This window comes from Podarcis liolepis, assembly GCF_965112155.1.
Source record: "Podarcis liolepis genome assembly, chromosome: 9".
In the NCBI taxonomy this organism is placed as follows: Eukaryota; Metazoa; Chordata; class Lepidosauria; order Squamata; family Lacertidae; genus Podarcis; species Podarcis liolepis.
The window spans coordinates 76591095-76879452 of NC_139564.1; the positions used below are offsets into that span (position 1 = coordinate 76591095).

General features: G+C 43.6%; 4 protein-coding genes and 3 long non-coding RNA genes across 20 annotated transcripts in view; 4 read left to right on the forward strand and 3 right to left on the reverse strand.

The window, feature by feature from the left end:
* Positions 1–2357: 2357 nt before the first annotated feature.
* On the forward strand, positions 2358–19545 carry LOC310686741. Its single transcript, XR_014516080.1, has 4 exons — positions 2358–2504; positions 7004–7164; positions 16970–17104; positions 18002–19545. It is a non-coding gene; the product is annotated as an uncharacterized lncRNA (long non-coding RNA).
* On the reverse strand, positions 6258–70724 carry LOC310686739. 3 transcript variants are annotated; one of them, XR_014516076.1, is made up of 9 exons: positions 70322–70724; positions 50487–50535; positions 25853–25987; positions 19374–19439; positions 18234–18295; positions 14790–14849; positions 7330–7443; positions 7049–7142; positions 6258–6372 (listed from the first exon to the last, which is right to left on the reverse strand). It is a non-coding gene; the product is annotated as an uncharacterized lncRNA (long non-coding RNA). The 3 variants fall into 3 exon arrangements; XR_014516075.1 differs by lacking the exon at positions 50487–50535; XR_014516077.1 differs by lacking the exons at positions 50487–50535; positions 70322–70724 and adding an exon at positions 32648–32977.
* TMEM266 (transmembrane protein 266) lies at positions 33746–137234 on the forward strand. 8 transcript variants are annotated; one of them, XM_083460735.1, is made up of 11 exons: positions 33814–34110; positions 66790–66990; positions 81152–81340; positions 97876–98030; positions 105289–105362; positions 112972–113028; positions 114623–114761; positions 115768–115883; positions 120320–120509; positions 132943–133005; positions 135923–137234. In XM_083460735.1, the coding sequence occupies exons 2-11, from the start codon at positions 66956–66958 to the stop codon at positions 136540–136542; spliced, it is 1638 nt and encodes a 545-aa protein (XP_083316861.1). In that variant the 5' UTR covers positions 33814–34110; positions 66790–66955; the 3' UTR covers positions 136543–137234. The 8 variants fall into 8 exon arrangements, with proteins under 8 accessions (XP_083316868.1, XP_083316861.1, XP_083316863.1 ...); XM_083460737.1 differs by having other exon boundaries at positions 66790–66950; XM_083460742.1 differs by lacking the exon at positions 97876–98030 and having other exon boundaries at positions 33746–34110.
* A 5588-nt stretch (positions 137235–142822) lies between these two features.
* Positions 142823–176495, reverse strand: ETFA (electron transfer flavoprotein subunit alpha). The gene is made up of 12 exons (XM_083460788.1): positions 176399–176495; positions 170037–170186; positions 169156–169237; positions 168982–169064; positions 168587–168686; positions 163591–163701; positions 161536–161637; positions 159021–159089; positions 158512–158594; positions 152365–152430; positions 147550–147630; positions 142823–143095 (listed from the first exon to the last, which is right to left on the reverse strand). The coding sequence occupies exons 1-12, from the start codon at positions 176441–176443 to the stop codon at positions 143060–143062; spliced, it is 1008 nt and encodes a 335-aa protein (XP_083316914.1). The 5' UTR covers positions 176444–176495; the 3' UTR covers positions 142823–143059.
* Positions 176496–176817: 322 nt separating this feature from the next.
* Positions 176818–180090, forward strand: LOC310686744. Its single transcript, XR_014516083.1, has 2 exons — positions 176818–176880; positions 179932–180090. It is a non-coding gene; the product is annotated as an uncharacterized lncRNA (long non-coding RNA).
* Positions 180091–205154: 25064 nt separating this feature from the next.
* On the forward strand, positions 205155–225694 carry ISL2 (ISL LIM homeobox 2). 3 transcript variants are annotated; one of them, XM_083460783.1, is made up of 7 exons: positions 205155–205253; positions 206052–206241; positions 207501–207772; positions 212327–212610; positions 216749–216916; positions 224769–224881; positions 225012–225694. In XM_083460783.1, exons 1-7 carry the CDS (start codon positions 205196–205198, stop codon positions 225043–225045), a joined length of 1119 nt encoding a protein of 372 aa, XP_083316909.1. In that variant the 5' UTR covers positions 205155–205195; the 3' UTR covers positions 225046–225694. The 3 variants fall into 3 exon arrangements, with proteins under 3 accessions (XP_083316909.1, XP_083316910.1, XP_083316911.1); XM_083460785.1 differs by having other exon boundaries at positions 205198–205253; positions 205993–206241; XM_083460784.1 differs by lacking the exon at positions 225012–225694 and having other exon boundaries at positions 224769–225006.
* A 13926-nt stretch (positions 225695–239620) lies between these two features.
* SCAPER (S-phase cyclin A associated protein in the ER) overlaps positions 239621–288358 on the reverse strand; it is a 194148-nt gene continuing 145410 nt past the window's right edge. For 2 of the 3 annotated variants that reach the window (XM_083460691.1, XM_083460693.1), the window contains 7 exons: positions 288347–288358; positions 282244–282399; positions 276780–277020; positions 273077–273226; positions 245622–245813; positions 241676–241727; positions 239621–240486 (listed from right to left, as the gene is read on the reverse strand). The exon at positions 288347–288358 is cut by the window's right edge and continues 218 nt beyond it. In XM_083460691.1, the coding sequence (XP_083316817.1) occupies positions 240383–240486; positions 241676–241727; positions 245622–245813; positions 273077–273226; positions 276780–277020; positions 282244–282399; positions 288347–288358 (907 nt within the window). In that variant the 3' untranslated portion in view covers positions 239621–240382. The remainder of the gene's footprint in view (positions 240487–241675; positions 241728–245621; positions 245814–273076; positions 273227–276779; positions 277021–282243; positions 282400–288346) is intronic. The other variant, XM_083460692.1, reaches the window with a different exon arrangement.

Sequence of the window (288358 nt, forward strand, 5' to 3'; positions counted from 1 at the left end):
AGGGTCATCTAGTCCAACCCCCTGCAAGGCAGGACTGGGGGCTTGAACCTATGACCCTGAGATGAGTCTCGCATTCTAACAGTCCAAATGAGTGTCATTCTCCATGGCTCCCCTTAAGACAATTTACATTTGACATTTCAGTTAGTGGGTTATGTGCTGGTTCTGAGTAGACTACACACTGAACCTGAGTCAACAGTGTGATGCAGCAGCAAAAAAATATACTTTTCTAGGCTGCGTCAACAGAAGTCTAGTGTCTAGATCAAGAGAAGTAATAGTCCTGCTCTACTCTGCCTTGGTCAAACCACACCTGGAATATTGTGTCCAGTTCTGGGCACCATAATTTAAGAAGTATATTCACAAGATGGAGTATGTGCAGAGAAGGGTAACCAAGATAATCTGGAAACCAAACCTTATGAGGAATGGCTGAGGGAATTGGGTAAAGAGGAGACTGAAAGTAGATATGACAGTCATCTTCAAATATCTGCAGGGCTGTCGCATGTAAGACAGCAAAGTTTTGTTCTCCTGCTCCAGAGGGTAGGACCCAAACCACTGGATTCAAATTAGACAGATGGAGCTTCCAACTAAATATCAGGAAGAACCTTCTGACAGTAAGAGCTATTCACAGTGGAACAGACTCTCATGAAAGATTGTGCACTCTCCTTCCGTGGAGGATTTAAAGCAGAAGTTGGGTGGCCGCCTGTCATGTATGAGGTTCCTGCATTCCAGGGGGTGGGACGCGTGACCCTCTGGGTACCTTCCAGCTCTGTGCTGTGTGCTAGATACCTTTCATGATGATGGAAAAAGGCATTCAGAGGCATTTCAGGTTGTAGGAAATTCATAAAGGTGCAGTGTTGGCAACCCATCCCTAATGGCTAGTCAACTCTTGTGCAACTGTTTGAAGCAGAGTAAAGTAAAAGGTAAAGGACCCCTGTATGGTTAAGTCCAGTCAAAGGCAACTATGGGGTTGTGGCACTCATCTCGCTTCAGGCTGAGGGAGACGGCATTTGTCCACAGACAGCTTTCCAGGTCTGGCGGGCAACAGGACTAAACCACTTCTGGCGCAATGGAACACCATGATGGAAACCAGAGCACACAGAAATGGTGTTTACCTTCCTGCCACAGCAGTACCTATTTATCTACTTGCACTGGCGTGCTTTCAAACTGCTAGGTTGGCAGGAGCTGGGACGGAGCAACAGGAGCTCACCCTGCCGTGTAGATTCAAACCGCCAACCTTCAATCAGCAAGCCCAAGAGGCTCAGTGGTTTAGACCACAGCACCACCTGTGTCCCTGAAGCACTTTATTAATATCCTAGTGCCAGTGTCCTTCCAATAGCAACTTGTGCCCTTGTATTTGTGCCAGACCAAAATGCAGGTAAAGTTAGTGGTACATCTCCCTGCTACTAAACATAACTACCGTATTTTTTGCACCATAACACTCACTTTTTTCCTCCTAGAAAGTAAGGGGAAATGTCTGTGCGTGTTATGGAGCGAATGCCTGCGGGTAGCGGGGGGGGGGATCTGCTGCAGTCGTGAGCAGATGATCCATGGTTCCCCTTCCTTCCCTCCTCTGTGGTTACAAAGCACGGATCCACATGGATCCTCAGGATTTTTGCATTGGGCTACTCCAAACTCACTGTCAGATCACATGTCTGTGGCCACAGCATGAACCACAAAAATCATATATCCACTATTTCGTTTAGAATATTTTTTTTCTTGTTTTCCTCCTCTAAAAACTACGTGCGTGTTATGGTCTGGTGCGTGTTATAGAGCGAAAAATACGGTATGTCATGAATAATTAGTACTACTAGTAATATATTTATTTGTACCCCACTTTTTCCCCTGATGGGACTAAAGGAAGCTTACAGTACATGCCACTGGAGGGGTAGAATGATCGTAGATGTGTTTCCTCAAATTACTCTTACCATTAGCCGACAACTTAAATGCATTTAACTTTTATGCATTCAGCTTTATAAACGTGGCAAAAAAACAAAAAAGACAGGGCAGAAAGGGGAACAAGGTTCCGGGGGAAATAACTTTGGCAATTCCACCTGCCATTGAACCCATTGAGTTTTGACTGCACAGGATTTTGGCTTTAGGCTAATATTACCATTAAAAGTAGAAACCCTTTCTTGATTTATATACAATGAACTGAACTGAAATACGACTGGAATTTACTTAACACTTGGGTTATTTCTTACATGTATGGCCTCTATTGAGACACAGGGTTGACCAGAGTAGTTGCTTTATTTTCTGAGCGGGCTACTTGCAGACTTGCCTCATTTCCTGCTTGCATTCTAGTGTTTGCCAACTCTGCTGTTGATGTTTGCGCTGCTCATTCAGCAGTGGGAGGACACCTGGTGTAGTTGCCTGCTGATGTATCTCTGCTCTTCTGTATTTTTGATATTTCACATGCACACATTAACAGTAGGAGAGAAGTTGGGGAAGGGGTGCTCAGTGGAAGAGCATCTGCAGAAGGTCCCATGGTTAATCAATGGCATCTCCAGGTAAGTCTGGGAATGTCCCTTACCTGAAACCTGAAGAGCCAATACCAATCATTGTAGACTACTGAGCAGGATGGACCAGTGGCCTGACAGTGTAGGGCAGCTTCCTATGTTCCTATGTTCAAAAGTGCTTTGAGTGGCACATGTGAAATCTGTCCTGGTCTGCAGCATAAAGTAGTTTTCCTTTTCTTTCTTCCAGTTGCATTGCAGGTTTAGTAGGCGTTGCACTCATATACTACCCCCCACTGCTTTCTTTCTGATTAGCAATATTAATCAGAACATATAGTGTTATTTTTAGAACTCTAGTCTAATCAGGAAAATCAAGGGGGTTTCTTTATTAACGTGCCTTGTATATAAATATCCGTTGCAGGCAAAAAATACCATGTTCCCACTAAAGTCTGCTCAAGCCAAGGAGCCAAGATCCTTATTACTTATGCAAAGTTTTAGTGCCTCATAATTCTGCAGTCAAAACAAAGCAATGCAAATTATAAATGTGTATGCCAATAACTTGACCTGCATGTTTATACTGGTAACAGAATTGCACTTTCTCTTTGCAGGATTTGGTAGATATTAGTGTTGCTTTACACACAAACACACCACATTCTTCTCTCCCAAACACCATGTGCTATTTCCTGTACTGCACCTATTTGGGTCTGCCATACTATATTATGGTATGTTACCAGAAACATTATATTGTTACCAGAAAAATGCCCATTGCCTCCTCCCTTTGCCCTTCTCTAGGCACCTGTTGTGTGCCCCCCTGTGCCCCCCACATGTCCTTGGGTCCTTGATGTCCACAGTGACCTTTCCAAGCAGGCCATCTCATCCTGCCCTCCAGTCATTCCCATCACATTCTGTTTTAGTTTTCCAATTTACTGTAATCATTACATAGTTAGCAGTCTTAGTCCTCATTGGTCTGTTTTGCCCACCAGGTTTTTTTAAAAAAAAACTTTCGTATTTCTGCAAATCCCTCTAGCATGCTGATTCCCCCTCTAGTGGCCTTGTTTTGGCTACTGTTTCCAATCTGCACCAGAGTTCGCTATTAGGAGAGATGCTGAAGTGAAGATCACAGCTAAGTACTTTACAGTCCAATCACAAAACATATTTGCCTCAATCTAGAAAAAGTTAGTTGCACCTAATGCAACAGTCACATGTACAATAAGTAGTCTTCAGAGTAAACATGCTAAAGATGGCAAGCACTAAATCCTTTCAAAATTGATGGGACAATGTGGTTCAACAGCTGTGGACATTCTTGGAAGACACGGATTATCTAGACCCATTTTAATCTGGGTATAGCTCAGGCTATATGATGGACCCTTGCTCAGAGGTCTGCACTGACTGCCAATTTGTTATCAGGCCAAATTAAAAGTGTTCCTATTGGTATATAAAAGTTTCTCCCATTGACTGCTACTGATTTTGGGGGACCTAACATTTTAAATGGAGCCACGGGATTCAATGTGGGTCCTGTTAAATTCACTCAGCCTTATTTCCAAAAAATATGTTACCATCGGTGTGGGATTTTGTATCTGAATGGGTAGTAGTAGCCTAATAGCTTTTGAAAGGCCATGTGTAAGCTATGAGACCTCTCCCGCGTCACCCAAATCCCCATTTCTGCCAAAAAGAGCAGTAACTGTGAAAAATCCAAAAGCAAACAGGAATCATTTCCTTCATGTACTCATTAAAGGGCATGTTTATCTATTCAAAAGAAAGGTGTAATTCTGCTGTGTACACAGTCCACAGTCCACAGAGTTACACAAGGTTCTCTTGCATCATGTGTCCTGGTTTAGCATTCCACTTTTCTCAATACAGCATTTTTTTATTGCCAAGAAGCCTCAGACCACATTTAGACCTGCGCTGCAGTGATCCCTCATCATTCACTCTTTAGGACTTTTCCAGAGAACTTTCTGCCTTGATAAACAGTCAACTGCCGCAGAGGAGCTAGAAGTCTTCCCCAAGCAAGCACTTTTGTTGCAGGGATATCACATTTTCCTTGTGCTCAAAACACAATACGGGACTAAATCAGCAATATGATGGAAAAGTGGAGGTTTTCTATCCTCTGCAATACCCCAAATATGGCAACCAGGCTAAACTACAGATTAGGTGCAGATCTGGCCCAATCACATGAAACGTGGAGCAGTGTGGGATCAGGTGCCAAATCAAAGTGCAAAGCAGTTGGTTGTGGGGAGGCTGGACCCTCCCACCACCAAATTCTCCTACCATTTCCTCCCCAACTGAACTCTGATACCAGAAGTGGGCTTTCTGGGGACAAACACAGATAAGGGAAATGAGGGAGTAGAAAGCTAAAAATTCTACTTGCACATTTCCTTTGCATTTAAATTACACCCCCCCCATGCCAGTCCACACATGATCACAACAGATATACATTAAAGTTATAGGTCCATTGGTGTCCTGGACAGTACAGCTCAAATAGTAGTGGTGGTAGGGCATCCAAGTATGACTATTACAGTTTTAAATGGCAATGCAGTTTCTTTTCTTTACCATGAGAACTTTAAATGTCTGGAAAAAATCTTTAGGGGTGGGTGGGCAAGTGAGGAAGATGTACTCTCACAAGATCTTCCTTAGGCAGAAAGATCACTGTGAATTCTTACCTTACATTTTATAGCACATAGAAACCAGCCAAGATGATTCAAATGTCATTTCAATCAGATAAATATTAACAATATTTCTATGGACTTTGGGGTCCCAAGCCAACTCTCTTCTTCAAGTCTTCTAGTGATTGACTCTACTACTGGCTATGGAAACCAACTACCTTAGCACCCAGTCTTTTCTGCACAGAGCTACAATTTTGCCAATCATTTGAGAAGGAATCAAGGCAGAGGATTAGCAACTTGGAGAAGTTGGGGTGAGATCTAGGGATAGATCCTTTACATGCCAGTATTTGTCTAAGCAAGCATTTGGTCCTTCTGTAATACCACTGAGCTGTGGAATACATATTCTTCCATTACTACTATTCCTAGCTCTACTGATTACCAAGTGATAGCACAGTGTAAACAAAACCTTTCTTATTTATAATTAGCGTTCTTGCCTGACTGATAAGGAGCATGCCATGCTTTGAATAAGAACATGCTGGAACAGAATACTCTAATTCACAGAGCGATCCCATCCATTAGTTAGGTACATACTTGGCAGGATAGAATTGCTACTAAATAAGTTGATAAGAAGTTGTAACAACTTCCATATTCACTTGCCTCTTCTGGTGCAATGGGGGAAAATGAGTCACTAGTCCTGACTTTGCCCAAAGTTATGCTTGCTGAAGTGGTACAAGTGAAGATTCAGCATGTGGCTACTTCATTTAACACTAAAGCCAGGTAGATGAGGAAGATCCTGACTCCCAGCCCCAGTGATTGCAAGGAAATGCAGCCCATTTTCTGAAGGGTGGAGGAAGGGGAATAGATAAGCAAGGTGTGTTTTATACTCTATAGCAGAAAGGGAGCAGGTAACATCATAGTCCACACAACAGGAGGTGTAGGTTATCCAGCCAGCAAGTGGCCTCTTTGCTCAGATACTGGTTTCTGAACACAGAGATGCATGAAACACCTCTTTGTGCATGAAACCCGCATATTGGTATATGTGATTGTTGTTAGCTGATTTGACTAGAGCAATAAAATGCAATATAAAGACTAGTAACTAACGAACTAAATAAACAAAGCAAAATTGATGTTTATACTAAAACCAGATGTCATAATACCTGACAGTTGTCTGTCCAACTTTAAAAGAAATAGAAAAATCAAAGGAAGGGCATTTCACAACTTCTCTAGCCAAGCTGTGCCATTGCTGTGCCACTCTTTAAGTAGGCAGTTAATGTTTACTCATTCTGTTGAACCCTTCGCTTCTTGTCTTGTCCTGTGAACTGAGGAAATAACAATTCCGTTCCCTGTGCTGTGCTTTGTCAGTATAAAGTGCTCTGTCTCGTCCCATATATGCTTACCACAGGCAGTTACTGTGTGCCAATAACCATTTTTATAGAGGACAATTATGATTACAGTCTTGGTTTATATGTACCACTTAGCATCAGGTACTGGCATTACAACTGTGCAAAGAAGAATATAACAGATGTGTTACTAAGTGGAAGTGTGCTAATAAACTACCACTCCTGCTCCTTGACACACCAGATTGGGGCTAAAGACAAAATAAGCCTGGCAGCGATGGCAACTGCAAAGGCAATGAGGTGGCAAAGTTACTAGCACCAGAGGAAAGAGGCGTAAACCCTGAGGCAGCCTTGGCAGCCTTGCGTGTGACTAGGTGGTTAGTGTGCGTATTAGGACAGCACTATCTGTCTCAAGCCCTACAAAAGTCTGGAGAAGCCCCTTTGTATATTACCTAAAACAATGCAGCTTAAATGTTTCCAATGTGATTTTGTGATTTACCTTGAGTGGGATATTCCCTGAAGGGTGCCACACAAATAATTATATAATCAATATATAAGAAACATGCTCTAGATAAGCTGATGAAATAATGTGTTTCCTCCATTGCTAATTCAGCCCAGGAGATGACTCTTATGTAGCAATGAAAATACAAACATTTACCTGCAAAAGGGACTGGAAATGGCAGGTATCGTGTAACAAATCCCACCATTCAGACAAAAAGATCCATAACTGCTGCCACAAAGTTCTTCATGATCTAAAACAAAAAGAAATATAAGGTAGGTTAATTTTAGCCTGCTCTTCTTGCATGAAACAAATGTGGTGATGTGGGGAAATAGAATAACTTACTGAAGTGTTTTAGCACCTTGTTTGCCTTCATATTGTATGAAAAAGTGTTTCTATTATTATTACTTTTAATCATGACAAATAAAAGAAGGATTAGCCTTACTCTCACAGCCTGCAAATGCATAGGCATCATTGCCATCTCCTCTTATGCAAACACAGCTTTTGGGTTTCTTTTGCCTGAACAGGTGGACACAAGATCCAAGCACAAAACCCTACAAAAGAGGAGTGGGAAAGGCAGCGTTGTCGTTTGTTTGCTTTACGGTCTGTGCAAAAGGGCTTCAGCAAAGGAAAGCAGAGACTTATTGAATCCTCTCCTTCTGCCAAAGGACCAAGAACAGGAACCCTGATGCAGGGCTGGCTCTTCAGGACTTTGTGGGAAACTGGTAAGGCAGGAGTCAGAACATCTGCACAGATCCGAGGTCTCTGCTGGTGCATTAGAGTAGGGGTCTCCTTTTGCAACTGAGTTCAGCGGGATTTTAATTGCATAAAACTCACCACTAGATGACAGCCTTCAGATTTTACTTGATAGGCTCTGCTTGCATTATTATTATTATTAGTAGTAGTAGTAGTATAAGTATTATTAGTATTATTTTCGGAGATCTCAGGGAGGTTCACAGAATAAAAATCAAGATATAAAACCACAAAATACCTAATAAAAATAAAAAACAACAACCCAATACTGCCCCCCCAAAACAACACATTTTAAAAGGGCATAGGATATAAATCAGATCAACCAAAGGCCTGGTTAAAAAGGAATGTTTTTGCCTGGCGCCCAAAGGTGTATAATGGAGGCACCAGGTGAATTTCCCTGGGGAGAGCATTCCATAGATGGGGAGCCACTGCAGAGAAGGTCCATTCTTGTGTTGCCACCCTCCTGGCCTCTCAAGGAGGAGGCACACGAAGAAGAGCCTCAGAAGATGATCCCAGGGTCTGGGTAGGTTCATATGGAAAGAGGCGGTTCCTGAGGTATTGCGGTCCTGAGCTGTTTAAGGCTTTATAGGTCAAAACCACTACTTTGAATTGGGCCCAGAAACTAATTGGCAGCCAGTGCAGTCAGGGCAGGATCGGTGCAATATGCTCAAACCATCTTGCTCCAGTGAGCAACCTGGCCGCTGAATTCTGCACCAGCTGAAGTTTCCGAACCTTTTTCAGAGGCAGCCCTACATATGCAGTAATCTAACCTTGAGGTTATCAGAGCATTGACAACAGTAGTTAGGCTATCCCTGTCCAGATAGGGGCATAGCTGGGCCACCAGCTGAAGGTGATGGAAGGCACTCTGGGCCACTGAGGCCACCTGAGCCTCAAGCGACAGCAAAGGATCCAGGAGGACCCCCAGGTGACGAACCTGCTCCTTCAGAGGAAGCGTAACCCCATCAAGAGCAGATGACCTCCCACCCATCCGGTCTGAGGAACCACCCACTAACAGTGCCTCAGTCTTATCTGGACTGAGCTTCAGTCTGTTGGCTCTCATCCAGTCCATTACTGAGGCAAGACTTCCAGCACCTGCCTCACCTGCAGATGTAAAGGAGAAATAGAGCTGAGTGTCATCAGCATACTGCTGACAACATACTCCAAACCTCCAGATAACTCCACCCAGCAGTTTCATGTAGATGCTAAACAACATGGGGGATAGGATTGAGCCCTGTGAAACCCCACATTGAAGGTTCCACAGGGCTGAAAAGCATTCCCCAAGTATTAAAAGACAAATCTTGAAATCTTCCTTACACCTTCAGATTGAAAAGTCTACTTGTTTCCATTAAGCACAGATAAGATTAATCATAGTTTTTCTGAGTTCAGACAAAAACAAGAGGCAAAGCTTCTGATTTCCTCCTCAGAGTTGCACCAGAGGAGGCGAGGAGCACATTAGCCTAGGGGAAGGCTAGGCTTGTTCTCAGCCAGGAAAGTAACTGGCCAAATTCACAAATAGAACTTCTCCAGTGAGTAAGGACTGAAAATCTAGTTCTCCCAGTCCTAATCAAATAGTGTAATGATTACGCTGCACTGTTTCTCCAATAGCTACTTCAGAGCTGCTGATACACACATAAACATTTATATCCCACCCTTCTGGTGGAAAAGAACATAAATGATGTGTGCAAAAGCACACAAATATTTGCTACATTTAAAATTGCTATTTCATAAAAACAACAATATAAAACAACTAAGCAAGGATAGAGGAAACCAGAAGTGGCTTGTCAGGTGGGGCAGCGGGAGAGGCATCCTCACAGTGGTGGTGGTACCACTGTCTTCAAAAGGATATGATGTTAGCTCTGACATACAGGTGTGTGCAAACCCACCAACCCAGAGCTCTCCCAGCTACTTGACTTGCCCGGTGGTCCCTGCCTCCACTGCTGCTCCTGAGCCATAGATGGAGGAACAGCAACAAACAAAACAGATGGAGGAAATATGCCACTTACAAGAAAAGCATGCCACACACTATCTTCAACTAAGAACTCCAAGTGAGAGTGCTAACGCACTTCATAGCGCAAGGTATTCCATAGTTGATGTGCAGCCACTAGGAAAGCTTCCACAAAAACACCCTAAGGGTACACAATCTTTAAATAAAAATATCTTTCTTGCTGAAAACTCAAGGACAGGAAGGGGACAGATGGCAGAATATCCTGGTTAAAAGTGTATTCAAAGAACAACGTAGAAAATGCTAAAACTCCATCCGTCCGCCAATTTAGTTCTGCCTCTGACATCTTTCCCTGATAAGGATCTCTTACAACATTTCTGAATTTTCCTGAAGCTTTGCCAAATCATCAAGAGAGGCAGGCAGACAACACCTTTCTTCATTTCCTGCATTTTGAGTTGCATGAACAATGCTGTAAGGAGGCTGTAAGGTACAGCACAATATATTAAAATACCCAGATTAAAAGTTGCCTTTAAGCTAGCACTGAGAGTGAACTTTAGTAACCACTACAACAACCCTATTCAGAAATAAACGGGTCCAACAGATCAAAAACTAGCCATCTGCACTGCCATAAACCCTGTGGAGATCCCTAGGCAATTGAAATCTTGCCCCGCCCCTCTGTATGCACGCTCTAGTGGGATAACATGGAACTAAGAAAGCTTGACTGTAATTTTCTTTCAAGATCAAATTAGTATTATTTTGATCCACTGTCATGGGGCCCCTAAAAGGCCCATAGGCCGCTGCCTACTCTGCTTATCTGGTAATCTGGCACTGGCCAGCTGGTAACCTGAAAACTGTGATATTATTTTGCTGAGTTTCACCTAGTATCGGAGTTTAAAGTGGAAGAGAAGTAATGCTAAAGATCTTCCAGGAGAACAAAGGAAATAAAGGGCTGCTGCTTTTACTCTTCTTCTTTGGCGATCATATGCAGCCGAGTAAGATTGTCTTCCATAAACACGGTTTTAACAATGAGTCTGTAAGTGATTGTGGAGGCTAGTTATGGATCCACATGTCCTTCCACAGTGGGGACATTGGTTTCCAGGTGGGAGTTGATCACGGTGATCCCCCTTTCATCCTGAGTTTGAGCTTCTTCAGAGTCCATGACACCTTTGGTAAAGGCTGTTCTCCAACTGGGGCACTTGCAGGCAAGTGTTGAATTGTCAGTGTTTAAGCTATACTTTTTAGATTTGCCTTGAGAGAGTCTTTAAACCTCTTTTGCTGACCACCAGCATTACAATTTCGATTTTAAGTTTGGAATAGAGTAGTTGCTTTGGAAGACGGTAATCAGATATCTGAACAACATGACCAGTCCAATGAAGTTGATGTTGAAGAATCATTGCTTTGACACTGGTGATCTTTGGTCTGGTGATTCCATCAATGGTGTCTCTGAGAAAAATTACATATGACTTGGGAAGACAAGCAAACTAATGTCAGCGTACTGGAAGAGGCAAAGATCAGCAGCTGCTTTTGCTAACACTCCTGTCCAGATCCACTATAATCACCTGAAAGAAAGTGGCTGGTCGGACGGGACAGCAAGAGCCGGGAAGAGGAGCCCAGCATCTCTTCGTGGCCTTAGAGTTCTCTCAAGAGATCAGCTTGCAGGGAATATCATTCCACAAAGAAAAGATATTATTTGCCTCCCCCCCCACCAAATAATTTTTGAAAAAAATAAATTATACCCCCCCCTCTCTACGTGAATGCAATGGGTGGGACAAGTTAGCAGCTCCTCCTGCCATACATTATATCAATATTTATCAGAAAGAATATTTTAGCAAGAGCTATTTTTAAAAAGATTTTTAAAAATATTGCTACATGTTAAGACCAAGCATCTCCATTAAGAAAGACTCCGCTTGTGGCATAACACCCTTGAGAACTATGTGCTACCTTGCACTCTAGGTGTCATAGTCACTGTTATTTCTAGCAGCACCTGAAAATGGGACAGCAAATATGGAAACATGGTGCCACAGTAAGACCACTTTTTAAATGGTCGGAAAGTTGTACCAATTTTTCCATTCTCAAACACTAAAAAAGAGATCTAGCTTAAGCTGATATTTCCCATATATAGATGTGAGTCTCTAAAGGCCTCTCTGCATGATCTGTCAAAGTGGAGAAATATCCCGCAGCCCAGCCAGTAGCAGAAATGCTGCTTCCTGACTAGCACAGCCCAGGTAGGAAGCCAGGAGGGCAGAGAGGAGCTCAGGGATGTTGTTTTTACAGAACCATAACCAGATTTGCTTGTTCATCCGGTACTGTTCTTTGTTGACAAAATAAACTCATCTAACCTGAGTTTCTCTATTTTTATTCAGATTCTGTGAAGTTTGTTAGAGAAGTCTGATTTCGAGGCAGATCTACAGTCTGTATTATGGCATGTCTGCAATGTGACTAGAATGCAAATGTTGTGTTACTGTATTTAGAGGGCTGTAATCACTGCAAGTAACTTCATGGTTTACAAAACACTCTAAAAGCTCATATAAAAAGCTACAGTAAATATCATCAGTCTCTGTACTCATTTGTAGGCTCTTCTGAATTTTGTAACTTGTGCTGTGAATGCTGAACTCCATGCAGCTACAGTGAAGGAATGCCAACTTGGCTGGGGGAAATTTTCATACAGGCTTTGTGACAGGAGTGCCCTGAAGGGGCTTGAAGCCAGGGGAACTTTGGGAGTTAGTCACTTGCTGAATGCAGTGTGGCCATGGAAGTGAAGCCCCCCTTCCTGGGTGAGAGAGAGATTCTGACTAGGTATATTAAAGACTGTGTGCTGCGGGAAGGCATGGGAGCTAAGAGGCTGCGCAGAAGCAAAAGGGGAAGTAGAAATCACAGGGCCTAAGGATAAAGAATGCCAAAAATATTCAAATTCAGAATAATTAGACAGGTATTTGCCTACATGACTCCAAACTATTGCAATCAAGTTATCATGTAGAAATGATTTGAATATTAATTACATGGAGAACAACAAATGAATTTCTTATATAGTAGTTGTTTGTACATTGTACCATAAACAAACAGGATGAAATTGTATTCAAGACATCGGTCAGTTGTGTGGGTGGAGGAGCATTCATTATTTGCATCCTATCTCAAAGGTTCAGGACACTTTGCAATTTGAAATGTTTATGATCTGTGGTTCAGTACAACTTGCCTACTGGATTCCTTCTTACTAGTACATGCAGGGGGGTGGGTGGGTGTGCATGCTTTCTGGAGATGGGAGAAACAAGTTAAGGAACTAAAAAAATAAACTAGTCTGGAAATCTGGGGTGGGGGGAATCTAGTCAGGAGAAGCAGAGAATAGCCTATTAAGGAATTCATATTTTTGATGAATTATTGTATTGATTTTCATGGTTAAAAAAAAGCTTGTATCAAAAGTGCTAGAACTCAGTTCCTGCAGCCTTGGAATGGCCATATTTATTATTTATTGATTGAATTTATATACCGCCCTATACCTGGAGGTCTCAGGGTGGTTCACAGAACAAAATCAAAATATAAAATAAAAACAACAACCCAATAACACCCCTAAAAAAAGAACCACAACATTTTAAAAGGGCATAGTATATGGGAAGCCACCTTACACTGCCAGACCAGAGGCATCAAGCAGTATCTGCTCTGAATGATCGTGGCACTCTGTCTCTTTCCCATCCCTGAGCTCCTTTTAAATAGGAAATGCTGGGACTTTCTGCATGCTAATCATATGCGTGCCAAGGTATAATCTCACTCCATTGGAGGACAGGAAACTCAAGATGCTATACGCTGGGCCTGTTCCCTTGCTCAGGTCCAGAAAGAGGTGATGGGAAGGTAATTGCAATGAACCACCTAGTTCATTTTCCCCAAGCTATACACTGAAACTAGTGGAGGAAATCACCTCTCTTAGTAGCCATCCTATTTCTGCAGGACACTGATTTTATGGCAAAACCATAAGTTGATAGTGAAGAGAAGGGCGCTATAAGGGGAGCCCCATTGCCAATGACTACCAGCCAGGATGGCTCTGCTCTGCCTCCACAGCCAGAGGAGGATGCCAGTTGCCGGGAACCAGAGGAGGGAGAGGGCTGCTCTTGTGCTCAGGTCCTGCTTGCAGGAACTAGATGAGCCCTTGTTTTCATGATGTTATGGCTGTGTTCTTGTGCAGTCTAATAGAGAGTGGAAAGGGATGCCCTTGCAAACAACTCATGATCTAGTAAACTTCAGGGAAACCGTTAACAAAACATTCTTGAACATTAAAGAACATATTGCATTCAAGAACATACTGAGGGTGGGCATATACTAAATCAAATAAAAATTAGATACTAAAATAGGAAAATAGTATTTAAATGGTGGAACATTTCTGTGAGAGCAGGTAGTATTTCATTTCTCCATAAGCTTTCTTGCTTAGAGAAGTTAATTAATATATAGGTATGATCATCTCCACTGTGATCTCTATCACTGTGCATAGGAACAATATGCTGCCCACAAGCAAAGCAAATATGGAGCTTCTTTAATCATGCTAATTCTTTTATGCATAGATAATTCCACATTTCCACACTAATATGTTATGCTGTTCAATATGCACATCAACATCAGCTGAATATTTGTGCCCACTAATCTGGCAATGTAAACAGAAGCCTAAAATTTGTATGCAGCTGCAAGTGAGGGACACACCACTGCATGCACATATTTTAATACATCAGGCAATTCAGTCCAAAATAGCAGATGTCTGAAAATAGTCTGCAAAATCCACAATCTTGTCAACACACATTACCTATGAATGTTTTGCCCAAGAAACAAGTTAATTTGCCAGAGGAAGTACAGAATGACCTTCTTTTCTCCAACCTTCTCTATTCTTTTGTATAACTGTATCTCACCTCTTGCCATGACTAAGTGGCGTTCTTACTTTCTAAACTTCATCCACCCATCTGAAATATGGGGATAACACAAATCCATATGACAGGGCTAAATGTAAGGAGGATTACAAGATACTGGTTGCAATCAAACAATCCAAACCAGGTTAAAAAGTAATAAAATAAACCCTTTCCACAAGGGCAGGAGATAGAACAGGTGAGCACAAGTATATGAAACCAGTATGTGAAGTGGTTTGACGAGTCACAAAAACAAACCATTGAGCAGCCAGAAATATAACAAAGTTGTGAATATCGGTACAGCCAAAAACCTTAAGGAAGTTACCTGTTCGCATATTATTCTGACCACTCGTAGTTCTTGATCACCGCCTATTCTTCGAATGCCCTGAAGACAAAAACACCTTGTTTTATTCCAAATGTTTTCTGTCTGATGAAACAGCTAGGATTATTTTCATCAAAACTAAATAAATACTCAGTTGGCAGTCAGCAGATATCTGTTACCCTTTATGTAAACACAATTAATTTTAAATCTAACAGCAAACACTGCTGCATTCAATAGCTCAGTGGTCCTGGTTTTTTGTTAACTGCTTCCTTTGTTCCTGCAGTTACTGTACTTTTCCGTGTATAAGGCTAGATTTTTTTTACTTTAAAATAAGGTTAAAAATCTGGGGGCATCTTATAAACAGATATTGCATATGCCCATTTTCTAATTTTGGGATCCCCAAAAGTATGGGGGTGTCTTATACACGGAAAAATACGGTAATTTATTTGGGCAATTCTCCTTTATTTTTTGTTAACTCCACCTCCACGCCCCTGCAAATTGCAGCACCTGTCTGTCTAGCATAGTCAAACAGCACTATAAAATCTTTAAATATTATTGTAACTTTAATTAAATCCAGTTTGGAGGTTATGTCCATTGTACTACATCCCAATGAGTTTAAATGGGTTATGACTGATCTATAGCCTATAAACTGCTGTTTATTATTGTGAATATGCATTGTGATATAAACAGAATGAGGGTATTATACTGAAGTATGGTTTAGCATTACATCTGAAAGTGCCATCCTTAACCTATGGATTGCTGTGTGTCTAAGACTGAGTCCAGTCTGCCTTTCAATTCGACCTTTGATCTAGCAATCTCGTGGCAACCAGAATGAGAGGAGAGGAGAAGAAAGTAATTTATGGAGCAGTTACCAAAGAGAATGGAGCTTTTCTTCATCAGTCTTCGGCTCATCTGCTAGACCAGGCTTCCTCAACCTTGGCCCTCCAGATGTTTGGAGACTACAATTCCCATCATCCCTGACCACTGGTCCTGCTAGCTAGGGATCATGGGAGTTGTTGGCCAAAAAAATCTGGAGGGCTGAGGTTGAGGAAGCCTGTGCTAGCCCCTGGTCTGTTAAATGAATAGATGGGTGCTGCTCCTGTGTGGCTTGCAGATGCTGTTCCCAAACCCCTTCCTCTCCAAGAACTCAACACAGATATAGTTCTACCTCTTAGTATAAATCAAGAGGGAGGTTGGTAAGGAAAACGTTTTGTCGAAATCTCTGTCATCAGTGGTAGCTTTATTTTTGAATTATGATGCCTGCTTTTCAGTCCACTACACCAGTGCATACGATCAACATTATTAAAGTGTAAACTTAAATGGCCTGTTGAGCTGACCTCCAATCAAGGTGAAGAAACGGGGAGGGGGAATCCCACTAAGGCAAAATTAGTTACCATAGAATCATAGTTAAAAGGGCCACATGGATCATTCTAATCCAACCCCATTTCATCCAATGTGGGGCTCATTAGAATAGTTTCATGTGAGTTCTGAATAGGGATGCAACCCAGTAATAAAAATGTTAATTCATTAATCATGTAAGTCTCAGACAATTAATTTATAGATTAAATTTGTCTAAATTTCATATTAGTAAAAACAACACCCCCAAAGCCAAAAGCATATTTCCTTTAAGTTTATGCACACATGTATGCTGGCCAGGGATTTGTGGCAAAACCCAGCCTCCACTCAGCTAAATGAGCAGCAGGAGGACCCCCAGATGCAGCACATTTAACAAGAGCAGGCACAGGGCTATAAATGCCAGAGTGTAAGTTGTACCTAGCTGACCATTGTTTGGTGCAGCAAGCATCGTCTTAGAAGAGCATTCTTTTTGTGTGTGAAGACAGTACTTGCATCTACAGTCTTTATGAGTAATTCGTGTTAAAAATAATAAACAATATGTAGTGGAGGATTAATTGTGAAGTCTTTTAGTCAACTAAATATGTTTAATTGATTAATCTGATTAAGCAATTAAGCCTTGCAGCCAAGGTGTTTGGTTTGCCAGGTTCGTTGCTTGCTAAAGATACATTTACATAACTTATTTACATTGGCCATTATTGATTTCACATACATTTGGGAACAAACTATTTTTAAATATTTATTATTTATTTATTATATTTGTATACTAGCAGTGTGGTTGGATTAATTCAATTCCTTTTAATTATTTCCTTTTCCATTGAAATATGCAGAGGATACTCATCACTTATCCAGGAGAACAAAAAATATTCCTTCCTAGTTCAAGGATTATTAATGAGCAGATTTGATATAGATATGAGGACAAACAGTGGAGGAGAAAATCTTACTTCCTTTTCCAAGAAACATTAGTGAGTATCTTCCACCCAAACGCATCGTCTGCTACTTTTCAAAGAAGTGCAATTTGACCCTTGCAACATACAATTTCTAGTGGTGTTTCTATCATTTCCCAGTTATTTTTAGTACATACTTCAGGTCAGCTGCTAGTTAAATCAGTCTAAACAATGGCCCTCAGTCAACTGATCATGGAGTTTCCCCTACCCCTGGAAGACCTTCACAGACACACTTGCAATAGTAATAATCAGTGTCAAGGTCTCACATGTACCCAGGCAGTGCGTGAACAATAGGAAATGGCACTTTGTGTAATCTGACTTTAGTGCTTGACAACTAACTGCATTCCCACTGTGTTTACAAGGAAAGGAGCAATACAAAGTACTGTATTGTATAATGTAATGTACAGATTACTATATCCGAGGAGAAAGCTGAATGAGTGACAATGCTTTAGGAGTTATATTTTTGTTGCTGTGAATTCACCATTCCCATACTATGGGTGCACAGGGCTATTAACCAACAGAGTCTCCAAAGGAGATCAAAAATTGAAATGGATACCCACTGTGCTTCAAGTAAATATACAGAAGATCCTGTTTTACACAAGGTTGGAGGAAAGAAAGGATTAAACAACCCCTTATCCAGAGCAAACAAAATTGAAAAGAAATAACCATCTAAAGGAGCTCAACTCTGTTTCGAGTTGCAGCCTTGGAAGAGAGAGTGAGAGAGATTCAGAGATTTCTTGCTGAAATAGCCATCCCTGTCCTAAACTAAACATGTTTAATTTGGGGAAAATATAATAAATTGCACTTACTAATTTCCATAGTTACTAACAATGGTTATTTTCAAATTTACATTTCATACTTGTGCAATAACATCTACAAAAAAGGTAAAATTGTGCTATATTGCTTTTGTTGCAGGTAATCTAAATCCCGATACTAAATCAACCAGTAGAGCATGGACCTTTTGTGGATGAAAGAGGTTGCACTTGGAATATTACACATTCACCTATGTCACTTGAAATGCTTTTTTCCATTTGCCCTGGATAATGCAGGATCATCCAATATTTGTCAAGAGGAAACGTCTGAATAAATTTTGTTCATTCTAAATGGCATACTGTTTCATAAAAAGGTTAATGAGATCTATACTTACGGTATAAATAAAATCAATGATGATTCTTGAAAGAATAATCAATTTCTTTATGTATCCTGATTCTGCAGCAGAAACATTAAATGACAGCTCCCTGAATTACACTGGTTAATTAACAGTTCTTCTCTGTGGCTCATTTCTACAGCTGTATGTTCTATCAACTTTGTATACAAGGAAATAAAACTGAAAACAGGCATCAGTAAAAAAAAAGCAGACCTGAGTGCTTACCTGAGTGTTAAAATTCCAAACTGCGTGCACAAAATGATGCATTTAAGTTAAAGAAAATGCAGTGTATTCAGCAGCAAGGTCTGGCATTATGTACTTGATGCTCAAAGCTGACAATTTATATGACTGCATAGTGCAACGTGGGTGAGGTTGAGGCACAGACAAAGGTGTACACAGAGGCCAAGTATGGGTCAGGAGAACCGCCCCTTTGTTCTCACAGCATTGCATACATGTCACTGTAACAGGGCTTTGATCGTAAAGCAAAAATGCACTGTCAGTGACATTTGACTGAACTTCAAAGCAGCTTCCAAATAGCAACATAAACAGAAGAAGCTAACTCTCTGGTTACAAACGTAAATTTAATACATGCTTACTTTGTTTAACACTTGAAATGTACCGTATTCTGTATTCTTAACAGATAGTTCCAAGCTACTTTAAAATGCCAGTGGCTAACCTTGCAGCGCTTAGAGGCAGTTCCATGACCTACATTTCAAATCAACTAGGTTGCATCCAGATTGATTAGATCTATGCACCTGAACCTATACTTCAAACCAATTCCCGAAAGTACTTTGATTAGATCCACCTTTAGGGCAACCTGTTGCCTGTGAATTACTTATGTGACAGTGATGCTATCTTTACTATCTCTTTGTCACATTTTTCAGAGAAAGCATATCCAAATTCTGAGGCATGCATACATGTATGTTTGTGGGAAGTTGGGTAATAAAATTATTTACATATATTTACTTAGGGCACAATCCAGAATCATTACAAACTATTGGAGTTTTTGCATTTTAACTCAATGGGCCATAAACTGCAGCATTTAAATGCATACTGGCATATAATTTAAACTTTTTAGGAATGCAGAATTTTTGAGAATACCATTTCCAGCAAATATCTTATGATAAAATAGTAACGTACATTTAAAAAAATTCTTTGTGCACTAGACCTGGAACTCATGTCGATGGTGATTTCAACTTTGTTCAGCTAGAAGAAAAACACAAAGTAATTTCATATTTGCATTCTGCTTCTAAGCTTAATTTTTATGGCAAATGTAACTACTCTTACTGTGCAAATCAATTCCTAGAAACAATATCATTTCTAAGAGTTTGCTTACATAAAAAGGGAGGATTGTTCTCGTGTCTCTGGTTGTCATGAGCACTGACTATATTGACTTTATTATCATCCCCCCCCCCAATAATCCTGAAAATTGTAATTTGCTAAGGGCGTTGGATTTGTAGCTCTGTGGTTAACCAAAATTATGAGGACTTTTTTTGGGGGGGGTGCTTTAAATGTACGGTCTGTGTGTTCAGTTAGACCAGACATGGCCAAACTTGGCCCTCCAGATGTTTTGGGACTACAGTTCCCATCATCCCTGACCCCTGGTCCTGTTAGCTAGGGATGATGGGGGTTGTAGTCCCAAAACATCTGGAGGGCCAAGTTTGGCCATGCCTGAGTTAGACCAACCCAGAGCATTCTGAGGTAACAAACTACCCTGCTCTTTATTAGGTAGCAGAACTTACTTATAAACATTTCTAGTTCTGAAAAAGACTAGTTGTGCCATGGAGCCAGGTTCTGTAAACTTCCATGTTCTTCCAAACAGCATTCACACACACACACACACACACACGGGTTGCCACATGTCCAGGAAATCCCGGACATAATCTCTTTTCAGAGGCCAACATGTCCATCAAGGGGAATTTTACATTTTAAATTAAATGTCTGGGGTTTGGGGGATTTATTTATTTATGGCTGGCTGGGACTCTGGTGTGAAGGTTTAAATATGACCTGACACTCCATTGGGATAAAATACTATAAATCCTAGAGAGTCACTGTTTTTAATGATCTTGCAAATAGTTACAAATTATATTTCCTGTCTGGCTAAGATTTATTCTCAAATGCTATGTTGAATCAGATTTCTTAAAGCAATTTCTAGAATTCTAGATACAATCAGCTAGATATGAGGGGGAGGTCTCTTACCTGTCCTTCAAGCCACATGCAGTTTGGATGGGAAGCCATGGTAACTAGTCATACAAACTAGATCACTGTTTTGTTTTACAAATAGGCTGAACTGATGTGAAAAAAATGTATACGTCACTGAATCTCTAGCAGCAACTGATTGTCTAAAAAACATTTTGTTACGTGTTGTAGGAAATTATCTTTCTATCTAGAAATGGCAGGATTACTCACTTTGTTTGCAAAATGATATCACTTTACTTGGAACCTAGTCATAAAAATGCTGTGACACACTGATTGACATAGTCAAGGAAGTAGTTTTCAGAATGGCATTCTGTGGCAGACTGTTGCTCCGTGGCACAAACACACACACCCTGCACATCCCCCAAGAAAAGCCCCTGGGAGCCAACAACTTCAAATAAAGTTCTGTACAAAAGTGCGCACCACTTGCTGTCGTCCCTGCTAGGATTGCCTTCTCCTGTCAGCAGTCAGGTGAAGGTGGTACAGGTATGACAAAACTGATACATTGGCCCCGCTTCTCTCTTTCACACACAGACACACACACTGGCAGAAGACGAGGAGTGCGGGGGGAGCACAGCGCCCCCGGCAGCGCGATCCCGGTGGGGCGCCATCATGGCTGCCCCCGGCAGGCGGCACGCCATGCCCCCAGGACACGCAACAGCCCCACCCCCGCCTGCTCTCCGCCCCCGGGTGCCAGAGCATGAAACTCCGCCACTGCACACACACACACTTGGAAAACAATTTCTTAGGTGACATAGGACTACTACTCTCCAGTTGAACCTACCCAAACCCTGAGATCAACTTCTGAGGCCCTTCTTCATGTGCCTCTTCCATTAGAAGTCCAGAGGGTGGCAACACAAGAAGGGGCCTTTTCTGCAGTGGCTCCCTGTTCCTGGAATGATTATCTGCCCAGGGAGGTTCAGCTAGTGCCTTCATTAACAGGCACCAGACAAAAACGTGCCTCTTAACATTTGATTCCCTTTTCAATATGTTGTGGAATGGGGCATTATTGGGTTGTCTTTGTTTTTGCTTTTATTACGTATTCTATGTTTTTTATATTGTAATTTTATGTTGTGAATGGCTCTGAGATTTACAGGTGTAGAGCAGTATACAAATTTAATAAATAATAATGATAACAATAATTTGGTGCTTGCCCTGAAGGTAGAGATTGCTAGCTATGTATCTTTGCATTAGGACAAGAACTCTAGATACAGAGAGTTGCTACAATTCTGTGCAGATGGACTACTCCTATTTCTAGACGAGTGCAGATATTTAGGCAGGGCAACAGAAACATGAAAGGAAGAAGCCAGAATTATATTTTTGCAGATCAAGCAAAGCAACAACAACTTAACTCCTAACTTAACAATAATGTATTTATTGGCATGTCTTTAATTTACACCTCTGTATATATTTGTCTCCTCAAACAGTTCATGGAGCTTGGAAATCAGAATTACGGTAATTTTCTACCTCTCATTTTATTTAAATATTTTCAAACTACTCAGTATTTCACCAAATAATAGTTTTCTGAAACCAAAGGCATATTTTTCTTGCATTTCTAGTAAACTGGACTAATTAGAGATAGATACCTATATTGATATGGGCTCTTATGCCCTCTTAGATATACCCCAGGCACTGCTATTATCATAGTAATGCAATACCTTCATGTAAATTAAAATGCCATTTATTATTATTATTATTAAGAAATCTACATCAAGGTGGATGTTAAACAAAAGCTACTAGAAGTAGCTCTACACATTTTTCTGTTATCTAAATGTTCCTAGAACATAAATACTTCCAACTTCCATTTTGAGACTACAATGCAACAAGCATCTCAATTTCTATCTTTAACAAAAGCAAGGAAATGGGGGGGGGGTGTAGCAGCTAAACCAGTGCCTCAGTTCTTCACTTGTACTGCCAGAGGAATGTTGGCCTGCCAAATAAATGGCATGATGAGAAGTAGCTGTGTCGTTCATAAATTGGGGTGGAGGTGGTTAAAAGATGAGAGGATCCCTCACATCAACTGAGTAACAGGTGCATTATTCTTCCGTGCTAATAATCCCTGAGAAGAACCTGTGCAATATGTTACTGGGGGGATGAGGGTAGAGACACTAAAAAGGTAAACATTTCTATCCCCTTAGGAAGAGCTCTCATCTTACGGAGTGCATCTTTTGTTTCTTCACTCCAACCTTGAAATAGAAAGAATTCTCGCCTTCAAGGTGTTTGCAGCCCAGTTTAACGGAATTCTTCATATGGCCCTGACAGAAGTGCTAAAGGCAAAGCTGCAGGCAAAGCGGGATAGACAGACTCCTTTGTCAGGATTTTGTCTGATCTGCCCTTAGAGCAAACCATATTTGGCCACTAATGAGGTCCAGTGCCGAGGGCCTTCTGGCAGTTCCCTCGCTGCGAGAAACCAAGTTACAGGGAACCAGGCAGAGGGCCTTTTCGGTAGTGGCACCCGCCCTGTGGAACACCCTCCCAACAGATGTCAAAGAGAAAAACAACTACCAGACTTTTAGAAGACATCTGAAGGCAACCCTGTTTAGGGAAGCTTTTAATGTTTAATAGATTATTGTATTTAAATATTCTGTTGGAAGCCACCCAGAGTGGCTGGGGAAACCCAGCCAGATGGGTGGGGTATAAATAATAATAATAATAATAATAATAATAATAATAATAATAATAATAATAGCTGGAGGTCAGGTGGTTTCCAACTATTAAGTCTTTAAAAAATGGTGCAGTCTTCTTAGATTAATTGTGGGAACAAAGGATGCAAGAATATATATTTATTCTAGTGCTGAAGTTGTGGTTCTTTGGAGATTTGGAATGGCTCCCCAAGTAGTTAGCAGCTAGTAACTTTTAACTGTTCATTCCATTTAGTTGCTGGAAGTTATCTGCTGTGCAGAACACACTGACTCTACCTTGTCTGTTATGGGCAATACACCTGTGCAAGGATCACTCTGTGTGAGGATCATTCTGCTTTGTTGATCATTGCCAGTGATCTTTTCAGCCCACCAAATGTGTAATGCTGCTGATGCAAAGCTCTCTCTAGGACAATTATCAATGCAACCTGTTTCTGTTAACATTCACTTTCAGCTACGATCCACTGGATGCCATAGTCACCACTGATGTGTTATGAATTACAGTGATAAAAACTTTAGATTGTATAAGTTAGTTGCTTCATGTTTTTATTGTATCCATTTTATTTATTTATTTATTTTTGCAGTTTTGTTTTCCATGGATGCTAGTCTAGTAACCATACCTACACAGAAAACCATCCCTGAGGCCTCGCTGGTGCCTGCAGGGAAGTGTATTGTTACAAGGAGATTACATTAACTGATTACAGTCAGGTTTTACTAGAGTGCCTTCCTCCTATAGATAGTTCTCTACCACACGTAAGCCATTTTTCTTTGTCAACGGATTGTTATCACTTCTCAAAACGAGTATTCAAAGAGTAGAAATGACAGCTGTAAAACCTGGAGATAATAGACCAGAGTAAAAACTACACAATTTAATAACCAGCTCTGTTCCTTTTTAACTCTTGAGGCACTGGCTTCTGTACAAAGAACACTTGTAGCTCTAACACTTGGAAGTCCCATTGGTAAGAGAATGGTAGTGCTGGTTTTGCCCTTTACAACACTGTAAAACAGTAATTGAACTCAAGCATTGTAATAGTTGCATTAATATAGCGTTCTAGTACTGGCTGTCAACACTCCTTGCAGGTGTTACTACCAGAGGTGGTAGTAATTTCTGTACATGGTACTATTCTCTTAACAACTTTAATATATCAGTCCCTCACAAACTATAAAGTATAATAAATAAGCATTCCAAATCTCTGCAAGTCAATAGATTGTATTCAGCTAAGTTTTACTCAGAGCAGACCCACTGAAATTAATGGACCCATGTCATGTCCATTAATTTCAGTGGGCCTGCTCTGAGTATGGCTAATATTGTATATATCCCTATATGCTCCTCCCCCTGAACCAGATTGCTTCAGAAACGCTCTTAAGAGTGGTTAACCAATTATTTGACCTAGAGTGTCCAGATGGAGCTGTTTCTGCATCGGGAGGATTTATGGCCTCTGATAAGTGAACAGACTCCAGACAACCCCAATGCTGCGTGTCTACAGAAGGATGAGCGAGCTCATGCCACTATCATCCTGGGTTTGGAGGACAGTCAACTTGTCAATGTGAGGGCGTTGCTGAAGCTAAGCAGAGGTAGCAAGCATTGAGAGACATTTATGTTAAGGCTACAACAGCAGCAAATACCACCTGCTAGCTATAAAGAAAATATTTGTGGAGCTGCAGGAACGAGACATTGCAAAGGTGTACGTCATACTGCCAACCCTAAATGAAAGTTGGGACAATTTTGTTATGAGCCTGGAGGCGATGCCTGAAGAAAATCTTTCCCTTGACAAAATGTGCTGGGCTATAGCTCATTGGCAGGGGACGTCCATTGCTTGCAAAAGGTTCCATTTTAAATCCCCTGCATCTCCAGGTTGGGCTAGGAAAGAAGTTTTCTGAAACTGCGAAAGAGTGACTTACCAAATGCCATATAGTGAATTCAAAGCAAAGACTTAAGCAGCAGCCTTCTTGATTCATGGCTCAGTCAGTCTCTTAGCCAAGCTGCATTTCAGGGTTAAACGCAATAGCCAAATCAAACAAGTTTGCATTTGTTACAGGGAAATTGGAAGGGGGATGAGAGACCCCCCCACACACACTCTGAGCCTTGTCTCTCCACTCTATGAGGCAAAGATGAAGAGCCTCCACGGCACATTACAAAATGTAGCAATTCATTGATAAATGTATCTATGTACAGGATCAATGGGAAAACTTTAGAAATTCATAAGAAATCACATCATTGTATCAATCTTCTCAGTTCCAATGGCATTTAGGACCCAGGGAAGTGAGGTATAAGGGGAGGGGTGAGAGAGCCAGCCATAATCCCCAAGATGTACAGTCAGGTCTGCAGGGCCTTCCCAAGGAGTCATGACTGGTGATATTCTGCCCTCAAAGTGTCAGACAGATAACCATCTCAATCCCAATGCCTACCCTCCCTAAAGTAGGATGAAGCCACAAGACAAAGGGGTGTATTTGACTAGTGTAACCCCCTGCAATGCAGATATCTCAGACAGAGTATCCATGACGGGTGGCCTTCCACCCTCTGCTTTAAAACCTCCAAGGAAGGAGAGCCCACTACCCCATGAGGGAGGTAATTCCACTGTCAAACAGCTTTTACTGTCAGAAAGTTCTTTCTGCTGTTTAGTCGGAATCTCCTTTCTTGTAAACTTGGAGCCACGGGTTCAAGTCCTACCCTCCAGAGCAGTGGGGGGGAAAGTTTGCTCTATCCTACATGTGACAGCCCTTAATATATTTGAAGATGGCTATTATATCTCCTCTCAATCTCCTCTTTTCCAGGCTACATACCCAGATCCTCATATTGCTTGGTTTCCAGTCCCTTGATCATCTTGGTTGCCTTACTCTGCACATATTCCAGTTTGTCAACATCCTTCTTTAACTGTGCTTCCCAGAATTGGACACGGTATTCCAGGTGTGGTCAGGCTAAGACAGAATAGAGTGCACTATTACTTCCCTTGATTTGGACACTGTTCATGCAGCCTGCAATAGCATTAGCTTGTTTTGCTGCCAAAAAGAACATCTGATACCCACACATGTACACCAGTAGTCTAGGAGGTTCTGTTAGTTACTGCACCAAAAACAAACAAATGTATTATGACATAAGGCTGAATAAGAGCTAAATTGTCTCTTTGAGATAGACATTTAAAACATATTCTTTTATTGAAATAATTTCAACTATAAAGAAATAAAGTGATACAAAGAAAAAAGGGGGAAGTGAGGGAGAAAAACTAAAGCAAACATGTGCATAAGAAAGGGGGGGAAATATACAAAATTGAAATGTAATCTACTCCCATAAATTCTTATATAAATTGATATAGTGTTATTATCCTAATAGATACATTGGCTAATAGTGTATTACATTCTGTTTAAACTCATTCCGAATGTTGTCATATTTATCCAAACAAAGTCTACATCTGTTAAGTAGTCTGTTCATAAATTGCATGTCTTGTCATACTGTTGGTCCATGAATTAATGTTGATCATAGCTATTCAGCAGTATCAGACTCTTGGTCACTATTAAGGCATGTAGAATCCATTTTCATGTCCCATTGTTAGGTATATAGCTCAAAAGAGGTATATACCGGTAGTTCAATAGGTATATAGTTCAAAAGAATATTCTCCACTGAAAATTGAACTTTTTTCTGCACAGTCCAGCACTTTCTCCCAAAACTTGGTGCGTATAGAACACTGTACAAACATATGTTTCAGGGGGGCATTGTCCTTGCCACATCTCCAATACAGAGCTATTGTATCTTAGCTAGTCCTTCAATCCTTAGCTTGTCTTCAGTGAGTTATCTCATTGTTCTAATATCTCAGGTGTCTCAGAAGCTGAGAGGGCTGCCAGCCCAAACACACTTCTTAGGCGTGCTGTAATTGAAGATTACATTGGGCCATTGGGCCATTGGGCCGCATCTGATATTTTCTTCCTTATCTATCAGTCATTACACCTGCTTCCATCTGATTTTTCCATACCATCTTTTTTTGCAATTTTTAGAGTAGGGTTTCCTTAGAAAGTAACAGATAGGTAGCCGTGTTGGTCTGCCATAGTCAAAATAAAAAAATTCCTTCCAGTAGCACTTTAAAGACCAACTAAGTTAGTTCTTGGTATGAGCTTTCGTGTATCTGAAGAAGTGTGCATGCACACGAAAGCTCATACCAAGAACTAACTTAGTTGGTCTTTAAGGTGCTACTGGAAGGAATTTTTTTATTTTGACTTAGAAAGTAAGTTTAGGATGTGAAAATGGATCAAATTTGTTTTTATTATTTTATATCCTTCTAATGTAGTTGTTTCCAGTTACCTGGGATTTCAAATATTTTTTCTGAGTATTGTCCAAGCAACCAAAGGTACTTATGCATATATTCCAGGGTTGCTCACGCTGGAAAATTGAGGCCAGCAGTAGCTTTCCAATATTTAATTTACTACATTAACAGTATATAAGCATAATTATCTAATTCTAAATTCAGAATTCTGAAACCACCTTCTTTAATTTCTAGCTGCATTCGCTGCAAGAATATCCTTGGTGTTGTTCAGCCCCAAGGGCATTTCCTAATGAGGGTGTTTATCTTTGGAAATATGATCCAGATATAAAAACTGAAATTCCTTTCAGGATATAAATGAATCTCGGAATAATATTAATTTTGAGAGCATTCACCCTTCCCCAAAGGGTAAGGTTCAATGACTCCCAACTATCAATATCTGAAGAAAACTCTTATTAATTACTTTCTATTAAGTGTGACTGTGTTATATATTTTCTGTGACTGTGTTATATCTTTTGGTATTAATATACCTAGATATTTAATAGATTCAGAACAAATCTGGAATTTTCACGGCCCTCTAGCAGCTACTGTGGCTCACTGACCAGAATTAAATTCTTGCAGTGCCTTGTCTGCCAGGAAGCATGGAATTAAACAGAATTATGCTCAAACAGTTTGTTGGGCTGCAGCGTAAGAAAAATAGTAGAACTTAGCTGTACTTTAGATAAGAAAAATACTAAAATATACAAAATAAGCACAAGTTCCTTTTCATCAGAATATAACACAAATTAACGTTGAGCAAAACACAAATTAATGTTGAACTGTGTATATTGGTCATTACTAAGGTTGACAGCAGATGATGAGCATCCTGGATACTCCTGTACCCTAAACACATTAACAGGCTAATTTCCCTCCTGAAAACCAGCTGCATTCAGTAGGGATGCATGAGTGCAACTGAGAACAGCTGTCCCATTATTTCTGAATGCCTGATTTCATACTGTAATCTGTAAATTAGTTGACAGATGCATAAAATCACATGTTCAGTACCTAGGGAACTCCCTAAAGATGTTCTAGAAGCATTATATATATACTATTTTTTAAATGCCCCATGTACATTAAATATAGCAAGGATAGCCATTGCTCCTAAATCTATGATGAAGATAGTGATATTTGTTCATATTAAGGAGCCATAGACCAGAGTTCTTGCAGTTTCACCTCACCAACAAAACTCTCCAATCTCCATCATTATCATTATTAAGGTCTCAAAGCAATTTATAAGTTTAAATTACAGAGATACCAAAAACAACAACAGTAAAACAGTAAAACCAGTGTTGATACACAGTATCAACCAACATTCAATAACAAGGAAAATATCATTTCCCACCCAATTAAAAGATGGACACAAAAAACAGGACAAAAATGAAACCACACTGAGATTCAAATGTCTAGGAGAACAATGACACCTTTGCATGGTGCTTAAAAATGGACAAAGCTCATGCCAGGCAAACATCATTGGAAAAGGCATTCCACAGCTGAGGGACAGCAACAGAAAAAGCCTGTTCTCTCACTGCAACCCATGAGACCTTTTTCAGAGGCGGCACGCGGAGAAAAGGCAGATGATGATTAAAAGGTCCAGGAAGGTTTGGACTGGGAAAGCCTATAATTGGGGTCCTGAGCTGTATAAAAAATTGTGTTTTATAGGTCAAAACCTGCACTGTGAACTGGACTTGGAAAACAACTGGCAACCAATACAGTGAGACCAGAATTAGTATTATAGGCTAATACATCCTGGTTCCAATCAGTGATCAGGCTGCTTCTCCAGAGGCAGCTCCATGTATCACATTGCAGTTATCTAACTACGGGTTACCAGAACATAGACAACTAAAACTGCTTATTCTCACCCAGATAAGAGTTGCAGTTGTGCCATTAGCTGAAGCTGAGGGAAGGCACCCTGTGCCCGAGAGCTAACTTGTGGCTCCATTGACTGGCAGTAACGTACCCAGAGGTAGCACACCTGATCCTTCAGGAAAAGTATGACCATATAAAGTTGCATCCCCCCTAATCCAGACTGAGTAACCACCATTTTAAAATGCCTAGTCACATATGGACTGAGCGTTAGGGTTTTTTGTTTGTTTTTTTGCTTTCATCCAGTTCATAACTACAGCCAAGCACCAGTTTAGCACATTCCTTCATCACATTACACTGGTACCTCGGGTTAAGTACTTAATTCGTTCTGGAGGTCTGTTCTTAACCTGAAACTGTTCTTAACCTAAAGCACCACTTTAGCTAATGGGGGCTCCCGCTGCCGCATGATTTCTGTTCTCACCCTGAAGCAAAGTTCTTAACCCGAGGTAATATTCTGGGTTAGCGGAGTCTGTAACCTGAAGCGTATGTAACCTGAAGTGTATGTAACCTGAGGTACCACTGTATTCAGTCAACCCGGTGCTCCTTCCACTCCCTACTATATACTTGTAAAGTTTTGATTATGGAACAACATATAACTGAATTAACTTATTCAAAAACTACTTCTAATCATAGGCAATACACACAAAGCAAAAACAGTTTAGAAATCTGAGATTGACGTGGTACTCAGAAATATATATACTGTATATCAAATTTTATGAGATTGTGACAATTTATCCCCACCCCTCTTTTTAATGTAATTTTGTATTGAGTTAGTTTTTTCTACTTAGTTTGGAGCTTACCCTGTGTAAATGGGTATTCTTTACTCCAATGGTGTAATCTTTCTCAGACAGCCACAAGGCAATCTGCTGAATCAACGTAATCTCTAAGCTGCACCATCTAATCTTGCAGCTGTTCTCTCTGCATGGTTATGCAATCTGCCCAGTGTGCATATATGAACAAACAGGCAACATTTTAGCATTTTAAAATGCAGCTCTTTTAAAGCTTCTGTCATTCCCCATGGTGTGCCAATATGCCCTATGTCAATTAATAATATGCTAGCCAGACTCTAAAACATGCATTTAAGTTGCACAAAACAACAGACATTGCTTTGTTAGAATCATGGAATTCTAGAGTTGGAAAGGACCGCGAGGGTAATGTAGTCCAACCGCCTGCAATGCAGGAATCTCAGCTAAAGTCTCCATGACAGATAACTTAACATCTGCTGAAAAATCTCCAAGAAAGGAGAGTCCACCACCTCCTGAATGTCGAACAGTCCTTACTGTCAGAAAGTTCTTCCTGAAGTTTAGTTGGAATCTCCTTTCTTGTAACTTGAATCCATTGGTTGAAGTCCTAGCTTCCAGAGCAGGAGAAAAAAGCCATTTAGGTATTTTAAGATGTATCTCCTCTTTTCCAGGCTAAACATACCCAGCTCCTCAAAAGGCTTGGTTTCCGGACCCTTTTCATCTTGGTTGCCCTGCTCTGCACACATTCCAGCTAGTCAATATCCTTCTTAAACTTGAGGTGCCCAGAAGCAGACACAGTACTCCTGCTGTGGTCTAACCAAGGCAGAATAGAGTGGGACTATTCCTTCCATACCCGGAAACTACAACTAATCCAGAATGCGGCAGCTAGACTGGTGACTGGAGCGGCCGCCAAGACCACATAACACTGGTCTTGAAAGACCTACACTGGCTCCCAGTACATTTTCAAGCACAATTCAAAGTGTTGGTGTTGACCTTTAAAGCCCTAAACGGCCTCGGCCCAGTATACCTGAAGGAGCGTCTCCACCCCCACCATTTTGCCTGGACGCTGAGGGCCTTGTGGTGGTTCCCTCATTGCGAGAAGCAAAGCTACAGGGAACCAGGCAGAGGGCCTTCTCGGTAGTGGCACCCGCCCTGTGGAATGCCCTCCCATCAGATGTCAAAGAGAACAACAACTACCTGACATTCAGAAGACATCTTAAAGCAGCCCTGTTCAAGGAAGTTTTTAATGTGTGACATCTTAGTGTATTTTTGGTCTTTGTGGAAGCCGCCCAGAGTGGCTGGGGAAACCCAGCCAGATGGGCGGGGTACAAATAATAAATTATTATTATTATTATTATTATTATTATTATTATTATTATTATTATTATTATCTTCAGGAGAAGAAAAGCCTAAGGAGCAATCCCTACATAAATGCGGAGTGCAATCCCTAAGATGGTTGGATAGCACCTTGTACACCTCATTCTGGCAACTCCCGCAGCCAAGCTGGTGCCAAATGTATTGCTCTGCTTTCTTTTGGACCACATCAGCCAGGCCGCATTGGGGGGCAGGGGATCTTCTTGTCTGGCCAGTCCAGGACCTCCATACACATTACCCAGGCTTGTGCTGCTAACACAGAAGAAACAATGTGGAAGGCAGCAGTTACAATTTACAGGTCTCTGCAGTCAAAGCGGCTGCTGTTATTCTCCAGTGGTTTAACTTCACCATTGTTTCTCGAGACAGACGGATACCAACAACAAATTACTTCCCTTGAATAGTTACAGATAGGTAGCCGTGTTGGTCTGCCATAGTCAAAACAAAAAAATTCCTTCCAGTAGCACCTTAAAGACCAACTAAGTTAGTTCTTGGTATGAGCTTTCGTGTGCATGCACACTTCTTCAGATACAAAGAAGAAGTGTGCTTGCACACGAAAGCTCATACCAAGAACTAACTTAGTTGGTCTTTAAGGTGCTACTGGAAGGAATTTTTTTGTTTTCCCTTGAATAGTATACTATACCATTGATGCTGTTGTTGCTGACTAGAATAAGAGTTTTTTATGCTGCTGCATCATACTGTTGACTCATGGCAAACCTTTGGTCTACTAAGACCCCTAGATCCTTTTCACATGTACTGCTGGCAAGCCAAGCGTCCCCCATCTTATATTTGTGTAGCTTGTTTTTCCTGCCTAAGTGCAGAACCATTCATTTGTCCCTACTGGAATTCATTTTGTTTGTTTGGAACCTGTTCTCCAATCTATTAAGGTCATTTTGAATCCCAATTCTGTCTTATGTGGCATTGGCTACCCCGCCCAATTTGGTGTCATCTGTAAACTGGATGAGCATCCCCTCAATTCCTTCATCCAAGTCATTGCAAACCTTCATTCTGAGCTCTGGCCCGTCTGACCTTCTCCCTACAACTGTTTGCTATTTGTATACACTCTTCCTTTCTGATTTCTCCTTTCTTCCATTTCTTATACATAGCCTTCTTACATCTCAGTTCCTCGCCTGCAGAGCCAGCAGCCCCTCACCCCTTTCTGAACACCCTCCCTTGTCTTGAGACACGCCAAAGAGAGGAGCTTCCTGATGCCTCCCCCCCCCCCCGGGGCCTGGGATGAGGGTGGCTCCAGCCTTAGCGGCCCAACAGAAACTGGCCAAAGGTGAGCGTGAGGCCGGCACCTTACTCACCTGGGGAGGCAGCAGCGGGCGCCACTGGGCCGGCATGGCAGAGTCTCCCCTTCAGCACCCGACCCTCAGCTCCCAGGCAGGCCTTGCATGCAGCAAGCACAGCACTGCCTGCCTGGCCTCCCACTTGTCCAGCCAGGGCTGGCGGACTGGCCGGCTGGGCTCCCTCGCTCGCTTCCTTCCTTCCTCCGAGGCCGCCTCGGCTCCTGGCACCCCCTGGCCAGCCCCAAGGGCACCCTTCGCCCGCAGAACTTGTAGCCAGGGCTGCTGCAACAGCCAGAGGCAAGAGGGCACCCGAGGAAGGAAGAGGGAGGGAGGCCAGGGTTGCCCGCAGCCCCCCGGCCATCCTTCAAGGCACCCCAGGGTGCCATGGCACACGGGGTGAAAACACTGGCTTATCCCACCATTCTCCGCCCCACTGGCTGGTGGCAATTAGCTTAGCTTGTTGCTAGGCTTTGAAATTTTACATTAGGACTTTGTAAGTAAACTTGCTGCTAAGAGCAACAACCTTCAATAAAAAGAGAATTTGAGTCAGCTGTGGGCAGCAGTGGCGTAGCGTGGGTTGTCAGCACCCGGGGCAAGGCAAGTAATTTGCGCCCCCTAACCCGTGGATTTGCGCCCCCTAACCCTAACCCCCAGATGTTGCGCCCGGTGCGGCCGCCCCCCCTGCACCCCCCACGCTATGCCACTGGTGGGCAGATTTTCTGACACCTGTTGACAACTGCAAATAGTCCTCGTTTCATTTAATTACTTATAAATATGACGTAAGGGCCCGTTTGGGATGGGAGGGTAAACATACAAATATTCCATGCCAGTTAAAAGAAAAGAAAGAAAGAAACAAAAACCCCACCCTGGTAGTGGGGCTTAAGTCCTGGTGGCACCAGTTTTGCTCTTTTATTCCTGTCGACAGCTTTTGTGCCGGGCGGGGGGGGGGGCGTCGTGGGTGGGACAGGGAGGAGCCTCCCGGCCTCTCTTCCCGCCTAAACCTGAGGCGAAGGCCAGCCCCGCCAATCCCCTTCCTGGCCCCGCCCCTTTCTCCTCAGCCTTACTATTACTACCGAGCCCTCCGCCCGCCGCCTCCACCACGTGACCCGCGGCGGGTTTGTTTCCAAGGCGACCGGCGGGCGGGAGGAAAAGAGGGATGAGAGAAGAGGAATGGCGGGGGGGGGGACGGGACTCCTTCCCTCCCTCCCTCCCGCCCCGCAGAAGGAAGCGCGGGCTCGTCGGCCGAGGGAAGGCGGCGGGGGCGGGCGGGAGTGTGGAGGAGAAGGGGCTGGCGCATGCGTGGTGGCGCTGGAACCCTGGACCTCGGAGGGAGAGGGCGCGCGCACGTGCGTGTGGCTCCGCGCTCGCTCGCTCTCGCGCCGCTTCGCCTGATCCTTCGGAGCTGCAGCTGCTCTTGCAGCAGCCGAGGCGAGCGGCTTCCCGTTAGGCTTCTCGGGCGGCAGCAGCGGCAGCAGCAGCAGGTACGTGGCTCCTTTGGGGCGGGGGGCTTCCTCCCCCCCCCCACCTCTCTGCCTCTCCCGGCCTCTGCAAAGGCGCACGTGCTCACCTGCTGCAATGGGAGGCGCTGGGGTCCCCGATCCCGATTGCACTCCCGAGCCCTGCAAAAGACAGCGGAGCATCCGCCCCCCCCCCGAATTGCGCCCGGGGTGCGTGTGTGTGCGCGCAGGAGGGAAGTCCTGGCCGAGCTGGGCAGTGGGCTTCCTGTGCCAAGGAGCCCGGCATCCCCCACTGCAGAGGAGGAGGAGGAAGGCGGCGGACGAACACCGTGCGAGTGTCATGGTGGCGGGGATATCCTGTCTGCGAAGGTGCAAGGCATCCCTTTTGTGAGGGACGGACATATTGCACATGAAGAGGTTGTATTAGGGGAGGAAGAGGGATGGGGACTGGCTTGTTAGGAGTGCCTGGGACTCCCTTCTACAAATTTTATTTTCTTAAAAACAGGCATTTCTCATGTGAGGATCTGCACCACAAGCCGGGGATTCCCTGTTGCCTCCCAAATGCAGTTCATACTTGACGTTGCTTTGTGGTGAGATGCTCAGCATCCTTCCCTTCAGTCCAAACTCATTCTTAAAGCTGCAGAGTTAAAAAGATTAGGGCAATGAATTGTCCCTTCCATCAGTTTATACATGAAAGGTGCATATTTCTGTGGCGGAGGACCGGTCATCATTTTATCCTGTTGCCACTGTGGTGGTGCTGAACTCCATGGGATTCTTTTAAGTGTTGCCACTGCAACACTTTCTCCATAAGAAGAAGAAGAAAAAAAGAATACCGTGTATGGTTTTCCCCAAGGGAGACTGTTTTCCTCAATCTTTCTTTCTCTGTACCAGATTGCAAATCTCACCTCAGCAGGGAACAGGAGGAGTGAATGCTTTGAGCCATTTATCTGCAAAAAGGTGATGAGGTACCCTTTGCCAAAGTGTGTTAGGAAGGCATTCCTCTCTGCCCATTGAATTTTTTTGTAGGTTCTATCTGGTTACCTACATACTTGAAATAGAAATATGAATTTACTACTTGTCAAGTTCATAGTGGCAAGGATTATGTGGCAAGGAAACAGTCCTTTGCTTTGTCACTGTAAAACAGTGTGCATGTCAGGGTGGGTCTAGTGAGAAGTTCATGAATTTTCCTATGGAAGTGTATGTAGGACAAATCCTATTGATGTAGTACTTTTTTGGAATTCATTCATGGGTGTAGCCAGGATTTTTGTTAGGGGGGCAGAACCTTAGTAAAGTATTTTTATTGATTTAATTGATGGGGGCAGCTGCCCCCCTGCCCCCCCTGGCTATGCCCATGAATTCATTGTGGGTTTTTGTATACAAGCTTGGCTGGCCTTTTGGGAAGGCTTGAGGGAATCCTTTGTATTTAAGAGAGGTGACTTTTGATGACTTGTTAAATGAGTGGTACCGTACTTGAAAGTCAACTGCTATGATCCTAGTGATTTTTTTCCTACAGTAAGGGTAGTGGGAAGAGGTAAAACAACAGAATTCTATATGACAGGGAAACAGATTGTTTTGGAGGTCTCCACCTTGGGCTTAACTATAGTTGGTAATTCAGTTATTTCCTAAAACTGTGTTTTACATGAAACTAAGAGGAGAGCTTTCCTTAATGTCTGACTCTAAAATAAGACATTTTGAGTTACTTCATGTTGAAAGCTCTTCTTTTTAAAAAGGTGCATGACTAAGGGCATTTCTGCACAGCAACGGGCTGTTTAGTGCAATAACTATGCTTTGCTGTGCACTTGTTGCACATGGATTTGGGTTGCAGAGCCTCTCAGAGTGAATGGTAGCATACCTCTTTATTTTCATTTGCCTCTTTTTACTTTTTCTGAGTGGCCTTGACATGCTTTTCTTTTGCATTGAGAATTAATTTGCAACAATACATTGGCCTTCATTAATAAAGATTGCTCACTGACTTTCAAAGACCTAATTTAATGATATATTGGTTCCTTGGTATTTGGGTAGCAGTCTGATTTATGTGTCCTTAACCACACTAGTTTATGTAATATAGGCCGAATTTGGGGGGGGAAACACAACACCAACCAAACGAAAGCTAAACTTGACAAAGGACCAAGTTGGAGCGCATCAGAAGGTAGACTTTGTGCAACTCTTCTTCATTTTGTCCTGCTTCTCTTTATGTGAACACAGTATTGCTTTTGATTCTGCAGTGCTGGCCCTTGCACATCCTGGCTGTATTTTTTTTTTAGCTTAGGTTTGCTGGTATGCAGAACTAATGTACCTGCATGTCTGCCTGCAGACACACACATGTACCAAAGGGTGGCTTGGGCCATGGGTCTGGCAAGTTATTTGCTTTGATCAAGTACCCAACTGAAATACAACTCTAGATCTGTGACTCTTGGAACACTTAATTACATATTGATCTTGTCAGCAGATTTCATTTATCATGCAGTAACTTGTCTTTTAAATTTTACTGTTACCTACCATCAACAATGTAAGTTATCACTTGGGCAAATATCTGCTGATTAGCTAGCAAATAAATGCCATTTTGATTGTGAGACTGTAGGTCTAAATTGCTTTTACCTAGATTAAAATGCAATAGTGACCTCCTAATTAGCAATCTCTTCACATGAGAAAAATACTCCCATGAGGCATTTGCTTCTTCCTATATTACATTAGTTAATGTGACTTTACCCAAAGTCATACACCCCCCCCCAAAGCTCTAGAACTGCCACCTTGGTAACAGCGTTGTTTCATTTTTATCGGAGCAGCTGATGAAGGTAAATGCTTTGCCACGTGAAAACACACAAGTAACCTCTGTTAATCACAGTAGCATAAGTATTATTTTAGAGATTAACCAAATCCTAAAAGGGATCCAAAGGAAGTGTGAAGTGTTTGTTGCTTTTATAACTGTGTGAGCGTAAACCTAAGAGCAGGAGATACCTGCCTGCAGAAGTGCACACACCTCTCTCTTACAGAGTTGTGTGTGGGATGAGCTGGAAAACCCTAGCAGTGAGCTTGCTTCTGGTCTCAAATCATAGAGGAGGGCTGCAGTATCCAGTGGCTTAGCAGCTGCCCTTCCCAAGATCAAAATAAGTGATCAGTTCACTTGGGTGGGGCTCACCACCAGTGCCCCCCTGCTGCCCCATGCCTCTTAGCACTCCCCTAGGTAATCCCACAGCACCCTTTGGTAGCTAGGGCTATATACCTTAAATCATATGGTAGTCATTTTCTAGAGGTGTAAGTTTAGTTGTCTACTTTTCTAAATAACTGTCCAAAATCTGCAGTGGTTTTTTACCTAAATGCAAAGGTCTTATGTAAGGTAAATGATGGTGTCGGAGAATACCTCTGACTTCTCTGCCCTTCTCTGCCCTATTCTATTGCTATGGCACCTTCCTGTTGGCTGTCTCTTGTGGCTTCTGAAAAAGTTCCCCCCTCCATGTTAATATAACAAAGGCTAATATAGTTGTGCAAGTGTGATGTGAAATCTTTTCTGCCTTAAACATTATCAGAAATCAGTTGGCACTTTTATTTCCAGAAAATGATTCTAGATTCAGGTAGGTAGTCGTGTTGGTCTGACGCAGTCAAAATAAATTTTAAAAATTAAAAAAATTGTCCAGTAGCACCTTAGAGACAAACTTAGTTGGTCTCTAAGGTGCTACTGGACAGTTTTTCCCCTGTTTTTTTATTTATCCAGAAAATGATTCAGTTACAGATAGGTAGCCGTGTTGGTCTGCCATAGTCAAAATAAAAAAATTCCTTCCAGTAGCACCTTAAAGACCATCTAAGTTAGTTCTTGGTATGAGCTTTCGTGTGCATGTGTATCTGAAGAAGTGTGCATGCACACGAAAGCTCATACCAAGAACTAACTTAGTTGGTCTTTAAGGTGCTACTGGAAGGAATTTTTTTATCCAGAAAATGATGTTGTTGAAAGTGATGTAATAGGAACTATCATTTCCTCTTCCCTTCTCTCTCTCCTTCCCTGCTCCAGCTTCCTTTTATGTGTCTCTAGAGCGGGGAGGAGCTCCTGTGACCTGGTACTAGTTGCTAGTGATACCTAGCAATGCTGTACACAGGGGTCCGAGTATGCCCCTTTCAGAAATGGTGCCAGGCTCTGTCTTGCGCTGGCACACAGAAGGAGTGTTGCAGGCAGGAGGGGAGGGTTTGCGAGAAGCAGACACCCTGATTGTTTTTTAAATGGAGGAACAAAGTCAGTGATGAAACAGACCCTTGCCAGGCAGTGCATACATTAGGGCAGTGTTTCCCAACCGGTGTTCCGCGGCACACGAGTGTGCCGTGAGACGTTGCCTCGTGTGCCGCGAGATGCCTGGAGGGAGGCGGGTGAGTCGGGCGGCGAGAGGCGGGGCGGCGGCGGCGAGGAGAGGCCGCGCCTCCTGCTGCTGCCTGGCGCTCCTCCTCGCAGCCGGCAGCGCTGCCTGGGCGCCTCCGCGCGACTCTGCCTCGCTGGGTTTGGTCTCCCAGCAGAGACGGGTCACACGCGCCCCTCCCTCCCTCCCTCAGCCTGCGCGGAGGGAGAGCCAGAGAGAGGCAGCGCTCCTGCGCGGCGGGAGAGGGAGCAGCCGGAGCGATGCCCCAAACGAACGCATGGGGCCGGAGGGGAAATCCTCTCCGAGGCGGATTGAGCGCAGCTGAGAGAAGCCTTTCGAGGAGCTGCCGTGTCCCCTGGAAACCCCCTTCCCAGCTCTGCCTCAGCCGCCGCCGTCTCAGTTGCCGCCGTCCCTCAGTCCCTCGCTCTGCTGCCTCCTCCCACCCCCAAAGCTTGGAGGTTCCCCAGCAAGGGGGAGGGAAAAAACTTTCACTTTTGTGCGTCCCTCCCGGCGTGACGCTGCGCGCTGACGTCACGGGGCGGGGCTTTAATGGTGGTGTGCCGCGAGATTTTTTTTCAGTAAACAGGTGTGCCGTTGCCCAAAAACGTTTGGGAAACACTGCATTAGGGGCCTGCTTTGTCTCTGGGGAGCAGGAAGTGAGAAATCCAAACCTCAGTGATACTAAAACAGTCATTGACTGTGAAACTCAGTGAATAGTTGTTGAAATCTGTAGGTGATTAATTTCCCCGCAAAACTAGTTTCAGCCATGGTTATTGGTGGTGTTAAGGTACTGCATAAGTTTGAAGAGTGAAGTAGCCATAGTGCTTAGCAGGCTCCCACATTTTAAAACTACAACAATCCTGAGAGACAAAAAAGGCAGGCTCATCTTTGTTAGGGGGAACACTAGATGGCAAAACTAAATTGACAATTGGCCCCAAACTCAAAACAGTTAGATTTTATCCAGAAAAGACTAAATAAACTCATCTCCTGGGGAAACCATTCTAGGAGGTGACTTCAACCTAAACACCAGAGATACCTCTCCAAGACATTCACCCCCAAATCCTCTGGACAACCTTTCTCTGAAGGAAGCCAAAAAAAGGGCAGCAGAGACTCCTGTAGACTACAGAGGTACCTCGGGTTACAGACTCTGCTAACCCAGAAGTAGTACCTCGGGCTAAGAACCTTGCTTCAGGATGAGAACAGAAATTGTGTGGCGGCGGCGGAGCGGGAGGCCACATTAGCTAAAGTGGTGCTTCAGGTTAAGAACAGTTTCAGGTTAAGAACAGACCTCCGGGACAATTGAAGTACGTAACCAGAGATACCACTGTACTAAAAATGCTGAAAAACGAAGGCCTGTATGAAACATGGGGTGACAAAACCCCAGGCAACACCAGTCTCACATTCCTGTCTGGATGCCATGGCACAAGGTCTGGGCAGGACTGACCATGCCAACCCTAACTGCAGAGGAACAAGAATTATGGACAGCCCTATTACCCCAGAGGAAAAAGAGACTGTCCTCAAAAATGTAGAACCACACAAAGCCCTGGGCCCAGATGGCTTTACAGCAGAATTCTGCAAGAAATTCAAAGACACCCTGATTCCCTTTATGACACGCCTGTTCAACGACCTCATAAAAGGACCCCCATGCCTCCTTCAAAATAGTCTCTATCCCAAAGCCATTCAAAGACAGCACAGCCTCAAAATAGAATCACACCGCCCAATTTTGCTGATAAATCAAGACTACAAAATATTCACATCAATTCTGGCCAACCGTATAAAATGTTTCTCACACAAACTTAATAGCCTTGGACCAGGCTGGCTTTGTCCCCAGTTGGAGTATAACAGACCCCATTAGGAAACTACTGAATTTGACTGAACACAGCAAAACAACCAGGTATTTCCATTCCAAACAATCAAAGGCCTTAAGGATATACACAAGGTAGTCAGTGGGGATCTGGTTGTTTTGCTGTGTTCAATCAAATTCTAATAGTACTAGGCAGTTTTTGAAATTAGCCAGGTGCCGGGCGCATTTTGCACCTGACTATCAGCCACTTGCTACCACTTTGCACATCTACTCTGCAAAAGAATGAAAGTTCATCACCCACCTTCTTTCTCCCTGCCCCACCTCACAATGCCTATGACGCCAGTGGCTCACACCGAATGTAACTGACATGTAGAAAGGACTCTGAATTGAAACAGAGACATTGTATGTGCCCTTGTGAAAATGCTTTAATAAAAACTATATATATTTTTTGAAGCGTGTGTATGGAAGCAATTCAACTTATACATTTGATCAACTTTTAACTGGAGGGTGGGATATCTGCTCACCTTCCCAAAGTGGGAATTTGCCCGTTTCCATCCTTTGTTGATGTTGTGCTGCTGTGATCTGATCAGATTAAAACAGTAATCTTTCACGGGCGCTCTCTCCCTCCCCCCACTTTTTGCATGGGTGAAATGACATTTCACAAAGTGTTTGCTCAAGATGGTTGCAACATTCCTACTGGGAAAGGATGACTATAGGAACTTGCTAGGGATGAAAGTAACAGCAGGTGAATATATGCATGTAGTCCTTCACATCTTCTGAATTAAAATTTGGGCTCACGTGCTACAAAAACTGCACCCTTAAAGTTTGATTAAATCATGACTAAAAAGTATATCCAGATTTTAAGATGTAGATCATGGACAGAAATGCATTCCCAATTTTTAAACGTCATAAAATTTGTATCCACTCTCCCAGCACAGAGCTGAAATATATATTTCATATTCTTAAGTGGTGACACATGAGACTTAAGCCACTGGGCTCCTGGGTTTCCCCCTCTGCTTTGACCTTGGCCAGTTTAAGGGCCAGTGAATCCATTGCCATAATTCACAAACAGGCCTGTTAGTATTAAAGGCCAACTAAAGTCCCCGTAGCCATTTGTTGAAAAGCCATGCCATCATTAATAATAATAATAATAATAATAATATTTTTAATGTATACCCCGCCCTCCCCAGCCAAGGCTGGGCTCAGGGCGGCTAACAAGCAAAAATAAAAACAAGTTGAATGAATACAACTTAAAAACAAAATTAAAATACAACATTAAAATATTGAAACATTAAAATATTAAAATGTAGCCTCATTGCAGGAGGAGAAGGGAAAAGAAAAAAGAAAGGGGGGGAGGGAATCAAATTGACTCCAAGTCAAAGGCCAGGTGAAACAACTCTGTCTTACAGGCCCTCCGGAAAGAAATCAGATCCTGCAGGGCCCTGGTCTCGTGAGGCAGAGCGTTCCACCAGGCCGGAGCCAGTGTTGAAAAAGCCCTGGCTCTGGTTGAGGCTAATCTAACTTCCTTAGGGCCCGGGACCTCTAGGGTGTTGCTATTTATGGACCTTAGGTCCTCCGTGGGGCATACCGGGAGAGGCGGTCCCGTAGGTACGAGGGTCCTAGGCCATGAAGGGCTTTAAAGGTCAAAACCAGCACTTTAAATCTGGCCCTGTACTCCACCGGGAGCCGGTGCAGTTTGAAAAGCACTGGGTGAATATGCTCCCATGGCAGAGACCCCGTGAGGAGCCTCGCTGCAGCATTCTGCACCCACTGGAGTTTCTGGGACAGCTTCAAGGGCAGCCCCGCGTAGAGCGAATTACAGTAGTCAAGCCTGGAGGTGACCTCCATGGATCACTGTGGCCAGGTCAGGGCGGGAAAGGTAAGGGACCAATTGCTTGATGTGGCGAAGGTGGAAAAATGTCGCCTTGGCTGTTGCTGTAACCTGCGCCTCCATGGAAAGGGAGGCGTCAAGGATTACACCCAAACTCTTAACGGAAGGCAATGGCACTAATTGGGCCCCCGCAAGAGAATGGAGTTGGTCCCTCATCCCCATGCCATCCCGACCCTGTCATAGGACCTCTGTCTTCGAAGGATTTAGTTTCAATCGGCTCCCACGAAACCATCCAGCCACCAAGCTTCCAAGCATCTGGTCAGTGTGTCCGGGGCCGAGTCGGTGTGGCCATCCATCAGCAGATAGAGCTGAGTGTCATCAGCATATTGGTGACAGCCCAGCCCAAAGCTCTGGACAATCTGGGCAAGGGGGTGCATAAAGATGTTAAAAAGCATCGGGAGAGGATTTTGCCCTGTGACACTCCACACACCAAGGAGTGGCTCGACGACATTTCCCTCCCTAGTGCCACCCTCTGTCCCCGACCAGAGATAAAAGAGCACAGCCATTTATGGGCTATGCCCTGTATCCCCGCGTTGGCGAGGCGGTGGTCCAGAAGATCATGATCGACCATGTCAAAGGCTGCTGATAAATCTAAAAGGATCAGCAGTCCTGACCCGCCTCGATCCAGTTGTCTACAGAGATCATCTGTTAGGGCAACCAGAGCCGTCTCGGTCCCGAAACCAGGACGGAAACCAGACTGAAATGGATCTAAAGCCGATGTTTCCTCCAGAAACCTACCAAGCTGTTCAGCAACTGCTCTCTCAATTACCTTACCCAGATATGGGAGATTTGAAACTGGGCAGTAATTGGCTAGATCTAAAGGATCTAGTGAAGTTTTCTTTAAGAGCGGACACACCACTGCTTCCTTCAGTTCCCCTGGGAATGTCCCCGTGCCAAGGGACAAATTGATAATTTCAACCAGGGGGGTCTGCGCGACATCTGGACACAATTAATTAAGCAATTAATGATGCTTGGGGAATGTACCTGTATTGTAACTCATCTCCCATTAAATCTCTCATGACTAGTATGTGATACATAATGTATGTATTTCCAACCTGACTTTTTAAAAAAATGGAAATCTTCAAGGGGTTGTGCAGTTTCTGCTTAATATTTTACATGATCCTTAGCTGCTGTTGTCATGTGGGAAAACAAATTGAACCCTAGCTGATTTATTTTTATAAGATATTTTAAAATAGAAATCTACAGCATTAAAGTTATGGTCTTAATTGTGATCCTATTGTAAAATATGGGGGAAATGGTGTCAAAGGGTCACTCAAGAGCCTCTGACCTGCGCCCTTGGGCAGAAGAAACGCTCCAGATACACTGGAGGGCGGCTCTAGACCCTGTTCTTCATGACAAAAAGCTGGAACTTTGAAGAGGAAAACCAATAAATGCCTCTGAGTACATGCAGAGTGCTTTTCCTTTTTCATTTAATAGCCAGAACATAGAGCTTCACTCCTGGGATGTGGGCGCAGGGGTTTCCTCTGGCTTCAGAAATTTTGCAGATAATGCGTTTTTATGATAGAGAGAGATTGAACTAGGATTGCCCTTGCTAGCTGTGGAAATGGCAGCAGCACCTCGGTGGAAGGGACACGAATGTAATATTATACAGGCAACGCCCCATTTACTCAGGGGTTATGTTCTAAGGTACTGTGCGTTTAAGTGAAATCACATATATCTGAAACACCATTGAAAAAGCCTGCAAACATAGCTTTAGTCACCTATCTAGACTTTCTTGTACTGTGTGTGCCCATTTTCAGACTTTTCTGCCAACTAGAGGTGTATTGGATTATATGTGCCCCAAATGTGAGCTTTCTACCTGCCAATCAGTTTCTTCGCCCAAGCCAAAGTGATGGTTTTGACACATAAAGCCTTAAACAGCTTAGGACTGCAATCGGCGCTTCTTTTCTGGGGGGACACAGTGTTACACATACCCCTAAACATTTTGTGAATCTTTGTACTTTTGTCCATTTACTGTATTTATTTCCCCCAATTTGAACTATAAAATGCTGGTTTTCTTGAGTCAAAATGAGTGTATCCCTAAACATTTTTTAAGAAAAAAAGCACTGACTACAATACCTCAAAGACTGTCTCTCCCCATGTGAACCGACTTGGACCCTGTGATAATCACCGGAGGCCTTTATTTGTGTGCCGCCTCCTGGAGGGTGTCTGGAGGGTGGCAACATGAGAATGGGCCTGTTTGTGGAGTGCTCACCCCAGAGAGTCTTGCCTGGCGCCTTCATTATACATCTTTAGGCACCAGGTGAAAACATTCCTCTTCAACCAGGCCTTTGGCAGATTGACATTCTATGTCCTTTTAGATGTGTTTGTGGGGTGTGGGTTTGTTTTGCTCTTGTTTTCATTTTGTAATTTTATGCTGTGGACCATCTTGAGAACTTCGGATGTAGGGTGGTATATAAATTTAATAAATAATAAAAAACAATACCTAGTGTGTCAGCAATGTAGTCATTTTGATGTGCATTTCACAGGCTCATTATTATTATACATTTACGTATACCCCACCTTTTCCCCTGATGGAACTCAAAACAGCTTACAGATAAAAATAAGAATCATTAAAAACATTGAGAAAACAAATAACAGTTAAACAATAGAATTAATAGAACTATATACACATGTAAAATAGGTTTAGAACGTACAAATAATTACAATAAAAACAGCATGGCACCAGCCTTCCAGCAAGAATGAAACAAGAATGTCTTCACTTGCCTGTGGAAGGAGAACAAGAGGGAGCCAGTCTAACTGCTCTAGGGAGGTTGTTCCAGAGCCTGGGGCAGCCACCAAGAAGGCCCTTTCCCACGTCCTCACCTAGCATGTCTGTGAGAGTGGTGGGACCAAGAGAAGGGCCTCCCCTAAAGATCTCAGAGCCTGGGAAGGTTTGTATGAGGGAATATGGTCTTTCAGATAGCTTGGACCTAAGCCATGTAGGGCTTTATATGCCATGGCCAGCACTTAGAACCGGGCGATATTTCAGTTCATTGTCTGAAACTGGTATGAAGTTCAGATTGCCGACTTCTTGAGCTGGCAATACATCACGGCTGCCTGCGCTGTGCTGGTGGTAGGTGGGGAGCTGCCATGTATTGCCCGCTCAGATTGCGTGCTCTGTGATTTACCTTCACCTGAGCAAGTGGGGTGGGTGGGCTGCCTCCTTCCTGCCGGTCGGTTGCAGGCAGAATGACCAGCTGGGAGGGAAGAGGCAGCCTCCCCTGCTCGCTTGGGCGGAGGCCGATACGCAGGCCAGCAGCCACAGGGAGCACTTTCTTAGGCTTTCTCTGCCAAGGCTGAGGCTCGGCTGGGGAGGGAGTGGGCAGAAGCGCCTTTGCTTGAGCAAGCAAGCAGCCTCCTTCCCTTCCTCCTGGTCGCTCCCCCCTCCCTGCACACCCCAGCTGCTTTTTCAGCCTTTTTCAGTGTTATTTCAGACACCATAATATATCACTATATCACAATGATTAACTGGTTGATATATCATGATGTTGAAAACCAGATATCGCCCAACTCTAACCAGCACTTTGAATTGTGTCCAGAAACAGACCAGTAGCCAATGGAGTTGTTATACTGAGTAAGTCATCTGCTCCCTATAACCAGCTGCGGTCAGCATTCTGGCTGCAGCTCTTTGAGCCAGTTGAGGTTTCTGAGCACTTTCCAAAGGCAGCCCCATGTGGAGCACATCACAGCAATCCAAATGGGATGTAACTAAGGCATGTGTCACTGTGACCAAGTCAGACATCTCCACCAATGGGGGCAGCTGGTGCTCTAGCTGTAACTGCACAGTTGCACTCCTGGCCACTGCAGAAACCTGAGCATCCATGCTGAGGGACAAGTCTAGGAGCACGTTCAGTGAGCCTGTGTCTTAGGGGGAGTGCTGCCTGATTCAGCACAGGCTGAATCCCTATGCTGCCTTCTTACTATTGAAGTTGCATAAATATCCCATTCTAATCATTCAAGACAACTTGTCTATGCAGCAGATTTCAGCTTTGGAGTTGCTATGGAAATACCTTAAGTACTTGTTCATGTCTCTTCATGAAATGTCCTGTTTCAGACTCTTGAAGTAATCAAGACGGTCTGCAAAAGCTTCCAAACTCTGTTTTCAACTAACCATGGTTAGTTGTGTTATGTATGATCTCAAGCAAATAATTGGTTTTGGGAGCAAGCAAACTTCATAAACTGACTTCTGATCCTAGTTTGTTTCCCTAAATTACAGGGAAACAAACTAGGATTATAGATAACTGTAATTGCAAGTTTGTTATAATGTGTTGTTATGAAGTTAGTAAACTATTGTTATGGCCGGATACCAAAGGAACTAAGCCTTCTCCCCGATTCTTTAGCACACTGAAACAATCACACAGATTTAGGCTTCCCAAGTGCCTTTCAGTTCTACGAGACAATGAACTGGGTATGTTCGTAGCAAAAGGAAGAACGAAGAAACAGTGGGATCACTCAGAGGAGAAGATGGTGAAATGCAAACAGGGGACACAGAAAGGGCTGAACTCCTCAATGCCTTCTTTGCCTCAGTCTTCTCCGATAAAGAAAACAATGCCCGACCTGAAGAATTTGGAGCAAATGATTCAGCAAAGGAAACACAGCCCAGAATAACTAAGGAGATAGTACAAGAATATTTGGCTAGTTTAGATGTATTCAAGTCTCCAGGGCCAGATGAACTGCATCCAAGAGTATTAAAAGAACTGGCAGATGTGATCTCAGAACCACTGGCAGTCATCTTTGAGAATTCCTGGAGAAGTCCCGGCAGACTGGAGGAGGGCAAATGTTGTCCCTATTTTCAAAAAGGGGAAAAGAGAGGACCCAAATAATTACCGCCCAGTCAGTCTGACATCAATAGCAGGGAAGATTCTGGAGCAGATCATTAAGCAAACAGTCTGTGAGCACCTAGAAAGGAATGCTGTGATCACCAATAGTCAGCATGGATTTCTGAAAAATAAGTCATGTCAGACTAACCTGATCTCGTTTTTTGACAGAATTACAAGCCTGGTAGATGAAGGGAACGCAGTGGATGTAGCCTACCTTGATTTCAGCAAGGCATTTGACAAGGTGCCCCATGATATTCTTGTAAAGAAGCTGGTAAAATGCGGTCTTGACTATGCTACCACTCAGTGGATTTGTAACTGGCTGACTGACCGAACCCAAAGGGTGCTCATCAATGGTTCCTCTTCATCCTGGAGAAGAGTGACTAGTGGGGTGCCACAGGGTTCTGTCTTGGGCCCGGTCTTATTCAACATCTTTATCAACGACTTGGATGATGGACTCAAGGGCATCCTGATCAAATTTGCAGATGACACCAAACTGGGAGGGGTGGCTAACACCCCAGAGGACAGGATCACACTTCAAAATGACCTTGACAGATTAGAGAACTGGGCAAAAACAAACAAGATGAATTTTAACAGGGAGAAATGTAAAGTATTACACTTGGGCAAAAAAAATGAGAGGCACAAATACAAGATGGGTGACACCTGGCTTGAGAGCAGTACATGTGAAAAGGATCTAGGAGTCTTGGTTGACCACAAACTTGACATGAGCCAACAGTGTGACGCGGCAGCTAAAAAAGCCAATGCAATTCTGGGCTGCATCAATAGGAGTATAGCATCTAGATCAAGGGAAGTAATAGTGCCACTGTATTCTGCTCTGGTCAGACCTCACCTGGAGTACTGTGTCCAGTTCTGGGCACCACAATTCAAGAAGGACACTGACAAACTGGAACGTGTCCAGAGGAGGGCAACCAAAATGGTCAAAGGCCTGGAAACAATGCCTTATGAGGAACGGCTAAGGGAGCTGGGCATGTTTAGCCTGGAGAAGAGGAGGTTAAGGGGTGATATGATAGCCATGTTCAAATATATAAAAGGATGTCACATAGAGGAGGGAGAAAGGTTGTTTTCTGCTGCTCCAGAGAAGCGGACACGGAGCAACGGATCCAAACTACAAGAAAGAAGATTCCACCTAAACATTAGGAAGAACTTCCTGACAGTAAGAGCTGTTCGACAGTGGACTTTGCTGCCAAGGAGTGTGGTGGAGTCTCCTACTTTGGAGGTCTTTAAGCAGAGGCTTGACAACCATATGTCAGGAGTGCTCTGATGGTGTTTCCTGCTTGGCAGGGGGTTGGACTCGATGGCCCTTGTGGTCTCTTCCAACTCTATGATTCTATGATTCTATGATTCTATGATTCTATGATTCTAACCTATGAAAAATAAGCAGTAATTTGTGATGAGTAAATGAGACTGACATGAAATGTGATGTGGACAAGTCTGCACATGCCCTATGTCATGGGTAGGCAACTAAGGCCCAGGGACCAAATCTGGCCCAGTCACCTTCTAAATTTGGCCTGCGGACGGTCCAGGAATCAGCATGTTTTTACATGTGTAGAATGTGTGCTTTTATTTAAAATGCATCTCTGGGTTATTTGTGGGACATCAGAATTTGTTCTCTTCCCCCTCCAAATATAGTCCAGCCCCCACAAGGTCTGAGGGACAGTGGACTGAAAAGTTTGCTGACCCCTGCCCTGTGTGCTTCCCCTCCCTTCTTGCTCCTGCATATTCACATTGCCTCCCTTCCTTGTTTGATCAAGCCATAGTTTGCTGTTGCAGCTGAACTGGGCAAAATGTGTAGCCATACTTTCCTTTCAAGCGAAGACCTGGAACAATGGCTTGAAGTGGCTAGAGGAGTGGGAACATTTGGTTTGATCTCATCCTTAAGCGCAGCAGAACAAGCTGTCCTATGGCAAGAGAACCCTGTATCACACGTTCTTCATTTTGAAAGCCTGTGGGGGAAAGAGTCACCCACAAATAATCGTAGCATCTTCCTGCCCATGCAGATGAGGGGCATAAAAAATGAGGACCTATTCTTTCTTACCCAGTTTATAAAAACTTCCAGTTCACCTAGTCCTAGAGGCAATTCTTACCTTTCAATGCAAATAAGCAAGTGACTTTTTATTTACAAGCCAGCTGTAGATAATTTCCTGTATTAATGAGCTCCCCTCAATAGAACAGCCTGTCTTACTGTTGTTTTAAATCTTCAACCAGATCAAACTGTTTCATGCCTATATCTTCAGTGGGCAGGAGAAACAAACTGTTCTGTACCTTACTGTGTGTGTGTGTGTGTGTGTGTGTGTGTGTGTGTGTGTGTGTGTATTCTAAAATGGAAGAAGTTTCAACCTACTGTAGGTTTGCATCGATAAAAGTCCTAAGCTGAAGAAGTGTGCATGCACACGAAAGCTCATACCAAGAACTAACTTAGTTGGTCTTTAAGGTGCTACTGGAAGGAATTTTTTTATTTTGACTATGGCAGACCAACACGGCTACCTATCTGTAACTAGTCCTAAGCTCAGTTACTGCACTTCCAGGTTGCAGCAGAATTAAGATAAACCTTCATCTGTGAAACCTTGGGGAGGAACTACATTTTATAGATGGTTCTGATCTAGATATGTTTGGTGTGTGGAAATTGCTGTGTACTTTCTTCCGCTCTTCTCATCTAAACCTGTCCAGGCTGTTCTGGCTGGATCACAAGTGTCGCTAACAGGCGCCTGGCGCTATTCTTTGAGGTTTTCCAATAAAATGAACAGCTTGGGCTTCTGTCATCTTCATAGGTTTCCACCGAATTCTTTCTGCATCTTACTTGACTAGTTCTGAACACAGTACTCCGTATGAGATTTTGCTAGCACTTTCCAGTTCTTCTTGATATAAATTTGTTCTGGAGGCCCGGTAAAAGCTGTGGCCAGGTTGGGTTTAGGTTTGGCGCCACCTGGTGGTCAATAAGCAACATTGCAAGCTTGCAAAAATCAACCAACCAAACAGGATGCTGCTGTCTTGGCTCCTTCCTTCTTCAGTTTTTTATTCATTTATTCCTGAGACTCCCGGTGTTCACCTTTTCCCCCAGGATGGTTAATTCCTTGTTCATTCTACCTCTCCTTGAATTTCTCTGTGGCTCTAGTTCCTTTACCTTCCGCATTACCATTTCCAGATGAACACTTTCCCTTTAGCTGAGAATTATTTTGGCAAGCTTGCAATATTGCTCTTGACCACCAGGTGGCGCCAAACCTAAACCCAGCTTGGCAGCTTTTTCGGGATCCAGAAATACCTTTCATTGTTAGTATAATGGCCTTTTGATTATTGCTCTGTTCACAGAAGCACCATCAGGTTTCTAAACCTTTTGGTGTGCGTTAAAAAAATAAACTTTATTATCAAATATGCAGAGTTTGTTTTGGAATATTCATTTCGTTTGGCTTCTGTCTGTTGACCTTCAGTTCAACTTTCACTGTGGGTTTTACTGGTGCCTATCCACTGGTGCCATATCCAGATGTTTAAATTAGCAGACAATCAATTCTGCAAGAAAGCATCACCCTTTGAAGTTCTCTCTTGACTGTGCAGCACAAATAGTAGCATTGCCTGCTTCATAAATACAAAAAAATGAATATTAGTTCTTTGTTTTCCATTTGTTAAGACTATTATTTGTATCTCCCTCATTCAATTTGACTGACCTAAAAAAACCCCAAAGCTCACCTCACATCCTGTTTCAAAGGCTGCATTTTCAAAATTGAGACAGTTTTGATAACTCATTTTGATATGGAACTCTAGTGCAGCCTGCTATCATTACTTCCTAAGCCCAATATTTTTTATTCTACTTCTGGGTATCCACAATTCTGAAATAATATAAAATAATTATGTTTATTAGGTGGGAACTAGTTTGAGTAGTACGTTTAACTAGGGTGACCCAGATGCAAAAAACAAAACGAAACCAGGGTTCTTGAGTGTGTGAGAGAAATTTGGATAATGCTGAGAAGCTGTGCTTGCTGGCATGCGCTCTTCTTCTCTACCACTACTAAAGCTGTAGCAGTCCTGTCTTCTTATGCATAGGGTCACCCTAACTTTTAACAAAAATGCCAAAGAGCGTGTTTGTAAATTAACACTAGCTTCATTTTCAGAAGGACATAATAGGAGGTCCTTCTGTTTCAATGAGCAACTGAAAAGCATGCCTTCTGGGGAAGGCTGGGAAGGCTAAGCAATACAGTTTAATCTTCTTTATTCTTTGACAGGAAGAGGCAGGGCTCTGTGTTTGTTGCAGTAAACTGAATCATGATATTGACAAATTTCAAGCCTTCAGAGAGTCTTTCATGCGATGAGGAGTATTTTCGGTTTCTTTTTGTCCTAGGTGTTGGCAAAGGTGACGAGAAGTTTAACCCTGCTTCTTTCTGAGGACTCCAATAAAAGTTTTTAAAACTTTTATTTTAAAATAAGAGTTGTCCTTTCAGGACACTCATTAAAACAGGATGCACACCACTTAGATGAAAGCAGATAAGTTGTAGATACCGCATTTTTCGCTCTATAAGACGCACCAGACCACAAGACGCACCTAGTTTTTGGAGGAGGAAAACAAGAAAAAAAATATTCTGAATCTCAGAAGCCAGAATAGCAAGAGGGATCGCTGCGCAGTGAAAGCAGTAATCCCTCGTGCTGTTCTGGCTTCTGGGATATCTGTGCAGCCTACATTCGCTCCATAAGACGCACACACATTTCTCCTTCCTTTTTAGGAAGGGAAAAGTGAGTCTTATATAGCAGAAAATATGGTAAATAGTTAGAAAATAAAAATGAAATGAAATTCAGTTAATATACGTTTTTTTTTCCAAACGTATATTAATAGTATATCATTTGGCTATTGAAGATTTTTGTTCTTTCCTTTTGTTCTTTGCTGGCTACCCCTCTTTCTTGCCTTCTAGTACTACTATATGGGCAGTCTTCAGAAGTACTGCAGATCAACAAACAGAACTTGGCTGTTGCATTTCAACAAATCTTTTGGAGAGACGTGAGCAGGCATCCCGGACTTCCTTTGAAGTTCTTGCTGTAGCCAAAACAAGAATGCTTAAGAGGCAGAGGGCTTCTCAAGTTAGAATTTTTCAAGGTAAACCAGAAGTGGGTTGCCTCTACAGAATGCTAGCATGCCCTCCTTAGTTGAGTGTTCTTTTCTGAAATGAAAAAGCCTCACATACTTCAGCTTTTTCTCATGGGCTCACACCTTGATCAGAAGGAGAGTGGCACAACCTGGGATCTTGCCACTGGGTGCAAACTTCCTTACTTTGCCGTCTTAGAACTTTAACATACTGTAGCTGGAGCTTCTCTTGTGCTCTTTGACAGCAACATCTATTTCTCCTAATGATGATAATAATAATAATAATAATAATAATAATAATAATAATAATAATAATAATTTTATTACTGATACCCTTCCCATCTGGCTGGGTTTCCCCATCCAAGATATTCAAGGTATGTGAACTCACTGTTTTTGTGTTTTCTCCTTGCTCTCTGAGCAAAGCAAGTGGCGCTCAACTTTCTTGTTTTAAAACAGAGATTCTCTCTAACAGTAGCCAGATGCTGTTGGACAGATGTGTACGATCATATCCATTTAGAGTTCTACCTAGACCCCTGTGACAATGCCCATCTGTGCTGGCTTACTTAAAAGAGTTTAAGCATGTGATTCCCTGGCTGAAATATATCATTTGGCTATTAGCTTTTCTGGGTGTGTGGAGAGCATTTGTCAGGAGTAGACTGTGCCTTAAAAACCTTTAATTATACACCACAGCTTGTTCTTCTGGGGTCCAAAGACAACTCACTGTCAGCTGACATGTTGCAGGCATTCTGCTTATAACAGCTTGACTGTAGTTTGACTGATTGGTTTCTGTCAAGTAAATGGCAGCAGTGTTTTCATTAAAGGCCACGTCAAAATGTTTCCACACAGCATATTTGGATTTTAAGTGTCTTGTTCTAGAAATACTGTAAAACCTGGATGGATTGTGACGTATTCAAGGAAATTGTTAACAGGCCTAGGATGTGCACCTCACATTCTTGTCTACTTTCATTGTACTAAATGTCTGTTAGAAGAACTCTGCTAGTATTAATTTTGGGTTTTTATGTGTTTGGGGTTTTTAGGTATAAGTGTCTGTGGTGGTGGTGAGATGAGCTTAAAAGACATTTATAGTTCCAATTTTCAGGTGGCTTCCTATGAACACTTGAAGTAATAAGGCCACTATGGGGTGGGTTGAACGATGGAGTGGGTAGGTACCCGTAATTGTTTGATGCATGAGACTTATGGGAAGACGGACCATAGCTTATCTCCTGATTCCATACAGATTTATAAGTTTCTCAAGATCTGTGTGTGAGGGGGGTGTGACATGCCTTAACTCGGGAAACTGTGGTTTGTTTAAAGCTTTAAGCAAACCCAGGTTGTGGCAAGTAATGACATCTGTCTTGGTTTAAACTCTAGTGAGAACAAACCAGAATTTGAAACCATAGTTTGTTCCTGGTTTATTCTTAATGACTGGGTTTTAATTACAATCAGATAATGGTTCTGTGAGTTCAGGCAGCATGGGGATTTGAGTCCATTTGTTTAAAAGCTTCCATCGCCTCTTGGCTGCGGAAGGGAGAGGCATGAAGAACATGAGCCCAAGACTTGTGCAAGCCTGTGCTTAAGAGTGTGCTGGCCCACTCCCGTCAGTCTTGAATGCATTAATTACTGTGTCTGTTCCTCTCAAAGACCACAGAGCTTTGTTGTACAGCCTGCTAATGTCTTCCTTGCCCTCTGTAATCAGACTTGGGAATCATCAGGGTTAGACCCAGACAGGGCACCGTTTGGGTCTGCTGCCTTCTTTGCTTGTGTGCAAGACTGCCTTGGAAATATTCTCTAGTACGGCCCCAGTTTTGTTAGCTTGTAGAAGCAAAACTCTGTGGCATGTGGCTTGTTGATAGCCCCTTCCTCAAGCATCTTGCCTTCCTCTGGGATCATTCCCTAGTAACTGCGATCATGATTCCAATCTCCAAGGTAATGAGACACATAGAATATAACACTTTGGTACAGTTTCTTCAGATAGAAGATCAAAGCGTACTAATAATAGGCTAAAAATGGGAGCAGTTAATCAGATTATTGTGTAATTCAACTGAGAACTGAATGCAAATCATGCAGGCTCAGCTAGGCAATCTTGTCTTTGCAATGGGGAGAATTTAAGAATGGCAAATGGCAAAAACAAAACAAAAAATTCTTTCTGGATCTGAGCAAGAGTCCATCTAGTTAGCCTTCTGTTTCCAGCAGTGACCAGCAGTGTCTTTCTGGGAAACATACAAGCAAAAGCATGATTGTGAGAGCTATCTCCTGATGTTTATCCCCAAAACTAATTGTTGGAGGTGCACTGCCACTGAACCTTCTGTTTTAGCTGTTATGGCTGGTTTCCATGGATGTAGCTATCCTCTACACATTCATCTAATTCTGTTTTTTTAAAAGATCTATGCTAGTGGCTGGAAGATGAGTGATCTACTGGAGATGGGCCCATGCTCCTCATGCACATTCTCTCTCACCTCCAGAACGGGATTACAATATTGGGGAAAATGCTTTCTGTTTGTCTCCCTGCTCTCTCCCCCCCCCCCCATTCCAAATATTACCACATTGCTTTGGTTCTCTATTTTTGACTTGTAAGATTTTTAATGGAATTTGTGTTTGGTTCTTGTAAGCTATGCTAGCAACTCCAATCAAAAAGTGGGATGCAAACCTAATAAATTGGAGTGCAGTTCAGTAATTCATTTATGTGTGGTAGCCTTTCAGGACTTTATGGAAACATCAGTTGGCCCCAGATGCTGTGGCCAGATTTTTGAGTAGCACAGACAGTATGTTCTATAGAATTGCCAGACTTATAAGATCTTCATTGGTTACCTGTTTGTTTCTGGGCCCCATTCAAAATGATGCTTTTGATGTATTCCTCCACCCCTCAAGGCCCTAGAAAGATTAGGTCCCACTCCTGAAAAATGTGCCTCATGCCATATATTCATCTTTCTGTCCTGCGCACCCTGAATGACCCAAGGAGGTTCTTATGCCCCTAATTTTGTGCGGCAGTTGGCTGTAAAATCAGGAGCCTTCTGGACAGGAGCCTTCTGAGTTGCCCAGACCTTCCTTGCCTTGTGGACGTTGGTCTCTGCCTTTTACATTTTTGGGTTTTTTAGCTTGTTATTTCGGAAAGCTTTTAGCTAAGGGAATTTTATAGGTGAACTTCTGTTTTAATCGTAGCCATATTCCCTTTCAGATATAGTGAATTATTACTATTGTTGTTTATTGGTTTCTTTTTTGGAAACTATTTTGGAGAAACAGTTGCAGAAACTTGAGAGGGAAATTTCACACAGAACACTTCTACACACCGTCTTGAGCAGCCCTCCTTCCATCGCATGTTCTCCCATAATGAGAGGGAGCTTGTCAAGTTGGGTGTTCAGACCCACCAGCAGTGGAGAAAGGACAGATGTCTTGCAAAGGTGGTGGAGCTCCCAGTAATAATAATAATAATAATAATTTATTATTTATACCCCGCCCATCTGGCTGGGTCCCCCCAGCCTCTCTGGGCGGCTTCCAACAAAACACTAAAATACAATAACCTATTAAACATTAAAAGCTTCCCTAAACAGGGCTGCCTTCAGATGTCTTCTAAAAGTTTGGTAGTTGTTCTTCTCTTTGACATCTGGTGGGAGGGCGTTCCACAGGGCAGGTGCCACTACCAAGAAGGCCCTCTGCCTGGTTCCCTGTAACTTGGCTTCTCGCAGCGAGGGAACCGCCAGAAGGCCCTCGGCGCTGGACCTCAGTGTCTGGGCATCCCTCAGTACAATCACAAGAGTGAAAGATCTTCAGTTAAGTCTCCCTCCTTTTCCTGAGCGCAACATCCACTCCATCATGGCGGAGCACATCTTGATGGGGGGGAGGGTTTCCACAATTTTATGGCAGTTTCTCCAGAAGTTGCTGTTCACTGTGTATTTCCATAAAAACCACCCAAAATATATTTCAACCAGTTAGAAATTTTGCTTATCTACTTTGCCCTTTTAGGAAAGAATTATTATATGCTATTTTTGTTGAAGAGTTGCTAGGTTTATTTTTCTATTATTGGTCCAAAAGTTTAACCCAGACATCCCCAACCTGCGGCCCTCCAGATGTTCTGGCCTACAACCCCCATGATCCCTAGCTAACAGGACCAGTGGTCAGGGATGATGGGAATTGTAGTCCAAAACATCTGGAGGGCCGGAGGTTGGGGGTGCCTGGTTTAACCAGAAACTTTCTGGTGCATGCAAGGAGGGTGGGGTTTAGCGCTTTAAGAGGAAGAAATTATTTCCCTATCTCAGTGTGTGAAGAAATTAGTGCATTTTCATGCATGGTACAATTACCAGTAAAAATGAAGCAGTGGCAACATTTTCTCTTGCCCCAGGATGCCACTTGCTTAAAAGAATTTTCCCAGGCTTCAGTCGACACACAACTACCACAACTGGCAAAGTGGACACATTGGGAGTTTTTAATTTAGAGAAGAGTGAGGGAATGTGGCAACCAACCTGTCTGCCAATTGCTGCAGCTCAGTGATGACTGAAGTGGTGGGGGAAACTGCCTTAAAATCAGAGGGGGTGGGGGAATATGCTGCCGCCACTGCTTTTACTAATAAGCTCCCTGCCCCTGAAAACTTCATGACTTTCTCTGGCCCCCTGAGGAACTTGCCAACAATAATACCCTTTCAGGTTTTGCAGCAATTCTGGTGGGGGGTGATGGAGGATTAGGGTTGGGGGGCACCAGGTTGTGGGAGACTGGCCTAAACCATGGGTAGGCAACCTAAGGCCCCGGGGCCAGATCCAGCCCAGTCACCTTCTCAATCCGGGCCTGCGGATGGTCTGGGAATCAGCGTGTTTTTACGTGAGCAGAATGTGTCCTTTTATTTAAAATGCATCTCTGGCTTATTTGTGGGGCATAGGAATTCATTCATTTCCCCCCCAAAATATGGTCCAGCCCCCCACAAGGTCTGAGGGACAGTGGACCAGCCCCTGCTGAAAAAGTTTGCTGACCCCTGAAACAATCAGCAGAAGATTCTTAAAACGCTTCTTATATATTTTTACCTCTTGTGCGAGTAGTGACTCTGTCCTTGCTTCAGAATATTGATTTAGTTTGCACAGAGCCCTTAAATTTCTGTGCTTTCAAAAACTATTATTCCCTCTGGCTTCATTGCTTCTCTTCATACATTACCCAAATAACTAATGAGTCTATTAACTCCAGTTAGGCTTTGCTAATTGCAGCAAGATCAGGTTTTCACAAGTTAAGTTATGAAACTTCATCATGCCCCAATTATCAAAGCCTATTTATTCCATATGCTCAGGCATTGCTACAAATCAATTGTTCTATCTTAATATTTAGTCCTGTACTGAAAAACAGTAAAGCACTGGACATTCAAAACACAATTCAAGGAAATTTGGTAATGAAACTATTTTAGCAGAAGAGAAAGTTTTAAGTCTTAGATGTGTATTTTAGTTGTGAAATACTCTTAATGAGTCCAGATTATTAGGTAGACAAAATTGTATTATTGTATATACTTTCTAAGTTCCAGCATTCTAAAGGAAATTTCTCTTAATATATACATTTTGTTTTCAATTCTAGTACACATTTTTTCGGGCAAAACATTATTATTTATTAAATTCATGTACCTCCCTTAATCTAAAGATCACAGGGCAGTTTACAAGATAAAAACACAAAATGAAAACACAAAAAACCAATACATTTCCCCCAAAAACATTTAAAAGGCTATAGATGGTTTACTCAGTCAAAGTCTTGGTTGAAGAGGAACGGTTTCAGCTGACACCTAAAGATACGCAATGAAGGTTCCCAGCTTTGCCTCCCTGGGGAGAGCATTCTACAAATGGGAGCCACCACAGAAAAGGCTTGTTCTGTGTTGCTGCCCTCTGGACCTCTCATGGAGGAAGGCATTCGGAAGATGATTGCAGGGTCTGAGTCACTTCATATGGGGAGAGGCAGTCCTTGAGGTATTTAAGGGTTTATAGTTAAGCCAGCACTTTGAATTGGGTCCAGAAACTAATTGGCAGCAAGTGTAGTCGGGCCAGGATCCGTTCCCAATGCTGCACCAGCTGAAGTTTCCAAAGTAAGCCTCAAGTGACCGTAGTGGATCCAGGAATATCTCCAGGCTACGGACGTGCTCCTTCAGAGGGAGTGAAGCCCCAGTTCCCCCTCCTATCATGTGTTTTTGTATGTTGTTTCCACTATTGTATGCATTTATTTTAACATAGTACTGTATATGCATTTTTGTGCACACGACTTGGCTGGAAAATTGCATTGTAAAATTTGGAGGCGTGTGAATCTTGAAGGATGACTATGTCAGTTTGTGTACTGTTTCAAAATGAGTGAATTATGTATGTTTCCCTTTAAATGCAAACAGAATTGAATTTCTGCATCCTTAGACAATAGTAGGGACCTGGGTATCATTTGAGTATACTGTGCACATGATTTCTGTCCAGCATTACTCCAACCCATTGCAACTGTGTACCTTGCCAATAATAATAATAATAATAATAATAATAATAATAATAATAATTTTATTATTTGTATTCAGCCGATCTGACTGGGTTTCTCCAGCCACTCTGGGCAGCTTTGAACCTTCTTGTTCTTTACTGCTTCAGAAGTGTTTCCTTCCCCTTCAGAGATAAGATTGCTGATATCTAGACAAAGGATCTTTTTGGTGGTGTTGCCCCAAGACTGGAAAGCTGTCTCTGAACACATTTGTGTCTGCTGGCATTTAGGACACATGTTAGGTAGCTTTAACTGACTGCTGTTTTGTTGATGATTGATTTTTGATTTTCGTTTTTAACTGCTGTTGCTGCCTGTGTCTAGTGGTATTAACTGTGTAACTTTTTATCTCAGGTTATGTTTTAGTCAGAAAGTAGTGCAGGAACACATGCTCTGAAAAAGCGTATGTTCCAGTACACGTTAAAATTGCACATGTTGACTTTCCATGGCGATGAGGAGGGAGGTGGAACTGGTCTCTCTGCATTTGATAATGTTAGAGTAAAAAAAGATTTTGAAAGATGGGGAAGAATGAAACTCTCACTGCTAGGAAGACTCTCTGCAATTAATATCTGAAGAAGTGTGCATGCACACGAAAGTTTACAAACTTAGTTGGTCTCTAAGGTGCTACTGGACAATTTTTTTATTTTTTTATATATTTCAATTACGTCAGACCAACACGGCTATCTACCTGAATCTGCAACTGATATGAAAGTTTTGCCTAAAATGTTGTTTCTGTTTCAGACAATTCCGATAATAAGCAATACAGGATTCTTCAAACAATGGCAAAAGTATCTCTCAAGGTTTATCTGGCAAGGGAAGAAGCCCAGAATTAAGTATAAAATCTTAGCAGTTATTAAAGAAAGAGGTGCATTCACACTGCCAGATTTAAGACGATATTTTGGAGCATCCTTTGTGCTGATTAAAAGAATGGAATTCATTGCCATATGCTAGACTATTTCATCTGGAAGGATAAAGGATATGACAGAAGATTTGGATGTCTCGCATATTTATAGTATGATAAAACCAAAGTCCACAAATGGTTTCTGAATCATGTTGTCAGGAAAGGTTTGTACGGTGTATAGATGAGATATAAGAATTTGCTTGAAAGAACACCTTTGTGGTTATTCCCTACTGAAGCAAGTTCACAAATGAAAAGAAACATGGAAATGAAATGGGAAACCTATAGAGATGTATTAATTTATGTGAATTCCTCTTTGAAGCTTAAAAAGTTAGAGGATGTTAAGGACTGGATACAAAATTGGCTTCAATATTACCAGGTTAATGAACTATTTAAGAAACTATTTAACACCAAATAAGCTAGCCAAAATATATAAAACTAAGTCAGGTATGTGTTGGAACAGCAAAATGACAGAAGGAACATTTTTTCATATGTGGTGGACTTGCAAAAAAAGCTAAGGACTATTGGGAAATGATATATAATGGGATTAAAACTATGTTTAAATTTATGATTCCCAAGAAATCCAAAGTGTTTATTTTAGACATTATAGATAATGATGTACCAAAAGAGTTGGTTAACTTATTTATGTATCAAATGACAGCAGTTATGAGTACTGTATGACCATAGATTGAAAGAAGGAGAGGTTCCTTTGTTGGAACAAAGGAAGAATGGCTTTTGAAAATGATGGTGCAGTATGCGGAACTGGCGAGATTAACAGCAAAGATTAGAGATCAAAATGATGAAAAATTCCTTGAGGACTGGAAACTTTTTATTGATTATTACAAAAACTACTATAGTGAGAGGAAAATGCAAGCATTTGAATGAAATATGAGCAACTGCATGAATTAAGATAAATAGGTTAAATTGAATGTATTGAATAGTATAGGCAGAATATGCAGCATTTAAGGGTAAATATGGAAACAGTGGAAGGGGAGGATGGGAAGTCAATTGATAAAGTAATTTATGGTTTATGTTAGTGTTTTTTTCTTTGTGAAAAATTAATAAATTCGATTTTAAAAACAGGAATTGCTGATGGAGGGCTTGGGAGGGAGGGTGCCTGTGTGGTCTGGGTTTCTACTGGAAACCTGCTGGGAGCTAGTGATGGCTATCCCACAGATCAGACGGAGAAGCAGGAGGAGCTAGGCTTTAGCATTCCATCCTTTCCAGTTGCCACTCTGAAAGCAAACTGTGGTGGAATCTACACACACATAAAAAAAAAGCTGTGAAAATGCTTTTTTTTAAAAAAATGTTTTGAAAAAAACATATTGAATTTGCCATAATTCACCATTGCCATCTAGTGTCACGTTTGTATATTACACTTTACAGCACACTTAAAACGCTTTATTTGCAGCTGCATAGCTGAGTCCTGTGTCTCTGTTTTGTCATCTCTCTCCCTCTCCCCCTTCTGAGTGAAAGCCATTCGCACTGACGCAGGCATGTAATGTGCCAGTCCACCCTCGCTATACTGCGTGACAAGGGCAGCAAGACCTCCTTTTGCAGGGCGTAAGGTAACCCCTAAGGCCACCAGAGAAGGATTGCATCTCCAGTTTAAGCAACTAAGATTGTCCAAAGCACAAGGCAAAAGATGAATACCACATTTGATTGATTACTTGGTCCAGGCTAGCAAATGCTGTACCCTGTGGGACTCTAGGACGAAGTAACTGTAGCTTTTTTGGAAATGCACAGTCTTAAAACATCAGGAATGTTTGTCATCAGGAACTAAAAGGCAGAGCAGCTTGCATCTGGGAGAAGATTGCTGCACTTCATATTAATAGGGTGACCCTGTGTTATTATGCAGGTGGTATTTAAAATATACATTTTGAGCTACAAATTCATACAGATTAAATGCATCCTTTCTGGAAGTACGCCCATAGTATTAATGGCAGATGCTATCTCTAGGTTCCATCAAATTTTATTTTGAGGAGAGTGGTTTTTAATGCAAAGCTTTCGCTTCCTATTATTGGATTTGACGTCCCCGTTGTGCCAGTGGGGAGAATGCTTAAGCCTGGTCATAACTCAAAAATTACACTGTACACAGCTTTGGATTTTTTTCCAGAGTAGCATCATGTCACTGGTCCTTAAAAGTAGTTTATATGTGTGTGACTCTGTGAAGGCAAACACGGGTAATTTATAGGCTGTGTGTGACTTGAATCCTGTAGTGCTTTTGTATGCCAGGCAGTCTTTTGGTAGAGTATACCAGCTTACAGTTCCAAGTTGCACATGAGGAACTTCAAATGTCACAGTAAGAATGCTTTCATTTCTCACATGTGTCTGCTTTAACACCTTTCGTCTGCTTGTAAAATAGAAGAGCAAGTTGGGATCTAGCTGCAGATGACTCTGGGTGACTTGCCGCATATTGGTAAAGTTTTCTTGCTCCCAACAGTCAACAAGTTTGAGTGAAAAAAGGATGTTATCTGCCCTGGGCTGGTGTTGTGATAATCATTTATCTTTCAGCTTCAGTCTTCCAGGCCTATAAAATAGGAGCATTAATTATTGCCTTTGGACAGGCCTTTGTGCAGTTTTCAAATTTTGTGTTCAGATCCCCTATCTGTAGTAATTCGGATCTAGATTTGTACTCCTGTGTACAGGTTATCTTTTTCTTTCTGCGAAGAGCAGCTTGCATTCAAAGTGCTGAAGGAAGTGCTTTGACTACAAACTGCTTGATTGAAAAATGAAACTTTTTTTCCCTTTCAAGGGGAAGCAGTTTATGTCCAAAGGGCTGGAGGAAGCACTCAGTGGCCACCACTTTGTCCAGCCCCCTTGGCTCCACTGGGAACATTCTAGTGCAGCCAATTCCAGCTGATTGTCAGACTGTGCAGGGCTTATACTCTTTTTTTTTTTTAAGAATAATTTTTATTAACCGACCAATCACATCAAATCAAACCAAATTACATAAATTCCAAATTACACAGCCGAATTTTAAATTTTTGTTGGGGGTACCCATATTTCAAGTTCCGAAGGGGATCCAATCAACTTCTTGCTTCTTGCTGCTGTTTTAATGTCCACAAATCTAACCATATGGTGTTCACAGTACTATCCAGTCCTTTCTTAATGTTTTTCCACATCTCTTGTTATTTTCATATATTTTTCCTTTCTCTTTGTGACCTCTGATAGTCTCCGCAAGCTGGTTAAAACAGTTTGTAATCCTGCATGGATATTATTTTTTTTATCCAGTAGCCATATCCAGATGTTTTCCATATAACATCACTTCCATACATCAAAACAGTCTTAGCGTCATTAATCTTCACCAATCTGCCTCCTTTCTCAAACCTCTGAGGAGATTCACCAGGAATGCAGTCCATCGTCTTCTTTCTCAGAGGTCACTTAAATTAGCAGACTTCACTCCCCTTCTTCACTTGAAATATGTGCATTTGCTTCTTTTGTAATTAATTATTCCAAATTGCTGCAGCTAGTGCACGATCAGAGACAGCGTCCAGGAGAGCCGAGGTCCACACAGGGGCATTCTGCCTAGGGCCCTCACCCCCTTCTTTCAAATTTGGCAGTGATTTATGGGCACAGCAGGCAAGTAATAATAATAATAATAATAATAATAATAATAATAATAATAATAATAATAATAAATAATTTATTATTTATACCCCGCCCATCTGGCTGAGTTTCCCCAGCCACTCTGGGCGGCTCCCAATCAGTGTTAAAAACAGTACAGCGTTACATATTAAAAACTTCCCTGAACAGGGCTGCCTTAAGATGTCTTCTGAATGTCAGGTAATTATTTATCTCTTTGACATCTGATGGGAGGGCGTTCCACAGGGCGGGCACCACTACCGAGAAGGCCCTCTGTCTGGTTCCCTGTAGCCTCACTTCTCGCAATGAGGGAACCGCCAGAAGGCCCTCGGCGCTGGACCTCAATGTCCGGGCAGAACGATGGGGGTGGAGACGCTCCTTCAGGTATACTGGGCCGAGGCCGTTTAGGGCTTTAAAGGTCAGCGCCAACACTTTGAATCGTGCTCGGAAACGTACTGGGAGCCAATGCAGATCTCTCAGAACCGGTGTTATGTGGTCCCGGCGGCCACTCCCAGTCACCAGTCTAGCTGCCGCTAGGGCAAGGGGAGTGTTCCCCATTCCCTTGGGGCAACAAGGGAGGCTGCCTACTCCCATAACAGCCTCTTAATTACCCCGTGTGGGTCGGAGAGATGGTATTGTCAGCCATCTTCCAATGTGCCCCTAGTGGCCCCCTGTGCACTCAACCAGTTTATTGACAATTCAGTTCTCTCTGCAAGGCACAATCCCTGTGTCATCTGAACCCCGGGAACAATGGGTGGTGAGAGAACATGCCAGCATCAAACTATAGCTTCAGCACCTGTCTTATTCTCATTTACCATTTAGAGAAACCATATGTCAGGAGTGCTCTGATGGTGTTTCCTGCTTGGCAGGGGGTTGGACTCGATGGCCCTTGTGGTCTATTCCAACTCTAGGATTCTATGATTCTATGATTCTAGTTCCCTGAATTTGATGTCAGAGAACAGTGGCCTGTTTAAAAATGGAAACAAATGCTATTAAGGTAGAAACACAAAACCTCAAAGTTTGTTTTAGGTCATTGATATATTGTATTGGAAAACTGATGTTTGCTGTCTGAAATGAGCCAAAGTAAATTCAGTTAGTGGACATTCAATGACAGTTGTCCTCAAATGTATAAATACAGGCAATCCTTGTTTTGCCCAGGAGTTCTGCTTCAGATCCCTGTACGCATCGGCGGAGCATGCCTAACACTGTTAGAAAGTCATATATAGAGCACACCTTACCAGTGGCGTAGCGTGGGTTGTCAGCACCCGGGGCAAGGCAAGTAATTTGCTCCCCCTAACCCATGGATTTGCGCCCCCTAACCCGTGGATTTGCACCCCCTAACCCCAACCCCCAGATGTTGCGCCCGGTGTGGCCGGCCCCCCCTGCACCCCCCACGCTACGCCACTGCACCTTACAGTCTTGCAGTCTTACAGTCACCAAAACAGAAGGTCTAGTTGCCATTTTTGTAGCTCTAAAGTCTTATTTTTCAAATGATGGGCTGTTTGTGATTGATTATCAGTTAAACATCTGGCTAGTTCAGATGACAACTTTGAGCTAGGTTAAGAACCTTGAGAACTTAAAGATTATATATATATATATATATATATATATATATATATATATATATATATATATTGGCCTATTCCTACAGGATGTGGTATTGGTATGTGAAAACATTCAAGATCCAGTGATCCGCAGGCATGCACCTCCAGATGGCGGAGATGTCAGGCGTCATCCTAGCGCCCAGACGTCTACACTTGGTTGCAGGTGGCCGATAGCCAGGTGCAAAATATGCCCGTCTGATTTCAAACACTGCTTGCCATGTAGAAATTGCTATGTATAAATTCTCAGTCAAAGCTTTTCTAGCTCAGACATGTGGCAGAACAACAAATATGGAAGACTGTAGATTAGCAGCATTTGAAACTCTTGACTGAAAACAAACCCAACAAAATTAATAACTAATGTTTATGCAATTCTTTCTGAAGTTAAATTTACTTATAGACAGCCCACATATAAGACGAAATGGGAGACAGACTTGATAAAACAAAGTTCTAATATCCAGCATGTGGAATGAGCTTGGATGTCTAATAACATTCCTAGATCTTTGATGAGCTGTAGTCTGAAAACATATTTCTTCCAAGACAATCTTTCAGTGGTACAGGGGCACCATCTCCTTGGGGTTGAGCCCTTTTGGGGCCCCCAATATTTTTTGGGGAGTCCAAAGAGCTCCCGAGGAGGCCAAGCCCAGAGCCAAGCGTGACGCAGTGGAGGGGGCAGGAGAAGTCAAGGCCATTGAAGCTGTGCTGCTGCTGCGCCTAGAAGCAATTGCAACTCTTCTCGTGACAGCCAGGATTTACATTGCTCAATACTGTGTATCTGAAGAAGTGTGCATGCACACGAAAGCTCATACCAAGAACTAACTTAGTTGGTCTTTAAGGTGCTACTGGAAGGAATTTTTTTATTTTGACTATGGCAGACCAACACGGCTACCTATCTGTAATTGCTCAATACTGAAAGACTGAGGCAATTCCCACCCCCCACCCCATTTGAAAAAGTGGCTAGATAAAATATGGCCAGTGCATTAAAACGACACAAAAGAAGTCAAAGCAGCAAGAGAACATGTTCTCAGAATGAGTCCTTTTCATCTGTTATTGGAATGAAAAGGTTGGAGATAACACCCACCCTCACAACTAATCTTCAACTGTTTGGGTTATCACTGTTACTACTTTTGGTTTGGTTCCAAGGCCCCTCTCTTTACTGGTTTCCCAGCCCTCCCCCGTGTGTGTGTTGCATCTAATTAGCCGAGTGTAGTTTCTAATGGATGGCATCAGGTGGTTGAGTGTGTGGTCACATCTGATGAAATTGGTTGGTTTTCTTCCCATTTGCTTTCAACCTTTTATTGTTTAGATAACCCCTCCCCACCTAAAAAGAAACGCAGTGATAAGACAGCGCCGAAATGTCTGAACTATATGACAACGCAAGTTTTAATCTGAGCTTTTTATTTTATTTTTTAAAAATGGTTTTCCAGCTCTATTTCCTCCTATACCTTCTAGATTAATCCTGGGATGTATTTTTCCTAGTTCTGCTCGGATATGAATGGTATCTATAACATGGGCTCTGTAATGGAAGACATCTAAGCACCCTTTTGCCCCTTCAGGGGTATCCCTGTGAAATGCTTTTCTCTCTTCTGGCAAGGAATGTCTCTGACTGACAGCTGCCTAGTAGTAGTGGGTCTGTGCCCGAAGGTGGCTGTTGAAGGGTTTGGCGGCTGCTGGATTTGGATACTCTGCTCTCCAGCAGCTTATCCAGGAGCAGAGAACTTAAGAGCTGGGGAGCAATGCTTGAAGAGATGTTAGGGTTGTTTGGGATGTGAGGGTTAGGTCTCTGTGGACAGCATGGAGAGGGCGCTTTCTTGCGGAGGAGGCAAGGCTTCTGGAAAGGATGAGAACAGTTGCATGGGTTACTATACTGGCTCATACTTTCCCACTTTTAAAACCTACCCCTCCCTTCTCTCTTAGTCTAAATCTTCCAACTGTGAGAGCTTTATCTGGAAATTCTTTTAAAATTAAATATTGAAATACCAGTATTTGGGGACAGAATTGGTCAAGAACCTCTGTAAAACATTATTTTCTCCAGGGTGAAAAGTACACGTGGCTGTGCTGGAACTTGACTTCAAGTTTTCTATCCAGGTTTTAGGGAGACTAAATAAGACTGAAATACTTGCTGTACTCCCCTGACTTCCAGGGGCACTTTTCATTGAAAAGATGCACAATGTCTGCTTTCCTAATGACATTTTCTGCTGTGCTTCCAGATGTGAATGGAGCTTTGTTTATCTCTGGAAATCTACTCATCTATTAAATGAAAAGGGCAGCACAACTTCGCAGCGGCACAATGGGCTTCAAAAGTGTTCCACTTTAGTTCAATAGATGGTGGATGTATCCCATGACTAATGGAATCTTTCTGCAGCATTAGGTGAGATGCCTGAAGCCAAGGTCACCACTATGGTGCAAAGGTATGGTAATCTATGCGTCTTAATGGAGTTGGGTCTACTGGGGCCAGTAATAGTGGGCTTCATTTAAAATAATAATAATCTTGGGTCATTTTCTGGAATTCTGGTTCACTCTTCTGGTATCTGAAGCACCCTTTGGACTGTGCCAGCCAAGTTTGCAAATCACACTAAATCATTGTTAATTGCTTAGAGCAGGGATGTCCAACTTCCCAGAGACTGTGATCTACTCTCAGTATAAAAACCCTGGCAGTGATCTACCCATTGGATAGACCAAAGTTGTTGAGCTTTTCTGGGGGAGGAAGATCAAAAGCTGTTGATCTACTTTGGGGGAGGCTTCAGCAAAGTTGTTGAGGCCCCCCCTCCCCCCCCAGTATGCAGGGGAAGCAAACTGCAGTCTCTGGCGTTGTGTTGTATCTGAACCCAGGGACGTGGTTGGTTTGTTTGTTTCTTCTTCGGTTAAACAGACTGCAGCTTCTTGGGGGGGGGGGGAGGCTTTGGCTACCAATCTTGGTTTGTTGGGAGTGAAACCCCCGGTTTGGGTGTAATGCTAAGCCTAGGAATCATTCTTTGTTTCCTCCCAGTGTGAGCCAGCAGGAGCAAAGCAGTGTTCTGCCATGTGTGGTAAGCCATGTGACCTCCAAATGCATGCCTTGTGACTTTTGTGGCAGAGTCATGGAAAAGAGATAAAAGGAATCGAGTTTCTACTTCTTTGGCATTCTCAGAATGGTGTGAATTTGGTATCCTAACTGCAAATTTCAGATCTGAATTTGAACGGGTCTTGATGTGTCATGCTTGGCAAAGTCATCCTCTTAAGGATCAATCTTGGATGCCTTGAAAGGTCTTAAGACTGTCATTGTCTCCAAGTGGTGTGTGTGTGTGTGTGTGTGTGTGTGTGTGTGTGTGTGTGTGTTTATATTTAAATTTCAGGAATTTACACACATTCCCTCCCAATATTTATCCCAGGATGGTTTGTCAAGCAGGGATTATAGCTCAGTGGTGCATCATGCGCTTTGCACACAATTCTAGGTTCGATCCCTCTATCTCCCAGTTTCAAAAGGACCAGGTAGTTGATGATGGGGCAGATTTTTGTCCAGCTCTGCAAAGAGCTACTGCTAGTCAGAGAAGACCATAATAGTGTAGTCTGACCTGATGGAAGAGAGCTTTCAGGGTCCCTAGGGATTTCATTTTGTATCTTCCTTGACAAGTGTGAGCATCTCAAAGCAGTGACTGTGACTGTGGTTGTTCTTCCTGCCCAATATGACCAAGCACTGCAGGACTGGGAGGGAACGACTCTATGGAGCCGGAGCGCCATGGAAAGTGGTCTTCTCTAAAGCCCCTTCATATGCGACAGCACACCAAGTCCTTCTGTCTTCACGGCATATCAACTGCATCTCTTGTGTGACGATAGAAGGAATTTGGGGTGGCTGAAAATGCAGTTAAAATTTTTCTCCCTGAAGCGAGTTGCAGGCCCAGATGTCATGTTTGCCAGATTGTCACCTCCCCGCTTCTCCAAACACAGATGCCTTTCCACCAACACATGGTGGAAACACAGGGATCCATCCTTGCTTTAATGTTTACTTAGCCCTTCGTCATAGAATCATGGAATCGTAGAGTTGGAAGGGACTCCCAAGGGTCATCTACCCCACCCCCTTGCAATGCAGGCATCTCAGCTCAAGCATCCAGGACAGACGGCCATCCAGCCTCTGCTTAAAAACCTCCAAGGAAGGAGAGCCCACCACCTCCTGAGGTCTGTATACTGCATTTCCAGAAGGAATCTAAGTCTGTAAAATAATTAATCAGGAGCTACAATTTGACATTTCATCAATTTTGTGTGTGGAAAAGGTAGAGACCACATTTGAGAGGGTATTTCTTTCTCTTTTGAAATGGCTCGCATTTCGAAATGATTTTCCTTTGTCTTGTCACATGAAATGTTATACACACTTTCCAGGAGTATAAATAAAGGAGTATTAATAAATATCTGCTGGATCTCCAACTTGATGTCTTTATTCTCCCATTTAGATTAATTTTTCTGTACCTCCTGAGAAATTATTTCTTTCTATTTGACTTAGGATTGGGCTTTGTTGGGTTTTCAACCTTGCAATGTATCACCAACCAAACATCAGTCGGTGAGCATGGGGTGAAACTGACTCAGCTCTCACCACGGCAGCTGAGGCGCTTTCACCCCAGTGCCTTGCGGGTCTCCTGCCCCCAGCTGAGCGAGCCCCACATGATCAGCAGGGACCTGGGGCTCTTTTGCAAGACTCAGCCGGGCAGTGGGAGGGCTGAGCGAGCCCCGGCGTCCCTGCCAGTCACACGCGAGCAGCAGAGACCCCATGAGGAGCACTGGGCCCGGCGGCAGCAGCAGAGAGACCAGTGACCTAAATAGGGTGGTTTGGGGGAACCAGCCTGTGGGCTCAGAGGTGTCCTACCCTGATTATAAGGAAACAACTCTCTTCTCCCTAACCCTTGGTAAAGCAGCGAAACTGTTTTTTTAGCTGAACCATCTTGTTGCTATGTTGCGGAAAGTAAAAAAGCAAGCTTCTAAGTTCTAGAAAGCTAAAATCACAGAAATACAATTGTTTCAGGGAACCTGAATAAGTCCATGCATACAACTGGCCATCTGCAACCTGCTCCTTTCATAAATAGAACTATGTTCAGTGTTAGAAAAACTATCGGTAGTGAAAAGACCTCGGCCCAGAAGGTATAAAAAGTCCACCTCCCACTCTTCCCCCAGTTTTCACTGAGTGCATTTCCACTGGTGAGCACACAAGGGAGTGAGATGGTGTCGTCAAAATTCTTCTTGCACTCTGTAAGCAGCCAGATACAGATGAGCATTCCAGAACTTTTGTTACCCAAATGGTTCTGGCATTCCAAAGTTCTTTCCAAATAAAGACTACGGTGTTTGCATTTCGGCTGGACTGTGTGCAGTTACCTCTGCAGTTGCATCACAGAAAGGGCTACACTTTGCTGAATCATAGTAACTGCCAGCCCAACTTCACAAGCTTGAGCCACAGTCTTGACTTAAAGCAAAGCATGCTTTATATATTAAAGAGGGGAACCACAAGACTCCTGAGGACATCAGCTCCGATCAGTTTGGCCACAAAGCTTAGAAGATGTGCAGACAAGAAGCCTGTATGTAAAAATGTCTGGATTGTATCCCATCTTGGCTCTCCCCACCCTCCTCCCTTTAAAAAACAAACGAAAACCCCACTTCACTGAGAAATGAAAGGATCCACGAAGCTCACATTTTACATGCTGCTGAAACATGCAGACCTTTCAGTGTCCCTAGAAGTAAAATATGTATATAGTAATGTCAGTATATTTTTGTACTCACACAGAAGTGTTGATTCTGCTCCTGTGTCCCTCCTAGGCGGAGATGGAGAATGCCAATCACTTGTCCAGGAGGTCAACGAAGCATTCTCATCTTGTATAAAGTGCTGACCAGGGCATGTGGTGAAGAGACCGTGCAGAAGAGAATATTAGCTGCATCGGTTCCTTTTCAGGCACATCCTCATGGCAGCTTTTGTACCAGCTCCCTCCCCTTTCCATTGTCAGGGAGGGATCTGCGTTTCCCAGCATTGCCTGTGCAACACCCCTCTGGAGTGCAAACAAAAGATAAGGGCAGAAAACCCACTTGCTCCTGATAGTTGAACCTCCGTTGACTTTCATTGTAGGTGCTGTATATCAAAAACATATGAATGGATCATCTCTCAACTCAGCAAGCAAATTGTAAATTACTTACTACTCTTACCGTGTTTTTGGCCCTGCAAGGGCTTTCTTTTTCTTTTTCTTCTTCTCCTTCTCCCTCTTTGCCTCTTCCTTCTTGGTTTTCCTTCTTTTCACAGTTCTCCCCTTTCTGTCTTGTCACTGTCTGTGCCCTTTCACCTAAGGGCACGTGGACTCTGCGCCTTCCCAGCCATCAGTGAGTTTTATATAGTTTGTAAAAGAACCTTTTAGAGTTCTTGTTCCTCCCTCTCTGTGCGGGTGGTATCTTTGGGTGTGCATGTGCGGAATGACAATGCTCTTGCTTTACATCTATGAGCAGCTGCAGAGCATGGGAATAAATCTGGCATCATTTCTTTGTACTGCTCTGGTTTGAAGCACCTGTTGTCTCAGTCTAAACACTTTTATTTGGATAAGCATATTTCTCGTGTGTGTGTCTGTTTCTCTTATGTGGCGAGTGTCAGCCAGACTTTGACATCACTGCTGCTAGGAGTCTCCACACACTTGCTTCACTTACCTAGTTTCTCTCTTTGGCGGATGGACTGTAGCTGAGTAGTGGAATGTGAGGTCCCAGAGGCTCAAAGCAGAGCAAACTGGGCACCAGCGTTCAGGGGGAAATTTTTTTTCCCTTTTGAAAGTGTTACTTTAGCAGGCACACACTAGATTACACAAAGTGAACCCTGTACCTCATGAAGCAGAGGCATGGCTTTATCTGGGGGACACTTGCGCTGAAAAACCACACACCACCAGTTCTTGGGGTTAACTGTAGTTCTCAGACTAAATGTTTGAGAGCCCACTAAAACTGTAAGGTGGGAAGTAATCTGGAGAACCTGAAGTTTGAGCCTTATTGCCTTGGTTTCCAAATAGGTGGTTGATACTCTCAAATGATGAAAACAGTGACTTGGGCAATGGGAGGTGCAAGTAACAAGTATTTGAGATGTGATTTAATTAATTAAAAATGAGTAGTCTCATCAGAGAGTTCTTGTTTATCCCTACTGACCACTAAAATCTGTGGCTCTAATCACATTCCCACTGTCCTTTGGTCAACCTGGGCTTAGTTCACCAGAGGTCTTGTCAATGCTTCAACACACATCCGTTCACAGGCCTGAAGTTTTGTGCACCTGTGGTCAAGTTATGAGTTGAATGAATCTTGGGCTCTTCAAATTTCAGGTGCCAATGTTTTCTGGTTAGATGTCATTGTTTACTCTCCTTCCCTTGCAAAAAGTAAGGGACCTATATGGCAGTGGCTGCTGAATTTCGAAGTCTTCTGCCTGTTAAAATGAAGGAGAAAAAAATCTTGCTTGGGTTTAGCAGGGGCTGCATCCATCATCATCATCATCATCATCATCATCATCATCATCATCATCCTGCCCATCTTACTGGGTTGCCCCAGCCACTCTGGGCGGCTTCCAGCAAATTAAAACACAGTAAGACAGCAAACAGGGATGCGGGTGGCGCTGTGTTCTAAATCACTGAGCCTAGGGTTTGCCGATCCGAAGGTCAGCGGTTCGAATCCCCGCAATGGGGTGAGCTCCCATTATTCGGTCCCAGCTCCTGCCAACCTAGCAGTTCAAAAACACGTCAAAGTGCAAGTAGATAAATAGGTACCACTGCAGCAGGAAGGAAAATGGCGTTCTGTGCGCTCTGGTTTCTGTCGCGGTGTTCTGTTGCGCCAGAAGCGGTTTCTGTGCGCTGCTCTGGTTTCACCAGAAGCGGCTTAGTCATGCTGGCCACATGACCTGGAAAAACTGTCTACGGAAGCGGATAAACGCCAGCTCCCTCAACCTTTTAAGCAAGATGAGCACTGCAACCCCAGAGTCGTTCGCGACTGAACTTAACTGTCAGAGTTCCTTTACCTTTACCTTTTTAAGACAGCAAACACTAACTTCTCAATACAGGTCTGTCTTCTAAAAGTCTAAAACTGAGATAGCTGCTTATTTCCTTGATGGCAGGGTGTTCCACAGGGCAGATGCGACTACCCTTTGCCTGGTTCCCTGTAGTTTCACTTCTTGCATTGAGGGAACAGCCAGAAGGCCCTCAGAGCTGGATCTCAGTGTCCGGGCTGAACAATGGCCTTTGGTTGGTTTTCTGTTGCTTGTGTAGTTCTATAATTTTACAGTTCTGTATTGATAGCTTTCTTTTATATCTTGTTCACTGCTTTGAGCACTTGAAAGGCAGTTGGTAAATATCTAAACAAGTTCAATCCAAGAGGCTGAGGAGGAGAGGAATTAATTTTAGATTTAAAAAAGGCTTCAGGGGTGTCATGCCTTTCTTCAACATTTTTTCTTAAAGGAACAAAAGCGCACACTGGATTTATTATTTTACTGCCAAATGTAAGGGAAAGATAACTATACATGCTGCAAATCAGACACATGGCGGACTCAATTTTCTTTAGTTCCTTCTTCCCCAGATTAATATAGTTTATTGGTCTGCCTCAATTCAGCCTAGTTTGATCATGTTATTGTAGCTAGTTAGGTCCACCCAACTGAAAGGGTGTACTACTTCTCAATATTTTGCAGTTCCCTCCAGGCCTGTTAAGATTGATGGGGGGTAAAAATGGATTGGTTGAGAGCCAATACTGAAGCTCAGTCCAGACAATACGGCAGTCCTCTTGGATGGGTAGTTCATCTACCAGGTTAGTGGTGGTGACTGTGTTGAATGAGGTTGCACTCTCTGCGAAGGAGCAAGTTTGCATTCAGTGGAGGCACAGGCTGCCTGTGTGGCATGGAGTGCCTTCTTCCACCTTAGCCTTCTGTGCCAGTTGCAGCCCTGCCTCCGATTAGACTACTATAAGGCATTCTATGTATGTCTAAATGGAGACCTTCTAATTCCCCCAGCCTTTGGAATCCTCTGCAAATTGCTTTGATGTTGCTTTATAGGTTGGTTGGCTGGTTGGTTTTAAATTCTGCTGGTTGTTTTTCTTATTGCTCTTTTTCTGTTGTGGTGGCTTATACTGTGATAGTTTAATGTTTTTTTACAAATCCAACTTGGCCATTTTTAACCTTCATTTCTGCTTCATGTCCATTTCCTTCCAGCACCAATGTGGCCCCGCCCACATGCCAAATTCCTTAGCCTACCATACTTGACCCCATTCCTGTGCCACCAAGGTAGCCCATGTGCCCTGAAGATGTTGCTGGAGTCCAGTTTCCATCCGCCTCAGTCAGCATGGCCAATAGTTAGGGACCTGGGGAATTGTGGTCCAGAAGCATTCCCTGAATCTGCATTTGCCCCTAAGCAGGTGGGGCTCCTCCCTTTCAGAGCAAACCTTTTTCTCCTACTGTCACAAAGAAGCACGCCTCTAACACTTACCACCCTTCCATCACCCTCTTGAATGAACGAATTAATTTACTTTATTACGGTCACAGACCAGCATAAGCAAAGCATCTAAATAAATAGCATAGCAATATGAGTCTAAGCGAATAATTATTAAATAAATGGGAGCAAGAACCAAACATAGCTTAAAACATATACATAGAATACTTAATTAAGCATAAATAAAGGGTGGATCAAAACTGATAAGAAAATTTTAAAGGACCAGTTAAAACAGCTCTATGGGGTGGGGCTTCAGAAGTGCAGATCTAACAATATGAGCCTTCAATTTAGGACTGAATTGTAGCATAGACCATCCTTTGGCAAATATCTATCATGGCAACGCAAAATCTGATGACTGAATATGTGACTTCTGGGCTTTCGGCCTGTAGTAACAGGGAGATGTTGTGTTGTTCTGAACGCCCAGGGAACTTATAAAAGATGGGTTGGATGAACCTGGTTTGAATGTCTATGTAATACTGGCAGTGAAGAGGGGCACGCTCTGTTGTCACCCTCTTGTCACCTAGGGACTCTTGCTTTGCTCAGCAGGGGTGGAGGGCAGACAAAGACAGCAGAGAGCTGTGCAATTAAGTAAGTGGTCCCACCTGGGCCTTCGTTACTTCCTTTAGGTGTGAGAATCCTTAAAATGGGAGGTTAAGGAGAGACTAAAGCTTAGGGCCCCTTCATGGATCACTGCCTTGCCATGGCGAAGGGGCTTGAATAACTCAGAGAAGCTATGAGCTATGCCGTGCAGGGCCACCCAAGATGGACAGGTCATAGTGGAGAGTTTTGACCAAATGTGATCCACCTGGAGCAGGAACTGGCAAGCCACTCCAGTATCCCTGCCAAGAAAACTCCATGGACAAAGACAACAGGCATATAAAAGTTATGACGCTGGAAGATGAGCCCCTCAGGTCGGAAGGCTTCCAACATGCTACTGAGGAAGAGCGGAGGACAAGTACAAGTAGATTCAGAGCTGATGAAGCGACTGGGCCAAAGCCGAAAGGACGCTCAGTTGTGGATATGCCTGGAAGCGAAAGGAAAGTCCAATGCTGTAAAGAAAAATATTGCATAGGAACCTGGAATGTAAGAACCATGAACCTGGGTAAGTTGGATGTGGTCAAAAATGAAATGGCAAGAATAAATATTGACATCCTGGGCATCAGTGAACTAAAATGGACGGGAATGGGCGAATTCAGTTCAGATGACCATCTTATCTACTACTGTGGGCAAGAATCCTGTAAAAGAAATGGAGTGGCCCTCATAGTCAACAAAAGAGTGGCAAAAGCTGTATTGGGATGCAATCTCAAAAATGATAGAATGATCTCGATACGAATCCAAGGCAGACCTTTTAACATCACAGTAATCCAAGTTTATGCACCAACCACTGGTGCTGAAGAAACTGAAATTGACCAATTCTATGAAGACTTACAACACCTTATAGAAATGACACCAAAGAAGGATGTTCTTCTCATTATAGGGGATTGGAATGCTAAAGTAGGGAGTCAAGAGATAAAAGGAACAACTGGCAAGTTTGGCCCTGGAGTTCAAAATGAAGCAGGGCAAAGGCTAATAGAGTTCTTCCAAGAGAACAAGCTGGTCATCACAAACACTCTTTTCCAACAACACAAGAGACGACTCTACACACGGACATCACCAGATGGGCAGCATCGAAATCAGATTGATTATATTCTCTGCAGCCAAAGATGAAGAAGCTCTATACGGTCAGCAAAAACAAGACCTGGAGCTGACTGTGGCTCAGATCATCAGCTTCTTATAGCAAAATTCAAGCTTAAACTGAAGAAAGTAGGAAAAACCACTGGGCCGGTAAGATACAATCTAAGTCAAATCCCTTATGAATACACAGTGGAAGTGAGGAACAGGTTTAAGGATTTAGATTTGGTGGACAGAGTGCCCGAAGAACTATGGATGGAGGCTCGTAACATTATACAGGAGGCAGCAACGAAAACCATCCCAATGAAAAGGAAATGCAAGAAAGCAAAGTGGCTGTCCAACGAAGCCTTACAAATAGCGGGGGAGAGAAGGCAAGCAAAATGTCAGGGAGATAGTGAAAGATACAGGAAATTGAATGCAGATTTCCAAAAAATAGCAAGGAGAGACAAGAAGGCCTTCTTAAACAAGCAATGCAAAGAAATAGAGGAAAACAATAGAATGGGAAAAACCAGAGATCTGTTCAAGAAAATTGGAGATATGAAAGGAACATTTCGTACAAAGATTACCATAATAAATGACAAAAGTGGAAAGGACCTAACAAGCAGAAGACATCAATAAGAGGTGGCAAGAATACACAGAGTAACTATACCAGAAAGAAATGGATGTCTCGTATACCCCAGGTAGTGTGGTTGCTGACCTTGAGCCAGACATCCTGGAGAGTGAAGTCAAATGGGCCTTAGAAAGCACTGCTAATAACAAGGCCAGTGGAAGTGATGATATTCCAGCTGAACTATTTAAAATTTTAAAAGATGATGCTGTCAAGGTGCTACACTCAATATGCCAGCAAATTTGGAAAACTCAGCAGTAGCCAGAGGATTGGAGAAGATCAGTCTACATCCCAATTCCAAAGAAGGGCAATGCCAAAGAATGCTCCAACTACCGCACAATTGCACTCATTTCACACGCTAGCAAGGTTATGCTTAAAATTCTGCAAGGCAGGCTTAAGCAGTATGTGGACCGAGACCTCCCAGAAGTGCAAGCTGGGTTTCCAAGGGCAGAGGAACCAAAGACCAAATTGCAAACGTGCTGCATTATGGAGAAAGCTAGAGAGTTCCAGAACGACATCTACTTCTGCTTCATTGACTATGCAAAAGCCTTTGACTGTGTCGACCACAGCAAACTATGGCAAGTTCTTAAAGAAATGGGAGTGCCTGATCACCTCATCTGTCTCCTGAGAAATCTCTATGTGGGACAAGAAGCTACAGTTAGAACTGGATATGGAACAACTGATTGGTTCAAAATTGGGAAAGGAGTACGGCAAGGCTGTATATTGTCTCCCTGCTTATTTAACTTATATGCAGAATTCATCATGCGAAAGGCAGGGCTGGATGAATCCCAAGCAGGAATTAAGATTGCCGGAAGAAATATCAACAACCTCAGATATGCAGATGACACAACCTTAATGGCAGAAAGTGAGGAGGAATTAAAGAACCTTTTAATGAGGGTGAAAGAGGAGAGCGCAAAATATGGTCTGAAGCTCAACATCAAAAAAACGAAGATCATGGCCACTGGTCCCATCATCACCTCCTGGCAAACAGAAGGGGAAGAAATGGAGGCAGTGAGAGATTTTAGTTTCTTGGGCTCCATGATCACTGCAGATGGTGACAGCAGTCACAAAATTAAAAGACGCCTGCTTCTTGGGAGAAAAGCAATGACAACCTAGACAGCATCTTAAAAAGCAGAGACATCACCTTGCCAACAAAGGTCCGTATAGTTAAAGCCATGGTTTTCCCGGTAGTGATGTATGGAGGTGAGAGCTGGACCATAAAGAAGGCTGATCGCTGAAGAATTGATGCTTTTGAATTCTGGTGCTGGAGGAGACTCTTGAGAGTCCCATGGACTGCAAGAAGATCAAACCTATCCATTCTGAAGGAAATCAGCCCTGAGTGCTCACTGGAAGGACAGATCCTGAAGCTGAGGCTCCAAGACTTTGGCCACCTCATGAGAAGAGAAGACTCCCTGGAAAAGACCCTGGTGTTGGGAAAGATGGAGGGCGCAAGGAGAAAGGGGCGACAAAGGACGAGATGGTTGGACAGTGTTCTCAAAGCTACAAACATGAGTCTGACCAAACTGCGGGAGGCAGTGGAAGACAGGAGTGCCTGGCGTGCTCTGGTCCATGGGGTCACAAAGAGTCGGACACGACTAAACAACAACAACAATGCTTAGGGATGTTCAGTGGTAGTAACCCAGAACTATTTTTTTCTGGATCAGAGATTGATATCTTTCCACTTTACCTATAAAACAAGCTTGTCTGTCTGTCTCTCTGTCTCTCGCCTCCCCCTGCCCATAAGAGAAAGATGGCTTGTAGCAGAGTGAGAAGTCCTGGCTGCAGAAAGTTTTCCAGTGTCACTGCAGATTTTGGCCAAGGCTCCTGGATGCTCTTTGTCCTGAAGTGGGACAGGCGCTTCCCACTTCTCACAGTTTTGCTGGAAGCATCCTTCGGGAGAAAGATGATTAATGGCAAGCTCAGAGGAATCAGTCTGTGTCCTTCATCATTCTGAGCAGGAGGAAGGAGTAAACTAGCCTTTGCTGAAGTAGGCAGAATCAAAGAATACCTGTAATCATTCCTCTCTGTGCCCCCTAGCAGCCGGCGAGCCTCATCGCCCTGAAATGTGAACTCTCACAACACACAAGGGTGAGTAAAAGAAGAAACAAAAATTATCCCATAATCCCTGGCCATTGACCATCCTGACTGGGTCTGATGGGAATTGTAGTTCATAACATCTGGAGGACACCAGATTCTGTAAGGTTGGTCTTAACAAGAAGAGTCCAGTATTTACCATAGATTCCGGTGTATAAGGTGACTTTTTAACCCCGGAAAAGGGGGTCGCCTTATATGCCAGGTGTGGGTGGCGCGGAGCGGAGGATGCCCCCCCCCCCCCGCGGCAGTGGCGGCTCCGAAGCAGCAGCTGCGAGCGGCGGGCTCAGCTCCATGCCAGGCGACTGGGCTTATAAAACAAATCCCCAAATTGCATCTGCAATTTGGGGGGTCGTCTAATACGCCCAGTCACCTAATACAATCTACGGTACTTAGCTAGAGTACAGGTGACTTCTTTTTTTGTTTGTTTTTAAAAAAACAACAACATGCTTTTTAAAAATGCCCCTGTTGAATTTCTAGTTTTCTAATCTGCTCTTCCAATAATAATAATAATAATAATAATTAATAGCCACTCTGGGCGGCTTCCAAAAAAAATATTAAAATACTGTACTACATCAAACATTAAAAGCCTCCCTAAACAGGGCCGCCTTCAGATGTCTTCTAAAAGTCTGGTAATTGTTGTTCTCTTTGACATCTGGTGGGAAGGCATTCCACAGGGCGGGTGCCACTACCGAGAAGGCCCTCTGACTGGTTCCCTGTAGCTTTGCTTCTTGCAGTGAGGGAACCGCCAGAAGGCCCTCGGCGCTGGACCTCAGCATCCGGGCAGAACGATGGGGGTGGAGACGCTCCTTCAGGTATACTGGGTCGAGGCCGTTTAGGGCTTTAAAGGTCAGCTCCAACACTTTGAATTGTGCTCAGAAACGTACTGGGAGCCAACGTAGGTCTTTCAAGACCGGTGCTGTATGGATTCCTATGTAATCCAAGCACTGTTCTCTTCTCCACTGTAATCTAGGAACACAGATGGTTAAAAAAACAAAACACCTTGTGCTCTGATTGGCTCCTCCTTTTTCTAGTTTCTCCAAACGAAGTACTGTATCTGGTTAAGGTTCTTGCATAATTTCTGCCCCTTGTGTGGAACATGAGAGCTATTAATATTATACAGATGATTGTCCATCTTACGTAAATCAATAGAGGACTTTGATAAAGGAAAAGTTGGGGGGTTGGGGTACAAAGCATTCTTGTGGCTGCTTCCCTAAGGAAATAATCATGCCTTTTTATAGTCACTATTTCCTTTTCCCTCCTCTCCCCTTCCCTTGAGAAAATCTGCACAAAACACCCAGCAGTTGCTAAAAGAAATCTAAAAAGCTGCCCTGTGTTATTGGAGCCCAAACTGGAGTTGATGCTGAAGAGTTATGATTGAGTCTTCTGGTATCTGATGGGGTGGGGTGCTGTTCCCTGTAGCGGGTCCCCAATTTTAAATTTCAACTGCTTGATCTGCTATTAAGTGAGTGTGTGTGGCGGGGGGGGGGAGAATTTGGGGTACCTCTCTGTCCCTGCTCCAGCGGGGGTGGGGGATGGGTTGATGTAAATCAGGTGTTAAAGAATCGCCCTCCTCCCCCAATCTATATTTCTCCCTCCATGGCTGCTTTTAGAACACTGGAAGATGCTTTCATGCATTTTCTCACATAATATCTAATTTCTCATCTAATATCAAATTATAAATCTGTAACTACATCCCAGTGTGGGTCAAACTGGAAGAGAGGCTTTTGCCTGGATTTATGGGGAATCGCATCCCTCCTTCCTAGGGCCCCGTGTGCAGCTTTCTCATCGGTTCTGTTGCATGTAAAATAAGATATACAGTGGTGCCCCGCAAGACGAAATTAATTCGTTCCGCAATTTTTGCTGTCTAGCGAATTTTTCTTCTTGCGAAGCACGGTTTAAACGGTTTAACAAAGTCGCAAGACGTTTTCGTCTTGCGAAGCAAGCCCATAGGGGAATTCGTCTTGCGAGGCAAATCGCGAATGAAAAAACCTTTCGTCTAGCGAGTTTTTTGTCTTGCGAGGCATTCGTCTTGCGGGGCACCACTGTATAAGATATATTTTTGCATATGTAGATCACTGAACTGTTTTTGAGGACACGTAACGAATGTCCCCATGGGGGGTGTTGGTGGAGCTGAAGCCCAGGGTCTTCTGAGTCCAGGCCCCTCCCCCTCCCTTTTTTAAGCTTTACCTTTTTCTTTTTAGTTTGATTTCAGGGCAGGTGGGTGCCCTCAAAAGGGCAAAGCCCAGCTGCCCACCATCTTAGTTTGCCAAGAGGCCTCTAGACTTTCACATTGTGTCCTGAGCCTTGAGTTCTTTGACCTGAGCCCAATGACTAGATTAGCATGGAAGATACAGACACAGTTTACTCATGACAGTTCCATTAACCACCATCATCTGGAACAGATCTTGCATCACCTCAGACCTTTTGAGATAAAACTGATACATTTGTACATTCTGTGTCCATTCACAGGAATATTTTCAAGCAGAGGCTTCAGTCTCGTATCTTAGATAATATTTTGCCCTCCTCCACGAGTGGTGCTCTCTCTTTTGATGGCTGTGCAGAAAGAATTACTGTATATGTATAAGTAGATAACCCTGTTTATATTCTCTTTGCTGCATTACAAAGGATGATTGCACAGCTTATTGTTATATAAAATAAAATTTGAGTGGTGCCAGTTGTGGTATATAGCTTGCCATTTTTGGTGATCATGTGTGTTCTGTTTTTTGTTTCTCATTTCTGTTGACTTTATTTGTTTAGGCCTCCTATAGAAGGCGGAATTTCAGAAGTTGAAATAATATCTCAGCAAATAGAAGAAGAGACCAAAAGCGTAGCGCCTGTACAGCTTGTTAATTTTGCTTATCGGGATTTACCACTAGCTGCGCTAGATCTGTCTGTAGCAGGTTCCCAACTCTTGTCAAATTTGGATGAGGAGTACCAAAGAGAAGGGTAAGTGCAAAATGACGTATTTATTTGAAACCTTTCTTTTAAAAAAAAAAATTTAAAAAATTCATTTTCACTTTTAACATTTGTCATCATACACAAATCATAATCATTTTACAAATAGGATTCTCAGAATCCCCAAACTTCCCTCCACACCTCCATGGTTGCTCCAGATATTCTTTTCAAACTGCATCGTATTGTATTCTCCATATTTTCTTAAATCTCAATTTTATCATAATTCTTGCTTCATTGCAAGTGTTTTTAAAATCCTGCCAGCGTTTTCAATTGTTTACAGTGTTCTTTCAAGTAACTTTAAAAAATCCCCCATTCTTTATTAAATTGAGTATCCTCTTGATCTCTGATTTTCCCGGTCATTTTTGCCAATTCGGCAGAGTCCATCATCTTTATTGGCCATTCTTCTTTTGTGGGTGAATTGTCCTCCTTCCATCTTTGGGAAAGTAGCATCTGCGCACCTGTTGTAGCACACATAAATAGTATCTTCTGATTCTTAGGTATTTCTGGAACTAAAATTCTTAGTAAGAAAGTTTCAGGTTTTTTTACAAAAGTTATTTTAAACATTTTTTTCAACTCATTATAAATCATTTCCCAATATGCTTTTGTTTTTTTGCACATCCACCACAAGTGGTAAAATGTGCCTTCCTTCTCTTTACACTTCCAACATGTATCTGTAGCAGTTCTATACATTTTTGCTAGTTTAGTAGGAGGTACCAGTGATACATCATTTTCATATAAATATCTTTCAACATACAGCATGCTGTAAGTTTTAAATCTTCCCTCCATATTTTTCTCCATCGTGCCAATTGTATATTAGGTCCAGTTACCCTTGCCCATTGTATCATTACTGATTTCACTTCTTCCTCTTTAGTATACCATTCTAACAGTAGTTTATACATTTTTGAAATCAGTTTAACATTCTCCAATAGTTCTTTTTCAGACCTTGAAGTTTCTGTATTCTGTATTCTGTATTCCTTTTATCCTTCATACACACATCATTTAATTGGTGGTATTGCAGCCAGTCTTGTCACCAAATGTATTACATCCTCAATTTTTTTTATTCTCAATTGATCTTCTGCTTCAAATAGCAACTCTTTATAAGTTGCCCACTCACTTTTTGCATTAAGTTTTTTCACAGATATTGCTTCCAGTGGGGAGATCCACCAAGGTGTTTTCCGTTCCAATAAGTTTTTATATTTCTCCCACACCAAGTAAATTGATTACGCACCTTTACACACTTTTGTCTTTCCATACCATAGATATGCATGCCAACCACATCTGTTATTGTGACCGTCTAAGTCCAGAATATCCACATTCTTTAAATCAATCCACTCCCGCAGCCAGCAAAGACAGGATGCCTCATAATATAATCTCAGATCTGGCAGGGAGAAGCCACCTCTTTCTTTAGTGTCTGTTAACAATTTATACTTTATCCTCGGTTTCTTCCCCTGCCAGATAAATTTAGAAATATCTTTCTGTTTTAAGTGTCCTGTTCCACTGACTACTGGGATCGACTGGAACAAAAATAACATTATTATCAATACATTCATTTTTATTACTAATATCCTTCCCCACAGTGATAAATTCATCCTCCCCCATACCTCTTTATTTTCCCCCAAGTGTTAATATAGTTATCTTTAAAAAGTTTATATTTTTGCTGTCAGCCATACCCCCAAATATTTCACTTTTTCCTCTATTGACAATTCTGTTTTTTGTTGTAAATCCTTCTTTTGTTGTTCTGCCATATTTTTTGCCGTCATTTTTGTTTTATTTTTGTTTAACTTAAAGCCTACTACTTGACCAAACTCCAAAATTTATGCAAGACCCTCGGTATACTTACCAATGGGTCACCCATTTGAAATGTTTCTATCCCCCCCCCCCTTTTCCCATAAGATCAAGGCAACTTGCAGCCCACTCTTTAGTAAGAACATAAGAAGAGTCTGCTGGGTTAGGACAGCATCCTGTTCTCTCCGTGGCCCAGCAGATGCCCCAATGGGAAACCAGCAAGCAGGATTCAAGCGCAAGACCCCTCTGCCCTCCTTCAGTTTCCAGAAACTGGTGTTCAGAACCACCCAGCCTCCGACTGGAAGCCCTGACAAAATACTGGTGTGATAAGTTTATATCTGCCAGCTCTCATTAATCTCCTCATTACAATTTGTATTGTAAACCGCCCTGTGATCTTTGGATGAAGGGCAGTACAGAAATTTAATATTTTTTTAAAAAAGAAAAGGAATAATAGTCCATCTATACCTCGAGTGACAGTGCTGGATCTAAGGGTACTACCACACTCTGAATCTGTTCCTTTTACGGGAAGTGCAATCTGATCCAAAACAGTCTAAAACCACCTAACGGGGTAGACGAACAAACCAGAAACTGTACCTCCATCTTGTCCGATTGAACTTCTGTATATTGGCCCTCATGCAGTCCATTATTTTTATTTATTTATTTCATAAGATTTGTACACCGTTTGATTTTTACAAAAGAAAAAAAAACAGCTCAAAGCTGTTTACAAAGAAATAAAACAATAAAGTGGAGAAAAATTCACAACCATACTTTAAAACACATAAAAGTTAAAATACTAAACCAGATTAAAACCCCATCATTATGAGCTTTAAGCACTGGTTTAGAATGCTTACCGGCTCCACCTCGGTTGCATGAAAAGGAAATGTAGAGCTTGGTGTCATTGCATATTGACAGCGCCTGGATAGTGTCTCTCAGTGGCTTCATATAGACCTTAAGAAGCATAACGGATAAAACAACCCTGTTGGACAACGTATCCTCAATGCCACGAGGCAGAGCAATAGTCACCACTTTCTGGAACGGCTTTCCAAGTAGGAGTAGAATCACAATTCAGACCCTCAACTCAAGAGAGCCTATCCAGAAGGATGCCACAGTCAGTAAATTGGGGCCTGTTTTTCCACTTGGAAAATTATCCTGTGAAAAGTTCCCACTCATAATGGGCTCCTCGCCACCACCTTCCTTGAAAGGTTTTCAGGCTCCTTAACTGGTGTGGTGACTTGACATCCCAATACACGCAGTGCTGCTGTCCAAGTGGAATTTTGGTATGAGAGTTTCCAACTGCTTTGAGGTTGCCAACATAATGTCAGGAATGAAGATGCTCAGGAATAAAACTGATATATCTAGACACTTTTTCTGTATTTAACTGAGGCGACTTTCCTGCTTACTGTGTTAACATTGTGTTTACAGTACATGCTTCAAACAGTTATGTTTCTGAACAAGAAATGTCTTGAATTATCAGGGGCAAATAATCCCCCCCCCCAAAGCAATGTTTATTCAGAAGAATGCTGAAGCGTAAGTTCAAGGATACAAAAAAACTGAATAGTGTAATACAGAGCATTTTTATTGTTCAAAGTGCTTTGCATATGTTATCCTGATGTAATTATCCTACGTGAATCCTGCAAAATAGGTTAATTTTATTCCCTACTGCAGTTGGGGTGGAGGAAAGAGGCCAAGAGGGTGGCTTGGGAGTCACTACTAGTAGCTTCCTAATTCAGAGCTCATTCCTTTAGCTGCTGTGCTAAGCAGCTTCTAGCTCTTACATTGATAGGCACTTGGAGGTTGAATCCAATATTGGTCAGTGGCGTCCAGTATGGCATGGAAGGGGCACCCTCCCAACAACAGTGTGACTGCGGGTGGGAAGATCAGGGCTGCGTGGTCACACTGGCGAAGCAGCCTGGTGCCTGTCTTATCTGCACCCTTCTCCCTTGCAGCATGGAGGGCTTCTGTTCAGGGTTCCAGCCATTCCATTCTTGTGTACAACCACCCCTCTCTTTTGGTGCCCCCACTGCTCCCCCCAGCCAGCATTTCTTGTGGTATGGGCACTGCAGGGCCCAGTCACAGCTGCGTTAAAGGCTTGGATTTCTTGAGCAGCTCTCCCATCGATCCCCAAGGACATATTTTGATGTGAATGGAGTCAGCAAACTGTCGGTTGGCCAGTTTTCACTCAGGCTGTTCCATACTTTGGTTTTCTTTTAAAATGGAAGTCTCTCACTCTTGTAGAGCTAGACAAAAGCAAGCCAATGTTCAGCCAATGAGTGATGGGAGCACTGGCAGCCATAGTGCTTGGTTTGTTCATTGTAGTTTTAAGTGAAGAGTGTCTCACCCACTATCTAGAGAAGGGACTTCCAGGTTCATTTTGAATCCGTGTTTTGAAAGAGAAGTGATTGCTACTGCTCGTGAGAAATCTAGAGTTTTAGTGTAGCTGTGCTTGGGCAGTAACCTATCTACCTTGAAACAAAATGTTCCAGCAAAAACAGGAGATCAAACTTATTATAAACTTGGGCCTTATTTCATTGGGGGAGAGGAGGCAATTTCATTCCCCCAACCTTGAGTTAGAAATGTTTTTATTCTTTTCCTTTTAACCTGAATTCTTATGTTCTCATTTTGTATTTTTGTGTTGTGAACTGTGATACTCGGATGAAGGGCTGTATGCACATTAAATAATAACAAGGAGTGCAACAGGCTAAATTTTGGACAACTGCATATAGTCTGTAAGCCTATATCTGACCTTTGTTTTAATGTATCTTCCTGGTGGCAAGTGCCTAATGTTTGTTAATTGTCAATCTTACTTTCATTCTTGTCCTGTAACCTAAAGCAGATCACGCAGTTGGGTCAGTTTTGCAAGAAAGGCCCTATAAATATGCCAGCTAGTATTTTGCTAAGGGTTTTCAGCTGGAGGGAAATGCTGATAGGATTTCTGGATCCGTGCTGCATCATCTGCAGGGAAGACAGTGAGAAGACCCCTCTTGTGACTTTCCAAATTTGGTTGCCCAGATTTGGGAGAACATGGAATATGGCAACTAAAGTGGAAAATGCTTGAAATGACCTATCCAGACAATGACTTGACTTATTTTTCTAGATACCCTATTGCGCTCCCCCTCTCACTTCAGCAGCCAGCATTCTGTAGCCATTGAGTTCCCTCTGTTCTCGCTGGGCTGCTTTTGGGAGTGTTTCTCCCTAACCGCCAGGTTGGCTTATACCGTCATGCGCCGTTTGTTGATATTTTGGCTGCATAAGCCTGTGAACTGAAAAATGGGATCACTATGAGTATACAGATGACATGAATTAGTAAATGTGAAATGATAATCCTCTTAAAATACTCAAATTCATCCATGTGCTCCTGTGGCAAACAACTCCTAGGTCTCCTTAGACATCCTTAGGCATCCTCATCTCCTTAAAATCATTTTTTACACTGAAGGGTTGGCTTCCATCTGTCCATCCTTAAGTGACCTATTTCTTTTCTATTTTGTGATCTTCAAATCATACTGAGCAAAACTGTGTACCTGTTAATATGCCACAATGCGGCACGTTGGAGTAGAGGACCCCCCCCCCCCAAAGTCAAGGAAGTGGAAACAGGGGCAGCTGTTAGCAGCTTGAGTTGAAGTGTTTGTTGTGGCTCATTACCAAAGAAATATGGTAATCTTTTCCCACTCTTGTTCCATGTCGAACATTCATTTAAATACTAGTGTATTACAAAAAATCTGAGCTGGTAACAGATTGGCTTTACACAGAGACAAATGTTGAAAGATGTGCTTTTCTTCCTTCTCTTTTATAGTGGCATTCCTGACCCTTCCCACTCAGTATATTTTAAAGACTTTTTTTTTAGTGTCCTTGCTGACCATAGTTTCCCAGTTCGGATACAGTAGGAAGCTGGGGCTTCTGGGATTGTTTCTTTGCTTGTGCAAAACGACTCATTTATATTTCTGCTTTTCAAGATGTGATAGTCATCTGAATCCAGCCACCATTATAACTAAACATTCATAACAGGACTGTCAAACACCAGCCCTTTTTTATTATAACAGTTTCATGCAGAGCTACAAGCTATAGGTCAGGGATCCTCAAACTACGGTCCGCGGGCTAGATGCGGCCCGCTAGGCTCCTGAACCCGGTCCGCCCGGCAGTTGCAGAACCCGCTGCTGTCTAGCGGGTCTTGGCCCAAAACTTTAGCGGCACAGGAACATGGTGGGTGGCACCAGGGAACATGGTCCAGAGGGCCAGGGAAGGCGAAGCTTCATCGGCCGGGAGAGAGGCTGCTCTAGCGAGGCTGCTCTGGGAGCCCCAGGAGCGGCGAGGCTGTTGTGGACTGAACCCCGAGGTTTTCTCTCACTCCACGCTCCTTTCTCCCTGTCGCCTTGCTAAGCGGCTTCTTTTCCCCAGTTAGCTTGGCACTTCCCGCCCTCCCTGCTTTGTTTCCTGGCAGTTTCAACCGAAAAGCCGCTCCTCTCGCTTCCCTTTCTTTCCCTGGTTTCCTTTCCTTCGTCTTTCTTGCGCAGAGGCAGTTTCTTACTCAACTATTCCCTCAACAGTCATTTGGCTTCGAGCGCCACATTTTGCTTTTCATTCTCTCGTTCCCTGTCAAACCGCAGGAATAGGAGAGAAGGGGAGTCGTTATGCCGTCACACTCTCCTGTGCATTTACAGCCTGACTTAAGAGAGAGACGATTACCTGGAGACCCACTTCCTTTCCTGCAAATCCCCAAGCCAAAATCGCCTGGACTCTAGAATCATAGAATCATAGAATCATAGAGTTGGAAGAGACCACAAGGGCCATCGAGTCCAACCCCCTGCCGAGCAGGAAACCCCATCAGAGCACTCCTGACATATGGTTGTCAAGCCTCTGCTTAAAGACCTCCAAAGGAGGAGACTCCACCACACTCCTTGGCAGCAAAGTCCACTGTCGAACAGCTCTTACTGTCAGGAAGTTCTTCCTAATGTTTAGGTGGAATCTTCTTTCTTGTAGTTTGAATCCATTACTCCGTGTCCGCTTCTCTGGAGCAGCAGAAAACAACCTTTCTCCCTCCTCTATGTGACATCCTTTTATATATTTGAACATGGCTATCATATCACCCCTTAACCTCCTCTTCTCCAGGCTAAACATGCCCAGCTCCCTTAGCCGTTCCTCATAAGGCATCTTTTCCAGACCTTTGACCATTTTGGTTGCCCTCCTCTGGACACGTTCCAGTTTGTCAGTGTCCTTCTTGAACTGTGGTGCCCAGAACTGGACACAGTGCTCCAGGTGAGGTCTGACCAGAGTAGAATACTGCGGCACTATTACTTCCCTTGATCTAGATGCTATACTCCTATTGATGCAGTCCAGAATTGCATTGGCTTTTTTAGCTGCCGCGTCACACTGTTGGCTCATGTCAAGTTTGTGGTCAACCAAGACTCCTAGATCGTTTTCACATGTACTGCTCTCAAGCCAGGTGTCACCCATCTTGTATTTGTGCCTCTCATTTTTTTTGCCCAAGTGCAATACTTTACATTTCTCCCTGTTAAAATTCATCTTGTTTGTTTTGGCCCAGTTCTCTAATCTGTCAAGGTCATTTTGAAGTGTGATCCTGTCCTCTGGGGTGTTAGCCACCCCTCCCAGTTTGGTGTCATCTGCAAATTTGATCAGGATGCTCTTGAGTCCATCATCCAAGTCGTTGATAAAGATGTTGAATAAGACCGGGCCCAAGACAGAACCCTGTGGCACCCCACTAGTCACTCTTCTCCAGGATGAAGAGGAACCATTGATGAGCACCCTTTGGGTTCGGTCAGTCAGCCAGTTACAAATCCACAGAGTGGTAGCATAGTCAAGACCGCATTTTACAAGCTTCTTTACAAGAATATCATGGGGCACCTTGTCAAATGCCTTACTGAAATCAAGGTAGGCTATATCCACTGCGTTCCCTTCATCTACCAGGCTTGTAATTCTGTCAAAAAACGAGATCAGGTTAGTCTGACATGACTTATTTTTCAGAAATCCATGCTGACTATTGGTGATCACAGCATTCCTTTCTAGGTCTCACAGACTGTTTGCTTAATGATCTGCTCCAGAATCTTCCCTGGTATTGATGTCAGACTGACTGGGCGGTAATTATTTGGGTCCTCTCTTTTCCCCTTTTTGAAAATAGGGACAACATTTGCCCTCCTCCAGTCTGCCGGGACTTCGCCTGTTCTCCAGGAATTCTCAAAGATGACTGCCAGTGGTTCTGAGATCACCTCTGCCAGTTCTTTTAATACTCTTGGATGCAGTTCATCTGGCCCTGGAGACTTGAATACATCTAAACTAGCCAAGTATTCTTGTACTATCTCCTTAGTTATTCTGGGCTGTGTTTCCTCTGCTGAATCATTTGCTCCAAATTCTTCAGGTCGGGAATTGTTTTCTTTATCGGAGAAGACTGAGGCAAAGAAGGCATTGAGGAGTTCAGCCCTTTCTGTGTCCCCTGTTTGCATTTCACCATCTTCTCCTCTGAGTGACCCCACTGTTTCTTTGTTCTTCCTTTTGCTACGAACATACCCATAAAAGCCATTTTTGTTGCCTTTAACCTCTCTAGCAAGCCTGAGTTCATTCTGTGCTTTAGCTTTTCTGACTTTGTGTCTACACGTGCTGGCTATTTGTTTGAATTCCTCTTTGGGGTTTCCCCCCTTTTCCATTTTTTGTACACATCCTTTTTTAATCTTAACTCAGTTAAAAGTTCTTTAGATAGCCACCCTGGCTACTTTAGGCACCTTCCATGTTTCCATCTCATTGATATTGCCTGAAGTTGTGCTTTTACTATCTCCCTCTTAACAAACTCCCAGCCATCATGAACTCCCTTTCCTTTTAGTATTACTGTCCATGGGATCTCACGCAGCACTTCCCTAAGTTTTATGAAGTCGGCTTTCTTAAAGTCAAGAAATTGAGTCCTAGTATGCTTGGCTGCTCCTTTCCGCTGTATAGTAAACTTCAGAAGAGCATGATCACTCGCGCCTAATGATCCTTCCACTTCTACCCCACTAACCAGGTCATCAGCATTGGTTAGGACCAGATCTAAAATGGCTGTTCCTCTTGTTGCTTCTCCCACTTTCTGGACAATGAAGTTGTCTGCAAGGCCAGTGGGGAATCTGTTTGACCTTATGCTCTTGGCTGAGTTTGACATCCAACAAATATCCGGGTAATTGAAGTCCCCCATTACTACTATCTCCCTTCCTTTTGCATGCTTGGCCATCTGTTCCAGGAAGGCATCATCTATGTCCTCCGATTGGCTTGGGGATCTATAGTAAACTCCCACAATGAGGTCACTGTTATTCTTCTCTCCCTTAATTTTGACCCAAATGCTCTCACTTTGGCTTTGAGGTTCTAAATCTTGGATCTCTTCACAGGTATACACATCCCTGACATATAACGCCACTCCTCCTCCTTTCTTGTCTGGTCTGCTTCTCCGAAATAGATTGTATCCCCCCATTATTACATTCCAATCGTGGGACTTATCCCACCAGGTTTCAGTGATGCCTATTATGTCATATTTAGTTTGCTGTACCAAGAGCTCAAGCTCATCTTGTTTATTTCCCATGCTTTGCGCATTAGTGTACAGACATTGAAGTCCATTAATCATTCCCCCGTGTCTCTTATTTAAGGATTTTTTCATCCCACCACTAGGTCTGCATGCTGTTTGCTCCATTTGGTCTGACATTTGGATGATCATCTTCATCAGTTGATAGACTCCTACCTTCAGGAGCACTGTCTCCCTCCCCCACATTAGTCAGTTTAAAGCCCTCCTGATGAGGTTTCTGAGATTTTTGGCAAAAACACTTCTCCCAACCGTTGTGAGGTTTAGCCCATCGCTTGCCAGAAGTCCATCTTCAAGAAACTGCAGTCCGTGATCTAAGAATCCAAACCGTTCCTGTTTACACCATTTGCGAAGCCAGCTGTTCACTTCCACTATTTTTCCCTCTCTCCCTGGGCCACGTCGTTCAACTGGGAGGACAGATGAGATGACAATTTGTGCATTTAGTTGCTTCAATTTCCTGCCGAGAGCCTCGTAGTCTCTTTTGATCTTCTGGAGGCTATTGCTTGCAGTGTCATTGGTTCCCACATGAACCAAGAGGAAGGGGTATTTGTCAGTGGGGAATCAGGACGCTGAGCCTTAACCTGGGAGTTGCCCCTGCTTGCGCTGAGGGAAGAGACCTGCCCTGGCCATCGCCCACCTCTGGCAGAGCCGAGGCCTCCACAGCAAGAGCCAGCACCATGGTTTCTCTGCAGGATCCCGGCGAGGCCTTGCAGTCTTCGCCTTTGCCTGTGGCCAGGGGGCAGGGAGATCCCCTTAACCGGTCACTTCCCTCACCTCCCAACTGTCAGGGTTTCAGAAATCTCCAAGAGCCTCTCCCTTTAAGTGGACCCAGTCATTCCTCTCTCCCCCACCCCTTTACACACACTTCTCATCCTCCTTCTCCTTCTTTCTTCCTCCTTTGAACATTTCTTGCAATCAGAGTTTATTCCCCGAAGACGTGCGTGTAACACAAGTGACACCCCCCCCCCCCGATCGTCACATACTTCCAAGCCCACGGAAAGAACACGCACACAGCACCAAGTTAACTGGAAGTTGCTGAATTGGACCAATTCATGGAGGAGAAGGCTCTCAACAGCTACTAGCTGTGATGGCCAAGCTCTGCCTGTACTGCCTCTTCCAATGTCTTCACTCTTAGAGCAACTGCACTGCATTTAATCCAAATATATCTTCTTGAAAATGTTCACGTTCTGCAGAAGAAGATCCTTACATTTCTGGCAGAACAGAGCAAATTGGCTAGTGCCCACAATGTCACCATGTGCAATGCCCTTAAAGTATATTGTAAATATTGTATTGTTTTTCCTGTTTTTGTGCACCACAAATAAAATATGTGCAGTGTGCATAGGAATTCATTCATATTTTTCCCCAAACTATAGTCTGGCCCCCAGCAGTGTCTGAGGGACAGTGGACTGGCCCCCTGTTTAAAAAGTTTGAGGACCCCTGCTATAGGTAGTGAGTGCCCTGGTGCAGGCTTACATTATTTCAGAATCTGCCTCTCCAGGGCCACTGCCATCCATTTCCAGAATTGGAGAACTGCTAGCTCATTGGTACAGCAAATGCTTTGCATCCAGAAGGTCCCTAAGTTCACCTCAAGTTTAAAAGTATTGGGAAGGACCATGAAACCCTGGAGAATTGCGTCTAGTTAGAGGAGTCAGAGGGCAAAAAATGTGTTCTCTTCCTGTGTTGCTCATTTCAGGTTACATTGACAAAGTGTTTGTCTAGTGCTTGAGATTCTAAGTGGAGGAGCTGCTGCCAGAGTGCTGTGATGGATCACATTTTGACTTGTACAAAGCTCAGTGGTTGCCTGAAGCTGGCTGCTGCCTCTCAGCCTAACCTACCTTACTGGATCATTGTTTTGAGGATTCAAAGGTGTGTGGAGAGCTCCTGGGGGAAGAACGGAATAAAAATATTACTGCAGTTTAGCTCTCCCTTTTAATCTATACTGTAAGATGGAACTGGGCCCGACCTCAGTGGCAGAGGGCTGGCTTTGCAAGCGGACTGTGCCAGGTTCAGTCCCTGGCATCTCCAGGTTGAAACTGGATTGACCTGGTCTGAAGTCCTGGAGAGCCACTGCCAGTCAGTGTAGGCAATACTGAGCTAGATGGACCCAAGAGTCCGACCGTGTGTGAGGCATGTTTGTATGTTCTTGTGCCATCCATAAATACACCTGTTCTCAAGGGGTGAGCTATTACACAGAGCCTTGCCAAGTGGTCCAGGCAGCTTTCCCTCTACACACCACAGACTTGTGGTCTTGTGGAGAAAATCTCGCTTTAGTGTTTTCTGAGCCACTGCAGATAAACAACCTTTGTATTGTGACAGGATGCGGGTGGTGCTGTGGGTTAAACCACAGAGCCTAGGACTTGCCGATCAGAAGGTCGGCGGTTCAAATCCCCGCGATGGGGTGAGCTCCCGTTGCTCGGTCCCAGCTCCTGCCAACCTAGCAGTTCGAAAGCACGTCAAAGTGCAAGTAGATAAATAGGTACCGCTTCGGCGGGAAGGTAAACGGCGTTTCCATGCACTGCTCTGGTTCGCCAGAAGCGGGTTAGTCCTGCTGGCCACATGACCCAGAAGCTGTACGCCAGCTCCCTTGGCCAATAAAGCGAGAAGAGCGTTGCAACCCCAGAGCCGGCCACAACTGGACTAACGGTCAGGGGTCCCTTTACCTTTACCTTACTGTGACAGGATTGGCCGCCTTATGTGGCATGTGCTTTTTTAAAATGTTTCTTTGTGGCACCCGTAGCATGCTTACCAGCCCTTTTGTGTGAATCATTGTTTTGCCTGTATCAGTATTCTCCCCTATATTTTAAACCACGTAGCATGATTTGTGTGTGGTTGAACACAGGCATGTCACTCAAGAACTGATTTAAGGGCGGTGGGAGGTAAATATAATACTTTCAGCTGAGGGCTGCATCTTTCGCTTCAGGAACATGTTCCCAGAAGTATCTGGGATTTGGCGAGCTTAACCTCTTGACCATCTCTCTGTTGTTCATAGTTTTCCCCTCCCTTAGAATTACTGTCGCCACATGGAGCAACTTCCGGGTTAGCGCCTCCGGTAATGGCTGAATTCCTCTGATCGGGAGGAATTTGCTTCGTGGAAATTAGGGTCTGGCCACCACGGCGAAGGCGGGGACCCACAAAAAACCACAGGCGGGAGAAGCCTGTGAACGTGGGATTCGACTGGCACCTTTTGCGCCTCCCCTACTCGCGGGGAAACCCGATTTCGGGGATCCAGAGCGACGTGGGGTGAGTGGCGCGGTGCTTCGAATTGACTGCTTCTTTCACGGAGTGAAGCCGCATTGCTGTTGCCGGAGAGCGCTGGCTTTTTCCTGTGGACAATTTGATCTTAAAACAACTACCCGTGAGTAGAATGGAAAATTGGATTTTTAAACGTCTTAATTTGGCACTGAAACAGGGAGGTTTCAAACAGGAAGTCCGCCTTCCCCTTTTGTAAATAGACTGAAGCAAAGAGGCTGCAAGCTAAAGTCTTGGAAAGCTTTTCATAAAGGATTAAACTTCCATCGGCTAAAATCATCAAACTCCCCTTGGAAGCAGGAGAAGAGGGGGGAAATTTTAGACCGTGTAAGCCTGCAGGAGAGAGTGAAGAAAGTCAAATTACCACCGCTCTGAACCTGGAAACGGGCTGCTAGTAAGACTGAAGTTTTGGATATGCTCATTGACTGTGAATAGATCGTTTGTTGACAGTAAGTTAAAGAAGAGAAATACATTGTTTCCATTGTCTCCTTCTGCGTTTAAAAAGGAGTAAAAGTAATTGAAAATTGAAACTAACTATTGCTTGAACTGTGCTTAAAAGGATTGATACAAATAGAAATTGTTTCCCCCTAGAGGAAGCCTTTGAAATTGTTACATGAGCTGAGCTGGGGGAATTTCCAGCTGTAAGATAAGACTGTGAGATTCTGGGATTGACCTTGGACCGTTAAGAATGTTGACAGAAGAAGCTTTAGTGGTTGCATTATGTAAGATTAATGACTCACTGGAACAGCTCCATAAGAAGACGGATGTGATGATTATAAAAATTGATAACTCGGAACAAAAAGTGACTAATTTGGGACAAAAAGTGAATATTAATACAGAAACTATTCAGGAATCGATACAGGGATCTACTTTGACATGGCAAATTGAGGAGAAGGCGGGGGAGAAAGTTGTTGTTGTGGAACCTAAAGTAGCACAAGCTCCAGCCTCACAGATGCAATTTGATGACTATAAATTGATGCCCTTTATGACTGAATTTAGAGAAAGTCAGACTTTGAGGATTGGGGCCCCGCTTGGACTGGAGAAGGAAAGTTGGATAGATCCATTCATGCAGGGATTTATTGACCTTTGGGACCTGGACTTGGGTCAGGAGGAGACTGGAGTTGTGGGGACCGCCAGACTTGGAGGAACTTTAAAATACGACTGGAAATATCTTTTGAATTTTAATTTTAACTATGGAGATTTGGCTGACTTGTCGAGAAGGAATAAAAACATTGCTAGGTGGGAATTTCCCCAAGATACTTTTCAGCATCAAAGGAAGGAAAATAAGAACAAGATCAGGAGAAGACAAAGTAAAGTGCATGTATAAATATGAAGAAGACCTGCAGAAGGGACTTGGAAAAGAGTTAAGAGCCTCGGACAGAAGATCACCGGGTTGATGGACTATAGGGAATTGACGGAAAGACTGGCAGAATCTGAGACCAGGGAGAAGAGACGGTGGAAGAATATTGGAAAAAGTTTAAAATCTATATATGAAAATAATGTAAAATTAATGAGTGTTAGAAAAATGTTGGAAGGGAATTATACGGCTTTAGTAGAAATATTTTAAGGAATTAAGCATAAATATTATAGTATTAATGGAAAATAAAGTTAAAATATGTTGACATAATCATATGACAGAAAATAGAGAAAGATGGAAAGGATTTGCTGAAATAATTAACAGAAATGGAATACAAAAAGGGAGGTGAGAGGAGGTCAATGAAACAAGGGAATGAAAGAGAGGATATTGAGATGGTATAATGTGTGTTTTTTGAATTGTTTTTGCTTTCGTTTTGTTTAATGTGTTAATGTTGTGTTGTGTATTGTTTATATATTGTACTGTATTGTTTTTTCTTTTTCTTTTTTCTTCTTTTTTCTTTTCTTTTCTCCTTTTTGTAAGGTTTAAAAGTAATAAATATTATTTTTAAAAAAACAGAATTACTGTCGCCACATGGACAACTTCAACCAGTTGTGATGTGTCTGTCATGTTTTAGCTCTTGGTCTTTGCAGCCAGGAGGTTGCCCTCTTGACTGTTTTGTGGTGGCATGTTGTTGGTTTTTAACCTCAGACTCTATTCTAATTCATGGGCATTATTTAAAGTTTTATTTGAATGAATGCTCCTTTGCTCCAAAGTGGATTGATTCTGCAGGAGTGCAGCCCATCCTTTGGAAATCTCAGCTGGCCACCTCTTTCTTCAATGCCAACAGAATATTTTTCTTCTTGAAAATGTTTGCTGTAGTTTGTGGTGGCTGGCGACTCTTTTAAATTTGTACTTTTCTGCTGTTTTGCTGTTAAATGTGTTTAGATAATACAAGCTTTTTAAATATTTATGTATAACTTTGCACACTTCTGATGAATGGCAAACATGACTCTATGTAAGGAAACAATAAAGGTTTTTCCAGGCACTTCTGGCTCTAAACACATCTTTTATCATTGGCAATACAAACCCGTGCCAGGTCCATTACTGCTCTCATTATTATTATTTTTTGCAAAACCTGTCCCAGTCAGATTGAAATTAAAATGTTATATTCTATAATCTCTGTAAAGACATGCATCTCTACCCTCTGCTGTCCATTCTGGGAAATTTATAGGAAAAGTCAAGAGTTAAAAAGCAGAGTTGTACAGTGGTACCTCGGATTACAAACATCTCGGGTTACAAATGCTTCAGGTTACAGACTCTGCTAGCCCGGAAGTAGTACCTCAGGTTAAGAACCTTGCTTCAGGACAAGAACAGAAATCACGTGGCAGCGGGAGGCCCCATTAGCTAAAATGGTGCTTCAGGTTAAGAACAGTTTCAGGTTAAGAACGGACCTGCGGAACGAATTAAGTTCTTAACCCGAGGCGCCACTCATGAAAATGGTATGAAATGTAGAGAAAAGACAAAAGCAATAATGTAGTGCTAGTAAGATAATTTACAGAACCCAAGAAGTTGCTCAGTTTAAATTTAAAACGTCTTGTCAAGAAGCTGTGAATTTAGCAATGGAGACAGCGATGCTGCTCACCCCAGTGGGGCAGCTCAGTTGGTAGAACATGAGACACTTCATCTCAGAGTCATGGGTTTGAGATCCAGGTTGGGCAAATAGATCCCTGCATTGCAGGGGGTTGGACTAGATGACCCCCAGGGTCCCTTCCAACTCTACCATTCTATGATTTTCATAACACAGCACATCCGTAGTGGCATTTAGAACCTTTTAAAAGAAGATTGTTCGGTATGGTGATGTTACTCCTTTTGTTTCACAGTTTACCTCTAATGGGGAAATCTGTGGCCCTTTAGATCTTACTGGACTCCATCAGCCTAAGCCAGCCTGGCTGATGATCAGAGATGGTGGGTGTTGGAGTCTTAGCATCTCTGCACATGGTCTGATGTAGAGATGGGCAACAGACTAGCACAGCTATCCCTCTGAAAAGGAATAGTATTTTTATATGGAAGCTTTGATTTGCCAGGTGTCCAGTTCTGTGCTACTTGCGGAGCAAATACAAAGAAATAAAACAAAACAGAGAGATACAGGCATTCATCATTCCAGTAAGAGTTGGTTTATTATTATTATTATTATTATTTCACAAAAATTATATACCGCTTGATTGTAAAATGGCTGACAAAAAGGTAAAACAATACAATTAATAAAAATTTGCAACCATACTTAAAAACATATGAAAATTAAAATACTAAAAGTTTAAAATTACCTCAACCTTATAAGCATCTAGGTAGGCTTGTCTAAACAAGAATTTCACCTGTAATGTAAAATGTACCCAGAGATTCATACTTATTCTTTGTATTGTATAGGTTGACCAAACAGAAAGCATGAATATTCAGAGGGTATTTTTCAAATAAGATTCCTTCTGCTCATACAGACAGCTGTACAGTTTCTGTCCTGTTACTCTTTACCTATCTTCCTTTTTTCCTGTCGCTTTTCTTCCCTTCTTCCCCCTGTTTTTCTTTCTTCAGATCTAACTGGCTTAAGCCGTGCTGTGGGAGGCGAGCTGCTGTGTGGCAGGTATTTTTGCTCAGTGCAAGTCTCAACAGTTTCCTGGTAGCCTGTGTAGTATTGGTGGTGATCCTGCTGACTCTGGAACTCCTAATAGATATAAAGCTTCTCCAGTGTGAGTAGCAGGTTTTTCTTTTTCCTGAAACTTTTGGCCATTATATTGAGGCTAATGCACTATGGGTTGCAGGTGGGTGGGTGGAAATAGCTTGGGAATAGTGTCTAGATCAGGCTTCCTCAACCTCGGCCCTCCAGATGTTTTTTGGCCTACAACTCCCATGATCCCTAGCTAGCAGGACCAGTGGTCAGGGATGATGGGAACTGTAGTCTCAAAACATCTGGAGGTCCGAGGTTGGGGAAGCCTGGTCTAGATTGTATGAGGTGTGAAGTGTATGGAATTTTGTGAACCTCTGATGTGCTGATATTCCTTTGGGGCTCATCCCAGACCTAACATTACCCACTGTCTCCCCACCTGTCCCATTCAGATGTACATTTGAATTCTCCCCCCCCCCCCCCGGCAGCACTATGGGGTTGGTTGGTCTTCCAGAGTAATTAATAGGGCTGGGTAATATCTGATTTTCAACATTGCAATATATCACCAGCTAAACATTGCAGTATTTCAATATACTGTATCATGTTGTCTGAAATGAGGCTGGAGTTTATAATAATCTGGGGAAATACTGAATTATTATTATTTTTATTTGATGTGTATAATTAAATGAAATTTTACTCTGATTGCATGCGTGACTAAACCATTAAAGATTTCTGGAGAATATATTACTGTTCTGTTATGGGCTTTATATGTCCGTAGTAACACCTTGAACTTGACCTGGTAACAAATTGGGAACTGGTGCAGATCGGTGTTAGAAACTCAGTTAGACAATCTAGGTGCCACATGGCGCCTGAAAACTAGGTTACAGGTGCAATAACAGGATGTCTAGGCCATTTTTATGTATAACAAGATTACAAAGCTGAAAATGAATGAACTCTAGCTAAAATCTTATGTTCATTTTTAATATGGTCTTGTCCTCATTGGAAGACAAAGTCATGCTTACCCTGCCCGCCCCCTAATATTCTTTTTTAAAATAGTAATTTTTATTAGTTTTCAATTATTAAAATCCAATAACAGCCACATTTTATCAATATCAAATTACCATTCCCATCCAAATATAGATCAATTATACAGCCAATTATAATTTTTGAGTGACTTCCTGTGTGCTGGGTTTTGGGATGCAAAGTTCTTATTTTCCCCTGCTTCCAAAATCTTAGTTAATTCAGTTGCATTAAGTCCTGATCTTAGCTACAGAGTTCTTAACTTCCATTCGTGTTGAGATATTTAATAAAAAGATTTTTCCCCCGCAAGGAGAGTTCTGTACCCTGTAAATTCTCTGTGTGAGATGTTTATTTTCCCATTTGCTTCTTCATTGTTCTAATCATGTCCTGCAGCAGCATCTCTTCTTCCGCTTTTCCAATCTTTCTCTTCTTCTGCTGAAATTCTAGCTGCGTCATTACGCCATCTTTGTTGTTTGTGTCTGAGTAAGGGAGTAATCTGGTTTCCCGCCGTAGCTCTGGGCGAATTTCCAGTTCTCCTTCCAATTCTTAGATCTCTTAACAATCTGGCGTTGCGCCAGGTCTTCTAAGGCCATAATCCGAATTGTCTTCCAGTGGAAGTTAGATGCTTTAAATCATTTCAGTGATCTCACACAGTTCTATTTTTATATTAATCCATAAATATAATTCCGTTCTCTTTTTCTCTTCTTGCTTTTTATCAATTTGTTTAGGGGGAGGCTTGCCAAATCATTTATGTAGCAAATATAGTATATGTAAAAAAGGGTAAAAACTCCCCTCCTCCCTCACGTACCGTATTTTTCAACGAAGGAAATCTTTCCAGTTCGAAACGTTGCAACCCAGTAATGGGATTCACTTGGCAGTTTATAATCTTGTCCCCTTCATTCTGCACCTGTCTGTAAATTAGAGCCAATTTCATCCTAATAAACAGAAGCACCTCTGCTCTTCACGGCTGCGTGGGGGGGGGGGGTTACCGATATGCGAAGCGCTTTTACACTTAGCTCCTACTGCCTCTTGGGTTCCATACCAGAGCGAGAGCCACTTATCAAGACGATCTACGAGTGAAGCTCACTCCCCCCGGGCCCTGGGGGAGCTTGCAAGGACAATTACTCCCAGGTCATCCTTGTTTTCTTCCACAAATGATCTCCGCTAGCATGGGAGGCTGCATCCATTAAGGCAGGAAGCACCGGAAGTCTGCCCCCCTAATATTCTTAAGAGGGTCCCTTCTCCAGTCTTCAAAGAGTGGCTGGAAGTGGGGAAGCAGAAAAATTCTCCCTAGATCCCCTTTCCTTCATATTAATACTGTATTTACTCGAGTCTAATGTGCTATTGAATCTAATGTGCACCTCAGTTTTAGGAACATTGAAACAAAAAATATTTGCTGGTGACTGTAAAGGTAAAGGGACCCCTGACCATTATGTCCAGTCGTGACCAACTCTGGGGTTGCGGCGCTCATCTCGCTTTATTGCTCGAGGGAGCCGGCATACAGCTTCCGGGTCATGTGGCAGCAGGACTAGGCCGCTTCTGGCGAACCAGAGCAGCGCACGGAAACGCCGTTTACCTTCCCGCCGGAGCAGTACCTATTAATCTACTTGCACTTTGAGGTGCTTTTGAACTGCTAGGTTGGCAGGAGCAGGGACAGAGCAACGGGAGCTCAACCCATTACGGGGATTCGAACCGCCAACCTTCTGATCGGCAAGTCCTAGGCTCTGTGGTTTAACTCACAGCGCCACCTGCATCCCTTGGTGACTGTAAATGTGCCATCAAATCTAACGTGCACCTTGATTTTCGCAACATAATTTGGCCAAAATGGTGAGCATTAGATTTGAGTAAATATAGCATATCTTTCTAGCACAACAACTAACACATATTACAGGCCTACACAACTGACAGCAGAGACACCCACCTTAAGTGTACAGTTTGCACAACCCAAGACTTCAGTGTCCCGCAGTGACCCCAACCCAACACTGCTTTAGATTTTAAGCACCACTGTGAGAGTGAATTAGGGAACACTTTGAAATGTGCTGTATTTCCCCCCAATAAAAATTCACTCCCATCCTTTATTTAAAACTTACAAAATTTAGAATACTGAAACAGATTAAAATTACCTCAATTCAAAGTGTGTGTTGTGGATGTCTATATATTCTGTACCCCATCTTGTATGAACGGGCAGGATACAGACATTATTACTTTTTAAGAATTGTTCTATTAAAGATTTTATTGGATTACAAAAGAACATACATCACCTCTGTTTTCAGATCATAAAGTCCTTTCTATAGATCATAGATTCACTGGAAAAGACCCTGATATTGGGAAAGATTGAGGGCACAAGGAGAAGGGGACGACAGAGGACAAGATGGTTGGACAATGTTCTCGAAGCTACTAGCATTAGTTTGACCAAACTGCGGGAGGCAGTGGAAGACAGGAGGGCCTGGAGTGCTCCTGGTCCAGGGGGTCACGAAGAGTCGGACATGACTAAACGACTAAACAACAACATAGATCAGTTACATTCGACGTGAGACTTTAATGTGGTATACAGTATAAGGTTGGGGGAGGAGAGAGAAGGGAGGTGGATAGTAAACTTTCATTCTTTATATCCATTTATTAATTTTCATTGGCATTGAGAGAGGTTGGGGGCCCCAGAGTGTGGTGGCCTGCCTTCAGTTGACTGCAGTGGGATCTGTTTGTGTGTATGAGGGTGTGTGGGGTTCTTGGGTCAAGTTAGCCATATTGATTCATATGCTGTTGGTGGGTTCTTCTTCTTGTCCTGTTGGGCTGTGTGTGTAATAAAAGGGAGCCACACTGGGGTGAAAGTGTCCTCTACTTTGTTGTCGTTTAGTCGTGTCCGACTCCGTGACCCCCTGGACCAGAGCATGCCAGGCACTTCTGTCTTCCACTGCCTCCCGCAGTTTGGCCAAACTCATGCTGGTAGCTTCAAGAATACTATCCAACCATCTCTCCCTCTGTTGTCCCCTTCTCCTTGGGCCCTCCATCTTTCCCAACATCAGGGTCTTTTCCAGGGAGTCTTCTCTTCTCTGAGGTGGCCAAAGTGTTGGAGTCTCAGCTTCAGGATCTGTCCCTTCCAGTGAGCACTCAGGGCTGATTTCCTTCAGAATGGATAGGTTTTATCTTCTTGCAGTCCATAGGACTCTCAAGAGTCTCCTCCAGCACCAGAATTCAAAAGCATCAATTTTTCGGCAATCAGCCATACATCACTTCCATACATCACTACAGTGGTACCTTGGGTTAAGTACTTAATTCGTTCCGGAGGTCCGTACTTAACCTGAAACTGTTCTTAACCTGAAGCACCACTTTAGCTAATGGGGCCTCCTGCTGCCCCCGTGCCGCCGGAGCATGATTTCTGTTCTCATCCTGAAGCAAAGTTCTTAACCTGAAGCACTATTTCTGGGTTAGCGGAGTCTGTAACCTGAAGTGTATGTAACCTGAGGCGTATGTAACCCGAGGTACCGCTGTACTGGGAAAACCATAGCTTTAACTATACGGACCTTTGTCCGCAAGGTGATGTCTCTGCTTTTTAAGATGCTGTCTAGGTTTGTCATAGCTTTTGTCCCAAGGAGCAGGCGTCTTTTAATTTCGTGACTGCTGTCACCATCTGCAGTGATCATGGAACCCAAGAAAGTAAAATCTCTCACTGCCTCCATTTCTTCCCCTTCTACTTAGTAAGGTAAAGGTACCTCTGCCCGTATGGGCCAGTCGTGTCTGACTCTAGGGTTGCGTGCTTATCTCGCTCAAGAGGCCGGGAGCCAGCGCTGTCCGAGGACACTTCTGGGTCACGTGGCCAGTGTGACTAAGCGGCATCTGGCGAGCCAGCACACGGCACACGGAAACGCCGTTTACCTTCCCGCTAGAAAGCGGTACCTATTTATCTACTTGCACTTAGAGGTGCTTTCGAACTGCTAGGTGGGCAGGAGCTGGGACCGAACGACAGGAGCTCACCCCGTTGTGGGGATTCGAATCACCAACCTTGTGATCAGCAAGTCCTAGGCACTGAGGTTTTACCCATTTGCGCTTTATTTTTAATCTTAATATTCATTTTAGTCAGTTTTTAATGCTATGCTACACCACTTTTTATTTTATTAGTCCTTTTATTTATTTATTAAACTTTTTTGTTTTTATTCTGTAAGCTGCCCAGAGAACACTTGTTACAGGGGAGCGTATAAATGTCAAAAATAGAATGAATAAGTAAATAATGCAACTGATGATCTTTTCATTGTATGGCTCTTTAGAATGCCCATTAGCATTCGCAGTCAGTACTGGCTTGGAGTAGGGGGGTGCAATAAAAATATTTTATTGTCTTGCATGTTGTCCATTCTGCACATCTTTAGTTGAACACAAGAGGGCAGACAGAATGTTGCACATTCCTTTATTCCTTCCAACATATGGGTTGCTGCCTTGTTGATAGCATTTTCCCATTTCCCTTTATTGCAGCCATCAGGATGTAGCTGAGGTTTTTTCCTTCTTTCTCTTAGCATTTCACAATATGGAGACAGGGCTATAAATGTGTCAGTGCAACATTGCATAGGTAGTGGAGTTACAGGATTTAAAAAACAAAACAAACCTAAAAGTGAAATACTGTGTTTCACTCAAACAGATTAATATTCTGCTACAGTTTTGCATTTTTCTGTGCCTGCACACAACACTGAAAACTTGAAGTTTTTTTCCTTATTGAGAAGAAAACAAAACTCGTACGTATTCCCAAAGTTATTTTAACACTTTGCTGCACATGAAACATTTTCAACATAAAGAGGGGAAATTGGTCTACCTAAAGGCTCTTGAGAGAGACTTGCATCGCAGCAAGAGTCCAGGGTGTTTCCTAAGGTCTGCTTTGTGCTGGCAGATGGCTAACTTGCAGTTTTCCTTTCATGCAGCCAGATACAGTGATACCTCGGTTTACAGACGTTTCAGGTTACTGACTCCGCTATCCCAGAAATATTACCTCGGGTTAAGAACTTTGCTTCAGGATGAGAAAAGAAATCGTGCTCCGGCGGCAGCAGGAGGCCCCATTAGCTAAAGTGGTGCTTCAGGTTAAGAATGGACCTCCAGAACGAATTAAGTTCTTAACCCGAGGTACCACTATGTAAGGCCAACATCTTTTCTCTCATGGGATGTATTGCACTGTGATCATGGTAAATAATGATAAACTGTGCTTATTGTCGCTTTCCTGAGTCCTCCCTCCAAGCTACTAATCCATCGCACGCAGGCACTGAACGGGTTACCAGGCTTTTTGGCTTCTTCTCTGGCACCAGATACAGAACCTCAAAACATGGTGTGTTCTCTTCCTCCCCCACCTACATCCAGAATTAAACATGGTTGTTTAGTAATATGCCTTTCCTACAGTCTACATGAGGACAAAGGAAGGCTTAATGCAGGTCAAATTGTAGATCAGTCTCATGGCATGTGGCCTGGTTCACACATCATGTAAAGACACAAGCATTCTGGCTTCCAAAAAGGAGCACGTATTCACTTTATTACTGGCTACAAATCATGGTTATGGAGACTACAAATCATGGTTAAGGAGATTAACCAAAATCCTGAGTTCCAACCCTAAACCAGAGCTTTCTGTGCTGAGGTAAAGGACCATGGATGAACATAGCAACCACAGTCTTCTTCCTGCAAGACAGTGCATTCAAACTAAACCATGCAGTCATGGGCGTTGAGTGACTTTAATTCATTCTTGGCTCTTATATTCTACTTTTGGTACCTTTTGAATCCTGAATCTTGGACTTGTTACTGAAAGAAGCTAAACTTGGAACCATGGTTTATAAACCTGATTTGTTTCAATAAACCATAGTTCAGATTAATCACAGTTTGGTTTGGACAATAATGCTAATTGCAGCTAATTGAAAACGGAGGTGAAATGTCTGATCCTGTGCCAGTAGGGGAGAATATGTGCTGGAGGCTCAGAGATGGGAGAGTTGAGAAGATGGAAAATGGAAGCAGACAAGTAACTGTAAATCATGTTAAGCTTTAGTGAAGCTTAAACCAAGGTGTGCATTCTAAATGATTGTTAATAAAAATCACAATTGGTGTTATGTCTCGACTGAGCCTATATCTCTAATGCTGTGTACTAGCTGTGAATATTTACCAGTGTTTCTGCAATTGGTGGGGAGTTCACTTCTTTCATCATTTTGTCCCTTCTCTCCTAACCCGGATTTGGCCCACAGTCTCCTGGGGGGTCAGCCTTAATCAAGGCAGGCTTCAGAATGTTTGGTTCATTATGTATAATGTGCAACTTGCATGCTGGGAAACCAAAATGATGCTTCATAATAATCTTTATTTAATTTCAGTTTCAAATGCAACCCAGTTTGCTGGAGTTATTCACTGGATCAGTCTAGTTATCCTCTCTGTGTTCTTTTCAGAGGTAAGTGAAATGTGAAAGTAAGTGACAAAGGACAATATGGCTGAAAAACTGGTTACAGTGGTACCTCAGGTTACATACTCTTCAGGTTACATATGCTTCAGGTTACACACTCCGCAAGCCCAGAAATAGTGCTTCAGGTTAAGAACTTTGCTTCAGGATGAGAACGGAAATCGTGCTCTGGTGGCACGGCGGCAGCAGGAGTCCCCATTAGCTAAAGTGGTGCTTCAGGTTAAGAACAGTTTCAGGTTAAGTACGGACCTCCTGAACGAATTAAGTCCTTAACCTGAGGTACCACTGTACTTCCTTAGGAAATGTGTTCAGTTGTATATCTAGGCACCTAAATTGTCTTAGTTACCTCAGAACTACAATACCTCAAGGACTTCATATTTCCATATGAATCTACCCGGACCCTGAGATCATCATCTGAGACCCTCCTTCACGTGCTTCCTCCACGAGAGGTCCGGAGGGTGGCAACGTGAGAATGGGCCTTTTCTGCAGTGACTCCCCATCTGTGGAATGCTCTCCCCAGGGAAGTTTGACTGGTGCCTTCATTATACACCTTTAGGCGCCAGGCAAAAAGGTTCCTTTTAAACCAGGCCTTTGTTTGATCCGATTTACATCCTATGCCCTTTTAAAATGTATTTTTATTAGATATTTTGTGGTGGGTGTCTTGATTTTATTCTGAGAACCGCCCTGAGACCCCCGGGTATAGGGCGGTATATAAATTCAGTAAATAATGAATATTTATAATATGGCATGTTAGTGCATGAGCTTGTATTTTCAATAGTTCTTAGAAAGTGCAGCTGGAGTATAATACAACTTGTAGGTTATCAACAGGAGCTGACCACCGACAGCACACAGGCCACAATCTTGAAATACCTGCATTGACTCCCAGCTCCTTCTTGGACCAAGTTTCTTCCCCCACCCCAGATGCTGATCATTGCCTTTTTAAAGCTCTAAGTCATCTGGGTGCAGAGTAACTGAAGAACCACCTTCTCTCAGAAAATCTGGCTAGTTGTTTATAACTGCATTGAAGGCTCTGCTTTAGAGTCCTTCATCACAGATGTGGCAGAAGGTTATTCAGAGGATGCCCTTTTTCATAGTGGCATCTATGTTTTGAAACTTCTTCATAGGAGAAGGATGATCTGCTCCAGAGGGCATTTGGAACCCTCCAAGCTGTTTTTAGCAGATTTGTGGGGGCTGTTGGTAAGACTGGGTTTTAATTAATATTTTATTGTGCAGTGCTATTTAACGTGTTTGCTACTTGATGATGAGCTTCCTCAAGATGGACAGATGTGAGGATAAATGAATATTAAGTTCTTAATATTTCCAATTATGTTTCTCTACATTGGGGAATTCAGAAGGTTGCAGCCATAAGAATTTGTAGACCATGTCCCAGAACAAAGGCTTTCTGGTGTGGTCACATTCTAATTATGCTATACAGTGGTACCTCGGGTTACATACGCTTCAGGTTACAGACTCCGCTAACCCAGAAATAGTACCTCAGGTTAAGAACTTTGCTTCAGGATGAGAACAGAAATCGTGCTCTGGCGGCGTGGCGGCAGCAGGAGGCCCCATTAGCTAAAGTGGTGCTTCAGGTTAAGAACAGTTTCAGGTTAAGAACGAACCTCCGGAACGAATTAAGTTCTTCACCCGAGGTACCACTGTACAGTTCAAAAAGGATGCCATACAACTGGAAAAAGTTCTGAATGAGCAAAATTTGGGCTCCAGGGATAGGAGAGCAGTTTTCTTGGAAGGAACACTAAAGTGGGAAAAGTAGAAGGCTAAGAGGAAAATATATATTAATACCATGCATAAAGTGGAGAAAATGGATAAAGAAATGACTGTTCCTCCTTTTCCCATAACAATGATTTTGATTTGGGGTTAGATTCATTTTTTATGGTAATTGGGAACTGGTGTTTGTGTTTTGTTGTCAGGACTTATTAATGTGAATTGTTTGAGCGTTGGTCAGTCTCAGTGCAATTTGATATTTGGTGTGTTTGGTCTGATGAGTTGACTATAGACTTATTTAAGGTTTTCCTTCATATCTTTTGTACTTTGGGCTGATACATTTTGCCGTTACTGTGGATTACTCAGTATTGCTATTGCTAGTGTTTAATTCAAATTATTAAATGAAGTGTTCAGACTTCAGAGCAGTTCTAACCTTGACCGGAGACGATTAGCGCAGGTGAGCCTCCTTCACACCTGAATCCCTGCTGGCTTCTGCCAGTTAGGCCAGAAGGGAGGGTGGCCTTTTCCGCCAGGGGGGGCTGGGGGGCTCCATGCACTAGAGGGGTCTTAATTGGGCCCCTCACCTGGCAGGGGATCACCATGGATTTAAGTAGATTCTTAACTGGCTCAGCTCTGCCCCATACTTTAGTCTATTATTGGATTTAGTTGATTAATGTTAAAAGAGGTGTAGAATATCCTGGGTGTGTGTGTGTGTTTCTACACTAGTGGCCAAAATTGTGGAAACCTTTTGGAGAAAGTGGATTTCCGAGGTTTGATGGCTCATACCACTTTTTTTGGGAGTAGTACCATAAAATTATGCATCAATGGAAAGATAATTTAATGAAGAATGTAATGCAACAAAGTTTATTCAATTATCTGTATTCTATCAAAAGTTATAGCCAAATAACCAGAAAAAGGAGTGTTTAGAGAGCCAATCAGGTGTCATCTTGTTTTGGCAATGATGGCTTATAACACCACTTTTTTTTTGGAGTTATACCATAAAATTATATATCAATGGGAAGATAATTTAATGAAGAATGTAATGCAATAACTTTTATGAAGGATTATTTATTACAACAGCAGTCAAAAAGAAGAAACATCAAACACATAGAAAAAAATGAGATATACAAAAATTCTCCCCATGTCAGCTAATACTTAGTTGGGCAACCTTTAGCCTTCCCATGGAGTGAACCAAGGTTTTTAGTTTTGCATCTGTAAAAATGTGAAACCAAAATTGAATTATTGCCTCTATTAATTGGGTTTTATTGCTGGGTTGCTTCTGACTAACAAGTTTCTTTAGTCGGCTCCATACATTTTTGATTGGGTTAAAGTCTGGGATATGTATTTGGGGGCATTTACATTCCTATTAATGATGCAAATTCTGCCCACACCTTTTGCTGTCATATGACCCCAGATCATAACACTAACTGGGTGTTTCATAGTAGGTGTAATGCAAGTAGGATGTAAATCATCTCCAATTCTTCTCACATATTTCATGCCATCACTACCAAGCAAGAGGATTTTGGTGTCATCACTCCAAATAACACTGTCCCATTGTTCCGCTGTCCAGTTGGCATGGGTTTAAGCCCAGTTTAATTTTTTAAACCTTTGTTTGAGAGATAACAATGACATTTTCCTTGGAATTCTGGCATATTCCTGCAGTCTGCACCGAACAGTCCTTACACTCAACTTCACATTACATTGTACCATGTTATCTTGTATACACCCAGATGATTTTCTTCTGTCACGTAGGCACAGTCTCTCAATTCTTCTAACATCACTTGCTGTTGTGCACCTTTTCCTGCCCTTACCAGTCTGATTTTGTAGTGACCGAGTCTCCTTATATCTTTTCAAAAATTTAGAAATGCCACCTTTGGTTAAGTTTCCCCAATTTTTCTTCTATTTTCTTCATAACTGTAGCCATGTTTGCTTAATAGTACTATTTTACATGGCTTTCTGGGTGACCAGTCAACTCTTTGCACCATTTCTTGAATTTTATTACATTTTACAAACTCACTAAATGAAAGAACACAAAAACCCCAACCAACTTGATAGCAATCACATAACACACTGACAAATGCCCTCCTCTCAGCTCCAGTACATAACATCAATAGCTGAATCTTACTGTGACCTGATTGGATCATTGCCAAAACAAGATGACACCCGATTGGCTCTCTAAACCCTCCTGCTCATTGGCTACATTCAAATGAAGGAAAGCTACTGCATATCAACCTAAGCAAGTTGTGCTTCCTTTTTCTGGTTATTTGGCTATAACTTTTGATAGAATACAGATAATTGAACGAACTTTGTTGCATTACGGTATTCATTAAAGTATCTTTCCACTGGTATATAATTTTATGGTATTATTCCTAAAAAAGATTGCCACAATTTTGGCCACTGGTATCTGTGACAACAGCAAGTTTTTGAGATACCATGGAACATCTTGATAATGGAAAAACTGAGGTTCAAATTGCCTCTCTGCCTAACTGACACCACAGGGTTCCTCCTGTCCTGATTGAGGCTTAAGATGCATGTGGTTTCAGAGCAGGATATCCCTAGTTAACCTTAATGTGCTGAGGGGGAGGGGAACAAGTTGCACAGATGAACTTAAGAGCATGCCCTGGTGAGTCTATAGATTACACAGAGAAGGTCATAAATAGCCACATTTATTGACAGAGATTTCCTATTTTTCCATTATTACTTGAAGAAATGAGAAATGGGTGGTTTGGTCAATCAAGACCAGAATTATAGGCCTCTGGAACATACTGAAGTGCTTCCTTCTGGCACTTCAGCTGCTTGGTTGGGTGTATTATTCTCCTGTGATCCTCCAACTTCTTCCCTACTCCTCACCTTGCTGTCAGAATTTATTTTGTAAGCTGCTTGGGGCAAAGACCTGTTCTCTTCTCTTCAGTTGGAAGCACAATACATATCAGAGGTGCAGTATAGAATCTGTGGGTTCTAATATTACTATAATGTTCAAGGATTATTATCTCAATATGTAATGAGTGATGCCTGAGTAGAAGTGCCATAAAATTCTTGCATTTGCTCCTTGGTTGATCCTGAACTCACCAGAAACCCTTCTGTGCTAGGAGAAAAGGCAGAGGGATGTGTGGGGCAGCTGAAAACACCCTGCGTCAGTTCTGACAGGATCCCCGTCTCAGTGTGCCTGACACTTTCCCTGCCTCTATTTTTACAATAGTGCAAAAGCCAGCAAAGATACCAGTTTACGTGGATAAAACAAGAGAAGAGAGAAACCAGTTATAATTGAAAACACTATTGTAACTGAAAATATAGATATATAAAATATGTCTGTATTTGAGCATGTAAACCAATCTCTTATAACATTAAAAAGCCACGTTTTGATAAAGTATCAAATTTTCTCTGCAGTATTCAGTAAATAGTTTCCAATTTGCTAAAAAGTTACTTTACAATTAGCTCCCCCCCCCCCTTACTCTCCTCTTCCTCCAAGGAGCTCAGGGCAGCTTTGTGTAGTGGTCAAGAGCGGTAGACCCGTAATCTGGGGAACCGGGTTCGCGTCTCCGCTCCTCCACCTGCAGCTGCTGGGTGACCTTGGGCCAATCACACTTCTCTGAAGTCTCTCAGCCCCACTCACCTCACAGAGTGTTTGTTGTGGGGGAGGAAGGGAAAGGAGATTGTTAGCCGCTTTGAGACTCCTTAAAGGGAGTGAAAGGCGGGATATCAAATCCAAACTCCTCCTCCTCCTCCTCTTCTTCTTCTTCTTCTTCTTCTTCTTCTTCTTCTTCTCCTCCTCCTTCTCCTCCTCCTCCTCCTCCTCCTCCTTCTTCTTCTTCTTCTTCTTCCCTCCCCCTCTTCATTTTATCTCTACAACCTACCCATGGGGTTGGCTAGAGTGAGAGATAGAGCGAGTGACCCAAGGTCAGCCCAGCAAGTTTATGGGGATTTGGACCTGGATTTTCCCTGTCCTCCATGATCCCTCTAACCCCTACTCCATGCTGGTTCTGCAGAACGGCCCCTGTCCAGAAGGCTTACATTTAACCTTAGGTAGAGAAGATCACTTTTTATTGAATACTGCAGAGAAATTTCTATATTTGCTCAATCAAAATGTGGTTTTGAATATTAAAACTATTGTAAATCAATAAGATATCTGGGTTGGGGTCACCAGACAAAAGCAACTGCAAATGTTTTCTATCACTGGCATTTCTGCGTGAAGGGAATGTGTGCTAAATCCTGATATTGTCCAAATTCACTTGCTTCTTTCACTGACTGTTGCATGACGGATTGAAACAGCAATCCCAGTGAATTGTTTTTTCCCCAATTTTCTACAGCTCTAGTACTTGATGCTCTTCTTTCAGCAGCAGATATGTACTACGAAGAGGCCAGCCATCTGTGAAGTGTTTCGCATGAAATATGCTTGATAATCCTGTCTATTGTATAAAGAAAATATTACCAACAGCAAAATCATTTTCTCACATCAGTTCAGCTATCTGTAGCCTTTTTTTCACATAGGAGATGAGAGGAGAAAAGGGAATATCCCTGTTGTCCTGTGTCTGTTCAGGGTTTGGAAAAACGTTTACCCTTCAACTATTATTTATTCATGACATTTATATCCCAAGGAGCGCAAGGGGGCCTATGTGGGCCTCCCCATTCCTCACTTAATCCTCACAACGACCCTGTGAGGGTAGGCGAATACCACAGATGCATTTGCCTAAGCAATGGCTAAAGGAAATTCACAGGTAGCAAAAGAGGCATAACCAGCATAACACATGAAGAAACTGTACATCTGCTATTTTTAAAGACATTGTTTGATCCGTTATTACTAAAGTAGTACCAGCCTTCAGGCACTTGGCATCAAGCACCCTCAGTCTGTTGTTTTAGAAGGCTGTTGTGGCGATTTGAGATGTTCTGATGTCATGAAATGTTCATCAAATTTCTAGTTCATGTGGCATAAGAGCAAGGTCTGATCTATACATTCAGCATAATGACATGATAAACAGCTTCTTCTTCTTTTTCTTCTTCTTCATTTCCCTGGAGACCCCCCAAAAGATCAAGAAAACGTGTATTCCTGTACATGCACTACAACTAATAACAACAGATAACATCCATAGAACATATTATTAAGTGATCCACAGGTCACTTAATGAGTGAACTCTGGAGAGTTTGTAAAGTTATGGAGTGGTAGAACGAACTGTACTGATTTGGACTGCAGATGGGGGTGCCACTTTTAAATGCTCTCTTTCATGTTAAAAAGAAATCCTTGCCAGTAAAATAACACTACTAGCACACAGGGAGCTGGCTGGCGTGCTTCCTCCCCCTCCTATTTTACACAGAGCAAGGTAGAACCGAGAGGTGGCGACAAGGAGAAATGTGGAAAGAATATGAATTGACCCCCCTCCCCATGTTCCTCATTCCTTTCCTTTCCTCCATTGTCTTCCATGTTGTGCTTTGGATTCTCCGGGCCTTGTCCACATGTGCTTTGTGAAGCACTGCTCACCTTCATGCTCTTACAGTATATCAATAATTATGATACAAGGGGGCATGATTCTTAATTTTACACTTTTTCTTACACCTGCTGCCTCTTTCTGTCAACAGTGTTGATTCCATCCCTGTTTCTACTTTCTCCCAGAATGGAGAATATTTTGACATAACTTGCAACTTTTTCACATTTTAGGGTCAGCAGGGAAACCTACATTTACCTGATACACTTACAATGTTACAATGAACTTATAAAACACAACACTTTCCACAGAAAAGTTAAGCATTTGAAATTTTTAAAAAAACTTTTCTGCTCCACAGGACTGATTTTCTCCATTTTGTTACAAAAAGTTATTAATGATTAACAATGCTAATGATTTATGATTTTCTCTGTCTTCCCTCTTCCCACATATCTTTTTATTAGACTGTTTTGAGAATAGTGGTTCTTGGTATATGGGACTACATTGAAAATAAAATAGAGGTAAGCAAAACCTCTGTTTTTATATTTAATAGCACCTCCATCCTTTGCAACACACTGCGCTGTGTTATTGTTTTCATTATTTTACTCAACAGATATTCTGCCTTTCCTCTCGAAGAAGCCCAGGGAGGCAAATACATCAGTACTAAAAACAGTTTAAAAGGCTTCTAAAAACAGTTAAAAACATTCTCCCAACCAGTGATATATCAGGTTTGCCAAGAACAGTATCTTTCAGCTATCTGGGTAAAGAGGAATATTTTTAGCTTCCTTAATTAGCAATTAAAGAACACTGGAAAATGATTAGTTGTACTTAACCTTATTGTAGTACTTTTGGAGACTTATTGGTAGCAAGGAATGCTAAAGTTCTGTTCCATGTGTGAAGCTGCCTTGTCTCAAGTCCTGTGATTTGCCCATCCAGCCCAGGAGGGGCTCTCCAGAGTCTTGGCTCATCTCATTGGCCACCTGATCCTCTCGGCTGGAGAGCCTTGGTCCCTCCTCAACTCTAGGGATTGCCACAATAGGACTAGATTCTGTAGCCACTAAGAAAGTCCTCTGTCACTAACTAACTAACTAACTAACTAACTAGGATTGTTTCAGCTTTATTCTAGTCTCCTCCTCTCTCAGTCGAGCTTAATTTCAAATGCCCTAGATGCTGACCTGAGATTTGTACAGTTTATTATTAATTTCAATGAGTATAGTTCATACACTGGTAATTAGTGGCTGCATTTGCTCATCTTACTAAGCCATAGTGTGATTTTGATAAACCGTAGTTTGCTTTCATCTGGATCTGGAGATCTTAACTCCGGCTAGTTTAAATCAGGAGTGGGGAGCATGTAGGTGTTGTTGAGCTCTCAACCCCCGTCATCCCCAGCCAGCATGGTCAAGGAGAATGGGTTGCAGTCCAGCAACAGCTGGAGGGGCCATAGTCCTGATTTAAACAGCCTAGTTTCAGTAATTATGGGTTGAAATTGGCTTGTTTAAAACTCACCGTCTGTCCAAACAACATGACAAGCTACAGTGAAATAAGGTGGCAGTGAAAGCTTCTGGGTTGCTCCTCCAGCTGTGGAGCAGGGAGAGCCGCACTATGTGCAAACGTGGCTCATGTGGGGTGCCTTTGTTTAATGGGTGGAGAGCTGCTTTGGCCCCAGAAACTGAGCATGACTTGACCTTGAATGAATAACCCTCTGAATGGCTTGGGACAAGTGCTGAATGCCACTAAGACATGCAATCCATTCTAAGTACCACAGTATGATGCGTTGCTACATAGTTCTCCAGTGCAATGGCCCATTTCAGGGGGGAAACTGTTAAGTCTTATTAATACAATAAAACTCATTTAGCTGATCCTCGATTAGTATCTTACTGAGATTCAGGTGCTACTGCAGATGTTTGACAAAAAGCTTATCTGATGCATCCAAACGTTTAACCCCAGTTAAAAATGAGACAGTAATAATATCCATGACATCAATAGAAAAGAAAGAAGCCAGAAGGAGGAATGGTTTGACTCGGACTTGATGTTTGCTTTGTTGAACGCATTTTGATATTTGCATTCAAAAAAGGAGTGAGTAAAATGCTGTTTGTGAAATCCTTTTCCTATTAGGTATTTGATGGCGCTGTGATCATCTTATCCTTGGCTCCAATGGTGGCTTCTACAGTGGCGAATGGACCAAGCAGTCCTTGGGATGCTATTAGCCTTATTATCACACTGAGAATTTGGAGAGTGAAGAGAATTATTGATGGCAAGTTATCAATAACTTTTGTAAAGATTTGTGGAGGTGTAGGAATTACTTTTTAAAAGAGTACAGTGGTGCCTCGCAAGACGAAAAGAATCCGTTCTGTGATTCTCTTCGTCTAGCGGTTTTTTCGTCTTGCGAAGCAAGTCCATTGACGGATTAGCGGATTAGCGCTATTAGCGGCTTTTAGCGGCTTATCGGCTTATCGGATCAGCTGATAAGCGGCTTAGCGGCTTAGAAAAAGGGAGGGAAGGGGGGAAAAACCCGCAGGAACTCGCAAGACATTTTCGTCTTGCGAAGCAAGCCCATAGGAGATTTGTTTTGCGAAGCACCTCCAAAACGGAAAACTCTTTCGTCTAGCGAGTTTTCCGTCTTGCGAGGCATTCGTCTTGCGGGGCACCACTGTACCTCTTTTCAAGTAGAAAGCCAGATTTTAGCTGGATAACCCTCATTGATAAGGTGGGGAAATTACCAGTGTTCCTATGGCAACTTTTTAATATTGTTTACCAGTTTCCTAGTAGCTGTGGGTAGAGTGGGAACTCTGCACTAAAATAATCCCTAATTTAGGCAGCAGGAACATTGTGTTGATTTTTTCAGAGTGTGAAAATAAAATGTGTTCGTGTGTATGTTTCGAAATTGGGATAGAGAATTTTGGGGAAATATGCAGGGGAGGGACTAGGGAAGTGTGGGAATTGTACTTAACTGTGAAATCTTGCATCTGTATTCTCAAAAGTAAACCCTGCTGAGTGAAACAGGAATTACTACTAGGTAAATAAGTGCAGGGTTGCAGAATACTATATGAATATTATGCGACCATAGTTATGATCTTTAATGTCCAGTTGATTTAAAGTAAAGCAAATCAAGCCCGTTATTGGATTTCTCCAACTGAAACTAATAAGACATAAAATTGACCGTTTCAGAAACTTAACTGCTGTTGAATAGTAGTTGCATTTATTAGATGCATGACCATCTTTTCAAATAAACTCAGAGATCCCTTTGTTGTGGTTTCTAGCCTACGTATTACCAGTTAAGGTGGAAATGGAGATGGTGATTCAACAGTATGAGAAGGCAAAGGTCATTCAAGATGAGCAGCTGGAAAGACTAACCCAAATCTGCCAAGAGCAGGGAGTAAGGCAAAACTATATTTTCATTTTATAAATGTGTGTCTGTTATGGATTTTAATTTGTATGCTACTTTGCCACAACATTTTTCACCCAGAAGTGGCTCGCAACACTTCAGATTATGCTAGACTCCAACTTTCTCCAACCAACATGGCCAAGGGTTAGAGATGATGGGAGTTGTAGTCCGGCATCTTCCAAAAGACTACAGGTTCCACTATCCATACTATGGGGGTTGGGCCAGAGGATTCAGCACATGCTTTCCATACCTGAGATCTCAGGTGGGATAGCTGCTATCTCCAGGTACTCCAGACTGCAGAGGACCCAGAATAACCTCTGCTAGTCCATGTAAGCAATACTGAATTGGCTGAAGCAGTCGTCTGGGTCAGTGCAAGGCAGTGTCTCCTGCATTCCTATGAGGTTTTGCAGAGGATCCGAAGGATAAGAGTGTGAGGCATCGATGCCATTGAAATGCTGCCTCATAAAGATAGGATGAGGGTGAACAATAAAAGACGATTGCAAAGCGTTCAAAGTTAGCAGAGCTGTGTAGATTATGAATGACCACCCTTCCTCTCCCCTTCAGTTAATTCAGGTAGCTTTGTGGTTTTTATCCTTTTTAAAAATCAAACCGTAACACTGGAAGTTGAAGAATTCTTGTTCCCTTTCAACATGGTAGATAATGTGTGAAACGGATTTTGGTTCTAGTGACTACATTTCCCACTGGCAGCATTTTTGTTCTGCTTCTTTTTATTCTTCTTCCCCTTCTTCTGCTTCTACTTGCAATAATGTTAATTTATTCCTAACAACCAATCATTTGCCTGTTTGTTGGAAGGCAGCCCAAATCACCCTGCCTTTTATTCCAGTCCAGTTCGCAACTGTCTCTTGGTTTGCGTGGTGTTTGTTTGTTTTTTAAAGAAATAATGTTAGCAACAAAGGCCCAAATTAATGGCAGTAAACATTGGATGGTGTCCCAGTGGCAGATGAGCAGTCAGGCATTCCATCCAAAGAGCAAAAGGATGACTGTTGCGTTAGAGAACAGCAAGCTTCAGCTTTAAAGCTTTCATTGATCTCTCCAAGGCTATGCCAGACACCCTCTGCTACTGGCTGTTTAAGAGAACTGTATGATTCACAGAGAGTTCCAGTCCTCTATATATTCAGTAAAGCACTAGACAAGATGGGGTGGCCCTTTTTATATGTCTAGCCATAAAAGGCTGGTGTTCCCTTGGGTCCCATACTGGTCCCTGTCCTTTTATGGGTGTTTATAAATAATTACTTAATGCAACACACTGCTGAGGGGGATTTATTATAGTGTATTTAGTTCTTTGTCTGAGAGGGACTGAAAGCTGCTTCAGAAAAAGGTTTGGGGGTTGTGTGTGTTTTCTTATTTATTTAATTTAACTGGATTTATAAACTACTTAATCATCCATAACCTGTAGGGAAAGCAAATTATTATTATTATTATTATTATTATTATTATTATTATTATTATTATTATTATTTATACCTCGCCCATCAGGCTGGGTTTCCCCAGCCACTCTGGGCAGCTTCCAACAAAATATTAAAATACAATAGTCAGTCAAACATTAAAAGTTTCCCTAAACAGGGAACGTCTTCAGATGTCTTCTAAAAGTCTGGTAGTTGTTGTTCTCTTTGACATCTGATGGGAGGGCGTTCCACAGGGTGGGAGCCACTACCGAGAAGGCCCTCTGCCTGGTTCCCTGTAGCTTTGCTTCTTGCAATGAGGGAACCGCCAGAAGGCCCTCAGAGCTGGACCTCAGTGTCTGGGCAGAACGATGGGGGTGGAGATGCTCCTTCAGGTATACTGGGCCGAGGCCGTTTAGGACTTTAAAGGTCAGCACCAACGCTTTGAATTGTGCTTTGAATCGTAGAATATAAAATGCTCTTTTAAAAATACTAGTAAAACAGCAAGTTATCTTAAAATTCAGCAAAATATAAGTAAAACCAGCAGTTATTAAAATATACATTGTAAGATAAAATTGCATATTAAAAATATGTGTCTGGATAGGCTTGCTTAAACATAAAAGTGTTTAGCAAGGGCCAAAAGCAATGCAAATATACACACTGCATATTAGAAAAAATGAAAAGTAAAGCAAGCTTGGTTGCATTTTTGTCTGTTGGTCATTAGAGGGCAGCAAAAGCACTATGTTTGCTTATATGTGTTAATCAGCTCACTATTTTTTATACGGCTTGTTGTCTCTGACATGCCAGTGTCTCTAGCACCTGTCAGAATTGCACATCTAGTTCATTGCATCAGAGGTCTGGATTTCCAAAAGCAAAAAAGCAAATCATTGTTTTCTGGAAGAACTCGGGGGGGCATGGCTTGGTAAAACCTGGTTTCAAAGAAACCAGGATCAAGTGTGTGTTAAGTGTGCGCACAAGTGTGTTGACAACATGGAGCAGGCCCCGCTCAGCCACTGTAACTTGTTGACTGGTTTTAAACCTGTCTAAACAGACATGGGATATTCCTGTGCCTGAGGTGGAAAATCCAGGAGTGGTGAGCATCTTCTACTGAGCAGCTCACTGGAACAGTCCCCATGTGTAGACACATAGAGTAGAACCTCTACTCACGACCACAGTCTGTTCTGGAGGCCGTTCGGAAGTTGAAACGGGTCGCGGGGAGAGGCGCCGTTGTGCGCAGGCATGGTGGGCAATTCCCCGTTCCTGCGCATGCACAAACGGCAGCAAATCCGCCGTTACTACTGGGTTTGCCACAGATGTTGGGTGAAATGGACACGAGCGGAGGGGGACATAAGAAGAGGTTTGACTGTACTTGAATGTGCCTAGCACAGGAGAATTTTCCATTTACATAGCTCCGTCCTGCTCTGCCTCTTGATAGTGCCACAGATCCATCACATAAGGCAGCTGTCTCACTTTCCTTAGGGGAGGCTCACCTTGGGAAATTGTATTGGAATGGGAGCAGCCTCTGCAGTGTAATGGCTGAAGTGCTGGGCTTAGAATGAGGAGACCCCTGTCAACCCTGAAGCTTTGGACAACTTACTTTGGAGGGTCATGGTGAAGAGAAAATGGTTTGGTGGGAACAGTACTGAACTGTACCTGAACTCCTTGAAGGGTAAATGGGGTAAAAATACAGTTAGCAGGGAATTTCTGAGTGCAATTAAGTTTAATAGAGCTTAAAGGGCATAGGATTCCAAGCCCCAAAGCGCCTTTAAAAAAAAAGCATAATTTGTTATAAATGTTGGAAGTAAGGAAAACCCCTCTTCCTGGAGGACATAGACTAGGTGAGCGTAAATGTTTCATTTGCCTTTTGACACATTAAATAGTTTTATTTTTTCAAATGTCCCATCTTGCTCTGTCCTGAATTGGGATTAAATAATGCTTTAAATTTAACAAATTTAAAATCAAATGAATGTTTTCAGGCAGCTGTGGCAGGCTTGATTTTGGAATACACGTTCAAACTTGAAAGTTTATCCGATCTCAAATTTGCTGTGCATGCAGGGCACATCAGATTGCAGCTTTCACACCACACAAAGTGTCTGTCTGAATTTGTATTCTGCCCTCGATCCACAGATCTCAGGTTGGTTCACAACAGCGAGATTATTGGTTTAGTTTTGTTCTTAATTTTATTATGTATTTTGTGGTTTTTATATAGTAAATTTATGTTGTGAACTGCCCTGAGATCTTTGGGTATGAGGCAGTATGCAGTCGCCAGGATCGGTGCAATATGCTCAAACCATCTTGCCCTAGTGAGCAGCCTGGCCGCTGAATTCTGCACCAGCTGAAGTTTCCGAACCGTCTTCAGAGGCAGCCCAACGTATAACACATTGCAGTAATCTAATGTAAAGGTGATGGCTTTTGGTTTGTAACATATTGCTGTTAGATTTTGTCTACAGGTAATGCAGCTGTAAAAAAATGTTCCTTTTTCTTTTGAATGATAGTACCTAGAAATTCAGCCATCATTCTGTGGACACCTGCAGTTTCACATTGTTCCCCTTGCATTGTATGGCTTTTTGGTCCCAGTATTCAGTTTCCCGCCTCTGTACATGTGTGTGCATGTGCTTGGGTACGCATGCACACATGTAGTTGTAAATATACATCTGATGAAATGGACTTCAAAGTCCGCAAAAGCTTATGTTCTTAACATTGCACATTACCGGTTGCTGTGTTTGCCGCAGTGAAACTGAACACCCTGGGCTCTCCACTTGACAGTACTCTGCCACACACAGATGTCAAGCTCAAAGCCGATAGCATTTGAAATGTGCATAAATCAAGTTGATATAACTGCTGTTACACAGATTATTGTTTTTATGAATTGCAAACAGTGGGTTTTTGGATGCCTCTCTGTGAACATTGCCATGAACAAGCACTAATAATTCAGAAAGTGTTTTTCCCCCAAGTGCCATATGCCTCTGTATCCACCCTTCCTCATTTTTTGTCTGACTCGTTCCTTCCTCCCTTTGGCCTCAGTTTGAAATTAGGCAGCTGCGGGCTCACCTGGCTCAGCAAGACCTGGACCTGGCTGCTGAGAGGGAGGCTGCACTGCAGGTCCCACACCTGCTGAACAAGCAGAGCAGCAACCGATACAAAGTTGTGGCGGCTGGAGGGGATTCCGACGACGAGGCAACGGAAAACATCTCAGAATTGCGGGCGCCTCGGGGTGAGTAGTAGAGCCGGCTGCTTAATGCCACCCAACACGGTCCAACTGAGCACTGGTGCTATGCAGCCTTTGTTCGTTTTAGTGGGACTTGTGTAGAATCTCCAGGGTCCGGTGTGTGTGTGTGTGTGTGTGTGTGTGGATAAGCAGTTGTGGTTTGCCAAGATGAAGCTGCCAGGAAATTCATAGCATCCTAGAACTGTAGAATTGGAAGGTGCCCCCAGGGTCATCTACTCCAGCCCCCTGCAATGCAGGAAGCACAGCTAAATAATCCTTGACATATGGCCATCCAACTTCTGTTTAAAAACCTCCAATGCAGGGGATTCCACCACCTTCTGAGGAATAATAATAATAATAATAATAATAATAATAATAATAATAAAAAATTTCTTGTAGCCCACCCATCTGACTGGGTTGCCTCGGCCACTCTGGGTAGCTTCCAACAAAGTATAAAGGAACACACCAAAACATCAAACATTAAAAGCTTCCTCAAACAGGGTTGCCTTCAGGTGTCTGTGAAAAGTCATATGATTATTTACCTCTTTGACACCTGATGGGAGGGTGTTCCACAGGGTGGGCACAACTACTGAGAAGGCCTTCTGCCTGGTTCCACGCAACTTCACTTCTTGCAATGAGGGAACCTCCAGAAGTAAACTAACTAACAGAAAGTTCTTCCTAACTAAACATTAGGAAGAACTTTCTGACATTAAGCTGTTGAACACAACTTACTGTCAGAAAGTTCTTCCTAATGTTTAGTTAGAATCTCCCTTCTTGTATCTTGAATCCGTTGGTTTGGGTCCCACCCTCTGGAGCAGCAGAAAACAAGCTCTGTCTTCCGCGTGGGAGCCCTTCAAGCATTTGAAGATGGCCATCATATCACCTCTCAATCTTCTGTTCTCCAGACTAGACAGACCCAACTCCCTCAACCATTCCTCATAAGGCTCTATTTCCAGATGACCCCTGGTCATCTTGGTCTCCCTCCTCGGCACACCTTCCAGTTTCCCAATATCCTTAAACTGTGGCGCCCAGAACTGGATGCAGCACGCCAGGTGGGAATTGGGAACTGGGTTTGCTCTCTCAGCAGTTTTGTTTCCAGATAAGTCTCTCTGAAATTTTGGGCTGGAACTCATACCACGAGCTTCTCCTGGTGAGCATGTGAAGTGTTCCCCCAGGAAAGATTACAGTTAACTTGTTTAAGCACCCATAGGTGTGCTGTCTTCTTTGGAAAGCCTGACATATATCTCCCCGTAAGGTTCCTTGGGGCCCCTCTCCTATAACACTTCATTTATTTTTACCTTTTGGTAAAAATAGGTATTTTGCTATACCTATATTGCTGCCCAATAGCGCATGTTCTCTGGGTGGTTCACATAAAATTAGCATTTTATTCGAGAGCTGCAGGAGTTAAAGAAATGGGTGCAACCTCACATTTTATTTTTATTTCCAGGGGGTATTTTTTTAATTGACTGGCGTTGAGAACGAAATTCAGCTGAGTGAAATGGCAGTATAGTAAAATGTTGGAAAGCATGGCCTTAGTGCTAGAGCAGGCCAGCTACCCAACATGGTGCCCACTGAAAGTTCTTGGACTCTAACTCCCATCAGTTACAGGTCTGGGCTGGTGGGGGTTGTAGTCCGAAGGGCGCCACATTGGCTACTTCTATGCTAAAGTGTGTGGTCAAGATCAAGCCACTTTTCGCAAACATTTGTTTCAGTAAAGGAAGATTCTCAGCAAAGACTTTCTCTCTCCCTCACGATAGCAAAATGACCCCCATTTTTTTTTGAGTCCGTGACAAAATATCCATGCCAAATCAATAGGCGTTTTCTGGCTTTGTTTGTGTTTGGCCCTGTGGCTTTTAAGAGTAAGACTTTGCTTTTCCTGGAGCAAAGAAAACTTGCCACCTTTGTTATACGTCAGGGATGGGAAACCAGTGACTTACTAGATGCTGCTGGACTCACAACTCCCATCAGTCGCAGCCAGGATTGCCAGAGGTCAGAGGAGATGGGAGCTAGAGTCCAGCAACCTGTGGAAGGTCTCCCGTTCCCCACCCCAATATAAGTGAACATTTCAAAATTGAAAAGTCTGCAGGAAGTGATTAATTTTGTGAATTTTGTGCAATAAATAATTCCTATTTGTTTTGCTGCCTGCACCCCCCCCCCTCCCATGACAAAGGGCGATTGGAAGATTTCTCAGCCTACCAATAAGCTGTTGCACTAGTTGGCAGCAGCAGCAGCAGCAGCAGGGAGGTGAACGTGGATGGGATGGAGTCCTTCCTGGTCCTATAAGTATTTCTGGCACAAACAAATTCATGGTCAGTTTTGTTGTGCTGTATGATCAAATCCCATTTACCGCAGGCATGCCACTTTCCAAACTGGGTTCGCATCTAGCCTCCTTCATCCATTTACCCCTTTTTAATAAGATTTCTTAGTGCCTTCCTCATGAGGATACTTTATAATTTATGCATGTTTTCCTCGAGGGTTACATTAGGAATGGACGAGAGTGGTTCACAATTCTAAGTAGGTCTGCTGAATTTATTGTGCTTCTGAGAGTCAGCCTTAAACTTTTATACTTTCTAGACTTTGTTTTCAGGTTGCCACAAGCACATAGTGTTCAAAGGCTTGGTCATGCATAAAACATAGCCAGATAAATCATTCTTGAATGTTGGTACATTACATTAGTACACTTAAGCGTGCAGAAGATTCACAGCCCGCTTGGAAGCAAGTCTGACTAAAATCAATTGGACTTAATTTTCAAATGTGTGCCTTTTAGAGATGGAAAAGCAGAATGCAGCATGTAACAAAAGGGAGTTTTTCTTTGATGTAATACGGACAGTATGTCTTCTGAAGTTCCTAATGGTATTGTGCATATATCTAGTGTATTCATGCTTTGTGAAAGTTTTCATATACTAGACATAGATTCCATAGCTTCTCTCCTATTCTACATTTGAATTTGATTTTTTTTTTTTTTTGGAAGTATAAATATTGTGCTTTTAGCATAATTGAATATATTTAGACAGCATCAATCAGCTAAAATAACTGTCGTAGAATGAAATAGAAATGGGGCCTCTCATGGGTTTTATGTCAACTACACAAAGAAACATCAGAATATAGTATGAACTATTTTATTTTTAATTCATTGAAATATTTATTTCCTGATTTTTACACCAAACCCCTTCCTAGGGCACTAACCGTCCGAGACAACTTGGGACTAGAGAGGTAGCGTGGAGTATTACCCTAGATTTGTTTTGTTCATCTCAAGAAATCCTGGTAAATATAATGAATCTTTATGCACAGAGGGCAATATCAGATTTTAGTTCCGTGCTTGCCGCATATCCCCACACGAATTTCACCACCAATAATTGCCAAGCTTCTGGAATTTTTCCCTGGACATCTATGTTGCATTTCTGTTTCACTGTGACATGCTGATGTTGCTGTCTGTGGGCAGATCCACACCATGCTTTTAAAGCCCATCCATCACACAGTGGCAGCATGTAACTTCCCACCAAAGAATCCTGGGAACTGTAGTTTGTTAAAGGTGCTAGGAATGGTAGTTCTGCAAGGGAAACTGCCTTTTGCCTGATGGAAATGGCCTGACACGGAACCAGCAATTGCATTTGTCCGTTCAGGCGTGGGTCACAGCATCAGAAAACTCTGAAGCCTTCACCAGTGTGCCTAGAGAGGCAGAGGCATAAACCAGGTTGGGCAGTCATTTCCTGTGCAAAACCTGCCTTCAGGTCTCCTCAAAATCCTGCAGGTTTAGAGACCTTCAATTCTGCCTTGAACAATGGGCTTTTAGTGAGCTGAATTTAGTGAGCTGAAACAGGATATTCCCTCTAAAGCTAATTATATCTCCCCCACCCATAAGGAACAATGGAAACATTCAGCGTGGGCTACTTGACCATGAAGGGCCGCAAAATTCCAAGAGAAACGTTAGACTTTTGCTGATTTCTCCTCCCCTCCCTTCATAATGATATTTTTATGGAGCAGTCCATAAGTTAAAGCTCCTTGGAGAGCAGCTGAAAATTTCACTGGTGTATTTACCTGGGACTTTGTGCAATGTTGGAAGTCCTCAAAGCCACAGGATCATGTTCTGTGTGCTACAGACATCAGCGATGCAAGCTGTACTTAACTCTTAAACAGTGCAGTATCCAGATAACTTTTCAATGATTACAGACAGTTTGCAGTTAGTTCTTAACCCACATGTTTATTTTTACCTACACAGGTGATTGACAATTGGGCAACTCTGTTTGCCTGTCAAAGTTGGTCCATGGGGGTGGGGAGGGGAGGATCACGTCCTCCCTCTAACGTGCTGGGAGCCAGAGCAGCTGTGTAAAACTCAGACCCAATTCACAGCCTCATAGCTATGTTTGGCCTTCCTGCATCTTCCCAGCCATCATCCAAAGTGCCTTATTTGAATGGTCCACCCATGCGTAGGTGCCTAGTGACATAGGCAGTGGGACAAGAGCAGCGGGGAGATGGGGAGTGACAGCATCCGATCTGGAGATGTGTTTGTGGTCAGAGTGGGCGGTGGCGGTGGCAAATTACTTAAATTTCATTTCTCCAGTTACAGAATGACCAAAATGGGGCTTTTTGAAGTGTTCATAGGAATTATGTCAAAAATACTTAAATATAAAGAAGATGCCCAGTCTTTTCTGCTAGGTATGAAGGATCTCATTCTGGCAACCAGGCAGGGATGTTCTTTGCACATCTGAGTAGAGTTGGTTTTCATTTTCAGACTGTTAATTGTGTTGGAAATGACTTGTGAAGGTTTTGACTAATGAAGAATGGGAATGCTAAAACTTTATCTAGCATTTGGGTGGAGTATTCACATCTTTGTAAAATGTTACCTATTCGCATATTGCTAGCAGAATGTTCTGCAGATGCCAAAGAAAGTCTTTGACAGTATATGGCAGTCATACCAGTATCAACCTTTTTTCTGTTGAGTTTGCTCCTGTAAAAATCCTTTTAAAACTTGGAGATAAAAGCCCCAGTCTTCATGGCACGCCAAGATCACAATGTTAACTCATAGTATTTCCTTTTCAATCCATTAATCTTTTTCTTAATACATTATTAGAAATACACATTTCTTTTAACCTTTGCAAGCATGCAGTTGTTTCCCTATTCAGGCACACATCCTGAAGACCATTTTTGGACAGGGGAAGAAAAGGGATTGTAACATGTTTTAAGCATTCCTAACCAACTACTTCGTTTTTTTAATGGAGTTAGTTGTGATCTTGGGGGTAGCAGATTCATTCTGGTGGTGCCCCGTTTCTCTCCCACTTTTTCCCTTGTGTTAATTCCTGCAGCCCTATAGCATTGTCTCATCTTCCATTAAAACAATTAATGCTTTGTAGGAAGCCCTTGGAACCTCGGAGCGTGTGTTTGTTATGCTGTCCCCAGAGATAGCTAGTTAGCTTATTAAATGAAGTTGCAATAAGGCAGCCAAAGTGAGGAGGCAATAACGACATTAGACTGTCTTTTATCTGAAGCTGATCCATCAGTGACGACTCTTTGCTTAATAAAAGGCAGCCTGTTTGTTTTGTCATATGCTGGCAAAGTTAAATTGGGTTTAACTAAGATGAATGCACTTGCATTAAAAATGTTTAATCATTCTTGATCATAGATTGGAATAATGCAAAAAAAAAAAGTTGCTTTACAGGATAGAAATAATGCAAAAACACTTATCTTAAATAAGCTAGAAATAGAAGTAATACCAAAAAAGCTTACCTTATGGTAAATGGTAAAAAAAATAATCTAATTAATTAATTAATAAGCTAAGTTAGTGCAGACAAAGCTATTAATCACTAGGGTAGTGAATTAAAAATGTGTTATGAAAAAGAGCAGATAAGATATTGGTCAAAATATTGGTCAAAAAATGTGTGTGTGTGAGAAGGGGAATCCCTCTTTGCTGATGTCAAGCATCTTAAATTTTTGTAAGTACTTTAAAAATTAAAGCTGTCTAATTAATCAGGGCACTTCGTTATGTAGTCACAAGATTAATCCTATCATTAGATTATTCCAAGTGTTGCACGTGCCCAGTTGCCGAAAGCTCAGTGGGGGAAGTGGGGGAGGGGCACATGCTCTGCATGCAAAACATAGGATCCGTCTTTTGGATTTCTAGATGGGCAAAGACTTAATATGGTGTTAGGTAGATGGACCAGTTGGTATAAAGCAGCTAAAGGGGAAAATGCTACTTAATAATATCATCTTTTTTTCAAAAAACACCACCAGACAAACCCACTAAGTGATGTTAGGTGGTGCTGGAATTGGAGCACTTACATTTGCTTAGCTATAAACCTAATAAAGCTATCGTCTCTTCCAGTAATATTGCTCTGAACAAAGAATAACTTTACTTAGAGAATTGGGTCCCAGCAGGCAGAATTCAGTAGGAGCAGTGGAAACTTTAAAAAATGAATCACAAATGCTGTTAGCCATAAGCTTCCAGCTGTGTTCTCTTAAAAACAAAGTCATGAAGTTGCATTGAGTGGTGCCCTGTGGTGGAAGGGCAAAGTATCGCCGATGAAACTGCTAAATATCCATCATAATGAAGTGGACGAAACTGCCTCTCTCAAAACATACTGAAGTGTGTTCATCTTTTGTGGCTAGCAGCAAAAGGATAAAATTTATATCTCCAGGCTTGCAAGATAATTTACTATTCATTTCCCAAATTTCAGATTCCCCTGAGTATAAACATATAACTTTGCATGCCTGTACCTGAACATATGGTACTCAGAATCTTGTGTGCTTGTTTGCAAAGCCCATGACTTGAGCATAGATGCTTTCAACTTGTAGAAACACGATCATTACCTAAAAAGACAAAAATGAACAAGATGGATATCGGTCATGTATGATCTATGTGAGATTCCTGCTGCATTGCAGGGGGTTGGGTAGAAGACCCTGAGAATCCCTCCCAACTCTACATTTCTATAATTCTATTCTCCGAGTCTAATAAGACTTGTGTTTCTCATACAGGAGAAGTTGCCTAGTCCAGGATCAAATGAGGACAATTTCTTGTCTCTAAATGCCCCAATCCCTTACATTAGGAGATGCAATGGAAGAGTCATACTGTTTATCACTTCCTGTTGTTTACAGTGTTGGCCTCGGCTGGTACACAGCTTCCATTTCTCCCTCTCCTTGAATGCATGTACAAAGAAATCCTCCCCTCCCTTTTAAATCAGTTTAATTCTTATAATTCTTCCTTCAAAGGACTTTGAGTACAGTGATTTCCCCCCCCCCCCCCGATGTAGAACACTCATTTCTAAAGGTCCTTCAACCCCATTTACTGTCCAGCAGTGCCAAGGGGTTCTTCTGGTGAAAGCCATCACAGCCTTGAAAATGGATTATATTAATAGAATTCTAGTATAGACTTAAGTTCAGTATCAAATCAGTATACATCGTGGTTGAGGCTACTAGTCAGACTTTGCATTCTGTATACCTCTGAATGCCAGTTGCTGGAGATCTTGAGGGTGAAAGCGCTGCTGAGCTCATGTCCTACCTGTGGGCACCTGGCTGGGAGCTCTGAGAACAGCATGTTGGACCAGGCGGGTCTTTGATCTGATGCAGCCGGCTGCTCTTGGGTCCTTACGAATGTTGGCATATTGATCAGTTATTTGTATGAGTCTTGGTCAGTGAATCTATTAGAGGGTTTCCCCTAGTCCTGCTTTCCAGTGCTGCATTCTGAATAATGGATCACAGGGGTTTCCATCCAGCTGTGTGTTGCAGGTTGCCAACCCTTCCAAAAATGTTTCTGCTCCCTCATAGCTGCAGCACCTTCAGTGTTAGCACGCAGAAGGGTCCTTCACAGCCTCTCAGCATCCCTGGCCCTCCGAAGCAACGTCGACCTAGCTGTGTACGCCATTATGGCTACATGGCATTTATAGTATCAATTATGGATGACTGAAATGAAGTGTATTTTAACAGCAGATAGCTGAAAAGCCTTGCAGTGTATTCCTAATCTGGTGGTATTGCCTTGAGCTACACTGAGGCTTCTTTTTAAACTCAGACATTATCAGAAAGCACACCTCTGACTGCAGGCATTTAAAGATCAACAGAGGCCAAAAAAGCTTTTAAAGAGCCAATGAAACCAGGAAGGCATCCATGTTCCCTTTCAGTGTCAAGTTTGATTGCCGTCTTAGGAGTGCAGCTATTTTCAGGTACCAAGCGCTTAGTGGTTTGGGCCTTGTTGGGTGGAGAAAATGTGCCGCGGAAAACATCTGTTCCTTTCACCTGCAAACCACAATGTGCTGTGAAAAAAGCAAGGCTGCAGCCACAGAAACCCAGGGGGCCGTGGAGGATCTGGCTCAAAGGAATGAGCATAAATTTGTCCTCCCTCCCCTCCGCCCTCCTCCTGGAACACAGTATCAAAAAGAGCAGCACTTAAAAGGAGAGGACGCTTTTAAAGCATGTGATATGCCTCAAAGTGGGCAGATCAGGTTGCTTTTCTGCTTGGGTGTTCTTGCACTTTAAAAACACACGTCATTTTCATATCTCCACAGCAATGTTTTTCATCTCAGCATCGTGCAGTATCTCTCAGCATCTTACATTTATGTTGCTGAAAAATTGTAGAATTAACTCTGTTTTCCTACTGGAAAATAATGTTTTTCAAGGAAACTAAAGGGCTAATCTCTCCAAAAACTGCCCTCTGCAAAGGTTCCACAGAAAAGAGAAAAAGTTGGCTTAGAAATCCAAATTCCATGAAGCTTTGCACCTCCTCCCATTCAATATATGGGGAAATCAAAACATCTGTAACTTTTCATTTTCATAGAATTGGATGACATTTGCAGGCATTGTAGCCCCCCTGAATGAAGAAGGCCTGCCAAATGATAAGGGAACAGATGTGTATTTTGATTCCCATGCCCCTCCAAAAAAGGAATCATCTATACCTTGTTTTCTTTTTGGCAGAACTGGATTAAGCTTGCAGGGAGACCCTGAGAAGAGCTTGAACGCTGCCAAATGGAAGGATGGCTGTGCCTATAAGGGCAATCTTTACAGTTTGGCTGTCATTAAAAAGGGATTCACTTAATTTGTAGGCAATTTATATGGATGTAGCATAGAAGAGAGAGGTGCCCCTAGGGAAACAGCCAAATTGCAGAGAAAGAGGATCAGGGTTTCTTTTTTTCCAATTTTTGTTTTAAAAGTTTCAAAAAAACCCAATTTTTTACACATACACACACGTTTACATTAAACCATAATCCATATCAGTACATTTATGGGGTTCCCTGAACCCCCGGACTTCCCCCCCCCCCCTTGGCTCCCAGAATTTAACTTCCTTTTTTACTGCATCTAATTACATTTATCTAAATTATTACACTTCAATTTTAAATTACAAGTGCTATGTCAATCCTGCTAACATCTTTAAATGTTTACAGTGTTATTTAATATATTCTACAAAGTTATGCCATTCTTTGTTGAATTTCTTATCCTCTTGGTGCCTGATCTTCCCGGTCAGCCTTGCCATCTCCGCCTAGTCCATCATCTTCATTATCCATTCTTCTTTCAATGGGGCTCTTTCTTCTTTCCATCCCTGGGCAAATAACATTCTTGCTGCTGTCGTCGCATACATTAACAGTAGTTTCTTAGCCTTCGGTAATTCTTCTATTATACCTAATAAGAAAGCCTCTGTTTTTTAAACAAAAATTATTTTAAACTTTCCCCCCAGATCATTATAAATCATTTTCCAGAAGGCCTTTGCTATTTTACAAGTCCACCACATATGATGGAATGTACCCTCTTTAGCTTTAGCTTTACACTTCCAACATTTGTTGGTCGAATTCTTATACATTTTCACTAGTCTTGTAGGAGTCAAATACCATCGGTACATCATTTCCATATAATTCTCCTTTAACATACAGCAGGCTGTAAATTTTAAATCCTCATTTCACAACTTCTTCCATGAAGCAATTTGTATATGATATCCCACATCTTTTGCCCAATGTATCATTACAGATTTTACTTCCTCATCTTTTGTTTCCCATTCCAGCAAATTTTTACATTTTCAACAGAACCTTATCGTTGTTTCCCAACAGTTTTTTCTGTAACCTCAAAAAATTCTTTACCAAAACCGTCTCCTTTATCCACCCTAAAGATGTCATTTACCGTATTTTTCCATGTATAAGACGATGCTTTTGGCTAAAAAAAAAATAGGCAAAAATTGGGTGTCATCTTAGACACGGATAGTGAGTGCAGAGGGGGCGTATGTGATTTTAAAAAAAGCTAAACAACTTAATTTCTTAATTTTGGGTTTTAAAAAATAGGGGTTGTCTTATACATGGGGGCGTCTTATACAAGGAAAAATACAGTAATTGGTGATATTGTAGCCAATCAGTTAGCAGATGTCTTATGTCTTCAAACTTGGTAAATTTCAATTGGTTTTCCTCCTCGGTTAACAACTCTATATACGTTGCTCATTCTTTTTCCACATTTATTTTTTTGACTAACAACGTTTCTAATGGGGTTTTATTCCCTAATAAGTTATTATATTTTTCTCAAACAGCATAAATTGATTTTCTAACAATACAGTTTAGAAATCCTTATGAACTTTCGATTTTCCATACCAGAAATATGCATGCCACCCAAATCTATTAGCATGGCCTTCCAGATCTAAAATAATCTGGATTCCTCAAAGTCATCCATTCTCATAGCCAGCAAAGACAAGACATCTCAATATAATTTTAAATCCGGAAGGGCGAATCCACCTCTTTCTTTAGCATCTGTTAGTAACTTATACTTAATCCTACACTTCTTCCCCTGCCAAATAAATTTAGATAGATCTCTTTGCCATTGTTTGAAGTGTCCTGTTCCATTGACTATCGGTATAGATTGAAATAAAAATAACATTCTTGGCAAGACATTCATTTTTATTACCGAGATTCTTCCCCATAATGATAATATCATTCTTCCCTATATTTTCATATATATTTCTCTTAATATCAATCCAAACCTTTATATAATTATCTTTAAAGATGTTTATATTTTTTGTTGTCAACCATACCCCTAGATATTTCACCTTCTTTTCTATCCCCAGCTCTGTTATCTGTCTCAACTAATTTTTCTTCTGTTCTGTCATATTTTTTACCACCAGTGGGGATCAGGGTTTCTTGTGCTGGGCACCTTTGAAGTTGATAGATAGAGAGTAGGGCTGGGCGATGTTAGGCTTTCAACATTGCGATGTATCACCAGCCAAACGTTGCAAGGTTGAAACGAGCTGCCTTGGCCCCGTGAGGCGCAGGTGAAGAAATTGCTGCAGCTCTCGCCATGGCAGCTGAGGCGCTTTCACCCCAGCGCCTTGGGGGGTGGAGCCAGTGCAGCTGCTCAGCTGGGGGGCAGAAATTCTCCCACTCCCCCAGCTGAGCGAGCCCCATGTCTTCATTGAGGGGCAGGCACCCCTGAACAGAGGTTTCAAGGAACCCCCACTCCAGCTCCAGCTCACTCAAGCCATAGGCAAAGTCAGGGCTCTGTTACACTTGAGGAAGCCCTGTGAACACTCCGTTGGCAGGGCTCCCTCAGTCTTTGGGGAGTTGGGGGGCAAGCAAGCTGCCTCTGTAGCTTGTTTTTCCCTTGCTCGCTGGGCACTGGAGGCAGAGGGACTCAGCAGTTTCACCCACAATATACCAGCAGGTGAAACTGCCATCACAGTCTGGCTCTCATACCATCACCCTCGATGCATCACCCAGGCCTAATAGGGAGAATTAAAAGGGATTTGCTTCCTTCCCTGTGGGTTTGGGAGGTGATGAATTTGTTATGAAAATGGACCATATTGGACAGGTGCCCCTGGGAAAGTAACCAGCATAATTTCAGAAGCGTGGGTGTAGGAGCTGGGGTGCTATGGTGAATGAAGAGCTACGCTTGTGTTCTGCTCACTTGGCACCAAAAACCGTGGCCCAGAAGCAGAAGGATTTGTGTGTTTGGCATTTTCCAAGGCAGCAGTACTAGCACAACTAGCACAGAGAACGGAACAGACAGGAGCAAGGTGGTGCATTATGTCAGTTCAACATCCCTTCTTCAAAACACAGTGATTGTAGAAGTCTGATAAAACATTCCCTCTGATTTGACCTGTCAATCATGCAAATGCTCCCCCTCACGCACTGTTTTATTTTCCTCCTTTGTCAAGAAATATTGCTTTGAAGCTGTTTCTCTCTTACACATCTTGCATGGAAGTAATCCTTGTAGTCGAATATATGCTCACCACAAGTACTCTTTCGTGTCATATTTCACACATGATTTGTGCCTTTCTGCTCTCTTTTTTATCTTTTTCTTTTGGATAACCAAGTATAGCCCTCAAACATCACATGAGGAACTCACAATTTTGTGTTTTGAAAATGCTGTGTGAAATAGGATTCTGAGTTTCTTCCCATAATGGCATTATGGGACCATGTGCTGGAGAACTTAATCTAGTACATGATAGGAATTTTTCTGTTGACATTTCCCCCATTTACATTCACAGAGACCATGGTCAAAGACGATATGAACAACTACATCAGTCAGTACTACAATGAGCCCAGTAGTGGTAAGTTTGAATTCTAGAAACTAAAGAGGCTTGCTGCCGTTTCTCAGCAGCTGAGCCAGAGTCAGGCCACTGGTCTGTCTGGCTCAGCATTGCTGTGGCTGAGAGGTTGGGGGCTCTCCGGGATTTCAGTCTCCCCCAGGGCTTGCTCAGTCAGACTTGCTGCATGCAGAGCAGATGTCCCACCACTGTGATGTGGTTACTGATGCTGAAGCAGGTTTCAGGTGAAGAAGGCTCCAGTGAGAGGCTTAATTCTAAAACTAGAACCCGTGTCCCTTGAGCTGACCTCAGAAGGGCATCACCTGACTTCACCACACAGAATGAGGCAGGTTAGAGTAGCAAAGGGAAAGCGTTCCACATGTTGGCTTCCTACAGTGGTACCTCAGAAGTCGAACAGAATCCATTCCAGAAGTCCGTTCAACTTCCAAAGCGTTCGGAAACCAAGGCGCGACTTCTGATTCCAAAGAATGTTCACAAACCAGAACACTCACTTCTGGGTTTGTGGCATTCAGGAGCTAAAGCATTCGACTTGCAAGGCGTCTGCAACCCAAAGTGGGGCTGTATTCTGTGACTGGCCCCTGGAAACTGCAAAGTGCTCTTCTTTAAGCCCTGCTGCCGAATCTATTTCTCCTTCTCCTCCCTCCCGGTAGAAACATTCATGTCTGCCCATATTGGGAATGGGAATATGTTGATCAGCTCCCATCAGCCTCAGTCAATATGGCGAGTGGTCAGGGATGGTGGGAATTGGAGTTCTATCTAGTACAGTGCCGCTGAGCAAGCTGTCTGATTCCAGCAGAACTTGCAACCAACTTCACCCAACTGCCCACCCACCTTTCTGTCTAGCAGCTTGGAAGAACACAAGCCCTGTTAAAATCTGCACCTCCCTGTGCAATCCACTCTGTTGCATTGGCATAGGAAGGTTTCATGCCATGTCGAACCTTTCATCTTCCAGCACATCCTTACGGATGCCCTTTAAACATCTGGTAGCAATTATTATTCAAGGGCTTCAATATTACTGATTTTTTTGTTTTTATATTGTTGCAAACTGCTGTGATATATATTTATGATAAAGCAATATATAAATATTTTTATATATAAAGTAATTAATTAAATAATTAAAGCTTCATTTTGGTGACTGCTGGCCATTAATAGTTTCTTACTCATTGTTTGTGAATATATTTGGGGGGGGGGGGATACACAGCAACATGATTCCATACCCAGACGTGCAAGTCTGTTCTCCATGGAAATCAGTGGAGGCGGTATAGTTTTGATTCCTTTCCATGGGGCTTGCAAGGGAAACTTCCTAGTGTGTCAGAAGCTGCCTTACACTTAGTCAGACCCTTGGTCCCTGTAGCTCCCTCTTGTGTATCCTGACTAGCAGCGACTCGCTAGGGTTCAAGACTGAGGACACTTACAGCTCTCCTTGGAGATGACAGGATTTGAATCCAAGACCTTCTGCATGCGGAGCAGATTCTCTACCAGTGAACTATGATCCTTCCAGCTTGTTTCTGCCCTGGGCTTCTGGAAGCCTTTAGGCTGGACAGCAGGAGGCCTCCCTTGGAAGCCAACAGTAATGTTTTAAGATTCAGGTGTACTTTGAGGTCTAAGTATTTTATTTTTCAAAATGCAGCATCTCAAATGGCAACGAGGGGAAGCAGCTCCCCCCTGGGGAGGAAACTGATAATGGGTCATGCTGATGTCCTTTTAAAGGGGTTAAGCTGAATGAGTGAAGGATAAAATAATTTGACACTAGAGAAGACCAATGTTAGTCTAGTGGCCACTGGGTCATTACTTGAAATGGATTTCATTCTGAAACTGCCACACCACTTCATGCACACATAACCCTTTATTCATGTTATTAAAAAGTAGAAAGCATATATTCGAAACAGCTTTCCTGATTTGTGGAGCGGGAGTTGGGTGGAACTCCATTTTTAAAAAGCAGAATTTTTAATTTGCAAATTAACATCATCAGTACATTTTATTTTATCCTAAATAATAATATATTTTAACAGGCACCTGCATCTATATCTCACAAATGCAGGGCACGGATGCAAGCTGCAGAAAAGTTGAGGTGTCTTGTGTGTGTTTTTATTATACCTGGTATCAGATGGAAGGAACCTGTAAATCTTGCAACCAAAACCCTCAGATTCTGTTAACTGTGTAAATTAAGAAAGTCAGAGGCAGACCTCACAGTCACACTCGCCTCTTTGCCAGGACTTTGCTGGTCCAGAAATTCCCCCCATGTCTGCCTTTCCCTGAGGTCTCCAGGGGAGGCTCTTGTGCGGAGGTCCCTGCTTGCGGCTCCGCGTGAGAAGAGGAGGCAGGACTCCCTGCGCCAGTGGCCTGGATCCAGCCAGGATTTCAACCAACATTTTATGTAGCTCTTTATAGTAAAAAAATCTCTTTAAGGGGTTTACATGTAAACTTTCTAAAAAACATTGTCCTAAAAGCTAAAGCAGTGTACAAAACAGAAAATTAAAATGCTAAGAGTTTGAGTTCAGAAAAGCCTGGGCAAACATTTAGGTTTTTAAGAGGTGTTTAAAAGTCATTACTTTAGGAATGGCTGTTTATTGTTTACTGCCCTGATACCTTTTGATGAGGGGTGATTCATAAATATCTTAATACATATAAATAAATAAATTTATAAATCATCCGAATAAAGAAGTGATAACATGTGACTTTTACCTGTTTGTATCTCTGTGAAATCTGCAATTCCAAAAACAACTTCCAAGGTTCACAGATCTTCCCTTAGTGGGTGGTGCAGACGCGCTATTCTGAATAGTGCTTTTTGTAGCATAGGGTTAGGGGCAGTGGGGTAGGTTTGGAGAACCAGCACAGGAGGTGGCGGGGGGGGCAGTGGCCTGCATAAGTTTGAAAGCTGCTGCTGTAACACTTTCCCCCTTCTGCTGTGTGCCTGTAGACAGTGGTGTTCCAGAAGGAGCCATCTGTGTCATTACGACGGCTGCGATTGACGTGCACCACCCCAACATCTCCTCCGACCTCTTCACGGTGGACGTGCCCATGAAGATTATGGGGAGCAATGGGACTTCCGCCAGCGTTGCCTCAGGCAGTGCCTCCAGGTCCACAGACAGCTCCGTCACCCGAGCCCAGAGTGACAGCAGCCAGACCTTTGGCTCTTCCACGGACTGCAGTACAACCCGGGAGGAGTCCTCTGAGTATTGCCCCTTGGAGAGGGCTTGCCATGTAGCCAAACGTGATCAGGTAGATTCTTCTTCCACCCACAGCAGAGTCAACAATGCCGTGGTGCAAGAACTGCTGTCATCCTTGTCCGACGATTCCTGCTTGACACAAAAAGGACTGGATCCGGTCAACCTTAAACTGCCAAGCCCATCAGGGTCTACCAAAGCCAGCCCAGAACTGGAGCACCGAGTGAACATTTACAACAGGAAGAACCAAGAAAGTTTTGGTATGTTTCAGATAAAGCCGGTAATCCACTTTCAGCAGAATACGCCTGTGATCGACAAGTATACGCCTTTGGAATCCAAAGAGCAAAAGTTAAACAGGGTCCCAGATTCATAGTCCTTTTGCTGCCATTGGGGTTATAAAAAAATAAAGGAGAGGCTTTGCAAGGGAGACATACTAAAGCTTTAAATGGGGCTGCCGGAACCAACCCCCGGGTGGGTATTTTGCGTGGATCGGAATGAGTTAAATATTCTTTTAAATAGGGGGGGAAATGCATGAGTTGTGAGAGAGCCAGCACGGAAAATTTGACATTTCTATCACCTGAAGTCCTAGTTGAAGGGATGGGGGCAGAGGCCGATCATGTTAAAACAATGACCTCAAAGATGTATAGATTCTTAATGCGTTTTTTTTAAAGAAGCAGACACAAATCACACAGTTTTTAAGGAATTCTGGACAATCTTCTATCAGGTCAGGTTTCAGCAGGGTATATGATACAAGCGGATGTAAACTTCTCTCCTCCTCTTTCTTACAATCTCCCTTTATATGTGACAACTGCAAACCCCTTTGTATAAAGATGGCAAATATTTTTGTTCTTCCTGAGGAGAAAACAAAAACATTTTTCAGGGAGTACTTTGAATGATGCAGATCAAAGAAATTTTAAAAAAGTGATCTTTTTATTTTTAGCATGAACTTTGGGAAGAAAATATTTTGACAAAATTAAAAGTTGTCGTCTCCAAGACAACAGAGTAAAAATGGACATTTTACAAATATGGTTTTAATTAAAAAGAATTTTTTTATATTAAAAAATCCTAAATGCATGATGCTTCATTTTTTAAAAAATACTTTAAGCCTACTTCGGTGTGATGTGTAGTGGGTGGGTGTGGGTGTTGTTTTTTGTTTTTTAAAGCAGCCGAAAGCAGCTATGGCTCCCCTGTGGCCCTCACATGATCCTGGGCTACAGTTCCATCATCCCTGCCCCTTGGCCACGCTCCCTGGGCGGAGGGGAGTTTTCTCCCCCATCAGCATCTAAAGAGCCACAGCTTGGCCCCTCCTGCGCTAAAGCAGGCAATGTCATTTCATGTTAGACATTTGTTTAGCTCTCCTCTCTACATTAGGGGGTGGGGTCTTTTCAGACCATTTGATGTGGCTTATTCTTATGGAGGGAGGAGTGGTAGCCATGTGAATCTTATGCCTATCCTGTCTTGGAGGAGAGATCTATCAGCAAGCATTGGCCATGGCTCCTTATTCCCAAGTTCTGAAGTGGTGGGTGCTGACATGACAGAACCAAAATGGGCCCCCTGAGCAACAATAGGATTGGTATCTGCATGCTGAGGGTAATCCAGAAATTTGCAGAAATACAGCAATTTATTTTTTTTAAGGAGGGAGGGATAACAAAGAAAAAACCCAAACTTCCCAAGAAGGAATGCTCAGAAGCCACAGACAGCTGAGTGCTACTTAGAAAAGAAAAATGGAGGCTGGAAGGAATAACTGGGAGGGAGGCATTGCTGGCTGGAACCCTGAACTGGAGCACTCCTATTGAAAGGCAATGATACACCACCACATTTTGTTGCAGGCCCCATTTTTCCCGAATTCCTGCACAGGGATGGCTGGGGGGCAAGAGTGGGGCAGAGGTGTCTCCACGACCCGCTTCCCAGATGCTTCTGGCTGTTGGAAACAGGAAGCTTGAAAGTGAATGCCTGGTCTGTTCCAAGGGCACCCTTCTTACGGTGAGAATGTGAACAATTTGTTTTCAAAATATTGGTAGATAAGGAATTATTTTATACCCACTTACTCCAGATAGTTACCAAGCCTATGAAGACTACCTAGCTGCTTTTCCCTCTAAATAACACATGGCTAGAAGGATTGATTCCTCTTCTTATAAGGGCAGTAGTATTTGTTTTCTTGGTCCGAAGGTAGATGAGGCCACCAGCTTGCTGAAGCTAAGTCTGTTCTGTGTCTGGATGGCAGCTGTCTCCTTGTGCATTTCTGACACTGTATTTTCAAAATCATTTCTTGTGGGTGACCTGCAGATCTCCCACTCATTTCTTTGACCTTTACATCTTCTACTTCAGGAACCAAGATGAACCAATATAGGAAAATAGGAAACTATCATAAGTCTACCAAGCTCAGCATTGTCCATACTGAATAGAAGCAGCTCTTTGGGGCTTCAAACGGGGACAGTGCCAGATCAGCAAGGATATTATATTGAGCCACCTCGCACAGAAAGTATGTGATACCCGCAGCTGAATCTAATGGTATTTGCTGTATCTTTGCCTGGAGGTACAAAGTGGTTGTAACTTTGATGGCGGTTATCCCCGTCCTCTGCAAGACAGATGCTATTTTGAAGATGGGAGTTGCACATGAAGCTGAGAGGTCTTGAGCAAGTCAAAAGCTAGACCGGCAGATGGGCTCAGAGGCTCAGCAGCTGGAGGCAGTATCTGGCAATGCTCCAGTCTGTCCCCTATGGCGGTTATTATTTTTAATACTTCTGTAAAGCAGCTAAAAGGGATCCTGCTTTTCCAGTCACATCAGGACACCGGTAGCTTGTTTTTATGCTGTTGACAGTGATCTGTGCTTAGCATTAGGAAGTGCTGAAGTGTGTGTTGGGCTGGGGCTTGCATAAAGATGGAGGCTGGGGCAAAACTATAGCTATCTCTGCTCCTTTCTTATGCTGGAGGACTCAGGTGGTTTTTTGCCAGTTTTTATTAGGAAAAAAATCTGTTCATGCTGGATTCACACAGGAAAAATCTGATTCCTGTGGCTCTTTTGTAAATTACTGTAAATTCCACATACTGTTGTTTAGTTGTTTTTACTCATAAAAATGACACAAAACGGAAATACACAAAAATCAGTTACTATAAACACAAATCAATAAAAACTTTTTAAAAACAAGCAAATGAAAGACGCAGCAGATCATGCGCCACCAAAAGAAGCCACAAATACTAAGAAAAACCCTTCAAGCTAAGGGCCAAAAGTCTGGGTAAAAAGGAAAGTTCCTGCCTTGCCCCTAAAGCTAAATGAAGATGGGCTGGGTGAGCTCTGGAGAGAGCATCCCGCAGGCAGGGAGCCAGCAGGGAGAAAAGGTCCATACTTGTGTTGCCACCCTCCAGACCTTCTGAGAATGACCATGCAGAAGGGCCTCAGGTGACCAGTACAGGGTCCAGGCTGGTTCGCGTGGCTAGAAGCAACCCTTGAGGTATAGGTCAAAACCAGCACTTTAAATTCATCCCAGAAATTAACTGGCAGTGCAGTCAGGCCAGGATTAGTGAGCAACCTCCTGTCAAAATTCTGCATCAGCTGCAGTTTCCAAGTCATCTTCAACACTTTGCTGTAATCTAACCTAGAGGTTACCAGAGCATAGACAAGAGAAGTTAGGTTAATCCCTTTCCAGATAGGGGCGTAGATGCCCACCAACCAAAGGCCACGAGCCTCAAGTGATAGTGACTGACCCAGCAGCACACCCTTAGCTACACATCTGCTCCTTCAGAAGGACTTGCAGGCCACATCCCATCCATGCAGTCAAAATAAATTAAAAAATTGTCCATTAGCACCTTAGAGACCAACTAAGTTTGTTCTGGGTATAAGCTTTCGTGTGCACGGCTACCTACCTGAATCCATCCATGCAATTTAGGGAACCACCCACTAACAGTGCCTCTGCCTTTTCTGGATTAAGCTTCAATTTATTAGCTCTCATCCAGTTGAAGACAGGCCAGTGGACTGCCATTATAAAGGCAGAGAATTATAAAGAGAGAAGAGAATCATTTTTTCTCCCTTTTAATTTTCAGCTGATGTCTCATGAAGCTGGAAGGAATTGCTGATATAAACTGGCTGAACACAGATGGAGCATTATATAGCTTTCTACACAGTGGAACCTCCTTGCACAATATCAATGATTCCTTTCATAGCTCACCTACACATTCTGTAACTAAATGCCTCCAATAGCCTACCAGGGAATATTCCTATCTCGCTCCTAGTGGCTTGAATCATTTATCACAGGACCAACACCATTTATTGCAAACCATTCACAAGCTTCCTTTGGGTCTACATGATTGTTTTGTCTGACTCCTTTTTGCTTCTTGTCTCTTTCAACTTTGTGGTTTCGTTATCTTCTGAAGCCTAACCACCACAGACAGGCTGTCTCTAAGGCTTCTGTTCTGGTTATAGCAGCTAACCATCCTCCCCCCACCTCCGTGTTATGTTGGCTGTCTAATCACGTCACAATCAGATTAGATCTGCTAATAGGGTGGAAGTCACAACTCCCAGGATAGGCACCAGATCTGCCCAACTGTCATCTATTTATTAAAGATGCAGATCATGACAGAGCAGGAGATAGGAGCCCAAGGTAAAATAAAACCTGGTGACCATGCAGGCTTGGTGGAGAGGAAAACCAAGATGACAACATGCTATCCACAGGTTAAGATTTTCCCCAAGGGCCTACAACAGACCTCTGGGCCTGCAATCCACAGCCTATTGTTAAAGCAGCTGCTGTATTGCTAGATGCACTATTTTAAGGAAGCTAGTGGCTCTGGTGATATTTTATTAAAGGAACCAGGGGAGGCCTATCACTATAAAAAGCCCACCCCAAAAAGCCCCAAACTCAAGAACTGTAAGACATATTGTTTAGAAAGGTAGATTCAACATGCCATGTATATCATAAGCAGTCATATCTTCAAACTTATGGGGGGAGGGAACCAGGAGCAAAATCCATTCTGGAAGTGGAAGCTACCTTCGTCTTTAATCTGTTTAGTCTCACATGCTAGAACTGCAGGACAGTGCAAAATCTGCCTGCATAATTTGGACATTTTGACACAATATAATGTTTTATTATAATCAGTGCATGCAACAAAATGCATTCGCCAAACAAGCTTTCTACATTCTGCTTACACAGGAAATCCCAAAGGGTTATCAACATTAATGTCATTTTAAGACACGGGGTTTGCTCATGTTTTTCTGTGTTCAGTCCTTGCCCACTGAACAACCAACAGTTGGTTAGTTGTTCCAGCACAGATCAGTATATTTCAGGGCATAGTAGATACATGTCAAGGCATGGGGAAAAGTGCCAAGTGGGGTCCTGCAGGGTTCCCGTCCTGGGCCCACCGTTGTCCAACATTTTTATAAACGACTTGGATGAAGGAATTGAGCGGGAGGGGTAGATAAATATTGCAGAAGACAGAATCAGGATTCAAAATGACTTAACAGATTGGCAAACTGGGCACAAACCAACAAAATGAATTTCAATAGGGACAAATGTAATGTTCTGCACTTGGGCAGGAAGAACCAAATTCACAAATAATGTACTTTTCCGTGTACACCCCCCCCCCATGTATAACACACACACCCCTATCTATTTTGGGGGACTAAAAATTAAGAAGATGGGAGATTGCCCAGTTGTTGAGCTTTTTTAGGGGGGGGTTGTCGAAAATCACTCACCTGCCTGGCCGACACTTAACACTCATGCGCGTCGCAACAGGCTCCAAACGTCGTCCCCTCAATGGCAGAAGCAGCCTATTGCCCACCCAATTGCCACAGCAACATCCAATCAACACCACCTCTTGCCGCAGACACCAATAGCACGCTGCATAACATCTCCGACTTGCGGCATCAACCAATCCCATGCCACCCCTAGCCACTAACCATGTATAAGACGACCCCATAAACATAATTTTTCAGTTAAAAAACATAGTCTTATACACAGAAAAGTACGGTATATGAAGGGGTACACCTGGCTTGCCAGCAGTACATGTGAAAAGGATCATGGGGGCTTGGTGGATCACAAGCTTAATATGGATCAACAGTGTGATGCAGCAGCTAAAAAAGCTATTCTAGGCTGCATCAACAGAAGTCTAGTGTCCAGATCAAGGGAAGTAATATGTCTCACTCTATTCTGCCTTGGTCAGATCACTCTTGGAGTCCTGTGTCCAGTTCTGGGCACCACAATTTAGGAAGGATGTTGACAAGCTGGAAGGTGTGCAGAGGAGGGCAACCATGATGATCAAGGGTCTGGAAACCAATCCGCATGAGGAGTGGTTGATGGAGCTGGGTATGTTTAGCCATACCCAGATATGATAGCCATCTTCAAATAGCTCAAGGGCTGTAACATGAAAGATGGAACAAGCTTGTTTTCTTCTGCTTTGGAGGGCAGGACTTGGCTTCAAATTACAAGAAAGGAGATTCCGACTAAACATCAGGAAGAATTTTCTGAGGGTAAGAGCTATTCGACAGTGAAACAGTCTTCTTTGGGAGGTTTTTAAGCAGAGGTTGGATGGTCGTCTGTCATGGATGCGTTAGTTGAGATTCCTGCATTGCAGGGGGCTGGACTAATGACCCGCTAGGTCCCATCCAACTCTGATTCTATGATTCATGGGGATTCCTCTTCACATAAGTACAACACAAAATGTATCCGATGCATATTTTATTACAGAATTAGAAAGTCTTCATCAAATAGCTTGTAGTCAAATGGGAACTAAAAAGGCAAAAACAATATATATTACAAGGCATTCAGATATCACCTAGAACATACAATTTTGGCAACAGATCACCAGTTATTACATTTTTTGTTTCATTTAAAAATAATTGTTTAAAATGATCATTTCAAAGCTGGTCACATTCATTTCTGCCCGAATACTTGAGGTTTTCACTTTTTCAATGCCGCTGTCAATTCAGGAACAACCTGAAAAAGCCATAAAAGCAGCTAAATTTAAATATGCAAAGAACTGGAACATGTTTAAGCAGCTAAACTTAAGCACATCTGGATGACCTTAAAAACGAACAAACCACCACGTGTTGACCAACAGCAAGCACAAAGTTTACATGATACTCAAGGTATTGTATGCTTGTTCTGCCCGTCACAGATGCAAAAGGTGTATGGCTGCTGATTGCGATGCTCAAGATCAGCAGGATGACTGAACATGAAGACTTCTTTCTGCACTGGGCTCTAAAGCCTGTCCCAGCTGCAGCCAAGAAAAAAACCCTTTAGAGCAGGTTGCTAAATCCAGACTCACCTAGTGGCAGTGCGAGTGGCTACTGGGCAGAGATGATGAGAGCAGTAACTGGACAACAACTGGAAGGCCACAGGCTCCCCACTCCCTGCTTTAGCATGCAATGCTGAAGTCTTTGTATTTAAAAAGCCAACAAATTACGGCATAGCCAAACTTTCAGCTGATTTATAAAGCTCAGAACTGTTGCTGTAGAATGTTGTAAAAATTTTATGTGAAAAACAGAGTTCTGATTTTATTTCTCTAGTTTTGAGAAGCCAAAGAAGCACTAAGCAAGCAGTCCACTTTATTTCAAATGCAACTTTGTGGTGGGATGTGCAAAATCAGGCCATGAAGGCAGACAGAAGAGCACATTTAACTGAGCCGGGGTTTCAGAGGGGCAGGTGCCAGCACCTTGGCACCTGCAGCAGATCTGTCCCTTAACTGAGCTCTGCCCATGCTGCACGGTGATTCTTACTAGTCTTCTGAAGAGCAGCAATCCATGAAAACAGGTGGTGGATTGGCCTACTGACTACACCTGAAATGCTACCTAGTAAATATCAGTTACCTTCTCTTTCCAGGGGCTGTAGGATGCCCTCACTCAGCAAGATCCCAGCTGATGAATAAAGCCTCTCAATTATTTAAGAGATCTACATTTCCATTAGGTGGAAATAATGTGGTCGTACAAAATTTATTAAGGAAATTGTCTACATGTTGTTTCTTCCGAATGTCACTTTGTCTCCAGCTTATTAAAAGGCCCATGTTTACTGCCAAGCCGACAGGCATTAGTTCAGGAATAGCATTAAGTTCTGGCAGGGTTTCTGCCGCCTCTCCTCCATCTATATACCACCAGGCACCCATGCCAGGGGCACAGATTACATGCTAGGAGAACCCCAAAGGGGGAGGAGAGAAAAAGACTGAGACGGCAAGCGGCCGTTTCAGCAGCACAAGTAAGCATTTTCAAACACAAAATATAAGATGGCATGAAATAAATGTCAGCACTGTTTCGTTCTGGGAAATTCACACTCTTGTCACTTTACATAACAAACTAAGCCAATCTTAGATTTGGTGCAAGCCATTTCACTCTTCCTTATATATTAGTGTTTACTTTAGTAACATTCTGTAATGGGTGAAGCCAACTGATTAAGATTTAGGAAGACATAACATAGATTGTAAAAAAAATAAAAATGAATGTGATCCACTGAGGCCAGCGTGATATGGGGTTGACCCAAGGGGAGTCCTTTGCTTTCCTTACTACTAGAGATGAATTTAGACATCAAGGCACATACCCAACCACAGTTCAGCCATGTCCTCAGAGCCAAAGAGCAAGGTAGTGAGTCTGGCTTGCTGGAATCTCAACCCTGGCCAGCTTGCCCTGCCCAGGAAGTTCTAGCAAAAATCCTTGGAGGCAAGAGGTCAGACAAGGAAATGCCCTTTCTATGGAGTACAGCCCAGTCCCCTACCTGACCAGAGCTAATCTAGTGGTGTGTGTCCAGTAAAGGTAAGAGACCCCTGGACAGTTAAGTCCAGTCAAAGGCAACTATGGATTGCAGCGCTCATCTCGCTTTCAAGCCAAGGAAGCCGGCGTTTGTCCACAGACAGCTTCCCAGGTCATGTGGCCAGGAGGACTAAACCGCTTCTGGCGCAACGGAAAATCGTGATGGAAACCAGAGCACACAGAAACGCTGTTTACCTTCCCGCCGCAATGGTACCTATTTAGCTACTCGTGCTGGTGTGCTTTCAAACTGCTAGGTTGGCAGGAGCTGGGACAGAGCAATGGGAGCTCACCCCGTCGCAGGGATTCAAACCGCTGACCTTACAATAGGCAAGCCCAAGACGCTCAGTGGTTAAGACCACAGCGCCACCCGCCCAATAATCTAGCCTGATGTGGCCCTTCCAGGAGCACATTTAAGAACTAAAGATGTGGAATTGTTTAACCGAGGGACGAGCCATCACATACAGACAAAGCCTTAAGATACCTGACTGCTGATTATAGGAGCTGACTCCTATGGGCCGAGGTCCCTTTGGCCCCCCCAAAAATATATGAGAGGGCCAGACCCCCCCCCAATTGATGGACATTGCCACTCAAATGATGTGCATATGCTGTATCTTGTGATTGATTATGTGGGGTGGGGTTTACCTGTGCCCCCCATATTTTATTCAAGATTGCACCCTTGCTGCCCGTTCCTTCACTGCCACAGTTGCCAAAGAGATTTTGACACTTTTCTCAATTATTGAGGTGGGGTAACACAATATAGATCCAGGTAAAACAGGTGCCAGTGGAATTTATGTGGTTGGGGCAATAGTGCCAGAAAAAATACGTACCCTCTGTTTCCAAAGTGCCACATTAGCCCAGTCTAGGGGTGTGGACCTTTTTTGGCTCTGGTTTACTTTGCCTCACCCAACAGGCCAACTGTGACGGGTGGTCAGGGAAGCCCACTTGTCAGATACATGATGTCACGTGATTTATCATCATCATCAAGTGAGTTGTCCCACCCACCTGTCAAAATCATTGCCCTGCAATCAGAGATTAAAAGGAGTGTGGGAGTGCCTGGGAAACATTTTGCAGTGTTCCTTGAAGCAGCCTTTTCTCCCACTTCCTTTAAAGATGTTTTAAGGCAGGGAGACTGTTGAGAGTGCCTTAAAACACTCCTTCATCACAGAATGATGGGGTAATCAAGGGGGAAAAGCTGGCCTTGCATGGGCAGCAAAAGCAAGCAGACCCCATTTATTTGGAAAGCTTGCCTCACACTGGTCCTTTTTGGAGACTGTAGGGATCAGTGGAGGGAGGGCTTTCCATGAATGTAGGCAAGGTTTGGGCCAAAGTGGACCCCTTGGCAGGCCCAGATTGCCCCATGGGCCAGAGGTTCCCCATCCTTGGCAGAGTTTTTATTTACATTGGCTTGCTTTATCACAAAAGCCAGCTGATGAGAAGCTCTAGACCACATTCAACTTCACCAGTGGAGGTGGAGGAAGAGGGGAGACTTGCACTCTGCTTCCTTACTTGAATGCATTCTTCCCACTGGTCCCTCCAGGGGGCACTACACTTATGCAGGGGCATCCTCACCTCTAAGGAAGGGAGGAAGGTACACTGGCACAAAATCAGAGTGTACCTCCTCCTACCATCTTAACCTGCAGCCCAGGAGTGGGAGTAGAGAGAAGCAAATCTCCCTCTGTCCTTGGCCAAGCTACTGGGAGAAGAAAACAGAGCACCGGGAGGGGAGGGCTCAAGATTTCGGCCATTGCTGTTGCATGTAAATTGTAATCTGCTAAAATAAAGTTGTACAGCCATTTGCTCTCAAATACAAGCCCTGCTTCAGTTAATGCAGATTGTGGTCAACCCCTTGCCTGCAGAATTTTCATATAGTTCCATTCTGCTAATAAGATAGGAAACATGTTATTAAGTATCATGTAACACATATGGTCAGGGACACGGGTGGCACTGTGGGTTAAACCACAGAGCCTAGGACTTTCTGATCAGAAGGTCGGTGGTTTGAATCCCCGCAATGGGGTGAGCTCCCGTTGCTCGGTCCCTGCTCTTGCCAACCTAGCAGTTTGAAAGCACATCAAAGTGCAAGTAGATAAATAGGTACCGCTCCAGCGGGAAGGTAAACGGCGTTTCCGTGCGCTGCTCTGGTTCGCCAGAAGCGGCTGAGTCCTGCTGGCCACATGACCCAGAAGCTGTACGCCGGCTCCCTCAGCCAATAAAGTGAGATGAGCGCCGCAACCCCAGAGTCGGCCACGACTGGACCTAATGGTCAGGGGTCCCTTTACCTTTACCTTAACACATTTGGTCAAGGCTGTATAACCCCATTTGGGAGGCGGTGCTGGCTGCTGAAAGGGGCTACATAGATATTGGCAGATTCGTTGAATATAACCCTTGCCATATGAGGTTTCAAGATCCTAAAGAGCAAGGTCTAGGACATAATGACTTTTTGCAGGGCTATCAAAATCAGTGCCCATCCCAAACAGCCTTACTTGGATTGAGGTGGGTGAAGGAAACACTTCTAAAGCTTGAAGTACTGGAGAGTGGAAGGAAAGTGATCAGCACACATTCAATCTCTGTTTACGTCCATGAGGACTGATAGGCAGCTTTAACCCAACAACTTTTGGAATGTAATCAGGTTGGTTCCCCCACAACAAAACTCACCTTAAACAAGTCGGCTACCAAACCATAATCGGCAACTTGGAATATTGGTGCTTCTGGATCTTTGTTGATAGCTACTATTGTCTGAAAAAAGAAAGTAAAGAGGGAGATTACTCATGGAGTACAAGTTATTGGTGGCTTTCTCTGTAGTCACAGAATCACAGAGGGGGAGGAGACCCACCTGCCCAACCGCCTGCTCAGGGCCCCCAGCCTTGGCTGACCCTGCTGCTCTTCAAGGAGGTTCTTTCTCACTCTTCACAACAGAAATAAAAAACTGAATGTTTACAACCTGTCTTGTGGTGCCTCAATCTTAATTCCCCCCCAGAATCTGGTGGCAATGCATGTGTCAAGCCAGACACTGGGCACATGCAATGCCACATGGTGAAATTCTATTTGCCTGCCCAGGATCACACTTTAAATCCAGCCTGCCACCCTTCATCACAAGCAACTCCCAAGGCAAAACACCAACACCTGCTCGTGCTCTCTCAACTCTAAAGCAGGGCTGGAGCACCACTGGCCCTCCTGGCTGGGGCTGATGGGAGCTGGAGTCCAACAAGACCCATTCCCAGCCTCGAGATAAGCTGAACAACACATCTATAAAGATGGGCCTGAGAATCAAAGACATGGGATGATAATAATAATAATAATAAGCATAGGCAATGGGTTGATTCCATTCTGAGCTGGGGCAAGAGGACTCCCAGTTCCCCTTCCCCCACTGCCAGATCTACTCTGGAATGTCCCCCAACCCCCTGGAGCCAATTTGGGGGACTATTGGGGGGGCTGGAGGGGACTGGAGAGAAAGAAGCTCCACCCTGCACCTGGAAGTCGGTGGCAGGAGCTGCAGCATTGGATACAGTCCACTGGATTGGAATCACTGCAACAATCTTATGGCTGTGGGCTAGATAATTAGAAATTGCAGCCATTGTGCAAAGAGCAACCTTCCCTGAGGGCTTCAAAACAGATGGGCAGCCCTGCTGGTTCAGACCAAAGGTCTATCTAGTCCAGTATTCCATTCTGCATTCCCAACCATAGTTGGGAAGTCCACAAGGAGGACAGAAAAGTCACAGAGCGCCTCTGCTGTTGCTCCCCAGCAGCTGAGGTCCAGTGGCACACTGCCTCTGAACATGAGAGGTTCAATAAAGCCATCACAGGCTTCTTGAACCTGCCTAAGGACGTACGGCTCAAGTACCTCCAAAGGGACATTTTACTTTCTCTTTCAAATAGCAGCAACACCACTGTCCTACAATAAATTGTGTTAACGAATCAGCCACTGGCCCAATTAATGCTTAAGCCTCACCTGTTTTTACTTTCAAGTCTTTTATTTAAATATTTAGTTAATTTACTTAAGCAAAAGGTTAACTAACTCAAAGCAGCTTACAGGCAACAAAGAAGCATTGCATGAATATTATTTATTTATTCACAATAATATTTATTTGCTAGTTATCAACAGTTTACTTTTAGTGAACTATTTTTCATATAGATATGAAAAATAGTTTTTAAGGGGAGAGAGGAAAGCAGAGAGAAGAAGAAGAGTTTGGATTTGATATCCCGCCTTTCACTCCCCTTCAGGAGTCTCAAAGCGGCTAACATTCTCCTTTCCCTTCCTCCCCCACAACAAACCCTCTGTGAGGTGAGTGGGGCTGAGAGACATCAGAGAAGTGTGACTGGCCCAAGGTCACCCAGCAGCTGCAGGTGGAGGAGCGGAGACGCAAACCCGGTTTCCCAGATTACGTGACTACCGCTCTTAACCACTACACCACTCTGGCTCTCCATTATTTAAAGATTCCATCATTTAAAGATAAATAAATACTGGTTTTCTACCTTGACATAACGACAAATAAATTATACATTTTGCTTGCAAAAAGCTTTGTGGACTACTTTCAGAAACATATTCAAAGTGTGCAAGTTCACAGTGCCAGATAATTGACAGCATGGAGGGTGGAAATCCACTCAGGAGATTGTTGCCATGGTTACAGAAGGGTTTCCCTTGCTTCCACACATTGTTTGAGCAGATACAACCCAACTCCGTCTAGGGTCTGATAAACACACAGAAGTGGGGCACAGTTCAAGTAAAAGTAAAATAAAGTTTAAGCTCTCAAAAATATGTTCTGCGAGTTCAAATATATAACAATATTCAGAAAAAAACTCTAGCAAAACATATTTGAACATCTTTTTTTTAAAAAAATGGCATTTTCAATGCCCAAAGCAGTGGACAGAAATAGCACAACTTACTGAAGTGATGAAAGATTTGTTTTATTCAAGTCCAGTGCCAAAGCAATTTACAGCACATTTCTCAGCATGTCTATTCAGAATTCTGTCCCACTGAGCTGAGCATGTGTGTAGATCATTGAAGCCTTAGGGTAGGGCTGGGGGATATATTGGTATATCATCCAAAACCAGACAAAAGGCCATATCATGATATCGTTTTCATAATTTTTGACCTGGCATTATACTGCTAATCATGATGTGTGTATGTGCTATGCAAAAATCACAATGTGGGGGGAACAGTGAGCTCAGCCAGTGCCTCTACATAGCTCCATCCTTATTTCAGACATGGTGATATATTGGTATATCATGATGTTTAGCTGGCGATACACTGCAATGTTGGAAACCAGATATCATCCACCCCTGCCTTAGGGCGCAAACCAGTGGTTCCCGCCAGGAGGGCAGCCCAGGGGCCACAGGAAAGAGTGTATTTCTTCATCTGCCCATGAAAAGGAAGATCCACCTTAGAGATCCCCTTGTGGTCACAGAAACCTCTGCAGCTGCAAACCCCCCCCCCCCACACACACTTATGCCATCTGTGTTCCAATGGCGCAAGGGAGAGAGAGACCTAAAAGCTCCCTTGTTCTCCGGGGAAACTTCTAAACCAGGAAGAAACATGTACCAGCCCTGGAGATGGCAGAGTGAATCTCCCAGCCAAGGGAAAAAGCTGCCCACCCCACCAGCTTCCGACCCAGCAGGGCTTGGCTAGGACAGTTCCTTCACCATCATTACAGACAGATCATTCTGCTCCAGTATTAGAGGGTGAATATTTTCCCTAGCATTACTGGTGGAATCATCTGTTTAGATGGTCATGACAAAAAAGATGGTTGAATATAGTCCAAGCCAGTCAGGGAGCAGCACACAAGATGGAACATGAATTGGATGTTCACCTTTCCATATTGACTTTTAATGCCTCCTCCCCACACAAAAATCATATGGAGCAGAAAACTATCTTAATGACATAGAGTTTAAGAATGAAAACTGCAGCATCAACAATCTTCCTCCACCAATTTCACCATTCTGGCAGGAGCATCATTTTGCTAGATTCCTTTCCACCTAAATATTAAACCATAGTTCCTTCACTTTAAAATGCTCATTCTTGCCATTTCTGCCATTTAATTATGTCTCTCAAAGTACTGTTCATGTGAAAGAGGGCAAATTGTTCTCTTGTTTATCTCAGATAAGTCACTTTGTGAATTGTACTGTACTCCTGTGCACATTTGCCCAAAATAAGTTATTCTTCAGATATCCGAAGAAGTGTGCATACACACAAAAGCTTATACCAAGAACAAACTTAGTTGGTCCCTAAGGTGTTACTGGACAATTTTTAAAATTTTTATTTATTTATTTCGACTGTGTCAGACCAACATGGAATCTGCCCAAAATAAGGTTTTACTGTGTTCAATGGGGTTTCGTCCCCAAGTAACTTTATATAGGGTAATAATCTTAGGGTCCTGACCAATAAAATTAATGGATGAAAGTTCTTCATGCCCATTCGTATCAACGAGTCTGCTCTGAGTAAGATGAACACTGGATGCAACCTCAATGCACTAACCATCAACAAATATTTCTGAGACTCCAAGCAGGAGGAGGAGTTTTAAAAGCCACATTGCCCAGAGTATCAGCTACATGAGTTGGGCTAATGAACAGGTAAGAGGCACCTCAGCTGGTGTGTCACATACCACTATGGGCAATTTTTTTCCAGCAGTCTCCACAGTGGTGTGTGTGTGTCTGTGACACTATTCAGGTACTGAAACTATGTCCCAAAAAGGAGTGTAGCATTGTTCTGCCCAGACATATCTATTTGACTACATGGCTCCAATGACTTTAGGATGATTTGTTAATGACAAGAAATAGTCTGACTCTTCACAATTCAAAGAGAAAACAGAGCACATCAGAGAACACAAAAAAGAAAACTGGGACATACAGCAAAGACACAGTATTATTTTATAGTTTTCATGCTTTAACATGTGAATTTTCTCACATTAAACTGCCTCTTAAAAAGGCAGGGAAGCTCTTGTTTCAGAGATAATGAAACCCATCTTCCACTGGAGGTACAGAAAGATAATCTGAACAAGTCTTGTGGAAAAACATAGTTGAAAAACATTTCAGCTACTAATGAGTTAAACCTTTTAAAGTTTTATTATCATTTTATAATAGGGTTTCCATTTGAATGGATAAATGATGGAACATTCAAAAAGCGTCTTTTACTTTATGGAATAGTAAGTCCATAATTCAAATTGCACATTGTTATGCATGAATTCATGTGTCAGATTCTGAAATATATGAATATAGCTCTACGGCATAGGATTCTAAACAGAAACTGTTTTGCTTAAGCTATAAATTCAGTCTGCTTCTACAAATGGTCTGTTTCTGTTTATTTTGGAATGTGTACACTGTAATGCACTATTGGCAATAATGTTGTGATATTGACAACTGATTTACTTTCTAGAATGGGATTAATCTATTCTATTTCTATATTTTACTCAACTGCCACCCCCCAAAAGAAGCTTGTCTCTGCTTGACTATGACCAATACACTTTTCTATAGTACCTTGCTGTCTTTCATTCCAGCTAGATGCTGAATTGCTCCAGATATTCCAACAGCAATATAAAGTTCCTGAAACAGAAAACAGAATAGAATTGAAATAAAGATTCAAACGAGTGGGAAAATGCATTCTGCAAACAAATTTTACCAGTGGGTGACTTAGGTTCAGTCTACATTGCTTCTGCTCCTCAATATTCTTTCTGGCTTAAGGAGCTCGCTCCATCATCTATGTGATTGCTCTTCAGTTATTTGAAAATGGCTATTACATAGATGATGGTGCAAGCTCCTTTTCTTCCACTCCAGAGGGTAGGACCTAAATCAATGGATAGAAATTGCAAGAAATACTGACTAAACACCAGGAAGAATTTTCTGACGATAAGAGCTGTTCAAATAGACTCCCTCAGAAAGTGGTGGACTCTCCTTGAATGGCCATCTGGCAAAGATTCTTTAGCTATGACTCCTGCACTGCAGGAGGTAAGATAGATGACCCCTGGGGTCCCTTCCAACCCTACAATTTTATGATTCTACTTGCTGTGGGAAGAAACCACATCAGTCACCGCCCAACATGTCAAAACATAGTGACCCTAAGAAGGGAGGATCCAGCAATGCAATTCTCATTTTAGCTGCTCTTTCACTGACACTGAAGCCTTTTAACTCAATGTTTAGGGGAGAAATAGGCATACAGACCATGTAAGATTCAGAAAGCAACTGTACCCCACAGCAAATTTCTTATCCATTGACTTCTAAAAGCATTTCCACACGTTTACTCAGCAGTAAAGTCCCAAGGACAGGGCTTGCACCCTATTTATTTATAATATTTCTTCCTCCTCTGCCCAGGCTGGGTTACAACAATATAATATACATTTATAAAAATAAATAAAACAATTTCAATTATGAAAGTAAGTAAAAGTAACATTTTTTTACTGAAGCTGTCCATGCTCTGGTGAGATCCCACATGGACTACTATAATGCAATGTATGTGGAGCTGACCTTGAAGACATTCCAGGGACTGCCACTAGTTTGGAATGCAGCTGCTAGGTGGGGCAGCCCCATGAGACCACGTACCACTGGACCTGAAAGCACTGCAACGGTTGCCAGCAAGCAGCATGGCCCAGTTCAAGGTGTTAGCACTAGCACGCAAAGCTCTAAATGGCTTGGGACCCAAGTGCATCAAAGAGTGGCATCAGCAAGCGAGGCTTTGGTAGTTACAACCAAAACAAAATCGTATAGATTCAACAAGAGAGGTGGGTCCCACAAAACAAAACACTTTAAATAGAGTCAAGACCCTGACGGGAATTCTGCACTTGTGGATCTTGCTGACAATGCATTGCTGTGATAAGGCTGCACTAACTGGGCAATGGTGGCCAAGAAATGTGTAGAGGTCTGTTTTTGTGCAGGCAGAATTTGACATATTAATACAAAGTTAGGCAATCATACGGATTAGTAAAGAAACAACAGGTGGCAATTTAACAAGTTTCTGAATGCCTTAAGCACATCTGGAATCTCTCTCTCTCTCTCTGTGTGTGTGTGTGTGTGTGTGTGTGTGTGTGTGTGTATGCGTGTGTGCACGTGCACCACACACACCTATTATGTGGTTCTAAGACCAACCATCACCCAAAACTTTTGTAACAGCATATCTGCCTGTCACAGTAAGCTATAATCCCTGCAGTGGTAGTACAGTGCAATTTGCAATGTGCTGTGCTCTCTGGGTTAAATATTTATATTTTCCTTATGAAGGTGCCAACAAATCCACCTGCAAGCTCAACAGGAACCCTGGCCATATAGAGAGCAGAACAGCCAGGAGCACACAGGGAACATCCCAGAGTTCTCAATTGCACTGCAGTTTGGAGAATCTCTTCCAAGCCATATGAGAAATAAATGTGGTTTCTTATCTTCGGAGAAGAATCAGAAGACCACATGCTTTGTATGTAAAAGGTCCAATACTTAATTACCAGATACTCCAGTTAAAAGGCTCAGCAGGTGATGGGAACAGCTCTCTGCCTCAAACCTGGAAGTCTCTCCCACTCAGATTCAACAATATTGGGCCAAATGCACCTCTCTCTCTCTCTCTCTCTCTCTCTGTGCAGATGCCAGGCAACCAGGGGGTGTGTGTGTGCGGAATGGAAACTGCAAACAATGGTTGGCTAATAAGTGAAGCCAATATCTGTGGAGCCCTCTAACCACCCCCCATGCAGCCCCGTTGAATCTGCAGAGCAAAGAAGCAGCAACTAAGCAAGGAAAAATGTGGATATTGCATGAGCCCACATTGCACTGGAAAAAACTGCTCAAATCCCAAGCAGTGAAGTAGTTCACATCACTATAGAGTCTGCCAGGTCAAACAATTTCATCCCTTTCTAATCCTTTTCACTTTAAGAACTTATATGGGGCTTTGATCAGCCGGGACACGTGATTACTCTTAAGCGTGCTTAGGGTGTCTGCTTGAGTGCAGGGCCATACAGCGTTTCTTTTTGCTCTCGTGGGAAAAGCACATCAATTGCTTTCAGCTAAATGCACTCTCATATGAATATTTTAGTACAATTTAATGTTTCTGCACCAACCCCTGAGGAACAGAGCATCAATTTGAGTACACGGTTCTCTTGGACTTAAAAGCCACACTGGATAACGTAGGATGAAGGGGGCTGTCAGTCTTCAGCTTTTTAGCAAGTCAGAGAAAGAGAACCTGAAAATTCAGTCCCAGCTGCATACAAACAGCTCTTTGAAGTTTGTGGCTCAAAAAAGCAAGACAACGCTGCTGCGCATTCAGAGGAAATGGGCATTTCCCCCCCAAATCTGTTAACAGCACTGACTTAACCTTTGCACCATCAACATCACTCCTGGTCCATTAATAAAATACCCAAATTCCCTCCTCCCAAACAGCGAACTGTCAGTTCTGAGAACTTAATTTAGTTATCATGTGCGTCTTTACAGAAATTTTACAGTAAGGAGCTCCAGAATGTACTCTATTAGAGTCACAACTTGCTAAGCAGAATGAATGCCAAGATCGTTGAGGTATAAGATAAATATTTAATATTTAAATAATAGACTGGTGTGTATGTACTGCCAAACCATGATACATAATTATGCAAAGAAGCCATCGCAATTCCAAGTGAAGTGTCAGTCATAAACTCCCCACTCTACTCACATAGCCATGAGAACTTCTGTCAAGCTTAACCACAGGAACCAGGGATCTTAAAAAAGAAACTCCGGTCAGTTTCAAAATAAGCTTTAAACCAAGGGGGTTGTTATCAAGCTGACCGTGCTGTTTGTTTGTTGAAAAATCGCTGGTTCATTCCCAACACAAGGTTGAGTGCTTCCTCTTCAGGAGTGCTCCAGCCACCACCTTCCTCCAACAGCCCAATTTATTCTCCTCCCACTCACCAAGGAACCTCGGTTTTTCTTTTTTGACTAAGACTGCAGCTACAGAACATGTTCCGTCCCAGTCCGCTGGAGCAATTTTCTAAATATTTCATCCTCTTTCTGCTAACCTCAGGGTTCCACCAAACATACAGATGTTTCCCTCTTGTTCCTCTTGGCTCCATTTCTGTCCACACTTATCACCCAAGTTCACTATTAGAAGGAGAGATACATTAGGTGCCTGTGAACATGTTGACAGAACAGTTCTCTGGTGGCCAAAAACCCTTCAGGGTTATGCAAGATATGACAAAGCTCATTTATTATCTCAGCTCTGCACATTTTGGTGCCGGGAAATAGTTTGGAACGAGGACGACATGGGTGATGGCCAAGATGCCCAGCAATGTAGCAATCCATACCACAGCAGTCCCAGGCCACAATGCTGTAGGCTGAGAGCTCAAATGGTAGGGACCACTTATTTGCACAGCTCCGACTTTAAGTCCCGCATTATAATGAAACCACTTCAGACAACATTCCTATTGAATGGGGAATTTTTTTTCACCCCTCAGTCAACTAAGTACAATCATTTTTAATGTTTTACTTCTAAGAACGTTCCCAAAGGACTATGCTGCTAACTGAGCGCACTTTTAACGTATCTGAACAAACTGGCCATTTGTTCACAGAGCAAGACGAGTGCATTTTGAGAAAGCTTCTACTCCACTTAAAGGAACTCAACAGGCTGCCAAGCTTTCCAGAGTGGTCTGCAACAAACTAGTGTATGTCTGTGGTTAGCACAGGAAGGGTTTTTTTAAAGGGCCAAAAGCAAAGATATCTCTTGAAATCAGTGAAAGCATAATTAAAGGCAAACAGTTAGAAAAATGTGGCTATCTTCTTTCAAAACCATTCCCTTTGACATCTCCCAACCATGAGCAGAAAAGCAGTGGCATCAGTCAAAATCTCTTCCAACCTGCCTCAATACACACCCTACTCCATATCAGCTGAATTCCCCACTAGGCCAGTTCTGAAGCCTATAAACAGAGTAATAAAAGCATCCATGACAAAATACTCTCCCCCACCATCGTGAACAAGCGTTTCCCTCACAACTTTACTTGCTCCTTATATCCCTTCCAATCAGATTTCAATTTTCAATCCACTGAAAAAAATGAGATTTACTCCATTAACCTGATGCAATTGTTTAAGACATGCTTGCCGAAAGTAAAATCTCAGCCATGTGACATGCAGATTCTTGTTAAATTTTTGTATACCGTTCATCAACAATCAAGTCAATCCTTTTCATAGGCAAGTTGCTATTTATTGGTCTAAATTTAGCCTGGAACAGGCATGTCCAACTTTCAAGAGACAGCGATCTACTCCCACTATAAAAAAGTGATCTACCAAAGTTGAGCTTTTTTTAAGGAAACCAAAGTTATTGAGCTTTTTTTTAGGGACCCAAACTAGGCGGGAAGCAGGATCCCACAATCAACCACAGACCCACTGCAATCGACCATTGGATCATGATCAACCTGTTGGGACATCCCTGGCCTAGAAGATCATACTGCATCACAATATTACTAAGTGCAGTTTTACACAAAACACAACTTATTGCAAAAACCAGAGCTGCCTAAATATGAAACTCCCCATATTGTGGATAACGCCCCCCCCCATTTCAGATTCTATACCAGGTAAGTTTAAAATTTTAGTACTCAGAATTCACACAGCATCCTCTAAATGTCCTAAAAGAGGAAGGGGCAGCCATTTCATTAGGCATGCCAAATGTTTATTATAGCAACTAGTTATGCTGGAATGATTAAGTCTCCCGTCTCCAATATTTTTCCTATGCCAGTATTGTGATTTTAAATCTGCATCTAGGTCCACAAAACCAAAATTCAATTTCCTCTTACGTTATGAGGCCATTCTGTGTTTTGTTCTGAATTAGCCACTGCCTTAAATAGAACCTTGTAGTATCTATTTGCGCCCCTTAAACAAATATGTAACCAGTCAAGTTACTGCAGTTCTGGGAATGGAAGAATGAAAACAAAACAGGCCAGTGATGTTGCATTTAGAGCTGAAACCATGCAAACAAATATATAATTGCAGTCATTCTTGTTACATATCCCGTAAGATTAGGAAATGTATCCTAGCCCTCAGAGCTTTGCATCATTCAGGACACATAAGGCAGAGCTCTCTAAATACCTTTCTAAAAAATAACTGGCACAGCAAATGCGTGTTTTTGTTAATTATTTTATATGCCTTCTTAGAGGGAAATAAATGAAGCAGTAAAGATTTTGGCATTAGATATGCCCCTTGTTTGGCTGTATTAAGATGCTGAGGCCTGGCTTAGGTTTGTTTGTTTGCTGTAAATTTTAAATGACTAAGCTAAGAGGTGACAATAGGTTCCATCACACTCCCTTTTTTCCCTTCGTCCCAAGAGGCAAAGCTTCTGTCACTCTGTTCAAATCAGGCCAAGTCTACTTTAGAAAACCACACCCATTTCACCAATGTCACATGCTCTGCGGGTGATGACAGTTAGTTATGACAAGCTCGACTTCAATTGCTGCAATAATACCATGCACCAGAAGGGAATCTTTCCCAAGATAAGGCAACACCATGAAGAGAAAAGGGCGGGGCTCTAGCAATCCTAAAGGTGCTACAGGCTGGGAAAGCGGGTGGGGGAGGGGCGGGCAGGCTGTGTGCAAGCCTGGAGACGGCATTACCTACAGCTCCATTAGGAAAAGGCAATGGTCCAAACTATTCCGGGGAATTTTAACCAGTCTCTTCTGCAAAAATAATTTGAATACTCACTGGTGCTACAATTTTGCCTGTCTGTCCAACCTGCATGTCATTGGGTACAAAGCCTGCATCCACAGCTGCACGAGACGCACCAACTAGAAGCAGAAAAAAGATAGTTATCTCAAGAAACATAGAAGCCAACATTTGATGATTCATCCTATGTGTCTTCCCATTAGTAACAACAATTTCTTTCTTATACCCCTCCCATCTGACTGGGTTGCCCCAACAAAAGTGGGGATCCCTGGTTTTCCCCAGTTCACCCTTCCAGCTTTAGGCCCCTCAGGAGCTATAGGCCCTCAACCTTCAGGAACAGATGAGGGGATCATTATGGGAGCCATAAAGAAGCAGCAAGAAAGCCCTAGTACACTCCCCTCATGGAAGTTAGGATCCAAGCTAATGTATGCGCAAAAGTCTCCAACTACAAGCCATTTACCCAAATTTCACACACTTCAAAATATATGCCCATAGGATGGATAGCATCCCTAACTGCTCTAGAACCAAGGAGTAAAAGCAGTTGTTACCTGCAGCATGCAACTCATCCGCAAGCTCATACAGCAGTTTAAAGTTTTCTCCGCTCTTCAAGCCCCGTCCTTAAAAGTAAGGTAAGAGGTTAGATATGTTCCAGTGCCTTGAAATCTCTGAGTCAGACTAAATACATGACCGTAATAAAGTGTTGTTGTACGCTCCACCCCACTGTCGATTTTTGCAGTGCATTCTGTCAGGCACATATACACATCCGAGCCAAGGAACAATTCATTTTCCAACTGAACCTTATCAGTTTATCAGTCATATGAGACTCAAGGTCAAAATGCTCAGAATAGGAGATAAATATCCTGCTACTGAATGGTTCTGTATTCCTTCTATCTTTTCTCTTCAGTACAGTCTGTGGTTTTTGGCTCTGCAACTGGACATGCTCTTCAGAGTGAAGTTCTGGACTTTGCCTGGAGATCCAGCAAGAATACTGGGCTTTGTAACCATTTTATGCTCTAAGAACTTCAGTAAAATTTTACTGAAGAACTTCTGCTTCCTGTGTGTGTGTTTTCTTACACTGGAACTCCACGGGATTTCACGCTACTCTGCTACTTTTGCCCATGCCCTGTTGTGCTCTTTTCAGGCATGGAGCCAGGCGTGACTGGTTTTTGTCACCAGCCTTAACATGAATGTTGTCTGTTTGAGATTAATGTAATTATTTCTTCAGAATCATAGAGGGTTACACATTTATTTACATATCTACCATAACTGAAAAAATGGAGGAATTAGAGCATAGTAACTTGCACTTCACTCCCCCTGCTGGCTTGAGAGTTACAGCTTTCGTATCTCGGAAGTCGAATGCCTTGTGAGTCAAAGGTTTTTGCTCCCGAACACCACAAACCCAGAAATGAGTCTTCTGGTTTGCAAATGTTCTTTGGAACCTGAACGTCCAACGCGGCTTATACGGCTTCTAACTAGCTGCAGGAGCTTCCTGCCACCAATCAGAAGTCGAGCCTAGGTTTCCGTTCGACTTCCGAGGTACGACTGTAATAGAGTAGAGTACTGTTTTTTGCTATTTTATTTTTTCCTGAGATAGATGTGATAAACTAGTTGTGCTATTGTAGTATAGGCATCCCACTTATGCACGTTCTAATCGCACATGACCATGTATATGCGCAGCACCAGTACATAATTAAATATATAGAATCATAGCAGGAAATGGCAGGAGAGAACTGGAGAGTCCTTGTGGCTTGTGAGGAGACCCCCCCAAGCCCAAAGAGGACATCCAGTGAGGGCAGAGGAAGCCCCAAAGAGACTGGAGGCACAGCGAGACTTTGATTACGCTGCTCAGTCTCTCTGCCTAATAACTGACAAGTGGGGTAGACAACAGCAGCAGAAGCAACCACTTTTCCACGTGTCCTCCAGGTTCCAGCCAGCCCCAGAGCTCCAACTCTAATGGAAAAAAGAGGTGTGGAGAGGGAGTGGGGGAGAGAGGTGGACAGCAGGAAAATGTGTGCGTTCAGAGGCTTTTTAGAGGCTGCTCCTTTCATGGGATTTTACTTATGGGGAGGGGCCTGGAATGTAACCCCTGCATCACTGCCGGGGACTCCTGTCATGCATGCAAACCGCCTTCCCTGTAAAAGCAGATCACTCTTCAAACTAAGCTTTTCTAGCATTTTTATTATTCATGCTGATTACAAGACAAATGCTGATATTTACAGTTCCTTTACTTTATCCAATCCCACACCACTTCAATGAACTGTTCACTTTCTCATTTTCCAGCTTCCAACTACAAATTACTGGTCAGAATTCTTTAGGTATGGTAGAAGGTACAGTGGTACCTTGGTTCTCAAACACCTTGGTTCCCAAACGCTGAAAACCCAGAAGTGTTCTGGTTTTTTGACATTTTTCAGAAGCTGAACGTCTGATGCACTTGTCAGCTATTGTTTCTGGGGCACCTGCACCAATCAGAAGCCGCACCTTGGTTTTCAAACATTTCAGAATGGATTAAGTTCGAGAACCAAGGTACCACTGTATTTGGCGCTTTTGTATTTGCTTTTTATTTTGCATTTTTGTTTTTGAGGCTTTTTCAGTTAATTTGTTTCTGTGACTGTGTGGAACCCAGTTCAGCTACTGATTGATTGTATGACTGCAGAAATGGATAAAAGCCCCCCATCCAAACAGTGACTATCATCAGTGCACGTAAGAAAATAATAATAATTTTTATCTTTATCATCTACAATACTGTATTATTTATTTTATAGCATAGTACATTGATTATTGCTTTCATTTTATGGATCAGTGGTCTCGTTAGATAATAAAATTCATGTTAAATTGCTGTTTTAGTGGTTGTTTTTAAAAGTCTGGAACGGATTAATCTGTTTTGCATTACTTTCTATGGGAAAGCGGGCCTTGGTTTTGGAACGCTTTGGTTTTGGGACTTCCGGAATGGATTAAGTTTGAGAACCAAGGTACCACTGTATATCAAAGTTTTCGTTATTTTCTACTTTGCTAGAAATTTCACCACTAGTTCATCACAATTCTAGCCAATTAGCCACTACTTACCACCTGAAACAACCACCTTCGCACTAGTCAGTTCTGGCCGATCACTTTTTGTTAACTTTTGTTCGATCCATTCAGACTGACCAGCTGGTGAAGCTGCAGAAACTGTTTATATCAAAAAGCAAAACAAAGAAAACAGACTGAGCTTTTGAAAGGTACAAAGTCGTAGCCATAAAAACGACCTCCATGCCCAAACACTGCAGTATATGCGATATTATATATATCAGCTCATCTTACATCTTTGCATTAATAAACAAAAACATGTTAAAATTATTTACAGTCCAGTCAATAAGAACAGGAGACTCTTAATCCCAGAGTTGTATGTTCTCAACCTCTGGCCAAAGATTCCTGCATTTCAGGGGGTTGGACTAGATGGCCCTCATGGTCCCTTCCAACTCACTTTCTGTACATTTAATTAATGGGGGGGGGTTGGGCAAACCTAAGTTGCCGCCTTATGCCACGTCAGATCACTGCTCCATCTATGTCAGTACTATAAACACTAGGAATGGGGAACTTGTGGCCCTCCAGACATTGTTGGACTCCCAATGCCCATCAGTCACAGGGGACAGGGGTCAATGATAATGGGAGCTGTAGTCCAGCAGCGTGTGGAAAGCCAAATGCTCCCTTCCCCAGCCTACACTGCTTGGCAGCAGCTCTCTAGCATTTCAGAAAGCAGTCTTTCACAGCCCTTCCTGAAGATGACAGGGTTTGAAGTATTACTGAACTATAATCCTTCCTCCATTTAAAAAACGCAATAAATAAAAGAAAACATCAATATGGTTATACCTCTGGATGTTAATATGAATTCATTCAAAATATACCAAGACTTAAATAGGATTTTTTATTTATTAAATTTCTATCCCACTGTTCCTCCCAAAAGAGCCCAGGGTGGCAAACAACAAGAGATAAAATAAAAACAACTGAAACGGAGGCTGCCAGAAGGAAATGTACAGTGAGAAACAGCATGGTAGTAGTGCATGTAATTGTCCTTTAGATGCAGGTAACTGATCTAGTTTACACACACAAATGCCGCCATGCGTTTTTGCCCGTCAGAAACATTAGGGCTCATATAGCAAATAAATCAACACGTGAAGTCACTAAGATGTTTACTCAGAAGTAAGTCTGAATTAATTCTACTGGATTATTTCCAAGTATGCATGTCTATTATTACATCAAAGCAGCCAAAACTAGGTTTTGAATCAGTTTACAAGTGTTTTATATTTGGTTTAGTAAGTGTTGTCCTTTTACTTCTTTTACAGATAAGCCCCTGAATAAGGCTTACAGATAGGCTTACAGACTGTACACAGTTATCCACAATTTAGCCTGTTGCAATTATTGTTGTTGTTGTTGTTGTTGTTGTTGTTGTTGTTGTTGTTGTTGTTGTTGTTACAGTATGCAGTATAGTATACTAAGAAGTCCTTCATCTGAAGATCACAGGGTAGTTCACGACACGAAAATACAAAATAAGAACATAAGAATTCATAATAAAACAAAAACAAGAATACAGACATTTCTAACTCTCCATGACAGAAATAAAGCACATCACCACCACAGAGGAAACAGCAAGAGTGAAACACCACTCAGTTTAAGATATGGTCTTGGTACGGTTATGTGATGCTTTGGCTGGGGCAAAAGTAGTGCATGCAGGTTAATGGAGGATGAGCTGTAGAATAGACCTGGTGTGATGCATACTTGGGGGGAAGGGGAATTTTACTTTGGCAGGAAATGCATTGGGCTAACAGAATAACAAACATGCATCCTTTCCAGCGTCTATGGGGAAAGCCTCTCCTTTTTGTTTGAATCAACTGAACCATTCAAAATGGCTTCACAATTTTGATACAGTAGTTTTACATGTAACCTGACCCAAGACGGCTACAAAAAAGAGATATCCATGTGGAATAATTAGAGGACTCTAGGAGACAAAGAGTGGCAAAGTGTAAAAAGGGAAGAATTCAATAAATGCAAACTTATGCAACTTTGTCTTTTTATTTGACAATAATGTTTTTACTCCAATTTCAACTTGAGAAGGAAAAAAACTCAGACAAACTGAACACTCACCTTTCTCTATTGTAGCACTACCACCACTCATTGATGCAGCCTCAAAGGAAGTACCTCGTACAGAGAACACCTTTATTTTTTCATCACACTTCACAGTGCACAGGGCATTTCCTACAAAAAGACCACACTTTCTGTGAAAATATAATTGCAAACTGCAATGATCAGCTGCTTTTAGCAGAGGGCAGTAATGCTGTTGCTTAGACAAAACAATCCATTCAGGCAGGAAAATTTAAGAGACTAAAAAATGGACTCAGAATAGGTTTACATTTCCTTGGTGTCACAGAAGAATTTTTCAGTAAGACACAGCAAGGGTTCACCTTCCCTGGTGTCTCAGGCATGCTGGTGTAGTGCACACCTGGCATCTCAAGAGTGAACATCGCTGTCGCTTCTGGACAGGGGGAGGGGGCACAGGGAGGGCCTGGTGGTGCAGCCAATCCAAGGTTCCTGCTGCCATGCCGGCACATACTGAGTTCCCTGCACCTCGTGCCTCCACCTCTTGGTAAGTGGCAGAGACACCATCAGGAAGCCAGGTGTGCAACACCGCCAGGCCCTGGGCACGCCACTAAGCACCACTGGACACATTCAAGTTTTCAGACAACTCATTAATACTACTACTTATTATTATTTATTAAATTTCTCTACCACCCGTCATCAGAAGATCACAGGGTGGTTTACAATATAAAAACAGAAAAATACAAAGCATAGTACAAACAAAACAAAACAAAAACTTCAGTTGTGACCCTGATGGTGGAAAGGAAGAAGTACCAATATTATTATTTTTACAAAAGAGTTTAGCCACATCTACTAGACACTAAGTACAGTGGTACCTCTGGTTACAAACTTAATTCGTTCCAGAGGTCCGTTCTTAACCTGAAACCGTTCTTAAACTGAGGTACCACTTAAGCTAATGGGGCCTCCCGCTGCCACCACGCCATTTCTATTCTCATCCTGAGGTAAAATTCTTAACCCGAGGTACTACTTCTGGGTTAGCAGAGTCTGTAACCCGAAATGTTTGAAACCCGAGGTGTTTGTAACACGAGGAACCACTGTATCTGAAAAAACATCCATTCCCTCAGCATGAAGGTACCGTAGCCATCCAACCACAAAAAATGTTTTGCACAGCAGATGCATGCAGTTCCTACTTCCACTGTACACCCGACCTCTCCTATGCAGGTTTACTCAGAAATACACCCCACTGAATTCCATGAGACTTACTCCCAAATGAAATGTGCAAAGGACTGAAGGCTAAGAATGAGAGACTTGTTCTATTTCAGATGTGACATTAGTCAACCAAGATTAAGCCACAGTTTCCCAGATGGAACATTTTTAAGACACCGTGGCAGAAACACTGAAGCTGCTCGCAAGGAGAGAAGTGAGCAAGCAAACCCAGTGCCTGAGCTTGGGAAAATAAAACATGGTTTATTAAGTCATTAACATTACCACGTAAACCTGCTCAAAAAAAATGCTCATGGCCATCCACTGACTCCATGACTAAGAAACATTTGCTCAGAAAGTGGTGGTGAGATATGAACAAACCTGGGCAGCAACACTGAAGAGGTTCACACAGTCCATGCTTAAAGCATGGAGGGAAAAAGCAGGCAAACTATCTCCATCCCCACTAACCCCCTTGCCTATCACCCACTATTCCAACACGCAGCACAAAACCTCCAGATAAAAACCTGGCAAGTCAAAGGCCTACACTGTCTAAAAGATTTCTAACATAACAACAAACCTATACCAACACAAGAAAAACAAGACAAACTCGGGGACAACCAAATACCTTGGCTAACACATCACCATGCCTTTTTAAACAATCCAACAGTAAAATCAGCAGCCACTAGGCCCTTGACTACTTCTAAAACCTTCTCCTGACAGCAGAGGGATACAGTAAAGGGGTGGTATCCACAATATACAAAATACTGCTCCAAAATCCTACAAACCCCCTTGACGCAATCAAAGAACAATGGGAGCACAACATAGGCTTCGAAATTAACCCACCCAATGGACTAGAATGTGGTCTAAACCTCCTTCCAAGTCCATATCAGCTCGCTAGAAAAGCTAACCAATAAACTGAAACTGACATGGGGGCAAATAGAAGAGGACGCCTTCACCCCAGTAAGGCTCCCCTTTATCACAGCCAACAAGATAACAACAAGAACCCAACAACAACATACAAATCAATCTGGCTTAGCTGACCCAACAAGCCCCGTCCCCCCACAAATGCAAACAAACCTCACTGCAGCCAACCTCGGACAACTAACCATACCCTGCTCCCTAATACATCTCACTACCAAGGAAATGTAATAAACGAATAGTAAGAGAACCTACCATACAAGAGAATATAAGCCTCACCACCCCACCCCTCCTCTCCCCCCTCTTCTTTCCTTATACTGTACTCAACACTAATGTCTCACAACAAATGTAACTGATTTGTAAGAAAGACTGTACAACCTGAAAAAGAGAGACAAAGCATGTACTTTTGTAAAAGTAAAAAGAAAATATTTAATAAAAATATTTTTTAAAGAAACAAACAAACCTGGGCAGACTTTGTAGATGGATGCTCACTGTGATTCTCATTCCAAGGAAATGAAGTTATGTTTTCAAAAGAATGTTACAAGCTCAGAAAGTCACAACTGCCACGAAGAAACTACTGACAAATTTGGTTTGCATTTGAAATGAGAAAAGATTAAAAGTGCTGCACTTTTAATTCCTTCAACCATACTTTACAGGTAAGTTATAAAAAGGCAACTCTCAGAAATAATTGATGCTTTTTATGTCATACTACACCTATTTGTTCTTCGGAAAGTCTGCCAGTAAGAGACCTACTGCAGTCCTAAACATGTTTCCTTGCAAGTCCCACCTCCTTTTGCGTTCAGGATCCGTTCCGGAGCCCCAGACGCTCGATGAAAAGGACGCTTGACAAAGCACCGCTCTGTGCATGTGCGAAGCATGATTTAGCGCTTCTGCGTGTGCTGCAAACCCAGAAGTAACTTGTTCCGGTACTTCCGGGCTTGCCGCAGACGTTGGATGAACTGGACCCTAAACAGGGCGGACTCAAAACGAGGTATCACTGTAGTATCAAATTATTTCGGTCACAGACCAGCATAAGAAAAAACATACAGATAAACTGAACATATAAGACTTAAAACAGGTAAAGAATAAAAACTAGTGATTAAAAGGTGATTATATTATGCATAACTTTAACATATAGAACAAGGATAAACAGTTAAAAGCGATTATAAGGGAGGGAGCGTGAAGGAGCACAGGTCTTGCATTTTGGGCCTAGTTTGTTGTATAAACCATCCTTCAGCGAACATCCATCAAGGAAGCACAAAATCTAGCAACTGAGTATGTAACATCTGGGTAGACCAATCATTAAAACCTGGGCTGTTAAGTCTCCAATTAATTCATTATAAACCCAACACATTGTCAGTGTGGTTCTTCTCACTTGTATGTTTACAAGAGATGATGAAAGAGGCAGAAAAAAAGATATTGGGGGGGGGGGGACAGACATTGCTAGTAATAGATAAGCACAAATAATGTAGAAGGAAATTATTAGAAGGTACATCAAAACCTAGAAGCAATCCATCAGTCTTTGAAGGCAAGGGAACACTGACAAAAGGGAGGAAATAAATCCTGCCATAACAAATTTAGAAGTCATAGAAGCTAATGCTTTCATGTCCAAATTAAATTATGAGATCAGACAAGCACGATAAGGCTAGACAAATAAGGGCAGCAAAATAATTAGGGAAAGTCAATTAAATATTACAAATAATCGTATCAATGTCTCACTAACGAAAAAAGATAACCCTATGGATTACTGAATTCTGAACTAATGTAACCCATATTAAATAAAAGGAACTAACTGAATGGCTTACAGTTTGCAAAATCTTATCAGAAATGCATTAACAGGAATACAATACATGTCAGCAGATTCTGTTAATTAAGAAGCTATATCTGGTTTCTTGGGACTTTGAACTACAATCCTGCAGTACTAGGGATGATCCTATTAGTTGCGTCAGAAAAGCCATTTCCACGTTTCCTGTTACCAAAGCGATGTTAGATGCCCTAATGCAAACCTCTATAACAGATTGAGGCTGAATCCTGACAAGACAGAAGTACTGTTTTGGGGGGATGGGGTGGGCTGGTGTGGAGGACTCTTTGGTCCTGAATGGGGCAACTGTGCCCCTGAAGGACCAGGTGCGCAGCCTGGGAGTCATTTTGGACTCACAGCTGTCCATGGAGGCGCAGGTCAATTCTCTTTCCAGGGCAGCTGTCTACCAGTTCCATCTGGTACGCAGGTTGAGACCCTACCTGCCCGCAGACTGTCTTGCCAGAGTGGTGCATGCTCTGGTTATCTCCCGCTTGGACTACTGCAATGCGCTCTACGTGAGGCTACCTTTGAAGGTGACCCAGAAACAACAACTAATCCAGAATGCGGCAGCTAGACAAGTGACTGGAATGGCCGTCGAGACCATAAAACACCAGTCCTGAAAAACCTACATTGGCTCCCAGTACGTTTCCAAGCACAATTCAAAGTGTTGGTGCTGACCTTTAAAGCCCTAAACAGCCTTGGCCCAGTATACCTGAAGGAGCGTCTTCACCCCATTGTTCAGCCCAGACACTGAGGTCCAGCTCTGAGGGCCTTCTGGTGGTTCCCTCACTGCAAGAAGTGAGGATACAGGGAACCAGGGAGGGGGCCTTCTCGGTATTGGCGCCTGCCCTGTGGAATGCCTTCCCATCAGATGTCAAGGAAATAAACAACTATCTGATTTTTAGAAGACATCTGAAGGCAGCCCTGTTCAAGGAAGTTTTTCATGTCTGATGTTTTATCGCATTATTATTATTATTATTATTATTATTATTATTATTATTAAACCATTAATTCTGTTGGTAGCCGCCCAGAGTGGCTTGGGAAACCCAGCCAGATGGGCAGGATATAAATAATTTTTTTATTATTATTACTATATATGGTATACAGACTGACAACACTCACCTGCATAAATTGTCCTCACAAATGTGTCAGGAGACTTTATTTCAATTATGTCTGAGACAGGAGCAACATCAAGCTTAGCTGCCACTCTGGGAAGAAGATTCTAAACAAACGAAACAGATAGAAGCAAATGTTGCTAACAGCTAACAAGTTATAAACCTGCATAACGCTGACTACTACTCTAGTTTTATTGCTAAAAATTACAAATTGAGACAATACACTAAACACGTATCTGGCAAATGAAAGTAATGGAAGCGCTATAGAAGCAGCACACTAAATGTTTTAGAAAAGTCCTGTATATATCAATATGCAATAATTACAAGTCATAATTTATAAATTAGTTTAGGGATCAATCTCTTTGGAACAACAGATTTGTGGTGGATGTCATATATGCTCACCTTCCCAAAAGCAGATGCCCCGGCACAGATGTGGGTGTAATTAAACTGCTTCTGGGCTGCCAGAATCAATGGAGTCAGCTCCTCTGGGGATGAAACATATTGGTCAAAACACCTTATATTTTCCATCACAGTGGTGACTGCAGAGAATCCTAATGACAAGCAAATGAGTCTCACCGGGCAGAAATCCTTTGTATGCATCATGCTGTGAGACAAGAACTTTGACAACCCCTTGCACTTTGCTCAGCTCTTGAGCTACCTGCAATGAAAAGGTTTATTATCACTATTTGTGCATGCAAAACCTTACTGCTGTGACCAGATGCTACTGGCAAGAGTGGTAAATAAATAGTAAGAGAAGACTCCCTGGGCTGATAGAGCATGAGGGGGGAAAAGAATGCAGCATTCTGCTTTAACACTCTCACTCTCTCTGAAGTGTCATTCAGACACATGCTTCAACATATACTTTATTTTGGCTGAAACCAGCACCCAAGCACCAAGAGTCGAATTGCATTCCAAATGCAAAATTAGCATAGCACTAAAAAAAATCAACCAGATTTTGACTGATATATGCAAGTTTGAGATTCTCTTTGCCAAACTAGTTAACCATTTTTACTAGACAAATCCTTAGATTTTGTTTTTTGGTAATTTTTCAACTTTATCATGGTAGTTGTAGATAAGAGAAGCTGCTTTTACAATTCCCAAACCCAGCATATATTTGTATTTAAGCATACATTATATAAGGACATCAATCCATTACTAGGTGATTTGCATGCCTATAAACAACTGGATATATCAGTTGCTCAGAGAAATAAAAGCCAATGGAACAACTGTCATAAACGTGGTCTCATTTATCATCACTAATAAGGTGCCTATCCTGAAAAGAAAAAAAAATGATATTTGGGCGGTCTTTTAAAAAAGATCAGGCATGACTATGTTCCACTGATCTGAATCCCCACCCCTCCTTCCCTCAAGGCAGGATACAAATATTTTAAACAAATAACAAGTTCAGAATACAGAAAGCAGACTTCCCTTCCTCCTCCCCTTTTCAATGTTTTTACCTTTTCACAACTGGAGCCAGCTACTAAACATGAAACGTCCCCTCCAAGACGCTTTGCCGCAGTGATGGTATTTAATGTAATAGGTGAAACAGCCTCATTTGTGTGTTCGGCTATTACTAGTGTACTCTGAAACCGGTGAAGCAAGGAGACCTTTAAAACAAGAGAAGAGGGAAGAGGGTTTAACAATAACACTTGTAGCTCTTAAATTCAACTAATCTGTTGGTGAAGTTAACATTGCAGGCATATGCACCTTCATATCAGATGTCCTTGCAGAATCTCTGAGTTTTGAATGATATGGTATGAAATCACGTAAGTCAGCAATCTTATCTCGACCAATAGTTTGTTTAGAGAGCAGGTGCATTTTCTGACACTTCTGCCCAATCCCCTCTGTTTAACTAGGATTTTCCATGCCCCAAGGCCCCTTGTAATCCAGATGCTAAGGACACACCAGAAACAGCTGGGGGCAAAACATACTCAGACAGCACAAGCCAGAAGGTGCATGTTCTTACATTAGTTGTTCCAAATCCTCCCTTCCAACCTTTACCCCAATATCTATACAGCACAAAGATGCTCCTCCCCAACTATCTCAGAACTGCTGGAGCTCTAGGGCCAAAGGTTTCCTCCCTACCTTGGTGGGTCTTTCTCCACAACACTCCCCAACCAATGTGCAGATTCCACTCACTATTCTCAACTGACATTTGCAATACACGCTTAGCATACACAGGAGGTGTCACTGAACTCAATTTATGTAGTCATCCAAGACAAATTGTTATATGCAACAATGAATTAGGCTACAATTTGTAACTATGATCAGAAGTGTAAAAGTTCCTGTAAAATTCTTCATGTTCCAACTTAGGTATATTAAATCACATCAAGGAGTCAAGGATTTTTAAATCATTGAGGTGAATTGCCAGTAACAAATTACTTACTGCCAATATATATCAAAAACCATATTTTTGATTATGTTTCATAAATCATTTTTCATAAAAGTTACAAGCCTGTATGGACTGTTTGATTAATAAATCCATGCTTTCATGGCAGAAAGCCCACACCTGCTAAAATTTATAGTCCGGTCACAAGCAAAATGTGCAGAACCACTGAAGCTTAGAGTTTAAGATTCCAAAGTAAAATGTATTTTAAAAGAAAATCTGGTGTTTGTTGGAGGGAACATACAGTCAGAGGAATGGTTGTTATAGGATAAGCTTCAGTCTTCCTAGAACAAGTTTTGTAGCATAGATAATTATCTATTTACCAAAAAAGCATAATGTAAACTTCTTAAAATAAATCCGGAGAAGCAGAAATGCTCTTTGTAACTTAGTCATTTAACAGGGTAAAAGGAGGGTTTGATTTATTAATATTTCTGAGATTACATAAAAATAAATCAACCTCTTCACTATTCCTTCATGTGGAACATAACAAGGACTTTCCATTCATTCATTATTATCATCGGCTCATGCAAAATGGTTTTTTTTAAGTGTTCAAAGAATTGAGCCTTCCCTTGGTAAGTGTGCTGTGAACTTCCATTTAAATCTGATGGCATACCTATTTATAGCATGCTCCAAACCCAAGACCTGCCACGATGAGCGAGTTTGGAACAGGCAGATCTACAGCTGAGCCCAGGCTGAAGTTATTCATGTCAGTTCAGCTGGAGATGCTGTGGGGTAAGTCCTCTATACCAGCTCAGCCAAAGCCAGTTGAGCCAAAGCCAGGTTAAGTCCCCCAAAAGGATGTCCCAGGAAGAGGAGGGTTGGACAGCGCAGGGACAGACTTGAACCTATTCTAAACCCCTGTGCTGGGTTGCTAGGTCATGTGACTGAGGACCCATTTTCAGGTTGTTCCTTGCTCATAGAATAATGAAACTGTAGAGTTGGAAACAGTGTTAGAAACTCAGATATATAAGCTAGGTCGTCCAACCTCTGCTTTAAAGCTTCCAATGAAAGACAGTCCAGAGCTCTATGTTCCCCAGAGCACAGGCTGAGACTTCCCTTGCCTCCAGTGTGAACCCTGCCTTGCACTATATTACTCCCTAGTTGGGCATAGCTGCATCATAGAGCACAAACACTGCACAGCCATAAGGCCCACTGGACGACCCTGGGCCTGTCCCTCTCTCTCATCTGACCTACCCTCAGTGGATGGCTGTGAGGATAAGATGGAGGGGGGAAGAGCGGGGGAAAAGAACCAAGCATGCTGCCTTGAGCTCATTGGAGAAAAGATGTGATATAAATGTAAAGTATAAATACCGTAGATTCCGGCATATAAGACGACTTTTTAATCCCGGAAAAGAGGTTAAAAAGTCGGGGGTCGGGGGCCACCAGGTGGCGCATTGGAAGACGGCCGGCAATAACATCTCTCTGACCCACATGAGGTAATTAAGAGGCTGCTATGGGAAGTATGCAGCCTTCCCGGCCCACCCCCAAGGAGATGGGGGGGGGACTGCCTTGCCAGCGGTGTCCATAATTCACCCCCCGGATTCGAAAGAAGGGGGTGCGGAAACTTGGCACAAGCCCTCGGGTGAAGTCGGCTCTTCCTGATGCTGTCTCCAATCAGCGCACTGGTTTGCTTTAGCTTGAAATATATAATTGGAAATATATAATTGGAAAGAAGCTAAAGCACATACATCAAGCGAAGAGTGGGAGTAAAAACTGCTGATTAATGGATCTCTGTGAGCGAAGCGACGGGCGGGACAAATAAATCAAGTGGTGAATCACCATTAAGAGACTGGTATGTTTGGAGTGAAACGGAAAGGGGGTGGAGGAAAAAACTTTTCTTTTTTTGCCTTATGTGAGTATTAATAACCCTCCACCCCAGAGAGAAGAATCATTGCAATTTATTAATCACAAGCAGGAATTCAAGAACTGTGTGGAGTGAATTATTGATCAAAGAGAGGATTGGTAAACATTGGAGAACAGAGGAAAGTTTTATGATGCAGTTTTAAATGGCGTCTCGCTAAGACAGGCTTGCCTAAGAAGGACGGGGGAGAGGAGGACCAGGGTCATCTGAATGTGAATGGTGATCGGAATGTGATCTAGACCTGGCAGAGCCCTCTGAGATATGCTTAGCAAGCCTGGGGAAATCAACGGACAGACTGAGGGAAAGTTATTTACGGAGGTGTGGAAATGGCGTCTGTCCTTATGTGATATGATTTTTGGAGAGTGTAAAACCCACACAGAGGATGTTTGTTTTCAACCCGCTTGTGAAGATTATCAGAGATCACAAAGAAAGGAATATATGATAACAACAAGAAAATGAGGAAAGTAACAAAGAGACTATCTGGACAGAACTGGATAGAACTGTCTAATTAAAGCAGCAATATAAGTGATGCTTGGACCCCTGTTCAGAGCTTGAAGTATGGGTACCCCCAACAAAAATTAAAAAATCTGGCTGTATAATTTGGAACTAATGTGATTTGGAAATAATGTGATTTGATCGGCCTGTTAATAAAAATTATATATTTTTTTTAAAAAGTCGGGGGTCGTCTTATACGCCGGGTACTACCTCCGAGGCAGCAGTGGGTGCCGGGTGGCTTCCTCTTGGCGCGGAGACTGCCACCCGCTGCTGCTTTGGAGGCTGCCGAAGCTGCCGCAGCAGCAGGCGGCAGGCTCCGCACCGCGCCGGCTTCCTCCTGCCCGCCATATAAGACTGGGCTTGTAAGACAAAACCCCAAATTGGCACTGCCAATTTGGGGGGTCGTCTTATAGGCCCAGTCGCCTAATATGCCGGAATCTATGGTATATATTTTATCCATCAAATTTCCACACTTAGATGATCATATAGAAATAAAATCAAATATTTTAGCTATTCCAATGTCTTTAAACATTTTTTAAAAGCAACAATGCTGTTGTTTCAATGCTGTTCTTCTCCTTAGCTAAGAATCTTTAAATCTTTCTGAGTATCTTTCTGGAGATGCCTGAAGTGGAATTTTGGCCAAGCAGCAGTTTGGACATGGTGTACTTGGCACACAGATCCTCACCGCTTCCTTCTCACTATCTCTTTCCTTGAATATTTTTATTACCTATTGTACCACCTTCATTTTCTACTACATTCCTGTTCCTAGTCTCTCACTACTAATACTACTACCACTACAGCTCCACATATACAATGTCCTATAACCATCATTCTTTGCAAGGCACAGAACAGAGTCATCAGATTCTCCCATTCTACAAATCACTCCATTAATACATACTCTTCCCTCTGTCTCAAGGACATGTAGGAGCATAGGAAGCCACATGCAGCCACATTCTCTATCCAGGCTTCAGATCCCCCACTTCACAGGCCACTTCCTCACTGCTTCATGCCTCAAGTAATTTTGCCTGACTGGAATGCATCCTGGGATAAAAACTATTACTACATTATTATTATTATTATTATTATTATTATTATTATTATTATTAATGCTTCTTGTAACACTGCATTAAATTCCACAAGATAGACACTGCTGCATTGCTAATATTTGAATCTGTGTTCTGCAAACTTGTGGAAGCCCATTTTGTCAAATGAAACAGACCTCTCTCTTGCTGAAAACCTAGAGGGGCCCTACCAGTCAATGAGCTAGACTAGTATGGTACAGTAAGACTGGCAGGATAAGATCAGAGTGCCACATTAAGGCAACTGTTTCGAGATTTAAGCATTTAGCTACTAAGACATTGCTGCAGAAACAGGATGTGTACAATCTGTCCAGTTTCAGACACTGAACATTTAACCAACTATTGCAAAGATTGTTTGTATTTCACATGACATGTTGCGTGTCATATTTACACATGTACTAACCTTAACCCATAGATGTGAACCAATGGGTCCCACTGCCTATTGATACCAGAGGACCATGAACAGGTTACATTTAGGGCTGGGCAATATATTGCTATAGCGTCCAAAAATGAAGTTCATTTCATGATATTGTTTCATAATTTTTGACCTGGCAATATGTTGTGAATCATGGTGCATGTGTGTGCTGTGCAAAAATCACAATGTGGGAAAAACCATGAAGCCAGTCAATGCCCCTACATAGTTCCATCCTTATTTCAGACATCAGTATCAGACTTATTTCAGATATCAGTATAGCTGGTGCTATATCACGAAGTTGAAAATCAGCTCCATGGTTATTTCAGACATTGTGATTTGCAGTATATTGCAGTGTTTAGCTGATGATATACCGTGATGTTGAAAACCAGGTATCACCCAGCCCTAGTTACATTGGCTAAAGAAGAACAAGAGCAAATCTCACAGAAGTGTAAAGCATCTATGTACAACTGTACATCAACTAAGAAGGAAAAATATTTTTACTTGTGGGGGGTCCCCATGTGTTTGGTGGAACAGAGGGAATAATGGGGGTGACACTCTTGAGAATAAGACATCTCACACACCAGTGGTGGACAGATCTGACTTGGAGGAACTACATTGTTTAAACTACCGGTAGTACAAGGTCTACCAACCATTAGGAGACAGAAGACCCACCCTGCAAAGTACAAAGTGCACGAGTACATGCTCAGTTCGGGGGGGGGGGGGGATTTCAGGACCAGAATTGAGCTCACAGCCCCCCCCCCACCGAGTCTTTTAGTAGCTGCTTTTGTGACGTAACAGTGAATCAGAAATTGCTGCAGAGCTCCCGCAAGCCACCCAGAGATCAACCAATCTACATTCTGTGATCCCCGTTTCCCACAATATTATCATGAAAGCCACTCCTGCAGGCGAGTGAGTGGGCTGGCAAAGGAGGAAGACTTTATCTGGTTTCTGGGATGCTTTAAACGTCACACACATATGAATGAAACTCATATATATGAAATTTCATCTATATGAAACTCTTGCTAAGAGGTTAGTATCCTGCATTTTCATTCTGATTGCAGAGGAGAGGGGAGTCCACTTTTCTGCAGCCCACATAGAAACAAGACTATTAGCCTCTTTGGTTACGGGGGCCGGAATGTGCCGGTCAGGAACTTTTGTGGGCTTATTGGCAATGCTGAAATGTAAAAGAAACACAGCGAGAAACGCCTGGCTTGGGAGGCTACACTGACATTTATCCCTGAAAGGCGCTCCAGGCGGCACGACTGGTTCTCCTCCTCCTCCTCCTCCTCCTCCTCCCCCCTATTCTCCCTATTCTCCAGAGCCCCCTGTGAGGCGGCCGAGGCCGGGGGAAGCCGCCCAATTCCCCCCGGGGCCCCCGGGCCTCACTCCCCGCCTGGATCCTCCCCGACCCCCTGCGACGCCAGAGCCAGGCCGAGGGAGCCAGGCCCCGGCGCGACCTTGGCCCCAGGCGGCCCACCCGGCGGGGAGGCCTGGCGGAGCTGCCGAGCGGGAGACGGGCGCCAGACGACAGAGGAGGAGCAGGAGGAGGAGGCCGCCGCCGCCGCGCAAGTCCCGCCACTCACCGCCCTGTGCGCCAGGCGCTGCGCCCTCAGGAGCCCCGGAAACATGGCGCTGCTGGAAGCCGCCGCGTCCTGCGCCTCCGCCGCCCCAGAGGAAGCCCCGCCCGAAATCTCGCGAGAGCTCGTGGCAGGAGGCGACCGGGGCGCGGAGGGGAGGGAAGGAGGGTGGGTTTGGCGGGGGGGAGGGGCGGGCGGAGGCCCCTCGGGCGCAGCAGCGCGGGCCTTTGGCGGGCCTCCCTCGCGGGGTTGTGGCCGGAGCGCCGCATCCTGGCCAGTCCCGCCCGCGGAGTCCTGAGGGGCCCGACGGAGCCGCGCGCTCCTGAAGCCGAAGGCTTGGCTCCGCCGCCCGGGCCCCAAGGGCCTCCTCCCAGTCGCCGCCTCAGGGAGCCTCGCGCCCCGTTGGGCCTCGGCCTCCCTCGCAGGGCTGCAGGCGGAGCCCAGGCTCCCTGGCTAGAAGCCCCTGGTGGACTTTGAAAGCCGCCCAAGTTAGTGAGGAGACTGCACCTTGCGGCCACGTCGGCGGGCTTCTTATTATATTAATGAATATCTTCCCCCCCCCCCCCAAGAACTCAAGGTGGCTCACTATTAAAACAAACAGCTTAGAGCATACAAAAAGCAATCATTAAAAACAAGGATTGGTACAATTAAAATACATATAAAAAGATCACATACAGGTAGTTACAATAAAAACACAGCGCCAGCCCTTTCCTTACACATTGACTGTGAAGTAGGCCCAACTATTCATCGGATTTCACACATGCTCATTGCCATAGACTCATTTATGCTTTTCAACTTAGCATAAGTACCCAGCTTGTTAATCAAAAGCCTGCCTGGTGCAGCTGGTTGAAGTAAGTGTATGTTGTCGTGCACACTGATGGTGCAATAGGGTTATTGTTTTTTAAAGATTTGTACCCAAGCGATTCTCAAAGTGGCTTACCAAAAAAACAAACATACACAATTCAGCCCAGCAATGCTCTAATCCGCTGGCTGGTGTGTGCCCTGCTTCAGCTCTGCAGGTCAAAAATAGTAAAATAGTATTTTTAAAATGATTAAACATTGGCAACCCACACACAAAACAGCCCAGTGAGGACTGGGTATGTACCAGGAGCTACAGGGGAAAAAGTTGGAAAAGAAAAGGTGGAGATCAAGAGGGGGTGAAGGTGAATTGGGCTGTGTGAGCCCCTGGTTGCCTTGCTGGCTGGAACCCTGAACAGAATGGCTGTTAGGGGCTGAGGACATACTGCTACATTTTGATGCATGTCCGGCTTTTAATGTATATTATTGAGTACAACAATCTTGGAAAGGAAGGTCGTTATTCCCATTGTACATATTTTAACTAGTTTTAACTAGGAAACCATGTGCTTTAAATATGCAGGGGTATGGAGGTAACAAATTGTCATGAATGCACAATATAAAGGACATCTGGAAGGGCCCTTAGCAAAAGCCACGTTGTGCACCCAGGGCTAAGCTGAGATTTGGACCCAGATCTCCCATTCGGCACCATATTCATTAAAGACCACATCAGCTATGGCAAACAGAGATTTGGGGAAGAAAATCAATGTGGCTGATACGGATTGAGGCCAAGCCAGTGCTCTGTTGCAAGGAGCACATTAAGAACCTCTGAAACCTGATGCAGCTTGAAGGCAGTTTGGGTTGGATGACATGGAGCACAGCTGTGGGCTTGTCAGCCAAGGTCAACACAACTCTGTTGGCCCCGTGGGTGGGGGGACACAAAGGAGTGCCCATTCTCACACCTGGCCGGGGTCCACATGGTTTGTTTCTTGGTTAACCATACTTTCTCAGTCCCCACAAGGCATTCCTGCCTCTTCATAGCCTAGTCAGAAGTATCCTGTATCCCTGAGCAAGGACCCTTCACGAAAAACACAAGAGCTTTTGTATTCCACTTTCTTGCATGTCTACCCAGAATAAAAAATGCATGGGCCTTTGGTTACCAAATTGAAATGAGGTCTCTCTCCCACCCCCTTCAGCCAATTTCTGGAAGCTGTGCTTGGCATATCTTGCCAAAACCAAGAAACCCAACATTTGTATCTAAGTGGAACATACAGTAAATCTCTCCCATTCCCTCTGCTTGCATCTGCTTGAAACTTGGAGGGGGCCCTCCTTTTCATCTGTGCGTAGGTGGCTGGAACAGGGTCAGAAAGACCAGACATTAAGCTTCTCCCCCCCCCCTCTTGCCCCGCTACTGCAGGACCTGCCAATTGTCTAAGTGACCCAGCAACTTCAAAGACCAGTCATGCAACACCAGCCTAGTATGGTATCCCCATTTCCAGAGGACAGATTTACTACTCCTTCAGCCGACGCCCCTTCCAAGAGCCAGCACAAGCCCCATTAAGTCTGCAGAGCCCATTTCAGATTTGGAGGCTCCTTCACTTGCCTGCGTGATTTATGAGCTTTCAGGAGTTTTTAAGGAATTGAGCGTCTTTAACTTGGGATTTGAATTTCATTGGAAAATATGAAAGTGATTAAGAGGATAGCTCCTTGGAATGTGGCTTGCGTTCCAGTGCACGGAGAAAGCAGATGAGACAGATCAATTCCAAAACCAATGACATGCCTAAATTTACTCATGAAACTCAAGAGAGACAAGAACTGGGCACAACTGCAGCCACATGGGCAGAGCTGTGTGCTTCCACAATGTTAAAGGGCTATGGCAGCTTCCTGAGTTCAAAACCCAGCAGATACGATTGCCACCCTGCCTGTGGCATCTCAGAATAAGCCACAAAGGCCCATCTGCACTGTCTATTTAAAGCAGTATCAAACCACTTTAAATAACCTTGGCTTCCCCCAAATAATCCTTGGAACTATAGTCAGTTAAGGGCGCTGAGAATTGTTTGGAGACCCCAGTCCACCTTATGGAACTACAATTCTCAAAGTGTTTTGACAACCCCTCTCCTTTAGCCCTGTGTGTGGACAGGCCATTTGTAATAGAGACAGCTTAGTTTTGGCTACATAATGATGTGGGGCCAATCCAGCCATCCTTTTTTTGTGTGCATTCGTGATGATTTGTGCTCACGATGCTGTCGGGGTGGATAGATGTGATCCTGCTTTCAATGCTGTTTGGGCCTGCAAATGTTTCAGGGTGGCCATGCTGCTTTGCTTCCAATCTGTGCTTGTTCCATAGCTTTCTGATGAAATCCTGTCACTTTCCAGGCCACAAATGTTCGGGGGGGGGGGAGGATTGTCTTGTTTTTGCTGCACTGCAGCACAAGAGTGCCCCTCCAGACTGCAATCATGTTGTAACACTGGGGCACCACAGAACAACTAATAAAGCTGAAGGGGGTGTGGATGGTCCAGTATAAATCCACCACGAATGTGCTTTTATTGTGTCAATGACATATTGCAGAAGTGCACCCACAAAAAGGCTCTGTCCTGAGGGCCCCCTGACATTCAGAGAATGAGCGAGCTGCCTTACCGTAGAAGGGGAGTTTTGTTGGGGGAAATTTGTTTTTTAAAAGTGATTGTTTTGTTCATTTGTTTTCTTCTTTTTTAATTAAATTGTTTTGTTTTGTTTCATATAGTAATACAGATGTCTGAGAGATACAGAAACTATCAATGGCTTGCCTGTTTGACATCGTACAGTCCACAACTTAAGAAAGAAAATAATGCAGAGTGAAGAAATTGTTCTTTCACAGAGATAAAAACAATGCTATGAATAATAAGAGCATGATTCCATGGAAGCACAGCATAGTCGTCAATAATTAGTCCTGGAATACAATCAAAACTAGATAACACTATACTTTGTAGGAACTAGGGTTTTTTTTAAGACTGAAGGTTCTTTTTTTAAAAAAATCTGGATGTGTGTGTGAATGGCCAGTTCAGGGAGAGCAGCCCAGTTTTCCCCCAACAGCACTTGTTATAGATCCTTGAAAACATTTGAGAGGCACTTAACAGCATGTATCTGTCCTTTAGTTTCAAATCAATTGGATCAATGTGGCGAGCATCATGAGGCCATATGGATTTGTGACATACACCCATAACCCTTGCAAACCAGAAATCAATTAATGACCATCTTCTGTCCATAAAGTTTCCTTCTTTTGAGACAGATAACATGTTGTGGATGTTCTCCAGATTCATAGAATCATAGAATTGTAGATATTTGCTTTTTGTCAGCAGAGCGCAACGTTCAAAATAGAGATAATAAAATAAATTATGGTAAATTGTCTATATTACAGGTGGGCAACCTGTGACCCAGGAAACACATATTCCTCCTATTATTATTTTATTATTATTATTATTATCCTTGGTTCCTCCAAGCAGTTCAAGTTGGTCACATGGTTCTCCCCACTCTCAGTTTTATCCTCACAACAACTCCTCAAGGTGGGCTTGATTGAGAGGCAGCAACTGACCCAAGGTCACCATTGACTGAATGAGGATTTGAACCCTAGGGCCGTAGCCAGTATTAGTCCTACTCAGAGTAAAGGTAAAGGGACCCCTGACCATTAGGTCCAGTCATGGCCGACTCAGGTTGCGGTGCTCATCTCACTTTATTGGCCAAGGGAGCTGGCGTACAGCTTCTGGGTCATGTGGCCAGCATGACTAAGCCGCCTCTGGCGAACCAGAGCAGCACACGGAAACGCTGCTTACCTTACCTATTTATCTACTTGTACTTTGACGTGCTTTCAAACTGCTAGGTTGGCAGGAGCTGGGACCGAGCAATGGGAGCTCAGCCCGTCGCAGGGATTCGAACCGCCAACCTTCTGATCGGCAAGTCCTAGGCTCTGTGGTTTAACCCACAGTGCCACCCGTGTCCCCCCTACTCAGAGTAGGCTTATTGAAATTAGTGGGCATGACTATCTCAATTCATGTATTGTTTCAGGAAGTGTGATTTTGGTAGGTTCACCTTTAAATAAGAACTGAATTAAATTTCTTCCCTAACAGAGGACACTCTCAGCTCCTGCTGTAAACTAAAAAAAGAGAGTAGTAATATGATGGATATGCTGTCTCCTGATTTCAGCCACAAATCCACAGACACACCTTGGTGGATCACCTGAATAAAACTAATGAATCAGATTCCTGGAAATATGCTAATATTACATTGATACCAAAGCAAGATCAAGATCCAACTCAGGTTGGACTATAGACCCATTTCCTTGATCAACTGTGACCACAAACTAGTAATATTAGCTAGGAGACAAATTAGTTTCAAAGGATTAGATACATGAAGATAAAGCTGGATTTCTCCCAACAAGAGCAATAAAGGACAATGTTAGAACTATATTAGACACTGTAGAATATTTTGAAAAGAGAAATGATAAGCAATTAGATGCAGAGAAGGTGTTCAACAATGTTTTTGGTTTTTTTAGTTTTATGGGGAAAATATTGAATATAATGGGCTGGGGGGAGAAACTTGTGAGAGGGATAAAGGTAATATATACAGAACAAATTGCAAGTATAATAGTGGATGGAGTGGTAACAGAAAAGTACACTATTACAAAGGGCACGAGACAAGGTTGCCCACTATCACCATTATTGTTTATCTTGATGCTAGAAGTGCATACAGGAGTGCCTGGCGTGCTCTAGTCCATGGGGTCACGAAGAGTCAGACACGACTAAACAACAGGAAGTGTTATGCAGGGAATTAAGGGGAAATAGTGAAATACAAGGTATACAAGAAATACAAGGTATACTGATTTAAAAGAGAATTATATGAAAATGATGTATAGATGGTATTTAACACCAGATAAATTATCTAAAATGTATAAGAAGGTCTCCAATAACTGCTGGAAGTGTAAGCAAGCAGGTCTCCTTTTTCATATATGGTGGATTTCCAAAAAAGGGTATTTTGGAATAAGATATACAATGAGATAAAAAAGATGTTTAAAGTGAGTTTACCAAAAAACACAACCCAAAAAACCCCTGAAGCTTTCCTGCTAGGGATTATGGGGACAGAAATTCCAAAAAAGAATGGTTAATTTGTTTATGTATGTAACTATAGCGGCTAGGCTTCATTATGCTCAGAAATGGAAAGATGAAGAAGTAGCTGCTAAAGAAGGATGGATAAGATTCAGACTGTGCTGAAAGCTATACTAATCATCTAATGATGTTTACCTTTTTGAAGAATGGAAGCCCTTTTCAGATTATTTGAAGAAATATTACAACATAAAGAATCCACAACCAGGTTTTGAGCTATGAGCAACAGAAAAAATTAGAGACTATTGTGTTATGATTATCATTAAAAAGGAATGAAGACAGGGTGCAGCAAAACAGGGACAAGGAAAACATCACGGAAGATGGGTTGGGAAGTGAGAAAAGAAACCTCTATTTAAAATGTATTGGAATTTTATCTTTAAAATTTTCAGAAATTTAATAAAAATGTTTTTAAAAATGAAACTCATGAATCACTGGTGGTCTCCAGACCACAGTTTGTGAACACCCTGCCCTAAATAATAAATTTCAAAGAGGTAAAACCAATATAACTCTCTTAAAACAACACCATTTGTTTCTGCAACCTCAAGGTGCAATCCTCACAACATTTACTTGATCCTGATCCTGAAATCTGTTGTAATTACTTTAGAGTAAGCAGGCATAGAATCAGGCTGCATGTGAATCTGTGTTGAGTAAGGAGGCTTTGAATCCCCTTCATATCTTTTTTTCTTCATTAATTACCATGTGTTTACTTATTAAAGGAGTGGCACACACCCCTTTTTAATCCAACTTCAAGCTTCCAAAAAAAAATAAATCAGCTTCTAGGGTGATGAGGCAGAAGGAATTTTTAGTGGGGTTATCAAGTTGTTAATGAAGAATAGAACAGGCTGGGATTTTTGCCTTCCTTAAATAACAAAACAAGGCTAAACCTTATATGGGAAAGCCTGCCAAGAAAATTAGCTCCTTTGAGCCAATTATGGATCTGTGACTTAGGAGGAGAACAAAGCTGTTCACAGTTAAATGCAGTAAAAAGTAGTAAATACAGGTTCTGATTTTTTTTTTAAAAAAAAGTATGAGAAACAAAAAATCATGTGAGATATATATTTTAGTTGATATTTTAGAATGTAAAATGCTATTTTATTTATTGATTGGTTTTTAACTTGTGGGCTTATAACCGAATAAAGTATTATCTATCTATCTATCTATCTATCTATCTATCTATCTATCTATCTATTGTAAATTTGTCCACCAGCTATGAAAAGCCCAGCAAATGGTTGCAAGGTAGGTATCTTGAACCTTTTCAGACCCAGGATCCACTTTTAACCCAAGCATGCATTTTTGTTAATATTTTGCCATGAATTTGCATGGTGGTAGTGCTCCTGTTGTGACCAACCTTGGTCACTTGTTAAAGACCAGTGATGTCATTCATGCTCCAGAGGGCTAGCAAAACTTGTGTCCCCTTAAAGACTGAGAGACTGAGTACACATTGCCAGCTTAAAACACAGAGGTCATTCTGTTTTTCAATTCGGATCAAAGCTGGTTTTGGGGGGGGGCGGTAACATACCAAAATGCAGTATTCAAGAAATGGTGGTTTAGATACAGGACAGATACACATCTTTTTTGTAAACTGCTTTTAGTGGGTTTTTTAAATTTCTTTTTTTAATGAAATAAATAGAAATGGCTAACATCTCCATGCACCCACCGCTTCCCAAGCCACCAGTGGAAATACCCCAAAATGCAGAATAAATGGGAGTGCACACACAGCCTAACACATTTACTATCCATGCCTAATTACCAGGAAGCCAATTGAGTTCAATGGGATTTACTATGGGAATGGTGCATCCAAAATACTATGCAAAAGGCTGATGCTATAAAATAGAATCCTGTGATGCCACAACACAGCAGGCAGGTGTTTTTTCTGTTATCAGCTGAAGAGAGGGAGTTTTAACTGGGGGGCTGCTTGTGTTGTCTTTTGTGCTGCTGTGTCCCTCAGAATCAGGATGTAAATATTAGTCAGTCTCAGATACATATTCATGTAAATATGTTTCAGTATACCAAATAAAAGGCATATGTTATTTTTAAACAATGTATCATACGTAGTCTTTTCTATGAGAGAAAGAGAGAACTATTAAAAGGGTTAAATGACCCAGGGCAACTTCCGCATAACTCTGTAAAGTATAATTATCACATGATGGCCATAAGCAGCTGAGCAAGAATCCACTTTAACAGATGCCTCTGAGGGATCGATTGTATTTAAGGGGGTTGGACTAGATCACCCGTGGGAACCCTTCCAACTCTACAATTCTAAGTTGCTAAAAGACGCTTGTTTTAATTCATAGCAACTCCATCCATTTCTCATTCCTGTTTGTCCGCTGTGGGTTAAACCACAGAGCCTAGGACTTGTTGATCAGAAGGTCGGCGGTTCGAATCTCCGTGACGGGGTGAGCTCCCGTTGCTCAGTCCCTGCTCCTGCCAACCTAGCAGTTCGAAAACACGTCAAAGTGCAAGTAGATAAATAGGTACTGCTCCGGCGGGAAGGTAAAGGGCGTTTCCGTGCGCTGCTCTGGTTCGCCAGAAGCGGCTTAGTCATGCTGGCCACATGACCTGGAAGCTGTACGCCAGCTCCCTCGGCCAGTAAAGCGAGATGAGCGCCGCAACCCCAGAGTCGGTCTTGACTGGACCTAATGGTCAGGGGTCCCTTTACCAGACTAGGACCTAGCAGACCAGAGTTCAAATCTCCACTGGGTGACCTTGGGCAAGTTGCAGTCTCTCAGCCTAGCCTACCACACAAGGTTGTGGTGAGGATAAAACAGAGTGGGGAACTGCGAGCACCACCTTCAGCTTCTTGCAAGAAAGGTGAGATAATGGTGATGATAATGTTATAAAAGTTTAACGAGGGTGTTCTGATGTCCTCTAAAAGCCAACAGGAAACAGTTCTTTTATGCAGATAAAAATTTGTTGCTTTGCACAAGCAACATATACTGTTTTATAACATTTTAAAGTGTGTTACAATTTTACAAAATTAAGCATCTAGCTGCAAGGCAAGGGAATTCAATAATAACTATATATGTTAAAGAGTAGATTTAACAAATTTGTTGTTATTACTCCTACTACTATTATTTTCAATTTTTGCCTGGCCTTTTTCATAAGATTCCAGGTTCCAACAATTTACAAGTACAATATTATTTGGAGTATCTGTTACTGGTTTGTTTTGTTCTTGTTTTTATTATGCATTTTGTGCTGTGAACTGCCCTGAGATAAACAATAAGCTTGGCCCTAAATTTTAGATTTCAGTCTAAAGGATACAGTAGATTTCCTGTATTAGATTTTATGCTTTGAATTTTGACAACCATGGCAGCACTTTGGATATGAATAATCTATACTAAATCTGTCTTGATGCAGATTAGATCCTGACATACAAAGGGAGTCTTTTATCACTTATGGCTAGTGTTTTAGGAGCTTATAACTGCAATAAGGTAGAGATTATATCAGCATGATCCATAGTATCTGAACCATGACAAATTCTGTTTTTGTTGTCTAATGACCTCCAGTGCAAACTATTTGTGAGCCTATGGCTTTGTTGCTTAAGCACGCTTTGTGAAGTACAGCATGATATTGTAATGAACTTATAGTAAAAAGGAGTAATTAATTAGGGGAAGCACATTCTTATCCAGGATTATATCACTAAGATGTTGCAACAGTTTCTTCATTTAAAGCACATACCCCATTGGGAACTGCTTTGGGAACTGTAGTTTCCCCTCACAGAGCTGATTCAAGCACCCTTAACACACTGCAGTTTCCAGGATTCGCGGAGGAGGTACATGCTTCAAATGTATGATGCATTACATGATCTCACTACAGGCAGGATGGAAGTGTCGTGATTTGATCAATTTGGAAGAAAGGCCCATGTTTTAAAGAATGCAGATGTTTATAAGGGCACAATCAGGCATCCCCAAACTCGGCCCTCCAGCTGTTTTGGGACTACAATTCCCATCATCCTTGTTAGCTAGGGATGATGGGAATTGTAGTCCCAAAGCAGCTGGAGGGCCGAGTTTGGGGATGCCTGGTAAGGCAACTTCCTATGCTCTTGCATGAGTCAGGTCTCCCGAGAGCTGCCTGGGCCACCAGAGACCTCCCTGCCAAGGGGAAGGCAGACAAGGCCTCCCCTGGGCGACCAGCATGCTTAGTTTGAAAAGTCCAGCCGTAAGGACTTCACAGTGCATGCATCTCATAGGAAGAACCCTGGAAGCCGCCTTCTCCTGAGTCAGACCATCAGTCCTTCTAGCTTATGACTGTCTACTACTGTCTGGCAGCAGCTCTCAGGGGTTTCAGGTAAGAGGTCTTTCCCAACTTGACCTGTAAATGTTGAAGACTGCCCCAGGGAGCTCTGCATGCCTCTCTTGAGCTGTGGCCCTTTCCTATCAGCCAGGCTTCCTCAAACTCAGCCCTCCGGATGTTTTTGGCCTACAACTCCCATGATCTCAAAACATTTGGAGGGCTGAGTTTGAGGAAGCCTGCTATCAGCAATACAAAAGCTGGAGCCCTCTGCACGTGGCGCCTAAGACCCTTGCTTTATTGCTTTTGTCCTATGCTTTCCCTCTTCAGGCATTTATTAGCATTAAAAAACACACTTCCTGATCACAGGCAAATGACTTTCTGTGTATGCAGCTGTATACATGAGGCTCCCTACAGCTGTGTAAGACTGGATTTTACTATCTCAGTGTCACCCACCCACCCGCCACCAGTACTGGTTCATTGTGCCCAGGCTTCCTCAGACTTGTCTGCCTTCCCCCTGGCAGGGAGGTCTCTGGTGGCCCAGGCAGACCTGACTCATGCAAGAGCATAGGAAGTTGCCTTACACTATCAGAGCATTGGTTTTTCTGCATTGTCTACAGTGCTTCCCCAGGATTTCAGACAGGAGGTCTCTCCCAGCCCTGCCTGGAGATTCCAGTGATCATGAAACTGTATTGTTGGAAGGGACTTAAATGGCCATGCAGTCCCATCCCCTGCAGTGCAGGATGGAACCTGGGACCTTCTTCAAACAAAGCAGATGCCCTCCCCTGAGCCATGGTCCCTCCCCATATAGCCATAAGTCAGGCCAGCACTGCCATTATACATTAGCGTGTCAGTTCCATTGTTAAAAATGCCAGCAGTGCCATAAACTGCCTCTCCATGCCAACTTCTTTCTGCAACCTTCCCACCTTTATCCAGCCCATTTTTATTGCAGAGCCCCACAGTGAATTGCTTAATCTTCCAAAATCCAATAATGATTAAAGAATCCCAACCTGCTTTACCACACCACTGGATAATTTAAAAATTGTGAAGGCATCCTTTATTGTTACTTTGCAAATGATTATTTGGTGGGGAGGTGTGGGAAAAGATCTTATTTACTGGAGAATATTCATATACTGCTTAATATATACCAGCTCTAGGGAAAGCACCAGGAGTTCCACGTGGAATTGGCAGCATTTGGATAGGAATTGTAAAATCCTTTTCAAGGATGGATAGAAAATGCCAGGAAGCAGCTTTGATCACAACTGTCCCATGAGAATGGTTCAGTCTGGTTATACTTAGGCCAGTGGTTGGGAACCTCAGACCTTTGGCACTCTCCCAGCACTACACACCGCTCTGCCAGGACCACATCTCACCAAGTCTCCTTAAATGTTTTGAAGTGAATGGAATGTGTCCTTCAACTCAAGTAATGCCTCTTGGTTGCCCAGATGGAGAAGGGGGGATGAGTAGAAACATGCCTGCTAAAGAAAGGTGAAACTCACATTTGTTGCTCCACCCATTTTGCCTCTAGCCCTGCCCACCACTCACATGTGGAAGGTTGTGCAGAACAAAATGTGGCCCTCAATGCCGTAGTCCCATTGCCAAGTAACAGTGCACAGAGCTTGTGGAGTGCGAGGCCAAACCAAAAGAAGAGTCTCTGAGATACACTTGGCAGAGTCAGCGTACAAAGTCATGTCCGTTCTGAGGATCGAGCAAACAGCAATCCATGTAGTCAGGCAACCCAGCAGTCAGGGAATCCGGTGATAACGAAGCCAAGGGTCCCGACAGAGAGCAGGAAGCAGCAAGGTAGGGTTGGGAACCACAGGCATTCTTTCCAGCATCTGACTGCTGCTGAGAGCTCTGTTTAAGAAGGCTGGAGCCAGCTGGTTCTCCTCAGTGCCTTCTCCTCCATGTCCTTGAAGGTTGTAATCAGCTGCAGGTGGAGTCACTCCCTCTTCAGCAGATGAAGCTGACCTCTGGCCCATGACACCTAGACTATAAAACATTCCCCATCACTCACCTGAGGCCAGTGGCTCATCTAGTCTAGCACCCTGTCCTGACAGTGGCTGGCGCAGGTGCCAACTTGAATAAAATATTAGGGGGCCCCAGGTAAGTCCCGCCCACCCCACAAAATTGATCACATGACAGGGTGCACACACATCATTTGAATGGCAATCCCCATTAACTTGGGTGGGGGCTCCCTGAAATATTTGATTGGAGGGCCGAAGACCCCTCAGTCCGCAGGTTCATCTTGGCCAACCAGATGAACCATGGGAAGCCTGAAAGCAGGACCTGGAGCAACGGCACTCTCCCATCCTGCAGTTTCCAGCAACTGGGATTCAGAAGAAATGCTGCCGCCTCCTGCGGAGGCCGAGCAGAGCCACTGCTAGCCTCCTCCTCCTCCTCCATGAATTTGTCTAATCCTCTTTTAAAGCCTTCAAAGCTGATGACCACCCCTGCAATTTGTGGGAATATGTTCCATAGTTTATGTAGGGTTGTCATATTTTGAAGAGTAAAAAAAGAGGATGCATTTGCCGACTTCTACTTTAAACTATGGATCTCTATGGCCACTCTCATCATGAAAAAGAGGACGTGTCCTGGAAAAAGAAGACTTATGGCATTCAGTTTTGCTGGGTGCCCATAGGGCTATGAGAAAGGAAGAAAAACTTTTATCAGTCCACTTCCTTGATGCCATGCATAAACTATGATCTCCTTTGATAAATGGATCAACAATATGATAACAGTCAACTTATGAATGGACTGTTTTGTTTGGATAAATATGACAATATTTGGAATGAGTTTATACAAAATGTAGTAGGCTATTAGTATAATAATATCAAAAAGAATGTATGGGTTAGGGTAAAAGATAAAGGGACCCCTGACCATTAGGTCCAGTCGTAGCCGACGGGGGTTGCAGCGCTCATCTCGCTTTATTGTCCAAGGGAGCCGGCATACAGCTTCCAGGTCATCTGGCCAGCATGACTAAGCCACTTCTGGTGAACCAGAGCAGCACATTGAAACGCCATTTACTTTCCCGCCAGAGCGGTATCTATTTATCTACTTGCACTTTGACGTGCTTTCGAACTGCTAGGTTGGCAGGAGCAGGGACTGAGCAACGGGAGCTCACCCCATCGCGGGGATTCGAACCGCCGACCCTCTGATCGACAAGTTCTAGGCTCTGTGGTTTAACCCACAGCGCCACCTGCTTTCCCATGGGTTAGGGTAGTTTTCGTATATATTCATATATTATTTTTTTCTACACATTTTTGTGCTTTTTATTTTTATTTTCTGTTTCTTTGTATCACTTTATTTCTTTATAATTGAAACCTTTTCAGTAAAATAGTAATACCAAAAGAAAAAGAAAAAAATTGTCATGCATAAGTTTATACACGGCTATCATATGGAAGAGGGCAATGTCTTGTTCTCTGTTGCTGCTCCAGATGAAACAGGCCAAGATCTCATGCACTTAAGTTACAGGAGGGGAGGTTTTGGTTGAACATTACAATAAATGTCTTTATTGTATTAGCAGGTTGACAATGGAACTACGGACCTTTGCCGAGAGCGTTGCTGGGCTCTGCCTCTGCCTCCTCAAACTGGACAATAATCTGGTGGAGATTTTCTGCATTGAGCAAGGAGTTGGACTAGATCAGGAATGGGGATTCTTGAGCCCAGGGATCAAATGTGGCCCTCCAGGCCTCTCTATTTGGCCCTCAGGAGTGTTCCCAGGGCACACCCCCTCCCACAGGGCACACATTTTTTGGAGGATTTTTGCCTTGCTGGAATGTGCCTTCTTGAACTGTGATAATGAATCTCTCTTTCCAGGAAGGAGGATAGAGAGAGGTGTGTGAGAAGACCTCTGAATTTTGCATGGCAGGAACTATGGATGGGAGAATATGTTAATTTTTGTTTCGGGCAGTTTTTGGTTTTTCCAATCTTTAGTTCTCTACATTTCCTTATCAGTTTGTGATTTTTTAAAAAGAAGTTGTCATGAAAATTCAGCAGCATTTTGGCACATTCCCACCCTAGTATACATGTTTTTGTCAGCAATTTTTCCTAATGTAGGAAATTATAGATACTTTTGCAAAATAGTTTCTTTAGCATATAATGCACTAGTGTGTGCTATTTTCAATAAATGCATTTTATGCATACTTTGCCCTAGTATATGCCTTTTGAAGGTACACATGACTCGGCTGGAGTACTTCGTCGCAGTCAGGCAATGCAGGCAGTGGGCAGGCAACTCCTTAACCCCTTCCCTTTTGTTTGTGTATTATATGCACTGCTTTCATTAAGGAGGCTTTAAAAATAGTTATTGATTTTTATTTCAGAGGATCTTGGAAACCAAATGAACAATGATATTCTCTCAATGAACAGCTTCCTCGATGTTTGTAAATAATGTATCGCTCACAAGCCCAACCAGTTAACCCCTCCTCCATCAAGTGATGTGGCAAAACCTGTTTCAAGCTGCGTTTCTATTATCTAAGATCCAATTAACCATTTGGAGCAGACTAAAACATAACTAGATCAATCCAGAATCAGATTAATATCCCATCCATAATCACATTAATCACAATCTGTCCATAATTAGCCATCAGATAATCCCATTGGACAGGAGGTAACAGGCAGTATCCAATTATCTCATTAATTATCTATTTTCAGTATCTGTGCACAGTTCCACAACATATGAAAATTGTTTCTCCAGGAAAGTAAAATAAAGAAACTGCAGCCCTTTTAAGGCAAGCCCTGCCCAAAGGCAAACATTCCCTTTTCTGTGATGCTGTTGAGTCTTTGTATCTTTGCACCTACACTCTTTTTGCTCCCACAAAGTCCTAAGAGATACCATTCTCGCCAAGTAAAATATTACAATCTCCTTCAGAGAGAAATAAAGTCTGCCCCCCAAAAAAAATCCCAATAAGTACAGCTGAATGAAGAAGCAATAGTTAATAACTATTTTCCAACAGTAGCAGAACTATTATTGCGTAAGGATTTGTCTTCCTGCAGATATTTCATGATGTATATAATAAATTGCATTCCATTTGTTTTGATTTTATAATGGACTTAATCTGTTGCTGGATTTGTCATTGGGGACAATCCAGAAGAAAGTTTGGATGAATAAACTCTGTTCCTGTGTGGCTCCTATTCATTTCAAAGGGACTTGTGCCAGGTAACTTACCAGTTGATTGGGCCCTTTGCAATCTATGAGCAGACCCCAAATAAACATTCTGCAGTTGTGGTACCACTTCACACTAAAGGTGGGAGGTCACATTTGTCAATGCTCTCTTGTGTAAAAAGCTCCCTGCAAGTATACAAACGTAGTACACCAAGGAGAGACTGGGCTTGCAGTCTTTAGTCCCAAGGGGCTACACAAGAGATCTTTCAAAAATGGCACCCTCCCCACCTATAACTTGAAGTGATGGTGTACATTTACAAATATACAAGCAAACCCTATTGGAAGCTGATAGACTCCCACAGAAGGCAGCATAACAATTGATCCTGCTTCAGATACTGACAAGACCAACTGTACCCCAACATGATTATTCTTCAGTAATTCACCCACTCTCTCTGTGTAAATTCACACTGCGAAAACTATTTCCCAAAACCCAGTCCCTAGCTTAAGGATGCCACCTTCCCCAGGCAGGGGAGAGGCCCAACAGATTTAGAGTGTGTGCTTTTGATCTATCTTTTCTAGAAAGGCCAACTTCCAAATTCCGTGGCAGTCAGACCAAGACAGACAGGCAAGTTAACAACGTAGGTCAATCTTGGGTGGCAGCACCTTGGACAGCTCCAGGACAAATTGCTCTTGCTCCAGGAAGGGATGGAAGGAACCCAACAGAGAATTTTCTCGGGAATGGGAAACCAATGGGCCTCCAGATGTTCCTGGGCTGCAATTCCTCGTCCCTGATCATTGGTCTTGCTGGCTGTGGCTGGAGTCCAACAACATCTGTAGGGCCACACTTTCCTCACCCCTGCCTTACATCTTTTTCTGACCCAGCTACCTATCACAGCCCTTCCCCCGCCCCAGATGGGTTGAGAGGTTTAAAGGCACAGACTGGGAGCCTTCAGTATCATTGCTGTTCACTTTCTTCAAGCCTGGTGCAGGGGCGCAGACTTATAAAAAATATTGGGGGGGGGCGGGAAAGCTCATGAATAATAAATAAGCTCATGAATATGCAGATAAAGTGGCGCCGCCTCCTCGTGAGCGAATAGGGGAGAGCGTGCTTCGCCTATTAATCAGCTCCGAAGGAAATTGGGTGGAGCTTTTGCTCAGGAGGGAGGGCAGGAGGCATGCAGCCCGACCCTGTGCATTTTGGGCTGGGGGAGGGGCGGCGGTGGCGCTCTGCTGGAGGGGCACCCGAGATTATTGGGGGGGCAGAGCCCCCCCAAACGATTTTTTGAGGGGGCTCGGGCCCCCTCAGGCCCCATGGAGTCGGCGCCTATGGCCTGGTGTGTTGGCATGAGTGCCAGGTGTGGGTTGGAGATCCTTGGGGGCAAGTGCAGGGGCTCCTGTGAATGTTCTGGCTTGAGGGCCTCTGTCTGGGGAGGAGATGCACCAAGATCAGAGGTCCACGACTGGTAGCTTCATCACCTGCACCACCGGGGCCCAGAACTCCCCAGGACTTTGGGGTACCTCCTCCTCCCAATCCATGTCCTGGTCACTACTTGAGGTGGGGGCATGAGAATGGCAGCTTTGCAGGGGGAAGTCCACATCTGATATATGGTCAGTCTTACTGGGGAGGCAAATCCCAACCATCTCATCCATGCTCTTTTATGGGCTATGTAGGTAGCTATGATTTCAACACTGGGTCACTATTGTATTTCTGTGATTTTGGCCATCTTGAATGGGACAGCCCTAGGCAACTCCTGTTTGGTCAGGGATTTAAGAAAAGGATGTTAAGGTTCCCTGGTGTCTGGAAAACATAGTCTGTTTGGATCCACCCACCTGCTACTCCCATTCCTCTGGGGGTTCTCACTTGTGGACAGGACATGGTGAATGTGGATTTCTTCACATCTCTCCTGCAAACAGACAAGGAAGAAGCCTTTGGTGGGTTTTGGCTGCAAGGGAGCAGTCTCACAGGAATAGGAGCCAACTTCTAGGGGCTGAGGTCCCTTTGTTCCCCCTCCAAAAATATTTGAGGGGGCTGCCCCCCCCCCCGGTTGATGGACATTGCCATTCGAATGGTGTGTGTGCACCACGTAATGTGATCGATTAAGCAGTGTGGGCTTTACCTGCCACCCCCAATATTTTATTCAAGTTGATGCCCCTGCTCACAGGCATGGAAGAGAATCATTTCCTTCTCCTACACCAGAAGGAAAGGGAAGCAGGCTGAGTTCCAAGTATCAGGAGCCTAGTGATAAGCTATGCCATGGCTCAGTCTTCCACAATCTGGTACCCTCCAACTGATTTGGGCTACAACTCCCAGCATCCTTGGCCATTGCCCATACTGTCCGAGGTGGATGGGAGTTGTAGTCCAAAACATCTGGAGGCCTCCAGGCTGGGAAAGGCTGCTGTGAAGGTTTGCATCAGTTTCAGAGTGCAAAATTTCTCTCTGTGCTTAATGAAGTGGGTGAGAGATTTAACTAGTAGCAAGCCAGAAAATGCTTTCTATCACAAAGTGCAATTGTGGTGTACATTTCTAAAGCATTTCTTCCATGTTCTTATGTGACAGCCCTTGAGCCCTATGTGACCAGTAATTCCTGTAATTAACCTAAGAACATAAGAATAGCCAGATAGATCAGGCTTGTGGCACTTTGGTCCCCTGCACTTACAATGCCCAGTTCTCTGCAACTCCCATGTAAATGTTCATCAGTTTTATCATCTACATCCCAGGGAGGAGATTTGTTATGAACCAGACGCTCCTCGGTTCTTGTTGGCTTCCTTCCTCCTCTTCAATCAGTTTACAAGCTGCTCCGCCACCTTTTTTATTTTAAGCACCAACCGTCTGGTTCCATCCCTGTTGAAGTGGTGCCCATCTCGTTGTTGCTGCTGCTGCTGTTGTTTTAAATAAATTTTATTGTTGCAACACAAACACATACGACACTAAAGGAATAAACTTAAAAAGAAAATATAAATACAAGTACGAATATAGATACAAATACTAAACAAATAATAAACATATAACCATATTTCACTTCTTGTTTTCTTCTAATTGACTTCCTTCATTCTCAATGCGGGTCTACTTTCATATTTACTTAAATGTTTCATATTTCAAATAATAAACATACTGTATAACCATATTTCACTTCTTGTTTTCTTCTAATTGACTTCCTTCGTCCTCAACACTGGTCTACTTTCATATTTAATAAACTGTTTCCTTCTCATTTTGTTTTTTCCTACTTTTATTGCTATTTTAGACGTTTACACCTTAATTTGTTTTGCAAAAGTTAATCAAAACAAGTCCAGGGATTAATTTGAGGGCACTGCTTTTTAAGATACAGTGGTACCTTGGTTTAAGAACAACTTAGTTTATGAACAACTTGGATTAAGAACACTGCAAACCCGGAAGTAGGTGTTTTGGCTTGTGAACTTTGCATTGGAAGCAGAACATGTTCCACTTCCTGTAGAGTGTGTTCCATTTGTAAATTGAGTCCCCTGCTGCTATGAGAAAGCACGCCTTGGTTTAAGAATGCTTTGCTTTAAGAACAGACTTCTGGAACGGATTAAGTTCGTAAGCTAAGGTACCACTGTAATCACTATATTTTCCCCATTCCTTTTGAAATTTTTGTTTAGACTGACCCCTAACTGGATCTGTCATTCTAGCTAACTCAAGGTAATCAAATAATTTTTCTTGCCATTCTTTTTTTGTTAGTGCTGACTCGTTTTTCCAATTTGGGGCAATTAGGATTCTCACCGCTGATGTTGTATACAGGAATATTTTTGTGTTTTCCCTAGTGATATCTGGATCTAATATTCCCAATAGAAAAGCTTCTGGGTTGTTGTTTTTTACAAAGTTTGTTTAAATATTTTCTTCAGCTCTTCATATACCAAATCCCAGAAGCTCTTAATTTTATCACAGGTCCACCACATATGTAGGAGCATCCCCTCTGCTTGATTGCACCTCCAACACAATTTAGATTTTGTTTTATACATTTTAAATATTTTGCTTGGTGTTAAATACCATCTATAAAACATCTTTAACAAATTTTCCTTTATCGCCTCACAAGTGGTGCCTATCTCTTTGGTAAAGGTCCAGTCTGCCCCAGAATGATTCCGACTGCCCTTAACAAATCCCAACCCCTCCTCCCAACGCCATAATCTCATGAGACCACAAACCTGTCTGACTTACTCTAAGTGTGAAATAAGTAGCATCTCAGAGAAAGCTACCTTCGAGGTCCTGGTTTTCAGCACCCTATGTTGCACCCTAAATTTGGCTTCCAGGATCTTACAGCTACATTTCCCCATATAATTGGTGCCCCAAAGCAACTGTCTCCTCCCCAGCACCAGGCTATGAGCAGAACCCACAATTAACTTAGTGGTCTTATGTGCATTGCACAGACACAAACAGCTATTTTCCTAACAATTGAATTGCCCACTACCACCATCCCCCCACCCATAGAAGAGGTATCTTTGGCATGAGAAGATAGATGGTCATCTGCCAATAAATGGGTCCCTTCCAAGGGAATGCCTCCCTTTATCTCATGATGATCTTGTCCTTCCTCAATACCTTCCTTCTCCCTGACAGCAGGGGAGCTGTCATCGAGGGGGTGGGACCACATCCCTAAAGGCCTTTTCCACCACTTTCTTTGCCTCTCTTAAATTTTCCAGTTCCATCACCTTGGCCTCAAAGGAAAAAAACCAAAAACGTTCCCAGAGATCCAATAGCTCATTGCATTTCATACATACCCACAACTTCTGCCCCATTAAGAGATAGTCACACATATAGTAGGGTTGGGGGGGGGTAGACACGGGAAAGCCCCCATGTCCCTGCTGGCTTTCTACTTGCATGATTGTTCTTTGCTTGTTTTTGTTACACGATTAAGAGTAAGGGATTCTGTTGAGCAGAGTGGGGTGTCCTGGCCTTCTTAGTTTGCTGCCAAACTCAGGCATCTGCTGAACTTGCCTGGATGCTTTGCCAGCCAAGGCTCCCTCTCGCTTGTGGGGGGGGGGGGCTCCCTCACTAGCTGGTTCCAAAGTTACGGTATATTCTGCTGGCTAGCTCCTCCCAACTGTTGTAGTAACCAACTGTTTATGGCAGATGCTCATGAATAGATTAATTCAAAGAACAGTGGTTTAAAAAGAAACTTTGTTCTCTATTCTGCCTTTGAAAAATAATGAGTTTGTAGATAATGGCAAATACAGACTATTAACTGTACTGAGTCCTGCCATCAGCCATAGGATGATTGGTTAGTCTATTGTGTGACTATCAAAATGTTATAAAAACCCTGCACGAAAAACTGTTTTTGTGGTTGAAATGGATACCTCTGTTGGGGAAGGATTAGTTCTCAGTCCTGTTTCTGCCTCAGATTCTTAGGAAGAAACTTTCCTGTTGTCCTTAGGTAGAAGGTTTCCACAGGATGTCAAACATAGCAAGGCCCAGAGACCAGCCCATCAATGACATTTCCAAAATGCATGTAGTTGTAGACCTTTATTTTATGTGGGCAGCCAAAAAGGAACCTTTCCAACACAGCCCACATGGAAAACATTTCAGCATTGCCAGCATTTCAAACTGTATCCAATATCAAACTACTAATTTTATATATGTATATACGTGGACATTTATGTAGGAGTGTGTGTGTGTGTGGTTTGGAGGGGAAGAGGCTTGGCTTGGTAAAGACCTGGAATCTCAGACCTAAGGGGATCTTGTGGAAGAAGAAATGGAAACACTGGATATTATATCATGAAGTCTATCTTTTAGTGCCTATTAGCATACTGCAATCCATGTGCATGCCACAAAGAACTTCTTATTCCAGAGAGTCAGTATAGAGCATAGGACATAAAGCAGGCTTCACAGAAACCATAATCTTTTGAGCTCAGTTACATATCTGTATTAGGGGGGTAACTAGGGAGATCTGCAGCAAAATCTTGCAGCACAGAGTCTCCTGTTCAGCGTTCCAGCCAGTCAGCATTCTGTGCTCACTCAGACTGCTCTGTTCTCATTGTGCTGTTTTTGGCCCCACCTCTCGGCTTCCATCATCCCCCCTAAATATTTTTTGGTAGTACAAATCTTGGGGTTCTCCCAAACTTGCTGATTCCTCCCTAAACAGGACTGCTTCACAAGGTTCTTTGGAGATTGTTTTGCTGAGTGTTGCAGCAACCTCTTTGAGATGGGGGAACTGAGGAGCACACAGAATTCTTCCCCCTCAAAACATCTTCCCCATTCACTTCACTAGATCAGTTAATCAAGGACCACACTTTAGTTTGGAATGGAAGCTACAGTCAATTAACCATACTGATCGTGTAAAACTTTGAGCCATAATTAATCTGATGCTAACATTGCTAATATATATTTCTAGGTGGATTCCTGGTTTGTTTGTTATGAGCCCACACCCAAACCCTGCTCTATGGCCATAAAGTCATAACCTCTCCTGCTTAAGGTGTTAGGCTTAACGCCTAAAAGATATGGCATAAAATAAAAAATGTACAGAGATGGAGGAGGAAGACCAGCAAATTTAGGCACCAAAGTTACATGATCATCTTACAATGATTGCCTAGAATGGAAACCGCCAAAATGAGCTGATCTCTTCACTAAGCCAGTTGAATAGATTCTGCATCCCATCTCTTGCTCTCTGCTGAAACCAGATGAGACAAGAAGGACTAACCTGAAAAGTATTCCTTATTTAGCAAATCTCAATGTGAAACCCTAACCAATTTCGTATACTGCATGTCCAAAATTATTTGGGATTCCAGCACAGTGCTGGAGAAATTCCATTAGGAATTTTGCATGCAGATGGTCCCAGGTTCAGTCGCAGGCACCTGCAAGTAGGAGTGGGAAGACACTGAGTGGCAGAGGTTCTCCAGGGTTTCAAAGACCCCCATTTGAAACCCTGGAGAACCTCTGCCACTCAGTGTACTCCGTCTGCTGAGCTAAATAAATCAATAATCTGACTCTGTGAAAAGGCAGCTGCTTTTGTTCCTAGACAGAGTCTATCCAGAGCTCTTAATCATCTCAGCTAGGAACAGAACCTCCATCTGCAGAGGCAGTCTGTCTCTGAATACCAGTTGCTTGGGGCTGGGGAAAGAAATGGGGGGGGGGGAGCTTATTGCTCTCATCTTGTTTGTGGGCTTCCTGAAAACACCTAGCACAGGTGTGAGCAGACTTTGGGCTCGTTGGATCTGCTTCGTTTCCTTGTTTTACTAGAACCTTAAGTGCTACCAACCAGAGCAGGATACAAAAGACGTATTCAGTATTGAATAACAGGGTCTTCTGAGTGCATTCTGAGCCCCTTCATTTGTTTTGCAGAGTGGGAACTGAACTGAGTTCAACACAGCTGCTTTTGCACCAATGTCCACTTCATTTTGCTGTTATTCAACGGCTGGAAGCCAGAGACCCAGCTTGCTGTAGTGTTAAAAGTGTTGGACTAGGACAAGGGAGGCCACAGGTTCAAATCCCAGCTCTGCTATAAAGCTAAGTGGGCAGCCTTGATTGGGCCAGTCGCTACCTCCCAGCTGAATCTACCTCATAGGATTGTTGTGAGGAGAGGGATGAGAACACTTTATAAAAGTAATAACAATTATTGTTTTCATTTATATCCCAACTTTTTCTCCTGGGAGTTTGATGTGGTGTATATGGAACTCCCCCTACCCAGCTAAACCCCACCACAACCCTGTGAGGTAGGGTGGTAGAAATGGAAGAACAGTCAATAGTCAAACAGTAAATAAGGGAAAGAAACATTAGACATATGTGAGATTAATGAGAAGGGGCAAAGTACTCAAGAAATAATAGGGGATACAATGAAATTGGTGGTGAGAGGAATTGGTATTAGGGAATCTGGTAAATTGTAAAAACAACAACAAGAAGAGATGAAAAAGTTATAGGAAGAAATTAGGACATTGGAAAATCAATATATTAATTATAACGATAAAATAAGTTATGCACAATTACGGGCAAAAAGGAAGGAGAAAATAAAGATATGGGAAAAGTGCAGAGAGATTTGATATTCTTGAAAAGAGAATTTGTTGAACATAGTAATAAAAATTCTAAATTGCTGGCTAGAGCCGTACAGTAAAAAAAGTAAAGAATTCAATTAGCCTAATAAAAGATAAAATGGGTAATATTCACAATCTGATGAAAGATAAGTTGAGAGTATTTCAGAAGTTTTATCAAGAGTTATATTCAGCAGTTAACAATACTATGGGGAAGCTGAAATAATATATCAAGAGACACTGGAAGATAAAGCTAGAAAGTAGGGATAGAGAGGTTATGGAACAACCAATTTCAGAAAAAGAAATAGAGGAAGTTATAGGGAAACTAAAAGGGGGTAAAGTCCCAGGAACAGATGGATTGGGAATGGAATATTATAAGGTGTTGTTTTTTTTAAATGGTTCCTAAATTGAAGGAGTATATAATTCAGTAACAGAGGGTGAGAGGATCTCACCATTGTGGGAACAATCAATAATTAGCTTAATGCCAAAACCAGGAAAAGATTTGAAGGACCCAGGATTGTATAGGCCAATTTCTCTAATAAATCAAGATGGTAAAATATTGACCTTAATAATGGGGAAAAGTATGAATAATTTTATGTATAAATATATAAATAAAAACCAATGTGGTTTTGTAGCAGGAAGACAGATGTCTAGTTTAATAGGAAAAGTGTTGAATAAAATAGATATAAGAAGAAGAAATAAATTGAAAGTTGGTATAGTAGCATTGGCTGTCTTTAAGGCTTTTGACTGTATAGAATGGCCGGCATTAAAAGTTTAGGATTTGCAGAACTATTTAAAGCATTAAGAAATCAATTATACTTGATGAACAAGGCATATTTCATAGTGAATGATGGTATAACAGAACAAACAACAAAGGATGCCCCCTTTCCCCAATTTTATTTGTATTGGTCATTGAGACTCTGGCCAATGTAATTAGAGAAGATGGAAATATAAAAGGAATAAGCAATAAAGGAAAGGAGAAAATAAGCTTATTTTCAGATGACACCTTGCTAACAAACAAACAAAAATCCATTGGAAAATATGCAGGTAATAGAAACACATTTGGATTTTTGGGGGGAGAAATAACCGTGTTGCGAATTAATTGATTCAAATCAGAGATGATTATATTTAATTATGACGAAGATGAAAAATGAAAAATTTTGAAGGAAAAAAATAGATATAAAACTAAGAAATGTAATAAAGTATTTGGGAATAAATAGAACAAGAAACTTAGAAAATTTAGAACAAGAGAAAAATTAAAGAATGAAATTAAAGAGTGAAATTAAGGAAAATCTGGAGGAATATAAGAAAATTAAGCTTTCATGGTTTGGAAGAATAGTGATAATTTAAATGAAAATTTTGTCTAGAATTTTTTTTCATTTAAAATGTTATCAATTAAGATATCAGACATAGAGCTAAAGGGTTGGCAAAATATGATCAAAAGATTTTGTAACTGGGGTAATAAACCCAGAATTAATAAACCCCCAAAATAGGTGGACTGGGTCTCCCCAACATAAAGTTATATTATATAGCAAATCAGTTAAGATATATTATAGATGGGATAATGTAACAAGGAGAGTGAGAGTGGTACACAGGAAATGAGGGAGAAGTTAGTGAATATATTTTTTATCAAACCAAATAGGCAATGGTGGCAGAATATTGAAAATCCCTTATTAAGAAACATTATTGAGATATGGGCGAAATATAAAGGAAATTTGGTACCAGTAAATTCCCCACTAACTCTGGTGGTAGTGATAGAAGATTTCTCAGTAAATTGAAAAAAGGAAATTGAAAAAGTGAAAAAGAAGAAAAGACTTAAAATAAAGGATTGGGTGGAGAAAAGAAAATTACTATAAGTTAGTATGGAGATGGTACTGCACATCATTAAATCAATTAAAGAAGGAATATTTGGCGTTATGTTGGAGGGGATGCCAGGATGACTTACATTCACATGTGGTGGAGGTGTAAATACATACAAACTTTTTGGCAAAGGGTATTTAAGGAGATAACAGAAATCAGAGGGTTAAAGCTGACCAAAAGTCCAGTTTACAATGTGGTGGAAGATTTGCAGGCTATGAAAGACTTGCTCACAAATGTATTGACAGCTGCACAAGTTATTATAACTAGGAAGTGGAAGGGGCAAGCAGAATATAAAATGGAAGAATGGTGTAAAGAGGTGTGGGATATAGTTATTAATGATAAATTAACATGTGCTATTAAGGTAAGATGGGGAATATGTAGGAGAAATGATTTTGAGGAGATATGGAAGGTATTTGTTAGATAGTTAGATAGTTATAATGGAATGGTCTCGGGGGTGGGGTGCACATTTTTATTTCTATTTATTTATTTATTATTACTTTGTTACAACAACAACAACAACAGAAGTAAAATTGTGAAAGCCTGTGTCTCTATTATTTATTGTAAGCAATAAAGGTCATGGCCACTTTCAGCCCCCTCCCCCCTCCAAAAGGTAGGCTGGTAGAAGTGGAAGAGGACAGCTCAGGGTAGGAAATGTGAAGATGAGGGATCGAGAGTGTTGTGAAAGGTGGGGGGGGGGATGAAGTACACCAGTCACAGGTGATCTCCTGTCCTTGCTTTTATTGGGTGGGAGGAGAGGCAGCCACTAAAAATACTTGCCTTGAGCTCCTTGGAGGAAAGACGTGATAGAAAGATGGTAAACAAAAAGAACACAGTGGTAAATATGGTTAGAATAAGAACTTTTGCCAATACTGCAAATCACTTGTGGGTCCTGATCCAGCTTTTGTCGCCCCCTGGCCTGACGGCTCTTGCGGGAAACTGACAGGCCTCTGTTATGGGGCGCCAGTTTGGGGGAGTGGTTCGGGACGGACTAGGACCTGGGAAAGACCAGGGTTCAAATCTCCCCTCAGCAATCAAGCCCCCCGGTGCCTCCCAGCCGAACCAGGGTTGTTGCGGGGATTCAGGTGAGGAGGGGGAGAACCAGATCTAAGCAAAGCCCTTTTGCCAATACTGCAAATCCCCTAGAGATCTACCTGCAGATCCTGCTTGAGCTTTGTCTAGGGGGGTCGAGAGGTGAGCCCTGTGTCCGAACATTCAATGCATTCATATCCGCCTTTTATCCTAAGGTTGCAACAACTTCAAAATGCAACTTGATGCAGCAGCAGGTTCATCTCTGCTTAGGCGGGGGGCCGTTTCGTTCCTCCGCTCCCCCGGCCCGGCTCCTCTGGCAGGAGGCTCCCTCGTTCGGAGCTGCTCTTGCTGGGCGGATCCGCGGCTGCTTCCCGCTTGGGGCGCCGGAGTCGCCCTCCCGGCAGAGCTCCCTGGTGCATCCGAGTGAAAGGCGGGAGGGAGAAGGACTCGCCCAGGGTCCGATCGGGGCGTCCACACGACCGGCGCGAATTGGTCCCCGGGGAGGGGAGGGGAGAGGGCCTCCTCTGAATCCCCTGAACTCGAGGGCGGGGTTGGGGAGGGCCGCAAAAAACCCATAGTATACATATGCCATGGGGCCTGAATATGCACTCTGACTATTCCTAACTTTATGGATAATGGTAACATTAATTTATAATTTAAGATGTTTTGAAATCAGTAAATTATATGTGGGAGTTATGTCCTATTAAAATATAGAGTTGTCGATGTCATTATGTGAAGAGGAGCGAGAAACAAACATTATTTTTTTAAAAAACGTGCGTATTTCACATCTTGATGCCTTCATATACCTGGGAGTAAGCTGCACGGATTTCAGAGAAGCACGCATAGGCATGCATAATACCAAACAAGTGTAATCCTATCCTAATAGAACAATATAATGCTGTTCTATGAAACTATAAATACTAAATATATACTAAATAAAGTGGCTAGACCTTAAGGTAGCCCACTCCTTGAAGGAAAAGTCTACCAAGCAGTTCTGGGCCATAGTTTCGTTAGCAGGGATTGAGCTGGTGTAGATTTTATTGAAACAACTTCAGTTGGTTTAAAAGTTCAAATGTTTCACTAAATTTCTGGTTTGCCTGACGAAGATTTCTGTGTAATAATAAAACCTGCACGCGCTACCAACTAAAGACGATTTCTGTCACCAAATTTACTTTGTGTACATGGCCATCGGAACAGCTTCTGGCTATGCTAGAAAGTCCCTTTCCCACACGCCGCATCCCCATCGTTTTTTAAAAAAGATGTGGGGAGAGAAAAAGATTTAAATATATGGAGAGGAGGTCACGGAATTAGCTCTGTTAGGAGCCTTGTGTCTATTAATTTCTGGCGCCTCGCAAACCAGGAGAGCCGAAAGGCTTCTGGTTTCAGAGAAGTGAACTGAAATCAGAAACCTTTCGTTTGAATAAAATTAGGGGTGAGTTGCATCCGGTTTAATTGTTAAAAAAATAACATCCAAAACATTCCCCAGGTTTTTATTCCTGCCACTTTTAATTAACGGATTTTAAAAAGAAACACAGAGGGTTTAAAAAAAAAATCCAAACGAAGGAACCTTCTCTTCGGAAACGTGTTTCCAAATTCAAGAAGCGCTTGGAACGCGTGGAGTTGCGGGTAGTTCTGTTTCTTATAAGGCTGGCCGGGGCGAGAAAAAAATAAACAAATTTTCTAGGCGGATTGTTGCGGCTTCTCCGAGTCCCGAGGCTGCAACATGACAGGAGTTTAACCATTTCCATGGGTCAAGTAAGCAGCGGGGAGAAAGTTGTGATTTTAAAAACACAGTAAATGAACTGGGATAAAACATCAAGAAATCTAGAAAATATGCCAGTATTTGCCTAGGGAAGGAAACGGGGAAGAGAAAATACGAAAGAAAAACATGGACTTTTCCGCGCTTTCTAGCGCCATCCTACGCATGCAGATTCCAAAGCCGCCCCCACAGCCCGAAAGCGCCGTCCGGGTTGCGCAGCGCTGGGGGAACGAGGGAGAGACTTGGGGGGACTTACTTCTGGGGGAGGATGCTGCTGTGGGGCTGCGCTCTCGCCCGCGCTTCCCGAGGAGGAGAGGCCATCGGGTCGGGGGACCCTGAGCTCGGCGCCTGCCTGCCTGCCTGCCTGCCTTGGTCTCTCTGGCTGGGCGCTGCCTCTCCGCCGGTCGCAGGAGGATCCGGCCGGGATTCCGGGCCCGGGGAGGGGAGTGGGCGGCCCCTCGCCCTGGGAAAGGCGGCGGGGTGGCCGGCCAGAAGCGCCTGTCTGCGGCCGGGTCCAGGGCTGCCCATTCGAGGCGAGAGGGAGCGGGAGGCGGAGGGAGGCGGAGGGGAAGCCCGGCTTCTGGATCCCCCCTCCCCTCCCCTCCCCTCTTCCCCGGGATCTGGGCGGGCGGGCCTTGGCGCCCGGGCTCCGCGTCCCATTGTTCAGGGCGGGCCAATCCGCGCGGGGCGCCGTCCTCTCGGCCAATGGCCTCCGGGGCGCCGGAGCAGCGGGGGAGGTCAGCGCCCCGCCCCGGCCGGGAGGGGGTGGTCGGGGCGTGCTGACGTCATGCTGCGCCCGGGCCCTCCCCGCGCGGCGGGGCTGGAAGAGTTAGTCGGGCGGCGCAGGCGGCGGGGCTGGGCAGCGCGTGGACCCCCGCCCCCCTTCCGCGTCCCCGCACTTCCCCGCCTCGCCTTCTGCATGGTGGACCTTCTTTTCCCTTCTTCCTTCCCGGGTGCTATGGGGGATCCTTCCAAAAGTAAGTGGCTCCCGCTCTTCCTCTCTCTTTGGTCGGGATCCTGTGCGTAGAGATTTGGGTGCATCGGAATGTGGTTCCTGGCGAGGGGCTTTGCTTTTGCAGACCCCTTTGGCGGAGGGCGGGGAGATGGCCAAACATAACAGATATGCTGAAAGGGTCCCATCTATATATCTACGGCTATATATAGATATGCATTTATAAGCATAAATTTCCCCCTCTCCTTTACGCCACCGCTTGCCTTTTCGTTCCTGGATTCTTATCAAAACCTGGCAGTTGCAGAATTTGCTGCTGGTTTATTTTTAAACGAGCATGTTTTTATTCGGGGGCTTGTCGCCCAACACTTGAACGATCCTCCAGAAAACTGTAGGGAGAATTAGCAATAACTATAAAGATAGCAATTATGATAATACAACGAAGTCATGGAAAGATTCCCACATTCTCTTTCTCTTTTCTTCATTTCTTCTGGGCGTATTAAATACGTGGCCGTTTGCTTTTATTTTCTGCGGTGTAGTCGGAAAACAAAGTTATATGGGAAAGTCAAAGATGCAACATTCCCCGAGTTCTTCCGTTCTTCTTTTTACCCCCCTGCTTTGCTGGGGCGTTGATTTATAAAAGAGGTGCCGCCGCAGCACCCAAACCGGTGCCTGATTTGGGGTTAAATTATACGGATTGATTTGGTTTGGTGTTAGACTGATTGTTTTTTTTAAAAAGAAAACTTGTTTCCCGCCCCCCTTTCCAGAAAGTCCTGATGAGAGATTCTGTCCGTTCTTAGTGTCCTTTGCTCCTTTCCACCGGCAGAGAAACCCGGGATTGCCATGTGCGTGGGCTGCGGGAGCGAAATCCACGACCAGTACATCCTGAAGGTCTCCCCGGACCTGGAGTGGCACGCGGCGTGCCTGAAATGCGCGGATTGTAGCCAGTATTTGGACGAGACCTGCACTTGTTTTGTGAGAGATGGCAAAACGTACTGTAAAAGGGATTATATCAGGTGATGCTCACCTCCCCCCCCCCTCGGAGCGGGGCGCCCACCGAGCGGAAGGAAAAACACGCCTAGCAAATCCACTTGCCCCCCCCCCGCTTCCCTTTCGTTTTCTTTCCTCCTCTTCGGAGCCTTTTTGGTCACACAACCCCCTTTTATTTATTCGATTAATTGTTTGCAAATGTTTGCTTTATTCTGGCAAATTTCTTCTCCCCCTACCCTCTCCTCTCTATGTTGTTGAAATCTTGCTTGCGGTGGGGGGGGGGGATTTCAGGCCACAGAGGATGGAGGGATGTCTTTTTGGTCTTTGAACTCAGGACGGCCGGAAGTCCAGAGAAAGACTCGCCTGTGGAAGTCTCATTTTTCACAATCCTCTCTTGGTGGTTTCCCACCCGACAGATGCGATAAGAGCGAGACATTTCACATAGAGTTCGGAGGGAGGGAAAGCGGGGGATTTCATAGATTTGTAGAGTTGGAAAGGCTCCCAAGGGTCATCTAGTCCAACCATTTTCTTATATTGCCCCAGCTTATCCTAAGCGGTGCCGCTTATTTGTTTTTTCATTTCCGATCTACGCTGTGCCAAGCTTTGCCTGGGTCAGACATGCCAGCCGGACAAATTCCTGGGCACCCTAAAGCAAACCCCAAAGCCAGCTTGGCAAGAAGGACGGCTCATAACCAGTGTGCCAATGGGAAGGCGGAACGGACTCTCGGTAACTGAGTCCGAGAGAGGCCGATTCTTCTTATTTTATTATTCTTAATTTGGCACCACTCATCTGCAACTTAGGTCTCTGTCTGAAGAGACTTGAAATCTGAATCGTTATTCATCATAGTATACCATAAGAGCTGCCGAGCTGAAGTTGCCCGTTATTAAGTTCGCGGCTTGGGCAGCCTAGGTCCCCGCCTCGAGGAGCTTACAAATCTTCAAATGTTTAACGATGGATCCCTTTACGGATAGCCTTTGAGTATCCCTAATAGCAGCCTTCCAAGAGGCCGCCAGGGCTGGTTCTTCCCTCCTTATTGCTGCCTGTCGTTAAACGAGCGGAGGGAAACGCCAGGTTCCTGCCCGGAGGAGGTTGCGGGGTAACTGCGGAGCAGCCCGCGCCGCTCACCTGAGCCTCCCTTGGCCGCCCTGGTAGCACAGAATGGGAGGGCCGGGAGGGTCCCCAGGGCCACCTAGTCCCTGCCAGGCCGCGGGGGGGTTGCGAGGGGTGGGGAGCCCGTGGTGCCCCCCGCCCGCTGACGGCTGCCCCCTCCCTCCCTCCCCGCAGGCTCTTCGGCATCAAGTGCGCCAAGTGCGCGTCGGGCTTCAGCAGCAGCGACCTGGTGATGCGCGCCCGGGACAACGTCTACCACCTGGAGTGCTTCCGTTGCTCGGTGTGCAGCCGGCAGCTCCTGCCGGGAGACGAGTTCTCGCTGCGGGACCACGAGCTGCTCTGCCGCGCAGACCACAGCCTCCTCGTCGACCGGGCCGGGTCGGCCGAGAGCCCCCCGCGCAGCCCCGGACACCTCCAAGGCGCCCGGCAGGGCCTCCAGCTCGCAGGTAGGCGGCGCCCCAGCAGAGAACCGGGGAACTGGAGAGCTGGAAGGGACTCCCAGGGTCATCTAGTCCAACCCCCTGCAATGTAGAAACCTCAGCTAAGCTCCTTCCTTCCTTCCTTCCTTCCTTCCTTCCTTCCTTCCTTCCTTCCTTCCTTCCTTCCTTCCTTCCCTCCCTCCGCCCTGACTCCTATCTCACTTTCCCCCTCTTTTCCTTCGTTTCTGATTCTCTCTTTTCTCTGTCCACAACCCCCCCACGCCCTTCCGCACTTCGTCTTCTAGCCTCCCCGCCACCTCTTTTCCCAACCTCCGCAACAACCGACGGAACTCTTTCTGTCCTAGGAGTCTTTCCAAACAGCAGACCCTTTCTGGATCCACCCATGCACTCTACACACACGTGTATTGAGGCTCCTTTCAGACGAACAGATGGATTTAGCTTTAGGAGACCGAATGCAAGCACTTCTGCTGTTACCAACAGGTCAGGGGAGGCGCAAAAGTACCCCAGAAGGCGAACCAAATAGTGAAGATCCTTTGCCCCCAAGCGCTTGCAAAATGGAGTAGGACAGAGAAAATGAAAGGAGGAACAAGGACCTCGCTCTCCCGTCCCCGCGTCTCTTGCCCTTTTCTGCCAGCCAGGGAGGGGACTCCAAAACTTCCCTGGGGGAAACGGAGAGAATCTTGCCACCTATCCAGAGTTAGGAAGGAGCATATGTCCCAGACTTTTGATACTCTCCAGCTCTGGTCTGATGGGAGCCCCCCGTGTCGTCCCCCCCGCACTTAATCTTGCTTTGTTCAGTTAGCCTCTTTTAAACCTACAGAGAAGACATGCGGAGGTGATGGTGAACCCACTGACCCCCCAAAAAATCAATACTTTGAAGAAAGTAGATCCTGCTCACTTCCAGGGAATGTCCTGTGAGTGCGACACCTTGAAAGCAGTCTCCTTTAAGAACCCCGGGAACTGTAGTTCAGCGCATCCAAGCACTGCAGTTCCCAGGTCATTTGCGGGCTGTGTGTGTGTGTGTGTGTGTGTGTGTGTGTGTGCTTTAAATGGTGGCCACACAGACTTAGGAGTGTTGGGTGAATGGATTCTGTCTGAATCCGTTCCTCCAGTCTCTCCCAGTGGCAAACTTTGGTCCTAGTCCCCCTCCCCCAGTTGCACACGTGAATAACAATATAGGCAGGGAGGTCCAAAATAGAGGGGGAGAGCTTCCAGATTTTGTTGAAGGCGCTGGTTCTCGTCCTGCGTTTGGACCTCGTTGGACAGCCCAGTCTCCACAGCTGGGGGCTTTTTAGGAAAACCAGATGAAATATACCCCTCCAGGCCTGGGCAGGGGGCTTCCCTTCTGAGCGACGTCTCTGCCAGCCTCGGAGTGGAGGCAAAGTAACCCTCTCGGTTTCTCTCGCGCACCCGCTGGGGGAACGCCTCCCTCGCCCACTCCGTGGAGAAAAGGGGGCCGCGGAAGAGCGAGCACATGCAGCCTGCAGCCAAGTTTCTTTTCAGACCTAAACCCCCAAGCAGAGTTGATTCGAGTTGCCAGGCAGGCAAGTCCCGCTAAATGGGCAGGAGGACTTGCTTCTTCAGGAAACAGGATCGGAGTGTAAACAAAGAAAGTTGTGCCTCGCACTCAATTTTAATTTATTAAATTAAATTTCAGATAACTATTGCTCCACGCGGGGCGGGGGAAATCCCAGCTCAACAGCACGGGAATTCCTTCTTTTGTGACTGTTGAATTAGTCCTAATAAAGGCACTATTGCCCCACGGTTAGTTTTCGGAATTAATGTATTACATACATACGTACGCACTCTTTTAGAATATTGGGATTTTAATTGCTTTTCACACGGGCTACTTAAATTTATTGCTTTAATGTAATTTTTGCAAATTGTCCTGGGATCTTAAGTGATTAAGGGGAGGAGGCGGGGTTAGAAACAGAAGAAAATATGTTTGTTTTACCCTTCTCACCCGCAAAACATTGATGCTGTTCATGTACTCTCGATTTAATCAGAGGCCATATATCAGGTTTGAAACAAAATTTGGGGAACAGCGCATAACCAGATTTCCGTTCATCTTTAAAACAAAAACAAAACAAAAACAAGAACAAAAATAGATTTCAAAAGTTAGACATAGGAACTCCTTTTACTATTCTTACAGCCCAAACCTCCCCGGATTTGCTTAGAGCTAAAGTCCTCCCTGGACAGCGAGGCTGGCTTTGCAACTGAACTGAGCAACACTCTGGTGTTTACGCAGAAGGACATTTCACTGCTCCATCCTGAGGCTTACTCTCGAGTAAGTGAATTAAACATTTCAGCCTCGAGTTCTCTGACGTTGGGCTCACTTACAAGGGAGCAAGCCAAATTCAATACAGTGAGGCTTACTCCCAAGTAGACATACATGCATAATAAGATTGTGCTGGCAATTCCTTAACACTGGGACAGTTCCTTCTTTCTTTCTTTCTTTCTTTCTTTCTTTCTTTCTTTCTTTCTTTCTTTCTTTCTTTCTTCCTTTCTTTCCTTCCTTCCTTCCTTCCTTCCTTCCTTCCTTCCTTCCTTCCTTCCTTCCTTCCTTCCTTCATCTCCAAACCACAGAAACTACCGTATATTGAGTTGTTGTAGGTTTTTTTATTAATTATTTTTATTATCATAATCATCTGTATGTGATGCATTGTACCTGTACCTTCCAAAGACGCGGGTTTAGAATAATATAGCAATCTAATAAACAGATAAATAAATAAATGATTTAGTTTTAAAAGCGTTGCGGTGGGATGACGACGACGACGACTCCTCATTTTTAATCCGTCTCTTAGCATTTGCCGCAAAGCGTCGGTCTGTTGCAGCCGGTCCCTCGCTCGGAGGCCGCGGCTCCCAGGGACGGAAAGTGCAGGCAATTCCGTTTGTCTCGGCTTTCCTCTCCCGCCGCCCGGTCCCCGCCCCCGACATCTGTTTTGTGTGACATCTGATGCGTCTCCTTTTAACGCCGGGCTGTCATCTGAGTCATTGCTGAGCTAAATCCCCCCGCCGACCCCCGCACACGCGCACCTTTTTAAAAGGACGTAAATATTCGAGGCCAACATTAGTTTGGGATTTGTTTAATAAAAAATAGAATAATAGTAATTATTGCAACAATCGGATTTATTGGTCTAAACTCTCTCTTTGGTGTAGCTTGATTTTTGCGCAGTCTGATCGATATTTGTGTGTGTGTGTGTGTGTGTGTGTGTGTGTGTGTGTGTGTACAGAGACAAACCTTGCGAAATTCAAGCCCAGCCTCTCCTGAGACTGTCCAGTCCCTCTCCGACCCTCGGCTTGTGCGTTTGAAATGACATCTTTAACATTATTTGGAGAACCTGTGGAGTGTGTGTGGGGGGGGGGGACGGGGACACAAGGCCGAAAGTAATAATAATAATAATAATAATAATAATAATAATAATATTGCTACTACTCCTGCTACTATATTTTAATTTAAACATGTTTCTTTCAAGTTGGTCTTTTTCTGAGAAGATTCGTGGTTATTTGTTAGACTTTGCTAATAATAATAATAATAATAATGATAATGATATTACAGGAATAGCAACTTCCTGTACAACCTGTTTTTTAATTATTATTTTGATCTTCAAGGGGAAAGCTTTGCCTGATGGGGCTCCGGGCGGTGGCGGGGGTCGGGTTCGCCGCCCCTTGGTGCTGGGCGGAGAGGCGCCCTCCGCCGGGAGACGGGAGCCCCCTTCCTGGGCAGCGGCCGCTCCGGGCCGGGCCTGGGGAACCGAGGGGCAGCGGGGAGACTGTGCAAACGCTGCCCAGTGGTCTCCCTGCACCTTGTGGTGCGTTTTCGGGGGGGGGGGCGGTAATCCCTCCCAGAGACTTAGTTATGGGGTGTGCAATTATTGTACAACTAAATGGCAGTTTAGAAGCTGCGCGTTGCCGCGTTTGCCTTTCCGGCCCCGAGTTGAGCCTCTTCCTAGACTGCGGGGTGGGGGGCGTAGTAAAATTCCTCTGGTGTCTCAAGGAGGAGCTGCCAGTCCTGAGGTGCCAGTCACTCCCCCCCCTCCGAGAAAGGGCTCAGTTTTGCATTGTTGTTGTTGTTGTTGCTGCTGCTGCTGCTGTTAATTTTTTGTATCAATGTGACTTTCGCAAAGGCAGGTTCACTGACTGACTAATGATCTGCGAAGAACTAGGAAAAACAATTACTTTATTAATTATTTAGTTATTTATAAAAATATTTGTATACCCCTGTATCATATTACAGAAGTATACAAATATTTTACAGTTTACAGGAATATAAGACCATACAATAAGACCATTAAAATAAGTTAGAAACATTAGCCAGAAATAGTTTTGAACGTCTTAAAGAGCTCTCTGCGGCGGTGCATACACAATAAAATTGTAACTAAAACACATCTCAAAGCCACACAGGGCTTCTCGGTCTGGGACATGGGGGTGGCTTGAGCCCCGGAAGGCGCGCCCTTGAACGAGCTGGGCGGGTCGTCCCAACCTTTCCCGGGGGGGGGGGCGCAATCTTCCCTCCCCCCTCCTGATCAGCCTCTCCCCCGCCCCCTTCCCTCCCCGCAGATTCCGTGCCCGGGCGCCAACCCTCCTTGCGTCCCCACGTGCACAAGCAGGCGGAGAAGACGACGCGCGTGAGGACTGTGCTGAACGAGAAGCAGCTGCACACGCTGCGCACCTGCTACGCGGCCAACCCGCGGCCCGACGCGCTCATGAAGGAGCAGCTGGTGGAGATGACCGGCCTGAGCCCGCGCGTGATCCGCGTCTGGTTCCAGAACAAGCGCTGCAAAGACAAGAAGAAGTCCATCCTCATGAAGCAGCTCCAGCAGCAGCAGCACAGCGACAAAGCCGTAAGTGCCCCTTCCCTGACTCTGCACGTCTGAATAGCCCTCGCCCTCCCGGGGCCGCCAACTCCGGGCGCGCATCTTTGGCGCATTGAAATAAATGGCCGGCTCTTTCCTAGGGGGTCGGGAGAGCCCCCTCCATCTCGAGAGACCCAAGTCCCCAAGTCAGGGGGGGATTTCCTAGAGATTTCGGGGAGAGGATTTAAACTGGCTTCTGGACAGGCCTGATCCACCAGCACGAAGCCACGCTCTGCATCCGCGGGCGGTTTGACTTGGCCCAGTCTGCAGTGAAGACCTATGGCTTAAGGGGCGCAGGGCTTCCCTTCCTCTCTCCAGTCTCTCTCGTTTTTGAAAGGTGCTCGCCGGCACCTGAAGATGTAGGAAGATAAATGTTGTGTACGTGACAGTTGTAGAAGCTACATCCTTATAATCTGGTCTAATCGGAGCGAACCTCAAACGTGTATTAACAGGTTTCCAATTTCATCACAGCAGGTGGGGGACCACGGACTGTTTTAAAAGGCAAACTGTTTTGTTTTTGCGTTTCACATCACTAGGATCCCTCTCCCCTCCTGCTTAACACCCCTAGACACGCGCGCACACGTGTGTTTGGCAGTGTTTTGGATTACGTTTTATATAGATGGCAGTGCCTTGGTCTTTAAGATGCCACAAGACTCTTTCTCGTTTTTTGGTACAACAAAGTAAACAAGGCCCCCTTTCTCGAAGCTGGACTAGGAGAAGGTTTCATGACACCAGATCTCTTAATATATCATCCCTAATACAATGTGTCTCTAGAGCGTCCCTGGAAATGTATTCGGGTGAATTTTTTTAAAAAATAATAATCGAAAGTTCTTAAAAAACCAAGTGTTTTTTGAGCAAAATCTATTGCTAAATTAGTTTAGTTCCGATTAAATAAACTTGGCGCCCCATCTTAAAAATAGAACAACAGTAATGTTTTTGCTTTTAATATATAATCTATTTTTGAAGGGCGCTTGAAACCCACAAAGGGGCACATTAACAGATCCGGTGTCACGAACAGTGTAATCCTAGCCGTGTGCACTGAGAAGAAAGTCCTGTTTCGTTCCTTGGGACTTATTCCCGAGTCCCAGGTAAATCAGGTGCAATCCTAACCCCATTTTACCTGGGAGTAAGCGCCACTGAATTCGATTACACTTACTTTTGAGTAGACATGGTTGAAATTGTGTTGTTACTGGCTAAAGGCAATACCTCTATGAACACTTAATTGGGGTTTACTTCTGAGTAGCCGGGAATAGGCTTGTGCTACTTCAATATACGAGCCGGAAAAGTCTTTCTGCCCACACCGCCGCGGCAAACCACTGTAATCTTACTCGGAATATAGGGAACAGTATTATTGCCTCTGTTTACAGGGCTTTTGTAGGACAGAAATATTGTGAAGGCTGCTGCTCAATGCCCAGCTATGTGGGAGCGTGTCCCCATTGAAACGTCCGAGTAAACGGGCACAGACTGGGGCTGCGCAGGACTCTATAACGAAAAAGGTTACATAGTCCACGAGTGGAGGGTCGCTCCCAGGTCTACAATTAGGATTCTCAGAAAGGTGCTCTGTGCGTGAACTACATTGAAATGAATGGGAAAGATGCAATAACTCTCAATGTGTGGAATAATTACACGGTGGATTTTGTCATTCCATCTATACTGTTATGGGAAACCATCTAAATGCATCCATTTATTGTTAAAATGAAGTATAACAAAACCACAACCACCATTTCCCCGCTTTCCCCTTCTAGAACAATTGTCACTTTTCTGCTGTAATGAAATTGGCGAGGAGAGGGAGGAGGGAGGAAATATATGGCTGCACATTAAGGCCAGGCCCGTTGACTTCCGTGGGCTTTGCCACGTGCCTGTTCCCGATGCCCTCCAGGGTCCGTCCTTCCTTCCTTCCTTCCTTCCTTCCTTCCTTCCTTCCTTCCTTCCTTCCTTCCAGACGCGCAAACGGGTCTCCGCGAAAGGGGCGAGCTGGGGAGCAGAGCGAGGCTCGCGCAGGGTCAGGGCGACAGAGTTCGCAACCTCGGGCACTTCGCTTTCGTTTTCGCGGGAGACGGTTATCGGCACAGCAGGGAACACTTTGCTCCTGGAATGTTATCACTCATATTGTTTTTATTATTGATTAATTAATAATTACCCCGGTGGCATTAAATATTGCATCTTCCCCTGGTGGTTCACCCCCAGCCCCAAAATACTTTTAATTGGCTTCAAAACCATGTTCATGGGCGTTGTAGAAAATGACAGCAGGAAGCTCCAGCCTTGAGGGGAGGCACTTTCTTAGGGATTTTGTCCGGAGAGAACCCTCTTTTGATTGGGTTTCATGCAAAACTTCCAGGCAAGCTCAAGCAAATTAAAAAGAATGAGAAGATAATGCTAATTTAAACTGCTTCTTGGCTCCCCCCCCCTCCCGCCCAGAGCAATTATTAGTGCCACCACCCATATAATTCCAGTTAAGGCTCTGCAGCAAATATACCAGCAGATAATGTCATCATAAATAAATCCTATTACTTTTAATAGATTAAATTAATATATTAAAATTATGTTTGAAAAATGAATCAAAATTTAGCCCCCACCTCTTTTGTTTGCCTTTTAAACTCTTTAGAAAACTACTATATGTGACTTAGGCAGTGTGGCGTAGTGGTTAGGACTAGCACTGGGAGAGCAGGGTTCAACTCCCCTGCTTGGTCGTGAATCTCACCGGGTGGACTTGGGGCTCAGTCGCTGCCTTTCAGCCCAGTCTACCTTGCAGGGATGGCTTGGGGCATTAAGGAGGAGGGGCAGAACCATGTGACCACCTTGAGCTTCTTGGAGCAAAAAGAAATGCCAGTGAATAAACAAACTTTTTGCTCTTCCCTATAAATAACTGTGAAGCATATTTGATCTGGGTAAGGGGTTTGAGGTGGGGGAGGCGAAAGCCTTGAGAGGAGTGGGATCAGGAAGGCGGGCAGGAGACGTATCTTGACCATCAGAGGTGGAAGTGTTGCTTAATTTCTCTAGAAACCAAAGCATTTAATGTTCATTCCATTACTGCCACAGATCAAACTGAGAGGGAGAGGGAAGAGCGCTTGCTCTCCTTGTGGCAAAGTGGAAAAACCAACTGCTGCCCTTCTGGGAAAATATGTTATTGCTGGTGAAGCCAGTTTGGTTATTATAAAGGATTTGGATTGGGGCAGGAGGAGAATAAAGGGAAACTTTCTTTCACTCTCCTCCCTCCTTACTGCCAGATTTTGTAGGCTAATCCAGCATTAATTAATGATTAATTGCTGATTAGCCCCTCCCCCATTTGGGTTCTTCCACTTCTTTCTGTTGTCCATTCTTCCCTGATATGGAGCACTTTGGAAGAGAATTCTCCTCCCCCTAACCCAGGCTTCCTCAACCTCGGCCCTCCAGATGTTTTTGGCCTACAACTCCCATGATCCCTAGCTAGCAGGACCAGTGGTCAGGGATGATGGGAATTGTAGTCTCAAAACATCTGGAGGGCCAAGGTACATCCCTTTTGCCATCATAAGCAGCTGCAAATTGGGTTTTTCCAAAACACACCAGCCTTCCAACTGAGTATCAGTGGGGGGGGGGGTTGAGGTGGGGCTCAGTCCAAGGCTTTGCAAAATACCAAGTAATATGAAACAGGAGATTGTCCCTGAACATGTCAAGAATTCTTGCTACTGAGCAGCCATAATCAGCCCCTTTACACTCAGCATCCGGGGGCATGGCGGGCATGGCTTATCACAAGGGTGAGCAAAAGGTAGATCGGGATCTACTGACAAGATCCCTGAGGTGACTTGCAATGGATCTGAAAAAGTTTCTGACAACACATATGCAGATACCCTAGTCTTTCCGTGGGTGTTTTTGGGGGTGGGGTGGGAAGAGACCTCCATAAATTGCTTTGTCAGTACATTTGAGTCTTAGAAATTGTTTTGCTTCATTGTAAAGTCTTGTGACTATATAGTTTTTTAAAAGAACCAGGGGTGATTTGCTATTATTGATCTGTAGCGCATGGCTGGATGTGACATTGGGACATGATGATGCACCCAAGTCTGTCACTGCTGCCAGGTTCTTCCTCTGGGAACAGGTGGGTTGGGCTGAGTCTTTGCTGACTGTTCCTTTCTTTTCACTCCTCCACAAGAGCCTTCAGGGTCTGACTGGGACTCCACTGGTGGCCGGCAGCCCAATCCGCCATGACAGCGCTGTGCAGGGCAACGCAGTGGAGGTGCAAACCTATCAGCCCCCCTGGAAAGCACTCAGTGACTTCGCCTTGCAGAGCGACTTGGACCAGCCAGCCTTCCAGCAACTGGTAAGGGACCGGGAGAGGTGGGAACACACAGCCAAGAGGACCAGGTCTTCCTTTGAACCAGCTTGGGAGCAGAGTGGGGAAGGCGCACCTTCGTGGCCTTTGTGGCTCAAGCCTAATAAAAACATCGTCACCCACTCCCAGACTGTATGTGAGCGGTTGATTCCTCCTTAAACGCTGTGCCCTCTACCACACGTGGGGACAGTCAGGTTGCTTTGGGGGCACAGGGAAGGCCATGTGGGGCACACAGCTCTGTACTGCAGCTCCCTGCACACAGGCCCAGCACCTTCCACCAGCCAGCTGCCTCACTCTGCACCGTGGCTCCGCTGGCCCGCCTCGTTCCCTTGACACCCAGCTCACCTCCCTGACTGGGACGCATCTCCTAAGCAAGCCTGCTTCAACCCAAAGTCTCCTCGGTGTTGACTCAGACTTTTGGGGATCAAAAGGAGGTTGGGAGGACGGTGGTTGACAGCCACAACACAAGAACCACCCGTGCTCTGTACTGTGGATTAAGCACTCTCGAACAATCACTACACTCTGTGTAGGATGAGGATCACTGTGGACATAAGTGGGAAGATGGAGAGGGCAGGAATTGAGACCCCTTTAGCACTTTTTCCTGCTTTTGTGTGACAGGGAAAGAGCTCTTCAAATTGTGTTTTGTGGTGTGTTAAGTGATCTTGAGTGCAATCTCATCTGTGCTGGTGTGTTTGAAGTATGTGCTGCTTAATATAAATTCAAACTGGCCCTCTGGATGTATAAACGTATGTGAACAGGTACCTAAGTTTGGGTTCCCATTGCAACATCAGAGGACCCTTTAATGATTTGTTGGAGTACTTGCACCATTAGTTAAAGCGGAGTTAGGATGGAGTTGCATCAAGAACCGCCCCAATGCAGCGTCACCAAATGTGATCCTATGTTGGCATCATGAGCAGATGTTTAGGATTGTGGTGTAAGATGCACTTACCTGTACATTTGGGGCAGAGTCTTCAGGCAATGGTAGATGCCTAGACAAAATGGGGAAGGGGCACAGCCCAGCAGTAGGGCATGCAGAAGGTCCCAGGTTCAATCCCCAGTATCTCCAGTTAGAGCTGGGAGACACCCTACCTGCAACCCTGGGCTGCTGCTGCCAGTCAGTGTAAACAATATTGAACTAGGTGGACCAGCGGTATGAAGAAGGCAGCTTACTGTGCTCACAGAACTGTGTGATAAATAAGTTGCTGTGATGTATTTGAAAGAAAGGCCTTATCCCCTACCTGAATACACCAGAATAAGGTCATGTTAATGCTTGAGGAAGAGGGATAATTCTGGAGGGAGAGAGATGTAAATACAAAATGTCAACTCCGTGTTGGACTGAGGCTGCAGTTTTGTCAAATACTTAGCACAGGCACACTGAAAACGTAAAGGTTAGTTCACTTCAACTTGCCTGTTGAGTAGGCATAGGCAAACTGGGCCCTCCAGATGTTAGAATCATAGAATCATAGAGTTGGAAGAGACCACAAGGGCCATCGAGTCCAACCCCCTGCCAAGCAGGAAACACCATCAGAGCACTCCTGACATATGGTTGTCAAGCCTCTGCTTAAAGACCTCCAAAGGAGGAGACTCCACCACACTCCTTGGCAGCAAATTCCACTGTCGAACAGCTCTTACTGTCAGGAAGTTCTTCCTAATGTTTAGGTGGAATCTTCTTTCTTGTAGTTTGGATCCATTGCTCCGTGTCCGCTTCTCTGGAGCAGCAGAAAACAACCTTTCTCCCTCCTCTATGTGACATCCTTTTATATATTTGAACATGGCTATCATATCACCCCTTAACCTCCTCTTCTCTAGGCTAAACATGCCCAGCTCCCTTAGCCGTTCCTCATAAGGCATCGTTTCCAGGCCTTTGACCATTTTGGTTGCCCTCCTCTGGACACGTTCCAGTTTGTCAGTGTCCTTCTTGAACTGTGGTGCCCAGAACTGGACACAGTACTCCAGGTGAGGTCTGACCAGAGCAGAATACAGTGGCACTATTACTTCCCTTGATCTAGATGCTATACTCCTATTGATGCAGCCCAGAATTGCATTGGCTTTTTTAGCTGCCGCGTCACACTGTTGGCTCATGTCAAGTTTGTGGTCAACCAAGACTCCTAGATCCTTTTCACATGTACTGCTCTCAAGCCAGGTGTCACCCATCTTGTATTTGTGCCTCTCATTTTTTTTGCCCAAGTGCAATACTTTACATTTCTCCCTGTTAAAGTTCATCTTGTTTGTTTTGGCCCAGTTCTCTAATCTGTCAAGGTCGTTTTGAAGTGTGACCCTGTCCTCTGGGGTGTTAGCCACCCCTCCCAGTTTGGTGTCATCTGCAAATTTGATCAGGATGCCCTTGAGTCCATCATCCAAGTCGTTGATAAAGATGTTGAATAAGACCGGGCCCAAGACAGAACCCTGTGGCACCCCACTAGTCACTCTTCTCCAGGATGAAGAGGAACCATTGATGAGCACCCTTTGGGTTCGGTCAGTCAGCCAGTTACAAATCCACTGAGTGGTAGCATAGTCAAGACCGCATTTTACCAGCTTCTTTACAAGAATATCATGGGGCACCTTGTCAAATGCCTTGCTGAAATCAAGGTAGGCTACATCCACTGCGTTCCCTTCATCTACCAGGCTTGTAATTCTGTCAAAAAACGAGATCAGGTTAGTCTGACATGACTTATTTTTCAGAAATCCATGCTGACTATTGGTGATCACAGCATTCCTTTCTAGGTGTTCACAGACTGTTTGCTGAATGATCTGCTCCAGAATCTTCCCTGGTATTGATGTCAGACTGACTGGGCGGTAATTATTTGGGTCCTCTCTTTTCCCCTTTTTGAAAATAGGGACAACATTTGCCCTCCTCCAGTCTGCCGGGACTTCGCCTGTTCTCCAGGAATTCTCAAAGATGACTGCCAGTGGTTCTGAGATCACATCTGCCAGTTCTTTTAATACTCTTGGATGCAGTTCATCTGGCCCTGGAGACTTGAATACATTTAAACTAGCCAAGTATTCTTGTACTATCTCCTTAGTTATTCTGGGCTGTGTTTCCTCTGCTGAATCATTTGCTCCAAATTCTTCAGGTTGGGCATTGTTTTCTTTATCGGAGAAGACTGAGGCAAAGAAGGCATTGAGGAGTTCAGCCCTTTCTGTGTCCCCTGTTTGCATTTCACCATCTTCTCCTCTGAGTGACCCCACTGTTTCTTTGTTCTTCCTTTTGCTACGAACATACCCATAAAAGCCTTTTTTGTTGCTTTCAACCTCTCTAGCAAGCCTGAGTTCATTCTGTGCTTTAGCTTTTCTGACTTTGTGTCTACATGTGCTGGCTATTTGTTTGAATTCCTCTTTGGTGGTTTCCCCCCTTTTCCATTTTTTGTACACATCCTTTTTTTAATCTTAACTCAGTTAAAAGTTTTTTAGATAGCCACCCTGGCTTCTTTAGGCACCTTCCATGTTTCCGTCTCATTGGTATTGCCTGATGTTGTGCTTTTACTATCTCCCTCTTAACAAACTCCCTTTCCTTTTAGTATTACTGTCCATGGGATCTCACCCAGCACTTCCCTAAGTTTTATGAAGTTGGCTTTCTTAAAGTCAAGAAATTGAGTCCTAGTATCCTTGGCTGCTCCTTTCCGCTGTATAGTAAACTTCAGAAGAGCATGATCACTCGCGCCTAATGTTTTGGGACTACAGTGTCCATCATCCCTGACCACTGGTCCTGTTAGCTAGCGATGATGGGAGTTATGGTCCCAAAACATCTGGAGGGCCGAGTTTGCCTATGCCTGTTGTTGAGCATGCAGCGGCTTAACACCTTTCTAAACTATGCCTATTGCTGGTGAGCTGGTGAGCAAATGCCGGGTTCAGTCCTGGCATTTCCAGGGAGGGGTGGGAAGGATCTTTGCCTGAAGAGCCTCTGCCCGTCAGTGCAGGCGGGACTGTGCTGGAGGGACCAGTGTTCTGATTTGGTATAGATCAGCTTGCTATGAGTGAATTGGCCTCAGTTCATCAGCTGTGATGTTTTGCTGCAATGCCAAAACTGCACCACTGGATTCCAGTTTCCGTTGTTAGGTGTGCCAGGCTAATGGAAATGAACAGGCTTAAAATAGAGTTGTCCTCCTGCTGGATCACAGCTCAGAACTGCTGATGGGAAGCCCGTGAAACTGTATTGTTAATTACAAAGGGATACTGAGGAATGTGTGCCCATCGAAGGGTTGTCCCCCTCCTGATGCATTCTTTCCTGTATCTTGATTATGCTTTAGAGGATAATCAAAAATGAATCTGGTGCAATATTTAGTTAAGATAATGGAGAATTGAGACGGGTGAGCTGCCTGCATAATTAAATGGTCATTTGCTAGAAACGGAAGTGCCACTAAATGAAATATGGGTCCTATACATCAGTTTATGAAATATGGAGCCCGGCTCTGCATAGCTGCCACTGGAGCTTTGCCTAGACAGAGAGGAGTGTGCAGGAAGTCTGTCAAATTCCTTACAGAACAGTTTCCTCTTTGCAGGAGAAAGGCTCAAGGGGCTCTGCAACTGGAGACCGTGAGGGAAAGCATTATGTGCCGCTTTAACAGTCATGGCTTCTTCCCCAGAAACTGGGAACTGCAATTTCTTAAGGGTGCAGAGAGTTGATAGAATCCTCCCCTGTTCCCAAGAGCTACAGTTCCAGAGTTCATTGGGAAGAGGGATCAGCCGTTAAACCACTCTGGGAATTGTAGCGCTGTGGGGGAATGGGGATGATGTTGGGACAAAGGTGAAGGCCTCCCCTTCTACCCTCACCCCTCCCCTTCTGGTTTCCCAAGAGCCTTATGGAGGGAAAACCTGCTAGAGGAAGGAAGGGAAAGTGTTTTGTGCAGCCCAAGGGCCACATTTCCTTCTGGGTGCCATAAGCCAGTGCCAGGCAATGCAGGAGGGAAATGTGGCTGGGAAAAGGAGTATAAAATTTGCCTTTGCAGAGGGTCCAGTTGCTATACATTCACACACCCCTCTCTACCCCCCCCAAGTGGCAGGATCACGCTACAGTCAGGCAAGAGCACTTGACGAGTGTGCAGAGCAGGGCTGGGGTGCAAGGAATGTGGCCTGGGAACGGTCTTGAGGGCCAAATAGAGATGTTTGGGGGGCCACATTGGGCCCCAGGCCAGAGGTTCCCTCCTCTTGTGATACAGTATGGCAAGTTACCTGAATGGGTTGGAGAACACTCCAGACATCTAAATCAGTGGTACTGCTTGATAAATCTAGCCTGTTCAGACTGAATCTATGTTGTTGGAAAAGAGAGGGGTGGGAGGGAAAGGCATTGCGGCTAGAGATCCTCCATTGCTCTGCAAGCCTTCCACAAAACCACCTGAACAGAGCTCACAGACTACCAGCAACCCACAGACCAAAGTTTGTGAACTTCTGACCCTACGTAATAGGTGTGTTTAAGGAACTGTGCTTGAATTAATCAGTTCAAATAATTTCAAGCAGTGCCCTTTAATTGCACCCATTATTTAGGTCCATTATTCATGGGTTTGGTGAGTGAGTGAGATCTGGCCACAACTGATGAAGCTCAGATGATGAGCCCCCTACTTTCTCCCCATTATTTGAGTCCTTTTAGGAAATATATAGTGGCACACCTCACATTTGAATAATGAAGTGTTTGGGATCCTGGCAGTTTGGGAGAAGGTTCTTTACTCACAATATTCCTTTGGGAGTCCTCCGGCACATGAGGAGGACGTGCTCCTGTTCAGTTCCTTTTCATTCCACTGGATTGTGCTCCCGCTTTTCATACCAAGTGCGTGTAGGGATGTGAATAGACATGTGTAGATTTATTAGAGATTACCCTTCCTTCCTTCCTTCCTTCCTCACGTTTGTAAGTTCAGCAGAGTGCATCCCTTTGTAGCTTAAAAGTGAAGCTTAGACAGGTTAGTTTTAGCCTTTTAGTTTAAGTAATCCAGGATGCCTTAAGGCAGACTGGGTTCTCCTGGGATTTCCCCCTTAAAACAAAAATCATACAAACATTCTTGTAAAAGGTAAAAATAACATTTACTCATTCCACATTTCTGTTGCAGAATGACAGATACAGCAGCTTTGTTCAGACAGGCTTAAAATGGTAATTGAGTTAGATAGACATGCTTAAGTCTAGCTTAAGTCTAGCATGTCTGAGCAATGGAGCTCAGATATGCAGGTTGTTCTCACCTTTCTGACTTGGTGCTGAGATGAAGAGGTAAGAGTGAAGAGAGGCCAAAGAGCCAAGAGGAAGTGCCAAGCCTTGTGAGTAATTATACATGGCTATGCCCCCCCCCCCCGTCAGGGCACAGAGGGAGTGTCTGTCTCAGAGTTCTGTCTAGCAAACCTACAGGAAAACTCTGGGAGCTTCAGCTCTGATCATGTGCCTGTCTAGCAAACATGCCTTGTTGGTTTGACTGCCTTGTAAATATCCCACAGTGAGCTGCAAGAGTGCTTCAGGGAAGTGCGAAGAAGGGACTCTGGCAGGTCCCAAAGATGGGCAAGCCCTAACTAGGCTTTGGGGACCCTGCCAGAGCCTTATGCCTCCTTCCCAAAGCCTAGTGCTGCCTCACCTGGCCAGCTTTGGGAAGGCAGCATGAAGGCTGGGGGAGTGGCATCAAATGTTGCTGAGTGCTGCCCCAAAACACTTTTTGATATAATTCAAATCAACTATATCTTTTAAGCAGCTTCTCATTCTGCCTTCAGCTGTGTTTCAGTTTGCCCTGGCAACAAGGAAAGGGTTGGCAATATTAACTGATATCTGTTTTTGGGATGAGCTTTTGGGGGTTGGGGACCGTAGCATCTGCTTTGCATGCAGAAGGATATTAAAAAGGATCAGGCAGCACACTTTGGGAAAGGCTTTCTCTGCCTGAAACCTTGAAGAGTTGTTGTCGGAAGGAGTAGGCAATTCCAGTCCAGAGGGACAAATGGTCTCACCTGCTAGGAGACATGCTCCTAGGAGTTAAATTTTAAAAACTAAATAACTGGGGCAAATAAATTCCTGTATCTTTTCATCAATAAATATTCTCTGGGCGGCTTAAAATCATTTTAAAATAAAAATTAAAGTGAAAGAGCAACAGAGACAGGATAGAGCAGATTACAATCTGATTTAAACCACCAAACTCCCTGCGTGAATAAAGACATCTTCACCATCACCTGGTGTTACAAAGACCATAGAAAAGGTGTTGGCTGAGCCTCTTTGGGGAGTCTGTGTGGGATGAGTTTTAATGCAATTAAATTGCAGTTTATCCCTCCAGGCGCCTGCATGTGGGGGTTAAACAGAGTTTTAAAATCCCATCCTTGGAAGCAAAATAAAAAGCATAGGAGCTGTAAAATCTTGTTTTGAGCAAGTCCTGCTACAAAGTAAGTTGGATTCCCCATTCTTACCCCACTTAACAAAATATCAGGCAGCAACTTACTTTATTGGTTCACAGCAGTGGAAGCAGCAAAAACTATGCAGACAAAATACTTACAGTAAGCCCAGCTCCAGCGAGGGGAGGCATGTCTGCATCTGATGGGCGGGAGGGACAGGAGGTGCTCTGTTCTTTCCTCTCCAGGAGAGCAGGGCAAATGGCGCCACACAGAGCCCTCTCTGCTAACGTGTATCTGCCTCAGCAATCCAGCTCTGTGGTATTAGCGCCTTCTCATCCTAACTAGCAAGAATATGCTTTTGTTGGGTTTGGCAGCTCATCTCCCACAGTCTGTTCTATAGCTCAGGTCACCCCCCTTTGCACCTGCCCCAGTGGCATGTGTCCCTCCAGAAGGTTGCCTAGAAGGCAGTGCGGTCCCCGGCTCACTCCTGCTGCAAGATTGGCATCACTTGACTAATCCCCAACCTTGTCGCCCTCTCTCTCCGCCCCTGCAGGTCTCCTTCTCAGAGTCCGGCTCCTTGGGCAACTCATCTGGCAGCGACGTGACCTCCTTGTCCTCGCAGCTCCCCGATACCCCCAACAGCATGGTCCCCAGCCCGGTGGAAACGTGAGACGAGCCTCCTTTTACCACCCCCACCTCCCCATGGACTTTCGCATGCTCCTGATCCCTGCATGAGATCTCCTCAGCTCCGAGCAAACTCAACTCTTTAAATTATTATCTTTTATTTAAAACCCAGCTCCCCGATCGTTCCTAAACCATCATGGCTGTAAGCGGCACCCGCCTCTGGACTGCACCGCCCTCTCCAGCACACCGGGGGGGAGCAGAGCAAGACTCCCAAGGGATTCCGTGCCCCCACCCTCCGTGAATACCTCTTGATTGTACTAGGATGACTTTCCTGACTCATGTAATGGTAGCTTTAGAGTACGTTGTCTTTTTTAAAACAAACAAACAAACAAACAAACAAAACACACTTCATTGGAAAGAAGCAAACCTGATCGTCTTGGAATTGCCGGTGCCATTTGCCACGCTATGCCAGGAGCCTGGACAAATCTTGAACTCCCTTATATTTGTTTGCTGGCCCTGGAAGGGGGGATCTGTCTGTCTGTCTGTCTGTCTGTCTGTCTGTCTGTCTGTCTGTCTGTCTCTCTTTGTCTCTCTCTCTCTCTTTTTCCCTCCCCCCCTCCAAGACTGCATGATTGCTGGAAAACTATCTGCAAGACTTAAAGTATCCCCCACTTCTCTTGCCAATGTTAAATTATCTTCTGGATGGAGGTGAGGTTTGTTAGGCCATTGCAGACCAAAGTAAGTTATTGTTATTATTATTTATTGTTACAGCAGAAGATAAAATGGTTGGGATTGATATTTTGACCTTAATAATAAAAACGAACAAATACCTGATGAGAAAGTGCTGCAAGCCTGTGTGAATCATTGCCACACAGGATCAGAAGGCTGGGATTAAGGATCATCACTGCCGTCAAATATGGAGGCCACATGAACATTCCCTGTGTGTGTTTGTGTGGAATGAAGACATCTTAACACGGAAGGGTTTCCCCAGGTCAGACAGACTGGAACTATATGAAACCTGCTTCTCCTTCAGCCACACATCAGACTGGAAGCTTGTATGGGAGCTGGAGGCTCCACCGCCTTCCTGGCCCTGATCAGGCCCTGATCTGGGCAGGTGTGTCCATGCGTCTTCCCTCTCCTCCTCACTTCCCTGAATTCCTTGCTCCATGCATGTTTGGCTCTGGCCCCATGTGCTGCTGACATGTGGTCCCTAGAAGCTTGCCAGAAGGGAATGTGGCGCTTGGGTTGAAAAAGGGTCCCCAGCCCTGAACTACTCAGCAGTTTTCACAAATTGGTTCATGCTTTGAAGTGCCTCTGAGAAAGCCTAGTGCCAATTTTTGCAATGTGATGTGCTCAGAACCTGTCTTTTCCAGGGCTGGCATCTGCACAAGCTGACGTCTACCCACTCAGGATTTCAGTGGCACTTTCTGAATTGACGTATATGCACTTCGTGGTGGGAAGCTGCTCTTTGGATGTTTTCCTCTGTCTCTAAGCAGTGAAAGATTCTGGAGTTCTAGGCACTTACCCGGGGTTTGGTTTCCTTGGAATGAAGGTCAGCAGAGGCTGTGGTCTTTATTTGCACATATATGCAACCTCAGTGTGGGATGGAGGGACTCACTGCATCACCACCCCATGGAGATGTTGCTTCTCCATGAGTTACAGCTTTGGCTCCAGCACATTCAGGTCTCCGTGTCTCCAGCTTCCCGCCTGCTTCCAGCCTAGCTCCTACCTGGCAGCTAGGTGAGGGGTGGTGGTGGAAGAAGGCACCATCACTTAGTTGCAGCTATTGCAACTTGGCGGCTCCTTTTGGGATGCTGATGAGGACATTTAAGTGTTCGGCTAAGGTCTGACTAGTTCCACTTCTATTAGATTCCAACCCTCACTGGGTGCAGGACCCCAAGAACTGGAAGGGGCTCAAGGCATCATCTCTGTCACAGCACCAGTGCAAGGAAGCCTAAAGTCACCCCTGAAGCACTTAGAGCAGATCACTGGACACATGCGCAGTTCTGTGAGGAAGACTAAGGCTTCCTGATTAACAACCTCACAAAAGCCAGCAATCACAATAGTTCTTTGGAGGAATTCATGACAAACCAGATAGCTTAAAATTGTATTCTGTATAGCAAATGGAGAGTTTTTTATTTTAGTTTACAAAAATTTATAGGCCATTTGGTTGTAACAAAATGGGTTTATAATGGTCTTGTAGGAAGACCAGAAGCTGCCAGATATAGAGTCCAGCCTTTGGCCCATCTCTCTCCTCCCGGTCTACGGGGCCCGGCAGTGGCTCTCCAAGGCTTCAGCAAGGAGCTTTCCCCAGCCCTATTGAAAGGGTGTTAGGAGAGGCTGTAAGTCTATGGGGCGGATTTATTACATTGCAAATATCCTGCTTTTCTTTCATGGAGCTCAGGTGGATGTGAACAATCCTGTGGAGAAGGTTAGGCTGAGAGGGAGCGAGAGAGAGAGGCTGGACCAAGGTCTTTGCCTTCTGCTCAAGCTTGTCAGTTAGCTTCCTTTTGGTCAGTCATTCCATTTCCATTCCCACTTCCACTCTTTTCTGCCACTTGGAGGAGGACAGAAAGAGCACCAAGAAAGATAGTGAAGAAAGGCAGAGGAGAGAGAGTGTGTATCTGTTCAATGACCGTTATTTGAAATGCAATTATTTCTTTTCTTGCTATGTAGTCTTTATGGGAGAGGTTGCAACCCTCATTAAAAGCCTCCTCTGTCCCACAGTGGAGAAAAATACTGTTGGTCATATTGACTGCAGTAGCAGAGGCCTGACCTCCTGTGTTGCAGCAAACCTGGAACCAGCTTGCCTGGTGACTGAAACCACTGAGCCATCAGTGTGATCCTCCAAACATTTAGAAACGAAATATCGTTCATCTTTCACACTTGCAAGAAATGCCAAAGTCAAACCAGTCTCAGAGTCGTTTAAACCAATTGCACTTTCCCCCTTCCTATGCCATTAAATATTATTATTATTATTATTAAAAAACAAAGATCATGGCCACTGGGCCCATCACCTCCTGGCAAATAGAAGGGGAAGAAATGGAGGCAGTGAGAGATTTTACTTTCTTGGGCTCCATGATCACTGCAGATGGTGACAGCAGTCACGAAATTAAAAGACGCCTGCTCCTTGGGAGAAAGGCGATGGCAAACCTAGACAGCATCTTAAAAAGGAGAGACATCACCTTGCCAACAAAGGTCCGTATAGTTAAAGCCATGGTTTTCCCAGTAGTGATGTATGGAAGTGAGAGCTGGACCATAAAGAAGGCTGATTGCCGAAGAATTGATGCTTTTGAATTCTGGTGCTGGAGGAGACTCTTGAGAGTCCCATGGACTGCAAGAAGATCAAACCTTAAGGAAATCTGTTCTTAAGGAAATCAGCCCTGAGTGCTCACTGGAAGGACAGATCGTGAAGCTGAGGCTCCAAGACTTTGGCCACCTCAGGAGAAGAGAAGACTCGCTGGAAAAGACCCTGATGTTGGGAAAGATGGAAGGCACAAGGAGAAGGGGACGACAGAGGATGAGATGGTGGGACAGTGTTCTTGAAGCTACCAGCATGAGTTTGACCAAACTGCGGGAGGCAGTGGAAGACAGGAGTGCCTGGTGTGCTCTGGTCCAGGGGGTCACGAAGAGTTGGACACGACTAAACCACAACTAACTATTTATTTATTTATTTATTTATTTTCTAGCAGAATTGCTTGATTTTGGGGGATGGGATACAAAAATGAGGACGGCTGACATGCTGCTTCGTTCAAAAGGTATCTGTTTAAATAAAATAAAGTTTTTTGTTTGTTTTCTTTTTAAAATATAATATCCATTCTCCCCCTTCCTATTCCCCAGGCCAGCCTTATTCAACCTTCTACTCTCTAGACATTTTAGACTGCAATACCCATAGAGCCATTGTTGTGTAGCAGTTAGTGTGCTGGACTGGGACCTGGGTGAGACCAGGGTTCGAATTCCCTGCTCAGCAATAAATCTCATCTTGGGGGCTAGTCCCTGCCTCTCAGCCTAACCCACCTCACAGGATTGTTGTGGGGATTAAATGGGGAAGAGAACTATGGACTGTACCTTGAGCTCCTTGGTGGAAAGGGGGGGGGGAGTATAAATGCAATAAATAAAATAAAATAAAATAAAATAGGCCATAGACAGTACAGCCAATAGCTGTTGCTTGACTTCTCATCCATGCGTGAGAAATTAGTCTCACTAAGCTCAATGGAATTTACGCCCTAGCAAGTATGTTTGGGGTTGCGCTATTCACTTGTGGCAACATGTGCAACTGAGAGCCTTCTGGCCTTCAAGTGTGTGCATGGGATGTGCATGAGGGCAGTGCTGGGATTCACCAGGTTCATGGCCATTGGCCTTTTGCCTTCGCTGCCCCCATTTCACAGGGGGCGCATTGTGGGACCCCCAAAACGTCTGCTGCTCAATAAGCCAGCTGCCCCCCGTCCTGTCTCCTTACAGCGGCCGGACTGCACTGCTGGCACTCAGGGAGGCCACCCCAAGAGGGTCAAGACGGGGGAAGAAAAAAGGTGCTGCTGTCGGGTACCGTGGGGGGGGGGAACACTGCATGGGGGGAATGTGTGGCAGCATCTGGACAGCTGCTCCTGATCCATATACGCTTCAACATTCTCCCTAAGGAGCTGGCAGAGAGGGGTGCATAGCAAGGCTGACAATCTTGCACCCCATCCCAAAGTTGATGGACTACAATACCCATCAGCTCCAGCCATCATGGTCACTTGTCGGGGGTGATGGGAGTCGTAGCTCAGCAGCGCTGGCTGGCCACAGGTCCCCCAGCTTCCCTTCAAGACTGACGCATGATATCTACTGCAACTTAAGTGCTTGTCGGCAGGGTCCACTCCATCAGACACACTAAAATGTTCACTCTCATTGGCAGATGTGTGTATACAGCAAAAAATAAAAATTGTACACGCTGAGGCCAAAAGCCTATGAAATGCAAGAGGCCCAGTCTGTGACCTTTTCCAGGCAGAGTTCAAATGTATTCCAGATAAGCAGAGCCACGGGCCCACCAAGACAGTGGACATTTCTACACCCTGGGGGTAATGAATTTCATAAGCTAATAAGCTTAATTGTGCTTAACAGAATTTGCTGAGCAAATTGCTCTAAATTAGTAGCTTAGTTAAACCCAGCCAACCACTCCAGGCCCCGCTCCTTCCCACCCTAATAAGGTGGAGGAAGAAACACTTTCGGAGTCAAGAATGGCCAAAGGCAAAGGGGGGCGTAGCCAGAGGGTTTTGCACTAGACTCTGCCAAGGGATCCTCCTTTGGTGAGAACTGCAATAACAGGGCTATATTCCTCCCCTGCCAGCCCCCAAACTAGGAGCTGTGGAGCAGCGTTGCCCCTCTACACGGCAGCAGGCCTGGCAAGGCAATGCTAGGGCCACCAGAGCTGACTTCTGCTCTAGACCAGTGTTTCCCAAACGTTTTTGGGCAACGGCACACCTGTTTACCGGAAAAAAATCTCGCGGCACACCACCATTAAAGCCCCGCCCCCGTGACGTCATTCGGGGAGCCGGCGGCCCGGGCCTGAGCTGGAGAAGGAGAGGCGGTGCTTTTCGGCACAAGGCAATCGGCCTGGAATTGTTTCCCGCGCGCTGCGAAAGGGAACAGCTGCGGTCGCGCGAACCCTCCGGCGCTGGGAGGGGAAAGGGCGGAGTCGCAGAGCACCAGCTGGCCGAGCGGTTGCGCGCAGCGTTGCACTTTTGGAGAGCGTGCGGCTGCTGCTAGGGGATCCGGGGACGTGAGCAGGCCTGGCCCGACCCGGGTTGAAGGAGGACAAGCCGGCAGCGCGCCAAGTGAGTTCGGTTGCGCGCGACGGCCCCCGCTCCCCCCACCCCCGCCGGATCCTCGCCGCCGCCGCCTCTCGCCCGCCTCCCTCCCACGGCACACCAGCCGATGTCTCACGGCACAGTAGTGTGCCGCGGAACACCGGTTGGGAAACACTGCTCTAGACATCTGCTGCTGCATTGGGCAACAAGGTCTGCAAATCTCTATTTTAATTCTCCCAGAACAGTGGAATGACAATATTGGGCGATGTTGCAAGGCAAGTGGCAAACCAAAGCTGATTGGAAGACCCAGACAATGTTATGGGAGAGAAGCGTTCTGGTGTTGCTGCTGCTGCAACAGCAGCAGCACTGCGTCCTTTGCCAGCGCCTGGGCTGTGGCGCAAAGGGTGAAGAAAACTCACTGCGTCAGTCCAGCCCTCCCCCCCCAGGTGGGACCAGGCATGGAGGGCTCACAGGGCTCTGCTGCCTGCCTGCCTGCCTGCCTGCCCGCTCAGGGGGAAGCCCGGCCAGCCAATGTGGGCCTTGGTGGGCGCATCCCCCCCCCCAGCCGGGAGACCTTTCAGTGAGGGGGCTGGGAGCACGACGACGAGGTTAGGCTCTGGGTCCCAGAGATCCTGGCAGCAGATAGGGCAGGACAGGGAGCCCTGCATGGGGGCACCCGGTTCAAGCCCCCTCAAAATCATGCGCCCAGGGCTATGCCCCCCCATGCTATCTCCCTGAGCAGCAGCCAGCCTTAGATGGAGCCCTTCGGAGAAGCAGCAGCTCTTTACTACTACTACTATTTTATCATTATTAATAAAATAAACCAAAGATAAAGCGCATAAAGAAATACTGTTCAACTGTAGGTTGAAAGCAGCAGAAGGTTGGACATCATCATTGAACTTGTTGTTCCAAAGCTTTACAAAAACAAAAAACCCATTTCCCCATAAACTTCTTTGGCTGGCTTTATTCTTTTGTAATAATAATAAAGTTAGTTACTATGGGCCAAATTTTCTCAGTCCATTCAAATATAGTAAGATATATGCTCCCTCACCCAATATTTAGATATTATCGTCTTAGCAGCAGTTATAAGGTTAAACACTATTTCTCAATCTTTTCTGGAATAACATCTTTTAGATAGCCATGCAGAAGACGAGCAGCGGTTCTGCCACGTGAGCTCCGACGTGCTTCTGCGACCTGCTCCTCTGTTTCTGAGGAGGCACCAGTGGGACGTCCTCAGGCCCCACGGACTTGCCCTGCATCTGGCTGTGGCCCTGCCTGGGGTCAAGAATGATAGTCCAATGGCGTCTGGTGGACTGCAGGTCCCCTCGCTATAAAATATACTTTTGTGTGTGTTCTATTTAATACACCTAATCCTTTAAAAAAATGTTGGCTGCACAATAGTGATTAAGAAGAAAAGAAAAAGTGGCTGCTAAGTGGAGACCAGGACTGTGCCCTTCGCTCTGAGTAAACTTGCATATGATCAGGCTGGGCATCCCGTGAGTTTCACCTGCAAATGCCTGGCCAGGAGAAATCCTCTCTGCACCCCATCTGTCTAGCCAATTTCACAACTCAGTTAGTAGGAAACTTGTCTGCTGGATTTTCTCTGCTCTTTTAGGAAAAGAAAAGTCTCAGTAGCCACCATCCAACTGATTCAAATCACGCAGCAGCAGCAGCAGCAGCAGCAGCAGCAGCAGCAGCAGCAAACAATTGCCTTTAACTGTTAAAGACAAATCTGCATATTTTTTTTACATTGTCATTGCTTATTACTAAGAAACAAAACAAATAGCTGTCCAGGGATTGAGTACAAATTGTTCCAGGTGAGGAAGTAATTAATTAAGGAATTTAAGTCTGCAGTGTTGCCAAGGAGGGAGCAAAGATTAAAACGTCCCTCCTGGCGTCTGATTCCCTGGAGTCTACATTTTCCAGTGTTTCATTGCTCTCAAACATGGAATCTATATTACTCCTCTCTCCTCTTCTCCCCTCTTCCATTTTCTTTGTCCAGTAACCTGCAAGGATAACTCTGTGTTCAAGTTTAACCCCCTCTGTTCCAAAACTCACACAGACAGCATAACTATTTATTCAAATTTAATTCCTGAGTTTTCAAATACATAAGAGCAGTGCAGACGCACTATTGCACTGTGGAGTATAACACCACATGAAGGACAAGACTGGCTTCCTACGGATGTTAAATGTCAAAAATCGGCTGGGGAGGAAGTTGGGGAGAAAGATACTCGACTTGTTCTGCAAGATGAAGGATACTCCCGCCAATAACAGCAATAATATCACACTGCTGGCTCACTTGGCATGGCCAGCCAAAGTAAAATGCAATAAATCAAAGAGGCTGGCATAAAACTAGTTCGATAAATCCCAGAAAAAGGGTCAGAAATACCAGCACATCACCAGAGAAGCAACAATAGTGGTTAAAAAACCTAAAAGGAGCTGGCCTAGGTTGACATTTTCATTGACTCTAAGATTTTTTGGGGGGTTTCCCCCAACAGCTTATCCCCCAGAAGGCGTAGATGTGAATGTGAATCACTCTGCACTTGCTTATGTTGTATTGCATTTCCTATTATAATGTCCATTCAGCCAGTCTGGAGTTCCCTGCAATCCCTTCTTGTTTTTACCTTGAAAAATGTGGTGTCCTTGCGACACGTGGCCCCCTCATTGCTCACTCCTGACTTAAAAAGCAGAGTTCCTATTCTTGATCCTTGGAGGAACCCACTTCTCAGATCTGTACATTCCTCTCCCCTAAAGGTGGGAGATGTTTCAAAGCCTAAGCACAGAATGTGGGCTGGATCTTACCTAGCAACATTGACACACTCAGATAACTCGAAAAAGTTAGCCAGGACTCATTCTTATGGAAGCCAGGCTGGTCCTCCTGCAGCAATACTTGTTCTTCTGTGTGCTTCGTAATTCTATCTCTAATCATGCTTTCCACTGGTATTCCTAGAACAGACATTATCTAGCCTGTAATTTCCTGGAACCTTCCTGGACCCCTTTTAAAAATTGATTTCACACCGGCCACTTCCCAGTTCTTGGGTCTGGAGGCTGCTCTTAGGGGCAATGGAGATATATCTGTTTAGGAACTTTCTGATGGGTGCCATCTACACCTGGTGATCTGCTTGCTTTCTGGGCCTTGTCTCTTTGTCTCTGGTCATGACCTCAGACCCTGGGCAGGGGGGCAGAGTCCCAGTCGAGGCCCGGCAAGCGGTGGCCCCACGGAGCTAGACTGACCGGGGACCTCCAGCCTCACCCGAGAAGGAGCCTCAGCAAAGCCGCCATCAGCCTGTGATCGTTATTTATAAAAAATAGCTCTATTCCACCATATCATACACATTTATCACAATTGCAACAAGATGAGCCCAGGAAACCAAAAGAAGTCAAGAACAAGTCAAAAGCGAAAGAGTCGGGCGGCGCGCGCTCCCAGGCCGAGCCAGCCCGGAGCCGGAGCCGGAGCGGGAGCGGGAGCGGGAGCGCGGCGCGTCCCCGGGGCGCAGGAGGCCGCGCTTCTTGCCTAGACGGCGGAGGGTCGCCGGCTCCTTATCTGCGCGGGCGACCCTGCGGGGGGAGCGGAGAGGCCTCGGCCCTGGGCGGCTGCGTCTCCCGGGAAGAAGCGCCCGGGGCTGCGGCGGGTCTCGCTGCGCGCGGGGATTCCTCGGAAGGAGCCGCGACGTAGCCGAGAAATGCAGTTCTTCGCCCGCCCGTCTCCCGGCGGCGTCTCCAAGGGTCCGGCCAGGACAGGATCCCTCCCTTCCCTGCGCGGAGAACAGGGCCAACACCTGGATTGGGGCTGGAAAGGGAGCGTCGGGCCGGCGCGGCGGAGGCGCTTCTCTCCGGCCGTGGGACGCGGCGCTTGCGATGCACAACATCCAGACCGAGACACGCGAGGGAGGGAAGCCCCGCCAGGCTTCTCCCCGAGGACCCGAGCCTGGCATTGGCCCTCGAGCCTTGCAGGTCTCCGGCACACACTCCAGGTTTGCCCCCTCTCTTCAGGTTTGAGGGAGGCCTCTTGCCGCCAGGACCAGCCTTGGAGCACCCAGGGAGGGAGGGGAGGCGAAACAGGAGAGGTCTCTCCCCCCCCCATCCCCTCCTCCGCTTTGAATTGGGCATCCTGGTCGCTGGCCAAGCTTAACATTTATGATTTTTAATGATTTTTAATGATTATCTCTTTTAACCACCTTAACCAAAACAACTCAACACTTTTGCAGTGGTGTAGGCCTATAGGTGAACTTTGCAAAACCAGAGTCTGTGTGCTTCAACACTACCCCCCCCCAATTAAATTCAGAAAAATATTACTGACATCACAAAGAAAAAAGAAGAAACTTTGCTGAACCAGATTAAGATACATAGGGCTACAAATTACCAGAAACCTCAACAAGCTATACCTTCAAAACTATACCCCTTTCTGGTGGGAAATCAACAAAGACCTGAGGAGATGGAGTAGAACCAAGGTCACTTTCTCAAACTAGCCATGATCAAAATGATAACCCTCCCCAAATTAACCTGCTTATTCCAAACCCTCCCACTTTGGATCCCCTCAACCCAACTCCATAAGTGGCAGAAAAAACTACACTCGTTTATCTTCTCATACAAAAAGCCACCTTCCCTCCTCAAAAGAAAAAGGGAATTCCCATTATAGAACTAGACTACAACGACAACCAAGTGCACCAAATAAACTCATACATCTTAGAAGACAAAATGAAACAATGGAGATAGGTATAATTGGAAACACCCCCACCTCACTGTATCAATTTCTCCAAAAACAAACGAAAGAAAACTCCATGACACATAACAGGTTCACACAGACCATGCTTGAAGCATGGAAAGAAAAAGTAGGAACACCCTCGGCTCCACATAGCTTTCAGATGAGGATATGGCAAGCCAAAGGCCTACACCACCTAACAGACTTCTACAAAAATGGCAACCCCATACAAAAACACAGAACGAACTAGGAGACAACCAAATATCCTGGCTGGCCCGTCACCGACTACATGCCTTCTTAAGCCACCCAGAAACAAAGGCAGCACATACTAGGCCATTGACTAACTTTGAAAAACTGCTGTCAACAAGGCTTCAATACCACAAGCAAAGACCAATGGGAACACAACATAGGGTACGAAATAAACTCAACCCAATGGTTGAAGCTGTGGACTAAACCACCCTTTATAGCCCTCTCAGCCAACAGGTGGGAACTCACTTTGAAACTTATCTACAGATTGTACCTAACACCATGTAAGCTAGCAATGATGAACCCAGGAACCTCACCTAGGGGCTGGAGAGGCTGTACTGCCATGGGCACATACCTCCACAATATGGTGGGATTGCCCAAAAATTCAATCCTTTTGGATATCTGTCTTACAAGAAATCTGCAAAATAATAAAACAGGTAATAGAAAGAACTCCAGAATTGGTCCCACTAAATAACTTCTGAGACAATAACGCACAATCACATGACAAAAAACTTATGTCACTTACAGCAGCTAGGAGTGTCATAACTGGAGAGACCTTTTGGGAGCGTCCATGGACCACTGGTACCAAACTATGGGAAATCACCATACTAGAAAAACTAGCCAACGAAACCACAGGGACAAGTGAAAGAGGATGCCTTCACCCTGTGGGGCTTCCCTTTATCACATACACAGCCCAACAAGACAATGACCAATCCCACCCCCCAGACAACATACGAATCAGTATGGCTAACTGAAGCCAGCAACGTCCCCCCCATCAAAACACACTGTAACCGATCAACTGCAACCAACCATTTCTTGGGCCCTCTGACCTCTTGCTCTGCCAACAAAAATATGACACCTATCCATGTGATGCTGTCAAAAAAGCGCCACTCGTATACCATGTAAAGAATGAAAGTTTGCTGTCTTCCTTACCTGGCTCCCTTCCACCATTTTTTCTCTTTATTTTCTCCCCTCTCCCCACTTCTCATTCCCCCTCAACAAAAATGTCTCAAACTGACTGTAACTGACCTGTATGAAGAATTCTACGATTTGAAAACTGTGACACTGAATGTACTTTTGTTACTTATGGAAAATCTTTTAATAAACACACACACAAACAAACACATACAACAATTTCAGAAGCTGCTTTGACCAAACTCCTTTTGTCTAATGGTAGGGCCTGCCATGGAACTCCATGGACCTGTGTGGAAAGATTCTGACTTCAAGCTTTATTGCACACAAAGATGGGAGCCCCCCTGAGCCCCAGGGGGAGGGACTGAGTAAACGTGCTTAAGATTGTTCTATAAACTACTAATCCTGAATCCACTTACTAAGGTGTTTACACCATTGGGCTCAGCTGGGCTTAATTCCAGATAAACACACCTATGAATGGGTTATTGCCCTGCCAGCATTTCCCAGCTTGGTGCTTCCCAGATGCTTCAATCTAGTAACTCCCCTCAGCCTGTCAGCATGCCTGTGATGGGGGTTATAGTCCCAAACTCCTGGAGGGCACTAGGCTGGCAAAGGGTGTACCCTCCTCTTCCAAGGGGGGCAGGGACCTCTCCCTGATGCTGCTCCCCCAAGTCAATAAAATAAATAAAAATACATAACAAACTGAGGTTCTGCCCCCCTAACAAAAGACCTGCCCCCCCACCAAAAATCCTGGATACGCCTGTGTCCCCTTCATGTTTCCATCAAGCAATGAGACTTGAGGAAAAATTGAGACTTGAGGAAAAATGAGGAAAAATTGCAATCCTGGTGTGGTTTCTTGGAAGGCTAATCACAGCTGTCTTACGGCTTTTTAGCAAACCTATCCTGATCAAAAGTATTTCTACAGTTTGTCTCAGGCTACATCTTGCAGGAAAATGCCACCAGCAGAGAATTCTTGCTGTTATCTGGGTGATCTCCTTTTAAACAAGCCAAATGGTGGAGGGAAACTTCTTTGCACAGCTCTGCCTTTTTTCAAAACCAAGCCCAACCTCATGGTGCTGTGCGCAATTAGATGGGCTTAATGAGCTATCTTTTCCTGGTACAGGATTAAGGAACACCTGTGAGCATCTCTGTCAAGGAGCTGAAAGGAATTGTCTAAATCCCACTTGTCAGTACTAACACAGATGCCTCCAGTCCCTTCCTTTTTGGTCTATTCTTGCAGGAAACTGTATCATGGATTCTTGATTCTACCAGGACACTTAACTCCATTTTGTTGCTCATTGTGGCTTTCTGGTCATTTCCTGATAGTCAGATCCCAAGCTGAAATTTATAGGCATTAAATCAGGCATCTTGGGATGGAAGGGCAACAGTACAGTGGTACCTCGGGTTACATACACTTCAGGTTACAGACTCCGCTAACCCAGAAATAATGCTTCAGGTTAAGAACTTTGCTTCAGGATGTGAACAGAAATCGTTCTGCGGCGCAGCGGCAGCAGGAGGCCCCATTAGCTAAAGTGGTGCTTCAGGTTAAGAACAGTTTCAGGTTAAGAACAGACCTCCAGAACGAATTAAGTTCTTAACCCGAGGCACCACTGTATTACAAGAGAATGAAAATAATAAAGCAAAGACTGAATACTACTTTCCTATCCTCTGATGAGTTTTTTTAAATTTCAGACCAGCACAGAGCTGGGAAACCTCTGGTCTATGAACCCAACTAGGTCTTGCGCAGGTCCCAGCTTGGCCCACAAAGTTTCTGTCAAACCACACCCACAGCCTTACAACTGACAAAAGTGACATCAGGTGTGGAGCAAGTAAGACCCGGCTGCAAAGGAAAAACCAGGAGCCTGAAAGTGCTCCTGGTTTCTTGGCAAGCAAAGCTTGCTGTCTGCTGAAGGGGGGAGACGGCAAGCTCCGCTGTTATTGGCTGAGCACTGCAGAGTTTGCTGTAATAACTTGCTTGCAGCAAGTCTTGCTGGATGGCGCTCACTCCAAGTCCCAAAGAGTCATGCCCACAAATATTTTTCTAATGTTGATTCAACTGGCACTGTGATGTCAGGTGACTGACAGGTGTGTGGGGGTAGGCTTGTCCAAAATGACCACAGGGCAAGGTAGTTGTATTTCTAATTAAAAACCAAACATTGCATTTCAGAGGGTCCAAACTCATTTTTTGAAAGTTGACTGCATTTTACAATTTGAACCTACTCAGTTAGATGTGCCACCAAATTCAAGGGGGCTTCTCCCCAGGAAACTATAGCATAGGACCACTGCTTCTCTTTGATATCTCTGTGTGCCTGCAAATATGCAACGCATCGACGTGGCTCTCTATGGTAGCTTCCCTTCAGAATTTACCTCTGTGATACTGCTGCTTCCTGCAATGCTATTTTGGAAAGATGCACTCTGGTTCTTGTCCCCTACATCTGTTCCGACACAGCTGTGATTTCCTGTGAGAACATTTTTGCCTTTAAAAAACAGTATGAGATGGACCCTTTCCCCAACCAGTCTGAAACATATGTGAATATGGAAGGAAGTGCTAGAGGGTTGCATAACTGAGATATTTTAATCCTTGGAAATACTTATGGAAGGGAGGGGGCTATCAATTCATTCAACAAATGCAATGGAAGGGAAGATGGTGATTGTGGAAGTGGGAGAGAGGGTCAGAAATAAGGCCTCTCTGGTCAGCTGCTCTTTTGTGTTTGCTGACGTGGTTGTTTCTTTTCCAACCCACCCTTCTTCAAGGAGGCGCACAATTCCCTCCCTGCTCCCATTTTATCCTCACAACAACCCTGTGGGGGAGATGAGGCCAGGATGGGGTGACAGGCTCAAGGTCATCCAGTGAGCTTCATTGCTGAGCAGGCTATAGGGGCCAGGCATGTTTGAACAAAGGGAAAGCGCATCTGCTTTGCAGGCAGAAGGTTCCAGGTTCCACCCCTGAGGTCTCCAGGCAGGGTTGGGAGTGACTCCTGTCTGAAAATCTGTAGAGCTGCTGCCGATAATACGGAGCTAGATGGAGCAGAGGTCAGACTCAGTATAAGGCAGCTCTCTATGGTCCCGCAACCGTCAGATTTCTCATGCTGAGTTTCCTGCAAGGTAGAGAACGAAAACAACAACAACGACCTCAACAGTGGTGATATTGCTTTTAATAAGTTTAGTGAAAACTCTTGCCATATACAGACAATTCAGAACAATTGCTGTGACTGTACACATTCTTCTGCAACGTTCCCACAAAATGTAAAGTAAACTGGACACAAAGCCCAGGAGTCTTAAATGGCTTTGCCAAGCATTTGGGTTAGATTTCCATAGCTTATTTATCTAAATTTAGGATTTTGTGCTTTCTAAATAACTGAATATGCCAGGAGTATTGTATAAAAAGTTATGCAAAACAGACAATGAAACAGAATAAATTATTTTATTACAAGTTATACAGAACGCAACCATGGATATATTCCACTAGGAAATTCTCCTGGCACAAAAGCCCACAGAAATGAACGGGAGCAAGAGAGTGTTAGAACTCTCTAGCACAGCCTCCATTCAGTGCAATGGGACTTCTTGATCCATTGTGCCCATTGCCAATATTTAGACACAAAAATCAGCAGCTTTACAGACATGCTACACCAGAGTACAAGGTCCAAGGATCCTTGATGTGGCACATATTAGGGGGGGGGGGAATCTCTTTATTTTCAAAACAGCCATAAACAGGATTTTAAAGTATGTACAGTTCTTCTGACTGAAATAGTGCAAATTATATTTATATATATAACTACAGTATACGCATTTTTAGTATAAAAGGATCTTTAAAAAAACCTTCTTAAAGAGAACAACAAATTACTTAATAACGGGAAAAGGTAAGATGCTTTCAAAGTTTAAACACACGCACACCGCTTATTTTTTCTCTTTCTTCAAGAAGAACTGTCGTGCCTCTTCCCAAGTCTGGCGAGGGAACCGGTTAGAGAGCTCAAGGTAATCTTGAGAACTGAAGATCTTTTCTGTCAAGCAAGGAACAAAGAACGTCATCATAACTATTCTGTTGTAAAATGAAAAAACAGGAGTAAAATGGCTGGACATGACTCTTTTTCTGTCAGGAAATTAAATTTTCATCCCCATTATATGTTGGAGAACAGGTCAACGTTTCAGAAGAAGAAACTGAAGAGAAGAGAGGTGCACCTGGCCCCCTCCAATGCCCCTGCAGACCCCTTGCAGGGGTGGGCAACATTCAAGGAAGTTCACAGTCCTGTAGTCAGTTGCCAGGTTTTATTAAGGAAACCGATTGCATTCTTTTGGCCTGCATGCATAGACCTTGCACATAGGAGAGACATAATCTCTAAAATTTTGAAAAACAGATGCATCATCCCTGTGGGTGGTACAAAAATCAAGGGAAGGAAGGAAGCTTCTAATAAACAAATTATGGATTGCATCCAGTGAAGTTGTCCCATTGAATCACAGAACTGTAGAGTTGGAAGGTACCCCAAGGGTCATCTAGTCCAACCCCTTACAAAGCAAGAATAAATCGGTGCAAGGACTTCTCCTTGTTGCAAGACTACAAGACCTATCATCCATTACCTCAGCCATGCTGGCTGAGGCTGATGAGAGCTGGACTCCATCGCCATCTGCAGGGCCACAGGTTTCCCCACAGCTGCTTTGAAAATGACAGCATAAGCACCATAGGCTGGCTCCGGGGTAGGTAGCCAACATTGTGCCCTCTAGATGTTGTGCCCTGCCATAAGACCCAGACAACACAGCCAATGATCAGCGATGTTACGAGTTGGGAATCTGCAACATCTTGACTCTTGCTGGGCCAAGCCTACTCCATAAGAAATTCTGTTAAGTCCATGAAAGATTATGCTAGTAACAAATCTGTTAGTCTTCAAAGCACCCCACAACTCTTTATCCCTTCTGCTGTGTGGGCCAATCATTTCCCACACAATGCCATCAACATTCAAATACCACCTGGTAACTCTCTGGCTGCACAGTGTTGCTATGTTTTATTTGGCTGACAATCCCTTTCCTTACGAAGAGTCCTCCCAGGTTCTTTCAGAAGGCAATGACTTCCCCTCAAGGACAGAGGCTACATGATCTATGAGGAGCAGGATGCAATCAACACTTTGGTCTGTTTGCCTCCTAAAAGCTACAAGGCACGATTGCTATGCAATTCCCAATGGGCCATATTATACTTACCCCTTTGTTGGGAAGACTGCTTATCTGTCTGGCTTGAACTTTGTGTGAAATCCTACAGAAACAAAACCCAACAATGTTCAGCACCACAGAGGGAAGATCAAACACCACCCCCTCACGCCATTTTACAAAAGAGTGATGTCCTCCCAGGGGCCAAGCAAATGCCCAAGGGAAGCCTGCAAGCAAGACCTGAGGGCAACAGCGCTCTCTCCCCCCACTGGTGATTCCCAGCAGCTGATGATCAGAGGAGTGCAGCCTCCAGCACTGAAGGCAGGACGCAAAGTCATCATGCTGGAGGACATCCAACTAAGTCCACTGATTTCAGTGGGTATGACAAACATTGTACACTGTACAAAAGTGATTTTCCTGGCTGGTGTACAATGCAGCGGGCCTGAATCACAAAGAGAAGTTCTACTGTAAGACTTCTCAGGCAATGCAATGCAGCTCTGTTGCTGAACACAATTTACCAAAACATCTGGAACTGTTTCCCTCGGGAGCTGGAGGTTTTTAAGCAGAGCTTGGATGGCCATCTGCCAGGGATGCTTCCACTGAGATTCCTGCACTGCAGGGTTGGGCTAGAGGACCTTATCAGTCTATGTATTTGTGGAGTGACTGGAAAGGTCTCAGTGGTGCTGCAGGAAACAACAGCTTGGAAAGAGAGAATCAACAACAAACTGCTTTAAAATGTTTGCAGTGGTAGCTGAGGTGGTTTTTTTGACTCAGGCATACAGTGGTGCCCCACAAGACGAATGCCTTGCAAGACGAAAAACCCGCTAGACGAAAGGGTTTTCCGTTTTTTGATGCGCTTTGCAAGACGAATTTCCCAATGGGCTTGCTTCGCAAGACGAAAACGTCTTGCGATTTTTTTCGCTTCCCCCCCTTTTTCTAAGCCGCTAAGCCGCTAATAGCCTTTTAGCCACTAAGCCTTTAATAGCCGCTAAACTGCTAATAGCGCTAAGCGGGTTGCTTCGCAAGATGAAAAAACCGCTAGACAAAGAGACTTGCGGAACGGATTATTTTCGTCTTGCGAGGCACCACTGTACGTTGCTGCTGTATACGCAGTCAGACCACTGGTCCACTTAGTGCAGGGTTGCCAACACTGACTGGCAGCCAGTCTCCAGAGTTTCTGATCAATTAATATCAGTAACAACAGCAGCAGCAGCAGCAGCAGCAGCAGCAACTGATACCAGGTCACTTTCCTGCCTCATAGCCATTCTCCTCATATGGGGCGCTGCTGGTAATGCCACATGCCCCCGTGGTCGGGTCTGGCATGTGCGAGAGACCAGGTGCCTCAGTGTTGCAGCTCTAGTCATCTGGAATTAGTTACCAGCTTAAATTAGATGAGCTCCTACTGTCCTGATATTTAGGTGGATATTGAACACTTTTAAAAAGGCTTTACCTGTAGTGTGACCCAGTCCTATTAGGAAATATTAATTGTACAACTGTAGAAATACTAATATTGCTTTTAGTTTAATGTGTCTGTAATATTTTGTAATTTTTTGTACACTACTTTGGTAGCTTTTGGTTGTGAATTCATTTATAAACCTGCAAACAAATAAACAGCAACAAAAATGATAAGAGAATTGCAAAGTGTCTTAGACAACAAATGAGAACAAATGGCAGTGCTTACTCTCCTGAGGGGTTTAAAGATAGAACTGTTGGCTTAAGGCTATTATGGACTGAAAAATGAATCATTTCTCTACATGGCACAAATCTTTAAATATATTATTGTGTTTTCACTGTTTGTGCACATGGATTTTTTAAAAAAATGGTTGATGTTCTTACTGTGAAATCTCTTTGAGATATTTTATGGGAATAGATTCTTAAATGGAACCAGACCCAACAAATTAGCTCAGTGCAGGAACTCCTGACACAAAGAATGCTTCCTTGAGATTGGATGGTATAATTAAGGCACACTGTGCTTTTGCCCTATTTCAGTCCTGTTAAGGCATCTTTACTTCATGTTCTCAGGAGTCAACATGAGGACCATAATTCTGGGCTTCTGATGCTTGGATTATGTACCCTAAGAAATGTAACTAAGAGAGAATGATTCCCTAGGCAGCAGGTGAAAGCTGAATTCAAACATTCTTGCTAAAGTAATACCATCTTCTATTTTAATATAAATAGTTTTAGGAACAAAAAGGGGAAAAAAGCTGTTGTCCTAGACAATAAGAGGAAAGACGCCATACAGCAGCAAGGTTGTAATGGTGATGTTTTACTAATAATAAGACATTTATACATTTTCTGTATTTTACTGCATGTTTACACAGCCCCAGATGCATGCAACCAGAACACCCCCCCCCCCATTTCTTCCATATGGTAAACATTTATTTTCCAATCCTGGGGTCAGCTATCTCACATTCCCCCACAGAGGGAGGACTCTCCCTGCTGAAATAAATAGGATATTTGCCTCAGGAAGGCGCACAGATTGTGTCTCCCCATGATAACAAGTTGAAATTTAAGAACAAATGCATGCCTGTTTTTCATTCACAGTATCTGGGGTGGGGGAGGTTTTTTTTGCATTTTCTACAGCCTGCTTGTTTGTTTGTTTAATATTACTATATTAGAGTTTTGTTTCTGATGGCTAAACCATTCCTCCAAAGCTTGGGAGAAACAAACATATCTTCAGGCTGCTGAGCTGGTATGTTCATGCAGACCAGAAATCAAAATGCTGAAGTACCTAAATCAATTCTCAGTAAAATGAAGCTTGATTTTATTTATGATATACTTTCCAAATCAAATAGTTGACTGCCAGCTGCTTATCTGGGAAAGCAAACAACTCCTTATCCACATAAGGACCAGCACTCCTGGGGGGGGGGAGTGTTTCTTCTTGCAGCATCTGCTTCTGAACAGTACTATCAGAAGCATTAAAAAAACAACCAAACATTCTGCAAGCTGTTGCTGTTTTATGCATTAAAAAAATGTTTCAGGAGCTAAAATGTTTCAGTTATGTATGCATATGTTACAACAATTTTCTATATTCCTAATATCTTGAGCAGTAAAACTATGAAGCTACCTAAAAGCTGACAATGCATTTAGCCTTCAGGCATTTAGCCTGTTTGGATCAATTAACAAACAAGCTTAATTTTCTTCATTTGGCTGCAGTTGTCCAGGCACAACCCCTGAAGTTCAGCTTCCTTGAAAGCACCTCTGAGGTGGAGAGAAGGGGAAGGAGAAGAGGGCTTGGTGGGTGGCAGAGATATGCTATCAGCTATGAAGGAAAAAACACTCCCAGTGGCGTAGCGTGGGGGGTGCAGGGGGGGCCGGCCGCACCGGGCGCAACATCTGGGGGTTAGGGGGCGCAAATCCACGGGTTAGGGGGCGCAAATTACTTGCCTTGCCCCGGGTGCTGACAGCCCACGCTACGCCACTGAACACTCCACAGCTATTAATTCCAACAATTCTAAAACATAGCACATTCAGAAATTAGAAAAAATAGTAATTCCATAATATAAGTGTGTAGCTCCTGATTTTTAAATAAAATTACAGGATGCAGAATGATATCGCAAACATGCACAATTCAAGTAAGCAGAAATGGCTGCTTTCATAAATTAGAGTTTTAAAACTTTGCATATTTAGCATAGTTGGTATACACTTTTACCAACCCTATCAATAGTCAAAATCTGTGATAAAAAGCATTGTTTCTCTATGTATATATGTACTTCCATTTATCTTTACATTTGAGTCTGATTATATAAAAATGTACACTTATAGGATTGCAGGCTTTAAGGACTTGCCCATCCATTATTAAATATAAGTTCCTCAACATTTCACTAGTCCTGCTAATTTAAATAAGAATGGAACATAATATTAACATTACTCTGCATATGTCTGCTTCTTAAGGGAGAGAGAAGAAAAGAAACCCTGGTTTTATTGTAAGTTAATGCATATTTGTTTCATAGGCACAGAAATGGCTAAGCAGAGAAACACAAACAAACCACAAACGTACCTGGATGAATGTGGCGAGTAACACGCAACTCATCTCCTGCTCCAGGATCATCTTGTTCTGGGGGTTATTGTAACAAGCAGCTATTAGCGTGGGAAAGAGCACTTTGATGAGGCGAGGGTCGCTGAAGTACTGGAAGGGCAGCTGGCAGAGCTTTTGCAGGACAGTGGGATGGCGGCCCGACTGCACAATCACCTGGGAAACGGAGACAGCACAACATGAGAGGAGCAGAGGCCGATTTCCCAGGTCAGCTGGAAGGAGGAAGCTAGAGCAAAATAAGGCACAAGGGTGATAGAAAAATGTTAACAGAGAGAAAACCAAGCTGAACATGTTGATTAAAACAAAACAAAAACCTTTCAGCTCAAAATGTTGTCCTCACAGTTTCTTTTCATGTACAGTAACTGCACAGGAGAAACTAATTTTATTTCCCCCCTGATTATATTTTATTAAATTTTCATAAAGTTCACATATACCCTCCAATACATAATAATTTTTTGTTTTGTCAACTTCCCACCCCGTTTTCCATGGTTTTTTTTAATTTCTCCCTCTTGCTGCACCCTATCTTCTCTCCCTTATACCATAATAACACAACCTTACACTTTTTCACTCAAGGTGTCATAAATGAGACAGAAATATTGCAAAGAGGCGATGAATACCTGCAGGCAGGCGGAGCAAGCTGCTGGAGGGCAGGAGACAGGATTCAAAGATGGTCAGAAAACGGGAGCTGCTCCTATAAAATGCCTCTCCAGATGTGTGTTTGGGGGGGGGATGAGAGACGCCCGTGAGCGACACAGAACCAAAAAGGGAAGGAGACTGCATGCTGTACTGCAGTGGGACTCAGTATGCACAGAGTCAGAAAGATCCTCCCATTTGCTCTTTTATCTGAGTTTCTATCAGTGCCATAAACTTTAAAAGGGGAATTGTTTAGATAAATGGAACTGTTGTCATGTGAGTAGGGTTTATAACAGTACACATCTTGAGCCACAGAGTGAAGCTGCTAATGGCATCTTCCAGAGAAACTCTTAAGTTACTAGCTTCTTCCATAATGTCTTAGCGAGAATCGTCAACATCAGAGCTAGACAAGGGAAACTTGGTAAGTTGACGATGATGACAATAATAATAATATAATAAAAATATTTTTTATTATATATTATATAATAATATAAAAGAGCTGCTTGACCCAAATTTGGCTTTTCGGAATCTATTATAATTTTAGGACTGCTGTAAAACCCTATGGTTGCAACCATAAATTGTACTTTGAAAAACCAGCATTTTACAAGTATGTACACTTGGACAGAACAGTACTCAAATTAAAAACAGAAGGGAAAAAAGAAGAGACGGAGACCAGAAGAACATAAATTACAGGGATTTACAAGTTTTCAAAGAACTTTTAACAATTCACTAAGAACACATTCTCAGTTTGTAATGCAGTTCAGGTCAAGAACAAGATCAACAAAGAGATGGTACCTGTCTAATACTCAGAGGAAGGGGATTCCGAGGGGCAGACGGAACGGTGCCAAAGGTCCAGTTCCTACATTGTGTGAACGGACCTCGTCTGCAGAACACTGTCCGTCAGGCATCCTGGTCCCCAGCTGCATAGGGCTTTACACTCCAAACCCAGCCATCTTGAACTTAGCCCAGTAGCCACTTGGCAGCCAGTTCACTGGGGATCTGGAATCCTTTGTAGACCAGCATGATTTGAAATACCTCCACTTACTGTGAAGTATGAATGTTTGCCTTTTCCCTTCTAGAAGTTAAACCCACTGGTTTCAGTGGTGAGATTTAAAGCATGTGTACAATCTCATGAGTTGGCTGAGTTATACCCAATGAGAAAATGCAAAGTTCAATCACTTCCTCGTGGTAGGGGCAAATGCCTATGTTGCAACGGGTACTTTAAGGAGAGCCACAGGGGCCCAAGAAAGCTGAATTACTCTGACTGATTCCTCTTGCTTTTCAAGAATTGTGGATGCTTAATGAATTTGCATATTATTATTGAACAAGGACCTTGCTAGTTTCTGCTTCATTCCATTGTGAACATTTGTGTTAGCAATTAAAGCAGAAACTACTTAAAAGTTGAAAACGAATATTCAACTTTTTGCCTTTGTAGGGGTGGGGTGGGGACCTGTAAATATAAATACAAAGTGAGAACTGGTGTAACATGCGCAACCTGAATCCAGAAACTGACTCAGTAGTTAGTATCACAGTTTCAAACTTTGTTCTTACAAGCCCATGGGATCTAAGGGTATGCATGCCTACAAATGATCATTTCCTAAGAAAGGTTTGAGTAGTGTCCTGTGTCAGGGAGTGTCTTTAAAATTATAAATCAATGCTGCACCCATGTTCTAAAGCTCTCACTGGTGCATCTTGGATACTGATGGTACCAGAGGGATGGAATCATTCAGAGGCCTGCAGCAGAGTAAAGGGAGCAGCCAAACTGGAGATTCAGATATACTCTACAACATCAGTGTCAATGGGTCATGATGGATGTTTCTGCATAACTGCAAGTTATATTCTTTTCATGTCACTAGTTAAAGTACATTTATGCAGTCCTTTGGGAATGACAGGGTTAAAAGAAAAGCCTATATAACATCAATTTATCAATGACACACTTTGCAGTAGTTGCACCAGGGTTAGCAATCCCTCCTCTTCTTTGTTTTCTGGGATCACATACAACCCTCTTCTTAAACAATTATTGCACATGCATCCATCCACACTCCACTAGATTACATGGCCCCATATGGCTTGCAGTTCCATTACCTAAAATTCTAAATCATAGAATTTAGAATCAACATCCTCCTCCCTTCATGTATTCTATGGTTTTCTTTGTTCCTCTGCCACAAATTTCTGTTCAAAGCACTGCATCTCCGTTTCCATTTTCCACCTCTGCCATTTCTCTTTGGCTGCTCCCTATCATAGGAATGCTCTCCCATGACATCCAGTGGCTCCCGCAATGGTATTTAAGCCTTATCTTGCTTCCCAGACCTTTCCGGAATTATCTTTGCCCTTCATCCGTGTCCCTTCCCCATTCCTATTGCTTCTTGTCCTTAGACTGGAAGCATGCAAGCAGGGATGGAAGAGAAATCCTTAGAATTAACCAGAGGCAGATGTGGGGCAGCACAAGAACTGTGGCTGCACTGGGCATGCGGCTGAGGAGGGTGCCTGCTTAAAGCGCATGCCCGGTTTGGGGAAGGAGGCGTGACAGCACTGACAGCCTCTTGACCGTCCTAAAGCTCTCTGGTCTCCTTTCCAAAGCCAGGCAAGTGCTTACCAGGGTTTGGAAAGGAGGTAGGAGGGCTCTAGGACCCTGCCAGAATCTTGCACCTCCTTCCCTAAAACCAGGTTAATTCGGCAGAGCAAGGGGTGGGGGAAGGGTGTCAAAGTTTGGCCTCCCACAGGGTTGCATATTACCAAGGTCCACCCCTGACTATGCAAAAGCCTTTGACTGTGTCGACCACAACCAACTATGGCAAATTCTTAAAGAAATGGGAGTGCCTGATCACCTCATCTGTCTCCTGAGAAATCTCTATGTGGGACAAGAAGCTACAGTTAGAACTGGATATGGAACAACTGATTGGTTCAAAATTGGGAAAGGAGTACGACAAGGCTGTATATTGTCTCCTTGCTTATTTAACTTATATGTAGAATTCATCATGCGAAAGGCTGGGCTGGATGAATCCCTAGCCGGAATTAAGATTGCCAGAAGAAATATCAACAACCTCAGATAGGCAGATGACACAACCTTGATGGCAGAAAGTGAGGAGGAATTAAAGAACCTTTTAATGCGGGTGAAAGAGGAGAGTGCAAAATATGGTCTGAAGCTCAACAGCAAAAAAAAAACCCAAGATCATGGCCACTGGGCCCATCACCTACTGGCAAATAGAAGGGGAAGAAATGGAGGCAGTGAGAGATTTTACTTTCTTGGGCTCCATGATCACTGCAGATGGTGACAGCAGCCACAAAATTAAAAGACGCCTGCTTCTTGGGACAAAAGAAACCTAGACAGCATCTTAAAAAGCAGAGACATCACCTTGCCAACAAAGGTCCGTATAGTTAAAGCTATGGTATTCCCAGTAATGTATGGAAGTGAGAGCTGGACCATAAAGAAGGCTGATCGCTGAAGAATTGATGCTTTTGAATTCTGGTGCAGGAGGAGACTCTTGAGAGTCCCATGGACTGCAAGAAAATTAAACCTATCCATTCTGAAGGAAATCAGCCCTGAGTGCTCACTGGAAGGACAGATCGTGAAGCTGAGGCTCCAATACTTTGGCCACCTCATGAGAAGAAAAGACTCCCTGGAAAAGACCCTGATGTTGGGAAAGATGGAGGGCACAAGGAGAAGGGGACGACAGAGCACGAGATGGTGGGACAGTGTTCTCAAAGCTACCAGCATGAGTTTGACCAAACTGCGGGAGGCAGTGGAAGACAGGAGTGCCTGGCGTGCTCTGGTCCAGGGGGGTCACGAAGAGTCGGACACGACTAAACGACTAAACAACAACAATAACAAGGTCCGCCCCTGAATAAACCAACTTAATTCACCAGTCCTAGACCTCTATGTGGGGCCAGAATGCAGCTTTCAATTGGATTACATATTTCTTTGAATTTTGCAATTCGATTTTGGTTCAAAATAGGCTGACAAAAATGCACATTTTACAGAAAAATAAAATGAAAAGCATACACAATGCATTGTCTAGAGAAAGAATGCATATAAAAATTCATAACATACAGTGGTGCCCCGCAAGACGAATGCCTCGCAAGACGACAAACTCGCTAGACGAAAGGGTTTTGCGGTTTTTGAGCTGCTTCGCAAGACGAATTTCCCTATTGGCTTGCTTCGCAAGACGAAAACGTCTTGCGTTTTTTGCAAGTTTGTTTCCTTTTTCTTAACACCGTTAATACAGTTGCGACTTGACTTCGAGGAGCAACTCATAGAACGCGGTGTGGTAGCCTTTTTTGAGGTTTTTGAAGCTTTTCCAAAACATTTCCGACACCGTGCTTTGCAAGACGAAAAATTCGCTAGAGGAAAAAACTCGCGGAACGAATTAATTTCGTCTTGCGAGGCACCACTGTATGTATAATTTAAATGCATTTTTTCCTTTTTTTAATGTGCCAAAATTGGGCCCTTGGCTGAGTGCATTTGAAACTGACATGAAATATAAATAAGTTCATTTGCTCATCCTTATTCATATACAAGTGCCCATCTACGATGTGTCTTTGGATAGCACTGAGCTGGTGTGCAGGTGTTAAACTGATCAATACAAAGCTGAACAAAGCTGCATAGTAAATTTTGAATGTTTTAAATAAAAAAACCATCAATACATAAATACATACAGTTGCATATTAGCCACAGTCACACACGCCTTGGTAATATCTAGTATACTTATGACAACACAATTTTGAAAAGCATTTGGAAACCCAGCCAGATGGGCGGGCTATAAATAATAATAATAATAATAATAATAATAATAATAATAATAATAATAATTTGAACATGTGCAAAACACTCCTCTTTCAGGCACTCCCAACTCCATTGAAGTCTGAGCATTTTGTTCTGTTCTACTGGACCTACGGCTTGCAGAACCTCTTATAAATGTCTTCCCTTCTTGGTTTTGCTACTGGCACATCATTATTACTTTGGGTTTATTATTATTCATAATGGTAAAAATAGTTCTATTCTTGCAGCTATTGCTGTTTGGTGCAATTTGTTATAATCTCTGAGGCTTTCCTTTAATTTGTTTACTACGGTAATTTACAACTTACTGTGTTATGGATGTTTCATAGCCAATAATACAGAATGCACAAAACAAAACTATCCCTCCCTCAAAAAACCAAAAATAATTACTATTACGCCTCTGTGTGGCTCACTTTTATTTTGGTTCGGTAAAATTAAAACCCCCCACCAAATATGGCTTGTTAGCCACTCTGTTGGGACTGGGAAGCTGAGAATGCTTAATTCAATCTCTCTCTCTCTTTCCTCCATTTAGCCCTGAGTGTTTCATCTCAGTCCTGGAGATACCCAATAACCCGCCCTCGCTTCAGCCTTTAGTAGATAGCTATGCTACACCAACCAGCTGGTTCTATCAGAGTATCGACCCATTTGATAAAGACTAAAGTGAAGAAGGGATAGGTAGCAGGAGAAGGTTCTCTCACTCACCAGATCTGAGCAGGTTGAAGTAGTGTGAGAATAATCTCTAGCTGTGCTCTTTCTAGAAAATCTACTTGCAAATTAAGGTCAGTGAAGTGACTATCTTCTTTGGGTGCAGTGATTAGTTACAGGGGAAAGGTCCTACTTGGTGGGAGCACTCCGATGGTGGAATACTCCTTCCAGGTCACCTGGATGTCGTTTTGGTACTAGGCAAAGGCCATTTTATTTTTCCAGGTTTTTTTAGTCCTCTGTATTTTGTCTATATGGTGTTTTGAGTTCTATATGTTTTATGTTTTTATTCTAATGCATTTTACTGTACTTTTAAACATTTTGTAAGACGCCATGGGATAAAGTCTAAAGCACAAAAAAACAAATCAAGCGCCTGTTTATCCTATCTCTGCCTCCTTTCTCTTTTCCTGTTGCCTTTCCTGTATTGAAATTCTAAGTATAATAATAATAATAATAATAATAATAATAGTAATAATAACAACAACAACAACAACAACAACAACAATTTATTATTATTTATACCCAGCACATCTGGCTGGGTTTCCCCAGCCTCTCTGGGCGGCTTCCAACAAAACACTAAAATACAATAACCTATTAAACATTAAAAGCTTCCCTAAACAGGGCTGCCTTCAGATGTCTTCTAAAAGTTTGGTATAAGCTGCTTGGGGCAGGAATCTGTCCTCTTGTACTTTGTGAAGTGCCTCACACATTAATGGCACATGTAAATCAACTATAAGGTAAGGTGCAATCCTATATACAATTTCTCAATTCACAGAATTATAGAATCAAAGAATTGTGAAGGGACCCTGAGGATCATCCAGTCCACCCCCTGCAAGGCAGGGATATGCAGCTCTCATATGGGGATTGAACCTACAACCTTGGCATTATCAGCACCACACTCTAACCAACTGACCTATCCAGGCTGACGTAGGTAAAGGTAAAAGGTGAAGGACCCCTGGATGGTGAAGTCCAGTTGAAGGCGACTATGGGATGTGGCGCTCATCTCACTTTTCAGGCCAAGGGAGCCGGCATTTGTCCACAGACAGCTTTCTGGGTCATGCAGCTAGCAGGACTAAACCACTTCTGGTGCAACGGGACACCGTGTCGGAAGCCGAAGAGTACAGAAACGCATTTACCTTCCTGCTGCAGCACTACCTGTTTATCTACTTGCACTGGTGTGCTTTCAAACTGCTAGGTTGGCAGGAGCTGGGACAGAGCAACAGGAGCTCACCACCGCCATGGGAATTTGAACCGCTGACCTGATCGGCAAGCCCAAGTGGCTCAGTGGTTTAGACCACAACACCACCCGTGTCTCCACTGAACTTAAACACATTTATTTCTGAGTAGGCATACTAAGGATTATGCTAATGAGCTGTACTTTATAAGAAGAAAGCCTGTTATTATGCTTAGGGATTGTAGCATGAATATTTTTAATGCCCCATCCTTCCAGGAAAAGTGGTGAAGACCACAAGATTATTTATCTTTATAACTCTTCTGCTAGCATTTTTGGGCACATGCATGAATGATGTGATGAAGGTGAAGAGCTGCAGACAAGGGCACACTTTTTTCAGTCACCTTTCTCTGAGGCTGGAGATTTTTAAGAGAGTCAAATGTGGCCTTATTTTCTTCAAATTTTGCAACACATTTTTCAGTTAAAAAAACTAATCAAAGTGTATAAAAATAGGGTATTTTAGGATAAAATGCAGTTCAAAAAGTGCACATTTAGATAAAAATATGGATTTAAATGCTACTTTGAGATAAATTTCCTCATTATGAATTTAGATACACATTTAAATGTGGACTTTCACACTGTTTTACCACACCCACACAAATGCTGAAATGAATAGACTTATGAATAGACTTATGAATGAACACATGCAGAACTGTTATGGACCGGAATCCATTCCGAGTATATCCGAGGTCTTCTGATTCCTCAAAAAGCACCTGCAGAGTTGCAATGTGTATATTCATTGAAATGTAATAATTAGCCATCTAAAGCCAGATGATCTATGAAAAAAAGTATTTCAACAGTTGGCTGCGGCAACAGTCTGGTGTCAGAAGAGGAAGCACAAAAACATTAATTTAATCTAATGTCAATACAGGGCACAGCATGAAACTTCAAGTATGAAATCACCAATAGCAATTCTATTGCCTCTGCTAGGTCCAGCCAAAAAACCCCACCACACATACATTGGAAGATCTGTTGTGGTTGAGTCCAGAAATCTGTAATATGGACAGGGCTGAGAGTTAAGGTACAGGTAATTGTTGGAGCCGCACATCCTCAAATGCAGATGGCAGAGCATAGAGGTTGGTTCTGTCTGTGACTGTCATTTCTCTTTCAGTTCTTGGAATTTTATCCATGTCCAGCCATGATGGCACTGGGAGCTGTACAACAATGTAAGCTTGTATTTGTTGGGAGGAGGTTATCACTACAGATACAACGGGCTGAGTTCCGTTAGATTCAGGTTTGTATAAGATGTGGATTATAAATCTGATTCTCACTGCTGGGATGGAGATCTCTAGCAAAAAGAAATACTAAAGATGACTAAAGATGAGAGTTGGACACTCTTTCTAACTAAACATACATACTTGGTAAGGTTCAAAGGGCATTTTGAGAATGAGAATTTGTTTTCTCTTCAGACAGATGACAGAAAAATGTTCCCACTGTTATTTCAGTGTTCTTATTATCTTTTGTAGTTATCAATTAAACAGCTACACCAGAGTAATTCACAGACGACATCACATGTTGTTAAAAGCATGAGTGAACTGGGTGGACTTTGCTGGATGCCTAAAAGTTATAAATGGTTGAATCTGCCGAAGGAAATAATTCTACTATGGGGTGATGGATGGGCAGCTTTGTATGGGAGAAAGTGGTCCTTCAGTAGATGCAACTGGTTCCGTCTGCTGTATGTTTTTCTAACTTTTATATTCAAAAAGGAAAGTCCCTGCTGGAGACACCGAATATTTCTATACCAGCATTTTCAGCTTATTTCATGTGCTATAGCTGTTGATTCTTGGGGGGATTGAACTAAATGCTGCAGAAACATATTCTTTGCACCGGAGTTGAATTCTATGTTGAGTAAAGTGCCAAAACACACTCTCTTCTACTCGACTGTGCTCTTCTGCAGCTATTTATTCCCTATCCAGATGCTAGTCTCTTAGGGATGCTCAAGCTAAAAAGCTAATGGATCTAAAAGGCCACTGGCTGCCACTCTCAAATCCTGCCATACAAATGGGAACACGACCATTAGGAACAGTTCAGCTGCTGAACTCTCAGTGAGGAGTTTGGGGATTCTGACTATTTCCTTTTCCACATACTGGCTAAATAAAGGAGTTCGAGGGAGAGAGAGAGAGAAATTGCAGCAATCACCAGCCACTGCAATTTGTGCCGAAAGCAAAGACACATAAACACAATTATGCAGATAAAACTGCCAAACTATTAATTTTTTAAAAAAATTAAAACTCATGATCATGGCCATTATTTTTATGGTGGTCACCAGAAATTATGTGGTCTTTGCTGTCACCAGCTTATCTTGACCCATAAGGGGAAAGTCACATCATAATCAGCTGAACACCCTGGATGAGATAGCAATAATGGGTGGATTAACTCAACCTTGGCCCTCCAGATGTTTTGAGACTACAATTTCCATCATCCCTGACAACTGGTCCTGCTAGCTAGGGATCATGGGAGTTGTAGGCCAAAAAACATCTGGAGGGCCGAGGTTGAGGAAGCCTGCCTTAGCCTGTGCCAAAAGCAAAGCGGCAGCGCTGGAACCAATGTTTTAGTGTGACCATCATGCCAACATATACCATTCTGAAGCACTAATGAAGAAAGTTCTTCTATATTTTAAGATCCTGTAGACAAGATGCCATTGTATCAGGAGGAGTTTTTCAAAGACAGTCATACCAGGGAGTATAAGAGTTTCAAAGCAACAGGAACTGAACTTCAGCAGTATATGGTTTCTAATGGCACAAAACCCCATTTAACAATTAAAATGCTAGAGTCTACGGGAGACTATTTATAACGATAAAAGAAGTTGTTTCTTGAGTATGTCCCTTTCAAGTCAGATCTGCCTTATTTCTTTGCTACTCTATAAACAAATCCCAGACTGTAAGTGTTTAATCAGAAGGGCATGTCACTGCTTAGGTCAAGCTCCGTACCTTCCCATTTCTCGGGCTCCACCATTCGGAAAGCTCTGATTTTCCGGGCGGGGGGCAGGGGGAGTTCTTAGTTTTCATCTACTATTTATCTTGTGCCCCCACCCCAATGGTGAGTTTTACAGAACTGGCAATTGTACTATTTCAGGGGTTTAAAAGATTATTTAAAAAATTGAATGCTGGTTTAAATCCCCCCCCCCCCTGTGCTCAGTATTTTGAAAAAGACAAGACTTCAAATTGAATGCCACTGAGAGAACATGCAGTTGAAAAGTCAAGCTTATCTTCATACTTAAATCCACCTTCCAAAATAAATTATATTACCATATTGGCCCAAATATAAGCCACACTTTCCCCCCAAAGTTAAGGTGCAGCTTATATTCGCGACCTCAGGGTATGCAGCCAGGAACACGGGGCAAACAGCACCAGGAGCGCGGCCAAGTGGTGCCCGCCCCGTGCGTAGTTCCCCGGAAAGCAGGAGAGTGAGGAAGGGGAAAGGACGCCGCAACGCAGCCCGGCTCCCCCCACCCCCCAGTATGCAGCCAGGAGCAGCGAGGAAGGGAGCAGCTTATATTCAGGTATTTTTTCTTTTCCCCTTCCAATTTTAAAGGTGTCTTATATTTGGGTGCGGCAGATATTCAGGCCAATATGTTAAGTCACGAAAAAGAAATAGCTGTCTATATATACAATGAAATACACATTATAAAATCTTTTTGCTCATCTCTAAACCTGCAGGCTCTGTGCACTGAAAGCAGCATCCTAAGCACGTCTACAAGAAAAAAACAAATATCAGTAATATTTTTTATAATAATTGACTAGCCCATAGCACCAGGAGGAAGAGGACGAATCCTTATTCCTGTCTCACTATTCCCATTAAATTTGCATACATTACCCCCAGTCACTGTTTGGCCCCTAGGAGGAAGGGAGGCGTGTACACGGGCCCCCATACACCCCTCTTTAGGGCTAAATACAAGCACTAGGAAAGCAGCATGAGGGAAAAGGAATAAACCTCCCTTCCTTTGTGCTGCAATGCCAATCCAATTCAGCCCCACTCCATGACTGGTATTGTACTTTTTTCATTTAAAAATGAGGACTATCATAATAACAGATCTCCCCTGCCATAGGGAGTAATACTGATTTATTTACCACTTCCACATTTTTAAAATCCATTGTAAAACAAACAAACAAAGAAAGGCAGTACTGAAAGGACCAAATGAATTTCTGTAGAACTTGGCATTCCAAGTGAATGTGTTTGGGACTCCAGCTAAAGGTCACAATCCTGCATGCAACAGTATGTGCAGCCTGTTTTTGTGTACAAGTAGGTGTTCCTAAATTTCACTGACTTCAAACAGCCTTAACAGGGGTGGGATTGCAGCCTAAGCCTGCAAAACAAAGAAAACTGTGACACCTTTTAAACATTGTTTAAATAGCCAGCTTAATAAAATTAAAAGGATAAAGAGCCCTGCATTTAAAACAGATAAACTAGTTCTAAGAGAAATGGTATATAGATAAGTAACAGATGTAAGAAAATACACAGCCAAAGGGGGAAGGGAGGGAAGGAAAGAGAAAAAAGCTTGGAAATGGACACACACAAACAAAGAGAGAAATATTTCCCCCAGGTTCTCCGGTTATAAATATGGGCAAGTATCTGTGCCTTCACTGGCTGCTCTGCAGACGTCCAGCTCTTCTAGTTCTTGTGCGAATGCCATGGGAAAAAGCAGAAGGGCTACAGAGACTATTTGTTGTTGTTTAGTCGTGTCCGACTCTCCGTGACCCCATGGACCAGAGCACGCCAGGCACTTCTGTCTTCCACTGCCTCCCACAATTTGGTCAAACTCATGTTAGTTGCTTTGAGAACACTGTCCCACCACCTCGTGCTCTGTCGTCCCCTTCTCCTTGTGCCCGCCATCTTTCCCAACATCAAGGTCTTTTCCAGGGAGTCTTCTCTTCTCGTGAGGTGGCCAAAGTCCTGGAGCCTCAGCTTCAGGATCTGTCCTTAAAATGAGCACTCAGGGCTGATTTCCTTCAGAATGGAGAGGTTTGATCTTCTTGCAGTCCATGGGACTCTCAAGTCTCCTTCAGCACCAGAATTCAAAAGCATCCATTCTTCAGCGATCAGCCTTCTTTATGGTCCAGCTCTCACTTCCATACATCACTACTGGGAAAACCATGGCTTTAACTATACGGACCTTTGTTGGCAAGGTGATATCTCTGCTTTTTAAGATGCTGTCTAGGTTTGTCATTGCTTTTCTCCCAAGAAGCAGGCGTCTTTTAATTTCGTGGCTGCTGTCACCATCGGCAGTGATCATGGAGCCCAAGAAAGTAAAATCTCTCACTGCCTCCATTTCTTCCCCTTCTATTTGCCAGTAGGTGATGGGCCCAGTGGCCATGATCTTAGTTTTTTAAATATTGAGTTTCAGACCATATTTTGCGCTCTCCTCTTTCACCCTCATTAAAAGGTTCTTTAATTCCTCCTCACTTTCTGCCATCAAGGTTGTGTCATCTGCATATCTGAGGTTGTTGATATTTCTTCCAGCAATCTTAATTCCGGCTAGGGATTCATCCAGCCCAGCCTTTCACATGATGAATTCTGCATATAAGTTAAATAAGCAGGGAGACAATATACAGCCTTGTCGTACTCCTTTCCCAATTTTGAACCAATCAGTTGTTCCATATCCAGTTCTAACTGTAGCTTCTTGTCCCACATAGAGATTTCTCAGGCACTCCCATTTCTTTAAGAACTTGCCATAGTTTGCTGTGGTCGACACAGTCAAAGGCTTTTGCATCGTCAATGAAGCAGAAGTTCTTTCTGGAACTCTCTAGCTTTCTCCATAATCCAGCGCATGTTTGCAATTTGGTCTCTGGTTCCTCTGCCTCTTCTAAATCCAGCTTGCACTTCTGGGAGGTCTCGGTCCACATACTGCTTAAGCCTGCCTTGTAGAATTTTAAGCATAACCTTGCTAGCATGTGAAATGAGTGCAATTGTGCGGTAGTTGGAGCATTCTGTGGCACTTCCCTTCTTTGGAATTGGGATGTAGACTGATCTTCTCCAATCCTCTGGCCACTGCTGAGTTTTCCAAATTTGCTGGCATATTGAATGTAGCACCTTAACAGCATTGTCTTTTAAAATTTTAAATCCCTCAGCTGGAATATCATCACTTCCATTGGCCTTGATATTAGCAGTGCTTTCTAAGGCGCATTTGACTTCACTCTCCAGGATGTCTAGCTCAAGGTCAGCAACCACACTACCTGGGGTGTACGAGACATCCATATCTTTCTGGTATAGTTCCTCAGTGTGTTCTTGCCACACAACAAGGCCTTACAAATAGCAGGGGAGAGAAGGCAAGCAAAATGTGATGGAGATAGTGAAAGATACAAGAAATTTAATGCAGATTTCTAAAAAATAGCAAGGAGAGACAAGAAGGCCTTCTTAAACAAGCAATGCAAAGAAATAAAGGAAAACAATAGAATGGGAAAAACCAGAGATCTGTTCAAGAAAATTGAAGATATGAAAGGAACATTTCGTACAAAGATTACCATAATAAAGGACAAAAGTGGTAAGGACCTAACAGAAGCAGAAGACAATACTAAATATCAATACTAAATATCAATACTAAAGCAGTCTTGATATTTGTGGATGCAGAGAAAGCCTTTGACAATATTTCTTGGAGTTTTATGAAGAAGAATTTACAGGGGATGGGGGTAGGACAAGGTTTTGAAAATGGTATAGGTGCAATTTATTCAGAACAAAAGGCAAAATTAATTGTGAATAATGTGATGACAGAAGAGTTTAAGACTGAAAAAGGGACATGACAAGGTTGCCCAATTTCTCCATTGCTTTTTATATCGGTCCTCGAGGTTTTGTTAAACATGATTAGAAAGGACCAAGAGGTTAAAGGTATACAAGTGGGAGCTAAACAGTACAAACTGAAAGCATTTGCTGATGATTTAGTATTGACTTTACAGGAGCCAGAACCTAGTACTAAAAGGGTATTGGAACTGATTCAAGAATTTGGACAGGTTGCAGGATTCAAGTTGAATAAGATGAAAACCAAGGTTTTAGAGAAAAATTTAACTATGAATGAGAGAGAGAAGTTCCAGGAGGAGACAGGACTAACATTGGTTAAAAAAGTGAAATACTTAGGGATTAACATGACTGCTAAAAATGTGAATTTATTTAAGGATAATTATGAAAAATATTGGACTGAAGTGAAAAAGGATTTAGAAGTATGGTCAAATTTGAAGTTATCACTGTTAGGCCGAATTGCTGTGATAAAAATGAATGTGCTGCCAAGGATATTATTTTTGTTCCAAACATTGCAAATTTTGGATAAGATGGATTGTTTCAAGAAGTGGCAGAAGGATATTTCTAGATTTGTTTGGCAGGGCAAGAAGCCTCAAATAAAATTTAAGATATTAACGGATGCCAAAGAAAGAGGCGGATTTGCCCTGCCAGACCTCAAACTTTATTATGAATCAGTTGCTTTTTGCTGGCTGAGAGAATGGCTGCTTCTTGAAAATACTGAAGTGTTGGATTTAGAAGGTTTTAACAATGTATTTGGTTGGCATGCATATTTGTGGTACGATAAGGTAAAAGTACATAAAGCGTTCAAAAATCATATTGTTAGAAAAGCATTGTTTAATGTTTGGATAAGATATAAGGATTTGTTAGAAAAGAAAACCCCAAGATGGTTGTCACCAATGGAAGCGAAGGCACAGAAAAAACTCAATATGGAGGCCAAATGGCCGAAATATTGGGAAATTCTGGTGCAAGATGGAGACAGAATAAAATTGCAGAGCTTTGAAAAATTGAAAAACAAAGTGCGAGATTGGCTCCATTATTATCAAATAATGGAGGCATACAAATTGGACAAAAAAGTTGGTTTCCAGGTGGAAAAATCAAAATTGGAAACAGAATTGTTAGATCCAAAAACCAAGAATTTGTCAAGAATGTATAACTTGCTGTTGAAATGGAACACTCAGGATGAAACGGTGAAATCAGCTATGATTAAATGGGCACAAGACGTTGGACATAACATAATGATGGCTGACTGGGAACAGTTATGGACCACAGGTATGAAATTCATGGCATGTAATGCCCTAAGAGAAAATTTGATGAAAATGATTTATAGGTGGTACATGACACCAGTCAAGCTTGAAAAAATCTACCATTTGCCCGATAATAAATGTTGGAAATGTAATGAGACTGAAGGTACATTCTTTACCTTTGGTGGTCGGCCAATTGGTGTTAAAGAAGGATAGAACTTTCTTTATGTATGCAACAACAGCAGCAAGAATACTCATCACGAAATATTGGAAGACACAAGATTTACCCACCAGGGAAGAATGGCAGATGAAGTTGATGAACTACATGGAATTGGTGGAAATGACTGGCAGAATCTGAGACCAGGGAGAAGAGTCGGTGGAAGAAGACTGGAAAAAGTTTAAAGACTATTTACAGAAATACTGTAAAATTAATGAATGTTAGAAAAATGTTGGAATGAAGTTATATGGCTTTAGTAGAAATGTTATAAGGAATTAAGTATAAATAGATTAATAGAGTATTAAAGGGAAAAATAAGGTTAGAATGTGTTAAGATAATTACAGGATAGAAAACAGAGGAAGATGGAAAGGAATTGCTGAAACAATTAATAGAAGTGGAATACAAAAAGGGAGGCGTGAGGAGGTCGTGGAAATAAGTGAAAGAAAGATAAGATATTGAAATTGGACTGTGTTTTAAATGGTTTTTGTTTTGTTTTGTTAGTTGTATTTGTTAGTGTTTTGTAGTGTTTTTTGTATTGTATTATATTGTTGGTTTTTTTGGTTTTTTGTAGTGTTGTGTTTAATTTGTTGGAAAACTAATAAATATTATTTATATTTATAAAAAAAAGGTCTGCCTTGGATTAGTATCGAGATCATTCTATCATTTTTGAGATTGCATCCCAGTACAGCTTTTGCCACTCTTTTACAGCTTTCACCACTCTTTTCAGAGACGATTAGGATGAATTATTTTCTGGCATTAGCCTATCTGTAATTGTACCATGTAGTCACACAGCATATTCTTTCTGTGAGCTGCTTAAACATGAGTGAGCAGAGTTTTCAGTGCCCTACTGATTTCACTAGTGAAATAGATTCGTTTTCTTTTTTGTTGGAATTGTCTGCATTTGGACCTTCAATATTTCAAAACTTCCATCCATCTTGGACTCCCTTCTCTTTGAGTATTTCTGACCACGGGATCTCACCTAGTAGCTCCTTAAGCTTTTTGAATTCAGACAGCAGGTGTAATAAAAATATACAATTTTTAAAAATACATGCCATGCAAACAAAGTGACTATTTTTTAAAAGGAGAACAGAATGTGGATAGGAAAATGAGTAATTCCAAGAACAGTTCTTTCACATGGTCACAAAAGGATCTTATGGAATGGACAATACAGGAGATAGGTTTGGGAGGGGAGGGTCAAAATGGCAACTGGCCCCAACCAGGTCAACAGAGAAGGCTTCAGTGTCTCATTTCTGATTCAGATTCAGCCACGAAGAATGGCGGTGAATGGAGACAACCTGGAAAGGGAGGAGCCAAATGGTTCTAACTAGGCTGTTGGAGAAGACCTCACTTAGCCTCTAACCACATAGGAATTAATGAGAGCTACAGTGAGGGGGGAAAGTATTTGATCCCCTGCTAAATTTGCCCGTTTGCCCTCTGACAAAGAAATGCCCAGTCCATAATTTTAATGGTAGGTTTATTGTAGCTGTGAGAGTCATAATAACAACAGGTAAACCCCCAGAAACCCAGAAGACAAAAGTCAGAGATTGATGTGCATTATAATGAGTGAAATAAGTATCTGATCCCTTTGCAAAAGATGACTTAGTACTTGGTGGCAAAACCCTTGTTCGCAATTACAGAGGTCAGATGTTTCTTGTAGGTGGCCACCAGGTTTGCACACATCTCAGGAGGTATTTTGTCCCACTCCTCTTTGCAGATCCTCTCCAAGTCAGTACGATTTCAAGGCTGATGTGTAGCTACTCGAATCTTCAGCTCCCTCCACATATTTTCGATGGGATTAAGGTCTGGAGACTGGCTAGGCCACTCCAGGACCTTAATGTGCTTCTTCTTGAGCCACTCCTTTAAGGGTGCCTTGGCTGTGTGTTTTGGGTCATTGTCATGCTGGACTACTCATCCTCGACCCATTTTCAATGCCCTGGCTGAGGGAAGGAGGTGCTCACCCAAGATTTGACGATACATGGTCCTGTCCATCATCCCTTCAATGTGGTGAAGGTGTCCTGTCCCCTTAGCAGAAAAACACCCCCAAAGCATAATATGTCCCCCTCCGCATTTGATGGTGGGGATGGTGTTCTGGGGATCGTAGGCAGTGTTCCTCCTCCTCCAAACATGGTGAGTTGAGTTGATGCCAAAAAGCTTGATTTTGGTCTCATCTGACCACAACACTTTCACCCAATTCTCCTCTGGGTCATTCAGATGTGCATTGGCAAACTGCAGACGGGCCTGTACATGTGCTGTCTTGAGCAAGGGGACCTTGCGGGCTCTGCAAGATCTCAGTCCTTCACGGCGTAGTGTGTTACCAACTGTTTTCATGTTAACTATGGTCCCAGCTGCCCTGAGATCATTGACATGTTCTCCCTGTGTTCTGGGCTGCTTCATCACCATTCTCCTGATCATTGCAACTCCACGAGATGAGACCTTGCATGGAGCCACAGACTGAGGGAGGCTGACAGTTATTTTGTGTTTATTCCATTTGCAAATTATTGCACCAGCTGTTGTTACCTTCTCACCAAGCTGCTTGGCAATAGTCTTGTAGCCCAGTCTAGCCTTGTGCAGGTCTACAATCTTGTCTCTGACGTCCTTGGACAGCTCTTTGGTTTTGGTCATGGTGGCTACTTTGGAATCTGCTGGATTGATTGCTTCTGTTGACCGGTGTCTTTTGTACAGGTACAGTAATGAGCTGGGATTATAGGTAAGACCTCTCCCTTACAGCAGGAGTTTCTAATCTTAGCTCATTACATACAGTGAAGATACCAGGTAGCCTGACATCTGGCTGGTTGATAGGGGATCAAATACTTATTTCACTCATTATAATGCACATCAATCTCTGACTTTTGTCTTCTGGGTTTCTGAGGGTTTTCCTGTTGTTATTCCGACTCTCACAGCTACAATAAACCTACCATTAAAATTATGGACTGGTCATTTCTTTGTCAGAGGGCAAACAGGCAAATTTAGCAGGGGATCAAATACCTTTTCCAATCACTGTAGATAAATATACAAATTCAGTGAATGTGGACTGAAATCACTATCAGAAAAAAATCCCCAAATGGTGGATATGTCCATCCATTGTCTCTGAAAATTCATAATATAGCTTTCTGCAATGTTATTTTTCTAGAAAAAGAGGTGCTGGAACTCACAATGGACACCTCCCTTGTTCTCTTGAATGGCAATGGCGCCACCTGAGAGGGGCCGGAACTGAGGTCCGGAGAGTTCTGGCTGGAAAAAATCCCTGGCTTTCTGAGATCTGTTGGATTAGAATATCCTAAACACAGAGCAAGTCACGGTTTTTCTGCCTTGCTGAATCCACTATACTCAGAGAGAAAGCCGAAGATTTACAGCCTATAAAGCTGTCGCATGGGTCAGAACAGACGGCGGCTCTCATCACAATGTCAGGGCTGACTTTTTTTAAAATTACTGTTTGATGTCAGGATTGCCTTGAAGGGAAAGGAATGACAGGCTTGGTTACAGGCCTAGCAAGTAAAGGCAGGATTATGGACTCCAAACCTTTGAAAATCCTGGTATCTCTATGGTAGTTTTTGTTACGTGAATGGTGCCACAGATCCCCTGGGTGGGCTGTGCAGATTCCCCGGGGTCCACAGACCACCGAATGGGATCCACTGCCTAAATTAAGCTATTTAGTTGTAAAAACTCTAGTGTTTAAGGCTTATCATCTTGCCTCACAAGAAATGACATATTCAATGGAATTACAGTGGTACCTCAGTTTAAGAACAGTCCGGTTTAAGAATGATTTTGTTTACAAACTCTGCAAAACCGGAAATAGCCTCTTGGTTTGAGAACTTTACCTCAGTCTAAGAACGGAATCCGAACAGTGGAAGGGCACTGGCGGCAGGAGGCCTCATTAGGGAAAGCGCACCTCGGTTTAAGAACAGTTTCAGTTTAAGAACAGACTTCTGGAATGGACTAAGTTCGTATACCGAGGTGCCACTGTATGCCTAAAAAATATTGGTTTTTTTTACATTGCCTAACTGTCGCTATTGGCAATCGCCACTTTCTTCTGAAAGGCTACTAGTAGGCCAGAGTGATTATTATTTATATCCTGCAGAATAAGACTACAGCTAATGGAAGAAAATATGATCCAATGAAGGTATGAGTTTACATCACCACCTCCACCATTAAATATATAAAAAAATTGTCCAGTAGCACCTTAGAGACCAACTAAGTTTGCATGCACACGAAAGCTCATACCAGGAACAAACTTAGTTGGTCTCTAAGGTGATACTGGACAATTTAAAAAAAAGTATATTTCTACTGCGTCAGACCAACACGGCTACCTACCTGAATCTATCTGCCATTGAAGTTATTTATGCACCAGCTGATTTTAGTGTTTGTTTGTTTAAAGAAACAAGAGTATGCCCATTTCACATAAAATTCAATTTTCAGTTACTTAGTACCTTGTAAATGTCTAAAACGTAACCAAAATGCATCCCGTTCCGTGAGCATCTTTTACAACAGTAGTGTAAACACAGGAGGTTGGATCCCAAGAAAGTAACTTTATGATCCCACCCAGTTTTGGGTATAAATGAGATATGAAGAGGTCTCTCTTAACGAAATGCTTCCATCAGATGTGCTGATGATGCCCAAAGTGTTCCATTGCAGTTCTGCACTGAACTGCTCATTAAATCTAACAGCAAATTATTCTGAATATTTATTCACATTCCTTCCAAAAGATGATTGTTTTCCAATCAATATTTTAAATTTAGAGAAATGTAATTTAAAATCTTTTCCCAAGCCACTAATTCTGAGTCAGTCTGTATCAAATACACAATTCAGAACAATAACATTTGTGCATTGCATTTCCAGAGTCTTGGAGCTGTAAGGCTGACAAAAAAGAGTAAAACACAAGGCGGATGTTTTATGTTGAAGGACTATGTTGTCAGATTTATGATTTGGGGCATTGTGGGACAAATGAACCGTGCCAACCACATTTGCATCCCGTCATGCAAGTTCATGTGTCCCAGTACTTCAATCTGCAAAGATTTACCCAATTACAAAATATTTGTAATGGATATGCAAAGGCTTATTTCTTTTAAAATTCCCAGTACAGTAATGTGGGGGAAGCCAGCTCATCTGTCATTCATGTTAATTTAATTATCAGACCACATTCAATATAAAATGCAAATGAGTTCAACAGTTGATAGCACATACTAATTGTGTTCATTAATTAGATCAGATAGCAAGGAGAAAACCAAAAGTGCCACAAGTTGCAAGAGGGTTGTTAATTAAAGACAACATTTTGAATTAGAAACTGTAATCCCACAGTAAGCCCCTGATTGGCTTACCCCAAGGCAGGAGCATTACTCTTATTACTCTGGTTTCACTTGCACACCCATCCATGGTATCGTGGGACCGGTTAAGCCAACAGAATTAATGGGGCTAATAAAGTGTGGGGATTCTGCCAGATTTGCAGGTGGCAGTGTGAAGAATGCAGAGGAAATCCTGGCCACCAAACAGCTGACTTGGGGGCAAACAGAGGCTGAACCTTCCCTTTCTCTCTGAAACAACTATGTGTGCATCAGTGTGTGTGTGCGCGCACACAAGCGTGCATAGTTCTGGGGCTCAGAATCTGCTATGAGCTGCCCTCCATAGTTGGAGCAGGGCGGGGGGATAGTACACGTTTTGCATGCAGAAGGTCCCAGGGTAGTCTCTGGCATGCCCAGGCAGGGCTGAGAAAGGCCTCTGTCTGAAACTTTGGAGAGCTGTGGGCAATCAGGGTAGCTAATCCTGAGCCAGCTGGCCCAGTGGTCTGGCTCGCTATGAGGCAGCTTCCCATGTTCCATTTTGGAGGGGGAGGACTTGGTCTTCTGACCCCTTTAAGGCGATGAGTAAGGAAGAAGGGGAGGAGGATGCTCAGAGTCCTTTTCAGAGCCTTGGCCAAAAAAGGGAGAAAGGATTGGCACTCTAAAAACAAAAGCGCTGCTAAAATCCCCCCTCCCAAATCTGCCTTCCCACTCTGAGATGTACTCAAGGCTACTGAGGAAACAATCAAATCCAGACCTCTATTAATAAATATTTATGGAACTATACATCTACCTGTAAACCGTGATCCTCTGATTAAGGGCTGTACATAAATAAATAAAAATAATTAAAATACATAAAATAAAATAATTAAAATACATTTCCAAAACATGACAACATATGTCCATGCAGCTCTTACCATAGATGGAGTCACCAAGTGATTGTTTTAAATCTGCATCTTGCCCTTATTGCCCCAATGCTGCTGGAACATCAGAAAAGAGAAGCTTCCCATCCAGACACTAGCAAGGCCCAGATCCGTTTAGCTTCTTAAATGGAGCTATGAAGCACCTAAGGATCTATTTTATTTTATTTACTATTACATTTATACCACACCTTTCCTTCAAGGTGCTCAAGGTGGCGCCTGTGGTTCTCCCCCTCCTCATTGACCCTGTGAGGTCAGTTACGCTGAGAGACTGCAAGGGGCCCAAGGTCATCCAGGGACCTTCATGGCTAAGTGGGGATTTGAACTCTGTGCTCTCCCAGGTCTTTACATCACACTGGCTCATGGCCTCAGCCCCTCGCGCTATACAGACTGCAAAGCCTTGCAGCAATGCAGCCTCTAGCACTCTGAGACGAAACACAGCCTCAGACTCTGCCTCTTGGCTGCCCTCACAAAGGCCACCTGCCATGGTGGCACAGTGCCTACTCCCAAGGTGGTCAGACCTTTGCCTCGGGGCACAAGTGTCAGCAGTGATGGGCACAGAATGGACTTGTCTTGGGAATCTCTGTTGTCTGCTGTTCCTGGCACGCTCGCACGGCCCAGCCCTTTCTAATGAGCCACATCTGTCGCTAAATTTCTGCCAAAAATAAAATAAAAAAGTTAACCTGTAAGAGGAATTTTGGCACTTCTGTATGCCAACCAGGCCACTTTTATTTTGCAATGGGAATTCAAAGAGTGCAGTCCTGCCTCTTGGGAATTCAGCATGAATGCATAACAAAAATACGGTCAGAAGGGCGTGTGGAAGGAGGGGCAGAGGCCTGTTTCTGGATCCTGCTTCCCTGGAGTTAAATGATGCTCCATATTCCAAATGCTGCTTTTAGCTCTGGAGTCAGCATTCCGAAGGACTGGTGCCAGAGAAGGCAAAGAGTCTCAACTTCTAGTGATTGTCATGCTAAAAGGATGGCGATGGGCTGGGTGATCTTGAGCTGGGTGAAAGAGAAGTTCCCAGGTACATTCCTCCACATTCCTAGGTATTATTTACTGACTGATTTATATACTGCCCTTCATCTGAAGGTCACAGGGTGGTTCACAACACAAAAGCGCAAAATGCATATAATAATAATGCCACCTCCCAATATACATTTAAAATGCCATTGATTCATTAACAGCCCAAGACTTGGTTGAAAAGGAATATTTTCGCCTGGTGCCTAAAGATATGCAATGATGTGGTGCCCAGAGAGCCTCCCTGGGGAGATCACTCCACCAAAGGGGACCCACTGCAGAAAAGGCCCCTTCTTGTGTTGCCACCTTCTGGACCTCTTGTGGAAGGGGAACGCGAAGGAGGGCCTCACATTATGATCACAGAATCTGGGTGGGTTCCTATGGGGAGAGGCGATCCTTGAAGCATTGCAGTCCTGGGCCATTTAATAATAATAATAATAATAATAATAATAATAATAATAATAATAATAATAATAATAATTTATTATTTATACCCTGCCCATCTGGCTGGGTTTCCCCAGCTACTCTGGGCGGCTTCCAACTGAATATTAAAAACAGTACAGCATCAGACATTAAAAACTTCCCTAAAGAGGGCTGCCTTCAGTTGTCTTTTAAAAGTAAAATAGTTGTTTATTGCCTTGACATTTGCTGGGAGGGCGTTCCACAGGACAGGCGCCACTACCGAGAAGGCCCTCTGTCTAGATCCATGTAACCTTACTTCTCGCAATGAGGGAACCACCAGAAGGCCCTCGGCACTGGATCTCACTGGCTGAACGATGGGGGTGGAGATGCTCCATCAGGTATACAGGACTGGGCCATTTAGGGCTTTAAAGGTCAGCAGCAACACTTTGAATTGTGCTCGGAAATGTACTGGGAGCCAATGCAGATCTCTCAGAACCGGTGTTATGTGGTCCCGGCGGCCACTCCCAGTCACCAGTCTAGCTGCCGCATTCTGGATTAATTGCAGTTTCCAGGTCACCTTCAAAGGTAGCTCCACGTAGAGCGCATTGCAGTAGTCCAAGTGGGAGATAACTAGAGCATGCACCACTCTGGCAAGACAGTCCGCGGGCAGGTAGGGTCTTAGCCTGTGTACCAGATGGAGCTGGTAGACAGCTGCCCTGGACACAGAATTAACCTGTGCCTCCATGGACAGCTGTGAGTCCAAAATAACTCCCAGGCTGCGCATCTGGTCCTTCAGGGGCACAGTTATCCCATTCAGGACCAGGGAATCCCCCACACCCACCCGCTCCCCGTGCCCCCAAAACAGTACTTCTGTCTTGTCAGGATTCAACCTCAATCTGTTAGCCGCCATCCATCCTCCAACCGCCTCCAGGCACTCACACAGGACCTTCACCGCCTTCACTGGTTCTGATTTAAAGGAGAGGTAGAGCTGGGTGTCATCTGCAAACTGATGAACACCCAGCTCCAACCCCCTGATGATCTCTCCCAGCGGCTTCATATAGATATTAAAAAGCATGGGGGAGAGGACCTGAGGCACCCCACAAGTGAAAGCCCAGGGGTCTGAACACTCATCCCCCAACACCACTTTCTGGACACGGCCCAGGAGGAAGGAGCAGAACCACCGTATAACAGTGCCCCCAGCTCCCAGCCCCTCTAGACGGTCCAGAAGGATGTTATGGTCGATGGTGTTAAAGGCCGCTGAGAGATCCAGCAGAACTAGGAACCAGATTTCACCTTTGTCCCTAGCCCGCCGGAGATCATCAACCAGTGCGACCAAGGCAGTTTCAGTCCCATGGTGAGGCCTGAATCCCGATTGGAAGGGATCCAAATGGTCCGCATCCTCCAGGCGTGCTTGGAGTTGTTTGGCAACCACCCGCTCAATCACCTTGCCCAAGAATGGTAAATTTGAGACTGTGCGATAGTTGGCCAAATTGGCTTGGTCTAAAGATGTTTTTTTAAGAAGCGGTTTAATGACCGCCTCTTTCAGTGGGTCTGGGAAGGCTCCCTCACAGAGGGAGGCATTCACCACCCCACGGAGCCCATCGCCCTGCCCTTCCCGGCTAGCTTTTATTAGCCAGGATGGGCAAGGATCAAGGAGACAGGTGGTCGGTTTCACTTGTCCAAGCAGCCTGTCCACATCCTCGGAGGTAACAGATTGGAATTGATCCCATGTAACAGGACTAGACAGAACTCTAGCACTATCCTGCCCTGGCCCTGCTCCAACAGTGGAGTCTACCTCCTTCTGAATCTGAGCGACTTTATCTGCAAAAAACTTTGCAAAAGCATTGCAGGAGATCTTGGGGTCCTTACCAGGCCCCGGTGGTGCAGGTGGTTCCGATAGATTGCGAACCACCTGAAAAGGTCTCCTGCTGCTGTTTTCTGCAGATGCAACAGAAGCGGCGAAGAAAGTCCTCTTCGCTGTCGCCATTGCCACTTGGTAGGCTCAACGTTGAGCTCTAGCCCGTGTCCGGTCTGATTCAGAATGAGTTTTCTGCCACCGGCGCTCTAGCCGTCTCAACGATTGTTTCATCACCCTCAGCTCTGGGGCTGTCCGGGCTCCATGCAATCAGAGAGGGTGCTTTGGAGCCAGACAGTCAATAGCCCTGGTTAACTCCGCATTCCAGCGTGCCACCAGGGAATCAGCTGAAAGGCCATCAACTTGGGATAAAGCATCCCCTACCACTCTCTGGAAGCCAATTGAATCCATTAAGTGGCGGGGGCGGACCATCCGAATCGGTCCCACCTCCCTGAAGAGGGGAAGGGTCGCAGAGAAGTCCAGTTGCACCAGGAAGTGATCTGACCATGGCACTTCTTTTGTTTCGCTTTTAGTTAATGTCAGATCACCAACATCTGCAGAGGTAAACACCAAGTCTAAGGCATGTCCGCGGCTATGAGTTGGGCCAAGGCTTTATAAATTAAAAAACAGCACTTTGACTTGAGCCCAGAAACTAATTGGCAGCCAGTGCAGTCAGAGTGTAGGCAGGGCTGGCAGACCACTGCTTGAACCTATGTAGAGCTGCTGCCAGTCAGAGTAGGTGAGCTAGATGGGCCAATGGTCTTGACTCAGTCTATGGCAGTTTTCCATCTTCCCACACAAATTGCATGCACTGCTCCACGTTGGGCTAAAGGTATTGCAGCACCAAAGCAGTTCTCAGGAATCCTGTAGTAAGGTTCACAAGTGGAAAAATTCACTTGTTTCCATGTTTATAGGCAAACCATGCATTTAGTATAAAAGCATTCAGGTGCTGAGGAACTAATGTAAATGAATGGGAGAGGAGAGGAGCACAGAAAAATATTGGCTAACAAAATGCCCAAATACTTCAACACCAAAACCAAAAACCATATTCTGCTCTGAGTTAATACACTAATAAACTTCTTTTTTAAAATGGGAACTATCTACCATATTCTTTGTCCCAGCAGCTCAAGTGAAGGTGCAACCAGAGATCTGCACAGCAGCTTGTAGAGTCTGATCCAATTAACAGTGCAGCACTACATGTGTCTACGAAGTCTGAAATCTCCTCTTACCCTTCATTTTAACATCAAGTGCCAACAATGTGGTTTCAACATCAAGTCAACTTTTCCTCACTTACCCTCCCTGTCTTGCTTACCTTTCTGCAGACTCAAATTTCATTGACACTTTGGTTTACATTACAGTATTTATTTATATACCATTATATACCATGTTTCAGTCCTCATAAAGATATTGCCCAATTTCAGGTCCCCTGACCACTCGAGAACCAAGAAGGCCTCCTCCTCTTTTAATGGTTTACAAAGTAGAACAGAATCTTTGGACTAATTCAAAAAATACATTACATCTTGCAGTTTCCTTCCAATATTGCAAAAAGCATGACATCCCGATGCCGCGCGGCGTGGGGAGACGTTCCCCCTCCGCCGCCCGGCATCGGGGCTTCGTCCCGATGCCGCGCGGCGTGGGGAGACGTTCCCCCTCCGCCGCCCGGCATCGGGGCTTCGTCCCGATGCCGCGCGGCGGGGGGAGACGTTCCCCCTCCGCCGCCCGGCATCGGGGCTTCGTCCCGATGCCGCGCGGCGGGGGGAGACGTTCCCCCTCCGCCGCCCGGCATCGGGGCTTCGTCCCGATGCCGCGCGGCGGGGGGAGACGTTCCCCCTCCGCCGCCCGGCATCGGGGCTTCGTCCCGATGCCGCGCGGCGTGGGGAGACGTTCCCCCTCCGCCGCCCGGCATCGGGGCTTCGTCCCGATGCCGCGCGGCGGGAGGAGACGTTCCCCCTCCGCCGCCCGGCATCGGGGCTTCGTTCCGAAGCCGGCGGCGGGAGGAGGTCCGAGGACAGTGGGGAAGACGCGCTGCGCTTCCCCGCTGTCCCTGAGATTTCCCTATGGGCTGTCGTCTTGCGAAGCAAGCCCATAGGGAAATTCGTTTTGCGAAGCGCCTCCAAAACGGAAAACCCTTTCGTCTAGCGGGTTTTCCGTCTTGCGAGGCGTTCGTCTTGCGGGGTACCACTGTATCTTCTATCCTTTGGGAAACAGTTTAACAGCTAAATTCTAATACATTCTGTTGATTTTTCTGGGGCTTACCAAGTAAGGGTGTTCTCACTAGCACCCTAAAGAAAAGACAATGCTATGCTGTGGCTTCTCTAGGACAAGTCTTCTCTGTGCTCTTTTGCTCTAAGAAAGGCAAAAGGGCCTCCTCTGAGTGGGAACCTCAGTTGAGCTGTAATCTGCAAATGGATGGCCTTACCTGATTATCTGGGTGCTTTACAGTGAAGTAGCCAATGCACACAATGACTTCGTGCAAGAGGGCTTCACAGGTGTGCTGGGAACAGTGCCACAGCAAAGAGCTTATAATGTGTCGGAACGCAAGGGACAGTCCTTCAGCGCCCACGATAGACTGAAAAACAAAGAAAGAAAAAATACACCTTTTTGCAGATTCCCAATGAAACCAAAGAGAGGTGTTGCTACAAATCACATGACTTTGCAACCTGGCCATTGGCTTGTGCCTACTGACTTCAGGAAGAACCTTGCATGCCAAACCCTGCAGTGTAGGAGGTTGGACTAGATGACCCTTGGGGTTCCTTCCAACTCAAAATTCTATGAAAAAGCACATTTTGTTACCTCAGAATTTGTAATATGCTCAGGATGTAAAAATTTGATAAACCAGTCATACAGTGCTTTAGGATTTGTGTTTGTTTTTTGGTTAAACGAACCAAAGCGTATCCTCTCAATTCATGTCTCACTCCCCCCCCCCGCATGATATTCCTAATATGAACTACTGTAAATAGTGAATTTTAATTTTAAAAGGGCAGAGATGACTTTGCTGGCACTCTGTTAGCATTAAAAACCCAATTTAATCAGACCAATTTAACAATGTATCTTCCAAGAAAGCATAATTCTAATAAAAAAATTCAGTAAAAAAGTAAAAGAAGAAATGTTTTTTTATTTTACTAATGCTGTAAAATATATGCTTAATTACTAATTTGTGAGTGTGCTGAACAGCCACCCTCATATCACATATAAACATTATTACTATTTATTAAATAGCTATACTGCCCTTCATCCGAAGGTCAGAGTGGTTTACAATATAAAAACACAAAAATACATGAAACAATAACTCCCCAAATTCAGCTGAAATTGCAGCTTATATTGGCTTCTCCTGAACTGGCTAGGGGTTTGCTGAGTGTCAAATTTGGCTGCATGTTAAAAATATGGCTTAGTCAAGAGAATGGTCCAAGAAGGTAAGAGAAGAGATCATCACTCTTCACAAACAAGAAGCAGGATACCAAAGGATAGTGAAGGCACTGAATGTTCCAAGAGACACTGCTGGAAGCAAAAAGATAGTACTTTTAAATAATTGTTTGGTAAGGTATAATCAAAAGAATAAGATCCCTGTTAGCTTGGTGTGTGTGTGTGTGTGTGTGTGTGTGTGTGTGTGTGTGTGTGTTAAATGATGGTTGGCTGAGGGAGAAGAAAAGGGGCTCCCTGCTTATTCTGGAGAAGCCCACTTTATCTGCACAGCCCCCAGCCTCTATTTAATAAACATGTCAGCCAGAAAAAGCGACACAAGGTCAAAGGGGGAACGTGATGTATGAGGAAAGAACATCAAAGTCTACTAGCTTGAATGGAGCAACCCTATAGGCCTGTGGGAAAATATCTGCCATCTACAGTTCTTAGCTCCCTGTCTTGGAGTTTGCATAAAATAGATGTGTTTAACCTACATGGCAGAGTGGACACATGCCAGCCAAAATTCAGCAGAAAGCTGGGGTCTTCTCCACTGGCGGAGGAAGAGGAGTGCGGGGGGAGCGCCCCCCTGGCAGCGTGCCATCGTGGCTGCTCACCCGCGCTGGGTGAGCATTGCCCCCACAGACGGCCCCCCCTGCTCTCTGCCCCCCAGTGCCAGAGCATGAAGCTCCGCCACTGGTCTTCTCCCCTCCCTCCTTCCCTCCCCCAACAGCCATATTTGCTTCAAAAAGAAAGATACACCTTCCATCACCCAAATTAATATGCCATGATAAAACATTTCCTAGCGCAATTTCATAAGAACTTAAGCTCTGCTGGATCAGACAACCGTCTCACCTAAATCAATATTAAGCCAGATGTCCCCAACAAGCTCAAAAACTGGGCATGAAGGCAACAGCCCACAGCAACTGGGATTCAGAGAAACATTTCCTCAGAAATTGGCGGTCCCAATCAGGGCCATCTTTACCATTAGGCAAAATGAGGAACCCTGCACTGGGAATTAGGAAAGAACAGCAAATGGCTAGGTATTTAATGTGGTATTACTGTTTTATTTTTAGTAGCAAAACAGCTTGAGTGGCCCCGAGTGGGATGAGGCTTGACTCTGAAGTAAGGCCCATTGAGTTCAATAGCCATCAAAATGAGTTGGAGAAACAAGGTTGCATGTTGGACAATTTTATTAAGCCCTTCCCCTCAAATTACTGGGTCATTTCACTAAATCTCTTCCAAATCCTAATACAAGACAGTTGGGAACCTTGCTTGCTTGACCACCATTGGGCCCTGAGAGGGCTACTGTACATGCACTTTCAAAAAGTGGCAGGTGTAGCTCTGAATTCGAGAGCCATGTCTGAGAGCATGGTTTCCATGACAAGGTTCCAGGCTGCAGGTATCCTTGTGCAGCAACTTGACCACTCACTGACTTTCTGGATTTGGCTTCAGGCAGAGGGATCTTTCTGGCTGTGCTCATCAACCCCTTAAACATCATGGCACTTGAGAGAATGGTAAGACATAAATGTTGACCATCCGGCAGCCAAAACAAGTTTGAGGGCCAACCCCCCTGTGACCCAGGACCAGGACACCATTAGTCACCAGTCTAAGGAGCACCTCACTTCAAAGTCAGAACCAAGCGAGCAGCTGCCTGCCTTCTGAGTAAGCAATGGGACTGTGAAAGATAGAAGTCGTCTTATGTTCTGTTTCTTCCCATCCTTCTGTAAGGGTAGGGTATTGCCGCTGGGTCCACGTCTAGCTAGAATGCAGCAGGAAAAGCTTTTCTGGCATTCATTTAACTGCTCCTTGCACTGGTGTCCCTGGGAGATTGCCTCAGAGTCATTTACTACAGTGTATTACGTGCTGACATCTTCTTGGGTTTAGTCCGTTTTCCCCAACACAGGTTCCCGTATGTTCTAGTGGTCCATGTTTAACCGTCACTGATAACAACAGACCAGAGGGCACCAGAGTTTGTATATAAATGTTAAAAGTCATTTTTCAAGGAAACAATGTATTTCCTCTTTAACCAGTTTTAATAGCAGTTCAGAATCCTGCACTGCTTCTCCCTGACGCCTTCCAATTGTTTAGACTCTGAAGATAAATGGAAAACGTACCTATGAACTTGGGGATTATTTGTGCTTATCTGAATCTTCATGCTGCCCATAGTCCTGCACTTGGGCTCATCACCTTTTGAGAAAAAGAGCTGCTTGCCCAAATTGCTTAGGCAGCACTCTCTTAAAAAAGAGGGGGAAGCACAGGACACATGACTCTGTCCTGCCCCCCCCCCGCAACTTCCAGGAGCTTTTCAAGGATGCACATGTCTGGCAGCAAAGGGGAGGTGGGTGTCAGGAAGTCCTGCTTCCAGTTCTATGGATTTTGTATAAACACATATACGTAACAAGGGGAAGTCTAATAGTTCTCAAGCATTTGGGTGGGGGGGTTCAGGTTGAATGCCAAGTGAGGGGTGGGCTGCATTATGTCAATGAGCAGTCCGGAGCCTTGGGCTCCTGTGCTCCCCCCTGCCATCCAACCCTAGTTTCCAATCCTGGATGGCAAGGCAAGTAGAAACCGTAATTTGCCATCTTAGGTAGGACTGAAGGTACATAGTGTGCTTACTTAAGGTTCCTTGCTATTCATCCATGTAACGCCATGCCATGTCAGGGGTGGTGGTGTCTGAACCACCCCAGTGTGTGCGTACATTGAGGAGTGGTGGAGAATATTACCTGGAAAGCTGGTAGATCAAGAACTGCAAAACTGTTGAAGAAACGTAAACTCTTGAGAGCCACTTGAACAGTGTTCTCAGCGTAGCTCTCTTTCGGGCTAGTCGTGCTCGGGTCTGCAATTGTGCCGTGAAAAAGAATGCAGTATAACATGTGCAACACCCCAACCAGGTCTGTAGTCTCAAGAGCAGTTGTTAGCCCGGTGGGATCCTGATGAGCACCATCAAATACGCTCCAAGACCTGCTGAAGAAAGCAACAAAGGATCTTCTTGAAAACCAGCAACATGAGCTAAGATTATTTATATGAAGCTTTTCTATAAAAAAATTGCAGTGCCTTCATAAGCTAGGCTTTAAGAACACAGAAATATATAAATAAAAATATGACATTTCATAGCGTTTGACAGGCGCTATACTAACAAGCCCTCCCGTCATTTTTATTGCAAGAATGGCTTTGATAAGCCCCACCCCTTCCCATTATGCATTGCTAAAAGCTCAATCATTTGAATTACAACGTCCACTTGGTGGATGTGCTTTCTACTCAGGTGCTGATTTCTCTCTGCAAGCCTAAAGAATTAAAAGACAAAGTGGGAAGGAGCGACAGTCCTCCCACCTCCTCTCTCAAATCTCTCTAGCGTTCCAGGCAAGAGATCATCCCTGCCTCACTTTCAAAGGTGAGAGAGGTGGAAGAGTGTTGAGGGGAATGAGGTCTTCATAGGTGCCATGTTGGGAATACCACCTGTTGGGGGTGAGATACCAAATTCAGTGCAGCCAGCTTGGCAATCCATGGACCACACAGAAATCTTTGCTAGAAGAAGCTGTGGATTAGCATAGTTGATAGAGGTAAGAGGAAAGCGACAGCACTTGACATGCTTAAATCCCATGGATTCCAGTCCCACCTAGTCAAGTTGCATGGCATTAATTCCAATCTGTTGCCTCTGAGGATGTGGCTAGGCCGCTTGGAAGAGTGAAATCAACCACCTGTCTCCTTGATCCTTGCCCATCCTGGCTCATAAAAGTGAGCTGGGCAGGGCTGAACTCTGCAGGGTGATGAATGCTTCCCTCTGTGAGGGAGCCTTCCTAGTGGTTATTAAACCGCTTCTTAAAAAACCATCTTTGGACCCGGCCAATATGGCTAACTATTGCCCAGTCTCAAATTTTCCATTCTTGGGCAAGGTGATTGAGCAGGTGGTTGCTGAACAACTCCAGGCACGCCTGGAGGATGTGGACCATTTGGATCCCTTCCAATCGGGATTCAGGCCTCACCCTGGCACTGAAACTGCCTTGGTCACACTGGTCAAGGATCTCCAGTGGGCTAGGGACAAGGGTGAAATCTGGTTCCTAGTTCTGCTGGATCTCTCAGAGGCCTTTGATTCCATTGACCATGACATCCTTCTGGACTGTCTAGAGAGACTGGGAGCTGGGTGCACTGTTATGCAGTGGTTCTGCTCCTTCCTCCTGGGCCGTGTCCAGAAAGTGGTGTTGGGGGATGAGTGTTCAGACCCCTGGGCTCTCACTTGTGGGGTGCCTCAGGGCTCAGTCCTCTCCCCCACGCTTTTTAACATCTATCTATATGAAGCCGCTGGGAGAGATCATCAGGGGGTTTGGGCTGGGTGTTCATCAGTATGCAGATGATACCCAGCTCTACTTCTCGCTTATATCGGAACCAGTGAAGGCAGTGAATGTCCTGTGTGAGTATCTGGAAGTGGTTGGAGGATGGATGATGGCTAAGAGATTGAGGTTGAATCCCAACAAGACAGAAGTACTGTTTCTGGGGGACGGGGGAAGCAGGTGTGCGGGACTCCCTGGTCCTGAATGGGGTAACTGTACCCCTGAAGAACCAGGTGCATGGCCCGGGAGTCATTTTGGACTCACAGCTGTCAATGGAGGCGCAAGTCAATTCTGTGTCCAGGGCAGCTGTCTCCCAGCTCCATTTGGTACATAGGCTGAGACCCTATCTGCCTGCAGACTGTCTCACCAGAGTGGTGCATACTCTGGTTATCTCCTGCTTGGACTACTGCAATGCGCTCTATGTGTGGCTACCTTTGAAGGTGACCCGGAAACTACAACTAATCCAGAATGTAGCAGCTAGACTGGTGACTGGGAGTGGCTGCCGAGACCATATAACACCGGTCTTGAAAGACCTTCATTGGCTCCCAGTACGTTTCTGAGCACAATTCAAAGTGTTGGTGCTTTGAAGCCCTGGCCAAGTATACCTGAAGGAGTGTCTCCACCCCCATTGTTCAGCCTGGACACTGAGGTCCTCCTCTGAGGGTCTTCTGGCGGTTCCCTCACTTCAAGAAGTGAAGTTACAGGGAACCAGGCCGAGGGCCTTCTCGGCAGTAGTACCCTCCCTGTGGAATGCCCTCCCATCAGATGTCAAGGAGATAAAGAACGACACTACTTTTAGAAGACGGCTGAAGGCAGCTCTGTATTGGGTAGATTTTAATGTCTGACGTTTTATTATGTTTTTATACATACTGGAAGCCACCCAGAGTAGCTGGGGAAACCCAGCCAGATGGGCAGGGTATTAATAATAATAATAATAATAATAATAATAATAATAACAACAACAACAACAACAAAGCCTCTCTCTGCATTGTGCCCAATACTAATAGTAGTTACTGTGCACTCCACTTATCTTCCTAATACAGATAGCTAATATCAGAAAGACCACTGAATATGTTCAAAATGCCTTTGGCCCCTTTTTATGAACCAGGGAGTATTTCTGACACAATGCTAAACTCGGATGGTGTGGCTTACATAAATAGGATGCTCCTCTGGGTCAGAGGAGCACATCCAAAAGGAAGCAAGAGTCCATGGGCATCATGGTTTTCCAGTTGCCTATTTTTCTTCTAAATAAGTTCACTTAATTCTTGCCTGTAGTCCTTAGCATTTGGTGAATATGCTGTCTGCCGGCAACGGAAGGCAGAACAACCAGTTGTCAAGAAAAACTGCATATATTTTATTTGTCACCCAGCAGCCAAAACAGACATTGTCTTAATTACTGAAATAAAACACAAGACAAAGGCAGCTCATATTCCTTTGATCTTTTTGACCTGAACTTTGATTATTATTATTTTTAAAAAACACACACAAAAAATCCTAGCCCGTTCTGGGGACACATAGCTAACAATTCAACCTCTAGGTTAATGAGCTGCTAGCAAAGATTCCATGTGCTGACCTTCCATTACAAAATGCAGCACAGTAAGAACAAAAGAAGAATAACTGCTCACTCTTAAAGGGCAGGTGGATGTGCAGATATACTATTTGGAGATGTTTTGTACGCGTGTGATTAGTTGGGAGTTTTTATTCTGCACCACCAAGCTCTTGCAGTGAAATGCCTCTGAAATGTCCCTGTTTTATAGACATTGGCACACAGATCTTAGGAGGCTTCACGAGAAGCTTGCTAATGCCTCTGGAACAATTCCCACTAACTTCAGCGAACTTTGGAGTGGGCCCAAACAGTGCTACAGCCTTTAACACTTGTGTCTGTTACAGAATTTAACATCTTCATCCAGGGCTCATAAGAAGCCAGTAACTTTTTACTTAAGAGGTTCTCACAGGTTTAAGAAAAGGACATTTTCATGTCCATTCCTCCTAATATAAATATATACTTTTGCCTAATCTAGGCATTTTTAAAAGCAATTTCCCTTGCTAGTACACATTTTTGTCCGCACTGTCCCCTAGTGCATGCATCTTTTTGGTTGGAAAACTTCACTGCAAAATTATGAGATGCATGAATTTCAAGGAATAGTTGCACTTTGGTTTGTGTTATTGTGACCTGAGAGAGTGGGGTTCGGAACCCTCGCCTTCTTGGTCCAAGTCCAAAACTCTACCCACTACACCATCCTCACTCTTGGGACAGAACATAGGCTACTACTCAGCCGCCCTGAGCCCGGCCTTGGCTGGGGAGGGTGGGGTATAAATAAAAATTATTATTATTATTATTATTATTACTAGCATACCAAGCAACAAAAACCAAAGCATTAATATACCAATGAACAAATGGAGGCGCAGGCTTCATCAGAAGCATCAAAGGTTTATCAGCAAGTTACAGTTTAGGAGGAGGATCAGTTTTTTAAAAAAAATAGTGCTGGATTCCAACTTGAATGAATAGACTCTTTTGAACTGTTCATTTTTAGTATTTGAAGTGTGCAGTAGATTAGGCCGATATTTTGCACCTTTGGTGGAATTCTAATTAGCTGCTAGAATATTGGCTAGAATTCTTGGGAATAACAGAAAAAATAGGCAGAATCTTAATTTGGACTCTTTTGTTGTAACATTTTGAATGACAGAATTCAATCCTCTTTAAAACTGCTTGTTGGAAACCTTCTGAACACTGCAAAAGTTGTATTTGCTAGATATTAGAAAACTCTGGCAATGCCAGCAGTTGAGAAATGGCAAACTGAGGTTCTTGAAATTGCCAAAGTGGATCAGCATGAAATGGGCTCTCCGTCAGCCAGTGGCATTTGGGGTGAGGTGGACCTGCCCTCTCAACTGTGTGGGGGCCCCTTGACCCCATGCCTGCTCCCGTAAGAAGCATCACCCGCGTTTGTGGCTCCACTCCAGCCTCTGCTACTGATCTCAGCACTGCATCACAACATACTCGAATATACCTTTGTTTTTGATCAGACCTTCGTTTTTGTAAATAAGATGGGTGTGTATTACAAACCAATGAATAGATAAAAATCAACTCCATTTCATTTCATTTCGGGGGGGGGGGGCTTGGAAATTACATTTCCTGTCAGGCGTGCTTTGCAGGTGATGCAGCGCTAGCTTTCGCCATGCGTGGCTACTTCTATTAATATAATCTATGCAATCTAGTTCTTAAAAGGAGGGGCAGAGGCTGGTGCTGTCCGTGACTGCCCCCCCCATCATTCAAGGCGTGCCATGGTGCATTGCTTGAGAAAACCACTGCACTGTAGATGTTTTGGTTAGTCCTTGACGTGCTAATTGATTTATACTCCAATTAGCTCTTTACAGCGGTCCGGCACGCTTCCTTCTCAGCGGTGCAATCTGCTTCTTTCATGCACGCCCAGCAGAGTAAAACACAGCAGCAAACTGTCACTTAGTTTCCCACAAACACACAGAGTACAGCAATGTCCATTTACAGCTCTTTATTTCATCATTTTCTCAGAAAATTCCAGGACTCCTCGCAGCCATGACGAACTGCGTCTCTCTCTCTCAACGACCTAGAGGGAACAGACAGGAAAGCTCCTCCCAGCTTCCAAATCTGACGTCAGAATGCTGAGGCATCATGGGAACAACTTAACCTCTTAAGTTCCGACTCCCATATGCACTATGGGGATGGGAAAAGAAATGGATCCAAATTCAAATATTTCACCACGTTAAGTCTCCTAGATATAAATGGTGCTCCTTCCAACACAAATGATTTGAGAATTATACCGAAATGATTGAAAAATACCAGGGTAGGATAATGGCACACAACCAAACAGCAGCCACTTACCTGCCATTGACAGCAAAACACAGCTGGCACATCCCATGCAGTACTGCTGTAGCGTTCTGTAAGAAAGTGGCTATTTTGGGGTTTTCATCAATTGGGCCTTGGACGGAGAGGAAACAGCAACACAGCTTTTCAATTAATCCCATATTTACCGCATAGCTAGCAAAGGAAAGAGAAGGGGGTGGAAAGGCATTAAGGCAGGTCATGGTGCCCCAATTGTGATATTCCCAAGGTGTGCGGCAATTTCCCCCCAGTGTGGAAGCACTATACAATGCAGTGCCTTCCCGGTGGCAGCACCATATCTATGGAACTCCCTCTTAGTAGATATCTGATTGTCCTTCATGCAGTATTTATTCAGGCATTATCTTAAGACCAGCTTATTTTTGTTGGCCTTCAGAGTATAGTGAGAGAGGCCCTAGTTGTCTAATTTGTCTAAAACACATTTATTTTGTCTTGAATACCACTGATTGTCATAGGTTACTGTAACTGGATTTTATTGTAACTTGTGGTTTTTATGCTGATTTTTTAATTAATGTTAATAGCTGTCCTGAGCTTTGTATGAGGGTGGGATAATAATAATAATTCTGCGCCGATCACATATATTTGGCCATTATCATGTTGTTTTATACTTGTAGACCCTAATGTATTACTTCAAGATTAATGGATGTCTTTGTTTTTATATATGAATAAATGATTCACAATGGCTTTTATATTTAAGCAATAGTTTAGAATGAGAAAAATCAACTAAAACACACAAGACACAATATGATCACAACACAGTCTTCCCCAAGTCTAGTTTCTATATCCTCTATCTTTTTAGCTGACAACAAATGATGAACTTATTTGTTGTTCAAAGAAATATCCTTTCCCCACAGATAAAAGCAGACATTTCAAATCAACCCTAAGGCATGGTCTCATCAGCTGGAACATAACCTTTACAAAAAACTGACTCCTGAACCTTTTCCTGCTATCTTTTTGCTGCTGTTGGGCAGTATTGTCCCTCTTCCTGACAATTCAAATTTGGGAGCATCCAGACTGTCACTATTTAAGGGCTGGCTTTAATCACATGCTGGCAAATTCAGGTTGCAGAAGTAAAGTTGATGGGGAGAACCTGTGCAACAAACCTGCTTCCTGAAAGACTGGAAAGTTTGTGATATGGAAAGTGACAGAAAGAGGCACTGGGAAGTGCAGGACAACCCACACTTAGCACAACATAGTCTAACTGCCACACAAATAAAAAACCTCCCTGCAAACAAATCAGAGTGAATGCTAAACAAACAGGTTGTCTGGAAGCAGCCACCACCTCCCTAAATTGTTCTGATCACTAGAAGACAGAACCAATGTGGGATCCGAGAGGTGGAGTCTTTTTGCAGGAAAGGACTGTGGAGAAATCAGGTAGATGCAAATGACCTTGCAATAAAGATGTAAGAGGAGCGAAAGTCAAGAGTAAACCGGGAGGAAGTGCCAGCTTAGAATCAATTTGGCCTTCAGAAACATGTGGAAACAGCTGGCAACATCAAAGGCCCCCAATGTGCTTTAGTGACCAAGTCACACTACTCAGAGATTATCTCAGGCTGGGGCAGCAGGATTTCAGAAAGGCAGATTTAGACAGTTCTCTGCATATGTTTCTTGTGACAAGTCTTGCTAGGTGTGGATGTATCATGGAATCTAATTTAATAAATCTGTAAAAGAGAACCACTTTCTAAAATGGAAATCTTCACGTTGTCAGTGACATATAAAAGCTGAATGCCTTTCAGTGCCCTAATCCTAAATGAGGAAAGTCACCCTCATAATTTTAATGGGGTAATTTAAAATTCAATATAACATTTTAGTGTTTTCTATTTAAGAGATGGTTAGAAACCTTGAGAAAGGGAAGAGTTAGAAATGTAACAAATAATGTGGAACAATGGGTAACACAGTACTTTAAAGTGTGGTTTTAAAATGTATAAAAGAAATTAATTAATTAATTAATTAATTAATTAATTAAGTAAGGAAGTAATAATACATGATCTAGCTGTGTATCATAAGGGCTATGATTCGACAAAATAGCCATGATCAAAATGATCACCCTCCCAAAACTAACCTACCTATTCCAAACCCTCCCAATCTGGATTCCCCCAACACAACTCCACAGATGGCAGAGAAAACTACACTCTTTTATCTTCTCACATAAAAAACCAAGAATAAGCCCCAAATACCTGTACCTCCCCACCTCAGAAGGAGGATGGGGAATCCCCAACACAGAAGCATATTACATTGCCAACCAAATACACCATATAATCCCATATATACTAGAAGATGAGACAAAACAATGGGTACACCTAGAGAGGGACACAATTGAAAATACCTGCACCACAGCATACCCACTCCTCCCAAACAAACTAAGGAAAATTCCCACAACACTTAACAGATACACACAGACCATGCTCAAAGCATGGAAAACAGAAATAGGCAAACTATCCCCAACCCCATCCCCACTAATCCCCCTGGCGTACCACCCATTATTCCACCATGCAGCACAAAACCTCCAGATAAAAACCTGGCAAACCAAAGGCTTATATCGCCTAATAGACTTCTATAAAAATAACAAAGCTTTGTCAACACAAGAAATACAAGACAAACTAGAAGACACCCAAATGCCCTGGTTAACACAACACCAACTACATGCCCTCTTAAACAACCCAACAGTAAAATCAGCAGCAACTAGGCCCCTGACGACCTTCAAAAACCTCCTCCTAACAACAAAGGGAAACTGTAAAGGGATGGTATCCACAATATACAAAATACTACTCCAAAATCCCACAAACCCCCTAGACGCAATCAAAAAACAATGGGAGAATGACATAGGCTATGAGATTAACCCCACTCAATGGACCAGAATGTGGTCTAAACCCCCCTTTAAATCCATATCAACGAAAAGAAAATAACTCACTCTGAAACTCACCTACAGGTGGTACCTAACACCAAGGAAACTAGCGCTAATACACCCAGGAACCTCACCAAAATGCTGGAGAGGGTGCACCTCCACAGGCACATACCTCCACATGTGGTTGGAGTGCCCCAAAATACAACTATTCTGGACAACAGCTATACGAGAAATATGTAAAATAACTAAGCAAGTATTAGACATCACCCCAGAACTGGCCCTACTAAACATCTTCTAAGACAACAATGCCCACTTACACCACAAAGAACTCATAACTCACCTACTTTCAGCAGCCAGAAACACCATAACCAGACACTGGAGAGACCTGTCAGGAGTAAGCATGGACCAATGGTACCAAATAGTATGGGAAACAGCCCTACTAGAAAAATTAACTAATAAACTGAAACTGACACGGGAACAAACAGAAGAAGACGCCTTTACCCTGGTATGGCTCCCCTTTATCACAAACACAGCCCAAAAAGACAATGACAATAATCCACCAACAGCATACAAACCAATATGGCTAACTTATCCAAAACACCCACTCACCTCACTCACACACGGAAACAAAGATCACCACAGCCAATCACAAATGGAAAACCACACCCTAGGCCAACCCCAACCTCTCTCACCACCAAAGGAACACAAGTGAACAACAGAGAACCGGCACGAGTAACTTTGACACCAAACCCTACATACATTAAGCAAAATAGAAACATCACCACCCGACCCCACCCCCATCTCCCCCCCTTCCCCCCCAATGTCTCAACAAATGAAACTGATTTGTAAAAATGTTACACGGAAAAAATATGAGAAACATTACACATACTTCTGTAAAACAAGAAAATCTTCAATAACCCCCCCAAAACACACACACACACACAAAACCTAAGGGCTATGATTCCTGGTTTCTTTGCCTAATTGTTCATTTTATTTCTCTACTCAGTTCAGACCTTTCTCCAAGTCTTGTTTTGCATTAACTATTGTTTAGAATTGAAATCATGTTCTGAACTATGGTTTACAGCTGCTTGCTTCTTTTGGCTTTTCACCTGCTTGGCACTTCCATCTCAAGAGGTACAGTGTATTCTGGCACCACAGTAAAGGCCATAACCATGGATTGTCACTTTAGACATCATGCTAAATCATGGTTAGCACAAACCATGGTTTGTAAACCCACTTCAAAGTACAATGTCTGAATCCTTGATTTACTGGCCAATACCATGAAAAATGGCTTATCATCAGACATCATACTGAACTACAGCTAATGGTTTTATAATAATTAAAGTGAGCTTCCAATTGCTTCTTGGCCAGCGGGGCTTGCTGCCAGGGCTGATCAACTAACTGACACGGATAGCAAGCCCCGCTAGGATCAGCTGTACTAGGGAGCTGGCCACCAGGAACTCTCTAGGGCAGCTGAGAGGGCTTGCTATCAGGGCAACCTGTTGATCTGCACTGTCAGCGAACCCCTTTGAAGGCATGCTTCCATCGACAGTGCACCTTCACAGAGGTCTGCCGTGAGTCTATTTGCTGGCACAGTTTGAGTCCAAACCACACCTGCAAACAGACTTCAAAGGGACTCACTGTAATAACTGAACAGGTAACTTCATCATGTAAAGATTCGTGCAAAGGCAGGTGGGAGAAATAAGGATTCAGGTTTAATATGATGTATGAATTATAATCTTCTCAAAGACTCCACAGATATTTTAATAGAGGATATGAAGGGGAAATTTCATAAGCAACAGCGACTACCGCTTAAGGAAATCTGCATTAGAAAAGGACTCCACATGCACCAAGGTAAAGAAGGAATATCCCTGCATCTATCTGGAAAAACAGCAAGAGGTGGCAAAAATGCCAATTTAAATAAAAATGGTACAGCACATAGGAAAGGATGTAGATAAAATACAGAAAGATAAAGAGCTGTGCTTTCAAGTGCAGTTCCTGCCACGTAGAAATTAAATGTATTGAGAAAGGAATTCCAAGTGCATCTAGTGCAAGAGGTCAGAGCAGAAGGAAGGCCAGGGTCAGTGCAAGGGGCAGAGTGGGGTTGAAGACATGGCAAAAGGTAATTTATTAAGAGAAGAGGGAGATCTCCTTGAAAAATTAAATGTATCCTTTACCGCATCTTCCAGAGAAGGTGGAAGACAGATGATAAAGACAAAAGAAAGACAAATATTTGGGTGGGGTTGGGAGCACTCCCCCAGAATCCTATTCAGAGAGGAAACAGACAAAAGATGATGTGCAGGGTGCTCCCCACATCACCCAACTCAGGCACCAGACAACTGATTTCCCTTCCCTTTTAGTCTCATGCCGAATATGTCATGTCTTTAGGGGCTGCCAACTGGACATATATGGAATTTTGAAAAAAAGGTTTGTGTAAAATTTGGATCCAGCAGAATTAGAATGGATCCTCCTGAATCGGCATAATTTCATATGGGTTCACAAAAAAATTACCATCAAATTAAAGCTTACAGGCTGCACAACAAAAATCAGCACAATAAAATCACCACCACAAGAATACTGGCACAGATCCTCATGTTTCTGGAATGATCTCCTTTGAGATGTACCTAGCACCAACATTATGAACTTTAGTCAGTGGCCAAGTATGCACATCCTTATTCGTTATTGGCCCATAATGTTATACTGATTTTGTTTAACATTATTGGCCCATAATGCTATACTGATTTTGTTTAACATGTATTTTGCTAACATGTATCTTGTTTATATTGTATTTTAAATGTTGGGTTTTAATAGATGATTTTGTTATGCATCTTTGGGATCTAAGGCCATATAGGGAAGGAAGGATATACATTTGATAAACAAATAGATGGCTTCAATATTTATTTATTTACTATATCAGCCAATGTACTCAAGATGGTTCACCATTACATGATACGAAAGAGAGAAGAGGAAGGGAAGGAACAGGACAACAAACCTGCTCAGGCGCCATGGCCACTGCAGGAGGGGAGGTGTCAAAGGACTCCTGCTTACAGCTCAGGCAAGAGAGGGGCCCTGCTGCCGTCACCTCTCCCCTGGATGCAGAATGGTGGGGGAACTGGGGGTGGAGACTAATTTGGAAGAGGAGGGGCCAAATGGCAGTTCACTCCAGCCAGGTTGATGGAGAGGACTTGATCTTTCATTTTCCCCTATGAAGAGGTTAAAGACATCCAGTTGTTTTCTCACCTAATGAGATCT

Coding starts and splice junctions, on each gene's coding strand:
- TMEM266 (XM_083460735.1), top strand. CDS start 66,956: ATGCCTGAAGCCAAGGTCACCACTATGGTGCAAAG. Junction 81,341..97,875: donor GAGGAGTACCAAAGAGAAGG/GTAAGTGCAAAA, acceptor TTCTTTCTTCAG/ATCTAACTGGCTTAAGCCGT. Junction 98,031..105,288: donor AGATATAAAGCTTCTCCAGT/GTGAGTAGCAGG, acceptor ATTTAATTTCAG/TTTCAAATGCAACCCAGTTT.
- ETFA (XM_083460788.1), bottom strand. CDS start 176,443: ATGTTTCCGGGGCTCCTGAGGGCGCAGCGCCTGGCGCACAGGGCG. Junction 159,090..161,535: donor GAAGGTGGTTGTTTCAGGTG/GTAAGTAGTGGC, acceptor CTTACTTTTAAG/GACGGGGCTTGAAGAGCGGA. Junction 147,631..152,364: donor CTGGAATGAAAGACAGCAAG/GTACTATAGAAA, acceptor TTCTTTTTTCAG/ACAATAGTAGCTATCAACAA.
- ISL2 (XM_083460783.1), top strand. CDS start 205,196: ATGGTGGACCTTCTTTTCCCTTCTTCCTTCCCGGGTGCTATGGGGGAT. Junction 207,773..212,326: donor GCAGGGCCTCCAGCTCGCAG/GTAGGCGGCGCC, acceptor CCCTCCCCGCAG/ATTCCGTGCCCGGGCGCCAA. Junction 216,917..224,768: donor AGCCAGCCTTCCAGCAACTG/GTAAGGGACCGG, acceptor CCGCCCCTGCAG/GTCTCCTTCTCAGAGTCCGG.